Source organism: Thermobia domestica, chromosome 7 (assembly GCF_964235325.1).
Source record: "Thermobia domestica chromosome 7, izTheDome1.hap1.1, whole genome shotgun sequence".
Classification (NCBI taxonomy): Eukaryota; Metazoa; Arthropoda; class Insecta; order Zygentoma; family Lepismatidae; genus Thermobia; species Thermobia domestica.
In genome coordinates, this window is record NC_137460.1 from 249782810 (window position 1) to 250046314 (window position 263505).

At 36.7% G+C, this 263505-nt stretch overlaps 2 protein-coding genes across 4 annotated transcripts; both read right to left on the bottom strand.

The window, feature by feature from the left end:
- Nucleotides 1-3376: 3376 nt before the first annotated feature.
- LOC145690798 (uncharacterized) lies at nucleotides 3377-19711 on the bottom strand. The gene is made up of 4 exons (XM_081766087.1): nucleotides 18952-19711; nucleotides 15911-16065; nucleotides 10731-10876; nucleotides 3377-5923 (listed from the first exon to the last, which is right to left on the bottom strand). Exons 1-4 carry the CDS (start codon nucleotides 19709-19711, stop codon nucleotides 3919-3921), a joined length of 3066 nt encoding a protein of 1021 aa, XP_081622213.1. The 3' UTR covers nucleotides 3377-3918.
- Nucleotides 19712-20216: 505 nt separating this feature from the next.
- On the bottom strand, nucleotides 20217-190118 carry LOC145690799 (uncharacterized). Of its 3 annotated transcripts, none has more exons than XM_081766089.1 (6): nucleotides 189961-190118; nucleotides 107721-109100; nucleotides 93443-93597; nucleotides 70624-70769; nucleotides 44507-45437; nucleotides 20217-20351 (listed from the first exon to the last, which is right to left on the bottom strand). In XM_081766089.1, the coding sequence occupies exons 2-5, from the start codon at nucleotides 108472-108474 to the stop codon at nucleotides 44513-44515; spliced, it is 1980 nt and encodes a 659-aa protein (XP_081622215.1). In that variant the 5' UTR covers nucleotides 108475-109100; nucleotides 189961-190118; the 3' UTR covers nucleotides 20217-20351; nucleotides 44507-44512. The 3 variants fall into 3 exon arrangements, with proteins under 3 accessions (XP_081622215.1, XP_081622216.1, XP_081622214.1); XM_081766090.1 differs by lacking the exon at nucleotides 20217-20351 and adding an exon at nucleotides 168452-168511 and having other exon boundaries at nucleotides 42891-45437; nucleotides 189961-190000; XM_081766088.1 differs by lacking the exon at nucleotides 20217-20351 and having other exon boundaries at nucleotides 42891-45437.
- Nucleotides 190119-263505: the final 73387 nt, after the last annotated feature.

Consider the following 263505-nt stretch of genomic DNA (forward strand, 5'->3'; position numbering starts at 1 on the left):
TTTTCGTAACTGAAATTCAGAAAACTCTTTATCTTCCTCTTATCTAGCAATATTAAAATTTACCTGTTGAGAATTGCTGGTATGCTCTATCGATAGTCATTGTCTCAACAGCTCCGTTGGTTTGTTATTGGGAAAGCAAGGATTTACTGAAAAGTATCTATTAATTATACTGTATAGCGGTGTAAATCTCCCGCCACATAATCCCTCAAACTTATAATCCGCTCCACAAAGATACTAAAGAAGTCTAGAATTGGTTTGTGACAAAACCAAGGTATCTTGCTTTGAAAACTAAATTAAATTTAGGGGCCGCGGTGGCTCAGTGGTAGAGCGTTCACCTCTGGTGCTAAGGGTCCCGGGTTCGATCCCCGCCAAGTGAACTTTGTGGTGGACAAACACCGTGTGCGTGGGTTTTCTCGGGGTTCTCCCGTTTCCTCCCACTTTCTTCATTCCACCATTTCATTCATTACTCATCATCACCGTCTCCTTTAGCCTAGCCGGCATAACCGTGGGACGTACAACTCAAAGATTTCATAAATTAAATTTAGCCTTCTTGAAAGCATCATTGTAATTTCAGAGGCGGCTCGTGAGGTAGGTCTCACTAATAAGAATCAAAGGTTTTTCTCGCTTGAAACCAGGGGGAAAGTGGGTCTGAAAAAGTAGGGGCACATCACGCTGTACCCCATGCCTATCTTTGCACATTGTATTTTTTAGCAAGTGGAGGGACACCATAGACATTTTTCTGGAAGTGGGGCAATGACGTCCAACTGTTCCACTTCACTTTTCCTCCTGCTTCAAACTAAATGAAGAACTCTTTTTCTAATGCAGCAATTGTTGTGCACAACAGTTAATATATTCGATAACCTTTCTTCTCTTAGTTTCAAGCGATAAAGCACTACACAGAAACAGGTTTTGAGGATTTCTGATATTTTGACTTCGAAATTGTTGTTATTGGACTCTACACGTAATCTACTCACCAAATTTCAAGTTGCGCAAACGAAAGAATCCAAAGTCATGAGGGGTCAAAATTTTGCCCAAAAAAAAAAAAAAAAGGTTTTTTAGGACATTTCCAAAGCAGATTTAACAATGTTTTGAAAATACTAAAAGCTTCAGTTCGAAGCAAGCTCATAAATCACCCATTTTTGCTTCTACAAAAATAAAAAAAATCTAAGATAATTACGTGTGTGGCAAAATTTTTGTGCTGAGCTATTGCGATGTTCAGCTGAGCTCAGCTTGAAAGTGAGGTTATGTGTCGATTATCGGACAAAAATCCCTGACTCGATGACAGCTATAGAAAAGAAGATGATTAGACCTTTGCGGGAAGTGGGGGGGGGGGCGATTAGTTAGAATATGAGATACGACGACGTCATGTGGCCTTCAGCTGCAACTGTCGCAGTGAGGTGGTAGAGTGGGTAAAGAGTTATGCTACAACCTTGGCGTCCTGTAATTTCGTCGGTGTGTATGCGCTGTGCCAACGGCTGAAATAGCGGGATTGACGTGGCGGAGGAGGTGGGCCCAAAAACGAGTATGGTGTTGATGTAACACCTCCCGGATAGGATATATGTTTAAGTCCTCTAAAAGTGACTATTACGCGTATATCGGTCATGGCCTGTTATGATACGAGCTGCCCTGGTTTGCACACTATCGACTGTACGCAAGTGACTGAGTGCCGCATGTTGCCATGCTGGACATGCGTAGGTGATTGTGGACAAAATTACATTTTAAAGATGTGGGGCCTTATGCAGAGTCGTTTTGACGTCTGATTAACGCCATACAACGGGGTTGACTAAAGGATGGTTATCAAAATCGTATTCAGAGCCTCTGATTAGGACGTAGTATTTGACGAAGTTAATCACATGTGACTAATTAATCTAGAGCAGAGGCTAATCTTTTAACCACGGTTTAGCGTGCGACACAAAATTTCGTATTTCGTAATTCATGTATTTTCATATTTACAGACCACGCATGCGCTCATCTACTTTTCCGTAGTTGCCACATTTATTTTTCTCACCCGATGCATTGGGGTTATATAAGTTAATCATACCCAAATCATCATTTTAGTTGTACTCAAAGTAGACTCTGATGACCATAACGTGCAGCATCCTTAGTAAAGAGATAGTATGCTTACTAACTAGTCTGAGACTAACCCTCGATTAACGAATTCTCTCTGAATACCGCCCGTGGAGTCTTGTCTCATGACTTAAGGCACTGCAGCGCAGAATAGTATAGAGGGCAGACAATTTTCGAAGGGCTCGGTGTTTAGTGTCCCTTATATGAATACCAAAAGTAAGGCCTCGATCTAAGATAACTCCCAAGTATTTTGCATGCAGACGGTGTGGAACTTCAATGTTGTCATAGTATAAACGATGAATGGCTCTGCTGCGTCTTTTGCTATAACAGACTGCACCGCTCTTATCCGCGTTGATTTTTAGGCGCCAGATGGTAGCCAAACTTTGAAAGACATTGAGTTGCCGCTGCATGTAGTGGTAGGAAAGACGAAGATTGCTGCTGATCGTGAAGAAAGCAGTGTCATCGGCGTATGTTGCAGGAAAACAGTGTGGCACAATGGGTAAGTCTGCAGTGTATAAGGTGTAAAGCAGAGGCGAAAGAACCGCGCCTTAAGGTACGCCAGCTTGAATTGGTTTGGGAACAGACTTGGCCTGTCCCACAGAGACATGGAAAAAGCGATGAAAGAGGTATGAAGTGAGGAGTTTGAGATAAGGTATAGAGTAGCCTTGTAAGCGAAGCTTATAAATGAGGCCTGGTAACCACACTTTACCAAACGCCTTCCAGATATCAAGGTATACACCCACAACATGTCGTCGATTAAAAGAGGTAGTCAGGTGGTCAACTACCCTCACTAATTGGCTTGTTGTGCTGTGGTTAGCACGAAAACCAAATTGATGCTGGGGGAGTATATCACAAGTGGTGACTGTTCGTGAAGTCGGGCGAGAAGCACTCGTTCGAAGAGTTTGCTCACATGAGATAACAGGCTAATTGGTCTATAGTTTTCTGGGAGAGTCGGATTTTTACCTGGTTTATGGAGAAGAATGACTTTCGCTTCTTTCCAAGCAGCAAACCTGAAGGATGCCTGTAAATAAAGCAGCAAGATAGAGGAGTAGCTTCCGTGTCCCACGTTTCAGTAGTTCCAGGCGGATCTAATCAACTCCAGGCGCTTTATTGTTGGGCAAGTGACAAAGTAACGAGAAGTCTCTCTGCGCTGGAAAAGGCGGGAATACTGCCAAATTTTATTAAGTGTGACTCCACGAAAAAGTGTCTCCCAGTACTGCTGGGTTTGTCGTCGAGTGATGGTCTTGATTTTGTCTGTAAGGGGACATGTACATATGTTGTGAGGAATGAGAAGGAGATTTATGCTCATATGCGAATGATGCGCTGTGTAGAGAGCGCAGGTTCAGCTAGTACATATATATATATATATATATATATATATATATATATATGGATAAATAGATAGATAGATAATTATGTGTGTGTGTGTGTGTGTGTGTGTCAACGACCTATTGCAGTTTCTTTCAAAGTTGAAATTTAATCAATTCACAAATTTGAATCACCTAAAATCCAGGTTACATAATGATTTGTGGATCGCATTACTTAGATAACTCTGGAGATTGCTGTAGTCAAATTACAATTCATAATATATATATATAATTTCAATCTATAATATAATATATAACATATAATTTCACTAACATGAATAAAGACAAGAAACAGTCGTAGACTACACTGAGACTTGAGAAGTTTTCCTGATTTCCAAAGATAAACGACCATTTTCCTTAACATGCAACTAAAAGAACACAATCTCTCCAGAAATTCATTATCTCAATAAATTGTACAAATTCTAATTGTGTTCTATTTTTAAAAAATATTTAGTAACAAAGCTACTTTTAAACTTATAACTTTTCAAAATATGCTACAACAACACGAACCCAACTTTCTGATTACACAACAGAACACGCTCTCTTCATTTTCTTCATCAACGTCAGTTATACATTCACCATTCACTATTCCAACAGGATGTTCCACTGGAACATTCACATACACATGTTCGTCGGAGACTGTCAATTTGTCCTCTTCCAATGTATTTTCATATTCTCTCTTTTTAAACTGATCAGGAGAATAATCGTCAATTTTGTTCACTTCACAATCTACAACAGCCACTGCAATATTATTAACGGTTTCAGGTTTTTGCCTACTATAAGGTCCAAGAAACTCGGATTTATTACCGTATTCGGGACTGCTCACAAAGGTACTTGAGTTTGGTTTTGATACATCTAAAGGTTTCAGAACTGGGAGCTGAGCGTACACGCTCTCTTCATTTTCTTCATCAACGTCAGTTATATATTCACCATTCACTATTCCAACAGGATGTTCCACTGGAACATTCACATACACATGTTCGTCGGAGACTATCAATTTATCCTCTTCCAATGTATTTTCATATTCTCTCTTTTTAAACTGATCAGGAGAATAATCGTCAATTTTGTTCACTTCACAATCTACAACAGCCACTGCAATGTTTTTAGCGGTTTCAGATTTTTGCCTACTATAAGGTCCAAGAAACTCGGATTTATTACCGTATTTGGGACTGCTCACAAAGGTACTTGAGTTTGGTTTTGATACATCTAAAGGTTTCAGAACTGGGAGCTGAGTGTACACGCTCTCTTCATTTTCTTCATCAACGTCAGTTATATATTCACCATTCACTATTCCAACAGGATGTTCCACTGGAACATTCACATACACATGTTCGTCGGAGACTGTCAATTTGTCCTCTTCCAATGTATTTTCATATTCTCTCTTTTTAAACTGATCAGGAGAATAATCGTCAATTTTGTTCACTTCACAATTTACAACAGCCACTGCAATGTTATTAGCGGTTTCAGGTTTTTGCCTACTATAAGGTCCAAGAAACTCGGATTTATTACCGTATTCGGGACTGCTCAGAAAGGTACTTGAGTTTGGTTTTGATACATCTAAAGGTTTCAGAATTGAGAGCTGAGCGTACACGCTCTCTTCATTTTCTTCATCAACGTCAGTTATATATTCACCATTCACTATTCCAACAGGATGTTCCACTGGAACATTCACATACACATGTTCGTCGGAGACTATCAATTTATCCTCTTCCAATGTATTTTCATATTCTCTCTTTTTAAACTGATCAGGAGAATAATCGTCAATTTTGTTCACTTCACAATCTACAACAGCCACTGCAATGTTATTAGCGGTTTCAGGTTTTTGCCTACTATAAGGTCCAAGAAACTCGGATTTATTACCGTATTCGGGACTGCTCACAAAGGTACTTGAGTTTGGCTTTGATACATCTAAAGGTTTCAGAACTGGGAGCTGAGCGTGTAAATTATCTATTTTTACATTGTTGTGATGACCATTGTTATAATAATCATTGTTATTAGTCTTAGATTTTTGTTTCTTCCTAGTTTTCGGAAGTTTTGACAACGGTTTTTCTTCTCTTATTGACTTTTCTGCGTACACATTTATCATTTTAGATGTAGATGACCTTCCAGAAACCAACGTTGGAGAATTGTGCTTCAACTGAGCATTTACATTTTTGGGAATAATTTGATTCAATTCTAAAAAAATGTCTACCAATCGAATTTTTGAGTTTTGGGGGTTCACTTGAACTTCCATTGATGAGTTTTGTTTCAAATGATTATTTAAATTGTTCCATGACATTTCGTTTGGTGGGGATGTCCTGATCGACTGATTATCTTGTACTGGGAACAGTGCACAGCTATTACTAGTATTGGGATTAAGAGAACGTCTGCTGAGCTGATCAGTATTATTATTATTAGTTGCATCATTAATTGCGGCGTGTTCTCGCTGCTGAATACGTCTTTCGTCAACACAAAGAATTTCATTTCCCTGTTGGCTTTCTTCCAATCCCCTGAAAAAAAGTGAAATTCAATTGAACACAATAACTACTTCGTATAAGTGGCGGATGCAAAGCGTTTTCGTATTTTAAGATTCCCTATCACGGCGAAATTAAAATACCACTAATTTTGCAGTAATTATGTGATATCTTCAAACAGATAAAAGATACTCGAAAAGTGGAACAAGAGCTGATAGACAATATTATTTTATACGAGATACTGTTATCACAACCCGCTTATCTGCTTTTGATTTCCAGTCATTTAAAAAAATGCATTTATTTCAACGTTTCTAAATGGCTGCAAACGAGAAACTAATAGGTGACTCATGATAACAGTGTCTCATGCAATCTAATATTGTCTAGCGCGCTCTTGTTCCACATTTCGATTATCTTTTATTTATTTGAAGATATCACATAATTACTATAAAATTAGCAGTATTTTAATTCGCGGTGAATAGGCCTCTTAACCACACATTTAACGACGTATTATGTAAAATACATATTTACTATATTATAAAAATACTCTGCTATGGTAGTAAGTACAGCAATTAGTATACGGAATTTTTGGACTTTCTCCCACAACTTTTTTATTATCAAAATCTTGTTATATGCAATTATGATACAAATTACTATAACTGCAGTCCGGAGACCAAAATAATGTTCTCTATGCAATATGGTGGTAAATGGAGGATGCATAGGCCCAGGCAGCTAAGGGAAATGATACTCCAGAGCTCCAGGAAGCCAAGAAGTTCAGTGTTCTTTACGTATTAGCAAGTTTAAAAGTTACAGGAGCGTATCAAAACAAATGGTCCACCCTATATATATTCGGGTAGTATTAAGCACTTTAGATGGACTTTAACTTTCTGAAAAGCCACCAGTGGCGTACCTAGAAAACTTGTTGGGTGGCATGAACTATACTTTTACAAGGGGTCTAAGAATTATAATAATTACTTTCAAAGAGATTGTTTTAGCAGACAGCGATTTAAATAGGTCCCAATTTTGAGAAAATTAATTCTGAAGAGCATGAATTCTATTTCAATAGGCGTAGTTTGGTAAAACTCATTTAATAGGAAATGAAAATATTTTCTGTTTGTTTGCGTACACACAATGTAAGTTTTCCTTGACCAATCCAAAAAAATAAAAAAAAAACTAAATGAGAAATATTTCTCTCTATCAGAGATATCAGGAAGAATTTATGTATCCCGTCGTCGATTCGGTTACTGCTTTTACAAGACCTAACCGGGTTACTTTCTTGGCCAACTAACTCTTAAGGGGCCTAATCACTGCGAAATTAAAATACTACTAATTTTACAGTAATTATGTAATGTCTTCAAATAGATAAAAGATAATCCAAATATGAAGCAAGAGCGCAGTGGGCATTATTATTTTGCATGAGGTACCATTATCACGAGTCCGTTTGCAGCTATTTAGAAACGCGAAAATAAAAGCCGATTTTCTAAATAGCTGTTTTTTTTAAAAAAAAAAAGAAGGTAAATGAGCCGTGATAACGTTGTCTCATGTAAAATAATATTGTCTAGCAAGCTCTTGTTCCACTTTTTGATTGTCTTTTATCTATTTGAAGATATCACATAATTACTGCACAATTAGCTGTATTTTAATTTCACCGTAACGGGGCCTCTTAAAGCCCTTTCTGATAATGTGCTGCGTCAATAGTTCGATACAATGTGCTTTGAATCAGGTAACAGCTGCGTTTTGACTTTAGTCCTCATGAACATGAGGTCTCGGCTTTAATTTCCGGTAGGAGAGCATACTGAACGCATTATGTTGGTTTGAATTCAACAAACTGTAGGTCCACATCTCATGTAACTACGGCGCTGACGAGGGAGCTGAATTTCAAGAAACAAACGAGTAAAACATTTTTACAAAAGCAGAACGAGAGAATGAATTCCTCATCTAATGTGAAGATACATAGACAGAGTAATCTTCACTAAATACATATGAATCAACCTACATATTTTAAGGAAGGCCAAACATAGAATTTCTTAACTTTACTGTAAAAATAAACTCTTATTCAATAGGTTTTGCTGCATTATACAGATCACCCAATATATCGTATACTTCACTATCAATTATTGAAGATATTGTCATCGAGCTCTATCCACAGGTCGATTCTCTGTATTTAATTGGCGACCTGAACTGTGACCAAACTTGCATAAACAAACCTGAAACGGTATATTTAAACTCAATATTAAATAGGTTAAATCTTATTCAAATAATTAATGAGCCTACTAGGATAACTGAAACAAGCGAATCTTTGTTAGATGTTATTGTTACTGATAACAGAGACAGACTGGCGTTGCATGGTGTTAGTCCCCCTATTGGAAATTCTGATCACTGTGTTATATACATGGTTATTGATATTAATAAACCGCCTAGCCCGAAACCTGAAATTCTTAGCTGTCGAGATTATGGTAGTTTTGATGAAAATCTTTTCTTTAGCGATGCTCAATACATACACTGGGAAAACATTGAGTCATTTGAAACAATAGACGGTAAGGTTTCCTTTGTACAGGACGCATTAACACATATATTCGATGTACATGCTCCTATTAAAAAGATCAAGCTTTCTAAAACTAAACTCCCATATCTGTCAAGTAATACCAAGCTATTAATGAAATTGCGCGATCGAGCACATCTCAAGTTCAAGCGTACCAAAACCCAACAAGATTGGAAAGAGTTTAAAAGGCTTAGGAACTTTACGACGTCAGTGGTTCGACAAGAAAAAATTGCTTACTTCTCTTATCGTATTAAAAACTGCACTGCAGTTAAAGACAAATGGAAAGTAATACAAGAGCTGGGTCTTTGTAACAGAAACAATGATGTAGCACTTTCCAGTGAAATCAATGATCCAAATGTTATTAATGATCATTTCGTCAGTCTTCCTGGTTTGCCTCCTATTAATTCTGAGAGAGTTGACAATCAAACTAAGAAATTTCTGTCTAAAAAACATCCACAGCTACAGACAACATTTCTATTTAACCCAATAAATGAATCCGATGTGAGAAAGGCGGTACACAGCATAAAATCTAACTCAGCTGGCCTTGATGCAATAAGCACTAAAATGATCAAATTAGCGTTGCCATTCATACTATCACCTCTAACGAAAATAATTAATTACTCACTAGTTAACGGCTGCTTTCCTACTGCCTGGAAAACAGCAAAAGTGGTACCGCTACCAAAGAAACCCCGCGTAACTTCCTTAAACGAGCTACGTCCAATTAGTATCTTACCAATAATGTCAAAGATCGTAGAAAAATTAGTAAACCAGCAATTATACGACTATGTAAATCATAATAATATTATCCCTATTATTCAATCCGGTTTTCGTAAGCATCATAGTACTGTCAGTGCGATGCTCGAGGTAACAGATGGGATATTAAACGCAGTTGATAACTCTCAAGTTGCAATCATAGTCCTCTTAGACCTAACTAAGGCCTTCGATCTAGTTAATCATAACCTGTTGTTGGCTAAACTAAGGTATTATAAATTTTCTGATACCGTCATAAACTGGATTGAAAGCTACTTACTAGGCAGGAAGCAACAAGTATATCTTAGGACAGCTCAAAATCCCTTATCTTCGGCACTCGTTATAAACAAAGGAGTACCTCAAGGATCAATCTTGGGTCCCCTTTTATTTTCTATTTACATTGCTGATCTCATAGATTCCATTAAATACTCTACTGTGCATTGCTACGCGGATGACACACAACTTTGCATCATGTCATCACCACAAAATATTGAACAAACTGTAGAACTTGTTAATAGAGATTTGACCTCTGTATCTGAATGGTGTACTGATAACGGTCTTGCCATCAACCCTAGTAAGTGTACATTTACGATTATAGGAACCTCACAACAGTTGAGTAAAATCAAGGCATCGGATCTAAAAATAAAAATTATGGACACTTATATTTCTTACTCTACCCATGTGAAAAGCTTAGGACTCATATTGGATAAGGAACTAAACTATAATAATCATATATCTACTCAGTGTAATAAAGCTATTACTTTATTACGTCGACTTTACAAAGCCAAAGACTTTCTATCTCAGTCTATGAAATTATATCTCATACAAGTTCTTGTTTTACCGTTATTAGACTACTGTGACGCTGTATATGGACCATCTCTCTCTGTTTACAATTCTAAAACTATACAGAAAATACAGAACTCGTGCATTAGGTTTGCCTTTAACTTAAAGAAATTGGAACATATCCTACCAGTGCTAAATAGAAACGACATTTTAACAATGTCGAGAAGAAGATACCTACGCTATAGTTGTCTAATATATAAAATTCTTAAAACTCAATCCCCACAATATTTATATTGTAAATTTACAAAGCGGTCACAAATTCACTCTCACGTTACGCGTAACAGTGAGAAATTCAATGTACAAAGACTGAAACTGAAGATAGTGCAAGGATCATTTTCTAGAGCAGGTCCGAGAGTATGGAATGCGATACCAAAAGCTCTCACGGAAATAAAGTCATTTAATTCATTTCGAAATTCATTAAAATCACATTTGATGAAATCCCAGCGACTGGCCTCTGGCACTTACGACATGTACAGTTTTATGTAAGAGCTTAGCTAAATCCAACAATATCGATACTTTTTATTGCATATGTCACTTGTTTATTTTCTGATTTATTCTTTTACTTGTATTTTTTAAAGTTTTTTTTCTGTTCCTTTTGATGTGTAATGTTTAATATTGTATTCTTTTGACAAGGGTTAGGTGGTAGAGCAGCCATGGCTGAACCTCGCCCGCTTCAATAAAGACATTTTCATACACATAAACCATACTTACTGTCTTTTGACATCTGGATCTCTTGGTGCTTTGGTAAGTCGAAATTTTGGTTTGAAGTATTCATCGCTGCTCGAGTCGTCCTCATCAGATGTTTCATCTATATTTGATTCTAAAGTGTCCACCACACGCGTATTCAAAGATAGGACCTGCCAGGTAAAAAACTACTATTAAATTTTACGTTTTATTAATGAAACATCATCCCGCATTATTGCTTAGTAAAAATATTTTTTTCAAGTTTAAAAAAACATATTTTAAGTGACGATATTTTTCTACTCCAGAAAGCACACAAAAGACACAAGACAATGCAAGAAATATTTCATGAAATGTGTCTGAATGCATCTAGCTCATTTGAGAGTAAATAGATGTTAAAACTATTTTTTTTATTTACCTCTACTCTAATAAAGCAATTTTATGGGTTTTCGCTTGTGTAACTTTAAGTGATCTCAAAGTACCTAAAGCAAAATAACTATTGATAGTTTAACATTACATGGAGATTATTTATATTAACTCTAACAAAAGTTCTTTTTCGTAGTCTATACAAAGCTTTCAAACTTTCTGAAGAAAGTGGATCAAATTACTTATTCACTTTTTACTTGTTCAGAAGCAATAAGTTTCATAACACACAAACACACACACACACACACACACAACCAAGATTATACGAGGCGCATCCGGAAATTAACTTTCACACGCGTCCCATAGCTAGGAAACCGTAAGTTGCGCGAAGCGACTGAGTTCATGTGAGAGAGTAAGGTCCTAGCATGGTGCATGCGCCAGAGGAACTTCCCTACTGCTCTCAGTCTGTGTTCGTAGTTTGAGGGAAATTTTTCTAATCTAGGGAAATTTCATAAGTAAATTTTGCAAAAGGGAAAGAAGGGAATTTTTTTGTAAAATGTAAAAAATCCAGCGAAATTCTCTAGATGACTGACTGACCAATATCAATGCTTAATTTTTCTTTGTTCTTCAGAAATAAATCAATACAGTTGTTATAGTTTGTGTGTAGTGAAAGTAGCATAATTGCACCATTGTTGGCTGGATAGGGCACGGTGGCTCTGTGGTATAGCTCTGGTGCGTGTGGTCCTTGGTTCGATCCCACACCAAAGTAAGTTTGAGGTAAACAACATCATGGTCGTGGATTTTCTTGAGGTACTGCCGTTTCCTCCCACTTTCTCATTCTTCCATCATCGTCTCCCTTATCCTAAAGGCATAATCGTGGGACGTTAAATTGGTTGGATGTATTGATTTCATTTTGTTGGCTGAGTGTATACTTTTTCAAAAAAAAAAACAAAGAAAAAAGGTGAATGAGAAAAACTAAAAAGTAGAAGCAAAAAGCAAACGAATAAAACAAATGTGGTAAGTATTTTCTCTAATATAGCAAAAGTAATGTTATCACATAACTTCTGTCAAAGGTATTGGACACTCAACAAACTAGGGAAAATTTGATAGGAAAAGGGAAAATTTTGTGTCAGTCGATGGAAATTTTCTTAAAGAAATCTACGAACACTGCTCTCACTAGCGTCTTAGCAATGGTTTAAGATGGACGTTCCTATTCCAGCTCCCTCCGCGTGTGAAGTGCGAGCAGTGATAAAGTGCCGAAGCAACTGACTCAAGAACACAGAGCAAGGTGCCTGGGGTCAGCTTTTTTTTTTTTTTTTTTTTTTTTTTTTTTTTTTTTTGCAAAGATACCACGATGACGGAGAAGAGTTTCTGGACCGGATCATCACAGGGGATGAAACATGGGTTACTTTCAGGACTCACCATGCACATTTTGGCGTCCTGCTGCAAACTGTCTACACTAAAAACGCACCATTTGCTTGCTCGTGACGTTAGGCCCATAGACCTGGCACAGCTGACAATGATTTCAATCGGCGCTATGCCCTATGCATTCAAAAACATTATCACTGCTCGCACTTCATACGTGGTGGGAGATAGAATAGGAACGTCCATCTTCAACCTCTGCCACGACGCTACTGAGAACACTAGGGAAGTTCCGTTAGCGCATGCGTCATGCTAGAACATTACGTGCACGCAGTCTCGCGCAACATACGGATTCCTAGCTATGGGACGCCTGGGAAAGTTAGTTTCTGGATGCGTCTCTATATATAAAGAATGAAGAAACCAATACATGATCGTTAGTTCTTTATTAAATACATGAATTTACGTTTATACATAAATAGAATTAATCTCATCAAATTGATGAAAATAAAAATAATGAAGAATTGGGCATACACAATCAACATATTAAATAGGGATATGAAGTGAAATTTTTCTTATGTACACGAAGTACACAATCCTCACGAAGTTAAATCTTGTGTGTATACTATAGACGATTATGAAGATAGTTTTACCACGACATTGATGTTCTATTCTCCCAGGACACTTAGACGCAAAACACTTAACATCTTGAAAGAAGCTGGAGCTACTAGATGCCGTTCATTACTCCCGCATTGCCTTAAAAAAAAAGTCTAATATACCCTGTGTACGACGTGCATTCAAGTGATAACACCTCCAACTTCTGTTATCAGGACTGGCCAGGGCCGTGCCGTGGGGGGGGGAACGAGCAGCGCGACGGCCCCGGGCGCCGAAGTAAGGGGCGAAAAATTCGGGACAAAAAAGGAAAAAGATAGGAAGAATTGCTTGGAATATATGTATGGGGCGCCATCGTATACTCTCGCCCCGAGCGCTGATTTTCCACGGCACGGCCCTGAGGACTGGTAACATAGAAACGTGCAGTTACCAACTTGTGCGAGGCCGAGATTGTCTTGATTTTTTGTCACATAACGTTCTTCCTTATTTGAATCGTGGCACGCACGAACATTTATGACACATTTATGACACCATCATCACATGTCTCACTCAACTGTTGATGAATTTCAAGCGGTGTCAGACCAGGCGAATGGAAGATACAACGAGTATCCTCTCAAAAACAGTCATCACTCTCACCACTGTCGCTAGAGTTCTGTGTGCCGTACGGTGTTACAACGTATGTCACCCATGGACAACGATTGCTCGCATATTATAAAACAAATAGCACGTTTCTATATATTACCAGTCCTGAGAAAATAAATTGGAGGTGTTATAACTTAAATGCACATAGTAGATATTGTAAATTTTTACAGATGCTGAGCGACACCCTCAGTACGCTTCAGACAGAAAATATGAATCTGTCCAAGTTATAATCCGTACTACGCAAACACGTCAAAAATCAAGAAAATATTCATACGTGAGTGACAAATTTTAATGTGAGTGCAAGCTTAAACTGCTCGAAGTAAACACGAACTTTTCCACGTTGCTTTCTCTCTGTATATATCAAACAAAATATTAGGTAAACAGTAGCCCAAAAATGTGTCTAACATCTGATAGTAATCACTGCGTTTATGTGATGCTTACTCAATCTAGCTGACTATTAAAGTTTCAAATCCTAAATAAATAAACGAAATACTAAAGAAACCTATTTCTTCTGATTGACCTAGGATAAAATCCAAACACCCACACTGATGCAATAATGATTATTTCCGTAGCAGACGGGTTTTGTCGGAAATTGTCTAAAAGGGACAATTAAGGTCCCAATCGATTCAATAGATCCTAAGGAGTGTTTTAAAGTTGGTTTCATCACTTGCTGATGTCTGGTTACCGAGATATTCAACATCAAAGTATAAGGGAGGGCGCCATAGAAAAATTTTCTATCTGAACGTATTTTACTGTAATCCTTTCCCTTCTTATAAAAAAAAAAATACTTCTGAGATTTTTTCTTTCATCCATAAAGGCAAGTTCTTTATTGATACTAATTTTGCAAATTATTCAGTTTTCATTGTTGAATAAATTCTTTTGCTAGTAACTAAGTACTTCTTTCGGTAAAGGTGCTATTTTCAAGTTAAAACCCCTTCCATGGGATCTCCCGTTTCCTCCCACTTTCTTCATTCCACCATTTCATTCATTTCTCATAATCACCGCCTCCTTTAGCCTAAACGCCATAATCGTAGGACGTAAAACTGAAAGATTTCATTTCATTTTTCTTTTCTTTTTTCTTTCTTTCTTTTTTTTTCAATGTGATCCTTTCACACTAAAAAAATATTCCTAAGTGGTTTTCCTTTATCCATAAAGTCTAACTTGTTGTTTATTGATACTAATTTTCGACCTTATTTACTTTTCATTGTTGAATAAAACTCTTTTGTTCTAGTAACTACTTCCCCTTTCGGTAGAGGCTATGTTTTGAATGTAAAATCCCTTCTATTTATTGTTTTCAATGTAAAATTCAATAGCGTTTTAGCCAGTTATAATACACTGTATAAGCTCGAAAATTAGTTTCAATAAAGAATAATTTAGCCTTTATGGATAAAAGGAAAGATCTCAGAAGAATTTTTCTTATAACAAGAGAAAGAATTACAGTAAAATTCATTTAGATAGAAAGTATATGGAATGAGTTTTGCACACTACAAACTGCTAAAAGTAAAAACTTGAAATTAAATGGTACATAGAATTTGTGACATAAAATAGCGCTTATGAAGGATTTGATGATAATTTTACTTGGAAGGGAAAGAATGGGGATGAAAATTATTATAACAAAATGTTCATATCACGAAATCCCTTACAGTTTAAAAAACAGAAAAAAAATATATTTAGACTTTTCATTTAAATTGTGACTGACCCTTTCTCGCTGTTCCACAAAGATGTGCTGGTTTCTGCCGCATGCGGTACGCTTTAGAACCGATTTTCACAATTTGTCTATGGCTCCCTTTCCTTACAGCTACTTTCATCTTGAACATCTCAGCAACCAGACATCAGCAAGTGATGAGACCATTTTCAAAACACTCCTTATGTACTACTGAATCGATTGACTCTTTAATTGTCCCTCACAATTTCCGATAAAACGCGCCTGCTACAAAATAAGAATTGTGCTATCAATTCATTTATTCAAATACAGTTTTTGGTACTCCAAAAATTCAGTTTTTAAACTCTTAGATTAAGAAATTCAATTTATAGAACTTTTAGCATCTCATAAGAACAACACTAAGTAAGGCCGTATGGATAATTATTCGAAATAATTGAGTCGTTTCATTGTGAAGGCTTCCTGGCGTGGTTGACACCCTATAAAATTTAGTGTTGACCAATTTGTACTCTAAGAACGTAATGGAATAAACAGAGTATATTTAGAAGCAAAACAATTAAATTGAACATACCAACTTCAAAGTGACATCTTTGTTGACATTATTCGTAGAACAATAGCTGTAGATGTCGTTGTACTGTGAGATCCAATTGTCCGAGTTATTCCCTATCCACACTCGAACTCTTTTGGTGGCTCCTACCTGCTCTAACTCACAGTTCACACTTTGATCTAAGACAATTAAAAGCACGAGTTAGTTTTTAACACTGAATGCAAATAATAATAAATAAAATTTTAAAAATGATACCATTGTAACATAAGGTCAGTAAGCACAATTTTGTCACACTAAGCTTTGAAGGATCATTGTAAATCCCTCAACATTGATATGGTAAATATACGCATTATCAGTTTAACGGAAATGCCTAAAGTTAGAAACACGTCAACTGTCTGGATTGGTAACAATCACTGTACAGTAAACTGAGCAAGGTGTGATAGTAGAAAATGGCTCATCTCGTGATTTCTAAAGAAGCCAAATTGTTTGTATTCTGTTTTGTGTTGTGACCGTGCCGAAAGTGGCAAGTGTGTCGCTAAACACAGTGCCCAAGGCGATGACCAACAAAACTCACGATGAAACCAGATCGGCGAAGAGTAACAGTGGTCAAGATAAAGACTTAGTGACACATCGCGCCGAGCATTATAGTCACTCAGAAACGTCATGCAACTCCAGTGCAAGCAACGCAGGAACTCGACCAGCACCTTCCACAGTCTGTGTTGACAATCATAGTCGAGTTTCTAGACATGGACATACGGGTTGCACGGGCGATATTGCTGACAAGGATCCAAAACGCTTCAGCACGACGCCAATGGTGTAGGAAACATGCAAGATGGACTGCTGATGACTGGAAACGTGTGGTATGGTCGGATGAGTCATCGTTTACCTAATTTCAAACCTTGGGACATGTTTCTAAGTGGAAGACCGCCAAAAAAGCGTATAATCAGCTGTGCTGTACAATACATGGACCACAATATCATGGTTTCCAGTAGGTTTCTATGCTTACGCTTATCGTTCACGTGACGGCACGTCTCATCTAGCCCCGGTGCTGAATGGAACGGTAAATCCCTATTCAACCAACCAATCAATCAATGGGGAAACTAATCTGGATACACCTTTGCTTGCGCTACTCGGTGAAGAGGCAATATTTCAGTGTTGACTGACCCTTGTAGCTTTGTAAATACTCTGAGGTTTTTTTTCTGCAGATACAGGTAATTTGTGATCGAGAAAGCTTATCGATAAATAAGCAGTGACATTTTAATTTCCACGAAGTACTTTTTGTGGTTTACTGGGAAGCGAAATAGCAGATTGTGACGTCATAGAGCATTTATTTGGAAATAAGTAAAGGAGAGTTCCAGATTGAAAATAAGTTATGATGACATCGCATAATTGTGTGTGGTATGCGTCTTCCTTCGTTGGAAGATTGCTAATATGCGCGTTGTTTATTTGACTTCGGGTTCGATTCCCAGTGTAGGAACAGTAATCGATATCACGCATAGCTTTTTTTTTTTCTAAACACAGGCATTACATTGACAACCAAATGACCAATCTCTGCTATATGCGTTAAGTAATTACACTTTATTTTTGTATTTCTATAGTAGTCTCAAATTCTAGGCCGATTATTCTCCAAATAACTACCGCTCATGTAAATGATAAAAGTACCCACGTTTGGATAACTTTATTCCTTATTGCGCTTTTTACACTAATTTGAGAGTTTTGAAACCAATGAGACTGTTTTAAAACATATCTGTTCACGGGGTAGCGGGAAAATGACCTCAAAATCTGAATGTTTATATAATTGTAATATTCCGCACATGGTTCTGCTGACAAACAACCTACACATGCTTATGTTTACAAGCATTGACCATGTGCGTCCTACTATGACTTACTACTGTGGCAGACCACAGGAACACCAGAGTTACCGCAAGTCACATGGCAACGAAAGACCACCAGCGCCACCACCACATTGGAGTACCTACATAATCAGAAGGATCACAGTGATTATTATCAGTCTACGGCTGATCACTTTCACTCTCTCAGCTTCCTTGGAGCGTTGACAAGAACCTAAGCCAAAGCCTTTAGTTTGATCGGAACTCTAGACCTCCTTTCCTGCCCACTTAGTTTATTAAGAACTGTATCGGACTCCTAACCTCAGCCACCCAGCTTGCTTGAAGCTTAGTGGCCTTTATGTCCCCTCCGCTTGCGTGGAGCATGGGGATCCTAAATCTAATCCACCTTCCTTGCTGCAAATTCTGTGGAGATCCTTCCCTAGGTTCCTCGAGCCTTAGAATACAATATTTTACCCAAGTGTTAGAGAATTTTACATTATAGTGATCTTTGTAACATGCTGCTTATAGAATACAGGATTTTGTAATAAAACTTGGTAGTGGGCTTCTGGTATGGAGCGTGACTCTTTACGAGTCAGAGACCTGGACATTGAGAAAAGCTGAAATGTCCAAGCTGGAAGCATTTAAAACGTGGTGTTGGCGCATAATGGAAAAGGAATGAAGACGTACTAAAGGGAGCTAATGAAAGATAACAGATCATGAAGATAATACGAAAAAGAAACAGCATACTTGGCCATTTTAGTCGGCACTCCGATTGGATCACTGTGTTGATAGAGGAAAAGGCAGAAGGAAAACCAGGAAGAGGAAGACCAAGAACAACACATTTTAATTACGTCCCAACCGTGGTTGGAGAAGGTGTATTGAAGTAGAATATGTAGACGCAGTTAAGAAGAGACCTTATCAAAGTATAAAACAGTTCTCCCAAGCGAGAGAAAAGTTTTAAAATTTCCATGTTGCCCACCAACCTATGGTTGAGGTGAACAAGAAGAAGTGGGAGAAAAAATTCCGGACTATAAATGCTTTCTCATGCTCTAACCATGCTTGCATAAGCACAACTTTGTAATATGTATTTATGTGGGCACGCTTGCCATTTGCATAAGCGGTACTTCTTTAATACTTTTAAACTTATTTCTAAAAGAAAAGAATGCACGAAGCACTTAAAATTTAACTGAACTTATAATAAACGTGTGTAATAAAGAAGTTAAAATGTATACTTACTTTCACGAAGTACATCCATTAAATTAAACTGTATCAAAGAAACACCAAATAGTCTGACGTTTTCCTTTTGGAATACGAAATATCTTCCGTCTTTATTTCGGACAATTCCCTTGTCTACACCTACAGACATGATACTCCACTCACTTTCAGGTTCCTGTTTAACATATTGCTCTGCTGAATGTTGTACTCTTGTAGATTGGTGCACAGACGCTGTGACACTAGCGTAAGTTCTGGTTTTTGCGTCAAAATCGGGTGAAACAGAATTTAGTTGAACGATCTTCTTTTCATTACGTTGAACAAATTTATTTTGGGCACCGTAATCTTTATCATTTTTAATGATTCTGGCATTCGTAGAGCGATCATAATTCTTTGCAATCATTACACGATTTTTATAATTCACTTCTACCTTGCTTCGAGGAACTGTTTTTGACTCTTCCATGCTCTGCCTTCCATGTTCTGTTGATAAGTGGGTAATGCACTCAGGCTTTTCCCCGATCCACACAAGTGATGCATAATATTCACCGGCTCGGAGGCCGCTTTCTCCGCTGTGTGCGTTGAAGTGAAGTGTTACACCAGGGCGAATAGTACTGTTCCAGCTTCTGGGTGTACACTTGTTCCCATTTATAAATAACACATCTTGGGTGAAAAATACATGTAAACGTAATCCTCGGTATAGAGATGTAATCGTTCCAGTTTTATATCGATTGTTGTATTGCAACACTTTGCCTCTCAGGGCATTAAGCTGCGGTGGGTACTCCATCCTTCTATTTTCTATTTCAGTAGGTTATTTTCACATAGTCTTCTGTGAATATTTGAAATTTATAAGGTATCTTACCTGATAAGTCAATTAAATTCTATTGTACAATCATCTACCCCAACCAAACTTATGCCAACTCTTAGTTCCGCTTACATGTCACCACTCAAACGTCCAATATTCTCCATTACTTTATAATCTTTAATATCCCTACTTAGACAAGTAGTTCCATGGACAAGCAAGGTTTACATTGAAAGGAATGAATTCCCAGATAACATATTCATTTCTTGCACAATCAGCACTAAGATTACTTCATATGTAGCTTACCACAATAAACGGATACCTTAAGATAATCGAGATGTGAATTTCGGACATGCAGCGTAAAACAAAAATATGTCATCACAATAATCACAATATTTCTCTCAATTTATTTCACTATTTTCTGGACATTCTCTTCTTTAATACAGTAACGCAAGATCCGTTTCTGATTTTTACCATTTTTGAAGACATATTTGAGAGTCATCATACACACTTTAAATCATTCAAATATTTTAACACTTCTACTGAAACCTTTTAATATTGAAATATCTTCCTGTAGACAAATAGTCGTTGAGGGAAATTGATGTCGTCGTGATGTCATTCGTATCTGAAAAATAAAACAAAAATTACAGTCGTTAGCTATATGTAACTGGTGCCCAAATATTAATAATAGGGCAACCCAAAAGCATAAAAAAGCATAACAGCAATTTACACATATGGTTGGTACCTTCAACATTGTTGTGGTTTTCTAAAGATCCAGAAGAAACTAATTTTAAAAGCATAATTTTGGAAAATAAAGCATAAATCATAATTTAAAATATATAGCACAATTCTTGGAAAATTCTGTTTAACTGCAAGTTTAACATACTGTATTAATATTTTTAACCAATTTTTACAGTGCAAAACCTTTGAGAACATAAGAATGCAACAATGAAAAGTTTATGTGTATTTTTGTAGACTTGTCGATGTAATCCTTTGGCGTGGAGAAAAGAAAAAAGGAAAACAAGAAGAAAACTTTCCGTCAACAATGAATAAACAATAGTTTTATTCTAAGTGTAACTGCCCAGTTATGTATGATGATTCGAAATGTACAAAAAGAGCACAAGAACTCTACATGTGTACCTCTTGAACTTGAGCACTTTTGGTGGCATCTTTTCCTTTCCCTTTCTGCATATATGCACCTCTAAGGGACACACAAGTAATAAAAAAATGACTCGAGTAAAGCATGTCTCTTTATAAATGCATTAAGTAGAAAGTTTATTAAATATGAAAGAAACTGGTTACATAAAATATTCATAATCATTAAATAATCATTAAAATAATCATTAAAGAATCAAGCAAGGAAGAGAAAGTAGCGGGAAAATCACTAACATGAATTATGTATACTACTTTGCAGCATAACCAAGTGGTTAGCGTACCGAGTTACCACGCCGCAGATGAGGGTTGGAATTTTATCACATCTAATATTTTTTAATGTTTGGTTTGATATTCGATTAAAACATTATTGGAGAACAGATGAAAACTTCATACGCATGTGATATATTGCCAACTATTAACATCCAGCATATAGTGTCGAATTAAAGCAATACCTAGAGAGAGGCAAAGATTTAAGAAATAATAAGAAAGTATGACAATCAAAAGTCCAAAATATGAAAATATATGAAATTTTAATTAGTGTTGCCACGAGACGAGACAGAACCATTCGAGACGAGACAACCTGAAGTCTCGTGTCGTGGCAACACTAATTTTAAGATAAACTTTATCCAATTATGTCAATAAAAGTTGAAATTAATAAATTTAAGCAAAATTGTAATTTGATGTCCCACGATTCATGGTATTTATATTAAAGAGGACGGATGATTGATGAAAATGAATGATTATTGACGAATGATGATTCGTGTATAAGCTAAGTTCACTTTACCTTTCGTAGTATAATTCATATATAAAATATGGCAGCTACTTAATACGGTAAGTATATAATGATTACATACTATTTGCAATCAGTTAAATGCATTGTATTTTAGTACACTTATTTTGTTTCACAGCGATTCAATACACATCTGCCTAATATGGCGTCCTCTTGTATTATATTTTTAAGAAGCATAGATAAATAAGTCTGGCAACCACGGGCGTCTCTGGCGGGGGGACGAGGGGGACGCGTCCCCCCAATATTTTGAAGTACAAAATATTCAAAATTGTATTCTAATTTAATTTATTTACTAACGACAGAATATCATATAAATAATAATAATTATATTTATTTGGAATATAATATTCAGGCTGCGAAGAGATTGTAATCGAGTTCTTGATATACCTCAGGGGGTTCGTGAAGGTAAGCAGAAAGGTAAGAAATGGAATCGAAGTTAATAAACAGGTTGAGCTAGGTAGTACCATTTAAATCACTTTCTTTGATGTCCCCCCCCCCCAAATTTTTACATGCCAGAGACGCCAATGCTGGGAACAGACCTGTTACCATAGTAACCGGACTATTTTTCCTTACCGACAACTCAACAAATATCTATCAACTGAAAAATAAAACATCTACAAACAAAATTATTCATGACATTGTATCATTTTCTTCCTCTATTGCATTGCGAGTGCATTCGCTAAAGCAATTTTGCTCCTAAATATAAAATAAAATAAACGAGGAAGATATAGGTTATCGTTCTACGTGCATTGAGAATGTGGTAGGAAAAGTGAAAACGCACGGATACCGGTACGATGTTGCCAACCACAAATTTGTAATTTATTTATTGCTCCTCATATGGAAGTCTGACACCAATACTGAACATACTATGCGAGTTTCATTACACAATGTGAAACTACGTAAACTTCCGAACTATGTGAATGCAATATTCACATTTCAAATAGAACATCTATAACTATAGGTTGCAACAGAGGAATGAGATGAAAGATAGAACCTGTCCTTCAGATACTGACTCCCTATCAATAATCCATTACTCGTTGTGTCTTACTGTTTTGGCTCTGTGGAGCTTAACTTGAAACCGGAAGTTCTAATTGATGTCTATCACCTTCTGCTGCAATAAAGGACCAAAATCACAGGCAAAACATACTGCTGCAGTACTGAATCATTATAAAAAAGAGAAGAAGAAGAAGGTTATCGCTATCTATTTCCGTTTTACTCGTTATGTGATCCGTGTTGTTCCATGTGATCCGTAACCAAAAAATAGTAATGTTCGCCACTTCCAGTTTAAACAAATAGGTAAAAGTCGAGATAAAACATTTTGTTTGGACGCTGAATGTATCAAAAAATTTAAAAAAAGGCTTTTTGAAATCCCTTACAAACGTCTTTGGGGTACGAAAACAAGTATTCAAACCGGAAGTACTATTAAATTACAACTACTTCCGGTTTTGGCACTGTTGCGTGTGGTATGTTCTCTTCAGACGCTGAATTGACTGCTGGAAACCACTTGTCGCTATGTATGAGCGAAACCGTTTGGCTAAGAGCTCCTTTGTGGCTAAGCGGTTAACGTACACGCCTTTGGCGTGAGAGACCCGGGTTCGATTTCCGGCGGGAGCTCATATGGTTCGGATTCCACGTTAATCAGTAGGTCCACGTCTCATATAACCTCGCTGCTGAACGGTACGTCAACCTCAAACTCAACGAAATCGCTTATCACTATCTATTACCGTTCTTCCTCTATAGCAATCAACGTTGAAACAGGAAATGACTGATAACCACCACTTCCGGTTTGAATCGAGGTTTAAGAAAGAAGATGACCCTATTCTTTAGCCGCTAAATTGATTTAAAAAAGAACACTTCTACATAACTTTTATTGTTATTTGTTACCATTTATTTCTCCAGGAATCAACGTTGAAACCGGAAAATCATTTTTACCATTTTCGGTACTAGAGGAAAGCACATGTTTTTAAATAAACTGTATAATCTACTAAAGAAAAACGTGAAATTCTTATGTCGGTAGACACTCTTGCCTTCCCTTGGCATTTTCTAAAATGACCCTACTGCTTGTTACTTTTGGTATAGATTGTCCCAAAGGTAACTCTCTGAGACATGTGACTTGTGAAAAATCGCGTTTTTCTATGGTCCACCCATCCTCATAGCTTTTTCATTTACAGATCGAGTGTTCTTTTTTGCTGCTAGTATCTGAAATGCTCATTCTTTACATATACATATATAGAATAGTTATATAGAAAGTATTATATTTGAACCTCTTCTCCCCTTAGATAAGCATTTCAATTAAAGAGTAATGACAAACATTCGTAAACATTCGTCACCCCTTCCCACCCTCATGCTGATGGGGCTGAACTTGAAGTTACACGGAATCAGCTGTGTCACTATCCATTTCAACGACACCGAAAACTATGGATTAACCTTTAAATGTCGAAGCATACTACTGTTGCGTCAAGACTTTAAACATTAATAGCCCAGCTCTTAATTAAACCGGGAAAATAATTTTGGTATCAATTTGTTCTTGAAGGATGAGCTTGCCGCCGATACGCATTATATATATGTGGTGGTACCGTGGCAGAGAGGAGAAGGGTAAAGTACGTGTTTTCTTTTCTTTGTTTTCCCATCAGGGTTCTTTGAATAGCATTCCTACTCTTCCGGGTTGAATCATAAAAATTGTTATGTGAAACACTAAAGTACTCCACTACGTGGTAATATCTGACAAAAGTACTTGTTGCTTATATGGGGGGAATAGGGAGGGACAAAATTTGGCAATTTTTTGAATCTCAGTTTTTTGACGTAAATTACATTTATTTTCTGGTTCCGGTTCCATACAACACAAGATATATTTTCAGCGAATTAGTCTAGAAGCATGATTCTGTGTTCCATAAGCTATGGAATCTGTGTTTCATAAGCTTTACAGCGATGTATTAATCTGACTGTGATAATTACGGGGGTCTGCAACGGCCCTTCGAAAATGGTATAAAGGGCGTTGTATAAGAATTTTGTTCTGAATTTTTATTTCGCTTTGTATTGCAACACGGGCTAATAGCTTTTATATAATTGTCACGAGCGTTTGGCATACAAATTCTCTTCATTTTGTCAGTTTACAGTGACTTTAAGGATTCCCAGGGCCCCCCAAATTCTATTTTTTAAAGGATTTTTGTTTCCTTCTCTTCTACGAATAGGGCGGAAATTGCACAAGTGTTACCTTGCTGGAAACAGTGTTCCATAAGCTTTGCAACGAGATATCAATCATTAGAGGAGGGAGCACTAGGGTCCCCAACGTCAGTCTACAATTTCGTTCAAATCCCTGTCCGGTATATAAAGGTTAAACACTAATATCGGTTGTTTTTGAAATTTTTACGTATCATCTCTGCCCACCCAACTCCTCACCCTTTCTTTTCCTTATGGCCATAATTCAATAAAAGCCAAAGTTACTCATGGTCCACTTATGTACTAAAGTCATCGAATTCAGTCCAGCTGTCTTGGATAGGTTGGCCCTTCAACATCGCTATATTCATGTTTTAGACTTCCAACTACGCTATGCATAAATATCGAAAGTCTTATAGAACAGTTTTGTGCGTCCGTCCGTCCGTCTATCGAAAAGTATCACATGAAAAAAAAAAACAGTAAGCGATATCACAGTGCGGTTTCCTGCAATCAGTTCCGTCTCCTCCGTTAACTCTCTACTCACACTGAAAGTGGTTCAAATTAGCGATTTCCTGTTTCAAAATTTATCACCACAGAATGAAAACTGTGATAGTGAAAAGCGTTTTTGTTTCACACGAATTCAGCGACTAAAGACAACATACCACGACTATCCAGAGCACTACCAAAACTGCAAATGTTCGAAATTTACTATTACTTCCGGTTCCAATACTGATTCCTGTAAAGGAAAAACGGTAAAGGCTGTTTTCGCAATTGATTCAGACTCCCAAGAATAGGTCTATTTTCTTTCTTAGCCATTTATTCATTTATTTTAATGTTTTTTTATCGCCATAAAACAAAAACAGTAAGAGATAACGAGTAATGGTCTCTTGACATGGATACAGCATCCGAGGAACACATTCTACGAGTAATGGTATCTTGACATGGATTCAGCATCCGAGGAACACATTCTACGAGTAATGGTCTCTTGACATGGATTCAGCGTCCGAGGAACACATTCTACGAGTAATGGTCCATTGACATGGATTCAGCATCCGAGGAACACATTCTACGAGTAATGGTCTCTTGACATGGATTCAGCATCCGAGGAACACATTCTACGAGTAATGGTCTCTTAACATGGATTCACCATCCGAGGAAAACATTCTACGAGTAATGGTCCATTGACATGGATTCAGCGTCCGAGGAACACATTCTACGAGTAATGGTCTCTTGATATGGATTCAGCGTCCGAGGAACACATTCTACGAGTAATGGTCCATTGACATGGATTCAGCATCCGAAGAACACATTCTACCTGTAATGGTCTCTTGACATGGATTCAGCGTCCGAAGAATACATTCTACGAGTAATGGTCTCTTGACATGGATTCAGCGTCCGAAGAACACATTCTACCAGTAATGGTCTCTTGACATGGATTCAGCATCCGAGGAACACATTCTACGAGTAATGGTCTCTTGACACGGATTCAGCGTCCGAGGAACACATTCTACGAATAATGGTCTCTTGACATGGATTCAGCATCCGAGGAACACATTCTACGTGTAATGGTCCCTTGACACAGATTCAGCGTCCGAGGAACACATTCTACGAGTAATGGTCCATTGACATGGATTCAGCATCCGAGGAACACATTCTACGACTAATGGTCTCTTGACATGGATTCAGCGTCCGAGGAACACATTCTACGAGTAATGGTCTCTTGATATGGATTCAGCGTCCGAGGAACACATTCTACGAGTAATGGTCTCTTCGGCACGGATTCAGCGTCCGAGGAACACATTCTACGAGTAATGGTCCATTGACATGGATTCAGCATCCGACGAACACATTCTACGAGTAATGGTCTCTTGACATGGATTCAGCGTCCGAGGAACACATTCTACGAGTAATGGTCCATTGACATGGATTCAGCGTCCGAAGAACACATTCTACGAGTAATGGTCTCTTGACATGGATTCAGCATCCGAGGAACACATTCTACGAGTAATGGTCTCTTGACATGGATTCAGCGTCCGAGGAACACATTCTACGAGTAATGGTCTCTTGACATGGATTCAGCGTCCGAGGAACACATTCTACGAGTAATGGTCCATTGACATGGATTCAGCATCCGAGGAACACATTCTACGAGTAATGGTCTCTTGACATGGATTCAGCATCCGAGGAACACATTCTACGAGTAATGGTCTCTTAACATGGATTCACCATCCGAGGAAAACATTCTACGAGTAATGGTCCATTGACATGGATTCAGCGTCCGAGGAACACATTCTACGAGTAATGGTATCTTGACATGGATTCAGCATCCGAGGAACACATTCTACGAGTAATGGTCCATTGACATGGATTCAGCATCCGAGGAACACATTCTACGAGTAATGGTCCATTGACATGGATTCAGCATCCGAGGAACACATTCTACCTGTAATGGTCTCTTGACATGGATTCAGCGTCCGAGGAACACATTCTACGAGTAATGGTCTCTTAACATGGATTCAGCATCCGAGGAACACATTCTACGAGTAATGGTCCATTGACATGGATTCAGCGTCCGAGGAACACATTCTACGAGTAATGGTCCATTGACATGGATTCAGCATCCGAGGAACACATTCTACGACTAATGGTCTCTTGACATGGATTCAGCATCCGAGGAACACATTCTACGTGTAATGGTCCCTTGACACAGATTCAGCGTCCGAGGAACACATTCTACGAGTAATGGTCCATTGACATGGATTCAGCATCCGAGGAACACATTCTACGACTAATGGTCTCTTGACATGGATTCAGCGTCCGAGGAACACATTCTACGAGTAATGGTCTCTTGATATGGATTCAGCGTCCGAGGAACACATTCTACGAGTAATGGTCTCTTCGGCACGGATTCAGCGTCCGAGGAACACATTCTACGAGTAATGGTCCATTGACATGGATTCAGCATCCGACGAACACATTCTACGAGTAATGGTCTCTTGACATGGATTCAGCGTCCGAGGAACACATTCTACGAGTAATGGTCCATTGACATGGATTCAGCGTCCGAAGAACACATTCTACGAGTAATGGTCTCTTGACATGGATTCAGCATCCGAGGAACACATTCTACGAGTAATGGTCTCTTGACATGGATTCAGCGTCCGAAGAACACATTCTACGAGTAATGGTCTCTTGACATGGATTCAGCATCCGAGGAACACATTCTACGAGTAATGGTCCATTGACATGGATTCAGCATCCGAGGAACACATTCTACCTGTAATGGTCTCTTGACATGGATTCAGCGTCCGAAGAACACATTCTACGAGTAATGGTCTCTTGACATGGATTCAGCGTCCGAGGAACACATTCTACGAGTAATGGTCTCTTGACATGGATTCAGCATCCGAGGAACACATTCTACGAGTAATGGTCTCTTGACACGGATTCAGCGTCCGAGGAACACATTCTACGAGTAATGGTCCATTGACATGGATTCAGCATCCGAGGATCACATTCTACGAGTAATGGTCTCTTGACAGGGATTCAGCATCGCAGGAACACATTCTATCTTTGATCTTATTCCTCTATTATAACCAGTACTTAAAGATGTACTTCAAGTTTAAGTACTGAATTTGCATAGTTCGGGAGTTTTACTTTCAAACTGTGAAACGATAGAAAAACCCGCTCTTAAACCGGAAATGTTCATAATTGCCGAAAAACAGTTAAGGACCATATAAACCTCATAGGATTTATATTAAAGTTTTTATATGAGCAGCAATTAGATAGGATTTAGTATTAAGATTTCTAGGCTTTCGGGATCTATGGTCATATTAACCCGTCATGTTAGATGACGTCCCTCGGCGAGCACATTATCCGGGAAAAGAGAAGGAAGAAAGGATTGGGGTAGGAAGGAAGCGGTCTGGGACCTATATGTTAGGTACCTTCCCGCATTTGCCTGGTATGAATGAGGAAAACCCAGAAAAACATCATTCATGATGGCTGCTCTGTAAAAGCTTTTTACATTTTTTCGACCGAATACTCCCACCGGAAATTATGGTTGTCAACTCTGGAAAATAAAATTACTGGCACCCCCTCAAAATTCCTTATGATATTGGCCTAACTGTGAAGTATCTCTTTTTGGACCCATCCATGGGAAAAAAATGTACTATCGTAAACAAAAGTGCATTAGCAACTATATTCAGCACATACTTTGTACATTCTCTAATAAGCTTAATAGATGCACTGTGCTTATTAATCCTTACGTGAACTATATTGTAGTAACTGAAGTATATTGACCATTTTATTGTATTTACCAGTAACTGCCACTTCATTAAAATTATCAAAACAGATGAATGAAAGTATATGAATCATTACATGATAATTTTAGATTTACAAATTGAAATTCACTTTTTAAACTTCAACTTCAACTACAAACTTCAACATTGAAGGATTCCTATGTTCCATGTTTTATTTTGGATTACAGATTTCAAAATACCGGTCATAAAGGGACTGGTAAGGAGTTTGTACCGGTCACCGACCTTAATCAAAATAACAGCAATATTTCCAGCCAGGCCGGTGAAATACCGGCCAGTTGGCAACCCTACCGGGAATCGAAACCGGGACTGCTCACACCGAAGGCGATTCCCGATAGGGTTCACCTTGGGTGTGAGCAGTCCCGGCTTCACTGGGGCACGCAAATAGAAACGAAATTAAAACAAAGATAAATTTACTGGACTGTTTTCATGAAACCTTTCGTCGGGGTTCCGTCCGTTTATTCTATTGAGAAAAACTCACCAAGATTGACCGACAGCCTTATAAAAAAAGTATCAACATGGTACTCATAGACATGTATATCCCATGGGATATATGTGACCATTACAGACATTTTGCTGTAGGTCTTGCGGCGGTCCTTTTGTTAAATAATAAAAAAGTAATTTGGAAGGGACGTACGCACGCGGTGGATCCTCGAGTCTAATCACCCCCCCCCCCGAAATCCCGATTTTTATACAAATTTTGACTAATTTTAAGGACGGTTTTACAAATTTTAATACAATTTGTCCTCATATTGAATTTGATCCTCCTCGAGAAGCTTTCCATCCCCCACGAAATAAATTTCTGCATACGTCCCTGGATAGGATGAATTACATGTTATCAGGCAACAGCAGAATCTTTTCAAATATTCTTGCTCTTATGTTGCTGATTTTGATAGATTTTTCATAAATTGCTCCTTGGTTTGGCTTCAATTTAGCAAACTGGAGAAGGTCATGCTTTAGGGAAACTTGAATTGGCAGTGAAACAAGAAACAAATCGCATGAAACAGACATTAATCTTTGTAGTCTATTTGTCGTTCTGATGTTGCCTCTACTTTATATCGGTCTTTTTAATAGTTCTAGATTAAAAATATAAATCATATATTAAATTTCCTACTTAAAATTTCCGTATTTTCCTGTATGGTAGATATTTTCAATTTATAAGCACAGGAAACAAAACTACATTATGTATTATCGTCTGTCTACTTTCCTCCCATCTGCGACAGAAATCCGGGTAAAATGAGCCGGGCATAAAGGGAATTCGTAAGGACCTAGGTTCATCTTTTGGTCAGATGTTTCTCCAAGCCGTCTATGTTTCTATGGCCAGGACCGTACCCAAGCGTTCGCTGAGTATTCATGAAAACAGATTTCCACCTGTCGTACAATTCTCGGTCAGTTGTCTCCTAGCCAATATTTCAACCTACGACCACTTTATCAGGTTCCATGGTTGCAGCATCTCAATGAAAATAAGTTTGTAATTTGATTTGATTTGGTTTTCAGTGTAGCGTTCCTTTCAACAGTGAAGCTATATAAAACGTGGACTTACAGCGTAACGTGGGATCCGAACTTTATGAACTACCGCTCGGAATCGAACCTAAGCCTCCTACGCCAAAGGCGTGTATGCTAAACACCTAGCCACGAGAGTTCAAGTTTCCTATTGCAACACACACAGTCCACTAAGCCTTTCGAGACAGGGTGGCCAAAATGTCACTAACGGTATGTTATTCCTGTATCAACATTATTTAAGGTACCATGATGATTTTTACTATGTCAAATATGGTTGGATCATAGTTTATGATGATATATTTTTTCTTGAGTGTCGAATTTCCCTCTGATCCCTCTGGCCTGAAAGAGTCCATAACCAGAAGTTCGAGGATTTTCGAATTTCCTTTTTTTTTAGTTTTTTCAGTGTAACTTCCTTCGTTTGAGAGAAATCTACTTAGGACTTGTCAGGTATATACCTCATATAGATACGTAATTCTTTTAGATCAATTTGAACAACTCACAATTAGTGTTGCCAATAAGGGAAATTACAATTTTTCTGTCAACAAATTCGAAATTTATGTTTATAAATCCATTCTTATACCTACAAACGGAAGTCAACGTACGCCAGTCGAACAGAAGTTCTTACTGACGAAAGGAAGAACAGATCGTTACAATTGGGTACTTAGGGGGCTCATGAAAAATTTGAATTTAGACCCTAAATCTTGATTTGTTTTACTTTTTAAATCAAGTTTTAATTACTAGCTTTGTTTCTTAGATATCGACATGATACTTGTAGGAAACATTAGTAGACCTAGTGTTCAAAACTTTATTTTAAGATGATTTGAATCTATCTGGGAGCAATGTTTCCAGCCATTGAAAATGTTAATTCAATATTTTAGGGGAAATTCGGAAAATTTTCCATTTTCTCTCTTATTGGCTACATTCAAACAAACGTATCAGCAACACTCATCTTTAGCCTACACAATGCACCATAGAAAGTTTCACTTGAATAGTTAGGAGAAGTACAGTTGAGGTTTACAGTAGAACTTGTTCTCTAAGTGGAAAGTAATTAATTTTTTAAAAGGTAAAATGAGGTATTTTTTAATGACATGCTTAGTTTATTAAATATTGACATGATACTTCTAGGAACATGAGTGGGGTACCAAAGTTTCTTTTAAGATAGTTTGCGTCTGTCTGGTAATAGTGTTTTCAGCAGAGAAAATTTTAATTCCCGATTTTAGATGAAGAATTCGGAAAATATCCAAGTTTTCCCTCTACAATTTCATCTTATTGGCCACATTGAAATAAACTTACCAATATCTGAAAGTCTCGTCTTTGACCAACACAACGCACCATAGAAAATTTCAATGAAATAATTAGGGAAGCTGTAGCACTGCATAACTCTTGATTTTTGCTTCTGAGGCGAAAAAAGTGTCAAAATTTCGTGTGTACGATGGGAGAAATTTTTATTCTTTCTGGCTTCGTGTGGCAGCCAATACTTCACGTTTTCACTGTGCGTTCTAGATACACCAAAGAATTTTTGAGGTGACTTGGACACATGTAGAAACAGTGGTGCCAGCTCCAAAAATCTTTAAATTCGGTTAGGGGATTTTTTTTGTGAGTTTTCACTCCTAGATTTCCTTCCCAATGTCAACACTGCAATCGAACTTATGCCATAAAATTGCTACACCCTTCTTCCAAACAAACAAACAAAAAAACAATTGAGTCAGTACTCTTTGAGTTATAATTCATTAACTGAAAGCCTACGAATACGCCAAACATCGCCCTGTCTGGAAAGGTTAAACGAATCGTAATGGTCCTCCGCCCTGTAAGTATAGTAACGGAAGACCCCCGTGACTTTCGAAACCTTGGCTTTATTCATGGAATAAATACTACTACTAGAAACTCCTACCGGACACATGGCTCAGGCGCCTAAATTGTCAAGTAGGCAGGCATCAAAACTTAGTATTTTATCTATGCATATAATAAACCTATAGTTTAGTTCAAAAAATCAGACCATCAACATTCCTTTTAAAAGTCCTATATTTTTAACCACAGAGAGAATTAAAATAATGTAAATGCTTATCTATTTTTAACCAATTTAGATCGTCACAGTAGCCTATTAATATTTGGTTGAGTGGTTGCAAAAGTATAGCGTTTCAGAAATAACTGTGTGGGCAGATTTTTAAAAATTATATTGTACAGTTAGCGAAAAAAGTTCTTTTCGTTTGGTAAAATCTATTTTGGAAAAATGACCTGAAATTAAATCTTTGAGTTTTACGTCTAGGCAGGGGCGTCATTTAGGGAGGGCAGGAGGGGGCAATTGCCCCCCCCCCCAAGAGTTTGAGTAATACATATACTTTAATCGATTGACTGCTAATATACTAGTACAAAACGTGAAAGTCTTCTTATGTCGGTGGTGCTCTTGACCCCTCAAGCGAAGTCTGAAATGACGCCCCTGCGTCTAGGCCGGCTAAGCTAAAGGAGACGGTTATAAGAAATAAATAAAATGGTTAAGAAAGTGGAAGGAAACGGAAGAATCCCGAGAAAGCCCACGCACACCGTGTTTGTCCACCACAAAGTTCACTTGGTGCGAGTTGGATCGAACCAGAGACCCTACGCACAAGAGCTGAAAATTTAGTTTTGGGAATAACGGTGCTATGGCTGGAACGTAGAGAAAATTGCATTCTTTTTAATTGTCCTTCCATTGTAAAGTTACTTAACGAAACTAATTTTATCAAACGGAGGGAACTTTTGTCGCTGACTGTACATATAATCACCTCAAAACTAAAGTTAGTGAGATTTCAAGCAAAATATTTTTATTAAAATATGTTTAAAAGTAAATGAGCGCTTTATAACATGTTCTGCGTTTTAAAATAATTATGAACTCAAAACTTAACCCACAAAAACCCAAAAAATTTTTCAAGTAAGAATTTTTGAACAAAACTTTCATGGTTCACTAAATGAGAGTCTTAGAAAACAGAAATGTCAAAAAAAAAAAAAAAAATGTTTTTGAATGTATTGGAAACCCAAAGTGACACCTATGACTCAGCGAGGAACAGACGTAGTTTACAACTTTAATTTAGTACATGAACAATTACTAGTTTATCAGAGTAATTATTGACCCTTTTAGATACAGGAAAAATAAATTATTAGGGAGTTAAATACTTACTTATCATAGGAATAAATAAAATATATCAGGAAGCTGAAAGGCGCTGGAGAACTCCATGAGCCACATGCAGCTACTGACAAGAAAACTTAAAAAATAAAATTGCTAAAACCTGAAGAAAAGGAACGAAACAAAGCTTGCTTGCTACAAAGGTTTATGCGTGGCTTATAAAGTAAAATGGGTATTTGTGTAAAACGTTTGAAACTAACTTTATAAGGTGAACAGGAAATCAATGTTACACCTGTGATACACTGAGGATTTGTGGGTTAAAGAAGAAAGAACAAAGAAAGAAAGAAAGAAAAGGAAAATAAATACTTAAAATTCGCTGAATCCTTTTTGCCTATGCGAATAAATTCTAGCTGCAGTCCTAGGAATAAGCATGAACTTTCCTTTCAAAATCGGAAGCAAATCACTGAAATAAAGTTTTTAGAACTTTTAGAGTAAAACGAGTGTCTCGCTTTACCCACTTCGTCTCGTATGAGGACCCTGCCATTATTCTGTTAGTTTCACAATGACCAACATTTTTTGGAAAATTTAGTCTTGAAGTAACTATATTCGGAAGGAAGATTTTAATCATATGAATAAAAGATGTAAATTATGCTTACCAAGTAAGACAACGTAATCGCACGAATAACTAGGTTCACATAACACTTCAATAACAATATAAGATGAAACATGTGAACAGTATATTATATAGATAAGAAATCGAGCTGATACGCTTATCATTGCAAATACTCTACATACAGACCCAATTCTATTTTATTTATTTTCTTTTAAAATAAAGATAATTGCTGGTGTCATGCACAGGGGAAGCGAGCGAAAGGTAATTTCTCAAAGTTGGGGCAAACAATTGTGATTCTTAACCTTCACAGATTTGAACTCCAAGGAATTGGTATGATTCTTATAAGCCTCACACGAAACATGAAATCAAATCTTTCAGTTTTACGACCATTACCAGAAAGCTCATTACCAGAAAGCTCATCTGGCGCGCATTGGGATCAAACCAAGAACCCCTAAGCTCCAGAGGTGAATGCTGTATCACTGAGCCACCGGGGCCCAAGTTCATTTTTTTTAAACGTTCGTAGCCCGACTTCTAAGGTTGATTTAAATTAAGCCCTTTATCTTACCCGATTTCAGCCTCAAAGAATACGTCATATTGTCAAGTCTCGAAGAAGGACTGGTAACTTTGGGAGATGATACACATTTTTCTTAAGATGAGAGACACATTTTTCTTTTCTTTCATCTTCAGTGTTTCCCACTAGATGAGAAATGACGTAAGATTGTCTCGTATCGTAAATTTTGTTTTAAAAAAAAATCGTCTCGATTCTCGAAGAATTCTAGTGTCGTTTTCAAAATGTATAAAATTTAGACCCCATTTTTTTCGTGATCTCATCTAAAAGTGATCAGAATTTTCCCGCGTCATGAAATGTCTATAACGGGTGTAATATAAGGTTTAAACTAATATATTATTAGAGTATGCAGTGCAATTATTGCCTGATATGATTAGGAATTAGATTTCCGGGCTTTCGGTATCTATAGCCACGATAACCCGTCACGTTTGAGGGATGACGTCCCTCGGCGAAAGGGGACGAAGAAAGGATTGGAGAAGGAAGAAATCGCCTTGCGACCTGTATGTTAATCCGTTATGTTCTAGCGTGACCATATTGTCACAGTACATAGCGTTCTATATTCCAAACTGTAGGTGCCACTACTTCAGTGTTATTATTCTCATATCTTTACCTAGTTTTCGCAGACATATGGCTTAGCACTCTAATGTATTTCGAGTGGCTTCTAGTGTAAAGTCCTCTAGCGGTAGCATTTGGAAGTTTGACTTATTTTCCCTTCCCCAGAAATGTCAGCTCCTAAGAGAGAAACCGTATTATTCTTTACCTTTCCTATTTTGCAGTTTTATTTTACCCTGTCACTATTTGTACTAGAAACATAAAACTTTAACTGTGTTTTGTGTCTTTTATTGTTTCTTCTATATTACCATAATAAAGAGGATTTTTATTTTACGTGACCATATGGTTACGCTAGGCCTTTACGAGTACATTTGCTCATTATGTTAGGCATCATTACACTTATGCTCCAAAGTTTCACAGTTTCCCAAAGATTTTACGGTACATAAATGAGCACTTTAGAAAACGAGTAGAACATATGTTAAGTTTCATTGACAATCTTCCAGTGTTAGTAAAATAAATACCCTTTAGAATTGCTTTCGATAATTTGTTTACGAACATAACTTTACTATTCATTTGAAAACAACATTAGGGATGGTGTAACTGGTACTTTACTCGAAAATCGCATCCCAGAAGACTGTCCTCTAAGTAATGCCAATAAATGAAAAGTGAGACTTTCGAGCAAGGGCGCCGATCTTGGGGGGCCCCAAAGATCATGTGGGGCCCCCCATTGCATTTATGCATTTATTTACAATATTTGGCATAACTTAAGTGCACTTTGTCTTAAAATCTTCATATATATACCTTCTGCATCTGAATCCCCTCCCCTAAATTTACAGAGAAATCGGCGCCCTTGCTTTCGAGGGACGTTTCAGTATGTAAATGACGATAAAGACAGTGGAGGATCTAGAAGGTAAAAACTAGGGGGTACAGCCAGAACCCTGACTACGATAAGTATATAAGGAGTTTACTATAAAAAAAATTCAAAGATATATAAATAAATTTAAAAAAAACATTTTTTGGATAGAATGTCGAACTTGTAGTTTGAAATTGTTACCAGAAAATGACCATTAAAGTAAATACATACCGAAGATACCTCGCAGTCGAGGTCGACGTTTAAGTCGCGGTCGCTACCTCGATATCTAGGGCTAGAAGGGCGCACATAGCGAAGAGGTCGCATCCTCGCTGTAAGTTCTCGGTTTGAGGTGAAACATTACTGTGACGCGCGTGAAATTGTTCTGTCAGTGCATAGATCACTGTGAAACTGCGTTTTGAAATTGAAAGAAGCAAACAGTTTATAAATAGGGATGGACGCGAGGCGAGACATGAAAAATAAGAAACGAGTCTCGCCTCTTGTTTCGCAAAAATTGATTTTTACCTTTTTCCAATTTTCTGTGAAGAAATGCCCTCTTTCAGCAATGAGGCAAGAAATCATTTGTCACTAAAATAAACAGGTTCGTCTTCAGGTTTCGAGGTGGAAGGAGTATTAACCTCACCAAATGAAGTTTTGGCACTGCGATTCCATTATTCAACGTTGCCTCCCTATGGATACGTGTGTTTTTACAAGTTTTTCTTTGCCTTATATCAGTAAAGAAAACTTTACCTTTACGAGAAATTCTTTTATTATTATTATTATTATTATTATTATTATTATTATTATTATTATTATTATTATTATTATTAATCTTGGGATTGGGAGGGGCGTTAAGTTTTTAAGCATAGATATGAATAAAACTAGCTTCGTTTTTCTTTAGAAATTCCGGAATTTAGTAACTTCAGTCCGAAAGCCCTTTCCCTGTAACCGCTACTGCTTCATATAATAAGCTAGAGTATAATTCTCAAATAAATATGAATAACTTATCTGACATTCCCATTTGACTATTTTCTTCCATTCTGTATTTAAAACGTGCCTATATAAGTTTTGTTTGTGTCTCTTATCCCATATTGCTGGAACATTCCTCATTAGTTTTACTAATGTGTCTTTCATAGTGAAATTTAAAGTGCAGCAAAATATCTTGAGCATAGATACAATCCCCAAACTATTTCAACTAATGCTGTTGTTTTAAAAAAAAATTAAGTTATATTGAGTTAATAAATTCAGTGTTTTCCAGGTCATGGGGTGAGTGAAGAGTATGATAATCCTTGAATGTAATCGACCAATATTCTCCAATCATCTTTAGAACTTTAGTCTTTTTTGGTAATTATTTAATTCAGAATTACTTTTGAAACAGCACCATCTTAGCTATATGGTTCGAGTTCCCGCCTTCTGTGTGGAAGGCTCGGATTCACTTTCCTGTGGGAGCACATGTTAATTCCACGTTAAGCTGTAGGTGTACGTCTTATATAACCTAGGTGCTAAAAGGGACACTAAATTATAATCCAGCCAACTAACCAATTGTCTGAAAACTAAAGTTCAAGTAGTATCCTCAGCCAGTATTTCATCATCACTACGGACGTTTTCATTATTATTATTATTATTATTATTATTATTATTATTATTAACGTATTATCAAGGTCGAGAAAACTAAATACATGGAAGTTCGTCGCGATCATAATACTGTAAATTATGGATGCGTCAAAATATATCAAATAATACTTTCAACAAAGAAGATACTTTTAAGTATCTAGGATCAATGTTAATACCTTAAGTGGGTAACCCGTCTTAAGACGCTACACGATATGTATAGTTTGTATTTTAACCCGTCCAAAGACGCAAGTTTTGCTTGTGCTACTCCTGTAAATTAAGGATTCCGTCTAAAGACGCTAATGCATTTCTTTACCGTTTGAAACTTTGGTTGAACATTTTACAATATTTTTCTATGGCAACTTTTTCATATGATCTGGCAATTTGTATTCGGAATAAAATGGCATCTTGCAGCAGAAATTCTGGACACGTCTCTCTGATGAAGGTATAGCTTAGATTCTGCTTAGAAGTGAGGATAGTGTTTATAATGAGTCTCTGGATGATGATGATGGCCTTAGCTTGGAACTCAGTACTTCCAGTAAGTCTATAGAGTCCTTCCACGATGATAGTAACAATGATAGGTGGTCGAATGTTGTGTCAGAAAGACCCCGATTTGTGTTCAAGGGAAATGCTGGCGTGAAAGTGCAGGTAAATGATTGTAGTGACCTATTGTGCATTTTTAATAAATCTTTTTGACAATGAATTGTGTGAACTCATTGTTGAGAAAACAAATCGATATGCTCGGCAGAAGATTGGCCAAAAACTGTCCTCAGGAAAAATGAAACCTAGATCTCGCGATAAGGCTTGGGTGGATACAACAGTAAATGAATTGAAAGCATTTCTCGGTTTACTTATTTTGCAAGGTATAATCGGGAAACCAACAAATCAGATGTATTTTGCACGGAATAAAGTCCTTGAAACACCAGTTTTTGGTGAAATCATGTCACAAAAACGCTTTCTTTTGTTGACTGACTGTGAGTTCTTGCACTTCAGTAACAATGAACCGCCAAGTGAAAATGACTGTAATCCTCGTCTGAGAAAAATCTTGCTTGTATTGACAGATCTTGTTGAAAAGTTCAAAACATTTTATGTTCCAGACGAATGTATTGTAGTTGATGAATCTCTGCTTTTATGGAAGGGTCGTCTATCATGGAAGACGTCCATTCCAGTCAAGAGAGCGTGATTTAGCATAAAATCGTATGAAATTTGTGAATTAATGTCAGGTCACATATGGAACATTATTGTATACACAGGAGAAACCACTAGTAAGAAAAACATTATTACTGACTCTAACATATTGAACATTTAGACAAACCTGCACACATTATTCTGCTCTTGATGGAAGAGTTGTTGAACCAAGGGTACTTTCTGTATGTTGATAATTATTAGGCCTACACATCTTTGCCTTTGAATTTCTGGTGGATCATGAAACACAAGCTGCGGGAACTGTGCGCGCTTCCAGAAAAAGATCTTCCAAAGGAAATAATTACAAAAAAATTGAAAAAGAGAGAATTTGTGGCTTCACGGAAAGGGAAAGTTATGTTGCTCAATTGGAGGGACAAAAAAATGTGTGCATGATTAGCACTGTCCATGATGATTCCATGGAGGTCACTGTGAGAAGAGGAAAGGATCATGTAAAACCACGAGTTTGTATTGAATATTCAGAAGGAATTTGAGGTGTTGACAGGAAAGATCAGTGTTGGCAACCCTATTTATCGCACGAATGCGAATGAAAAAGTATTGCTAAAAACAGTTTCGTCAGCTTCTGGATTACACCATTTTCAATGCCTTTGTGATTTACAGTAAAATGGGTGGATCTATGTCACAACTACAATCTAGAATTGAACTTGTTAGCAGATTATTTCCAGCATATTCCAGTGCAGCTGAGAAAGTAACTGTAGGCAGATCATCCACATCAGTGTGTCCTACTCGACTGTCAGGGAGGCACTTTCCGTCGTGCACATCAACTTCGACTACGAAGCGACACGTACACAGATGATGTTCTCTTTGTGCGATGCAAAAGGATGACAAAGGAAAACCAGTAAGGAAAGGAACTGTGTACATGTGTGACATTTGTGATGTGGCTTTATGTGCAACGCCATGTTTCAAGATTTGCCACGCAGAGAGAAAACTGTAATAAACCACATTTCCGAACGAGATGTACCAGCAACTTGTATACAACTTTCGTACTGTATTGTTTGCTTGTTATGTAAGGTTAGGTTAACTTAACCTAACTTTTAGGACAGGTTAGGCCAAATTTGTGTAAATAATAACACTGCAGTCCTGCAGAACATTGCAATTACAACTAAATGCCATATAATTACATCATACAGAAAAAAATAAAGAAAGGAAGAAAATTTGATTATTTTTTGGATAAAAATGCCCATTTTGCGGTTCGACTCATACTACGTAATTACACACTTAAAGGGTTAACAGACCAAAACCATATCCACGGAGAAATTAAATGTCGATTGAAAGCAGAAAATTCGTGTTGATATTTAGTTGAGAATCTTGTGTCGTCGCGAATTCTACCGAGGAGCTAGAAGCTTATAACATACTAGGAATGCAATGGATGTACCCGATTGCAATGAAATGAGCTGAGCGAGCTTAAACTACGTAATCATTCCTGGCCATTATGCAATAATAAATGCCATTTTTAATTGTTGACAAAAAAATCGCGTGAAAACTTTTTCCCCATGTTAAGTCTATGCAAGCGTTTTTCGGTGATTATTCCTCGATGGTACATCGAATTTTTTATTTCGACCTATGTTCTCACTCAGCACGACATACTCTATCAGCGTGCTAAGTTTGGTTGAGATCGGCCAAACGGTCTAGGAGGAAGCGTTTTTCGGTCATTATTCCTCGATGGTACATCGAATTTTTGATTTCGACCTATTTTCTCACTCAGCACGACATACTCTATCAGCGTGCTAAGTTTGGTTGAGATCGGCCAAACGGTCTAGGAGGAAGCGTTTTTCGGTCATTATTCCTCGATGGTACATCGGATTTTTGATTTCGACCTATGTTGTCACTCAGCACGACATACTCTATCAGCGTGCTAAGTTTTCTTGAGATCGGCCAAACGGTCTAGGAGGAAGCGTTTTTCGGTCATTATTCCTCGATGGTACATCGGATTTTTGATTTCGACCTATGTTGTCACTCAGCACGACATACTCTATCAGCGTGCTAAGTTTTCTTGAGATCGGCCAAACGGTCTAGGAGGAAGCGTTTTTCGATCATTATTCCTCGATGGTACATCGGATTTTGGTTTCGACCTATGTTGTCACTCAGCACGACATACTCTATCAGCGTGCTAAGTTTGGTTGAGATCGGCCAAACGGTCTAGGAGGAGTTCGCGGACAACCAAACGGCTAACCCGAGTATAAGAGCTTCGCTTCGCTCAGCTCAATAAAACAATAATCACGCCTGTTGTGTTATATGCTTGCGAAACATAGTCGTTTACTCTGAGAGAAGAACGCAGGCTGGAAGTATTTGAGAATAAATTCTGAGACGAATACTTGGACTCAAGAGGAATGGGAATGAGAAATGGCAGAAACTTCATAGCGAGGAAGTGTATAGTTTATATCGTTTACCAAACATTGTTAGGGTCATCAGTTCCAGGAGACTCAGATGGGTAGGTCATGTAACCAGAATGGAAGAAAATAGGAACGCTTTCAAAGTTTTAACTGGAAATCCAATCCGAAAACTACCATTAGGAAGATCCAGGCGCAAATAGGATGACAACCTTAAGATGGATTTGGCAGAAATAAGAATACAAAGTAGAAACTGGATCCAGTTGGCTAAGGATAGAAGTCAATAGAGAGCTTTTGTGAACGCGGCATTGATCCTCCGGTTCCATTGGCCATAGGGTTAGTTAGTTACTTAGTTATTATAAAGGCGAGTGGAAGCCCAATCCATTGAATCAATATACGGCACTGCTTAGTAAGGGATGTCATAGGATTCTTTGACATGAATGGTATCATAATTTCTATACGGAATTATTCTTGAAAATTATAATTAGGAAAAAATCATTTTTACATATTTTATACCAAAGATTATAGTGTAAAGAGCAACTCTAATAACTTATTCGATTACAGTTAGATGACGAACGAAAGAAATCTTAGTGAAACAATTTATAGTTGTTTCCCCACATTAACTAAACGTTATGGAAGAGAATAATACTTAATAATTTAATTGACTACAATCAGATTCCGAAGAAAATGAATTTTACATGATAACTAGCTGAACCTGCGCTCTGCACACAGCGCATCATTCACATATGAGCATGAATCTCCTTGTCATTCCTAACAACATCTCTACATGTCTCTTTACAGACACAAGTAATCGGCAAGAGGTATTATAAAGGGGAGATTTTTTTCGATTACTTTTTCAATATCTCGCACCGTTAGCAAGATTTGAGGCTACTTCCGGTTGAAGTTTCTAATTCATGTATGACCAGTGTTTTCTTTCTTCTTGCATGCAATATGTAATAAGCAAATATATTACACACGCAATTAATTATAATGTCAGTGATATATGGTGCAAAACACTCCAAACAAAAAGATTCGTCTTAGACTGGAGAAATTATCCTTCGTTTTTCATTATCATTAACCATTATCATTTAACCGCGAAACAAACGCCGGAGAGAGATACTAATCACGTATACAAATTTGTGGTGTTGGAATGTGTAAGTCGTAGGATATGTTGCTTTACTTTTTAAAATTTGAATATTTCCAGTGTGTCCCTAAAAATATAAAAAAAAAAATAACGGCCATTTTAAAAAGTATTCAATTAGAACTGAACAATCTACACAAAATTGGCAATCGATCAGTGAAAACGGCATCTTTCTAGAGCTTATGGTTTCCGAGACATTGTCAAAACAATTGGGCACAAACACATAAACCTCCACGAACCTATAAATTTTCTTGACCACAAACATACTTTATAAACCTAGCATTTTAGTATATAGATGCTTTATATATGCCTACTACCATCAACAAAACACTATAGCATACAGAAAACATTTAATAATTTAGTTGATTACAGTCAGATGCCGAAGGAAACGAATCTTACAGTAAAACCATTTGTAATTGCTTACTCACATAAACTAGACATTATAGTAAAGAATAACAATATTAATTACTTATTGATAAGTCAGATGCAAAAGAAAATTAAGAACACTTTTAATAATCATAATATTCGGATGCAGAAGAAATTGAATTTTACAAGAGCATTTTATATATGCCTACTCCCATAAACTAAACATTATAGAAGACAGAAACACATTTAATAATTAAGTTGGGTATAATAACAATGCTAAAGAAAACTAATCTTATAGCAGAACACTGAAACCTACCACTTCCGTAGACCGAACATCATCGCACAAAAGAACGCTTAATCATTTAGTAAATTACAGTCAGATGCAGAAGTAAATTATGTCAGATCTTGCACAAAATTGCGTAATTTAAATAATACATGGAATTCGACAGATATGTGACTTTTATCAACTATGACGGAACGGCCAGTATAAACAACTTGAAATAGGAACATCAGTAAACATTTTGTAGTAGTTCGATTATTATCCACTTCAACTAGATGTTTTAAAAATTAATTTACACTATAGTAAGCCCCCGACTTAGATCAATTCGTAGTTACGTAATGATTGTGATCATTACAACTAAAGCGCGTATGAGCAATATGCAACAATATACGTACGAGGAGAAGTCAAAAAGTAAAGGGACTTGCAATTTCTCGCACTAGGGTTTGGTAACACTGCTAGTATCTAGCGCTGAATTATTGTCGTCTGTAATACTTCTATGCAATGTGTCACTCTTATTCCCGCGTTAGGCAATGGAGTGTAGCAGACTGTTAAACATGGCAGCTCCACTGTCGATCTGCACCAAGGAGGAAATTAGGGCAGTGATTCGCTTTTTGTTAGTGGAATGTGTTAAACGCGCGGAAATTATTCGTCGAATGCAAGCGCAGTATGGTGACAGCTGTCTATCGCGAAGCAAGATCTACGAATGGATACAGTGTTTTAAACTGGGAATAACTTCTTTATGTGACGAGGGAAGATCGGGGAGGCTCTATACGTCAACGACTGAGGAACTGGGGTACACAATCACGAACCAGAAAGTAAGGTTGCGAGCATGGTTTGGAAACAACCATCCTCACCAGAAGTTAAAAAATTTAAACGTCAACCATCAGCTAGTCATTGATGCGCTGCAAAATTGGTTACAGGTGCAACAGAGAAACTTTTTTTCCCCCTACAAAACCAAAATCTCGTGAAACGTTGGAGAAAGTGCGTTGAAGTGCAGGGAAATTATGTAGAAAAATAATGTACGTTTCAGTTTTCTATCATTAGAATAAATGTATCTTTCCTCGAAAGTCAATTTACTTTTTGACCTCTCCTCGTATATATATATATATCCTTAATTTCATTGATCACCATTTTCGTTAACGTCCAACTTAAAGAAAACATCATCTCCCATGAATTTCAATAACTTGTACAAATTCTTATTACGTTCTATTAAAAAAATATTTAGTAACAAAGCTACTTTTAAACTTACAACTTTTCAAAATATGCTACAACAACACGAACACAACTTTCTGATTACACAACAGAACACGCTCTCTTCATTTTCTTCATCAACGTCAGTTATACATTGACCATTCACTATTCCAACAGGATGTTCCACTGGAATATTCACATACACATGTTCGTCGGAGACTGTCAATTTATCCTCTTCCCATGTATTTTCATATTCTCTCTTTTTAAACTGATCAGGAGAATAATCGTCAATTTTGTTCACTTCACAATCTACAACAGCCACTGCAATGTTATTAGCGGTTTCAGGTTTTTGCCTACTATAAGGTCCAAGAAACTCGGATTTATTACCGTATTCGGGACTGCTCACAAAGGTACTTGAGTTTGGTTTTGATACATCTAAAGGTTTCAGAACTGGGAGCTGAGCGTGTAAATTATCTATTTTTACATTGTTGTGATGACCATTGTTATGATAATCATTGTTATTAGTCTTAGATTTTTGTTTCTTCCTAGTTTTCGGAAGTTTCGACTTTTCTGCGTACACATTTATTTTAGATCTAGACGACCTTTCAGAAACCAACGTTGGAGAATTGTGCTTCAACTGAGCATTTACATTTTTAGGAATAATTTGATTCCTCTCAGAAAAATTGTCTACCAATCGAATATTTGAGTTTTGGGGGTTCACTTGAACTTCCGCTGATGAGTTTTGTTTCAAATGAACATTTAAATTGTTCCATGACATTTCGTTCGGTAAGCATATCCTGGACGAATGGTTGTCTTGTACTGGGGAGAGTGCACGCCTATTATGAGTGTTGGAATGAAGAGAATGTCTGTTGAGCTGATCCGTATAATTATTATTAGGTGCATTATTCATTTCGGAGTGTTGTCGCTGTTGAATATCGCTCTTATCAACACAAAAAGTTTCATTTCCTTGTCTTCTGCCTTCCAATTCTCTGAAGAAAGAAAAAAAAAAACAAGTGAAATTCAATTGAAGACAATAATTACTTCATATGAGTGGCAGATGCAAAGACCTTTCGTATTATAAGAGGCCCCATCACGGCAAAATTAAAATACCGCTAATTTTACAGTAGTTTTGTAATATCTTCAAATAGATAAAAGATAATCGAAATGTGGAACAAGAGCTCGCTAAACATTATTATTTTACATGAGATACAGTTATGACGACTCACTTATCTGCTCTAGATTTTCCAGCTATTTAGAAAATTGGCATTTACTTGCGCGTTCATGAATGGCTGCAAACGGAAAGCTAGTAGATGACTCGTGATAACGGAACTTCATGTAAAATAATATTGTCTAGCGCGTACTTGTTCCATATTTCGATTATCTTTTATCTATTTGAAGACACAACATAACTACTGTAAAATTAGCGGTACTTTAATTTCACAGTGATTAGGCCTCTTAACCACCCAGTTAATAACATATTATGTAAAATACACATTTACCACATTATAAAATATTCTGCTAAGATATTAAGTACTTTAGTATACGGGATTTTTGGACTTTCTCCCACCACCTTTTTATTACGAAAATCCTATTATATACAATTCTGATACAAATCACTATAACTGCGGTCCGAAGACCAGAATAATATTCTCTATGAAATATGGTGGTAGTAGTAATCGCCCACTTGGCCTAACTTTGGATTATCCTCAATGAGGGGCCCCAAGGCCAGGGGTCAATGACCTAGGGGTACCTAGGACCACCCCCTCTAAATTTTGGCAGGGGTACCTTGGCCCACCCCCTAAATTTTGGCAGGGGTACATAGGACCACCCCCCTTAAATTTCGGAAATTGCCAAATCTAAAAATTTGGTGTGGTAGCCTAGGACCATAGTATGTACCTCTATCAGTATTGGGGGTCTATGTCGTTCACTTTCATAGGTAAAAAATTGCCAAAAATTCAAATTTCGGGGGTTTTTGACCTAATTTATCCCCTTTGATGAGGTATTATTACCCTATATAGTTATATGGGCGTATACAGGGGTCCATTACCTTTCATAAGACATGGGTATATTAATGCACCCCTTGAAAAATTTGGGAGGGGTACCATGGCCCACCCCTTAAATTTTGGAAATTGACCAATTTAAACATTGGGTATAATAGTATAGGACCCTAATATGTATTATGATAAATTTGGGTGGTCTACCTCATTCCCTTCTAGGGGTACAAAATTGCCAAAACTATAAACGTAAGCAATACGTTGTACCACGTGTTTGGTTTTCGACCTAATTTATCTCCTTGGATGAGGTCCTATTACCTTATATGATTATATGGTCATGTATAGGGGTCCATTACCTATCATAAGACATAGGTACATTTGTGCACCCCTTTAAATTTTTGGGAGGGGTACCTTGGCCCACCCCTTTAATTTTGGAAATTGCCCAATTTAAACATTTGGTATTATAGTATAGGACACTAATATAGATCACTATAAATTTGGGTGGTCCACCTCGTTCCCTTTTAGGGGTACAAAATTGCCAAAATTTTAGTACAACCACGTGTTTGGTATTTGGTACATTTTATCCCCCTTTGATGAGGTTCTATTACCTTATATAGTTATATGGTCATGTATAGGGGTTCATTATCTATCATAAGACATAGGTACATTGGTGCACCCCGGGAGGGGTACCTTGGCCCACCCCTTAAATTTTGGAAATTGCCCAATTTAAACATTTGGTATTATAGTACAGGTCCTCAATATGTATCATGATAAATTTGGATGGTCTACATCGTTCCCTTTTAGGGGTACAAAAATTGCCAAAATATAAACGTAAGTAATACGTTGTACCACGTGTTTGTTTTTTTGGTCCATTTTATCCCCTTTGATGAGATCCTATGATTACAAGGGGTCCATATCCTATCATAAGACATGGGTATATTGTTGCACCCTTCTTAAATTTTGGCAATGGGGGTCCACTGAAATTGTCCAATTTAAGCATAGTACAGGACCACAATATGTTTCGGTGGTCCTATTTTCAAATTTTTAAGTACAACCACGTGTTCGGTTACTGACTCAATTTATCCTATTTGATAAAGTTATAAGGTATGGACGGTATCTCCTTTCAATTTGGTAGTACCCTTCGGGTGTAGTACGGTCACGTGATCAATGATTTGGTTTTGATGCGCGACGAGGTCCCTGGTCAATGATCTCTAGGAATTAGGCGGAAACTTTGAACAAGATTCTTGGCATTTAAAACTTTTTTTTTCAACTTTTCAAACTAAAAAAATCAAAACAAAAAATTGAAAACGAAAACTTTTAAACAAAAATCTTGAAACTAAAAAATTTTTCAAACAAAAATTTGAAACGAAAAATTTTGAAACGAAAACATTTGAAACGAAAATTTTGAAACGAAAAATTTTTAACAAAAAAAATTGAAACAAAAAATTTTCAAACAAAAAATTTTGAAACAATAAATTTACAAACAAAAAAATTTCAAACGAAAAAAATTTGAAACAAAAAATTTTCAAACAAAAATTTTTGAAACAATTTTCAAAACAAATTTCAAACGAAAAATTTTCAATTAGAATTTAAATCAAACAGTGATCAGCTTTCACGGTTAACCGTTAAACTTTATCCGGTTTTTAACTATTCGATTAACAAATAAACGGTTTTCAACTATTCGATTAACAAATAAACGGTTTTCAACTACTCGATAAACAGATGAACTGTTTTAACCTTTTCACACCAGTGAGTGCAAGAATTTACAAACTAAAACAAAAAAAAAATTTACTCGCTTTAAATACGCATCATTTTTGAAACAAGGTGTTAGTGTTCATCATGGATACACAGTGGAAACATCCATTTACCTGTATGCTCGCAGGGCCTAGTGGGTGTTGAAAAACGTATTTTGTGAAGCGATTACTGTCACATCTCCCAACCATGATCAATGCAAAATTTCGTAAAATATACTGGTATTATGCAGAATGGCAATACATGTATGCAACAATGCCAGTTCCAGTAGAATTTCACGAAGGACTTCCACGAATGAAAGATTTTCAGCCTCAAGATGGACCACATTTGATTATTATTGATGACCATATGCGAGAAGTGAATAGTGATATTGTTGATATGTTCACGAAAGGATCACATCATCGAAATATTAGTGTGATTTTTATAACACAAAATGTATTTCATCAAAGTAAAGCAAATAGAAATATGAGTTTAAATTGTTCGTATTTGGTGTTGTTTAAAAATCCACGTGACAAGTCACAAATCAAGCATATGAGTTATCAAATCATGCCTGAGCATCCACTGTTTCTACAAGAAAGTTATGCAGACGCAACAAGAAATCCACATGGCTATTTACTGATGGATCTTAAACAAGATACACCCGATGAAATGCGATTTCGTACAAATATTTTTCCCGACGATTTGCATCATTATGTTTACGTACCAACAAAACATGTTTAAATTATTGTGCATGTGAAAAGAATGACTTAGTCTGTCACGATGTCTCCTACAGTGAAACACGCTGATATGCTACGTGCTCTGCACAAAGCTAAACCAAGATTGCGTAAAGCTATTATTGCCAATGCAGACGCTTCATTAATTCATAGTATTTGTGAATGTTGTTATAATGTCTTAAAAGGCAATGTTCCACTGACAAGTGCGCAGAAGTCAAGATTAAAGCGTTACAAGAACACGCTCCGCTATCTCGTAGACAATACAAAATCATTGGATAAAAAGAAGAAACATTTAGCCGTACAACAAGGAGGATTCTTACCTGCATTACTTGCACCTATTGTAGGAAGTGTGTTATCCAGTATTTTGTTTAAACAATAAACATCATGGAACATAGCAAGAAGATGGTTTTAGTGCCACCAGAAATGCTTCAACGAATGCATGCATCATCATCCCGTGCGAGTGAAAATCGAGAATCTAATCTCGATCGTGAAATGCAATCTATATTGAACACATCGTATCCAAGTGATGAAGAAAAATGGAATCAGTACAATAGAATATTACAGAAATATCTTTATGTGATACGTAAACAAGAAGAACCAATACCACTTACAATTACATCAATGAAACCTGATGGTGACGTCCCGAATGTTGACGATAGCACGAAACAAGAAATTTTAGCCGCAATACCACAAATGTATCGTAAGAAAGCCGAACTACTATTCCGTCGTTTAAAACAAGATGACGCAATTACGTGGGATCATAAAGGAACAGTGTACATCAACGACAATAAACTACATGGATCCAATATTGTAGATTTAATGTGTGATGTGACTCGACCGAGGAAACATTCTAATCCTCAAGGCTGGGAATTGTTTTGTAACTACCTTGCATCGTCAAACACACCTCAAGAATTGATTGGTAATCCACGAAGATTAAACTATATTGTCAAGCATAATAGTACAACAGCATCTGAAGGATCTGCACCACCAAAACCGGCACCTGAATTATTTTCTTCCGGAGAAGAAGAAGAAGAAGATGATGATGATGATGATGTTTTAGAAGTCCGACCAAAACGAAAACGTATCATTCCACAATGGTCAACGTACAAACCATGAACAAAAAGTTGAAATCCATTTATTACAATCCAGCACATCCTGCATCGTTTTCTACTGCAAAGAAATTATGGCAAGCCACAGGAAAATCTATACCTCTAGCCAAAATAAAACTTTGGTTAAACAAACAACCTACCTACACGTTACATCGTCCTGTACGTCGTCGTTTCCGTAGAGATTTTTATCTTGTCAACAATATTGATGATCAATGGGAATGTGATTTAAATGATTTACAATCACTTCAAAACTATAATGACAATTACCGCTATATTCTTACAGTGATTGATGTGTTTAGTCGGTACGGGTGGGCTGTACCACTAAAATCAAAAAGTGCCGAGGATATAATGAATGCATTTGAAATGATTTTCCAGGAGAGGAAACCAATTGTACTACGTAGTGATCAAGGAACTGAATTTACCAACAAGACAGTACAAAAGTTTTTCAGGAAACACAACGTGCAACATGTTACAACAAAGGATCCAAATATTAAAGCCAGCATCGCAGAAAGATTTAATCAGACATTGAAACATCGTATGTGGAAATACTTTACCAAATATCAAACATACAATTACATCAAAGTATTGCCTTTACTTGTAAAAGCATACAATGAAAGTCGGCATTCCAGTATTAAAATGGCACCTGCAAACGTTTCTCAGGACAATTTACTGGAGGTGTGGCATAACTTATACGACCAAAAGCTACAACGTTCAAAACAAGATACGGATTTGTCTGTTGGTGATACTGTTCGTATAAGTAAAACAAAACGTATCTTTGACAAGGGTTACCTCGAGAACTGGACTTGGGAAATATTCAGAGTAAAAGCCATTGTACCAAGAAATCCACCAGTGTATCGACTAGAGGATTTAAATCATCAACTCATCGATGGTGTTTTCTACAGAGAAGAATTACAACCAGTACCGCTCCCTTCGACGTTCCTCATCGATAAAATATTACGTACAAGAACAAAAGGCCGCAGAAAGGAGTATCTCGTCCAGTGGAAAGGATATCCTTCCTCATTCAATTCGTGGATCCCTGCAACTTCATTGAAGAAGAAGAAGAATGGAACCTGATCAAGATTTTTACGTTACACTTCCCAGTAATAGTTCCATGGATTATTTTCCAGAAAATACATTGACTTCATATATTACGAAATTACAACGACGTGTAGAGTTTCGCCAGAAATGGGATGTGGCAATTGTAGAGATTCATTATCCACATTCTTTGCTGAACATTAACAGTAAAAACAATAAAATATATTACAAATCATCAAGTAGTAATGATCAAGAACCGTGGAAGGTTGTAACGATCCCTGTACGCTATTATAACAATACACGGGATCTTATTCATGCAATTAATATACGTCATAAAGAAACCAATTTATTTATATCTCATGACGCAACTAATAATATATGCCTCATAAGACATCCCAAAAAGGAAATCCATACTTCTGTACAAATCTCACCAAGTGTTAGTTTAATGCTTGGATTTGAACCGAAAAGTGATTTAAAAGATATGGAAAAGGGACAATATACACCGGATGTACGATTAGGCTTACCATCACAAATGTACGTCTATTGTGACATTATTGAATCTGTCATTGTTGGAGATACAATGGTACCCTTGCTACGAATTGTCAACATGGATCCTGTGAATCATACTTTTGGAAGTCATGCAGTACAAATCTTTAATCCTGCACATTATGTTCCGGTGGAAAAAATGAATTTTGAGCAAATACAAATCGATATAAGGGATAGCACAGGTCATCGTATGCCATTCACCTTTGGAACGGTGTGTACAAAACTACATTTCCGTCGTCGTCGTCATGACTGATCCGTACTTGCAATACTACCAAAAACAAGCGTTGTCCGGTATCGGCAACGTCTATGTGGGAAGTCCCTATCAAGCAGGACATGGCATTGGAAGTTTCCTTGGTGGCTTATTTCGTTCAGTGTTACCACTTGTGAAGCAAGGCGCTAAAACTGTGGGAAAAGAATTATTAAAATCAGGTGCCAATATGATTAATGATGTTGTGATCTCGAATCAACCGCTGGAAGAATCGTTTCATCAACGTATGCAAGAGGCAAAATCAAATTTACAAGAAAAAGCTAAAAATAAGTTGAAAACTATGCTGGGAAGTGGATATCATAAACGAAAATGGGATGACTGCTCTCAGTTTGAGGTTGACCTTCCAACGATCAACAACACCATCAATCCTACAAAGAGACGTAAATTATTACATAAGAAGAAGAAGAAATCATTGGCATCGTCACCAGATATTTTTGATTAATTCAACGATGGCTTTCTTACATCATCAATCCTGTGAATGTGTAAAAAGTGAATTGGACATGGTGGTCCTATGTACCCCTGCCAAATTTTAGGGGGTGGGCCAAGGTACCCCTGCCAAAATTTAGAGGGGGTGGTCCTATGTACCCCTCGGTCATTGACCCCGGGCCAAGGTCATTGACCTTTGACCTATGACGTCACAAAGGTCGGGGTCAAAGTCCAAACTTCGATAGGGTGTCGCCATTACTACTGTGGTAAATTGAGCGTCCCTAGACCCAGACAGCCAAGGAAAATTATACTCCAGCGCTCCAGGCAAGCCAAGTAATTCAGCGTATGCATTAGTCAGTTTAAAAGTTAAGGGGCGTATCACGACAAATGATCCGCCCCATATTATATATAATAAATATTGTATATACAGTGTGTTTTAAAACACCACCGACAACGTAACGTTTGGAAGGTAATTCCTGACACCAAGATAAAATAAAAAGTATAAACCATACTGGGTGCACAAATGCTTCCTTTCGGAGGTATAGGCTGCCGAAAACATGAAAAAAAAAGAACTTTCGACGTCCATAGTTCCAAAACTATGGGATCTACCGTACTCGAGACAAGATTTCACTTAGGAACTAGTATGAGTTCTATCCAAAAATCCAAGTTTTAGAATTCTGCAGTACTTCCGCAACTATTTTTATAGAGGTAGTTGGAGAGCACTTTAAATTATATGCGAGTAGCGAAACTTCCTATATAAAAATTTTTGCGTGAGTACCTTAGGATTCTGAAACATGTATTTTTGGATAGCGAATATATTGGTTCCTAAGTGAAGTCTTGACCCAGTTAATGTAGGTCCCATAGTTTTAGAGTTATGGAGTTTTAAAGTTCGTTTTTTCATGTTTTCGGCAGCCTATAACTCCGAAAGGAAGCACTTGTGCACCTAGGTTGGTCTATACCAGGGGTTCTCATCCTAATCCCTATCACGACCGTCATTTTTTCACATCCTCTTGCGAGCGACCCTTTTATATATTCTGGTTTGTAATAAGCTTGTGTGGGATTTTTAATGTATACCTATTGCGGACATTTCACGAGATCCGTGTACTGGTATTTCTATAATAATAGAATTAATTTCTTGTATGTAATGGATACAGTAACTTCCCTAAAAGTAAATGCATTAAAACCAAATTTGGTCAGTTCATTCATATTACAAATATTGAATCTGATCCGCCATGCTGTTCCAAATGGAGGCAGGTTGAAAGTTTTAAAACTTCATATCTTCCTTAATTTTGGGTCATATGATAAAAAATAAAGTGATTTCTATTTTTTGTTTAAAAAAAACTTGGGCAGTTGTTAAAAGAGTTATTGCCGCCACTCATATTGTTGTAAATTTGATAGATTGTTGTGTACGTGTTCAGTATCACCAAAAACTATTAAAAGCAATTTGTTTACATTTAAAATTTTGGAAACAAATATAACCCCACGCCAAAAATATACCATCATTGTGTGCAGCTTGCTGGACAAAAGACTATTCGCTTACACAAATACGTGTGCAATTCTGTAAAGAACAACAAAGGATCATAAACAAAAGCAATCCCTCTTATTGCCGACAGAATAATTAGTCCATTGAGGACTAGCTCAGGAGAGTAATGCTCCCGGAAGAAGGAACGAAAAACACAGTTCTGATTGGTTGGCGTTATCCACTTCTTGCCACGTTGCATTCAAATAGCAGAATTCATATGATTATTGTTGTCGGTCCTCGTGGCCGAATGGGCTAGTGCTATATGCTAGTAACGAAAATCTCTTTTGGCGTGAGTTCAAACCCAGCCCGAGGAAAGTTTTTTCACATTTTCTTTACACTTTTATAACACTTTTTAAATTAAAATAATACGAAAATAATACTCAAAAATGTGATTTACTTACTTTTGTGCACATAAGTAGTAGTAGTAGTAGGAACGTGTTAGAAGCCCCGCAGGGCTCGTTTTGTTGCCCTTGTACTCCATGATATAAGGCTCGTTTTGTTCCCCTTGTACTAAATGACATAGATTTTGTGACCAACTTAAAACAACTGACTAGGATAGCGCGTAAAATAGCTGGCTAGAGTAGCGCGCGAAAAAACGTACTTGCGGGAGTATTACTCTTCCGAGCGGGTCGTGTCCATTGTTGATTTATCAAGGAACTCAACACAGATATTGCGGATTAGTGTTTTCAATTTTAATTGTATTTCAATAGGCAGGGTTTGTTGCATTTATATTTTTATGGTATTTCAATATGCAGTTCTCATTAGTTTCATATCATATCGCTTTCATTTAAACTGATTTTAAACTACTCTGCATTTGTTGAAAATGTTTAGTAGCTCTAATTTTTGTTGTTTTTAACAGTGTGTATAAAAATAAAAATATAAGAAAATTCAAAACAATATTTAAAAATATTTTTCAGTATTAGATTCTAATTATATTCATCTCTTCGACATTTATCTTCGTGTGACCCCCATAAAACCCTCTCGAGAACCCCCTAGGGGTCACTACCCCGAAGTTGAGAAACCCTGGTCTATACTTTTTGTCTTATCTTGGTGTCAGGAATCACTTCCCAAACGTTGTCTGTGTTGCTTTGAAACACCATATTATATATATATATATATATATATATATATATATAAAGGTAAACGCACCGGATTTCGACAGGTTAAGGACTTTTTTAAAAAATTAATCGCCTACTGTGGCCATAATATTGGGTGGTGTTGGCCCATTTTTTCCCTTAGAACTCTACAGTCCCTACTAATACTAAGTCACTTCAAGGCTCAAATGTTAATGTTAAAAAAATATGAAACGAACTCGCCAATGGAACCCGAATTCGACACACTTCACCTGGTTTCGACAGTTGTGGTACCTGGATTCGATATCTATGTAAAACATTAAGTCGGCATTATTAGTAATAGTAATCTCTTCTCAGCTTCAAATCTTGTTTTATTGTTATGCAGAAATTATCAGACGGGCAAAACAACACAACTTTAATTTTCTGAACTGAGTAGTTACTTCGATGATCCTCAATTCGACATGCTGGAACCTGATTTCGACATCCCATGTCGAACTGAGGTTACAACTAGCGGAGAATTATGCAACAATAGTTTTATGAAAGTCTTTGAACATACCTTGTACCTTTAGCTATTCAGTTAAAATTATATTTCACTACTGACCATGAATTCGACAACCTTGTCGAAATCCGGTTCAAGTTATCAAATAAAGACTCGTGTTTTCGACAACCCCCCCCCGTTCATGTTACATCACAACCTTTGTCCTCACAGAAGAAAACAAACTGCGCTGATTGAAACTCCTTTACAACATTAAAGTACCACTATTTGCTTGAAGCAAACCTAACTTTAATAAAAGTCTTACGAAAATAATCTGCCGTCTTATAATTTCCTTAAGATTATATGTTTTTTCTCGAAGAGTGTATCACACACACAACAATGTACTTCTTTTCTCCATGCGTATGACTCATCTACTATAACCGCGCTTTTGACACGAGAAAAGACGCTCCCATAATGTTGCCACTTCTATGCACGATTGCAGGGATGACTTCTTACTCTTATTTCACAACATTTAAAGCACAGGGATGTCGAATTCGAGTCCTGTCGAATTCCAGTGCGTGTATTTATTTATTTATTTATTTATTAGAGTGTCCCTTATTTTGGGTAATTTCTAGACTTAGAGTAAGCGTGAACGGCTCTTGTCAATATCTGATTTAAGGTGCACAAAACGTTAGTACCTCACTCCCTGTGTCCACCAACACGTGTTTCACGTTATTTCTCGGGAAGTTTGCAACATTGATCTGAATTAACAATATCTTTTGTCTTTATTTTCATTGTTGCTTCCAATGACAATATCCAATTTAGGTCATACCATTTGCAAAAACAAAACTTTCTCCTGGGTTGGTAACACTGTTCATCCAATGATCTTCGTCAGTACACGGGCAGATGTCATCCTTTTTCTAGTTCCCTCGTGCAAAGTTTTGTTTCTCTGTCTCTTTTAGTTTCTCCCTTATCACGGTTGGAAATTCTAAATTATATTAAAATGTGGAAACGCCATTTCATGACTTTGTCGTCAAGTCGGCACGGGTTAACGTTCTCGTAGAAAGCTGCTATTTCAATAATGCGTGTTTATGGTCACATAGAATACATTTGGGGGGGAGTGCGTTTCGCTACCCCAGTGATGTCCAGGGGCGTCATTTAGGGGGTCAGGGAGGGGCTATTGCCCTCCCCTCCTGAGTTTGAGATTTATATAGATGTTATCAATAAAATAGTAGTAAATCAGTGAAATACGCGAAATTTTACTTATATCAAGGGGTTTTGCCCCCCCCAAGCAAAATCTGAAATGACGCTCCTGGTGATGTGCCGTAAACTATAATTTTACGTCTACGCGATTGTCTACTGTAATCTATACGTAATCTACATTACACCCTTTCCCGTGTAGACTATGTAGACAACCACTATCAAATGTAAGGAACAATTTCGTTGCTCGTTTGTTCCTATTTCCTCATTCAGTTGATTTGCTTCGGTGCAGCGAAAGATTAGGGAAACGACTAACATATAAAAAGTAGAGGGAATTATCTAATCTGTATGTTTACTCTGCTCTGCACATACCACTTCCTTAGATTTTCCACTTCGAGCACTGCTTTTATAATGAAACTTACTAAACTAATTCTCACCTGTGGGCTTTCAGTCTCTAATCTGCTGAATTTGCCAATTTTTTCTTGCATATTTTACAAAATGCATAATATTTTTCATTTTCCTTCATCAAGACGAAACTAAGTATTCGAAAGTTACTATTCGCTGGTCTAGGCATTTTATTTTGTACGCAATTTTTCAAGGTAACGACAAAATAAAGCTCCTTTATTGTCCACGACGCCATATTAAATTACGCGTTGACATATACTACATAGTCTACGTTGTTTACATTGTCTACGCATAGTTGACACGTAAACGTAAACTATCGCTTTTTACGCGTAGATGCACATCTCTGAATATATATATATATATATATATATATATATATATATATATATATATATAGAGAGAGAGAGAGAGAGAGAGAGAGAGAGAGAGAGAGAGAGAGAGAGAAAGAGAGAGAGATAGGGTTTCAAAACAACACCGACAACGTAACGTTTGGAAGATGATTCCTGACATAAAAATAAGACAAAAAGTGTAGACCATCCTGGGTGCATAAATGCTGCGTTTCGGAGTTATAGGCGGCCGAAAAAATGAAATTTAAAGGTCCATAGCTCCAAAACTATGGGACCTACCATTGTCGGGTTAAGACTTCACTTAGGAATTAGTATATGCTCTATTCAAATAACCATGTTTCAGAATCCTGAGGTACTAGAGCAACATTTTTTATAAGGGTAGTTGGTGAGTACTTCAAATCATATGCCCATAGCGACACTTCCTCTATAAAAATTGTTGCGAAGTCAGGATTCTGAAACATGTATTTTTGTATAGGACATACATATACTTGTAAACCTGATCTTAAAGATGTCTAAACATTTTTATGAAACTGTTGTAAAACCCGATTCCGAAAACGAGACAGCGATTTTACGGAAGTTCATACAGTGGCCTGTCAAACAAATCGGGATAGCATAATTTAGATCTTAAAAGTGGTTCTCAGAATTTTAATGGAATTCTGTGAAAACTTTTCCAGGGCCATTAAGCAAGTTAGATGGACATTCTCAAAAGTAATGAGTGATGTATCCCGAAAACTTGCTGGTGGCATGATCTATACCTTACAAGGGTCTAATAATAATAATAATAATAATAATAATACAAAAAAGATTCTGTTAGGAGAGAGTGATTTAAATAGGTTTCAAATTTTCAGAAAATTAATTCTGATGGGCATAAATTATATTTTTAACATGCCTACTTTGGTAAAGCTCATTTAATGGGAAATAAAAGTGTTTTCAGTTTATATATTTGGCTACACAAAATGGAAGTAGTTCCCTGTTTTCATCATCATGATTATTAGGGCAACCCAAAAGCATAACAGCAATTTACACATATGGTTGATATACATAGGAAAGAAAGTATTTGTCAGCTGACGAATTTTCTTTTGTCAATAACTCGGGAACAAATGAAATAGTTTGGATCCTTAGAATAGTTATAACTTGATAACTTGCCAAAATAGTTACTCTAATAGGTTATTTTTTGTTGAGTTATTAGGAAAAGAAATTTTGTCAACTGAAGAATACTTTCTTTCGTGACTGTACCTTGAACATAGTTGTGGTTGTCTAAGGGTCCAGAAAAAAGTAATTTTAAAAGTATAATAAAGCATAATTTTAGAAAATAAAGCATAAAGCATAATTTTAAATATATACGAGGGTCACTACGAAAGTTTTGAGATATGCATTGTTGTGGTACAGTATTTGAATTCCAAAAATTGCGTTCGGTAGTGATATCCAGAGTGAAGAAGCGAAGCAAGTTTCAACTCGCCTCGCCTATCGGCGTGGCCGTATCGCCTTCACTTGTTTGTTGATGTGAGCAGTATTCGACTGTCTAGAATGGAGCTCGAAAGGGAACATTTTCGGGCAATGATCCTTTACGATTTCAAAAGTGGTTTGAACGAGACACAAAGCCTTGACCGTTTACAGAGGGCATTTGGGGACCTTGCCCCGTGCTACGATTTTTCGGTAGTTTTGTGAATTCAGAAGAGGCCGGACATCGCTTAAAGATGAAGAGAGAGCTGGACGTCCGGCAACAGCTGTGTCAGATGAAAACATTGCCGCTGTGGAACAAATGATTCGAGAAAATCTTCGAACAACTTTCAAGGACATTGAATCTACAGTGGAAATTGGATCGCCAGCAGTAACAAAAATTCATGATGATCATCTTCGGCTCAGGAAGGTTTCATCTCGTTGGGTGCCTCACACTTTGATTGAACATCACAAGCTCATGCGTGTGGAATGACGTGAAGAAATGCTTTTAAGATTTGATGGAGGCAATTCTCGACGCGTCTCTGACATTGTTACTGGTGATGAAACTTGGATCTATCAATTTGACCTGAAAATAAACGCCGGTCTACAGTTTGGATCTTTCCAGACGAAAATCCATCTACGAAAGTGAAGCGACCGCGAAGTGTGGGGAAAAAGATGGTCACAACTTTCTTCTCCAAATCTGGCCATGTTGCAAGTGTTCCACCTGAAGAACAAAGAACTGTTACTGCTCAGAACAAAGAACAAAGAACTGTACACACTGTTTGCCTAACAAAAGTGTTCCAGAAGCTTCGGGAACGGCATCCAAGAACTGGATTGCGTATGATGCTGCTTCATCATGACAACGCGTCCGCACACACGGCCAACATCACAATTCAGTTTTTAGAATCTACGGAGGTCAAACTTATGACTCATCGGTCGTATAGCCCAGACCTGGCCCCATGTGATTTTTTCTGTCCCCAGGATCAAAGATCGCATGCATGGGAAAAGATTTTGCAGCCTGAAGAAGCTGTAGTGGCTTACGAGAATGAGCTTTCAACACTTGAAGAAAAAGACTTGCCGCACTGCTTCCAAAAGTGGTTTTCGAGGATGCAAAGTGTGTACAGTGTAATGGTAAATACTTTGAGAAAATGAAAGTGTTAAATTGATTTTAAATATGTAAGTTATTTTACATCTTAAAACTTTCGTAGTGACCCTCGTAGCACAATTCTTGGAAAATTCTGTTTAACTGCAAGTTTAACATACTGTATTAATATTTTTAAAACCAATATTTACCATGCAAAATCAGTGAGAACATAACAATGCAACAATGAAAAGCTTACTTTTAACCGCTGACCTGTTAGCCCCCCATTTAACCAAATTTGTTCGGAATTGTGTCAAATCGTTTCATCGTCCTTTGATTGTGTTTAACTGCCAACAATTGTCGTTTGATAATCACTGTATAATAGGAGTGCCGGTCCTGGGTTCGAGTTCCGGATGTCCGTATTCGAAGCGTTAGATATGAGGACTGTTCCTGTGACGAAAGCCAGATATAATAATATTGGGATTCGAACCTTGGATCTCTTTTAGAGTCTTCTTAAGAACATCATTCATTTGTGAAAGACTAATAGATCCAATAAGGAACTGGCAAATAAACAAATAGTCTCACTCCTACGGTCCTAGGATTCGGGCGTTATATGTATCAGAGGCCTAAGCCATATACCCACCATCGCTGTTACGTCAGCTCCAAGATACATTGGTCAATACCTGTAAAAAAGTGCAAGGTAGGATAGCCATGCGTGATTAACACCAGACGAGTAGTGGGAGACGAAAGTAAATGTTTGAACTTCTCTATTGATAGATATCTTACCTTCTGACAAACACTTCACATCGTGTACGTTTTAATTGGTACACGTTTCAATCACTAAGAAAAAGGGCATAACGTATTAAACACATTTGGTTAGCACTATTATCACCTTTAAAAATGATAACAAGAATTGTAGATAACTTTGTATTAATATGCACTATGTAGGTTACACTACATATGATTTAGAACAATACTAATATTTTCATATTACTTTTAACATTTCACTCGAAAAGAAATTGGCCCAAAGATTTCGGCACGACGCGTAAGCGCGCACGACGGTTCCGGCGCCTGTACGAAATAAAATTCACTAATGCATTAACAAATAGTAGACTTCCATTGCTGTTAAAACATAATTTGTACACGTAGTACTGTTCCAAATTTTAGTATGTTGCACTAGCTTGACATTGCGGTGTGTGTATTACAGTTGTTTGATTATATGGCTTTCATTATTCAGACTTTACTGGCTTCCTGAAGACAGAAAGTTAGTACATTCAACTCGTATAACGTCTTGGAGAACACACACGCTTCTCTTCATGCGTCGCACAATTGCCAGTTCACAGCGCAAGAATACACTGACTAAACTAAAATATAGTTCGTAGAAAACATTAAGTTTTTGCGTTATTATATTGTTAATAATATATAATGAATGGTTCATAAGTTAATAGAAATCACATTAAAAACACTGATTGTTTGAATAAGTTGTACAATCGACGATTATTGATAGACTTCACATTGTCACGTAAAAATCTGTCATCATCATGAGGGCTTGGTGCGTGGGCGGACAGCACGAGAGTAGCAAAATTTTTCCTCCAAATATGGGCTGACGGGAGGAAGCAAGACTGTCTGGAGAAGTGAGGTACCTTCTGGGTGACAAATTCCTAAGCATTATTCTTCTCCAACTGTTAGCTGATTGCATTATATTTCTAAGAATTGACGCTGGGGAAATACGAGGGTTGGTTTAAAAATCCAAGCCAATCCATCTTGTTACAACTGTACTGGTATAATACACGTAAAATTGAAAGGGGCTAAAGAGTTAAAGTGTGATATCACCATACAAGCAATATTGATCGGAATTTGACGAGTTAGTTTAATTGCTAACAATCGAAGCGCTTAGAGGATGAAAATAATATACTGCATTTTTCGAAACGTTGAATTCTGGCGGTTCATGAATGTGTTATATGTTAGTCTTGCTAAGTACACTAATGTCCAAAATAATTTTCGCATGTCTATAAATATGTTATTGTAGGAATATAATTTGAGAACGAATTCGACCGGTATTTCTTATAATGTTAGTATATGTATAATCAGCAAAGAAACGCATGTGGAAAATTTCATGTCAAAAGAGCAGTAAATAACAATAAAACGAAACTAAATCTTTCTTGTCCATTTAGTAACATTTTGTTTTACTCATTCTAATTTTCGTATTTATAATTCTTTTTCTATGAAATTTACCACAAATATACATTTCCCAATTATAGACATAGTATCAATATTAAAAGTACCCTCAAAAATCATTATCAAATTATATTCTTACAAGAAGACAGTTATAGATATGCGACAATCATTTTGGACATGAGTGTACATCATTTAGTGAGTTGTCTTCTTTTCGCAGAATATTTTTCATCTAGTAAGCATTTTTATACTTTTCATTCTTTATCTCAGGCTTTTTAATGTGAGACTCTCTTGACCGGGCCCTTTTAGACGCGGGACCCTGTTGTCGCGGAGCCCTTTTGTAGCGGATACCTTTTGACTCGGGGCTCTTTAGATCCAGGCCCTTATTATAGGAGTCCTTTTAACGCAGGGCCGTTTTGACTGAGGCTTTCTGTCCTCGCCGTTTCGTTTGGGTTCTTCTGACGTGTCACCGGGGTAGAATAGAATTCTATATTGTCAGTTAAAAGAAAACACCGAGTGTTTTGAGTGGATAATGTTTATTTGAATAGTTTGAAATATTTCTCGCTTCCTCTAACTTTCTTGAGAAAATCTATCTTATGCTCAATACTATAATAGTAATCAGTTTATGTAATATGTCATTGGGGCCTCCCGAAACTTCTAGAATATCAACATTTTGGATTAGAAGTTGAACTATATGTACTATTCACTTGATTATCTCATTCCTCCGTTTTGAAAAAATCTTGTTTTCCATTATTATGTGTTAACTTATACAACACTATTGATATCAATTTCACAGTTTTAACATTCAGGTTTACATCTCTCATTTGTCTACTGTGTATTTACTAAAGGAAACACTTTCAAATGCAGCACTGTGTTCAGATATAGCAAACAAATACTAAATTACTCTCAAGAATTCACCACAATTATGCCTTATTAACATTTGGTAATATCCAGAGAGGAGGAAGTGAAAAAAGGAAGAAACACTGGGGGAAGAAAATGGAGTCTTAAGTTTAGTCGGTACCCGATAAAAGAGAAATATCTGACAATCCAATTATCATCACCGTCTCCTTTAGTCTAACCGGCATAATCATGGGACGTAAAACTTAAAGATCTCAGAAAAATAAACACTGCTGAACAAGACTGCACTTATTTAATATAAAAACACATTTACACGTGACGTTTCGATCTTCTAGCCAAGATCCTCATCAGACGTACACTCTGATCTGTACGCAGAGTGTACGTCTGATGAGGATCTTGGCTAGAAGATCGAAACGTCACGTGTAAATGTGTTTTTATATTAAATAAGTGCAGTCTTGTTCAGCAGTGTGTTTATTTTTCTGATTTTATTCGCAAGACGTATGACTATGATTGTGTATCAGTTTAAAGATCTCATTTCATTTTCTGACAATCCTATGATAGGGCCGGTGCTTTTGTGCAGCTCCGAGGTAACCTAAACACGTTCTTAATCTTGTTAACAAAATATAAACAGTAAACCTTATTCTCATTGTAGCACCTCCCGTCATGGCCGGTCCCAAGTCCGTGTTGAGAAAGGGGGAGGGGACCCCGCTGTTTCGCTCTCGGTAGCACACATCGTGGCTTCCGGGTATCGCACCGGTGGGGAGATAGGTTCGGGTGGAGCTTGTAATAGGCTGCTCTCGGATGTCCTGCACCGCGAGGTCGACTCATCTATTGAGCTGAACCTTACACAGCAGTACAACAACCTACCGGCGGAGGTTAGCCCTCGGGCATCCTCCGAAATGGGCAACCAGGCCGTGCCCTTGGATCTGGGAGATAAGGCTGCGTGATACCCCAACACGCTAAAAAGAGTGGGTTGTTGGCGCGTCCTAACGGGCAAATCCAACGCCCTACCGGGAAGGTGAGTTGCTGCCCTCAATAGAGCGTGTTGTGCGTGCTCTTGGGTCCGGGATGGGATACTTAGTATCCTAACGCACTCTCGTACCTCAGGAATGCTGAGAAAGTGGGGTTACTCCTTCGTCCCAGTATATCTGGGTGCAGGACCTACGGGGCTACGAAGGGAGCCACCACTCCCAAATGGCCATTGTCTTTAAAGGTAGACAGTCTGCATCAGCCATAGGGTCTGGTAATGTACGGTTGACCTCTCACGTAAGAAGAGGTAGTTCCTTATTGTTTGAACAACCCTACCGAAAGGAAGGGTGTGGGTGTCCCTTCTAATGGTGGCTTACACGTACCATTGGGATTCCGACAAGTAGCTTGCTACAACGTGTACGTGGTACCTAAACACGTAAACGATAGGTAGCCCCGTATTGTTTGGGTGGGCCTACCAGGGGGGAGACGGCTCCCAAATGACAATGTCTGCCTTGAGCAGACGGTCTACATTAGTCATTGGCTGTGGTAATGTACGGTGTACCTCTACCGTAATTAGAGGAAGTCCCGTATTGCTTGGACGACCCTACCGGGGGGGAGTGTCGGACTCCTGCCTGCTGGGGGACCAAACGGAGGTGGGGGATGGGCCAATCCCAGGAATCTGGGTAACGGTTCTGATCCCGCCAAAGGGAGGAAATTCCGTAGGATATGGGCCGGCACCAAACTCAAATGGTGACTTAACACGTACCATTGGGTCCGGGATGAGATACGGGAGTATCTCGACGTGTGCGTGGTACCTCTACACGACAAGGCGGTTGCCAGTTGAACGATAGAGGTAGGCAGGGCCGGGATTGAACAAGCCCCCTCATGCATTGTCTGGGGCCCCGGACTTGCGTTGGACTCTGGCGGGCTGTAGTCATACCGAGGGATTCGGTAGCTTGTGGGAGCCAATCACAGGAATCTGGGTAACGGTGAACACGGACGGGAGGTGAGCTTGCCTTATAACGCTCGGGGGCCATACCTGCAGACCATGGTAGGACTGGCTCGCTAGCAATCTGTCTCAACCAGTAGGTCAAGTGTTAGGCACTTAGGACTTGGTCCGGCCGTGCAGTGGGCGTATCCTACTCCCTCAGAGAATGGGGGTTACATCGCTTCGGCGAGTCAGAATTAGGGGACAAATTCTGATGGTGCACCACGTGCACGTGGATATGCCAATGTATCGAGGAACTACGGGCGGGGTGCGACACATTTTCGCGGAACCAGTCCATCAAAGAGACCGAACGGTCACGGGCATGCTCCCCATGCATGCAACTAAGCGTGGCAGTAGTAGACTACTAGCAAACAATGTAGCACCTCCTTAGCTTATCACGATATCTTGTTTTCTTTTTAACTTTGCTGATCTTCAAAGGCAGAATCATTCTGCTACAAGACTCGAATTACACATATAACCACTAAACAGTGTTGCCAATCGCCAATTTTAGAGACAAATCGCTAAATCTAGTGCATATTGAGAGCCGGTTAATGACAAAATATTTAGAAAAGCGACTAACGACTCTTTTAGCAACTTTTTGGCGTCAAAACTGGTGAATTCTTTCAGTGCTTTGCTTTTTAAAAATATCGATATTATTTACTGAGCTATTGTCAAAAGATTGATGATGTCGCCACCTGAACTCACCATGTGAGACATATTCGCAATTGTCTTGTTATAACTGACAACATAACCTCTTGGCAATGGTAATACTGCGTCATGTCAATTGACACTTGATACACTGAGAAAAAAATGTAGATGGCGTACTTAAAAAAATATGTTACATGCGTAATTCCTGTAGTTTTCGGCCTTAACGTACAGCAGACATATAACTGAAAACGCATGTTTTATAATACTTTCTTTATAAGTGTTCCATCTATACGTACTTTCTGTATGAAACAATGTAGGCGGTCAGGATCTCATATAGAAATGGACGTATTTAACATATAGCTGACGAAGGTAACATACATATATATATATGTAATATACGGAAAACTGTTAGATGTCCGACATCCTGCAACGGCATGATGTAATATTTAAGGGCGGTGTCTATGTAGGACACGGCTAACGTACGCTCCGTACTGATTTTTATAGTAAGCAAGAGGATACCGTATATTTGTACAATATACCGCTGTCCGGAGAACGGATTTTTCTCTGTGCAGTTCGTGACTGGGCGAGGAGAAAATTGATTGCGGGTAATCTTTCCACATTCGTTTTGCAAGCAGAAAAAGGCAGTGATGGGTGAACTTTCTTAGAAGAAAGCCAAACAAAAAACGAAAGATCTTAAGCGGACCAATATACTGAAGAAAAAAATAAGTAGAAGAATGCACATTTGACAATTCTTATAATATTAAGTCCTATTACTAAGTATTTTTTAAAAATCTTGTTCGTACTTGTAAAGTAAAATTTCTGTTTCTAATACACAACAATCTTTCCATTCGTAAGATTAAGTATCATGTCATGGGTCGAAGAGAACTTTCAGGAAACCGCATCTCGCCCGCAAGCCATAGTTTCCCCATCACAGAATTAGAGAATTTCGAATCAAGTTGTCTAATTGCATTGTATACTGTGTAGTGCATAGTGTTATGTAATTAATAAACTCAAATGACTAAATTGTACCATTTGTGTGTGTGTGTTTTTATTTCACCTTAAAAGTGCCATGTTTCTAAATTATTATGGATAAACTCAGCGCTGTAACGTAGATTTTCTCTGGGGGGGGGGAAGCATTAATACGCGTATTTGGGCCCCCTACAAAAGTTGTTTTTTCTAGCTGTTTGGGGGCCCCTTTTTCCATCTTTCTCTTACTTTTTATGTACCCCCTGAGCTTGTGGGACTTCACGCACGGCAAGGTCTGCGGGAACATTAGTTACGCCCTTGGAACCGTTTCATACATGACAAATTAATTAAGGGACCAATATTAACTACTCTCAAAGCCATACGAATAAATATTATTTCTAGGGCCCCTAATAGTAGACATTTTTTACTGAAACGGACCCACGAATCATTTTTGTTTTATTTACCTTCTGTGTGCAGTTGTGTTTATGTAATGTAGTGAACTGTTTGATGCTTCATTTATAATTACATGTTCGTATCGTATATGGAGTAAGAAAATTTTTGTCTTAAAATGAAGGCGGGCAGCTTCTCTGGAGGGGCAGTTGTTCCTTGCCCCCACAAGTTACGGCCCTGGATAAACTCCAAAGAGGTAAATAAGTATGGAGGAGCAGAAAGTCGGCCATACTTCGTAACGGTTTGCGTCAAGGGAATGTAAAATTTGCTGTTTAGTTTGCGATTATTGCTATAGCAGGTATAACGACTTTTTTTTTTCGTTGAGTTATTGTACGGAGAATTTTCCGAAGGCTAACAGAGAATGAGGTCGTGTATCTTTACGAACAGGTAAGTTATTTTACATGATTTCCGTTTTAATTAATTATATATAACGTTATAAAGTTATAACGATGAAACTCACATTTCCAATGTTTCCCATGTTTAGCATAAAGAAAAGGTACTGATATAAATTCTGGAATAAAAATGTCAAGTTACCATTTTGGGGTGTAACCTGGATCCAAATTTAATGTAATGGGTTAAATTGAATTGGATTTAAAACCTGTATCTTACCAAGGTCAATGATTTAGACGACATTTAATAAAGCCGTGATTTACTTCAAATTTTCTTTTAATACATTGATCCATATAGATCTGTTTTCTGTGTTTAAATCTTTCTTTTTATTTCTCTTAAATTAACTTACACCAATATAACTATAAACGTCCAAATTAAAGTGTTAATCCCACCCAGAAATTAAAGTCTTACCCTGCATAACCCTGCATGAACAGATGAAACTACTTTACCCAGTTAAGAATTATGTATAACATTGATGCGAAGACGGCTACTCAGATAAAGTTTAGCATTAATAAAATTAAGTTTATTATATAACCTATTGCGCATGACGATCAAACACTTATTGTGTGTTGTCAAACGACCAGCCACTTTCGATCATGTCATTTCTGTTCAAAGTATAGGAGGTTAACAGGCAAGCCTCATTACAAAAATATGTGTATGACGCCACTGCGATAGAGAAAACTCATATAGGTAACCAAACAACAATCAAATGATTTAACCCAATTCCGATCAATATTGCTTCCACGGGCGAGAGGTAACAGATCGATTTGTTAGATCCCCTACAAAATTATGTATACCCTATAGTACGTAAGTACTCTTAGCGACCATACGGAAATTTGTAACAAATAAATAATCTGGTCCAACTCCGACCAACCTGCTTATTTGGCAATCAAACACCATCAAACGAGAATGAAACGATCTGACAACTCTCGATAAAGTTTGCTTTCGAAGGGTTACTAGTTCACTTCCTGGCCCTCTATAAACTTATTTGAAGTACATCAATACACGTGGTGATCAAACGCAATCACGATGAAAGGATCTGAGCCAATTGCGATCAAATTTGGTTCGATGGGGGCGAGCTAACAGGTTAAACTGTTAGCCCCACTATGTAAATATTTGTATTACGTCACTACGCGTGGCGATCAAACGATAATTGTTGGCGATCAAACGCATCAAACGACGATGAATCGATTTGACCCAATTCTGATCATATTGTGTTCCAAGGGGGGCGAAGAGGTCAACCTGTTAGCCTCTCATACTTAATTTTATTACGTTAATACGCATGGCAATCAAACCTTAATTGTTGGCGATCAAAAGTAATCAAACGACGATGAATCGATCTGTCCCAATTCCGATGAAATTTGGTTCTATGGGGGACTAACAGGTTAACCTTGTAGCCCCCACACATAATGACATGTATTACGATAAGACGCATGGCGATCAAACGATAATTGTTGGCGATCAAACGCGATCAAACAACGATCAAACGATCTGACTCAATTCGGATTAAATTTGCTTACATGAGGGGGGGGGGCTAACAGGTCACCGGTTACTTTCAATTTTTGTTTTCAGTGTAATCTTTTGATGAGGAGAAAAGAAGAAAGGAAAAGAAGAAAAACTTTCCGCCAACAATGAATAGTACACAAGAACTTCACACTATATTGTTATGTAAGGGCGGATCCGGGACGGATTTCTGCGAGGGGTTGTAATACTGCTACTTAGAGCTACTCGTAAGAACTCCAAACTCTTTGATGGGTTCTATTTATATATAAAATAACACAGTTCCCTCTTTTGGGGGATCGCCCCGATCGGCCCTCTGGATCCGCCCCTGTTGATATGTGTACCTCTTGAGCATTTTCTGTACTTTTTGGTGGCATCTTTTATTTTCCCTTTCTGTATATATGCACCTCTAAGGCGCACACAAGTGATTAAAAAAAATGACTCGAGTAAAGCATCTCTTTACAGTGCATTAGGTAGAAAGTTCATTAAATATGAAAGAAACTGGTCGCATAAAATAATAATAAATAGATCAAGACATTTAGAATATTTAATGTATAGTAAATATTATACATTATATATGATTAATGTAAAACAATGATTGAAATTAACAATAAAGCATAATTTGAAAAAAAATAAAGGATAATTAAACAAAAAATAAAGCATAATGTGGGTTGCTCTACTGATTATACAGAAAAATTCTAGAAGGGGAAGGTATCTCTTCTTCCTCAGAGGAGAATAAACTTTTGCCAGCGGAAATCCTTGGAATCTCCCCGTCGATTCGTTCACTCCTTTTAGGGGCGCTAACCAGGTTGCTTCCTTGGTCAACTAACTTCTAAATAAGACTTTCCCGATATGTGCTGCGTCGATAATCTGATACAATGTAGTTTCAATCAGGCAACAAGTGTGTTTTGACTTTAGTTCTTATAAACACGGGGTCTCGGGTTTAACTTCCGGTAGTGTAGTAGAGACCTGCACGGGCCGGGCTCGGCCCGAGGCCCGTCCTGGTCCGCGGGCCGGGCCTGGGGTGATTTCTCTTCAGGTCGGGCCGGGCTGAGGCCGATTAATTGCAATTCTTTAATAATTATTGACTTTCGTTAAACGATAATTGGAATAAAGCCAAACGTTGAAAAGTGTGACCGTGAAAAATGTTACAAAGAATGCAATAGCTATTTACAGTTTGTGTTGCTCTGACCTTGACCTTCACTGAACCTAAAATATGACAAGGGGTGGGAAAGTTTTGTCTGTCACTAAACATATTGCCATCTTCACTTTATGCTAAAATCAATTAAGTTAGATTTTTAAACAGAAAATGGAGATTTTGTTCTCTTGATGACAGGCAAAGTTCTAGGAGGCAATGGTACCATTCGGGAGGCAAGCGTCAGGTTATGAACCAGAGTTTAGAAAATGTTTCTGAGGGTTAGGCCAAGCTTAATACTAAATTTTGAGAAAGATTGGGGCTCGAGCTAATTTTTTTAAAAATTTATCTGGCCGGGGTCGGGCCAAAATCTTTTAAAATTTCCGGGCCTAGGTACATTCGGGCTGGATTGGGCTCGGACCGAAAAATTCGGCCCGTGCAGGTCTCTATAGCGTAGCATATTAAACGCATTAAGTTTGTGAATCCCACAAACTCTAAGTCCACGTCTTATAACTATGGTGCTGACAAGGGAGTTGAATTCCAAGAAACAAACACATTTGGACAAAAGCACAAAAAAAATAAATAAATAAATAAATAAATAAAATAAAAAAAAATGAATTCCTCATCTAACGTATAAGTGCATGCACACACAATAATCTTCACTAAATGAAAAAGAATAAACCTACATATTTTTAACGATAAGTACTTACTGCCTTTTGACATCTGAATCTCTTGGAGCTTTGCTAATTCGAAATTTTGGTTTGAAGTATTCATCGCTGCTCGAATCATCATCATCAGTCGTTTCATCTATAGTTGATTCTAACATGTCTACCACGTGTGTTTTGACAGACAGGACCTGTCAGGAAACAAACTATCATCAAACTTCACGTTTTATTAATAAAATATTATTCCGCATTATTGTTTAATCAAAACTTTTGTTTCTAAAGTTTAAAAAATTATATTGTCAGTGACGATATTTTCCTACTCCAGAAAGCACACAAGAGAAAAAGACACTTCTAGAAATATTTCATGAAATGTGCCTGAAAGTACCTATCCCATGAAATGTGCCTGAAAGTACCTATCCCATGAAATGTGCCTGAAAGTACCTATCCCATGAAATGTGCCTGAAAGTACCTATTTAATTTGTGAGTAAACAGATGTTAAACTCTATTTTCATTTACCTGTACTTTAATAAAAGCACTTTTATGGTTATCTTAAAGCGGAATGTTTGTTCACTTGTGTAACTTCAAGTGATCTCGAAGTACCTAAAGTAATTATTGATAGTTTAACATTATATGAAGATTACTTATATTAACTTTTCTAATAAAAAGTTATTTTTCTCACTCTATACCAAGCCTTCAAACTTTCTGATGAAAGTGGATTTATTACTTTCTACCAACTTCACAAGTAATAAATTACATCACACACCAACATTATACACCGTGTTTCAAAAGAATAGCCTGATTTTGGACAGTAATAATTACGAAACATGGGACGTGCCGGCAAGGAAATGAGTGTTATTTGAATGGGCGTGGCCTACAGTTTCAGAAAATCGCCGTTACATGTCAGTCAATGCGTTTTCTCAGTTTGCAGTCAGTCAGAAGTAAGATGGCGTCCTCTCAACAGAAGACGTTTTGTGTGCTGCAGTTTGCAAAGACTGAGTCAGTGATTTCGGTCCAGCGTGCTTTCCGTCCAGCGTGCGTGTTTTGGCATTGATCCACCTGCACCCCAAAACATTCATCGTTGGTATCGTCAATTTGAAGAGGTAAGAGTCTTGTGCAAAGGTAAGAGTCCAGGTCGACCTCGCTAACCTAAGTTTATGATGAATTTAGCTATCGCCTAGATGTTGTTCGTGCTGCTGGTGGTGGATACAGAGAGCATTTCTAATAGCATAGCTCAAAGTTGAAAATTTTGTGAGTATTTTGCAATTTATTTTATTTTTGTAGTACGTTTTTATCAATACATATAAACTTTTAAAATCAGGTCATTCTTTTTGAAACACCCTGTACATATAAACAAAGAAGCTAATACAATATTCAAACCTTCTAGTATGGTCGTTAGTTTTTTTTATTAAATACATGAATGTACTTTTATACATAAATAAAATTAATCTTATCAAATTGATGAAAATAATGAATAATTGGGCATACACAATCAACATATTAAATAGGGATATGAAGTGAAATTTTTCTTATGTACACGAAGTACACAATCCTCACGAAGTTAAATCTTGTGTGTATACTGTAGAGGATTGTGAAGACAGTTTTACCGCGACATTGATGTTCTATTCTTCCAGGACACAGACGCAAAACACTTAACATCTTGAAATAAGCTGGAGCTACTAGATGTCGTTCATTACTCCCGCATTGCCTTAAAAAAAAAAAAAATCTAATATACCCTGTGTACGACGTGCATTCAAGTGATAACACCCCCAACTTCTGTTATCAGGACTCATCAGGGCTGTTCCGTGGGAAGAGGGCGAAAAATTCGGGAGAAAAAAGGAAAAAGATAGGAAAAATTGCTTGGAATATATGTATGGGGGAGCCGTCGTATAGTCTTGCCCCGGGCGCTGATTTTCCACGGCACGGCTTGAGGATTGGTAGGAGATAGAAAAGTGCAGTTACCAGCTTGTGCGAGGCCGAGATTGTCTTGATTTTTTTTTTTTTTTTTGTCACATAACGTTCTTCCTTATTTAAATCGTCGCACGCACGAACGCACATTAGACACATTCATGATACCATGTCTCACTCAACTGGTGATGAATTTCATGTGGTGTCACACCATGCAAATGAAGAAAACGACGACTATCGTATCAAAAACAGTATAAAATAAATAACACATTTCTACTTGTTACCAGTTCTGAGAAAAAAATGGAATAACTTTGAATGCACCTCGTAGATATTGTAAACTTTTACAGACACTGAGCGACATCCTCAGGACGCTTCAGATACGAAATATGAATCTATCCAATTTCCAATCTGTACTACACAAACACGTCAAAATCAAGAAAATATTCATATGTGAGTGACAAATTTTAATCTGGATGCAAGCTAGAACTGCTAGAAGTAAACACAAACTTTTCAACATTGGCTTCTATGTATATATCAGTAATAAAATATTAGGTAAATAGTAGCTCAAAAATGTGTCTAATTATACTAATTACTGCGTTTATGAGATGCTTACACAACCTAACTGACCATTAAATTTCCGAAGCCTAAATAATAATAAAATACTCTAGTCATCAACTTGGCAAAGTGCTCTCCTTTTTGAGTTTAAGGGCAAACCATGTAACAATTTGGCATCCGATGTTTTTTGAATATATACCTATCACTGATCACAAAAATGCCAGATGCCAGAAAAAAACGCCTCACGGGAGGGGAGGGGGAAAGCTGAAATTTTAGCCCTTTCTATTATTCACTATATCTCCGTAACCATTGGAGTTAGAACATCCCAACTTTTTTTTTTTCATTTTGTTTGTCTAATTGTCTTCTACAATTTAATTCTACTGTATTTTTGAGTTAAATCTAATGGTTTTCTTGTTATTTTCATTTTTACTCAGTATTGGTTGCGCGTGATGTCAGTTTTTAGCCACAGATTCTTTACAAGATTAGGGTTGCCAGATATCCCGGTTTTTAATGAAAGAATAAACTGTCCCCCCCCCAAAAAAAAAGGCTTCCGGAACGCCTTTTGTCCCAGTTTTTGTTCTTCATATTGAAAAAATCAACCTCCAAGAACTAGTATGTCTCATCTAAAAACAGAAGGTTTTCGGAAGATTTGTCTAGTAATTGATTTTACTAAACAAAGAGTTTGAAAATCATTCATTTTTGGTCTTATGGATTGTTTGGCTTCCAGAGGGGAAAAGAGGGTTTAAAAAATATTCTAGAGGGGACATACAGGTGGTGATCAGAAAAATGGAAACACCTGTAGTTGGCAACACGTCAGATGTATGGGTTGGCGTGGTGTCGTGGCGCCCGCAGCGCCGGACCGCTGGTGGTGGTGTGTTAGGTCGGTCTCCATACTACATCAGGCGCAGTGGAACAGCAGTGTCCAGTGGCTTCAGCAGACGGAGGTAGTGTAAAATGGGAGACCTCTCGGATTTTCAAAGAGGGCAAATTGTTGATGCGCGGTTATGTGGAGTGAATGTGACGGCAGTGGCTACTGTGTTAGGTGTGTCGCGTGGAACAGTGTCGAAGGTGATGACGGCCTACACAACACACGGGAAACCACATCGGAGAAGCGGAACAGCGAGCGGAAGAAAATCATGAGTGACAGGTCACGCCGGGTATTAAAGCGCATTGTCACGCAGAACCGTCGTGCCACTGCGGAGCAAGTGACGTAGACACTCAGTCAGCACCTCCCCACCCTGTTTCGACAATCACAGTCCGCCGCGAATTACATGACATGAACTTACGGGTCGTGTTGCACGGGCCAAACCGCTCATCAGGGACCATAACGCTTTCGCACGTCGCAAATGGTGCCGCGACCATGCAACTTGGACCAATGAGGACTGGAAATGTGTGATATGGTCGGATGAGTCATCCTTCACCCTATTCCCAACCACGGGCCTTGTTTATGTGTGGAGAACGCCCAAAGAAGCTTATGATCTTCAGTGTCTCCGCCCAACTGTGAAACATGGAGGCGACTCGGTGATGCTGTGGGCCTCCATATCATGGTTTTCATTGGGTATTGTGGTCACACTTAGCGGACGAATCACTGCCAACGATTATGTCGCAATTTTAGAAGACCATCTGCATCCTATGGCCCGGATGTTGTTCCCGGACAATGACGCCATCTTCCAGGATGATAATGCACCCATTCACACAGCTGGCGTTGTTGCAGCGTGGTTTGAGGAACATCGGGATGAAGTTCAACACGTCCCCTGGCCCGCCCAATCCCCAGATCTCAACATAATTGAACATCTGTGGTCCGTCTTGGAAACACGACTCCGGCGACGATTTCCACCTCCATCCTCTCTCACAGAACTGGCCGATGACCTGCACGAGGAATGGTGTAAAATTCCACTTGCTACCATTCACGACCTCTATGCCTCCATCCCACGTCGCATCAAGGCTGTTCTGAAGGCGAAAGGTGGCCCGACACCATATTAATCTGGTAAGTTGCAATTTCGTTCAGATGTTTCCATTTTTCTGATCACCATCTGTATGTTATGACAATAATTCTTGAATAGGACTTTCAAGAGAAAAGAACGGGTTTTCCCGGTGACGGCCTTTAACTACTAGTTATTTTATACTTCAATAAGCAGCGCAGAACTTCGTTGTTGGAACTTGAATCAAGAATGGCCACACTGCTCTCAGTCGCTGCATGTTAACCGCATTTAAACTATTTTTTACTGTCTGCCGTCTTCTGAGACACAATTTTACAATCAAACGTTTTATCCAATCCAGTGGGTATACTATACGTATCTTTGCAAGTGAAGTGAATTGAATTTCTTTATGAAGTTAACGTTTTTGTTTCACATTGCTGGTATCTGGTGCATAAAATGCTTCTATCATGACCAAGCGCAAGTGTTCTTTTCAAGAGAAATATTCAGTGGAATGGTAAACGAGGAAGAAACGACCATGAACTGGAGTGTAAAATGTGTAACTGTTACACTAATACAGCGCATGGGGAAGAGCGGATATCAAAGACCACACACCGTTCGAACAGTATAAATCAAACATGTTTTCTAGCACTTTAAAAAGACTGCTCAATTATTTTGATCCCAAATCTTCTGAACAGGAAAAATTGGTAAAAGCGGCTGAATTCAGTTTTCGAACAATTCACTGCTAGTATTGTAAGAATGATATGAAAGGTTATCTGAGTGTCTGTCGCATTTAGATCCGTAGTTTTACATCTAAGTTTCATTTGAAATCCTACTTCAACGATTACAGGACTGAGTTACCTCTCCCCATGTGTGGATAAATATTTCCAAAGATACTGTGCAAGCATTCAATAATTTTGGATTTATATTTTTTCCTTGATCTGATAAATTTTTCAGTAATTTTCAGGTTAAAATTCCGTAACAACTTACTGTAACACAAGAAGTTGCAGTTGAACTCATAAAGGTGTGTGTGTCTTGTCTAATTTTGATACTCGATTTTTTTTCTGCCAAACTTTTGTAGAGAGCCTGTGTGACTCTTTAAAGAGATTTACTGTTTGTTTATCGTTCTGAATTTAGCGTGAAGTGTATTTTTCTTCCTAAATGCTAAATTTGTATTTCTATTAGGGTAGTTTGTGTCTCATGTCACGACATAACAAAGAAAAAAACTATTTCTTCAAGCAGAAATGGGAGAGTTTGTCATAATTGGCGCAATATTAGGACCTGTTAAAACAACAAATCGTAATTTGAAATAAGGGACGCCAGGCACCTCTTCTTATGTTATCTTTTCCCATCGTATATGGATCCCTTGTGGGGCTTCATTTCTGTTAACTGTGTACAGAATGAACTGAAAAATTGTGAGTAGTAACCTGAAAAAGACGGATAATTAACTGATTCTGACCAAAGGAATAGAAACCCTGGCCTTATATATAGCCTGAGATTGGTGCCCCGGCTTTTCGTTTACAAAATCTGGCAACACTATACAAGATCGAATTCGGAAATTGTTTCCTCTAAAAGTTTTTCTTCATTTTATGCTCTTTCAAAAAATATACATTTATATTAATGTAGGACTAATAGTGTCTGAGTTACAAGCGATTTTATTCTGTCGTGTGCGAAACTGATCACGGCGCAGCCCAAGAGTTACCTTCCCATAAACGGTAGATATTAGCACCTGATTAATATATATAAAATCTTGTCTGCCTGCAAGTATACAACCATGATAATTAAGTTTGTCTTAAGCCTACCATATTGTTTTCACGAGAATACGGGACATCTTCAATCTCTCCCTTCCCCCCAACTTTCCAGCACAATACGTAGACCCCTATTTTGGGAACATTTTCACTGCATTATTTGAAATGGATATAAGGAAGTAGCGAACAATTCGTTCTCAGGAAACTTTATGCTTCTGGAGAACTCCTATGAATGTTTTGCATTTACATATGATTTTTTTTCCCACCTGAATATGCTATATTGTTTAAGAATGTAGCAGACGAAAGAAAATCATGTACCTACAATGTCCTAAATAGACACAAATGGGCTTTTGTTCTGGCACAGTTGAACATCATAAGATTTTTTCATCAACTTTATGTGTAATCCAATGAATTGTAGCTCTAGTTATAATCACTTATCTTCCCTGTGCTTGTAGATGTAGAAGCACTTGAAGTCATCTTATGTTTGCTTGTTTTCTGAAGTTGAAGAATGTCTGAGTCTCCATCACGTGCAATGAAAAAGTAGCATTCTAAATTTTGCAGGAACTTCATAGATCAACTTCGTTGCTTACAAAAAAGGGTATTTCTTCTTCAAATAATAATAAAAAACGCACTTCCGTTTAGGCATTCTTGTTGACACAAAATTGGAACATTTCACTTGTATTATTAATAACAGCTTAGCTCATGCACTTGATCAAAGATTCTAGATCCCTTTGACTTCCAATGGACAACTGCAAGCCTATTAGCTTTCTCGCTATGAAATCAAAGAGAGTGGTGTGATAACTTGCACCAAACTGTTTATGTCTCAGCTTATTGTTCATTCACTAATAGCAGGGTTGCCAACCAATATAAGAATATTGATTTTTTTACTTTTGCATAGATAAGCTGATATTGAAAGCAGAAATGTGACGGGATTAAAATACGGGACATTTGCCTGTCACGACTAAATTTACGAGGATGCGGGACATTCGGGTCCAAAAACGGGGCTGTCACGTTTTTACGTGACGTATGGCAGACATCTATAATCTAATTATTAAAATATCCAGTTTTAATATCAATTGAGGGGCTTTTCGGAAAATAACCCTTGTCAAAACAAAATTTCTCTGAAGAATGAAGAGAGCTTTCTCTAGTACACAGTATGAGAAACTCTGTAAATCTGTTACTTTATACGTAAGTCTCTCTGATACCTTCTAAAACACGCACACACACATGCAGCTTTCCATTCATTTATCTGAAAAGACATTGTTTCGACAAGAGTTCTTTTTGCTACAAGTTCTTCGATTTATATACTACAATGATGCTGAGCGAACTAGAGCAGGAGCCAGATTTCAAAATTGCATTCAAGAGAGAATCATGAACAATTTGCCATTCACGTGTTTAATACATTACCACCTTTCACTCCTAATGCTTACTGTAACGGTAAGAAAAAAATAATAAGATACGCCTAACACGTTTTATAAATTATCAATTTTTAAACTGTAAAATCTTATTTACAGAAGCAGCACTTGCCTATTATTAAGATTGTGTACAGTTTCTATAATATATATATTAAGAAACGTAATAGAAGGAAATCACACACTTAAGAGATGTCTACACAAGGGAACAAATTATTTGATTTCAAGAATTAGTTCTCAATAATGTTATGCCACTCTTATATAAAGGTAACCAAGAAAGTTCTGTCGCTTTTCCACCCACCGCTTTCGAACATCGACATATCACCTTAGACATACCTGGAAGATCAAAAATAGTTCCCATTAACATCGACGACCTGTCAACGTTCTGGAAGGCCATGGATTCTATCGCGGAAGAACTTGATGGGCCGTGAAGCGAAGCATTGCACCTCTACTAGGGATTTGAACTGGCAACCTTTAAGGTGATTGTCCAAGAAATTGAACGTAATAATTGGACGTGCAATGTCCGAGAAGCATAGTGAATGCAATAGAGTTTCCTATCTGAAGCCTAGAATGGTGCCCCGGGTCATCTTGGCTATGTACATCTTGGCTTGTAAAAGGAGGACCCTTTGTGACTTAGAAGTGCTGGCTGCAATTTTGAGTTTTTCTTGAACACGGTCAACTGCTGGCAGTACAAAATTGCATTGATGCTCTGACCAGCTGGTAACAGTTCCCGATGCACGATGTCGCTAACAGTCCACGAAACACACAGGAGGACTTTGTTGAGACGCAGTGCAGTTTCGGCTGTTTTGGAACCGGTTCATGGGCTGCTAACCAATGATGACGGCGCCGTGGAGCATCGTATAGGACCCACTTCTCATCACATGTCAACATCCTGTCTAAAAAGGTTCCTTCCTCAGACGAGACAGCAAAGAAACACAGGTGTCTGTGTGCGTTGCTTTCTGGCCCTGAATCAAATCATGTGGAACCCATCGGCCCAACTTGTAGTGCTTCCCAAGTTGTTTGAGGTGCTGCCGAATGGTTTTTCCACTCACACTAAGCTGCAGTCCCAGTTCCTCACATGTCTTGCCACTATTCATTTCAATTGCTGCCTGAAGATTTTCATTTTGTACATGTGTTTGTCTTTCCGCAAGTAGTGCGTTTTCGAGTGTTTTGTCACGTCCTTAATCACAGATCTTAGCATTACCCTTGAGGAGCTTTGTGAAAAACAATTCTGCAGATTCAACAGCGCTTGCTGATAAAGGAATCTGTCCCTTAGGTCACAGTTTTCTGATATGAGACGGTTCTTGATCTTTGATGTCCCAACTTGATATGACGTTATGCAGCATCCAAGTTGAGCGTGATAAGCCATGGCCTTTCTTCTTATTCTCAGATAACTGGTGGCAAAGGTGGTGAACTGGAATAAACCTTCTTGTCTTTGAAATCCCGCTATCGTGTACAATTATTTACAAGAAATTCTGTAATGGTGCATCAACAGCAGTAATACATCGGTGTGTCTACTCATTAGAACAATTCTTTCTGAATTGTGATTCGCAGCATGAAATATCATTCTGGAATCAGCTCTTTCATGCTTCCCTTCAAGATTTTGAATATCGATCACGGAGTTTTACTTGAAAGTCTTCTGATCTTTAAATCTCCTGGAAACAACAACAAAGAGTTCTCAAGGTGATAATTCCAGCAATGCACTATCTACTTATGATCTACTTACTCAAACAACTGTGACCTTTTATTTTCCCTAGGACAGATTCCTTTATCAGCAAACGCTATTGAATCTGTAGAACTGTTTTTCATAAAGCTCCTCTAGGTTAATGTGGTGATCTGTGATGAAGCTAGGCCCCTACTTTTAGGAAAATGTAGCCTGGACAGATTACCTCCAACTAGTGATGCTCTAAAACAACATAGAAAGAGATCCCATTGCCAAACAGCAATTTGGGAAACGCTGATGAGTGTGAGATCTATCTACCAAGGCCAGAAGACTCCGGATGGTACTTGGAGGACCAAATTCTGAGACCAGTTTTGGAAAGACTCGAAGATATTCCCAAGACTTCTTTAGAGATTACCGTGTATAGCTGTCAGAAACTTAAGTAAGTTTGAAATGCAAATGACAGAATCGCTGTTTCTTGTGCACTCCACTGTGGTTGTTTGAGCGAGTATGATAATTCAATATCAGTTAATGAACAGAGTGATGAAGACTGAATGGTGCAAAAAAGACATAAAAGATTTATTTATTTATTTATTATTATTTTAAGGATATAAGAGTGGCATAACATTATTGAGAACTAATTCTTGAAATAAAATAATTTATTCTCTTGTGTAGAGATTTCTTAAGTGTATGATTTCCTTCTATTACGTTTCTTATTATATATATTATAGTAACTGTACACAATCTTAATAATAGGCAAGTGCTGCTTCTGTAAATAAGATTTTACAGTTTAAAAACTGATAATTTATAAAATGTGTTAGACATATCTTATTTTTTTCTTACCATCAAAGTAAGTATTAAGAGGAAAATGTGGTCATATATATACATAAAAAAAAGCGTGGATAACAAATTGTTCATGATTCTCTCTTGAAGGCAATTTTGAAATCTGGCTCCTGCTCTATTTCGCTCAGTATCATTGTAGTATATAAATCGAAGAACTTGTAGCAAAAACAACTCTTGTCGAAACAGTACTTCTTTCTGAAAAATGAATAGAAAACTGCATGTTTGTGCATGTTTTAGAAGGTATCAGAGACACGTATAAAGAAACAAATTTACAGTTTCTCATACTGTGTACTAGAGAAAGCTCACTTTTTATTCTTCAGAGAAATTTTGTTTTGACAAGAGTTATTTTCCGAAAAGCCCTTCAATTGATATTAAAATTGGATATTTTTAATTAGATTATAGACAGACTTAATCATCAAGATTATATACTTACACATACTTATATAATCATCATCAGCTGCTAATATCTACCGTTTGTGCGAAGGTAACTCTTGGGCCGCGCCGTGATCAGTTTCGCACACGACAGAATAAAGTCGCTTTGTAAGTCAGGCACTATTAGTCCTACACTAATATAAGTATACGTTTTCTGAAAGAGCATAAAATGACGAAGAACTTTTGGAGGAAACATTTTTCCGAATTCGATCTTGTAAAGAATGTACGGCTAAAAAACTGACGTCACGCGCAACCAATGCTGTGTAAAAATGAAAATAACAAGAAAACCATTATATTTAGCACAAAAATGAACTATATATTATTCGGCGTAAGCTCTAAACTGCGATAAACAAAGCCACGTGAAACTAAATCTCGCTGATTTGCTGTTGTCCTACCGACGCTTGTACTCCTCCGCAAAATAGTTCATGTGATTGCATTATTACTTTTACTATGAAGCTTCATATAAAACTGCCATATTATTATAAATGACAAAAATATAACACGGATTATCTAATAATACTGCAATCGAGTGTGGCTAATGAAACAATAGAAATAAACACTAAGCATGCGCAGTAATTATGGCGCCAACTCAACTGTGGATGGGTGTTCTGCTTTTAAAGTCTGAAAGATGACTGGCATGAATCCCGGTTCCGCGAGTGTTGTGGTGAAATACCAACAAGGCAAACCTTTACTCACTAAGCAACAATTGTTTACGAGCGAAATTCAAATACTTTTTTTTTTAATCTTTCGAGTTTCTTTTCTTTCTTTTCTGCTGCTGCTGTAAGTATCTGGACAACACGAGACAGTATTGTCAAAATGCACGTGTATAATTTGCTCCTCCCCGTGGGGAGTGGGAGTGATACATCACTAGCCAATCGTATTTGTGACAAGCTGAAGGATACAAATATTTTGTTTATCGGAGTTTAGAGCTTACGCCGAATAATGTAAAGAATTAAATTGTAGAAGACAAACAAAATGAAAAAAAAAAAAAAAAATCGGATGCTCTAGCTCCAATGGCTACGGAGATATAGTAAATAATAGAAACGGCTAAAATTTAGGCTTTCTCCCCCTCCCCTCCCGCAAGGTAATATTTTTTTCTGTCATCCAGCATTTTTGTGGTCAGTGATGGGTAGGCCCTATATATTCAAAAAATATCGGATGCCAAATCGTTACATGATTTGCCCTTAGAAATCAATTTTGAAGCCCCGATGCCCAGACTAAAATATTAAAGAAGCTTATTTCTTCTAATCGATCTACGATAAAAGCCAACACCCGCACTGATTCATTTCTATTGTTGCTTTCAAAATAAGAATTCTATCAATGCATTCATTCAAATACAGTTATTCGTACACCAAAAATCCAGTCGCGTGAAGTTGGCCCAACCACATCGTAGAAATACAAACAATTTTATGTCAAGATTTAGTGCTTAATTAGTGCTAATTAGTGCTCAAGACCGCAGAATTAGTGCTCAATTGGTTTTCGAGATATATTGATTATTAAGATGGTTGGGCCAACTTCACGCTTCCTAAAAGTTGTTTCAAAATTCAAATTAAACGGTATAGGTAATTAGTGCTTAATTAGTGCTCTTCATCCCACATGGTCCCAGAATTAGTGCTCAATAAATAAGTGTATACGGGGCATATGTATTTTTTGGGTAAATGTGAGTTGGCCCAACCACTTCGAAAGAAATAAAAAAAATTTCATGTCACGAATTAGTGCTTAATTAGTGCTTTCAATCCCGCATGGTCCCAGAATTAGTGCTCAATTTATTCTCGAGATATATTGATTACTAAGATGGTTGGGCCAACTTCACGCTTTCTAAAAGTTGTTTCAAAATTAAAATCGAACTGGATAAGTAATTAGTGCTCTTCATCCTACATGGTCCCAGAATTAGTGCTAAATAAATATGTGTACATGGGGCATATGTACGTTTGTTGTAAATGTGAATTTTGCCCAACTACTTACTGTTAGAAAAGAACAAACATTTCTCATGTCAGCAATTAGTGCCTGATTTTTGCTCTCAATCCCGCGAGGTCCCCGACTTTTTGTTTAATAAGTAAGTACATATGCGACATATTTATTTTGGGGGTATATATGACGTTGTCCTAAGCACTTACAAGAAAATGGAAATTTTCACGTTAAGAGTTATTGTTTGATTAGTGTCTTCAATCCCACACTATGCCACAATGCTCAATAAAGAAGGGCACCGGTATACTACTTATATGTACGTTTGGGGTGAATGTGAAATTGGCCCATCCGCTTAGAAGAAAATGAAAAATTTTCGCGTCAGGTTTTAGTGCCTAATTTGTGCTTTCAATCCCGCATTGTACCATAATTTGTGTTCTATAAATGGGATCATAAGTGTCGCAATTATATTTGGGGTAAATTTGAAGTTGACTGAACCAGTTACAAGAAAATTAAAATTTGGCACGGCAGGTGTTAATGTCTAATTAGTGCTTTTTGTCCCAGATAGACCGAGAGTTAGATCTTAACAAATAAAGGCTTGGAGGGCATATTTATAGTTTCGACATATGCGTATGTTACCCAGCCAATTTTGGAAAAAATAATGTAAGTTTTTCTCAGGATTTAGTTTTTTTTTTTTTTTTTTTTTTTTTTTTTTTTTTTTTTTTTTTAGAAGTCTTCATTTAACGTCCTTAGAATTAGTGCTCAGGAAGTAAGAGTTTATCTGGCATATTTATGGTTTGGATTTACGTAAAATTAACCCCACTGTTGTTAGGATGTAGTACTGATTTGGACCGAGGTGCTTTGCTCAAATAATGAGGTTGTAATCGTAATAGCTTTGTTTAAAGTATTGATTTGTAAGTTGTTTATGCAAGTTGTCATGTTTTATGAGGCATCAAAATAATTTACACTTCACTTTACATACGAGAATTTATAGTTTTACTCCAGGTTTATTTCTTGATGGCTACTGACCGAATCTCAATGATTTGTAGGGCAAGTAGCTCATCGTCTGGGGGATGAATCTCTGTGTCCATTTAGTAGTAGTGCGACATCTTCAAATTTGGATTTAAGTAGCTCAGAATTTTGTTCAGTTTTTGTACCTTTTTGGTACCAAAAAGGAAAGATTTTGTATCATTAAAATAAACGAGGGAGGATTATTTCTAAATATTGGCCACTTCGATCACTTTTCAAATTAATTGGCAATGTCTTCCACTTCGAAATTTTACTTGGTTAGAATTTTGTACTATTTTTGTGCCTTTTCATTCCACGAAGAAACAAAATGATACCATTCAAATAAACGAGGGACAGCCATTTCAAAACTTTTAGGGCCGATTTATTGTAGTGCGACATCTTCAAATTTGAATTTTAACTAGCTCATATCTTTGTACTAATTTTGTACCTTTTTGTAGCAAGCATAACAATTGTGCCATTCAAATAAAGGTGGGAGGGCCATTTCAAAATTTGGACTGCATTTAGTTCTAGTGCGACATCTTCAAATTCGAAATTGTTTCTTTGTGGAACGAAAAGTTACAAAATTAGTACAAAATTCTGGTCTAGTAAAAGTTTGATTTTGAAGACGTCGCACTGAAGATGATCGAAGTGGCCAAAATTTTGAAATTTTAATGATGTATACATTTCCTAAATTTTCGGGAACGCCTACTTTTTCCTATCAAAAACTTATCAATTATTTCCTGATATTAAGGTACTTTTCAGTAATTTATCCTACTTTCCCTGATAAGAATCAAATTTTCTAACATTTCCTGTAGGAACTCCGTAGACAAAATAATAGTAAAAACTTCTGAGCCAGTCAAAATTCATGTTTCAGATGTCATACTACAACTAAATGTACTCAAAAAGTTTTGGATTGGCCTCCCTTCGTTTATGTAAATGGAACAGTTTTTTTCTTGGTGGTACAAGAAGCTACAGGAATAGTACAAAATTCTAAGCTAGTTAAAATTAGAATTTGAAAATGTCGCGCTACAACTAAATTCACCCACAAATTTTGAAATGGCCCTTCCTCGTTTACTTGAATGGTATCATTTTCTTTTTTGTGGAACGAAGAGGTACAAAAATAGTGCAAAATTTTGGGCTAGTAAAATTTCGAATTTGAAGGCGTTGCACCGAAGGTGATCGAAGTGGCGAATATTTTGAAATAGTCCTCCCTCATTTTTTGAAAGGTGCAGTTTTGTTTTTTTGGTGGTACGAAAAGGTACAAAGATTGGACAAACTTCTGAGCTAGTTAAAATTCGAATTTGAAGAGATCACACTATAGGTGATCGAAATAGCCCAAATTTGTAATAAGCCTCCTTTGTTAACTTGAATGTTACAAAATTTATTGTTGATTGTAAACAAATTGTACAAAATTATGAACTAGTGAAATTTGAATTTGAAGATGTTGCACTACAACTAAATGCAACCCCAAAATCTTAAAATGAGACACCTTTTCGTTTATTTGAATGGTACAATTTTTTTCTTGGTGGTACTAAAAGGTACAAAAATTTGAAAAAATTCTGAGCTAGTTAAAATTCGAGTTTAAAAATGTCGCACTACATTTGATCGAAGTGGTTCAAATTTTTAAGAGAGCTTCCTTTGTTATCTGAATAGTACATTTTCTTTTCTTGCTTGTACAAAAATATCCAAAGACTGGACAAAGTTTTGAGCTAGTTAAAATTCGAATTTGAAGATATCGCACTACGTTTGATCGAAGTGGCTCAAATTTTTTAATGAGCCTCCTTTGTTTATTTGAATGGTACAGTTTTTCTTGGTTGTACGAAAATGTACAAATAATAGACAAAATGCTGAGGTAGGTAAAATTCAAATTTGAAGATGTCCCACTACAACTAAATATTCTTTAAATCTTGGTATATTTGATAGCTGAACTCAGCCAGACAGAGGTTTGGCTCGACAGGAGAGGAGGTGTTCCATAGCTTTGCACGTCGGGAGCTTCTGAGTTCGGTTCCTCACAGGTTGATACATCTTATATTTATCTGGTTGTTTCACTTTTATTTTTATTATGATGTTTTAAAAGTAAATGTTGTTAAAATTTGTGTTGCTCACAACTGTGTAGCATAACAGGGAAATTTTTGTTGGGAAAGTTTCGATAATACAAGACACTATGTATATCTAGTATCTAATGGGTATTATTCAACAGCCGAAAGCAAAGATATAAATAATTTTTAAATACTAACAGTTATACTTTCACGAAAAATGATAAAATTAGATTGTTTTTATCAGAAGAGAAATAGTACAGATGATGAGTAAGGTCAAATCTTTAGCCTATATCAAGGATTTATCTGCTAAGCACGTATAATTTTATTAAGAAAGGGTGCAAATGTACACAGTATGTTGGAAAAATAACGTAACTTTTCAAATTAAACAAAATGAATTAAGTATTTTACCAATTGTGCTTTTTTAATTCAAAATACATCCCTTCCGCATCAATACACCGCTGGGCACGTTCAACCAATGCTAGCATAGTTTTTAATGTCCTTTCTTGGAAGCGCCTCAATGACTGTCGTCACGGCAGACTGGAAGTGTGTAACATTGTCATAAAAGGTTCCTTTTATAGCCAATTTTAATTTTGGGAATAAGGAATAATCACACATTGATAATCAAGCGAATACGGAGGATGCAGAAGCAAAGTCACGAACTGCGACATAAAGACCAACTGCCTGGTGCTTGACACTCGGACCTTACGCGAACGATTTGCTTCCACAAACGCTCCATAATACCCAGATAATATTCACCATTAACGGTTTGACCATGTGGAACGAATTTCCGAAGCATAATACCTTCGGAATCATAAAAATAAATCAAAATGAAAAAATGAAATGAATTTTTTTAGTTTTACGTCCCACGCTTATGCCGGTTAGGCTAAAGGAGACGATGATGATGAGAAATGTATGAAATGGTGTAATGAAGTGGAAGGAAACGGGAGAACCAAGAGGAAACCCACGCACACGGTGTTTGTCCACCACAAAGTTCACTTGGCGAAAGCAGGGTTTGAACCGAGGACCCCATGCATCAGAGGTAAACATTCTACCAATGAGCCACCGTAGCCCCAAAAAATACGCGTGTCAAGTTAGACCAACCACCAACACTAAAACGACCGGAACATATCTCAGAATTATGGGCTATTTATGGGCTAATTAGTTGCTCTAATCCCAATTTTTGGGCTCCTACTGTTTAGCGGGAAATCGGATTCAAAATGGGCGAGTCTTGCTTGATATCAAGCTAGAATCCACCATATGGTTACAATGGTCCGATCGAAGAAATTCAAACGGGAGAATTATGGGTTGTTTATGGGCTAATTAGTTGTTCTAATCCCAATTTTGAGCTCCTATTATTTAGCGGGAAATCGGATTCAAAATGGGCGAGTCTAGCTTCATATCAAGCTAGAACCCCCCACATGGTTACAATGGTCCGAACGAAAAAATTCAAACGCCAGAATTATGGGCTAATTAGTTGTTCTAATCCCAATTTTTGGGCTCCTACTGTTTAGTGGGAAATCGGATTCAAAATGGGCGAGTCTAGCTTGATATCAAGCTTGAATCCCCCATATGGTTACAAGGTCCGATCGAAAAAATTCAAACGCCAGAATTATGGGCTATTTATGGGCTAATTAGTTGCTCTAATCCTAATTTTTCACCAGGCTCCAGGCTCAAGCACCAGGCTCTCTATATCTCTACTAGTAAATCCATGAATTCTTTTTTCACGTGTTTATCTTCATTATGTTTGGAAGTAAGTAGTGTATATATAGAATTTATATAGTGAAATATCATGATTTTTTAAATAAATTTTTTGTGCAAGAGAAATGCCTCTTCGCCGTTGCTGGGGGCACAGTGGCACAGAGGTAGAGCGTTTACCGATTGTGCGTGTGATCCCTGGTTCGATCCCAGATCGCGCCAAGGAATCTTTGTGGTTGACAAACAACATGTGTTTAGATTTTATCGGGGCTCTCCCATTTCCTCCCACTTTATTCATAATGAATATAATGAACATAAAAACGTGAAAAGACAATTCATGGATTTACTAGTAGAGATATATATTTGCATTCGCTGAGAATGCAAATAAATCAATTTTCAGTTAATAGACATCGACGTTTCCACACTGCAACTTTGAAATTATCATCCCATGTTATCTAGAAATCAATACAAATCTTGCATGAGATTTCATGCGAACGATAGATGAACCAAACTCGACAATAGAGTAACTGACCAGCACACAAATAACCCATAATTCCGGCATTTTAATTATTTGATCGAAGTGTTATAGCACTAGGTTTGTAGCTAGAAGTTAAGCCGAATCCCACAACTTAATGAAGAATTCCTGCTAAACGGTAACACCACCAAACTCGGAATTAGAGCAATAATTAGCCCATAAATAGCCCATAATTCCGGCGTTTGAGTTTTGTTGGATCGGAGCATCGTTACCGCATGGGTGGTTCTAGCTTGATATCAAGCTAGACTCGCCCATTTTGAATTCGATTTCCCGCTAAACAGTGGGAGCCCAAAAATTGGGAGTAGAGCAACTAATTAGCCCATAAATAGCCCATAGTTCTACTGTTTGAATATTTTCGATCGGACCATTATAACCATATGGGGGTTCTAACTTGATATCAAGCTAGACTCGCCCATTTTGAATCCGATTTCGCGTTAAACAGTAGGAGCCCAAAAATTGGGATTAGAGCAACTAATTAGCCCATAAATAGCCCATAATTCTGGCATTTGAATTTTTTCGATCGGGCCATTGTAACCATATGGGGGGTTCTAGCTTGATATCAAGCTAGACTCGCCCATTTTGAATTCGATTTCTCGCTAAACAGTAGGAGCCCAAAAAATGGGATTAGAGCAACTAATTAGCCCATAATTCTGAGATATGTTCCGGTCGTTTTAGTGTTGGTGGTTGGTCTAACTAGACATGCGTCCAAAAAATAAATCAACATTGTCTTCTCACGTGACTTTTGAAAACGCAATTTTTTTTTTTTTCACATTCGGACAACTTGGGGACTTCCAAGTAGCACTTTAGAGTTTTATTTGCGAGTCGTACTTGAAGCAGGAAGTCTCGTCAGCAGTTACAATCGATTTCAGGAATGTTCTGTTCCATCCGGCTGTTTTAATCAGGTCCTTGCAATGTTCAACGCGAGCAATTAAGGTGTGCGGAACAAATCAAGCACAGACTTTTTGTTTCTTTAAAGCCTTTGGTAAAATTTCGTGAACCATGTCTTTTGTCATATTTAATTCCTCCGCCATCCATCTCACAGTCAAATTCGCATCGTATACGATCATTTTCCGCACTTGTTCCACCAGATTTTTGTTTTCCGGTCTGCCTGGTTTTGGGTCGTCTTTCAAGGACTCAAGACCGTCTCGAAATCGCGAACACACGTATACGAGATAAACACTGATCGCCATACACTTGTTTCATCATTTCCGATATTTGTCTAAATGATTTACGTAGCTTGAAACAAAATTCAATATTGGCTTTTTGCTCCATCGTGTTTTTGTAACAAGGTGACACCAGATACACTCACTTTTCTTGCTATAACTTGACACTGTTAATCGGTTCTCATGATTGCAGTTTTGTTGAGCAGATAAGTTGCTTCAATAGATGGAGTTAGTGGTTATCTGTAAAGAAAAAGTTCCGTTACCTTTCCTTCATATTGTACTAGCAGCGTTCACCCCGCTTCGCTGCGGTCACCCCGGAACGCAATAAACTTTGTTACTTAGATAATTTTTACCATAGTAGATTGCAGTAAATGTTAACATTATATCGCCTGTCATTTATGTTAACCCGCCGAGTGACACGGTCATGCGGGTTGCATATAAATACGTTTATTTTTACCTATGATGAACTAACAAAGGATTTGTACGTTATGGACACTTGAATGGTCAATTATCTCAAGTCACTGGTAATTAAAAATTAAAGTGATATGATAAAAACCATCTAGGGTCCAAATCCTAATAACCCCCCAAAAATAAAAGAAATTGGTTCAGCCGTATTAGCGTGATGAGGGAACAAAGGATTTGTGCGTTCTCTTTTATATATATAGATATATTAAGTTACGAAGTTTGGGGGAGGTCCGGACCCGATAGACCCTCCGTAAGTGCGCCCTTGCAGTGTATTGCTTGTCTTTCTAAAGTTACATGTTTTCAATTGGTGACTTTGGTGAATGAAATATGATAATTTAACATTTTCCTAACTCTCCGTCGTAAAGATGGGATGTATGACTTATAGTTGTAACTACTAGATGACTCCACGGGTTAGAAAGCAAAAAAGCAAAAACAATCAATAATATAATAGTAAAATCATATAATAGTAAAATCATATCCCAACTCATTAAAAATGTGCTAAAAATATAGCCAAAGCTATTTGAGGTGATGGGGTGCAATACACCCCACCTTTCAGTGGCGTTGCGCGAACCTACCTTTATAACGGAGGGTTAATTCTGGGGTAAAATGTTTTATGTAAATTTTTGTCTAATCATCTGTAAACAAACAAAATGCAAATATGATTAAGACTATTTTATTTGTGGTACTGTATTATTGTGTGTGTGAAGACGTACTAAAGGAACTTAATGAAGGACGACAGATCGTGAAGATAATAGGAAAATGAAGAAACAATATGCTTGGCCATCTTATTCGGCAATCCGATTGGATCATCCTGTGGATAGTGCGAAAAGAAAAAGGAAAACGAGGAAGACCAAGGAATCTAGATGCAGTTACGACCTTACCAAAGTATTAAAACAGCTCTCGTAGGGGAGAGGAAAGTTTTAAAATTTCCATGTTGCCCACCAATCTATGGTCGAGGCAAGAAAGAAGAGAACACTGTATTATTTTAAAAAAAATAATCTTTTTTATTACTTTTATAATTAATTTTCGTTATTAGATACTGAATTATAACATTAATTTGGGTATACTTTTTATGTAGAATAATGGAAATGATCTACTTCGTTTTATGAAAATTTATTGTATTATAAGAATTGAAACATTTGCATTCTGAAGTATGTCTGGTAACATAAAATATAACCAATATTAAGGAGTTTTTTTCTAGTGTTATTGCACTGCTAATATTACACTTACTGTATAAGTTATGATCGTTCATATATTCTATTATGTTATAAAAATCTATTTTTTTCTACTAGTCTCTAGTGTCTATGTTTATTTTCATTTTCTTCCACTGTCAGACATCATATTATAGTAATTTTCCTTTCATCCTGTTTATTGTAAGCTGAAAATTAAGCAAACTTCTGATAATGTTGCATTCATTTTTCAATACTGTTAGCGTTTCAAGCGTTTCAAATAAAGAAACGTAGCAAAACCAAATCCAATTGTTGGAGCAATGGAAGGCATGTAGTAACAATATTGTTTTACTTAATGTAAGTCATGGAGTCCTTTTCCTTTCCAAATGCCTCATACTTAAAAACTAATTAGCGTTTAGATGTCAAATGGTGATGATTCTTATGCTGCAAATGCATAACAGAATGCAACTGTAATCAGAATAAAATACTATTTCTAATGCAATTGTAAGTGAACTGTTGGCAGACGTAATTGTTTTTGCAGGGGAGGGGGAGAAAAAATTAAATGAAGATAAAATGTCGTTAAACTGCTTTTGATTCAATAGTACATTCTTGATCTGAAAAACGCTGACTAAGATAGCAAAGGTGCCGATGTTGATAATTGTTTCTAGTTTGATTTGAGTTTAGCGTCACTTTCAGCAGCAAGACTATATGAGACGTGGACATGTAACTTAACGTTGAATCCAAACCACATAAGTTCCCGCCGGGAATCGATCCCGAGCATCCCGCGCCAAAGGCTGTTGCTCATTGTTATTAAATATCCTCACGTATTAAGTTGAACTATCCGATTCTTATTGTAGGCACTTCTATTGGAAGTGACACGTTTTCTTACAGGCGTCAAACGCATAGCCCTAAATCCAGGCGCACACAAAAAAAAAAAATGTTGGGAGGGGTTCAAAGTTTTCGGGTCAAATACACGAGGCTCTATATCTAGCATTGAGTCGGTGTTAATATAAAATCCTAAAGACAATAAGTAATTTTTAAGTGTTGGTACCCAAATTCTTATATAAAAAAATTAGTAACTTCATGCAGAGGTGTTCATTCTCGCAAGGGTAACCCTCTTGAGACCATCCTCATTCTCAAATTTCTTTGCCCACAATGACGCGAGTGCGGGGGTACACGAGGGCGAGGACAAGCTTCGAGAGGGAGGGCGAGATTGGACGAGGGAGAGGACAAATTCCCAACACAAGGACATGGGCGAGGAAGGGCCCCAGACAACTTCCTTCGCGAGGGTGAGGGTGAACAAGTGTGAGGGCCACTGCGAGGAAGAGAATACGCAAGGACGAAGACAAGTTTCTGTACCCCAAACACAGTGAGGGCAATGAATAAATTTCCTCGCGAGGGAAAGGGTCAACTGCACTGCGAGGACTGAGAAAGGTCGCAGTACATCATCTATGGGTACATGTTTTTTATAAGAAAAGAGATATTACAAATGAAATGTATGAAACAATCTTTAGGTTACAAAAATACTTTCTATATGTTTAGGAATATTTTCTATAGGAATAAGTACAGCTTAATTAAGAAACTTCAATTATAACCCAATTCTAAATATCATCCGTATGCCTTTATTTATTGAGCACTAATTCTGGACCATGTGGGATGAAAAGCACTAATTAAGCCAACTACCTATTCCGTGAATTTTGAAACAATCTTTAGAAAGAGTGAAGTTGGCCCAACCATCTTAATAATCAATATATCTCGAGAATAAATTGAGCACTAATTCTGGGACCATGCAGGATTGAAAGCACTAATCAAGCACTAATTCGTGACATGAAAATTTTTGATTTCTTTCGAAATGGTTTGGCCAACTCACATTTACCCCAAAAATACATATGCCCCGTATACACTTATTTATTGAGCACTAATTCTGGGACCATGTGGGATGAAGAGCAACAATTAAGCACTAATTACCTATACCGTTTAATTTGAATTTTGAAACAACTTTTAGGAAGCGTGAAGTTGGCCCAACCATCTTAATAATCAATATATCTCGAAAACCAATTGAGCACTAATTCTGCGGTCTTGAACACTTATTAGCACTAATTAAGCACTAAATCTTGACATAAAATTGTTTGTATTTCTACGATGTGGTTGGGCCAACTTCACGCCACTCAAAAATTCAGTTTCTAAACTCTTAGATTAAGAAATTCAATTTATAGAGCTCTTAGCTTCTCATGAGAACAACACAAAGTAAGACCCATATGAATAATTATTCGAAATAATTGAGTCGTTTCATAGTGAAGGCTTCCTGGCGTGGTTGATGCCCTATAAAATTTAGTGTTGACCAATTTGTACTGCAAGAACGTAATGGAATAAACAGAGTCTATTTAAAAGCAAAACAATGAAATTGAACATACCAACTTTAATGTGACATCTTTGTTGACATTATTCGTAGAACAGTAGCTGTAGATGTCGTTGTACTGTGAGATCCAATTGTCCGAGTTACTCCCTATCCACACTCGAACCCTTTTGGTAACTCCTACCTGCTCTAACTCACAGTTCACGCTTTGATCTAAGAAAATTAAAAACATGAGTTAGTTTTTAACACTGAATACAAATAATAAAAAATAAAATTTTAAAAATGACACCATTGTAACATAAGGTCAGTGAGCACAATTTTGTCACACTAAGTTTTGAAGGATTATTGTAAATCTCTCAACATTAATATTGTAAATATACAAACTTATAAATTTAACGGAAACGCATGGAGTTGGAAACACATCAAATTTCTGGGTTGGCAATGATCAGGCAGCGATTGCAGTTCCGAACTCTTAGTAGTGGTGTGTTAGAGCAAACAACGTACTACGGAGCAGTAGAAAGTCAGTGTACAGTAAACTGAGCAGGCTGTGATAGTAGAAAATGGGTTATCTTGCGGTTTCTAAAGAAGCCAAACTGTTAGCGCTCCGTTACGAGGTGCGACCATGGCGAAAGTGACAAGTGTGCCGCGAAACACAGTGCCCAAGGCGATCACCAACAAAACTCACGATCAAACAACATCGGCGAAGAGTAATAGTGGTCGAAAAAACTCTCAATGACATATCCTGGCGAGCATTAAAATGGATTGTCACTTAGAATCATCATGCGACTGCAGTGTAAATGATGGAGAACTCAACCAGAACCTTCCACAGTCTGTGTAGGAAATCACAGTCCGCCGCGAGTTACAAGACATGGGTATACGAGGTAGAGTTACACGAGTGAAACTGCTGACAAGGGAGCATAACGGTTTAGCACGACCAGGGGCGTCATTAAGGGGGGTAAAAGGGGGAGCTTCCTTCCCCGAAAGTTACCAATTTCTTGAGAAGTTGGCAAATTAAAATACCTAGTTGGCAATTTGAAGAATGCCCTTTTGTTCAATTGAGTTATTCGGTTTAACATTTTCTTAGGTACCCAGTTGCTCCAAATTATTATCAGTTCTCCTATAGAGTTGGCATAAGTTTTGTGTAGTTTGCAATCTTGAAATAAATTGATATATTCGTTTAAAGTTTCTTTACTTGTTGCAAGTGATTACACTTCACTTTTGCTTATTTAATATTCGTAAACATTTTGAAGAATCTTTAATGAAAAATAGGGAATTGTACCACTGACAAAAGCAGAATAGAGTTGGCATGCAAAGACAGACAGAAGAGGCGTTTCGGTGGCAAGTAGAGCATTGGACGCAAAAGCATTTAATACAAGAGCGTATATAAGGCAAAAGGTAGTGACTGGCAGAATTGATATTAATAAAACAAGAACAAGGCAGTGACAGTGGTTAGTAGTAAGCCTGCCATACGTCCCGTAAAAAGCGGGACAGTCTCGATTTTGGGTCCGAGAATCCCGCGTCCCAATAAATTTAGTCGGGACAAGTAAATGTCCCATATTTTAATTCCATCCCATTTCTGCTATCAATATAAGCTTATTCGAAAAGTAAGGAAGTGGCTGGGTTAATGAGAATGAACAATAAAGTGTAGCATGTAACAGTTTTGAGCAAGTTATCACAATACCCTGTCCGACTTGATAGCGAGCGAACTTTGCAACACTGCTTTTACCATTGTACCTGGTAGAAACTCGGACACTCTCCAACATAAAAAGAAAGAAAAAAAAAGATAAGATGCTTTGAGTATACATGTACAAGCACAGGAAAGATGAGAGACTTTTCCTTCAGATAGACATTAAATAAAGTAACAAGAATTATAATATTTTTTAGAGATACTTGGTCCAGAACTTAGAAATATGTAAATCTCGTCCTGACAATTATACACGACACAAAAAGAAAAATCAACTTTTTATCAGATTAAACTGACAAACGTAATTTTGGCAAATACTACCATGTAAATAAATATTGCTAAACGCGCGAAGAATATTGAATGTAGACTGTATCACTGATTTAAACCGTTTGCAAATTGTTTTTCTGTAAAGGATTTTTATAAGACATTATCTTAAGTTTTTAAGGCAATTCTTTTGTAGTTGGATTGTAAACATCTTCAGTTCGTAAAGTTAAGTGCAGGGAACGACGAGAGAAAAGTAGCTGCAGTTTAGGGAACTTCCGCCTATTATATTGTTAAAAAAATAAATGTCGGCTAGGCTAAAGGAGATGGTGATGATGAGAAATGAATGAAATGGTGGAATGAAGAAAGTGGGAGGAAACGGGAGAACACCGAGAAACCCACGCACACAGTGTTTTTCCACTACAAAGCTCACTGGAAGTGAGCTGGGATCGAACCAAGGACCCCATGCACCAGAAGTGAACGCTATATCACTGAGCCACCGCGGCCTATTATACTGTTATTCATAACCAGAGATACAGTTGATTGGATTGTGTTGGAAAGTTTGGGGGCAAGGGGATCTAAGTTGTACCGTATTCCCATGAAGAAAACATGGCAGGTTTATTAGTATAAACGTTTTACTATGTATAGTATGTAAATTTGACAAATTTAAGAGTTTTTTTCTAATAGTAAAATGTCAAAGGGAAGTAGATTTTGATACCAGAGTGAATATACTTTGTATGTGTAACCGTGTATGCTTTGTGTGTGAATAAACCTTTCGCTTTGAAACAAAAGGTGATCAAAGGACAAGAATAGCTTATTTCAGTTCTGTTTTGCAGTAAGACTTTATATTTACAGGGTTTTTCGAGTAGGGAGAACTGAACAAAAGTGTGTTTTGGGAATGGTATCATCAGGGCCTTGCATAGCGGGAGGCGATAGCTCCAGGCGCCGAAGAAAGGAGGCGCAAAATTGGGGAGAAAAATGAAAAAAAAAAGAGAATGAAAGAAAAAGAGAGAAAGGAAAAATTACTTGGAATATTACTAGTGTGTACTTAAATCCTCTTTCTGCTTTAGGAAGTGGTTATATAATGTTACTCATGTTAGGAAAATATATGTGCAATATATAAAATGGAAGGAAAGAAGTAATAAAAGGTGCTCAAAATCAAGGAAAATCAGGATTTATTTTTGAAAATTTTCTTACGCTCCGCGCCAACCACGGTGGCGCTTCGCGGATCATCTGTCGCCCTAACTCATATGTACGAGGCCGCCGTCGTATACTCTCGCCCCGGGTGCTGATTTTCCATAGCACGGCACAGGGGGGCACAGTAGGTTTCTGGAAATGTTGTTCGATGGACGAAAGCTACAATCGATGAGTCAAGTCATTCTGTCGCTTCCGCTATGAACCTAAGTGCATGATTCCAAAAGTAACATTTTGGGGGGCCAAACAATACGTCTGCTGCTTGAAAGCATAGACCGGTGTGTGTTTCACTTCATTTTCATACAAATGTGTTGCCTTTCCCACTTTATTTTTAATCACGTAGTTGCTTCTTTCGGAAAGTAAAACAAAAAATACAATTTTTCCTTTCTTTATAGTATTTATAAGTCAAAGCATTATGTAACCATTGTGTTACTTACGCAGCTCATGGGGGAGCAAGCGAGGCACGTGCTCCGGGCTTGTGGTTGGAGGGGAGCCTAAAAGGGAGGTTATATATTAGTATTTTTCTTGCCGGCATTTAATACTTTTCATCAGAGTGCGAAATTATGAAATAGAAGGATTATTTGTTTAAATCCTGTTTTAACTGCATCTTCCGCAGTACTTTCTCCTTGCCAATCACCAGTGACCTAAAATGATGGGTACGATCTCCTTGGGGAAACGACAGTAGTATTGAAGAATTAGGATTGGTTAATTAAACAACTTTATGTGGATAAAAGATTATTACAAGCCTACCATTTTCTAATACTTTGATTTGTTGGCAAAAAACGCTACAAATATATTCACAATAATGTAAGCATTTTGTAATATAAAGTTCTACCATTAAAAATAGTTTTTTTGATTGTAATAACCCCTAAAATATCAAAATTGGTGAAAAAACAAAAATTAAAAAGTGTTATGTAACAAAGGGGAGAAGTTCAGCCTTGGCGTTACGAAATGTGACAAGCAGGAGGGAGGGGGGGTAAAAATTTGTCAAAAATAGCGTTACGTAATATGTGGACGGCTCCTAGAATAGGAAATGAAACATAGATGTTAATAAAATAATTATGTTTTTTTTCTTTTAGTCACCAATAATAAATAAATATATTTGTCAAGAAATCTTAAAAAAAAAAAGCGAAATTTCAAAGAAAATCAGCTTTATGTAGATTGAGGGCCTGTGTAGAAGGGCTTAAAACAAAATAGTTATGCACAGAAGTATGTTTGGTCCGGGACAGTAATTATTGGTTAAACATAATAAAAAGTATCTGGAATATAATTTATGAAAAAAGCGAATAATAATAATAATAATAATAATAATAATAATAATAATAATAATAATAATAATAATAATAGGAAGAAGAAGAAGAAGACAGAAAACAGTTTTTTTTTAGTTTCTCGGAAGGAAACCAATTTTTTTCTTTTTTTCAGGCCTCAAAAACACTAGCTGCAACATAGTTTCTTTTGGCTTTGTAGCTGCCTCCCCCCCTGAAAAACGACGGTTCCCTCCTACATAAACCTGCTGGCTACACCCCTAATTATCTCTTTCTTCCTAAATTTAAGTTGTTACTTTATTATGGTATTAGTCGCCTAAAGACTAATGGTGGAGTTCGCCCCCTAACCTTACTCGTTAGTTGCATATATATTCACATCACGTTTCCTTGCGTTTCACTAGGCTGCTCGGGCCTTGAGATACCATACTTTAACCAAACATTAAAGAATTTTACATTATAGTGATTTTTCTAACATAGTGTTTATAGAAGAGAGGATTTTGTAATAAAACTTGGTACTGGGAAAAGAATTCCGGACTATAATTTGCTTTACTTATGCTCTATCTATGCGTGCATAATAGGGATGCGCACGAGTCGAGTCGAGTCGAGATTTAAGCCTGTCTCGACTCGAAAATATGTTTCTGTCTCGACTCGAGTCTCGACTCGACATGTTCTGTCTCGACTCGACTCGAATTCGAGTCGAGACGTCTCGAAATTCGAGTCGAGACAAAATATACGAGTTAAAATATACGCACACATCAGCCAGAACATTATGACTGTCTACCTAATTGTCAGTATGTCGACCTTTGGCACGGATAACAAAGGCGACTCGTCTTGGCATGCACGCAATGATCCTTGGTAGGTCGCTGGAGAGAATTGAACCAGATGTGCACACACAGGTCACCTAATTACCGTAATTTCCGGGGATTGGATGATGCGCTCTAACGTCACGTTCAATCACATCCCAGATGCGTTCGATTTGGTTCAGATCTGGCGAGTTGGAGGACCAGCACATCATTTGGAACTCGCCCCTATGTTCCTCGAATCACTCCATTACTCCTGGCCTTGTGACATGGTGCATTATCTTGTCAAAAAATTCCACTACCGTTGGGAAACATGGTCGTCATGAAGGGCTGTACGTAGTCTGCAAGCAGTGTGCGACACCCCTCGGCGTCATGGTGCCTTGCTCAAGTTCCACTAGACACATGGATGCTCACGTGAATGTTCCCCAGAGCTTAATTAATCCGCCGCCAGCTTATCTCCGTCCCGCAGTACAGGTGTCAAGGAGTTATTCCCTTGCAACACGACGGATTGGTACCCTCCCATCGTCATTATGAAGAAGGTATCGGGATCCATCAGACAATGCAGCGCTCTGCCACTGCGTCAAGGTCCAGTGGCGATGATCACGTATTCATTTCAGTCGTAGTTGCCGATGTCGTTTTGTGAACATTCGCACATGGATGGGTCGTCGGTTGCGGAGGCCCATCGTTGGGAGTGTTCGGTGCATTGTGTGTTCAGACACTTGTACTTTCCCCAGCTTTAAAAAGTCTGAAGTTTGTTCCGCCACAGTTCGCTGCCTGTCCTGTTTTACCAGTCTGCGCAGCCTACGACGTCCAATGATATTTGATAGTACTTCTTTACCTGTAAAAAATTTGAACGGCTCGGTAAGTTTGTGTAGGGTAATTAACAAGCACAGAGCAGTACACACCACACGTTTAGGAAAACTTTGATAAATAAAGCATTTCTACAGTCCATACAGGATATTTTTGTGCTTAAGAATGGTACTCTGATTTGAGAAGAGTTTCTTTAAGTTAACTATCATGAAATAGCAGACCAACTTTTCAGTCCGGAGTGAAGTCGCCTACCTAAGCCTTCATAAAACCATAACTTCAAACCGATTTTCTCTAACGCAGCTAAGTTGTGCTTCAATCATGAGAGAGCAGGACATGTGTTTTCTTACATCATACTCCCTCAACATCTTAAAGACAATTTCATTAATCAGAAAGCTGTCTGGCCTAAAGTCCTAAACATGGAATGGTCTATAAACAGACTCTCCATCAAAAAGGCTAATTCTGTTACTTATAGGATTGAGTTGATTGAATATAAGAAAATTCCTCTCACCAGAGAAGTGAAGTGCCCTCAGCAGAATCTTTGTTTGAGGTTAAGTTTCTACAAAAACAGTCGTCAAGTTCTCGCACCGAAAACTGAGTCCAGTATTCTTTAAGTTCGCACTCAGTTGAATGCAGTCAACCTGTGGTTAAAAAAAAAAGTATTTGAACCTCGTAAACAAGGACCCTCCTTGCTTACGTTTCAAATAAGGCTCTCACTCTAAAATCCCTACGACTTGCTCCATTACTATGGAAACCAGGTATTGCTAGCAATCTTATATAAACTTGGAAATGTCAATATCCATAAACAGACACTGCCACCCGTGAAAATGTTAGGTGTTCCCTGCTAAGAAACAGGGTAAATTGATTTTAATAAGTCTGATTTAAATCACGATTTAAATCAGTGTTAAAAAAATCGCTGATTAAAATCGAATTACGAAATAAATTAATTTGAAGTGAAAATAAGTAAAATCCCGTTTCTGTTCTCTTATTTCGATTATGAAAGTTAATAATCATAATACAATGATACTCAAATGTACAGTATAGTATGAAAACAAGTGTTATGCAGACGATGATTAGGGAAAATCCCGTTTTGAACAGCTAATGGAGCAATCCTGCTTTATTCTTTTCGTAACATTGGGTTTGGGTTTTAAAATCGTTAACTATTCCAACGGGGAAATCACCATCGACATTTAAGACGAAAGTCTTTTTTTTTTGTGCGCATCTGTTTGTTTGTTCCCAGATAATAGGACGTATTTAGAGGGGCCCTATCCCCTCTCCAATTTTTATTTTATTTTATTTTGTTAATTTTATAACTTTAGGCGAAATTTATGTATTTCATGCCGCAAGCTAGTTCTGAGTTTTTAAGAATAGGCCGAGAAAGAGAGTCGTTTTGATAAATGTTGCTGTACTTTTTGTTAATTCTTAACTTTAAATTATATCACCTAGTTTTAGGTGATAGAGTAGAATCTTCATTATTCGATTTAAGTAAGTACCAATAAGGCTTTTTACTTAGTTTTATTAAGACTGGAGGCATTTTAGAACAGGTTACATATGCTTTCACGCCTTTCTGCGTTGAGACATAGTGTGTGATATAAATTTAAAAAGATATTTTTTGTTATGCGTATTATTATTATTATTATTATTATTATTATTATTATTATTATTATTATTATTATTATTTTAGCGGGTTACATTTTGCATTCAGAAGTCTGAAATTTTGGACACTCGTTCAGTGCACCCCTTAATAATTTTCAGATATTTTCAGATCTCTGCGTTGAAACAGCGAGGTCCAGAGGGCAAAAATGTTTAAAAAAGAAAGATATTTTTAACAAAAAATAGCTTTTATCGTGATTTTCCCGCCTCAGATGGAGACATATGAATGATACCGTTTGAAAGGCTGTTCCATTCTGAAGAAAATGATGTACATACTATGCTTCTAGGATAAATAGGGATGTCTTAGGAAACTGTTGCCTGATATCCTGTTTTATACGGAAATCTGGGGTATTTGGGGAATATTGTTTTTCGCGGGTTTTCTTTTGCACCTACAAGGTTGAAATTTTGCACATTTATTCAGTGCACTCCTCAGTATTTTTCAGATTTGTTTCAGATCTCTGCCTTAAAACAGGAGGAGGGGTCCACAGAGGTATTTTTTTTTTTTTTAAGGATATTTCTAACAGAAAATTCCTTTTTTCGTGATTTACCCGCCCCAGATACATGATGGAGACATGTGAAGGGTACCGTTTGAAAATTTGTTTTACTCTGAAGAGAATAATGCACAAATCATGATCCTACAATAAATAGGGATGTTTGAGGAAATTTTTATATTACATCTGGGTCATCTGGGGCATTGAGAGAATGTTCTTAGCTCATTGTTAAATAGTTTCCTCATCCTTACTACTCAAGATAGAAACTTGAAATTTTGTACACACATTTAGTACACCCCTTAGTATTTCCCAGTTGATTTTGAGATCTGTGCATTAACACAGGGGAGTCCAGAGGGGGTCAAAATTAAAAAAAAATAAAAAATTCCGATTACTCTCAAAATTTCCCGCTTCAGGGACATGATAGGGAAATGTGAAAGCTGTTCTATTCTAAAGAGAGTGATGTATGTACCATTATCCTAGGATAAATAGGGATGATGCTGTAGCTGCTTGACTGGAAGTCTATAATTTACCTTTAAAAAGAGCCATAATTTAAAAGGGTTTAAAAAACATTGTTTGGCATTGATATAGATTAACGATTGGGGATAATTCAAAATTCAATCCTAATACTTTCACTTAAATGGCGTAATTAGCATTTAATACTAATTCCTAATGCTTCTTCAGTTCGCGACTTGTATTATACGAGGAGAAAGATTTGATTTAAATCAAAAAAATCGATTTAAATTTTAAAAAAAATCAACAAAAATGAATTTTTAAAAAAATCATGATTTTTTCCCACCCTGCTAAGAAATAACATAAGAGTAATCTATTTCTCTATTTACCTAGTCTTAACTAGAAACAAGTCGAACTGACTCAAAATAGTTCTTAATTCCAGTCATACACTCGAAATAACTTATTTCAACAGATATACTGTCATAGAGAATACTGCTCCAACTTGAGACTATATATCTGATATATAACAGATAATCCATCTTTCTCGAAGCAAAACCTTTAAGTCAGGGTTACTGCACTTGAGACAATCAATGATGCCAAACACGTGCCTGAATTACGATTTTTCTAAATTATGCCAGATTATTTACTTATCTTTCCACACTAATTTTAAAGACCAGCCACCACTTACTTTCAATAAGAGGAGCTAACTGTATTCATGTACTTGTATTAAGGAACTAACATGACTCTTACACAAACGATAAAAATGAATTAATAAATGGCACATCATATGTATACATTCAATTTTAGTTGAAAGATATTTGAATGTGACTTAAATTTATATTTGTAAGTTTTTAGTTTATATCCGTATCAAACACCCAGTTTATGATAGATCTACTGCATAAAGTAGGATCCCAAAAAAGGTCATTGGAATTTGTACCATCCTTCAGTCGAACCAGGAACTGAAACAAAGAGTGACATTTTCTTTTTACTTTATTAAGATACTTTATTAAGCTGAGTATTGTGAAAATTTATGTTAGTATCTAGGTAGAACTACTAACATTATACAAGCGCAATTCCACAACTTTATGTACACAGTACCAAATATTGAACCCTCTTGTGTTCATATTGTTAGCGTACGCATCTTTGTTGCGGGAGACCCAGGTTTAATTTCCGGTGGGAACTCCTGTGGTTCTGATCCCAGTTAATTTGTAAGTTCACATCTCATATAGCCTCAATGCTAAAACGTATACTAAACTCTAATCGAATACTAAATACAAGTATTTAAAGAAAAAGTGATGACGCACCAAGATGACGTAAATTTGGCTATCAAATTCATCTTGTGTTTTCAGTTATTTTCCAGTAGTATTTTTTTTTTCTAGACATCCTTTCAGAAGACAATGATGCAAATTTCGTAACTGCGAATTTCTGTCCGAAGTCATGAAATTTTGCGATTAGACGCAAAATTTCCCACCCAATAAGATAGATACCGTAAATTTACAATATCTAGCAATAAATAAGTTTGAAAAATATCGCTTTAGAGGTGCTATGACGTACAGTTGAATTCATTCTCGGTGAATGAAAGGCATTATATATAATTATGCATGATAAGATCACAAACAAAATTTTAAAATATTAGGTGTACTTTCTTTTAACAAACATTATATTTTCTTCTATGGTGTGGAAGGGGATATTAAGTTCGGCAAGAAGAAAAAAAAATATTGGCCTTAACACGATTCTTGTGTTGCTGTGCACGCATGTTCCTTGCCACAGAAAAGATGCAGTACATTTTGCAGTTCCTTTACATTAGCTTGATGTTTCAAGTCTTTTGTGTGTTTCTGAAATTCACTTTTACCACAAAAGAGATCAATGTTAACAGGTCTTACATAGATTTGGTTCGATTTTCAACACGGACTGCAACTATACGTTAAATTGTAGATCCGAAAGCCACCCTTTGTTAAACCTCGCTTATTATCGCTCATCGCTCATGATATAATATAATATATAAGTTTAACGAGAAGCAAATGTTGCATTTCTTCCTTTCATCCTAGCACGAAACAAAACTAAACACAGCTGTGACACGAAAGAGCTATTTCGGAAAGAAGCTATACTTATGTGGAAAACAACTTCATAGAGATGTGCACCAAATAATATGAAGTATTGTTACCACGCGGTACCACGCGGAAAACTTGGTCTATTATAATATTTGCCTCCCTCTGTTCGCTCTTTCGTATCATGTGTATCGGATAGTTTTGATATTTCTTCTGATCATTAAAACATAACGATGGTGCCTGTGTGCTGGGAAAATACCCAAAAGCACCAGATAACTGTCTTTCTATTTGTTTTGGAAACAACAAACCCACTTCACGTGTGCGAGAGAAAATGAGCAGAGCGAGATCAGGTGTTTAGTCACGGTCAGTTTGCAGCAGGAGTCCATGGCTAAACATTTGGCTCGCTATCTTTTCATATCGATGTGAAAACATACTTGCAAAACCTTACAAACACAAAAGACTGCACTTCAAAGAAAATTTTAAGACACAGATAGTTCAATTTTCCCTTAGCATCTTTCTTCAGCAAAACAGTCGGTTCACTGTATTCGAATAAGGGAAGGGGAGAAAGGGTGAATTTATATTTTATAGGGAAGTAAGATTGTAAGTAACATAAACAATACATACCGCTTCCGACACTGTACTGAAACATTTCTTTCAGCGGTATATCACTAGATCTATAATGACCCTCATCCCACCTCAAGTTGTAAAGTAAAAAGGGACAGAAATATCCAAGACAACTGCGCACTTGAGTTTTAGTTCATAAGAATAAAACTAATGGGCAAGTAAACAGTCTTTTGTAAGCTAAAGAAAACGGTGATGTTGAGAATGAATGAAATGGTGGAGTGAAGTAAGTGGAAGGGAACTAAAGAACCACAGGAAAGTCCACACACACGGTGTTTCTATGCCACAAAGCCCACTTGGTACCAGCTGGGATCGAATCAGTCTTCACACACCAAGGATGAAAGCTGTGCCCCTGAGTCACAGCGGCTCCGGGGCTAGGTCGAGTCACCTTTACCTTTATAGTTTCTTAGTGTTTAAAGTAATGAATGTTACGATTATGAAATAGATTTTCCTTAATGAGCTGCATAAAAACAAAAGCCTTTGAAATGCATTAAACAATTAGCGCGATTTGATTGTGAACTTAATAGTTTCTGTAAATTTAAAACTGATTACAAAATGAACCCGTAATTTTATTAGGTGAATATAAAATATACTCCCACACCAAACAAAACTATTTGGAACTGTCATGAAAAGAAAGAAAGAAAAAGCAAATAGCGTTGCAAAAGATTAGTAAGTAAGTGAAATACATTTCGGACGTGAATTTCGAAAAATAAAAATTACTAAACCCATTTCTCCTTCAGCAGTGCGCAGAATCAATGTCTAGCGAATGAACACCTCCATGATAACAGAGAGGAGTCGGTGATAAGTCAATAACAAAACAAAGCTAAATAAATTCATATTAAAAATTATATCAGTGTGTAAATACTAGGGATGGCCAGAACCGGTTCCTGGTGGAACCGGTTTTCGGGTCTGAACGGATCCGGTTCCGAAACCGGTTCTTCGGATCCAGGTCTTGAACCGGTTCTTCGGATCCAGGTCTAGAACTGGTTCTTCGAATCCAGGTCTGGAACCGGTTTTGAAAACAGAACCGGTTCCGCTGGAACCGAAACTTTGTGACCATCCCTACGCTAAACCCGAGCTGCTGGCAAGCTGTGAACAGTATGCTAGATGAAATGGTGGAAGCGACAGGCAGGCGCCCAGGCGGCGGCAGCTTGTCTCATTTGGCTAAATAAACTGGGTAACTGGCAAACTCATTGGTTAAACAGGCAAACTGGCCAACTCATTTGGCTAAATACCCACTGGTGGACCAAAATTTTTTTTCTGGGGGCACAAACGGGTCTGGGAGGGGGAAGGCACAAGCGCATGGTCCTCTTTGCATTATTTTTGAAGGTGAACTTTATGCCTCCTTTACGGGTCTTTGGGGGCTTTCGGATCCAGGTCTGGAATCGGTTCCTAAGATCCGGTTCTGGAACCGGGTTTTCAGAACCAGATGTGGAACCGGTTCCTAAGATCCGGTTCTGGAACCGGGTTTTCAGATCCAGATCTGGAACCGGTTCTTAAGATCCGGTTCTGGAACTGGGTTTTCGAATCCAGGTCTGGAACCGGTTCCTAAGATCCGGTTCTGGAACCGGGTTCTCGGATCCAGGTCCGAAACCGGTTCCAGAACCGGTTCTGAAAACCGGATCTCCGAGAACCGGTTCCTCGCGGAACCGGAACTTTGTGGCCATCCCTAGTAAATACGGAGACGAACCAAAGCTCGAAAACTTAATACACTATTACTCCTATGTATTAGCCAATCGTTCAGCTGTCATTTGACAGGATGGAAATCCCAGGCTCCTGAACAACTATGTTACTAGAGTAAAGTAAGGAGTGTATTTATCTTACAGTGAACTGCTTTGATGCCAAGTGGCCTAACTCCAAAATTGAAATTTTCCAGGAGTGAAAGTTGAAGTTCAATATCTCATGGACAATCCAAGTTTCTTTTATGTTGAGAACCAAAACCGTAACTACTGTACGTAGTTTATTGTTTTATGATTTAGTGTTTACAAAATCCTTTTAAAAAATACCTATCTATAGAAGTGAAAGGTACCTATCTCTACTAGTTCTTGGCATCCAAGCAGTCCATTTATTGTAATATACCATGTAAAATAGTCTCGTATCATAATATGTGATGTACAACAAATGTTACATTATATATTATGGACATTACGGAAGTTAGAGAAGAAATATTTGGAGAGCTTCGAAATGTGGTGTTGGAGGAAGATGGAGAAGATAAAATGGACAGAGAGAGCAACAAACGGAGATGTTTTAAAACGGATAGGAGAGAAAAGGACACTTCTAGCCACCATTCTTCGTAGAAAGGCCAATTGGATTGGACACATCTTGCGACAAAATTGTCTCTTAAAACCGCCATAGAAGGAAAAATGGAAAGGAAGCGAGGAATAGAAAGAAGAAGAATACAGTTGATCCAAGATTTGAAAGATATGAGAAAATATTGGGAGTTAAAAGAGGAAGCTGAAGATCGAGAAAAGTGGAAGAAACATTTCCAGGCCAAAATCTAAAATTGAGTTAAAAAAAAAAATCCTCATTAATCCCAGGACCTGCCGAAAGGCAGAATAAATAATAATAATAATAATAATAATAATAATAATAATAATAATAATAATAATAATGCATTCTATAATTTCTTAAAGTAATAAATGCTGCAGTTGGTTTCAAGGCTGTTTCGGAGTGAATACTTTCTTCAAAATAATATTAAAAATTATAGAAAGATTTTCGAGACATTCGAGTCGAGTCGAGATTTTCACGAGCAGCCTCGACTCGACTCGAAAAATCGAGTCGAGAAATACGTTTGTCTCGACTCGTCTCGAATTTTACAACGTGTGTCTCGACTCGAATTCGAGTCGAGTCGAGTCGAGACATGACTCGAGCGCATCCCTAGTGCATAAGCAGAACTTTGCAATATTTATTTATGTGGGCACGCTTGCCATTTGCATATGAGGTGCTTCTTTAATACCTTTAAACTTATTTCTAAAAGAAAATAATTCATGAAGATTAGCATTTAAAATTTAACTGAACTTATAATAAACATGTGTAATAAAGAAGTTAAAATTTATACTTACTTTCACGAAGTACATCCATTAAATTAAACTGTATCAAAGAAACACCAAATAGTCTGACGTTTTCCTTTTGGAATACAAAATATCTTCCGTCTTTATTTCGGACAATTCCTTTGTCTACACCTACAGACATGATATTCCACTCACTTTCAGGTTCCTGTTTAACACATTGTTCTGCTGAATGTTGTACTCTTGTAGATTGGTGCACAGACGATGTGATACTAGCGTTAGTTCTGTTTGTCGCGTCAAAGTGGGGCGAAACAGAATTTCCTTGAACGGTCTTCCTTTCATTATGTTGAAAAAATTTATTCTGGGCACCGTAATTTTTATCAGTTTTAATGATTTTGGCATTTGTAGAATTATCATAATTTTTTGCAGTCATTACACGCTTTTTATAATTCACTTCTACCTTGCTTCGAGGAACTGCTTTTAACTCCTCTAGCCTTCCACGCTCTGTTGATAAGTCTGTAATGGACTCAGGTTTTTCCCCGATCCACACAAGTGATGCATAATATTCACCGGCTCGGAGACCGCCTTCTCCCCTGTGTGCGTTGAAGTGGAGTGTTACACCAGGGCGAATAGTAATGTTCCAGCTTCTGGGTGTACACTTCTTCCCATTTATAAACAATACATCCTGATTGAAAAATACAAGTAAACGTAATCCTCGATATTCGGATCTTATAGTTCCAGTTCTATATCGATCGTTGTATTGGAACACTTTGCCTGTCAGTGCATTAAGCTGCTGTGGGTATTCCATCTTTCTGTTTCCTATTACAGTAAGTTATTTTGACATTTTTTTGTGAATATTTGAAATCTGTAAGGTATCTCACCTCATAAGTCAATTAAATTCTATTTTACAATCATGAACTTTACACTAACAAAACTTTCGCCAACGTTTAATTCCGCTCACATGGTCACCACTCAAACGTCCGAACTCCGTTACTCTATATTTGGCATACTTTATAATTAATTCATCCAAGACTTAGATAAGTAGTTCCGAGGACAAACATGGTTTCCATTAAAAGGAAAGAATTCCCAAATTACATATTCCTTTTTTTTTTTGTAAAATTAATATTAATTCATATGCACCTTACTACAATAAAAAATGATGCGTTATCGAGATGCAAATTCAGCATATTTCGAAAAATATGAAAAATCCTACACAACCACAATAATTTTCTTGTCTTATTTCACTATTTTGAGGAGATTATCTTCTTTATTATAATAACGCAAGACCCATTTTGGTTTCTACCACTTTTGAAGACATTTTTGAACAGTCATCGTACACACTTCCTATAATTCAACTGAAACCTTTTGATAGAGAAACGGCTTCCTGTAGACAAAGGCCGTTGAAGGAAATTGATGTCGGGATGTCATTTGTATCTGAAAAGTAAAACAAAAATAATAGTCATTAGTCTTATTGTTTTGTTTGCATTATTATTAACATAGACTTACTGACCGTTAGAGATATAAGTGAATGTACCAGATAATAACTAAAGTTATTGAGAATTTTAATATTCCTTCCAAATCAGTGGTAGTACGAAGTCTCGTCGCTAGGCGTCTCTTGGTGTGTATTTTAAGTAGTGGCATTGCTATGAGAGCATTATTTCTTAGTTCACTTATGACTGCGAATTTCGAAATGATTCGAGCAAATTAGTGATGGGCAGTGGGAATATTCCCGGTGGGAAGGAATTTAAAAAATGGAAATATTCCCGGATTTTTTCCCTGGCCTATAAATTCCCGGGAAGGAATTTATTTCCATTTATATACTTTATCTTCCAAATTATAAGAACCATATGGCTAATTACTTTATTTTAATATATTATGATTTACTGCTAGGTTTTAACGAGTTTGAAGGTTTAAAAAATTTAAATTATTTGACGGTACTTTATATAACTAATAATATGAGTTTTTAAGTTCCATTTTGATTTGAATTAAAAAGTAAGGTAACTGTTTAGTATTGAGGGGCCAAAAGTAGCAAAAAGTAGAGTGATTTACGGAAGAATTGAGTTGATAGTAATGTTCAAGTGGTCAAGAAAGTATCGAACACATTTTTTTTAGGGCAGTTAGGGATTTATACAAAACGGAAAGGTAAGTGGAAATGATTTATGTGAAAAAAGAAAATGAATTGTTGGTAACGAAGATAGAAAACAACGTGCCATCGGGGATCTAACCCGCCTTCATTCGCTAACGCTCGTTCTGCAATGCTGTCTGAATTTAATGTTGGTAACGTAATTTAACGTATGAAACCATAAACAACCCCATCGGAATAGAATATCGCAAAAAAGTAGGTACAAAATGTTGATAAATTGGTGGGACGTATCTTCTAGCATTTAGCCAATCTAATTGGTTTATAACATTTATAAATTTAATATGTTTATAATATCAGTAATAGAGTCAAGTTGAGCATATCCAATTACATATAAATTTAAACTGTTACTATATATTTTTTCACACATATTTAATTGATAGAACATATTGTAAATAAATATACATTTATGCGTACTCTCTAAATATAATAAAGTGTTAATAAAGTAACATAGTACCGTTCAGAATATATACATTTTAAAGAATCCTCTATGGACAACAGTAATAATATGCTGTGATATAAAAATTAATTCAACTTTGAAATCATAATATAGTAATAGAATGCAATTTTCTTTTTGATTAAACATAAATTCCCGTTTAGGAAATCTTCCCGGGAATATTCCCGAAAAATATCTTCCCGGGAATTTACTCATCACTAGAGCAAATGATTTACATTAAATTTTGTTCCAATCTGAACAAAACTGTAGTTGAAACTAACCTAATACTGAAGTGAACTTTTGTTGAACATGCTTTAAGCCAGACATGTGCAAGTTGGAATGAAGGGTGAGCCAATCACCGAGAAATTACTGGCGTCAAGGGTAGTTCGAGACAATATAACATTTTTACAAGAATTGAATTCATGTGAATATTCAATGGAATAATCGCTCATCGTACACTAACATCACAGGAACACAAAAACTGCTGTAACGGTTACAAAAACATTTACTTACAACACTTGGCTTCTATGTTGTTTTCTTAACATTGTAAAGACGCGAGAAAGAATATTTACACTGTGTGATCAAAGCTGGAAAATTTTTCAACTCAGCTGATGAGATTAGCTAAGAAATAAATTTTCAAAAGCGGGTCAGGCTGGCCGGATGAAAGGGTTCAGTAGTCCGGGGCCGGCTGTTGCACATCGCTGCTTTAAGAAAATGGCCAGGAATTGCTGAAAAATAAATATTGAGTCAACTTATGCCATTCATAACTACGTACACCGACCTAACTTTCAACGAGATTCGTCATTCACGACTAACGATTTCTAGTTCTTACCTACAAACGAAATTCAAGTTGAAGAACTGTATTTAAGTTTTATCGAAGAGATCGAAGCTAAAACGAGGCAGTTCTTTGTAATGTACCATTACAGTCGGGGTAATGAAATTTTTGTTTGGAGGGACCCAATATTTTTTGAACGTACTGTGTACTGTAGATTTTTCAATATATATTTTTCGGTCCAAGTAGTAAATTCATTTGTTCTTTACTTAAATCAAAATCAATGTGGAAGCTTTGAATAACCCAGTAGGAATTATATTTTGGGGATAATATGTTTATTTATACATTATTTTGGTAAACCCTGTATATGGGCATTTCAAATAGATTAGTATTGAAATTATAAACTTCAATGCTATACGAAAACATAGGCCCGCAATTGGATAGAAATTCTTGAAATTATCCACCAACCTGATATTTGGCAGAATAATTTAATCTCCTTCGTCCCTCTGAGATGCCCATATCCTCCCACAAATCCAGTTTCATCCAGTTTTTACTATTTTCTATTCGCTTTATATTTTCTCTGTTCTGAATGGGACTATTTCCGAGGCTCTAGTATTACGGCACGCTTGGCACTTTGCTACCTGGAAAGCATCAAGTAACACCTCATTATTTTGCTCCGAAAATATTTTAGTTTTCTTCAGTAGTAAGCACCAGAAACCAGGTAAAATTGTTTTAGTTATAAAATAAATTTGTTGGAAGCAGAAGGAAGCCCTGAACTGTAAAATTAAGCAGTGAGAACAGTCAAGAAAATCGGTGCGATATGGAATTCAGTAATGCAGACGCCATGTTTGGAGCCTAAATCATCCAAGGACAGGCACGAAGAAAAAGTGTATTGGTTTTCTGACTGTGTGATCCTGCAAATTAAGATTCGGTGTTTGAGAAACGTTTACAATATTTCCTTTCATCCTCCCAACTTCAGTTAGGTTACGATAGGCCTGTCCTAACATAGCTTCTGTTTGTGTATATAGTAAATGTGAAATACGCCTTTGCATATTTTTTTCCCGTTGGCAGCAACACGGTCGCATTACCAGGTGAAAGTCAGATGGTACGAGGGTATTTCCTCTCGACGTTTCTCCCATTGTGCGCTTGTTTCAATGGAGGCACAACCATCTCTTGTTTCCATGTCAAATTTTGTAGATGACCCCTGCTGGAGATATTCACGATGCGTCACTGGTGTCGCTACTACAGTGAAACCTCTGAATAACGGACACCAATGGGACATGAATTTTTGTCCGTTACTGAGAGGTGTCCGTTACAGAGAGGTTACAGAAATTTAATTTCTCATAACGGTAATTGTATGCAGTAATATACAGAAAATACGTTATGTATGAGCGTAAATACGTAAAATTCAATATGAAAATACTCTATTTAGTACGTATTTGAATCACTGGGAGGTATGAAGGAGAAATTGATTTATGTTAAGTAATATGTAATCATATACACGAATACTGCAAAAGAACACTATGCCAAAGATGTTTGGATATTTTCCTACATGGCAGGGAAAGCATTTTTCATTTATTTCAAATTCTCAGATCCTTCTCAAAGTATATGTTAGGAACAACTAACCAGCGCTAAATTCTTTTGTTTAGCGAAAAAGGCTTGGCTTTTCCTACAATGTTTGTCTTGTTATCTATGAAATTCTCGTGAAAGATGCAGGGTCCTGAAGAAAAAGGACTAAATTCGTTAGGAAAGGGAAGATAATTCGCATTGAGTTCTTGGCCATATGACTGACTGACCCTGCATGACTGTTGTTACTTATTGGAAGGTTTTCTAGGATTTCCACCAGAAAACAGATTATGGACAGAAGAAAAGAATTTCAAGTTCAGCTTGAAGCTGTTCTGTTTGATGGTTCACAGGTCTAGGTTCATGATAGATACACTTGTGAGGAAAAGGCTTTTCTGTCTACTGTAATATATCGCAGAACCGGAATAATTCATGTCCGTTATGAAGAGGTTACGAAAAAGTTTGGGAGGAAAAGGACTGTCCGCGTCCGTATCTGAGAGTGTCCGTAAAAGGGAGGGTTTTGTTCTGTAAGGGAACATATATTTTTGCCGGGACAACAAAATCTGTCCGTGTTATAGAGGTGTCCGTTAAGGGAGGTTTCACTGTATTTTTATTGCATTCTACACATACGATTTTGTAGTTCAATTGTTTGTTTGACGGCTCTATGTGCATTATTAGCTGAGATAAAGGCCTGCTACGGGTAGTCAGATACAAGTCTGCAACAACGCCTCTAGCGGCTAAATGGGAAGTTCAATTGTTTGTTTGAAGGCTCTACGTGCAGTATTAGCTGCGATATAGGCCTGGTACGTTCTTATTGAAATAAAATCTTTAAGTTTTACGTCCCACGATTATGACGGTTAGGCTAAAAATTATAAGAAATGAATGAAATGGTGGAATGAAGAAAGTGGGATGAAACGGGAGAACCCCGAGAAAACCCATGAGCACGGTGTTTGTCCACCCCAAAGTCCACACGGCGCGAGCTGGGATCGAATCAGGGACCCCAAGCACCGGAGGTGAACGCTCTACCACTGAGCCACCGCGCTCCCACGACGTTCTTATTGAATCACCCGTGTATATCTATCTATCTATCTATCTATCTATATATATCTATATCTATCTATCTATCTATCTATCTATATATATATATATATATATATATATATATATATATATATATATATGTGTGTGTGTGTGTGTGTGTGTGTGTGTGTGTGTGTGTATGTATGTATGTATGTAGCCAGGTTGAATCCTTTCTATACCAAAGTTTAATATTTAATTCACGTAGTATTGCCGAGCAAGCGTCATCGAGTGAAGGCGGGTTAGAGCATCGCAGGACACATTGATTACTGGCTTCGTTACGAATCGGTTCATTGAATGAGATGGGCAAAGTAAAGACTTGCCTTCCTCTTAATTTGTTAAGATACCGGGCATCAAACACACGTACCCGAGATAAGGGAATTTGAGAGAAGCACAAATGAACATTAACGTGGAGTGTTGCCGGAAATCGTGGTCGAGTTTAACACTGAAAGCGCAGACAGATAAGAAATTCATTTATCTCTAAATTTAAACAGTGCTTATAAGCAAAGGAAAAGAATAATTAAAAAAATTAAAATATGATTATGAATCGATAATTCGGATGCATTTTATCTTCACCTTAAAATCTCAGCTACACCATGATAGAAAAACAGCGATTTTCTGCTGGGTTGGAACAGGAATGAGAGGTGTCCCGGTTCGACTCCGAGTCGAGCTCGGTACACATCAAAACTTTATGTAATAAAACAATAGGTGGACGAAGTATGACACTGAGTTGTAGTTGGTTGGCTGAACGCAACAGGAATCTTGGCCGACTGTATGCATGATCATACCTAATGTGTGAAAGTTCTATCCTAGGTTCGAAGTAAGTCACTGGCGAAGCTGGTAAAAAGCCGTAAACTTGCTTTCAACCGGTCGGAACCTGGATTTCTGGCTTTTGCGTTAGGAGTGTAATGATGGCAATACAAGAGATAAATAGAGGACGTGTTAGGTAAAGAGAGATTGGTATGTGAGTGATGGCAGCCAGAATTAACGGCGATCTCTGATGTTTAACAGAGATAAGGAGGAAAAACGCTGTTGCGAACGATAATTACCTGATATGGGCGATATGGAGAATACTCTCTCCAATTAAATTTACTTTAATACCTGTACATTCTGATAAATCGTTGTTCTCTTCAACAAATTCCATATGTTTCTCATATAAAAATTTGTGTTGAAGAAAAAAGGGGGGATTTGCAGAATTCATGAAAAGATGTGATTTCCGGTATTCAGACAAATACGGAAATAACTTCTTCGTCTCTCTATTGTTGTGTCTTCTTCCATCTCACTCTAAAGATGCGTGTCCAAGGTTGGAACAGGAATGAGAAATCCCATCCCTCCTTTTGTGGACCGACTCAAGGTTATGGGTACCTTATTTCCCGAATATATAAACGCGAGTTCGGAGCCCCGCGGGGTCCGACAGGAGCTCTCGCGCAGTGTCTGTTTGAACTTGATACGCGTTGTTCGCATTGTTAGGAGAATATTCTGTGATAGAATTCCCAAGGTGAGTCGAACACTAACAAACATGTAAGGAAAATAGTTAGCGCGCGGTTGGTTAAGACAGTAAGGTAGTCGGCATACACTCACACTGAGAAAAAAAATGTAGGTGGCATACTTAAAAACGTAGGTTACATTCGTAATTCCTGTAGTTTCTGGACTTAACGTACAACCGTATATAACATCCTGCAGCAAACGTATAGCTGAAAAAGTATGTATTATACGTACTGTCTGCACAAGTGCAATGACGTCATTCGTGTGACGTTATCTGCAGTAACAAGTATATACGGAGGTAATATCTAGCTTTGTGACGTCAGGGTCGTATGTAGCATGTGGGTTAATAATGACGACATACACTGACTATCAGGACGGAGCATGATTTCAAGAAGTATGCAATACACGTTCTGTACGTATGTTTCTTGCGTTCAACCCCGAGACAGCATCTATATTGTACTTGTGCCCCATACGTACGACTAGATACAGTATACGTATTGTACGTATGTATTATACAGATTTTCCTTATGTCGCACACAGCTTGTCCAGATACAGCATACAGAATATCCGTATGCACCATACAGAGTGCATATATGTAGCTTACAGACTGTCTGCATGCAGCATATAGATTATACGTATGTCGCGTACAGGTTGGCCATATGTAATGTATAGATTGGATGTATATAGCTAATAGGTTGTCCATATGAAATATACAGATTTTACCTGTATCGAATACGTATTGCCTTCTTGTAATGTATGGATCGGACATATGCAGGATCTAGAGTGTACGTATAGTGCACCATTATTAAAGTGCTGCAACATACTGCAAAGTGCATGATACATTCTTACTGTAATGTTGTCAAATATTGTTTTACTCTGTATGAAAAAAAAAATAGCTTAAAATATGGTTGATCTCCTTTGTGCCAATAATAATAAAATTAACAATACTACACTTTTCAAATCTTAGTTTGGAGCAGTGAAACTGTCCAAAGAAATGTATTTACCTGCAGGGTGTCCTATAAGTTTGGGCTTCCTGCTAATTCGTTGGAAAGCTACTGCAAAGTCAAGTGTTGAAAAGTGACACAAGCGTTAATTTTAAAATTATGGGCACAAAGCAGGGGCGGATCCAGGACGGACTTCTGGGGGGGGGCGGTCGGCGGTAATACTGCTACTTTTAAGAGCTCCAAACTTGTTATGGATGGGTTTATTTATATATAAAATAAGAAAGTTTCCTCTTGTGGGGGGGGGGGGCGATCGCCCCGATCGCCCCCCTCTGGATCCGCCCCTGGCACAAAGGAGGTTAACCATATATTAAACTATTTTCGTTTCCATACAGAGTAAATCAATATGTGATATATTACTGTAAGAATTTATCATATGGTTTGCAGTTAGTTAGTTGCAGCACCTCAATAATAATGCAAAATGCACAGCCTTATACAATCCTATATTCAAACTCAAACAAGATTTACGTACAATCATTTATTAAGCTGTTATCATCCATTGCTTGTACGATATAAAGATTATTTTACCTCATTCTTTTCCTTAATAGTATCTTCTACTAAAGTGCAGTTGTTACCACAAGAGGCCTGAATAGAATTTTCCAGAAATAACTTCTCTGTACATTTTAATTAACAGTTTTTTTTTTTTTTTAAATGTTGCAATAATTAAAAGTGTGGTGTCAGCCGGAAACGCATTCGCTTACAATATTATTCCTACTCAGTACTCGCCATTAAAAATGAAACACCAAGAAGGAGACTGGGTAGATGCGCCAAAGTTCCCAGGCCGATACCTAATAGTAAGTGCAGAATACTCTTAAACGTTCGCTGTATTCGCTGTGTGACAACGTGGTGACAGCGGAGGCGTTGTGCAGCCATCGACTAAACATATTTATTCTTCCCTGCTATAGACATTCTGCAAATTTGGACTTTCCTGGATGCATCCTTCTTAGTGCAACATTTTAAGGAAAGAGCAATTTAACAGTGTCATACATTGCTTAAAGAAAGAGCAATGATTCTCAGAATTACTCGGAAGATATATATACACAATAATTTAAAACGGTTATTTCAAACTTTGCAATTCAAAGCACGAAAAGAACTATAGATAAAGGAACACTGATTTTAGCCAAATAGTAATTAGTAAACTCAATCACACTCAGTACCATTAGTTGCTTGGTGTTATCCGTAAGTCAGAGATCACGGTATCTCATTTCGTATAGATTTTTGCATTTGTTTAACGCTAAAAATGTATTTTATCGCTAATTGAACCCAGTACCATATATATACCGACAGGACGTACCTTAGTCACAAGGTGACATGAGTGAAACACTAAACTATTCGATTGACACCTGCGGCCTTGTCAACACTAGAGAAAGTTACAAAGTGATTAAGTAAATACGGAACATAGTTCATACAAAGTATAGCGATGTATGAAGTCTCCGTTTCATACGACTTGGATAAAGGATACATCTGAAATAGCAACAAAGAAATATATAATGATTTCTCTGGATAATTTGGATTAGTCCAGAATTCGAACACACACACGCTGGTAAGTCCAACATTTTTTTTTTTTTTTTTTAACTTCTTTCTTCGGATTCCCAATAAAGTTGACTACTGAAAAGCTGAGTTATAGATTCTGTATTAAAACAACACCTTCGCTAGACATGTTCAGTATACACATTGTCTTACATACAGAACAATACATTAGTTATTAATGCATGTCTGAAATAATAGTGCTTCGTATAGAATTTTACTTCATCCAATCGCAATAGCACAAAGATAAAAAATATTGCTAGGGATAATGTTCTTATTACAGAGAAAAGAATTAAAATGACTTAACATTAACAATCATTTTCTTTAAACAGAGATAATATTTTATTATAATTTATGGAAGAAAGAAATAATTTGTAGTACAGTATCTTTATTAGGGTTATATATTCGTACAAAATAATGTAAGTACAACTGAGTCTGTCTTCAGAAAGGGCGTACTTTTAGCCACAACCTACACTGCTTCTTTTGACTGTCTTTCAAGCAGAATCCTGGTTTGATGCACGAAATACCTGCAACAAAAATCAGAAAATATTTAAAATGTTATATTCAGTGTGCTTAATTTGGTTGTACTTAACAATACAAAGTATCTTAACATTTTTGAGATTAAATGGACAAAATCTGTTAGGTCAGGTATGGACTTTTGGGTTGCACGTAGAAAAACTATGAAGTGTTTATTGATGCTGAACAACAACTCAAAATGTATTACCATTCAAAAGTAAGTGGGTACCTCAATGGTGTTCGGGCTACCATGGGGTACCTAATGTCTGTATTTTTTAGATATATGAAAATATATGTCTCTAAAATGTAAGGAACTGACATCTGTTTACCGAAAACCTCAACTCGGTAAGCCTTATGGATATCGAGATATGGGAAAATAAAGAGCGACACTACAGAACTGTGGAGTTTGCGTACTAGATGGTGCAGTTTCGGAAACGTAATTACGAGGGCTTACAACAACCTCAAAAGTAGTTTCAATTAAATACACTACACACACGCCCTGATGGGGGTTTTCGGGTACCATGATATTCCCAGAACTCTCATTTCTAAATATTCTAAAATATGTCTTAATAACGTTTTAAAGAACGTTAGAGGTGTGTGTTTACCGAAACCGCAAGTCGGTACGCCTAACAGTTACCGAAATATGGTGAAATAAAAAGCGACACCATAGGTACGTGGAGCTTGCATATTAGACAGTACAATTTAGAAAATTAATTAAAATATGACTATCAAGATATTGTCAAATAAAGGGAGGATCCATATAGTTATGGGGTTTTCGTGTTAGGTGGTAAAATTTCCGAAACCGGTCATGTAAAGTTAATAAGCATCAGTAGCAATTTCATCTTAAAATAATTAGGTATTTCCATGGAGTTTAAGAACATCATGGGGTCTACCAAGATTAAATTTTAAAAGTTTTGTAAAATATATTTTGACATTTGTAAAGAGTATTAGAAATATGTATTTACCTAAAAGTTCCAGCTAGTACATCTAGCAGCTAGAGAGACACCATACAATAAAAGCGTATTAGATCTTGAAATTTCAGAAAACAATTATTGATCCTAACAAAAGTTAAATAAGATGGTACTTATATGGGTTAAGTGAGAACCTCAGACTCGTCAGTACAATTTCGATCGAAAGATTAATTCAGCTCTAAATTTTCTTTGGACAATTCCAAGCGTTCATCGGGCTCTGAAATAAAGTGAACATTTTTTGTCAATATCTAATATAGCAAGCGAGATATAAGGAATTATGTATTTTATGACGTCGTAAAAATAGAGACCCACATGGATTTGTACTTTTGAGTATTTGCTGTAAGAAGAAGAAATTTCAGAAAACAACCGTATATACCTTAATAGACAATTAAATGGGCGGGGGCACAGTGGCTTAGTGGTAGAGTGCTTACCTCTGGTGTATTGGGTTCTTGGTTCGATCCACGGCCAAGTCAGTTTGTAGTGGACATCGTATTCGTGGGTTTTCTCGGGGTACTCTCCTCCCACCTTTGCATTCCATCAATTCTGTCAACAACATTCACTTGCTTTAATCATAATCTCCCTGAGACTAAAATGCATAATCGTGGGTCGCTACACTGAAATATTTCCTTTTATTTAATTTTAAAATTAAATAGGGAGTTAAGTATGATCGTATTTCTATGGGTTAAGTGAATACTCCAATAGTTTCTGCAAAAAAAAAAAAAAAAGATTAGTTAAATACCCTACCACTAAGCTACTGTGTCCCCGCCCACTGAATTGTCTATTAAGGTATATACAGTAGTTTTCTGAATTTTTTTTCTTTTAGGAAAGACCCAAAAGTACAAATCCATAAAGATCTCTATTGTCACGTCATAAAATATATAATTCCTTATATCTTATTTACTATCTTAGATATTGACAGCGAATTTTCATTCTTTTGCACAGCTCGATGAACCCTTGGAATTGCCTGAAGAAAACCTAGGACTGAACTAATCTTTCGATCGAAATTGTACTGAGGTACTGATTTAACCCATAGAAGTACCATCTTATTTAATTTTGTTGCGACCAATAATTGTTTCCGAAATTTCAAGCTTTTATTTCACAGTGTTTCTCCAGATGTTAGATGTACTAGCTGGAAGTTTTGGGTAAATACATATTTCAAATACTGTTTACAAATGTCAGATTATATTTTCAAAAGCTTTTAAAATTTAATTTTGGTAGACTCCATGATGTTCTAACACCCCATGAAGATATCTAATTACTTTAAGATGAACTTGCTACTGGTGTTTATTAACTTTCCATGACCGATTTCGGAAATTTTAGCATCTAACACGAAAACCCCTTAACTGTGTTGGTCCTCCCTTTATTTGACAACATCTTGATAGCCGTTAGTCATATTTTAATTCAATTTCCGAATTGTAGCGTCAAGTATGCAAGCCCCACATACCTATAGTTTATTTTCCCATACCTCGGTATCCATAAGGCTTACCGAGTTGCAGTTTTCAGTAAAAAAAAAAAAAAATCAGTTCTTTACATTTTAGAGACATGTATTTCCATATATCTAAAACGCAGAAATTAAGTACCGCATTGGAACTCCATTGGAGTACTCACTTACTTTTGCATAGCAGGGTAAAAACGCCAGTGGTTCTCACTTTAAGGTTGAAAACATACTATTTTGTCTCTTCTCTGAGCATCGTGAATCTGTCGGAGCTGTACCATAGTTGGAAAGACTCACTGATCCTTCCTATAATGACCATGTAGTTAGAATTAAAAAAGGAGTAGCCGTTGGAGGAAAAACAATATTTTAAAATCCTTGCACCAGTAGTCATCACCTTAAAATCAAAATGTTCCAGTAGTAGTCAGGATTTTCTACCAGTGTTCGTCACTCAAATAACTTGACATAATTTATTCAAAAACGCACTGTGTATCAGTTTAGGGTTAAGAATACAATATAAAGTAGTAAGCTTAATAACTTTGCATCACTTTTAGCACTCAAGAAATAAAATAAAAACGTTTTTACATACTTTTTAAAGCAATTTCAGAGAGAAAAATGTTAACTGAATTCAAAAGTTAACTGTATATCACTTCCACGTTAAGAGTACAATATTAAATACTATGTTTAATAACTATACGTCATTTTAAACTCTCAAGAATGAAAATAAACGTTTGTACATACATTTTAAAAACAATCTGAGAAACAAAATAAGTTAACTGAATTCAAAATTTAATTATACATCACCTTAAGCTTGAGAATACACTATAAAATACAGAGATTAATAAAAAATGAAATCTTTAAGTTTAACGTCCCACGATTATGCCGGTTAGGCTACAGGAGACGGAGATAATGAGAAATGAGTGAAATGGTGGAATGAAGAAAGTGGGAGGAAACGGGAGAACCCCGAGAAAACCCACGAGCACGGTGTTTGTCCACTACAAAGTCCACACGGCGCGAGTTGGGATCGAACCAGGGACCCCAAACACCGGAGGTTAACCTCTACCACTGAGCCACCGCGCCCCCCTGAGATTAATAATAATGCATTACTGAAGAATGAAAACAAAAATGTTTTAGCTACCTATATTGTATTTACATGTTACCGGTATTTCTCATTAACTTTTTTTTTTTTTTTTTTTGATACCTCATGATCAAGTGTAGGGATGCGCAAGAGAAAAGATTTGAGATTGTCTCCTCTCGAAAAGGTGCCGCGAAAGTTATGTCTCGTCTCGAAAACTGGATCCGTTTCTATTGGAAGAGCTCTATCTCGTCTCGAATTTCGTAACAAAAATTCTGTCTCGTCTTGTCTCGTGCGAATCCCTAATCAGGTCCATAGCCAAAAACTTCATTTCGGAGGGGGTTCGATAGGGCTTTGGGATATCCGAATTTAGATATAGATAATCGATATTGACAAACTATCGAAACTTGTTCGAAATATCGAAAAATACAGCAATATCGAAATATAAACAATATCAAAAATCGAAAATATAGAAATATGAAAGAGATCAAAAATATGGATATATCGATCAAAAATGGATATATGATCTTGGAATACGATTTGGTGGAATAATGAGGGAGAAAAATAATCATTGATTAAATATTAAATTGAAAAGAAATAAGAGCCTGACGCTCAAATACTTATCTATCCGGCACCCATCTTGATCCCCATAAAATATCATGAAGTGCTTGATTGATTCTAAACCCAATAATAGTAATAGTAATTTAACAACAAACACAGAATATATAATTTACGCACCTTGAAATGTAGAAATTAATGATTGTAATCCCCAGCTTTCCAATAGACGTTTGATTTCTCCAAATGAAGATTCGGATATCTTGTTTCTTCTCAAGCAATAATGGGTTACAATAATCAGTTGCAGTCCAAAGCCAAGTCACTAAGTTAAGCATGAAAATAAAGAATTCATTAGTTAGATGCATACAAAATCCTACGCATATAAATCCGAATCTACTTGTATTAAATTGTAAATTTAAACAAACTAAATTATACTACTTTGGAAAGCGTCTCCAAATATAATGTTTTCATTCTAAAGTGAAGGAATTTTTAAAATCGGATGACCCGTTTGCGCTGTACACTCGCTATGCGTCCAATGTGAAATGAAAATGCAACATTGCCATTTACCTGGACCCACAACGTAAGTGAGTGAAGTTACTGTCTTTTACGCTAACATGTCGATGGCCAGCCCCCGTTTCAAACAGTAACTTCATTCACTTATGTTGTGGGTCCAGGTAAATGACAACGTTGCATTTTCATTTAAAATTGGGTGCATAAAGAGTATACAGCACAAACATCTCGTCCGATTTTTTTTAAAAAGTGTTCACTTTAGATTGAAAACGTCATATTTCGAGATGTTTTTCCTCTTACATTTTGTTGTAACTCTGATAATAACAGAGTTATCCTATGTCAGGGAACGTTTGAGACATCCTGTATACATCATAAGAAGTTCCTTTCTAAATTCTACACGGATGTGGTTTCATTGAATGTGAGGTGGGTGATACACATTAGGCCTTTTGGGAGTACGTCACACGGACGACCGTAATTTTGTGTTCAAAATTTTTATGAATTGATGGGATATGTGATACATATGGCCACGGACTAGAATTTTCTCAGTATGTCAAATATGCAATCAGATTTCATGCAGCTTAATTTGGTGAAAAGCTATTGCCAATTGAACGTTACATTTACCTCTTTCTTGCAGATGTTGAACCATGCCGTTAGCACGTGAGGAATGGATCGAAATAATCAAACTGTGGGGCGGGAGGAGTATATGTGCAGTGGTTGCCGATTGCAGTCATCCACAATGTGACTCTGTGTCACATGTTTCAGTGTCACAGTAATTAACTAAATTTGAGAAGACGGGGACATTCGTGAACATACATCGTAGCGGTTCAAACTCGCGGAACCTTTTTCCTTCCCCATTTTGAACCGGTACATGAAAATGCCATTTTCTCCATGTTTGCCTGCGCCGATTTTGAAAATTCCTTCACTAATCGATTTCTCTCGTCGAGTATTACAAGAATCAGTTAAAATCTTGCGGACCTTTTTTCTTCCCCACTTTGAACCGGAAAATGAAAATGAGATTTTCTCTATGTTTGCCTGCGCCGATTTTGAAAATTCCTTCACTAATCGATTTCTCTCGACGAGTACTACAAGAATCAGTTAAAATCTCGCGGAACCTTTTTCCTTCCCCATTTTGAACGGGTACATGAAAATGAGATTTTCTCCATGTTTGCCTGCGCCGATTTTGAAAATTCCTTCACTAATCGATTTCTCTCGTCGAGTATTACAAGAATCAGTTAAAATCTTGCGGCCCTTTTTTCTTCCCCACTTTGAACCGGAAAATGAAAATGAGATTTTCTCTATGTTTGCCTGCGCCGATTTTGAAAATTCCTTCACTAATCGATTTCTCTCGACGAGTACTACAAGAATCAATTAAAATCTCGCGGTCGTCTTTTCTTCCCCATTTTGAACCGGTACATGAAAATGCGATTTTCTGCATGTTTACCTGCGCCGATTTTGAAAATTCTTTCAGTAATTTATTTCTGTTGTCGAGTACTATAAGAATCAGTTAAAATCTCGCGGGCCCTTTTTTCTTCCCCAAGCCAATATTTTTGTATATTTTGAATGTATTCAAGTATGGAACAAAAGTATTATATAATTCCCTTAGTAGGTTTCTCAACTTCATATTTTTCAACTTAAATTTTATTTATTTTAATTATTTATTTTCTTGTGACTCAATATTTAATTGCAATCGTTCATTGGGGAGAAGGGTGGCCATTCTCAAATATATAAATATAGTATTCTTAAAATTTATGTGTTCTCGTACTATTAGTTTCTTCCACTAGACCTGGAAATTGAAAAATTAATACCTGGAAAACCTGGAAAATTCAGGGAAATTGAGTTCCATATTTATGTATGAACACTGCTATTTACAATTTTTTTTTCGAATAGGGAGAACTGTACAAAAGGGTGTTTTGGGAATGGTATAACAATAGGTTTCTGGGAGTGTTGTTCGAAATGAAATCTTTAAGTTTTACGTCCCACTATTATGCTGGCTAGGCTAAAGATAACGGGGTGTTGTTCGCAGTGTTGAATTCAGACATTTACACCCGGGGGGGAATGTCAACTGCTCGGGGGAGGGTTATTTTTCTGTATTTTTTTCAAGAAAGCAGCATTTTAACAATTCCATTCACATACACATCTTACCTAATATTGAGACTAATTGCTGATAAATATTCAATGAGATTATAATTTTAAGAAAACAATCGTTTGATTTCATCTAAAACATTAAATAAAGACTGGCAAAAATAGTTTAGACTAAACTTTAACTGCTATTTACAGTAACTATTTTTATTATTTCCTATATTCAGTAATTACTGTTTGTTACTAATGTAAAAATTTTTAAAAAGATTTAAATTAACTGAAATATTTTTTCTCCTAAAACAAACATACTTAGGAATATCTTAATAAAAAGTTATCATTCTTTCTCACACTTCTGATTCTAAATCAAACATATTAGCCTTGGTTTCTTCACTGCATATACATCAATAGTTTAGTTGACGAAATCTTCAGTAGGATTAGTGCCGTGTCGTGGAAAATCAGCGCTTGGCGCGAGAGTATACGACGGCATCCCCGTATATATGAGTGAGGTCGACAGACCAGCCGCCAAAGGTGGGAAAATTTTAAAAAGTAAACCCTGCTTTTCCTTGATTTTGAGCACTTTTCATTACTTTTTTCCTTTCATTTTATATATGTCCACATGTATTTCATTCCTCTGTTTTTCTTTCCTTCTTTTTTCTTTTTCCCTCCCGAATTTTTCACCCCTTACTTCGGCGCCCGGGGTCGTCGCCCCGCTTGCCCCTCCCCCATGGAACGGCACTGAGCAGGATCTTGGCCACCTTCAATAGCAATCTTTCACTTATATACTATTATCATATTGATAAATTCTATATAAGTCTCTAATCAAGGAGGGATAACTGTTCCTCCCTGATCCCTCTAAATGACGCCCACTGAATCTCACCCTTTAACTGAATTATTTTTAATTAAAGAAAGACGTGTTTACTTTAACAATCGTAAAACACATTTACGTCTGTTACTTCCGATGCGAGAAATGGGATTTAGGCGCCCTATTTCAAATAATGTAGGAACTGTATATTTTCAAGAACTGAAGTCTGCTGACATGAGAGATTATATGGAATGATCGAAAGATCTTCCCTATCTTTCCTTTCGTATCTCAACCTGTGCTAGTGCTACCTACTAATATATAATATAGGGCGAGAGTATAGTACCTACTAAAATACAAACCTTTCTTCAACAGTTAACAATTTCATGTTCTGCCAAACTCAGTCATAGCGTTAAGAAATACAAGTTTTATTCACTATTTGGTATTCTATCTTAGATGTTACATGTTAACATTTATATAGAATGGGTCTGCGTCATTTATATGTATATTGAGAGATCGGATTTCGTCTGCACGTACACGGACCGGAAATCAAATAATTGGGTGAAGTAATTTCTACATTTTGTGACTGAAATTTTGGGAGTTTCTCCGGGGGGGAATGAATTTTCTTCGGGGGGGAGATTCCCCCCGGGCTACCCCCTGAATTCAACCCTGGTTGTTCGGTGGGGGTCAATGTTGCCAATTTTGGGTAAAGTCGCTAAATAAGGGGAATTCGACCTCAACGATAGCGTAGGTTGACCATAAAATTTTCAGTTAAAAACGGGACAGGTTCTTGCAACCCTAGACTTTTAGATCTACCTTTGTTCTTATCAGTGCCTTGATATCAGATTTCCTCCTCTCTCTCTTTGTTACAGAACGGGTACTTATGAAAAAGGAAAGACACGTTGAAATTTGTTCAACACACAACCAACTGCTAAAACCTCTGCTGCCTTTCGAGCAGTACTGCGAACTATAGAGTATGTTTAATATAGGGAATTTCAGTTCAATTTTTGCCTCTTTGTTATTATTAATTATTAATACTTTTAAAAGGAGTAAAGATACTGGGTTTGTTATTTACTTCTTTCATTTACATAGAACGGGACGAATACTACTTTTTCCATCTACTGACGGGACGGCCGGGACACGCCACTAAAACGGGACTGTCCCGGTCAAAACGGGACGTATGGTCGCCCTACGATAGCGACAAAAAAATATTTTTTTCCGATTGGAGACTTTTTTGGGTGATTTTTAAATGACGATTTACCTACTTACACATTTAGCGACTTTCTGCTCCAAACAAAATGTTCATCTGTAGAGAAGCATTATTAGTTCAAAACAGTTTTTACGTTCTTTTTTTCTGTTTGTTTGTTTTAATCAGCGCAACTGATGAAGAGTTTGGAAATACAGCATACTCACTGCCCCACAATCCTGCATTGTTATGTTACCCTTGCCCTCTAACGAAGAACAACTACAAACTTGATGTCCTTTAGTTCGCAGAGTTTCCGTTGAGAAACACACGTAATACATCATTACCGATAGCAACAAGATTAGCTATAGATTGCGTGAATAAAGGCGAAGAAGATGTTTGTTATATTTGTCCTTTGGGGTCTTTTAATTATTCTGCACTTTTTCTTTTACAAAAAAATGATCCCTGAATTAAAGGATTGGTTGCGCCCTATTTACAAAGATGTGAGTAGAACCAGCGGCGCAAATCTGTCTTCAACATTGGGAGGGGGGGGGGGGTAAGACCGTTACCATACTTTTTTTTGACGATGTCCAAAATACTTATGAAGTTGAAAAACAATGTTCTGGAGGATCAGAGTTGTTTTCAGCGTTGGGAGGCTGCAGATTTGAGGCTTATTCTGGGGGACATCTATTTTATCTCACGTTCCTTTGTAGCAATCGGACAAAAATAATCAAATTTCTCCCAAAAAACACATTTCAAATCGGATTATTGGGGAGAAGTCCCCCTCAGTTCCAAGATTGGAGGGGACATGTATCCGTCATCCCCCCCCCCACGGATTTGCGCCAGTGAGTAGAACATATTGTTTAGTTTACATCTACAACTTTAAAACAATGCTTATAGACAATGAATTTCTCTATTATTTTTTATAGCGACTTTTCACCCAAAATTGGAGTCGTCATATCCCGTTTCGCAAACTTATTGCCAACATTTTGGAAACTGGTTGCGAAGAGAGCTACAATGGATGAGTCGAGTTATTTCGTCGCTTCCGCTGTGAACCTAAGTACAAGATTCCAAAGAGATTAAGAAAAAATGAAATGAAACCTTTGAGTTTTACGTCCCACAGTTATGCCGGTTAGGCTAAAGGAGACGCTGATGATAAGCAATGAATGAAAGGTGGAATGAAGAAAGTGGAAGGAAACGGGAGAACCCCGAGGAAACCCACGCACAAGGTGTTTGTCCATCACAAAGTTCATTTGACGGGGGCTGGGATCGAACCCGGGACCCCAAGTACCGGAGGTGAACGCTCTACCACTGAGCCACCGCAGCTCTTAAGAGATTAAGAGTCACAAACATAGTCACTTTCAATTTTGTAATATATATAGGTCTATATATTGCATCACTGACTAATAACTAAAATCCTTGGATTGTATATATAAAAGTCGCCCCCTGCCCGTAAAAAGCTTCATTCGAACACGGAATCGAACAATTGCATCTGTAAAACAGTGCTGATTTGATTTTAACGTTCCTTTCAGCAGCAAGGCTGTATGAGACGTGGACCTACAGATTAACGTGGAATCCGAACCACATAAGCTCCGGCCGGGAATCGAAAAAATGAAATGAAATCTTTGAGTTTTATGTCCTACGGCTATGATGGTTAGGCTAATGGAGACGGTGATGAGTAATGAATTAAATAGTGGAATGAAGAAAGTGGGAGGAAACGGGAGAACCCCGAGAAAACCCACGCACACGGTGTTTGTCCACCACAAGGTTCACTTGGCGGGGCTGGGATCGAACCCGGGACCCCAAGCACCAGAGGTGAACCTTCTACCACTGAGCCACCGCGGCCCCCGGCCGGGAATCGAACCCGGGTGTCCCACGCCAAAGGCGTGTTCACTAACCACTTAGCCACGAGGGAGCTCATCTATAAGGCAGTGTAAGCAAACAAAAAAACGCACACTGGATGTTTGCGCAACTGAGGATCAAAACATTCTCAATGGAGTATGAGAAATAGTTAACGCCAATCAAAGTGTGCTTTTGCTTATTTATTACTTCGTTAATACTTAATTCCTTCTAGAAATAGTGAAACTATACTATGAAGAAACACTAATAAACTAATAACAATTACGTTGTATTTATTACCACACCACGACCATTTTTACCACCCATAGAATTTGAACCTAGTACTATACTGCATTAGTCACGCCGTAACGAAAGATGAACATCTGGCACTCGTAGCTGTTGAAGCTACCTGTATATCACGCGGCCTGCGTTGGTACTCCTCAACATAAATACCTCACAGCCCAAAGCCAGGAAACATCACAGACAGAAGACAGGGGCACAAGCAGTGCCTGACACTTCACGAACTCTAAACCCGCCAAGACTCAACTCAACATGACCTTCAATTACGTTCTAGAAACCAAACCAATGCTAAGGCACAAACTTACCAACTTCCTATATGAAAACACAAGAAAAAAAATCTAACTTTTTTGGTTCCAAAGTGATGACATAACAATAATACTAAAAAGGTTTTAATTTTCAGTAACCCAAACATTAATTAACTAGGGAACATAACAAAGCAAAAATAAATAAAAATAAAAATAAATTAAATTAAAAAATAAAAATCTGACAAGTAAACTCTCCCTGACTACTTTTTTTTTTTTTAATTTCAGTGAGGCTGTAAAATATGTTAGTATCTTCGTAAAATATATATATTTCAATGTAAACAAGTTCTTTAAACAAAAGAAAGCTTTGTAGTAGAGCGCTTACCTCTGACGCGTTAGGTCCCTGGTTCGATTCCTGCTCCCGACAAATAGCCTTTTGGTGAACACTGTAGGTGTGGTTATTCTTAAGACTTTCCAGTTTCCTTACATTTTCTTGATTCCACCATTATCATGTATCTCATTGTCACCTTCTCTCTTACATTGATGTACAATCATGGGGCGTTAAACTAAAAGCAAAAAAAAAAAAAAAAAAAAATTTGCAAATATCCTAGTAAAAATGAGTTTTCTAGACTACACAAGTGGCCCCGCGTAGGGTAGTCGCTAGCGCTCTCGCCTTCGGTGCGAACGGTTCCGGGTTCGATCCCGGGGGAGAACTCGGTCGAAAAAGTATCAAAAGATTTTAAGTCCAGCCATCCTGAATGAGGTTTCCTTGGGTTTTCCTCATTCACAGCAGGCAAATGCCGGAGTGGTACCTAACATATAGGTCCCAGGCCGTTTTCTTCCTTCCCAATCCTTTCTTCCCTTCCTTTCCCCGGATAGTGTACTCGCCGAGGAAAGTCATCCCTCATATGGGGTAACAAGGCCATTGATGCCGAAAGCCCAGAAATCTAAATCCTAAATCTTCACTACACAAGGAAATTTCCGCGCTGAAAACGGTTTATTAGCAATTATGTTAAGCAGTCCTGTAGTAAATCTGCACCAAGTAATAAATCGTCACATATAAAATGGAATGAATAAACACATAACATTCATTTTGCTACCTTGAAACATAATATGTTTCAAAACATTAATATTCAAAGTTTTTTCAAAATTCAGATTCACCCATTCCATTCTCCTCAATCATTTACGAGTTACAATAGTAAGAATTGTAGTCATAAACTACATTACTTACTTAGTACTATATTAAAGCAAGTTACACTAAAAGAATATATAATTAATGGGAATATTTAACTAAAGTAATAGTTAACTATTGTACTTACCCAGGCTTCCCAGGTTTCCTTCCTCTCTTCTGTTCCGTTTGTAAACAACCTCGTTTCGCAAGCAAAAGACGGTAGTTCAATGACGTCAGCCATGGCGAAAGAAAGAGTGTCTATAGGCGGTCTGGATCTTACACACAGATGGACGTATATAACGTATAGCTGAAGTATTTAACATACGTATACGTATGTAAAATACAGAAGATTGTTAGATATCAGACATCCTGCAGAGACATGATGTAATATCTAAGCGGGTAAAAGGCAGTACCTATGTAGTATATGGATAAAGTACGCTCCGTACAGATTTCCTTAGTAAACATAACGAATCCTTGTATTTGTACAATATACCGCTGTCCGGATAATGGATTTTTCTCAGTGCATGTTCGCCGACTTAGGAACAAGACCGAGAGTAAGGAACCTGCTCCTCCGTCCCAAAAACGGGAGTTCTAAGGTGAATGTTGTCCGAGTTAGGAATTTTTAACAGTGAAGCGATTTTAAAAGCAAACTTAGTCTCTGTTTGCCCATGGCAGACCAAAAAAATCTAAAATTCTTCCCTATTATTTTGGCCGCCTTGGTCGGCTGTGTCAGCAGCATAAACTGAACCCAGCCGAGCTGGGCATGGTATAAAAGTCTATTTACTGTAGACTCAAACTGCGTTAGGCAGAAATTGACTTGATGCTGTAATGTGATTTTAATTAGATTTCTCGAAAACTTAACGATTTAAGAATAATTTTAACAACTTTATAAATTTTCATTCTGTTTCCATGAGATAGTCTCGGAACGAATTGTAACGTACTCGTCCCTTGTTGACAGCTTGAATTGGAACTATTAGCACCAATATTAATAACGCCCGACGAGCGTGTAATTTTTCCGTTGTTCCGAGATATTTGGTTTATTTGGAGATTTATTTCAATCTTTCCAGTTTTCTTACAAACTTAGATTTTGCGCGACTAGCAAGCCTTCCCAAGGAGAATTACACTAGATCGTGATCGACTGATCTCAATTCAAGGTAATTCCCATCAATAGTAGGCTATTGGGTAAATTAAAGAAACACAAATCTCCGGGTGTAGATGAAATTCCGGCTGAGTTAATTTTAGCTGGAGGCGAAAAATTGTGGAACAAGATACACAAACTCATTCTCCTTATCTGGAACAAGGAAGAATTGCCACAAGAATGGAAAGAATCAATCATTGTTCCAATTCACAAGAAAGGCGACAAAACTGACTGTAATAATTATCGAGGCATTTCTCTTCTGTCAACATCCTATAAAATCCTCTCAAACATTCTATTAGCAAGACTGCCCCCATATTCAGATGAAATTATTGGAGATTATCAGTGCGGATTTAGACGAAATCGATCAACTATCAACCAAATATTTACCATTCGCCAAATACTCCAAAAAAGTGGGAATACTCCCCTGGTACATCAACTATTTATTGATTTTAGAAAGGCGTACGACTCGGTTAGGAAACATACATTATACAACGTTCTTACAGAGAAAGCTAATTAGATTAACTAAGATACGTTTAAATGAATCCCAAAGTAAAGTCCGTGTAGGAAAATTTTTGTCCACGAGCTTTCACGTCGAAAATGGCCTGAAACAAAGAGATGGGTTGTCGCCATTAATATTTAACTTCGTTCTGGAATACGCTATAAGGAAAATCAAAGATAGCAACCAGGGCTTACAGTTGAACGGTATTCACCAGGTTATGGCATATGCTGATGATGTAAATTTAATAGGGGATGATAGGAGAACAAGAGAAAGAAACGCAAAGATCTTATTAAACGCTTGCAGGGACATAGGTTTAGAAGTAAATGCAGAGAAAACTAAATACATGGAAGTGCGTCGGGACCGGAATACAGCAAATTATGGATGCGTTAGAATATTAAATAATACTTTTGATAAAGTGGATAGTTTCAAATATCTAGGATCAATATTAAGAGAGGAAAATCATATTCACGAAGAAATTAAATGTCGACTAAAAACAGGGAATTCGTGTTATTATTCAGTTCAAAACCTCTTGTCGTCGCGAATTCTGTCGAGGGATTTGAAGCTTAAAATATACAAAACGATAATCATCCCTGTTGTTCTGTATAGCTGCGAAACATGGTCACTTACTCTGAGGGAAGAACATAGACTGAAAGTATTTGAGAACAAGATCCTGATACGAATATTCGGACCCAAGAGGAACGGGAATGGGGAGTGGCGGAAACTTCATAACGAGGAACTACATAATTTATATGGTCTACCCAACATTGTTAGGGTCTAGGAGTTTAGGTGGGCAGGTCATGTAGCTAGGATGGAAGAAAGTAGAAACGCTTTCAAAGTCTTGACTGGAAGACTAAGCGGAAAACGACCATTAGGAAGACCTAGGCGCAGATGGGAGGACACTATTAGGATGGATCTCGCATAAATTGAAATACAAAGTTGAAACTGGATGCAGTTAGCTAAGGATAGAAGTCAGTGGAGAGCTTTTGTGAACGCGGCATTGAACCTCCCGGTTCCATGGGTCATAAAGTTAGTTAGTTAGTAGGCTATTGAGGACATGAACAACCCACGATTATTGTGAACCTTTCTCTAAAATGTTCTCAATGCTTTGTGAACCGTTGCTCGACATCAATGGAAAGGCTAAACTGTTTGTTCTGTGATTATTTCTAGTATTCCAGGGAAATTGATAATCAACATGAAGGTTATGTGAAAAACTAGCCCAAAGTAGTTTAGAAATTTAAAATCAATGTATCATTCTCGGCGATAGCCGAGTGGTACGTCGCTAACACATTTTTGTATTTTTTTTTTTTTCAATTTCTTTAATAAAGCTACTTAATCAAGGGAATGAATTTAATTTCTAGAAAAGCCCTTAGGAAATGATACGTAGTAAGGAGGTCAATTTGTTATTTATTTATTGTTACGGACCCTCCGTAACGAATTCATATAATCACATTACTGTACACACTATGAAACGATTATGAACAAATAATTCCTTCCGTATGGTTTAACAATGAGAGCCAGTACATAACATACATACTGTATTTTTTAATAAAAAAGTATCTTAATTTTCATAAAATTCTTATGGCTATACTTGGACAACGAGATTTGTTTCGTAACTGAGTAACCATATTCGCAGTAGTAAGCATGTAGGAAAGATCAGGAGAGATAGCGGGTGTATAACAAGAGACATGTAGGACGTCGAAAGTGTAGTGAAGTCCATGCAAATGTTGAATGTATAGAATGTACAGGACTACATTTAAGAAGGCTTGTAAGATAGTAATCTTACTTTTTTTTTTTTTTTTGTATTTTTACCATATCACTTTAATTAGGGTTATCCATCTTGTGTATATATGATCCTTCTAAATTGATATTTCATAGTGACGTACAGGCCCGAACTGGCCCAGGTGGCTGGGCGGCAATCGCCGCCCAGACAGGAACCAAATGAAAATTTTAATAGAGAAGGTCAGGAGGAAGAGAAAAAATTGGGGAAAACGTGTGCGACAACTAATGTTCTTGTGAACAGTCACGGCGGAAATATGCATACATCAATTTCTTTGAGCGTTTCCTTAATAATTTGCTGCGAATCACATCACCTTAAAGTAAGACTGGGAAATGCCAACTCAGAATCATGTCGGTGCAAGCTAAAACAGTAGTGAAATCCAACACGCTTCCTATCGCAGAATATAAAAGGGAGCTGAAAGTATAGTGGCCTGACAATACAATTCTTGAAAGTTTAGTTTGTTGGCCTAGGAAAAATAATTTGAAATCCAACCGGACGAGATCTGAGATCATTTTCATGATTTATTATATCACAGCGTCGCGTCGTTGCTTCTATAACAAGATCTAGTGGTTTTGGCATTGTTGAGACACTTAAGTGTTCGCTTTCATCTTCCAGTAGTTGCGAATTTTGTGAGGCAAGAAGTCGAGCCGTGATCAGTTATTCAGTCACACTGTGAGATAGTGTATGTTCTTATCGTATCGTTTCGAAAATTACCGTGGGAATGGAGGTTAGTGTTATTGTAACGAGCGGATACGAAATTCGGACTTCTTGAGTCTACATTGATAAGTGAAAAATTAGTAAATTCTTTGTACGTACGTGTTTCTTTTAACCCATACATGCCCTCATCTTTTTTTTTTTTTTTTGTTTTGTACTTCGATTTATTTTGGAAAATAGATACTTTTCGACCTACTCTTGGTAATTTAGTGTCATTTCGTTTTGTGATCACCCATTGGCTAATTATGATACTAGGTCGAAAACGACTCGGGGGGCAAATATACAAGCTTTAGCAATAACAAAATACGTAAGTGGATTCATTTTCGACCTGGGAGCTTAAATGGGTTAAATAAAACTGTGGTTACTGTTGTATCCGGCTTCACGGTTGCCGTTGTGTATTCATATACTACAATTGCTATTACAGAAAGAACTGGATACACATAAATTTGGTATAATATTACGTAAATCAAAATGAAAATTCATTACACCACCTTCTGGCAGCAATATTAAGATTTTCTATTGATAATTTCTTTTCTGATCTTTTATCACGTCGCAACCATAGCATGTATTCCATTACAACTATCCTGTACGCCTATATGTGCACACAATTTGCTAAATACACCCAATCTGGTACTTGTCATAGTTCGTGGACCACAAATGCTTGCTGATATTTATGTTCTTTCGAGAAGATATTACCGTGCTTGTTCCGGAGGGTATATATCTACCGCCTCTCCCCGAAAAATATTTCGCACTACATGCACGAGGCGCTGTTTTGAAGCTTATCGTATCCCCTGTTCACGAATACTGAAACCGCCAGTGCATACTTTAAATTAATTTGTCCGTAGTGCTTTATCAACAAATTACAGATCTCAGCCATCGCAAGAAAAAAATATGCTAATGATTACCGTCTGTTTTGTTCTTCTAAATATTGTTACATAACATATACCCTGATTCCAGGCCTGTAACCAGCCCGAAACTGTAGGGGGGCGGAAGAAGTTTTTTTTTTTTTTAAGGGAGAAGCGCTCCAACTATATTATAGTTCATCATATTATAGTTCATTTGCAAGCCTACCGTGAAAATTTTAGGGGGGCAATAAAAATTTAGCGGGAACCCTAGCCCCTCGTGGATAAGGACCTGCCTGATTCTGTATTATGATATTTACGGTATAATGTATGGTGTGGCTACTAAAGAAATGTGTGATTTATATAAGATAATTCTGTGCTTTTACTGTGGGAAAGCAGTGGACAATTGGGGTTATGGTGATTGTGCGGACTGAGAATTCGGGACCAACACAACATATTAGCCGCAGGGGCCAAATAATAGCCAGTCCGGCCCTGGTGACATAATAGCTTTTCCTGTAAATTTTGGTCCTCGTGTTGTTTAACTCCACCACTTCTTTCCTTGTCATCCTTTAAGTGTTAACTTTTGATGTAGATAATGAACACGGAAACATTATTTCGAAGATTTACGGGTAAAATCTATAGATTCACAAAGAAAGAGTAACATCTATGGAACTTCTTTATTAGCGCAATATAGCAGAGTCCAATCAGTATGCCTGTAACTGAAGCAATATAGTAGAACTACAGCAACTATAGTGACATTGTTGTGTAATCTACCGCACAGGAAGCGATTATAACCAATATAAACTCTCTCCCGAAGTAGTTTTGTGTCACATTATTGTAAATACCGCTCTCCTTAGCATCTTCGGTGTCTTAACGCTCTTGCAAGTTGTCTACTTTCGATTGCAATAAAATTTCTAAGCTACTATGCAACAGTGTCGTCAGCGCCCTAACCACCAGTGCTAACTCTTCCGACGATTAATAAATATTCCCTCACACAAGCATGCCTAATAAAATAATATCGCCAATAGTTTAGTGGTTTTATGCTGTTACGAGTTTATTGTCACATAAGACAACACACACACACACACACACACACACACACACACATATATATATATATATATATATATATATATATATATATATATATATATATATATATATATATATATATATATATATATATATATATATATATGTGTGTGTGTGTATGTATGTATGTATTGCCTTTGCGCGAAAAATCAGAAATGACAAATATTTGCAGGCACGGCAAAGCTGAAGCTGTTGGCATACATGAAAGGAACTCTAAGTTATTTTATAGTTACCCTATATTGTCAATCTGTACGATATATTTATCTTTAATATAACTGGAAAGTCATTTATCTAAAAAAAAAAAAAAGCATCCTTATTTTTTTTAGTACTGGAGATTTTCCCTTCTTTTGTTATCAATGTTTCATGTTACACTACGATGCTGCGCTGGTACTAAGTGCGGATCAAAAGCTAATTTGACGAAGTGTACACTGTTTAGTGTGCACTATGCACTTTTTTACACGGCCTAAGATTCAAACGTTTACCCTAATGTTTCAGATAAATTTAAGCTTGTCATTCGTGCAGATTTCATCGGGACTGTATCGTAGGTAACGAAAAATGTCTCCAGTCCAGCATACTTTTTCGACTTGTTGCCTATCAGTACAAAAGATACTAGTATGATTTTTACTTTGCATATACATGTGATTTTAATGGAAACCCTTATATCAAAATAATTTACTATAATCATACTAGTATTTACTATAATCATACTCAGATTATGAACATCCTTACGCAGAGTTCAGAATTCAACAGCCTATTCTAACACTCGCAATCCGAGGTGAGGTGCATAATCTGAACATCTGCAATCGGATTGCAATTTCGGAATTCCTACTAACCACTAACAACTAGGGCTGTGCGATATGTCGATATATCGATATCGATATCATCTTATATCGATATCATCTTATATCGATAATCGATATCGCAAAAATATCGACGTCAATATATCGATATCGTCGATATTCGATATCGATATCCGATATTGTCGATATTCGATATCGATATCCGATATTTTTGATATCGATATCGATATCCGATATTTTCGATATCGATATCGTCGATATCCGATATTTTCGATATCGATATCGTCGATATTCGATATTTTCGATGTCGATATCGATATTCGATATTGGTGTTTCACACTTCCCCGAAAAAATTGCGGCAGGTTTTGCTTTATATATATATAAAACGCTTTTTGGCTCGCGATGGTAGCTGCATTTGCATTTCTTAACCGAATGAAATCCAAACTGCACGATATTTGTATGAGGCAGAAAAACACCCCGTTTCATGAGTCAAATTAATGTAGGGCTTGGGGACTACGCTTCCCAACATTCCATGTTAATATTTAGTTTTCTCTTTTGACTTCATTTCTTAACAGAATGAAGCCAAATTTACAGAGGATTAGTACGGGCTAAAAATTTGGTTCCTTTTGAAGATAGTCCAAATCAGCGGCGGTGGGGTAGGGATGTTTCTACGTCTACTTAATCCACCTAAATATTGTGTATTTAACTTATACTATCGGCTACACTTCTTCACCGAATCAAACCAAACGTTGTGCAAAAATTGTATTGGGCAGAAATGATGTTTCTTTCGAAGATAAAGCCAAAACCAGTGCAGAGCCGGGGAGCTATGCCCTCCAAAATATTTCTCATCATTAACATGGCTGCATTCCTTAATCGAGTCAACTTGATATCCTCACTACAATTAATGTTTGTGCTGTATTGCCATTGCGAGTGAAAAATCAAATGCCTGTGCTAAAATTTGCTTAAATCTAAACAGACAAGGAAACAAGAATTTACTAGTTTTTTGTGCAAAGTAGTAATTTTCCGTTTATTTGTATGTGGTTACTAGACGTAAGTTGAGCCACGTAATTCAGCCCACTAAAACAAACAAAACCCTCCATTCTGTCATTTCACTACACAGACCTACATATTCTGTTTAGGTATTATCAACACCTCCCTATTTCTTTAGATTTGCTTAAGTATTAGAATATGTATTATTAGGTGTACTATTATTAGGAATGACTTAGAACCTTTCTAAATTGATTTCATAAGAAAAACTGAGTAATGGTATAAGACGTAAGCTTTAGTCTAAATTTAATGAAAACATCAACACTTTTAGATATGAGCTTGCACAAAACCAATAACAAGAAACCTCTCCAGTTCATGTGGAAGATGCCACGTCTTTGCGTAAAGCTCTTTAATACAAAAGATTACACTGGCTTACAGTGGTTTTGGTGCCGGGTGTTTCTTAGCTGATTTGAAGTAGAATTGGGACGCTGAATCCAAATATGGCGTTAGTTTTCCCCTAACAGCTTTAGTTTTTGAGATATAGGAATTGCAAGACTGACCTGCTACAACGTTGAAAATTGCATAGGTGCTGTTTTACTGTAAGTGAAAAGAAAACTATGACATTTAAATCTGTTATTTGGAACACTTTGAAAATAATGAAAACCATATAAACACAAACATCAAGTACATAATAACTCTGTAACTACATTTTATAATAGTTTTTATGAATAAAAAATCAAATAATTTGTTCAAAACGATCTATTCAACACTTCGGAAGCTTCGTTTTCGTGACATCCTTGAATGTTTCTTTGCACAGTCTCTTTTTAGGTTCCAGCAGTAATCTGCCATCATATGGGCATCCCATCTTCCTTGGTAGCGGTCCTCCATTGTTTTAATATCTTGGTGAAATCTTTCACCTTGTTCTTCACTCAGACTGCCTACGTTGTCTGGGAAACGGTCCAAATGGCTGTGCAGGTAATGAATTTTGATACTCATATTACATCCAAGTTTTTGGAATGCATTAAGCATCTGGTTCACTAGCTCAGCATAGTTATCAGCTTTATTATTGCCAAGGAAATTCTTGATAACTTCTACAAATGAGGTCCAAGCTCTACGTTCAGTCTCATTCATGGACTCCACGAAAGCCGGATCTTTCATGAGTTGTCTTATTTGGGGACCATCAAATATTCCAGCTTTTAATTTTTCTGTGCTGATCTGAGGTAGCTTGTTTCCCATGTAAGCAAAGCACGGCCCGTCCTTTTTAGCGCCTTTACAAACTGCTTCATCAAACCGAGCTTGAGATGTAGAGGTGGCAAAATGATTTTGTCACACTCAACAATAGGCATGTTAATAATATTTTTCTTACCAACAACCATGTCGTCTCTCTGCGGCCACTCTTTTTTTGACCAATGGTTTGCTTTGTCTCTGCTATCCCACAGACATAGAAAACAAGGATATTTTGTGTAGCCACTTTGCTGTCCAAGAAGAAAGTTCACCATCTTTAAATCCACACAAATCACCCACTGATGGTCCTGATATTTAATTTTTTCCATAACCAAAGCAATTGCTTCATATTCTTCTTTCAGTCGTGTTGAATGAGCGATTGGAATTCAGCCATATTTATTGCCATTGTGTAGAAGGACGCATTTTAAACTTCGCTTGGAGCTATCAATAAACAGGCGCCAATCATCTGGATTGTATTCTGGAAGACCCATGTGTTCTAGGAGACCTCTAACATCGTGACAGAATACGAGATTTGTGTCTTCAGTGAAAAATGGTAAAAACTCCTTTTCCCTTGTTCGGTAGAATGTGATTTTAGTTCCTTGTTCTAGTACGTTTTTCTCCTTCAATCTGGAAGCAAGTAATTCAGACGATTCTTTTGAAAGATTAAGGTCCCTAACTAGATCATTTAGCTCATCTTGATTAAACTGTTGAGGAATTGTTGACATTCCCTCATAATCACTGTCACTTCCATCATCCATGTCACAAGAATGTTCACTACGTTCGTTTTCAGTCTCACAAAGCTCTGGCAAGTGGTGAAACGTTGGGATTGGTATTTCATCGGAATGAACAACTGGACGTCTTGCTGAAGGCAGATCAGGATATGTCCACTTGTTCCGGTTATTTCTATTCATACCCGTAACATTTACCAGGCAGAAATAACAGTCATCAACATGGTTTGTGGGTTCCCTCCAAACCATTGGAACACCAAACTTAAGACTTTTTCTTTTTCCAGTTGTCCACTGTCGCAAGTGTTCAGTACACATTTTACACACAATATGTGGAGCCCACGTTTTATCTTGGTCCCCTAGGCGTACACCAAAATATGCATGATATGCTTTTTTTACAAAGTCACTGATATGTTTTCTATTGTCTTTAAATGTGTACTCACCACATATGTAGCAAAACACATCAGGATGGTTAACACAACTTCTTCGACTTGAACTCATTTTATGTTCAGGCCACTAACACGGATGTTAAATATAAAGCCTTAGTATACGCGATACAAGTTATGATTTCAGAACAAAACTCACATGTTCCAACATGTCACTCCACCTGCAAGACATCAACTACGATCCACTAGCCAAGTAGAATACCAATGCAATCTAGTGGACGTTCCTGGAACTACTATATGACTAGTTTCCGTTTAGTACCGACAGATAGCAGCACTAATGAGAAAAGAGCGCCGTTCTTCCAAATAGAAATCTCTATAGAGCACAGTAGGATTTATTTGAGTTGCAGAGTTTATAAGATCATATTCAAACTTGTTATTACGAGAATATTTGTATTTCTTTTGCTTATTTTGTATACTATTGCAAGAAGCATGCAGAAATAGTGGTTACATCATTTATAATTTACATATTTATTTTGGATTGTAATATTTCTTCCACAAACATTGTAACGTAAATAACACTACTGGTACAGTAGCCTGTATCTACCAAAGTAGAGCTGATAGAAAAAAACTGCTTACATTATTGGATTCAGCGCCCCACACATAGTTAAAATCAGCTCTAAAATTTTAGGCACCAAGAAAAAAATTTTTTTCTGTAGGCCTGTGTTATATATTTAATAATAACATGAAAGAGATCTCGATTGATCGCGTGTTTTTTTAATTGAATATTAAAATAGAACACTACAAAAGAATAAGTCCAAGTGTTAAATTTGTAAAACCAACGGATTAACTTAGAAGAACACAAACACATACAGAGAAAAATGAATAACTGTCTTGTTTAGAAATATGCCTATTAGCACTGAGTTTTCAACTAGAAATGTATGATGCATTGAAGTTCATGACACTGCTATTTAGGAACGAGCTCTTTTGTTCATGGAAAGAAAATCAGTTGTTTCGCATGTTCTGCACTAACTGTAAGTGAAGTATGAGCATCAGTTACGATATTGCATCCACAAGTAAATACTCTTTCCGATAGAACGCTGGTACCTACACAAATACTTACGTGCCAGAAGAGCTAATTTTGGAAATTCACTCTCATGAGATTTCCTCCAGTGAAGGAGGTTTTCTTCCATATCTGTAGGCAGTGGTGCTATTCTAATTTTTGGTGACTGGTTATATATATATATATATGAGAGAGAGATAGTAGATGGATACATAGAAAGATATCTCTCTCCAGTGGCGTAACTAAGGGCTTGGGGCCATCCCGCAGACAATGTGGAATGGGGCCCCTTTTCTATGTCCTACATCACAATTTGGGGGCCTCGTGATGGCCTGAACCCCCCGCAATGCGGGGTCTGCGGGGCCCTTATTTACGCCCCTGTCTCTCTCCTTCTCTCTTAGGAAGCAAATCATGCAAGATAGACAAAGAGACCTACACAGCAACCTAATATAAGGTCTTGTGACGAAATTAGGTAGCACTGCGAATATCTTGGAAACGAATTACCCAAAATAGATGTTTTCAATACTTCTTGACAAACACCTTAACCCAGCAATGGATCAACAATTATTGATAATGGTATGTATGCGTTTCAAATGTAAATAACACTCACCACTGCACTCATGTGATCCCAGTTTGCATTCTTGATATCTAACCAGCCCATTTGAAATTAAGAAAAAATCGCTTATTCCTTATTCTGAGAGATAATATATGTAACCCTGTAGCTGTAAGAATTTCTAAGAACGAAGCTAAACAAACTGAAACTTGCTCGTTCTTGGGTATAACTGGATAAAATTTACTGTTATGCCTGGGTATAACAAACGATTTAGCAAACTCGAAATATATTAACAACCGGTTCTAGCGAATCGGTGCGAACCGACTGAATAGCACCACTGTCTGTAGATGGCACTGAAAGATATGCATCGATTTCCTGTTGCAGTGAGGCATCAAATGATTACCACAAAAGAGAAACGGGGATTCCCCGATTTTGCTTTTGTTGATCGGGTACGTCATTCGTCCATATCTGAAATGAAATGAAATTTTTGAGTTTTACGTCCAATGATTATGCCTGTTAGGCTAAAGGAGACAGTGATAATGAGAAATGAATGAAAATGATGAAATGAAGAAAGTGGGAGGAAACGGGAGAACCCCGAGGAAACCCACGCAACGGTGTTTGTCCACCACAAAGTTCACTTGGCAAGAGCAGGGTTTGAACCGGGGACCTCATGCACCAGAGGTGAACGCTCTACCACTGAGCCACCACGGACCTTATCGTCCATATCTGGAGCAGGTATTGTTTGTGCGTGAGCTTAAAATACAACGCACGCACGTGTTATGCTACAGAGAGAACCTCTCTCTCTCTGAAACGCATACCGCCACACGTGCACATTCACAATCGCACATACATGAAATAAACACCTACACACAAATAAAACACGCATATTCTATGTCACCTTGTTTCACTCTCATTACTTCCGCAATGATGACCAATATGATAGCTGAGAAAGAAATTAAATGACTATTTTTATTAACTTTTTTTCTGAGGAAAGACTGGTGGATTAGAAGGAACACAAGTCTGTTTTCTGTGACTAACAAGTATTCTGAGATATTCCCCATTGCAACGTTTTGAGACCAGATTGTATATATCAACATGAATATTCAAGACCAATCAATATGTTGAATATCCATATTTAATGTTTTCGATATCAATATTAATGTTGTCGATATCGATATTGTCGATATTCGATATTGTTGATATCGATATTCGATATTGTCGATATCCGATATTGTCGATATCGATATATCTATTCGATATCGATATCAGAAAAATATCGAATGTCGATATCGAAATTTCGATATCGCACAGCCCTACTAACAACGCTTTAGTGTGACGAAAGTAATGCCGAAAGCAACAAAGTGGACTATCTATGATTAGAAAAGTGCAATATGGTTAGATAACTCCTCTTTTACTCTATTTTCAACAACAGACCCTGTTTACGTATGGCAAACACACAAAGAAGCTCATACTCCCAACTGTTTTCTTCCCACCGTGAAACATGTCGGTGATTCTATGCCGTTGTGGGACGCAATTTCCTGGTAAATTCCATGCTTATCTCAAAAACTACCTTTTGGCTTATTTTTTAAACTAGCCTGCGGGGTGTAACATCTAGCACATCGTGTGGTTTACAAACAGCCAACATGTGCTTATATTTATAAATTCTACCATGTGCGCCCTACTACGAACTACTACAGTGGCAATCGACAAATACACAAGCGACACCAGTAGTCATGTGACGAAGAGAAACCACAGAGCCACCGCCACACTGGTGCAACTATAAAACCAGAACTTCCACATTTGGTATTAGTCTTTAGCTGGTAACCTTCACTCCTTTAGCTTGTTTGGAGATCTAGACCTCTTTTCCTGCCCATTTCGTTTGCTCAGAACTCTGTGGGACTCCTAACCCCAGCCACCCAGCTTGCGTGAAGCTTTGTAGCTTTCAAACCCGCCTCCGCTTGCGCGTAGCATTAAAAATCCTACATCTACTCTACGTAGCTTTGAGTTGAGTTGAGTTGATTTTGAGTTTAATGTCCCGTTCACAGCGAGGCTATATGAGACGTGGACCTACTGATTAACGTGGAATCCGAACCACCTGAGCTCCCGCCGAGAATCGAACCCGGGTCTCCCATCTACGTAGCTTTCTTGGAACTCTGTGGAGATACTTCCCTACGCTCCTCAGACCTTAAGACGCCTTTCTCTCCCAGTTACTTAAAAATATTTATATTAAAGTAATTTTATGTCATACTATTTACAACAAAAATATAAAATTCAATAGTCTGAAAAAACATTCCCATATAAATAATTTGCTCTACCTATATTCTTCCTAAAGAGAACTTTACAATGCACTCACTGGATGTATCAGTTCCAATGAGCATGAAGGGCCGTAACTTGTGGGGGGAAGGGAGATTACTTCCCCATGAGAAGCACCCCGCCGTTCAAGGGGGGCTCACTTTAAGACAAAATTGTCTTACTCCATATACGATACGAACATGAAATTATAAATGAAAAATCAAACAGGTTCACTACATTACATAAACAAAACAGCACACAAAAGGTAAATAAAACAAAATGAGTCCTGGACCCATTTCAGTATAAAATATCTACTATTATGGGCCCTAGAAATAATATTTATTCGTATGGCTTTGAGATTTGTCATTATTTTCCCCTTAATTAATTTGTCATGTATGGAACGGGCCTAGGGGCGTAAGTAATGGCTCCACAGAAATGAATGTCCGGAAATGTCAAATAATGTGAAATTTCTTGACATTATTCTCGACAGGCAGTTAACATGGAAGGCACATGTAGAATATGTATGTGTAAAACTTTCAAGAACAATAAGTTTACTACGGAATTTAAGAGATATTGTACCGAACAACTATATAAGATCAGCCTATTTTGCCTTTTTTCAGAGTACCTTAGAATAAGGAATATTGTTTTGGGGGAGTAGTAACTACATAAATGAGGTTCTGTTACTACAAAAAAGGTCATCAGAATAATCAGTGGGGCATCATACAAGGAACACTGTAAACCATTATTTTCTAAGTTGAAAATTATGACTGTTGTAAATTTGTATATATATAAAGTTTTAGTTTATGTAAAAGAAAATATGTCAGATGTGAAACGTAGACAGGATATTCATTCATACAACACAAGATATGCTAAACAAGTTGATGTATCATACAGCAGGCTAACAAAAATTAAAAATAGCTATGCAATACAGGGTACAAAATTTATGAATAGGGTACAATAGACATCCAAAAGTTACCGCTCACTCATTTTAAAAGCAAACTGTATGATTGGTTAATTACTGTACCATATTATAATATTAAGGAATTTGAAGAAGATAAGAGTATATTGAAATAGGGAGTAAAAAACATAGTTGTAAAACTGCATTTGACATTGTCTATTGTCTGTATACAGACTTAACGACAATAAAAATATTCTATTCTATTCTTCCGTGCGGGAGGGCCCACAGGCTTCGAGGGGACCTATAAAGAGGAAGAAAAGATGGAAAGAGGGGGCCAAGAATTAGAAAAACAACTTTTTTCTAAAGGGCGCAAATACGCGTATTAATGAGAACCCTTCCCCCCCCCCCCCAAAGAATAAATATAAGTTACGGCACTGTGAGTATCTGGACATTTTATTTCAGCACGTACATTTTATGTTCCAGAACTTACTTCCAACCAATAATGCTATTTTCCAAGAACGCAATGCGGCATTTCACACTGCTAGAGCTATTGAGACTAGCGGTGTGCAATACCCTAACATTATTGAACACTTACCGTGAGTTCTGGACCAGGGACTGTTTCTCAAAACTACTGGTCTTGTAATACTAGTTTCAATTTTTTTTAGACCAAATATAGTGCAATTATATGTATCATAAGGTCACGACAAACTAAAAGTATCAGCATTAGTAATTGATTAGAAATCAATTTTACTAATATTCTAGTATTTCTAATCCATACTATTTTACGAGTTGTAAAAATATATTACAAGATTTTGTTGCTTTGATAAATAGAACAAAGGTATCATCCTACATTATTGCTGATAGAACTAAACAATGGTAAAATAAGGGAAACCAGTCATGACATATTTTCCTTCCACAATAAATTCTAGTTACTAGTAATTACCCAATACCGTATTAATAAGGTAAATTGCATTATCTTTAGGCGTTTCTATAATTTTCACAACCATCTGTAAATAAAGCAAAAGTTCAGCACTTCTTATTAGCATCACAGATTGTAATTTTTATTTGAGTAGTATTACTATTACAGAACAGTACCGGCTGTCCAGCCTAACGTGACGGAAGGCCACGGTGGTTAACAAAAAACGGCTGGTCCGGATATATAATGATTCTCTTCCTGACCCCCACACATCTTTAACACACTTTTTATATTTTTAAAAAAGTTATTTAATTTTCTGACCTTTTAGTAATGGCCAGAACTTTATAAATGTTACTTATGTACTGTATTGGACGTTTTTAAAAACGTAGTCCAAGAGGAAAATTTTTACGCACACTTACAGGTAAACAAATTTTATGATCTCTAACAATTGCAGCAAACACAATATTTCATATCTCACCGAGCATATATACAATTTTAGAACAAACAAAACATTAACATAAAACGTAGCATAATCTATATATATATAAATGAAAATGACTAGGCCCATGTTTGTAACTTAACTTTTGAATGACCTTAATGATCTCGATCAAATTTTCGATATTGATGAAGTTCGTGCGTGGGATGGCTTTTAACATTTCACTTCAACGGGGAGGGGAATATATAGTGCTCGAAAATGACCGATATTAGTGAAAGTCCCTAGTTCAAGGGTCGCTGAGATGAAAAGTGACATTTCCGATGCCGTTTAATTCAAAATTCAGTCCCGCAATTTGGGGGAGCAGGAGGAGGATATTATATATATAGTGGATTTGACACTAATATCGGTAATTTTCGACCATTTATATTTATATATATATATATATATATATATATATATATATATATATATATATATATATATATATATATATATATAAATGGTCGAAAAATACCGATATTAGTGTCAAATCCATAGTTTTCGGTGTCACTGAGACGAACAGTGACACTTCCGATGCATTTTAAATCCACATTTAGTCCCGCAACTTGGGGGAGCGGGAGGGGGGATATATATATAAAAATGGTCGAAAATGACCGATATTACTGTCGAATCATAGTTTTCAGGGTCGCTGAGACGAACAGTGACGCTTCCGATACCGTTTCAATACAAATTCAGTTCACAATAATAATATTTATTTTTAAGAGAAAAAGAGAAACATCATTATCGTCTATCAGAGAGAGCTCCAATAATAGTAAAAAGTAACTGATTAACGGAACATTGCTAACTTTTTAATTTTTTTAATTTTTGTTGTTGTTGTTGTTGTTTTGTTTTGTTATTTTAGCCCAGCAAAGCGGGTAATTGATGATAGTATAAAATAAGTAGTTCTGAGTGAGTGGTTTGATCAACGTCCACGCCAAACCGCGTAAGCTAGAAATTTGAAATTTCAGAGTCCATAGAATTTTTGTGGCGTAAGGTACCACTAATGATATTATATATATATATTAATTTGACTGGTAAAGATGGAGAGAAACCACGGTGTGAATTATTATAGTAATATGTTTATATCTCTGAGGGAATGACATGAAATATCGTATATAGACTTCCGATTTAAAGTAATTAGATAGGTGTTTCAGCGTTATATATATATATATATATATATATATATATATATATATATATATATATATATATATATATATATATATATTTCTATTAGAAGGGAAGAAAAAGACTGGGGTTATAACTGCTATAACAGGATGACCATATTTCAAAATCTTTTAAAGTTACGAATATGACAAAGAAGTGAATTTAAAAAGTGTGACAAAAAAAGTGCGGATTGCAACTGTTATAATGACACTGAACATAACTAGAAATCCTTAAGATTAGAAACATGTTATTGATATGAAATTTCGTTCATAAACTCTTTATTCAAAACACGCAGAAATATGACACAGCGTAGAGACCTGCACGGGCCGAAAAATTCGGCCCGAGCCCAATCCAGCCCTAACGTACCTAGGCCCGGCCCAGCCCGGGCCCGAAAAGTTTTGGAGATTTTCGGTCCGAGCCCGGCCCGGGCTCGATAAATTTTAAAAGTTTTTGGCCCGACCCCGGCCCGATAATTTTTTTAAAAAATTAGCTCGAGCCCCAATCTTTCTCAAAATTTAGTACTAAATTTGACCTAACCCTCAGAAACATTTTCTAAACTCTGGTTCACAACCTGACGCTTGCCTCCTGAATGGTACCATTGCCTCCTAGAACTTTGGCTGTCATCGAGAGAACAAAAACTCCATTCCCTGTAACAAAAATCTAACTTAATTGATTTTTAGCATAAAGTGAAGATGGCAATATTGTTTAGCGACAGGCAAAACATTCCCATCCCTTCTTCTTATATTTTGAGTTCAGTGGAGGTCAAGGTCAGAGCTTAATTTACCTCATAATGCCTGCAATCCTCTATAGTGAAAGTGGAGCCGCTAAGCAACACAAACTGTAAATAGCTAGTGCATTCTTTGTAACATTTTTCACGGACACACTTCTTCAACGTTAGGCTTTATTCCAATTATCATTTAACGAAAGTCTATAATTATTAAAGAATTGCAATTGATCGGCCCCAGCCCGGCCCGACCTGAAGAGAAATCAGTGTCGGCGAGCCCGGCCCGGCCCGGCCCAGAGAAATAGCAAAGTCGGCCGGCCCAAGCCCGGCCCGTGCAGGTCTCTACCACAGCGTTTCCAAAAATTCAGCTTTTAACGAGAGGACAATTTCTATTTTTTTTTCTCCACAATACATAAAATGATTTGAAGATTGTCAGTCTCATTAGCAAGGCGAACGAGTGAATCATTAGAAATGAATTTTTGAGCAAAGTTAGAATTGGATCGACATGGATTTTGTCATTCCGTTTTGACTGAAATCCGTGAAATCCATGATTCTAAGTGGGAAAGGAGTTTAAATTTTTCATAAAGAATAATGCCATAAACGCAGGGCTGTAGCCTAGGGTAGTATGTGTCATATACTCCATGTTTAATTTTATTCATTGAAGTATACCTTCCGTCCTAAATCGTATATATGTATTCCGTTCTATTTATATTTGTTTATTTACTAGCCTTAGGCTAGTTGGGAGCTTTGTCCCCAGGCCTCTGCGTTTGCTCGACCTACAGTCTCGCTCTTCTTATTTCAGAATTTTGCTTCCGTTCTTCGCCCAGCGAGAATGCATTACTCTTGTTGGCTTAAAAGCCCATACTAGCTCAAGTGCTAACTTCCCTCAAAAATTCACTTCAAATGGTTGACCCGTTGGTGTTACCATACATCAGAAGGATCCAGACAAAAGAGTGAGATCAGAAAGCTCCGAATCAAAACGAGCGTAAAGAGGGCCCCGTCAAAGGGCTTCCACGACTAAAAGGCCCGAGTCAAAGGTACTCTGCTTAAAAAAGTCATCACAACAAAAGGGTCAAAAGAGTCCCAGTCAAATGGCCCCCACGACAAAAGAGCCCCCATTCCCAAAAGCCTGAGATGTTGCTGGGGGGGGGGCGGAGGAAATGTAAATGTTGCTGGTGGGTATTGATGCAAACACTTCACTGAATGTCGGTCGTATGGACCTCGTGTCGTGGCAGATAACTTGGATTCGGCCATATTGGATATCACACTATTTTTTAAGTAGAAAGGACATGTGTGACACATGTATATTGGCTAGGATCTTTTCCGGAAAGAGAATTTCGACTCACTTTTGACCTATTGCTAATTCTTTACGAGATAGAGTACTACGTTTGACATTAAATAATTGAAAATTATCTAAACGGAAGTTTACTATTTTCTTCTGAGTAACTGTATTGCACATTACAGAGGGCATGAACAAGAAAATACATTTTCTTACACTTTGTCGACTGTCTGAAAAAGGCCATCTGGTTGTAAAAATTGGGAAGTGAATGCTGTAGCATATCACAAGGAAGTCCTTTTGTTTTTTTCACAAAATACAATGCCGTTAAGTCATTTAGGGTGTGTGGTTCGGTGTGATACACCTTAACCTTAATGTACCCCTATAGGAGGTAATAGAGGAGTGATAGATCGGGAAATTTTGCAGACCGTTCCTTCACACCTCGTCTTCGAATCCATCGTTGTGAGCAGGGACGTAGCTAAGGGGGGGGGGGCACCGGCCTCCCCAAATCTTGGCTTGGCCCCCTCAAATATTTATTTATAATTATATGTTACAAATTGGTTTTATCCGACAATAAATGAAAATTTATCCACAGTAAACTGAAATTATTCATACTTCTAAGAAAAGGTTATTTTTTAAATTCATTTATAGGCTATATCTTAAACGTTATATGAACAGTAATAAAAGTACAAGATCAGTAACCTCGGGCGCCGGGCGTCATCTTCATTAATATTGCGCGGTTCTTCCAACCCTTAGAGTGATTCCAGCCTTATAGTCGTCTTGAGGTACTAAGGACTAAAAAAATTGTGAATGCACTTTTTGTAACCGACTAAGACAAAATTGAAAGGTCGATTCAACTCAGAGGCTAGGAGGATGCCCCTTCCCCCAAATTGTTGGGTTTTGCAACATAGTATTTTATATTTTAATTCTTTTACTTCAAGGTATTGAATGTAGATTTACTTTCTTATTTTTATTATGTTTAACAGTGACTCTAGCAAAACGGTGGAGCCGGAAAGTCTGCAAATTATCTGCAGTACACTATATATGGCTTATTCCATTTGCGAATATGCTTCCTCCAAACTTAGAACTCTGGGGCTACGTCCCTGGTTGTGAGAAAATTTTATCTTTTATAAGTATTGTCAAAGATTCCGTCCACATCATGGCGGCGCTCCGTTGTTAAATATTTCTCGCCTGTCAGTGAAAAAAATGATTCTAATTGCAACACACACGCAGTCTACTAAGCAAATCACAATGGTTTCTCCTCCCTTTAAGTAACGGAAGTCCTCCGTCACTTTCGAAATATTGGATTTATCTATGGAATAAGTAGGACCATAACAAGAGACTCCTAGGGAACACATGGCTCGGACGTCTAAGGCTTAGGCTATTCGAGAACGCGTTTTTGATGCGTTACCCCTGCAGCGAACGCGACCTAGGTGGCTACTCAGTAGTTTTACTTTCACCAGAGTTATAAATCATACTATGAGGCAGTCAGGGTTTTCAGGTCCTTTTTGCCAGGTCTATGTCTATAATAGGAGTGTTCCAATACTCTGCACAAACTATCTTCCAAGCAGCTCTTTCTTGTTAAAAAAAAATACCTTGCCTGGCAACACGTCTTTCCTTTTTTCCTTCCTTTTGACATCTTTTAAACAGCAGACAGTCTATTGTTCCGAAACGTACCAAATACGCTCGAGCTGACATTTTCTCCGCGTTTTTAATGCTTTTGCGTTTGTGATTAGCCATCCACATTTAAATACGTGGTCAGCGTATTCCAAGCATATGTATGAGCAATAAAACACTTTGCGAACGCTTCGAATAGCCACCCAGTAAGTTGTAAAGGATTAGGATTAGGAATTAGATTTCTGGGCTTTCGGCATCTATGGGCGTGTTAGCCCGCCACACATATGAGGGATGAAGTACCTCGGCGATCACACTGCCCAGGGAACTAGAGAGAAAGGAATAGGAAAGGAAGGAAACGGCCTGGGACCATTATGTAAGGTACTATCTCGCATTTGCCTGGTGTGAATGAGGTAGAACTTCACTCAAGATAGCTGGCCTGAAAGATTTGGTACACCTTTTCGACCGAGTGTCTCCATCGGGATATAAAGTATTAATAGGCAGGCATCGAAATTTAGTATTCAATCTATGCATAGAATATAGTTCAAGTAACCTGGCCACAAACATTCATTTTAAAAGCCATTTACCCACAGACAGAATTAAAATCAAATAAATGTTTATCTTTTCTAAGATGAAAGTCATAATATTAATACGGTTGTGTGGTTGCAAGAATATAGCGTTTCAGGAACTCTTTTTTAATTAGATTGTACAGTCAGCGACAAAAGTTCTTTTCCTTCGTAAAATTTATTTTGGAAATAACGGTGGTATGGCTCGAACGTACTGAAATTTACATTATTTTTAATTTATTGAAAAATGTACCTAAATTGTCCTTCCATTCTGAAGTTATTTAAGAATTTAATTTCATAAAACAGAAAGAACTTTGTGTCGCTGACTGTACATATAATGATCTCGAAACTAAAGTTAGTGTGATTCCAAACAAAACATTTCTGTTAAAATATCTTTAGAAGTAAATGACCCTTTATAACAACATGTTCTTGGGTTTAAATTAATAAAATAATTGATTCTGAATTCAAAGCTAAAAAAGAAAATGAAGGAAGAAAAATTCACTTAAAATTCGTTGAATCCTTTTTTACCCTACGCGACATAGATTCTAAATACACACTTACAGTCCTAGGAATAAGCATGCACTTTCCTTTAAAGAATCGGAAGCATATCACTGAAATAAAGCTCACACGGGATCGGAATGCGCACAGGTAGAGTCGACTCGTCTCGAGAAAATGTCTCGACTCGAAGATATGTTTCTGTCTCGACTCGACTCAAATTCGAGACGTCTCGAAATTCGAGTCGAGACAAAATATATCAGTTAATATATACGAAAACAATAACTATGCTAAATTACTCAGACTGCCAATTGCTCATTCAGAGAATTTATGATGTTCACTTTATCGCAATAGTTTTATACAAACTAGATGTACGCTACGGATAATAGTTTTATACAACTAGATAATCAATTATTATTATTATTATTATTATTATTATTATTATTATTATTATTATTATATTTGAAGTACAATCAAATAACACGACATTAACTATTAGTTTTAATTAACAGAATTGAGCTGAAAATTAAATCTTGGTCTCGAAAGATTAACTATTAAGTTTATGCGTTCTGTACTGTGGCGGGCCGGCGGTATGCGTTTGCGTAGACCGGCACCCACACAAGAGAGTTTTGTAATTTACCAAAATACTTCTAAGTAGTCAACCAAAGTTTCTGCAAAACACCAACTATAACTCGAGCGGCAAAGTTATACTGGAAACAGGAACTCAGCTAACAAAACAGTCTGAAGAATCTTAGTATTACACGGTAGCGTTGGCCGTGGCCAAGACTTATCTTCTAATGGAAACAATGGAATCGTTATCCTGATTAAGGTTTGATAACCAACAATCCTTTGGGATATCTCTTGAAACAAAACTCGACAAATATGTTCCTTGCAGTAAGCCTGCAGTTTATTGGCTCTAAGCAAATTACAAGAACCAGAGCCGGGGCGATAGTGTAAGTACTGTGTCTATATATAAAAGAGTTTAACTTACGTGGCGACGTTCCAATAGGTAGTAAAAATAACTCACTAAATGTCACTGAATAAAACAAACTAACTGTAGCACTTTTCACAAATAAAACAAAAACTGCACTAGACTGGGAGGGCACGAATCAGTCCTAGTGGGTAGGTAGGTAAGAGGTATACTATTTGATCTACCGGTCTGCGAACAGACATCAAATAGGGTAGGCTACCAGAGGTTAGGAACAGGTTACCGTTTGATCTACCGGTCTGCTAAGCAGACATCAAACAAAGTTGGTTACCAGAAGGAATTAAGGTTACCGTTTGATCTACCGGTCTGCGAACAGACATCAAACAAGGAAGGTGTAAGGGTTTACCGTTTGATCTACCGGTCTGCGAACAGACATCAAACAGGGAGTAACTATTTGATTACCGGTGCGTTTTAGGCCAGCTAAGCAATAAACTTAGAGTCTGTCAAAACACACATCAAATAGGGGTGCGACAGAACTTTAGCCGTCAACTTCCTAAGCTTGCCAGCAGTTTCTGGAGCGAGTCCGGGCTGAAGCGAAACTTGCGGAAGTAGATTGCCAAGTTCGGAAGGAGGTAACTTTAGCCGTCAGTTTCCTAAGCAGACCAGCAATTATGGGAGAACCCTGGCTGAACCGTCTTGCTTTCAGAAACAGATTGCCAAGTTACTGTGAGGATTAGGTAGGGTAGTACTTTGACCGTCAGTTTCCTAAGCCGACCAGCAATTATGGGAGAACCCTGGCTGAGCCATCGAGCTTTCGGAAACAGATTGCCAAGTACTGGGTAAACCAAGGTAGTGAGGTAGGTAACCAATAGATTGAGTAGGCAGGCCTCCGTAGAGGCAGAGAGGTTTGAAGGCAGAGGGATGGACAACTAGAGACTTCTTCGTGATAAGTTCCTGAACTGAAACGTGCCTAACGAATTGCGTACTCCTCGTAGTCTGCACGTCTCTGAGGGGTTCAGGAGAGGGACGTTGTCCGACGAGAGAGGCCAAAACACGCGTTTTTAAGGGCCTCGGTCGGAGGTGCAAACGGCACCAATTTACGGTCTGTGTGCAAAATAGTAACGTGTGCAAACGTTGCACTAGGACCGTAAGGTCAGAGGTTGAGCATGCGTGGAGATCTAAAAAGTACCTAGGGCGGAGCCCGAAGGGGACCCGTATCCTGAAAAGAAAGATTATTGGCTTTGCACACGGTTCGGGTGCACAAGGAGCTCGGAAGAGTTCCACTCTGAGGGGCGGAGACGCTAGCTATTGGAACGAGCCATGCCATTAACATCTAGATTGGCTAGAACAAGGTGCCTTGGGCGGAGCCAGGCAAAAGATAAGATTGTGTGTGTGCGCATGCGTGTGCATGTGATGTGTAGTCCTTGAATTTATGTGTGTGAGCCCCTTTCTCTGGAAGAATGAGGTTACATCGAGATATTACAGAGAATTGTACAAATAGTATCTTATACTATAAACATATATTAAAACATAAAAGATTTCAAGTAATAAACTTGAAAGGTTTTATACACAATGAACTCAAGACCCTTCGACAGTTTATCTTACTTGTTTTAGACCAAAGACATACATATATATTTAATGCTTCGAAGAACGAAAAAGAATCTTCCTTTTAGAAGCAAAAATGACATTTAAAAAGATACACAATCTATATGGATTTCCTTAACAGTATTCTACCACTAATAATAATAATAATAATAATAATAATAATAATAATAATCTAACTTGTTAAAAGACTACATAAATATAAAAAAAGAACCAAGCTTCTGTATCGAACCAGAAGGGGAGAATGTTTATCTTAACTGCTGTTGACCTACAGGTCAGACAGGGGGAACTCGTGAAGGCAGACAGAATGTCTGGTTTCCAGCTAGGGAAAAAAAGAACACTCAACACGAATTTGTATTTTTAAAGAAGTAAATGAATACGAATTCTGTTGCAGGTTTTAAAAAATGAAAAAAAAAAAGAATATTTATTCGCAAAAAGAAATGGCGAATTTGCGGTTCCACTACAGTCCTTCCTCCTAGGGAAAGAAAAATTTTAACTGGAAGGCAAAATTTAAATTTTAACTGTAAGGCAAAAAATTTTTCGTACTAACTACAATCAAAATTTGAAAAAAAAAATTCCAAAATTAAATTTTAACGATAGTTCCTAGACCTAGTAACTCTCTGATTGAGATGAGGTGAATCATCATCTTGTGATTCCTCGTTAAAAGTTATTTCACCAGAAGCAGCTCGATAAGTAGCATTAAGAGCTGGACTATTTGATTGTACACCTGCAATGATTGTTGGCTTAAAACATATGGTTCTGATACAGTCTGAATTACACCATTTATTCCTATGTCTACAACAATTAAACTTAAAACTACAATACACACAAAGAAATATCAGAATAGTAAACATGATTATATAAGTCAAAATAGAATAAGAAAATACATGATTACTTTGTCTTATCTGCCATTCTTGTTCATTAATTAATTTTTCAACATCCTCAACACGATGGCTGGCATATTGTAAATCTGTAACTTTGTGTATGATATGATTTAATGGCAAAGTAAATTCCATATTCTTAATATTGATCTTTGAGTTTGAGAATATACAACAATCAATGCTATCATTTAGTAGTGGCAGCAAATCTTTACTTGTATTGTTACTTACATATATTTCCTGAGAACTGATTAAGGAATTTGGATCATAAGCTTTACAGTTTTTATCTAAAGTTAATTTCTTACAAGTATTAAACATATGTTCATCAATTTTACAATAATCAAATACGGATTTTGAGGCTGTATAAAGAAATACTCATTGTCTTTAAGCTCAGTTGGAAATGGAATTAATTGATACATATTTAATCTTAAACCATCAGTGAAAGGTAAACTAATAACATAACCAAGAATTTTCTGATTGATGAAAACAATTGATATAGATATATTTATTAATGTATGACATGCAAATTCATATATGTCTGACTACGAGTATTGACTACGTTTAATAGACAACACAGTGTCATTGATAGTTTTCAAAAGACTATTTGATAATAATTAACATATGAAATGACATCTGATTTAATTATCGTAAATAATTAAATAAGAGTCATTGATAATTAACATCTGAAATACCAAAATGAGAATTTTTAGATTTCAAACAACCAAATTAAATTTATGAAGTTAATTAAATATTCCTCTTTGGTTTTTCACCATGTACATATTTTTTTGTTTTGCTCAACCTTGTGGAGTTTTCGGGTGTTTACACTTAATTAAAGTTCTAGATGAGAATACCCAGAACATATAAACAAAAAGTTTTTTTTTTTAAATATAATCAAGCAAGCAGACAAGGAGAGAGGATGTCTCATGATGGCTGCGAACAAAAATGGAAACTACACTACTTACTAATAAAGTCTACTAATATGATCTACTAATAATATAACTTTAACCTATTAGCATGAACTACAAATGTTTTTCTTCGATTAGCAATAGTACAATTAACACCTTTAACTTTAACTACTTTGTATGGACCGATCCACTGTGAACCCAATTTCTTGGATCGTCCTCTTCGAACAGATTCATCTTTAAGTAACACTTGATCGCCTGCTTTAAACAATTGTTCTTTATGAGAGGCGGTCTTATCATATTGTTCTTTGTTTTTAACCTTAGCTTGTTTCAGTTTTGATCTGGCTAACTCGTAACTGTTCTGAAGCTTCTGCTTTAGGGTCTTGATGTAATCATCATACGCGTAATTAATGTCGGTAGATTGTTTCTGTAATATACCAGGGATGTTAGCCATCCGGCCAAACATCAACTCGTGTGGAGTATAGTTAGTTACTGAATGCGGAGTTGTATTGTAAGCAAAAGCAGCGTATGGCAACCAGACGTCCCAGTCCAGTTGGTTTTCAGACACATAATGCCTCAGATACTCAGCTAGAGATCTATGAACTCTTTCAACGAAGTTAGCTTGAGGGTGGAATGCACTAGTATGTAGTTTCTGAATCTGGAACATGCGACACATTTTCTTAAAGGTATCGCTCATAAAATTAGTACCTTGATCGGTTAAAATGGTTTGAGGTATACCGAAAACACAAACAAATTTCGTCACAAATGCTTCAGCTACGGTTTCTGCATCTTGTTGCTGTAGGGGAATGGTCACTAAATATTTCGATAATTCATCTTGGCATGTTAAGATGTATTTGTTTCCGAGAGAACTCTCAGGAAACGGCCCTACAAGATCTAAAGCACATTTCTCAAATACTACATCAGGAGTGGTGGTGAAAACCATGGGAAGTTTGACATTAGGTTGGGTGAGTTTGTTCTTTTGACACGACTCACATTTCTTTATGTATTCTTCGACATCGGTGTTTAGTCTTTTCCACGATTTTGGATCGATATTGTTCAATTCTAAGTACGATTTGATTTTAGCTATAGTTCGATGAATACCTTGGTGTCCACCGGCAGGAAGGTTGTGAAACTCTTTGAGAATCCTACTCTTTGTTTCTTCGTCAAGGGTAGAAGGTTGACCTGGATCGGGATCTAAATATGCAATACGACTCAATGCATCAGCATTGGTATTACGGACACCTGCTTTATAAACAATCTTATAATTGTATTCTTCTAACTTAATTCTCCATCTTAAAAGTCTACTACTAGGATCTTTTACACTAAACACCCAAAGCAAAGGTTTATGATCAGTCACAAAGGTTGTTTCCTTTCCAAAGATGTATGGACGGAATAGTTTGGCAGCCCAAACTATCGCAAGTAATTCACGTTCGGTTGTGGAGTAATTTCTTTCAGCATTATTAAGTGTACGACTAGCGTAAGCGATTGGTTTGTCTTGGCCAATTTGGCCCTGAGACAAGATAGCTCCAATTGCGACTTCTGAGGCGTCACAGGTAATAATAAAGGGACGGCTCATGTCAGGATATTGAAGGAGAGGTGGTGATGTCAATTTTTCCTTCAAAGTTTGGAACGCTAGTTCTTGTTTGGTTTCCCACTTGAATGGAACATCTTTCTTTAACAAAAGAGTGAGAGGTTTGGCTATATTGCTATAGCCTTCAATAAATCTACGGTAATAAGAACTTAATCCTAAAAATCCACGCAATTGCTTGACATTTTTCGGATGCGGAAAATGTAACACTTTCTCAATTAAGCGAGGGTCTGGCTTCAGACCTTGATCTGTTATTTGATGTCCTAAATATGTTACTTCTTTTCTAAGAAATTCACACTTATCAGGCTGAAGTTTGAGGTTGTAGGTTCGAAACCTATCAAATACAAGTTTCAATCTTGACATATGGTCCTTTAAGTCTCTACTATAGATACAACAATCGTCTAAATACGAAAAACACTTTAATCCTTGCAATCCGGATAGAACAATGTTCATCATTCTCTGAAATGTTGCGGGGGCACCGCATAATCCAAAGCTCATGCGATTATACTCGTAATGACCATATGGTGTACTGAAGGCGGTCTTACTACGGTCTTCAGGTTTAATTCTAATCTGTTGATACGAACTGGCTAAATCCAAGGTCGTAAAGTATTTCGATTGCCCTAACTGATCTAGTATTTCTGTAATATTCGGTAAAGGAAAGCTATCTCCAATAGTAATCTGATTAAGCCTACGAAAATCTAAACATATACGAATCTTAGGTTTGCCGGATGCGTCCATCTTTTTCGGCACTATTAATATCGGAAAATTCCAAGGACTCTTGCTTGGGGAAATTATACCTTCATCTAACATCTTGTCGATTTGATTTTGTACTTCTGCCTTATGTACCTCGGGAATACGGTACGGTTTCTGAGTCACGACTGTACCTCGTTTGTCGGGATGAATGGGGATGCTATGTTCAATCACATCAGTATAGGAGAGTTTGTCTCCCTCTAAATAAAATAAATCATGATATTCTTCACAATGCGACAGTATTAACGCTTTCTCTTCTGGATTCAAATGGTCTAATCGCAAGTTCTGCCTAAGTAATTCTAAACGCGATTTTAACCCTTTAGTTTGACTTGCATTGTCAGATTTGCTCAATGCATAAACACTATGAGATTTTGTCATATCAAGAAGTGGTTCTAAATCTAAAGAGATTGGAGGAATTTGTACGTCTACCTCATTTTCAGTCAAATTCAAAATGCTAGTAACACATTTGTTATCGAATGCTTTAACTATAGCGTCTGGCAGGAATACACCGTCTGCCAAAGTACGTTTGGACAAAAATCCTATCCCATTATTTTCAGTCTTAACTTCAATTAGCTTTTCAGTACGTGCTGGAATCTTTACTTTAGTTCCTACATCAATTTTCAATTCAGCTTGTCCGTCATACGAAATTACACAATGATGTTCAAGAAGAAAATCTCTGCCTATTATACCGGCTACATTCGGAGGTAATAAATCACTACGCATTACATGAAAAGTATGAGTCACTCTATTCTTGCCTATTTCTAATCTAAGATCTAATGTACCTAAAGTATGGGCATGAAAATTATTGAATCCATGCACTGGAGTGGAGTCACATCTATGTATCTTTCTCAACATTGACTCACGTAAATGGCTATACTTAATAAGCGATAGATCTGAGCCTGAATCTAATAACATTTCGTAATTCTTATTTAAATCCATCATTCGTACTTTAATTTTACCCTTTTCATCGATTATACTCTTAGTGGAACATTCGCATAATTGGGCGTAACGTCCAATTGTATCAGACTTAACAGAATTTCGATCAGGTTTCTGAGGTGGGGACACCTTCGTACAATTATTACTCGTTTGTTCAGTGGAACAAAGGAAAATCTTCTTAACATTATCATTCTGATTTCTATTACTATCAACACATTTTTCTAATTTAACTCTTGAGGAGTTGTGTTTCGATAAACAACATAAAGACTTATTCTTGCTACAAGATTTTGGCTTGGTGCTGTGGTCAGCACGGCATTTCTCTTTCAATTCACAATCATGCGTGTCAACGACGGGATGACGACGCGGTGAAACATTATTCGGTTTTGGTCGCGGAGAAAGTTTGCGCGGTGTACGGCGCTGGGGACACACATACACTGGGCGACGCGGAGAAGGGCTACGCGCTGGGCGATGTTGAGTGCGACGCGGAGAATGACTATGCGATCGGCGACGCTGAGTGCGACGCGGAGAATGAGTACACGCTGGGCGATGACACTGAGGATGGCGCGGAGAAGGATCTCGCGCTGGGCGACGCTGAATGCGACGCGGGGAACGGCTTCGCGTTTTGCGGCAACGAGAACTACGCGGAGAAGGACTGCGCGTTTGGCGGTGATGAGAACAACGCGGAGAACTTGTGTTCTTTCGGGTACAAACATGGATACGCTTCTTCGCACAAGTATGGTTACGCTTTTCACGACAATGATAGGAGTGTGTACAACGTAAAGCACAACAAGAATTGGAATCCTCAAATTTGTCACTATTTTCACTACAATGTTTATCATGCGGTTCTTCATGCGAGTCTACTGAATGATCGCAATCTTCTAAGCAATGAACCTTTTTCTTAAAATTTCTACTATCCTTACGGGAATGAGAAGAGTTATGAGAATCTCTAGATTTACTTTCAGAATGCTTTTTCTGGGAAAATTTCCTATTTCCTTTCTTCTCTGACTTATGGTTATGATTTGAAGAATTTGCCCTATCTTCATTCTTAGAATCTAATGGCTTTCGTCTCTGAGACAATATGTGCGATTCTTCAACTAGAGCGAAATCTACTAATTGAGCGAAACTATCATCTTCTGTACTTTTACCACGAATTACTGTTTGAATGCGGGGATCGCTAATTCCCTGGACAAAAGATGCTTTTGTCAAATGATCAATAAGTGAATGAGCACCAGCTCTTTCAGTTTCACGACATATTTTCGAAGCAGCAGCTTTCAGATCAGCTCGAATTGTATCTAACTTGCTAGCCCATGAGCTAATACCCTCATTTTTGCCTTGCCTGGCAGAAAACAATAAACAAGCATAATAATCAATAGATCTATGTGTAGCATAATTCTCTTCTAAAATTGTCTTAACTGCTTCCCAAGTATCTACGTTCAATCTAACTAAAATACGATTTCTAGGTTCTCCTAAAATTTTCGACTTAATAAACTTCAATAATACAGGCTTATCACGGGGGTTAACTAACCCTTGAGCAATTTCACAACTATCAATAAATTGCCTTAACTTAGAACGATCTCCTGTAAATGGTTCTGCAATAACCTGAATTGCCTGAGAAACTTTAACATATTCTGGCTGTACGTTACTTCCGTCAGCTTCTGCCATGATTAAAAATTCAAATTACGTTTCTATGTGGAAACAACAAATTAAATAAATGAATGAACCTCTTAGATTTGCGAAAACTCGAAGGTTTGAGCAATAATGGTTTCTGAGAGGAATTTCTCACTTAACCTAACTAAATCTAAATTTACGATGAGTTTATCACCTGTATGGGGCTTTAAATGCCTAATTTCAACACTAAAATGCACTGCACTTATTTAAACACTAATGAACTGAAATCACTAATGTGCGTTTGGCGTCACGATACAGTGAGCAGGATGTTTTGCTGATTGATGGCCAGTCAAACAACAAAAGCGTCCTTTTCCCTTTTTCGCTTCCGCCAAGGAGGATGGAATGAAAGTTAAACAGATGGAAAAACTTTCAGCACACAATAAATATCACACATGCAAAATGCACATGCACAAAACACAGTTCACTTAAATAACTTAAACTGGTATCAAAGTTTACGATGTCACGATTATTCCTGATATCCTAAGGCTGTGCAAAAGTTCACGATATCCTAGGTTGTTCAAGATATCCTAGAGATGTTCAAGATATCCTAGAGATGTTCAAGATATCCCACCGCTGCCACCAAATTATGTGGCGGGCCGGCGGTATGCGTTTGCGTAGACCGGCACCCACACAAGAGAGTTTTGTAATTTACCAAAATACTTCTAAGTAGTCAACCAAAGTTTCTGCAAAACACCAACTATAACTCGAGCGGCAAAGTTATACTGGAAACAGGAACTCAGCTAACAAAACAGTCTGAAGAATCTTAGTATTACACGGTAGCGTTGGCCGTGGCCAAGACTTATCTTCTAATGGAAACAATGGAATCGTTATCCTGATTAAGGTTTGATAACCAACAATCCTTTGGGATATCTCTTGAAACAAAACTCGACAAATATGTTCCTTGCAGTAAGCCTGCAGTTTATTGGCTCTAAGCAAATTACAAGAACCAGAGCCGGGGCGATAGTGTAAGTACTGTGTCTATATATAAAAGAGTTTAACTTACGTGGCGACGTTCCAATAGGTAGTAAAAATAACTCACTAAATGTCACTGAATAAAACAAACTAACTGTAGCACTTTTCACAAATAAAACAAAAACTGCACTAGACTGGGAGGGCACGAATCAGTCCTAGTGGGTAGGTAGGTAAGAGGTATACTATTTGATCTACCGGTCTGCGAACAGACATCAAATAGGGTAGGCTACCAGAGGTTAGGAACAGGTTACCGTTTGATCTACCGGTCTGCTAAGCAGACATCAAACAAAGTTGGTTACCAGAAGGAATTAAGGTTACCGTTTGATCTACCGGTCTGCGAACAGACATCAAACAAGGAAGGTGTAAGGGTTTACCGTTTGATCTACCGGTCTGCGAACAGACATCAAACAGGGAGTAACTATTTGATTACCGGTGCGTTTTAGGCCAGCTAAGCAATAAACTTAGAGTCTGTCAAAACACACATCAAATAGGGGTGCGACAGAACTTTAGCCGTCAACTTCCTAAGCTTGCCAGCAGTTTCTGGAGCGAGTCCGGGCTGAAGCGAAACTTGCGGAAGTAGATTGCCAAGTTCGGAAGGAGGTAACTTTAGCCGTCAGTTTCCTAAGCAGACCAGCAATTATGGGAGAACCCTGGCTGAACCGTCTTGCTTTCAGAAACAGATTGCCAAGTTACTGTGAGGATTAGGTAGGGTAGTACTTTGACCGTCAGTTTCCTAAGCCGACCAGCAATTATGGGAGAACCCTGGCTGAGCCATCGAGCTTTCGGAAACAGATTGCCAAGTACTGGGTAAACCAAGGTAGTGAGGTAGGTAACCAATAGATTGAGTAGGCAGGCCTCCGTAGAGGCAGAGAGGTTTGAAGGCAGAGGGATGGACAACTAGAGACTTCTTCGTGATAAGTTCCTGAACTGAAACGTGCCTAACGAATTGCGTACTCCTCGTAGTCTGCACGTCTCTGAGGGGTTCAGGAGAGGGACGTTGTCCGACGAGAGAGGCCAAAACACGCGTTTTTAAGGGCCTCGGTCGGAGGTGCAAACGGCACCAATTTACGGTCTGTGTGCAAAATAGTAACGTGTGCAAACGTTGCACTAGGACCGTAAGGTCAGAGGTTGAGCATGCGTGGAGATCTAAAAAGTACCTAGGGCGGAGCCCGAAGGGGACCCGTATCCTGAAAAGAAAGATTATTGGCTTTGCACACGGTTCGGGTGCACAAGGAGCTCGGAAGAGTTCCACTCTGAGGGGCGGAGACGCTAGCTATTGGAACGAGCCATGCCATTAACATCTAGATTGGCTAGAACAAGGTGCCTTGGGCGGAGCCAGGCAAAAGATAAGATTGTGTGTGTGCGCATGCGTGTGCATGTGATGTGTAGTCCTTGAATTTATGTGTGTGAGCCCCTTTCTCTGGAAGAATGAGGTTACATCGAGATATTACAGAGAATTGTACAAATAGTATCTTATACTATAAACATATATTAAAACATAAAAGATTTCAAGTAATAAACTTGAAAGGTTTTATACACAATGAACTCAAGACCCTTCGACAGTTTATCTTACTTGTTTTAGACCAAAGACATACATATATATTTAATGCTTCGAAGAACGAAAAAGAATCTTCCTTTTAGAAGCAAAAATGACATTTAAAAAGATACACAATCTATATGGATTTCCTTAACAGTATTCTACCACTAATAATAATAATAATAATAATAATAATAATAATAATAATAATCTAACTTGTTAAAAGACTACATAAATATAAAAAAAGAACCAAGCTTCTGTATCGAACCAGAAGGGGAGAATGTTTATCTTAACTGCTGTTGACCTACAGGTCAGACAGGGGGAACTCGTGAAGGCAGACAGAATGTCTGGTTTCCAGCTAGGGAAAAAAAGAACACTCAACACGAATTTGTATTTTTAAAGAAGTAAATGAATACGAATTCTGTTGCAGGTTTTAAAAAATGAAAAAAAAAAGAATATTTATTCGCAAAAAGAAATGGCGAATTTGCGGTTCCACTACAGTACCTTTTTAAAGTAATGAATGCTGGAATTGATTTCAAGGCTGTTTCTAAGTGAATACTTTCTTCAAAATATTAAAAATCATAGAAAATCATAGATTTTCGACACATTCGATCGAGTCGAGGTTTTTACGAGCAGTCTCGACTCAACTCGTGTTTCGACTCGAAAATCTGAGTCGAGAAATACCTTTGTCTCGACTCGTCTCGAATTTTACAAAGTGTGTCTCAACTCGTGCGCATTCCTACACACAGGCAGTTGTAAAACACGTACCCACTTCGTCTCGTATGAAAATCCTGCTATCATTCTGTTAGGTTCACAATGACCAACTTTTTCCGTAAACTTAGTCTTGAAATACACTACATTCGGAAATAAAATTTTTAAATTATGGTTACCAAATAACAAAACGTAATCGCACCAACAACTAGGTTATTCACTAACAATATGAGATGAAACAAGTGAACGAGAACAGGTGATATAGATAAGAAATCGAGCTGATAAGTTAATCATTGCTAATACTCTATATACATCTCTTTATCAATCAACCTATTTGTCTTTTTAAATAAAAATAATAAATTGCAAGTGTTATTCACCGGGAAAGCAAGCGAAAAGTAATTTCTCCAAACTGGGGCAAAGAATTAACATTCTAAACCTGCAACGATTTGAACTTGAGGGAATACGTGGGATTCTTTAAGTCTCACACGAAACATACTCATGGTTTGTGAATATGAAATGACATGTTTCAGTTTTACGTCCTACGAATATGGCGTGTAGGCCAAAGGAGACGATGATGACGAGAGTGGATGAGATGGTCGAGTCAAGAAATGGAAAGAAACGGGAAAATCCACGCATATGCTATTTTATCACCACAAAGTTCACTTGCCGCGAGCTGTGATCGAACCAAGAACCTCACGCACTAGAGCTCAACGCTCTACCACTGAGCCCAACTTCATGAAGATATGTACACTTTCATATTACACACATTGCCTAACTTTTTAAGATTGATCTAAATTAAACCCTGTATCTTCCCCGATTTCAGCCTCAAAGAATGTCAAATTGTCAAGTCTGAAAGAAGGAACACGTATAGTTCACGAAACTTTGGTAACGTTAGGCGATGATACACACACACATATATATTATATAAAATATATCTCCACCGACAAACTTGGGGAGACGATTCCTTATACGAAATGAAAGAAAAAAGTTCTAATAAACATGTGCCGAAAAATGCTTTCTTTCAGAGTTATGATCCATTGAAAATTCGAAAAATCATTTTTCAAAACTCCCTAACTTAGAAACTATATGACCTATCCCAAGCGGTTTAAGGAATTACACAGGAACTAGTATGTTCTCTATCTAAATATCCATGTTTTGCCATCCTCCGTTATCGGTGAAAGAAACTGTAAAAACGAAGTTGAAGTATAGGAATACTCCTTTAAGTACTAGTGGTGCGTTCGTTTCGCTGATACCGGTGAATTCTGAAACATCGATATTTAGATAGAGCGTATACCATAATTAACCATAATCCCCCATAATTAACCAATCCTAATTCTTCAATACTACTGTCGTTTCCCCAAAGAGATCGCACCCATCATTTTAGGTCACTGGTGATTGGCAAGGAGAAAGTACTGCGGAAAATGCAGTTAAAACAGGATTTAAACAAATAACATCGACCTCTTCTTCCGAGATCCAGGATGCTTCGTGCATTTGAAGTTCGCCAGTGTTAACGATGCAGAGTTCTGTTCCTCGTCGACCACAGATACGAAGTGGCTGCACACGTGAAGGAGCAGGAACATCTCTCTATAAACAAGCTTTCGAGCATCTTCTTTGGACTTCGGACTTCAGTTTACCACTTTACAATTTTTTTTCTAAACCAGTGCGAGAATGCGAATAAACTCGATTTCTTCAGAAATATTCAAATAAAAAAAAAACAAAAAAAGTAGTACGACATTAATATCCGACGGATTAGGTTTTCAATATCCTTGGGTCTGCAAATCGTGCATCGTTCCATCGCGGAAAATATTATTTCACGAAAAAAAGTTTCTTCTGTTTCACATGCGAAACTACTTCGAAAAAAAGAGTTGGTAATGATTCGAATCAAAAGTTTTAAATAATATTCCCAGAAATAGCGATACAAGTGGGAACGCGAAGGAATTTTAAAGCGGTGGTTACGGTCACTAACAACTAACTCCAGAAAATCGTGTGACGTGAATACAATGCTGCGATAGCCACAAAACGGAGATTATTGTATTGTCATACACACAGGGTTCTTCACCAGTCATGCTGGTGTCTAGTGCGTGTTCGAATCCCTTCTGTATGATTCAATTTATATAGGCAATAGTTCGCAACTTTCTAAAATAATGGAAATATTTATCTATCTATATATCTATGTATACAGGGTGAACGGTAACTACGTAGACAAACTTGGACGGGTGATAGTACATCTAAAAAAGCAAAAAGGTCCCAGTGAATATGGGGTAAATTCCGTCCATTTTAGGAATGACAGAGTGCTGAAAGCGTGGGAACATGACTTTCAGAGGCCAACAGCTTAAAAACAATACATCGTGGAGAGTGCGGTTAAAAACGTCACTTAAAAGTCACACCTGCTCTATTGAAAAATGCGTATTTGAAAACGCAGCTACATGTGCGCACGGGATTAACAACATGTGACACTTCTTTCCTTTACAGCATGTCCAGGAATCCTTCCATTCCTTTGGGAAATCCCGTGCGCACGCCTAGCTGCGTTTTCAAACATGTATTTTTCAATAGAGTAGGTATGACTTTCTAAGTGACGTTTTTAACCGCATTCTCCACGATGTATTGTTTTTAAGCTCTTGGCCTCTGAAGTTCATGTTCTCACGCTTTCGACACTCTGTCACTCCTAAACGGGACGGAATTTGTTCCATGTTCACTACGACTTTTTTTTGCTTCTTCTTAGATGTACTACATGTATAATGAAATGACTACATTTGTAACAACTCTTGAGCCACCCGACTGATTTCGATTGAATTTTCAACGTGGGGGCTGCGGTGGCTCAGTGGTAGAGCGTTCACTTCTGGTGCTTGGGGTCCTGGGTTCAAACCCTGCTCCCGCCAAGTGAACTTTGTGGAGGACAAACATCGTGTGCGAGGGTTTTCTCGGGGTTCTCCCGTTTCCTCCCACTTTCTTCATTCCACCATTTCATTCATTTCTCATAATCACCGTCTCCTTTAGCCTAACCGGCATAATCGTGGGACGTAAAATTCAAAGATTTCATTTCATTTTTAGATTTTAAATTCTCAACGTAGACGAGGTTTGGGCCTGGAATGTTTTTTATAGCTTCACTTTGAAGAGAAAGGGAAGATATACAAAAATGATCGAAAATGACCAATATTAATGTCGAATCATAGTTTTCGGAGTGGCTGATATGAACAGTGCCACTTCCCCATTAGTACTCCTAAGAAGGATGGTGACATGTAAAAATAATTGAAATTTACAGATTAATTAAAATCCATACTGAAAAACGCTGTTTTTCACCACATTTTTCATCTGATATAAATGTTTTTTTTTTTTTATACTAGTTACAGCATTTAAAAAATGTGATGCAGGCTACTTACAAATCAGTTTAGTACCACTGTTTTATGGTAGTATTTACAGTACCTTGTTGAAACGTTTGTCTTCAAAGTGTCAAATATAAATCGCAATAAATTGTGTAATCTGCTGTAAAAAAAAAAAAAAATAAATAAATAAATAAATAAATAAATAAATAAATAAATAAATAATAATAATAAAATAAACCATACTGTTTCCAATAGGTATAAGGAGCAGATACCATACTATTTTTCGATTAGTATGGTAAAATAGTATTTTTCCATACTATTTTACCGTAAATTATTAATTACCGAAAATATGTAAAGTTTGTTATTTTTAAGTGACTGGAGCGAGGTAATCTTACGATGATGGGTTTTTAAAGCTGGTAATTTGGGAGGGAAGCAGGAAATCATTTGGGGGCCTGGCCCCGATGGGCCCCCCGTGGCTACACCCCTGATCGTAAATTATGTAGAAATCTCGTCTCGATTCTCGGAGAGTTCTAGTCTCGCTTTTAATTTTATGCATAAAATTTAGACTAACTTTATTCGTGATCAAGTTGTTCACATTTTTGATAAGCGATGATGTCAGAGTCTGAAGAGTATACGTATTCCCGGAGGGTGTCCGTTATTTCCATTTCCAAAAGTTGGCAATCCTAGCAGACACAACAGACCCTTGAGAAAAATTGGGGGGAAAAGGAAGGGGGATAGCCCCTATCGCCTTAATGCGTAGTGATGCGCAGTGGGGATATTCACGGTAGCAAGGAAAATAAAATGGGAATATTCCCGGTTTTTTCCTGGCATATAAATTCCGGAGAAGGAATTTATTCCCATTTCTTTACTTTATTTTCCAAATTAGAAGAACTTCATGACTAATAACTTTATTTTCATTTATTATCATTTACTTCTAGGTTTTAAATGATTTGAACATTTAAAAAATAAAAATCGTTGACTCTACTTTATACAACTAATAATATGATCTTTTAAGTTACATTTCCATTTGCACTAAAAAGCAGCGAAGTACTAATTTATAAACGATGAAAAGAAAGCAGTTTGAAAAGTAACGTAGAAATTATGTACAAATAGAGATGAAGTACTATTAATAAACTCTGAACCACCGTTAGTAATAGATGTCGGTGTGTCTTCTGTCTCTGAATCGAATTTCTGAAAAGGTACTCGGACTTCTCTCACATGTGAATTAACGCATGGAATTTCGAGAAATGGGTAGGAAGAAAGGTCGTGTTTGGCAATGTTACGTGCTAAATTATAAAGATAAGTTAGTATCTTGCATTTATGTTGGACATAAATATGTATAAGCATATGTTGATAAAATGGTGGACATGTGTCTTCTAGCAGTTACCAAACCTAATTTGTTTATAACATTTAAAAATTTAATATGTTTATAATATCAGTAGTATGTTCAAGTTTAGAGTATGCACTAACATATAAATTTAAACTGTTTAGCGGTGTAAAAGTATGTGGACTTCCTATACCAAATGTTTTTCTTTTTCAGCGTAGGCCTATTTATTCCCATAAAAGATATTGTAAGTAAATATACATTTCCACGTAGCATAATACCGTTCAGAATATACATTTTAAAGAATGATCTGGATATAAGAGTAATTAATATACTGTGATAAGAAAACGAATTTAACCTTGCAATAATAATATAGTAATATAATGCAATTATCTTTGTATCTGTACATAAATTTCCGGAATATTCCCGCTTTTGGGAATCTTACCGAAAATTTGCCCATCACTATTATGGCGCCGATCTCATACTTGAGGGCGTCTTCTAACGATTCGCTTCAGTAGCTACGTGCACGCGCGTATCCCTGGAGCGTACTAACGGGTGGCAGTATTATCTACTGAATTCAAACCTTCTGCTAATACAGGTGCTCGAATTCAAATAGGCACTCAACTCTAACTTAATTTTAAGTAATGTTGTTCATGGGACAAGAAGTTTGTCGTCTAATCTCAAATTTTCAAAACGTACTTCTCGTCTTGTTTTCAAGACAATAAATTTTACGAGCCTCGTCCGTAACACTATAAAATAATTCAAATTGATAAAGAGGTTGTATGAACAAATGAAGGAGATTTATCAACTTTTAAAGATACGCAAGTCATTACTAGGGATGGGGAAAAGCGGTATTTTTAAGAACGGGAAATGAAAAAAAAAAAGAAATCTTTAAGTTTTACGTCCCACGCTTATGCCGGTTAGGCTAAAGGAGACGGTGAAGATGAGAAATGAATGAAATGGTGGAATGAAGAAAGTGGGAAACCCCGAGAAAACCTACGAGCACGGTGTTTGTCCACCACAAAGTCCACACGGCGCGAGCTGGAATCCAAACAGGAACCCCAAGCACCGGAGTTGAACGCTCTACCACTGAGCCACCGCGCCCCCCGAACGGGAAATGATTTCTAGAAAAACGGACATTTCAGTTTCAAAAGCCAGTTTGGTTTTAAAACTAAAACCAGTTTGACAGCAAACTGAACTTGTTATAAAACCAAAACTTGTTTTTGACACAAAACTAAACAAGTTTTGAATGTTTTGAAAAACACTGTTTTTGTACCACCAATAGCCACTACGCAATATACTTCAACAATAAATTTGGTTTAAATGTTGTTGTATCACATGCTATGTGGACTTCTCGTGACGCGGGTAGATTCTCATAAGTTGTACACGAAATGAAATCTTTCAGTTTAACGTTCCATTATTATATCCTTTAGGCTAAAGGAGAATAATAATTAAGATAAGTGAATGATAATGGAAGAAATGGCGGAATGAGAATGTGGGAGAAAACGGGAGAACCCTGACAAAATTCACGGACATGATGCTGTCAACAGTATTTAGGCAGGGATCAAGCGAGAGACCTCATTCACCAAAGGTAAATACTCTCTATCACTAAACCACCATGCCCCGAAGTTCTATATGAAACGAAAAAAATAATTAGATCAACAAAATGAAATACGAAATAACAAATTCAAGCTTTTTCGGGAATTGAGACGAGACTTCAACAATATCTGCCAATAATGAAAGCTAAATGTTACGTCCCACTATTAATCCGCGTAGGCTGAGAGAGACTGTGATGCTAAGATTGAAGGAAATGGTAGAAAAAATGAAATCTTTGAGTTTTGCGTCCCACGGTTATGCCGGTTAGGCTAAAGGAGACGGTGATAATGAGAGATGAGTGAAATGGTGGAATGAAGAAAGTGGGAGGAAACGGGAGAACCCCGAGAAAACCCACGAGCACGGTGTTTGTCCACCACAAAGTTCACTTGGCGGGGGCTGGGATCGAACCCGGGACCCCAAGCACCAGAGGTGAACGCTCTACCACTGAGCCACCGCGCCCCCCAAAGGAAATGGTAGAATGAAGAAAGTGGAATGAAACGGGAGGACCCCAAGGAAACTAACGCACATGGTGTTTGTTTATCACTTGGCGTGAACTGTAATCGAACCAGGGACCACACGCACTAGAGGTGAAGGCTCTACCACTGAGCTACCACGGCCAGTTATAAAATCTATGAGAGGAAACAACCGCATTTCTCTGTCATCTCGTGTCGTCGTCAACACTAATTTTCACATAGCTAGACTCATTTTCTCAAGGGGTTGAGAACAATATTTTACTTGATATTAATCGACATTACCGACATCGTGCAAGGAATTCCAATCTGAACATATTTGCTGATGATTCATAGTCATTATTATTTAACAGGGTTGATATGTTTAAAACAAGTGTTTAAAACATGTTTAAAACGAGCGCTGTTGTTTTATTCAGTTTGTTTTAAACGTTTTAAACAAATTGTTTTAAACGTGTTTTTTTTTCGATGCTGGTTGGACATGTTGAAAACAACTAAAATATCAGATTGAAGAAGCTAATTTAATTTTCTAACAAACAACCCATCCTCCGCAGAATTTGTGCATGAAGTAAATTACAAACAGAGTTATATTCTTATTATAACAGGAATTACTGAACGAAATTCTGCACATCAGTGTGCGTATAACTAAACCAACAGAAATTCAAGTGAAGTATTTGAACATTTCTTAATTTCCCAGAATAACAGAGGTTAAACACACTATACACTACGCTAAGATCCAAATTCACAAAATCAAAACTTGGGTATTTTTTGATCACTATCATTTCCATAATAGTGACAGTTCTCACGTCATAAGCTAGAAGAAATGTTTTGACAAATACAATACAACTCATAGGAAAGAGCAGTAACTAGCCTACAAGGAGCAAATGACATATTTTAACTAAACAGTTTTCAAGATACATCTCTATCTGCAACATGGGTAGTTAATAATGATTAGTGTCTACGGCATAACAACACAATTAACTCTTGACACCCGCCAGAGATTTTAACAAAATGGTAGACTCTCACGTTCGGGGCTCTGGTGACTCCTCTAATTATCACCAAGTCATGAGTTATACACCATTGGAAAGCTTATACACCACCAATTCCAACAAGGTTACATTCGTGGAATTCCCGCCGTATTCGTAGATAAAGAACATACATAAAAAAAAAATATTAAAAATATGAAAATATTGACTGCGGGGTCCTGGCAACCCTTGCAGTCACTCTACGCTGACAAAATGATGATGATGTGTAGGCCACATACTTGTGACAATAATATAAGAAATGGCAGCCATCGCTACCATTGCGTAATGAATACGTTTTATGCAGGAAATATTAAAAAAAAAAAAAAAAAAATGCGCAGAAAACCGTTCATTGAATCCGACATTCTCTCCCCTTCCCCACTATAGTACCACGTCCATACGCAAATCATTTTTGCTGCACACATCATGTATACGAACAAGAATTACGCTTCTAGACCACTTCAGTGAAATATATTTTGTGTTATGCGGGACCATCCCGAAAATAAATGTAAATTAACCAAATTTGACCCTCTCTTCCTCTATAAACAACAAGTACACATACAGGTTACTATCATGTAGGGGACTACTTCATTGCTTCACATACCATTTTTTATGGATGTACCACAAAGGGATGAGGAATACCCGCCAAAACCTGATGAAAAAAAATTTGATGAAAAATTAAAAGAAAACTTTTTCCTCCCTCTCTCGGCCGTACATACGTACCCCCTATATACATAAAATGCAACTGACGGAAAGGTTAAACCCCACAAAAATACTTTGGCACCAAATCATCTTTTTAGCTTAATTAAGGACTGAGTTATTGATGTTTGTTGTAAAAATAAATGTAATTTACGTCAAAAAACTTAAACTTCAAAAATTGGCTAACTTTGCCCCCTCCCTGCTATCCCATATAAGCAAGAAGTACAAATACACGATATTACCATGTAGTGACCTACTTCATTGCTTCACGTAATAATTTTTATGAATCTATCCCCCAAGAGAGGGAATGGTCCCCAATAAAACTGTTGAAAAAAAAAAACACGATATTTACCCTCCTCTCACATACATGAAATGCACACCAGCAAAGCTGCAACTTTCAGGAATAAATTGGTACCAAAACCATCTTCCAGCTTTAATTTGAGGTTTAAGACTGAGTTATTGAGGTTTAAAACCCTGACACAGCAGTTGCGTCAATGGGCGTTTAAAGATTAAGAATGCAGACGACCAGTAGAACATAACACAAAGAAACTAAACTACATATTCCGTGAACGGAGATCGGGAAAATCCCGATTTCTTTCTCCGGAATTGAACATTTGGGCGGATCGAGATTAGGGAAGTTCCCGAAATTTGATCTAGCGGTTGAATAAATAGCAAGCAATACCTAAGAGTGTAAAAATGTAATATATATATGCCTATTTAGATTATTGTTTTAAACAAAATAAACATTTAAAACATGTTTTTTTTTTTTTGTTTAAAACCAATTACTTTGTTTTAAATGTTAAAAACGTTTTAAACAAAAAAAATTAAACATAAAAACGTTCTTTTTTGTTTTTCTAAAACACGTTTTTTTTCAACCCTGTTATTTAAGTATGTGTACTGTGGATAACGGGAAATGTGCTAGCAATTGTGACACCGTTGCGGCCAGGTTAGAACTACGTATGTAGTCGGAAAATAAAAAGAAATCTTACGTCCCACGGTTATGCCGGTTAGGCTAAAGGAGACGCTGATGATCAGAAATGAATGTAGTGGTGGAATGAAAAAAGTGGGAGGAAACGGGAGAACCCCGAGAAAACCCACGAGCACGGTGTTTGTCCACCACAAAGTCTACACGGCGCGAGCTGGGATAGAACCAGTTACCCCAAGCACCAGAGGTGAACGCTCTACCACTGAGCCACCGCGCCCCCCCCCCCCCCTACGTGAGTAGTCGGCAGCGACACGGGCAATGATTATTCAATTCTGTAGCAGATGTAGGGCCTCGAACTTTTTAAACAATCTCTACCAAATTTTTTGATAGTTTCAAAAGAGAATAGGTTCTTACACCAAGATTTTACGAATTGAAGGCGGAATATTTTTATCGCCCGACCGATCTGTTCAATGTTTCTCTCAGAAGAAAACTACTTCAAGCACTTTGTGCTTTTGTCAGGTACAACAAAAACTAGAGACTATAGGCTAACTCCGTTATGAGTAGAGATACGCCTACGGGAAAGTGGAAACAGGGGAAAGTTGCTGAAAATAGGTTGTTTTCGATCTTAAATCGTAGAATATTTTCAACCACACCAGCCGTTTGGGATCTACACTGGTAAGGTGCTACGTTCAATGAGAAAATGTTGCCAGTTCAAGAGGCTGTTCTCTTGATCATCACCATACCAGCAACAAAGTATTACTGGGAAACGGAATTGTTCTAGGTTCTCTCACACAACAATGTCTATATTCTCCGTGTAATTTTTGCGTACCCTTACCAGTGGCGGATCCATTTCGGGGGGCCTAGGCTCCCCAGTTTTTTGAGTGACAAAAATAATTGAAGCTATTATTTATATATTTTTGCAAGTTTATAGTAAACTCATGATATAGGCTATACCTATCACAGTCTGGGGTCTGGTTGCCCTCCCCCCAGTTTTTACCTTCTAGATTCGCCACTTCCCCTTACTTTCCATTCCAATAACCACGTATTTCCAAAAACTTTGCTTTCTCTCCATTTTTCATTTTTTTTTAAAAAAACTTATAATGGAATTAGTCTGTGGCCCCGAACTTTTGATACACCTGGTATGCTACTACAATCTCACCAAAGATAAGTAAAATGAAATAACTATTATTTCAAGTACTACGGTTAAGCCCTTTAAGAAGACGGATCATCAATGGAAGCGAATGATTTTTAAGGTAAATTTTTCAGCTTTTCCCAACAAGAATCGAACGCGGGATCACCAGAGGCGTAGCCACTGAAAAAAAATGAATTGAAATGTTTAGTTTTACGTCCCACGATTATGCCGGTTAGGCTAAAGAAGACGCTGATGATCAGAAATGAATGAAATGGTGGAATGAAGAAGTGGGAGGAAACGTGAGAATCTCGTGAAAACCCACGAGCACGGTGTTTGTCCACCACAAAGTTCACACGGCGCGAGCTGGGATCGAACCAGGGACCCCAAGCACCAAAGGTGAACGCTCTACCACTGAGCCAGGACCTGCTGGGAGGGCTATCAAAGGTGACAGAAAAGGACCGAAACTGATGTAAGATCTTTTCTTTCAGTTTAACGTCCAACGAGTGTGTCTTTTAGGCTAAGGGAGACGGATGATTAAGGGAAATGAGTTATGGAAAATTGGTGGATGGAGAATGTAAGGTGAAACGGAAGTACCCCCCGAGAAAACCTACGGACACGATGCTGTCAACCACAAACTTACTTGTCAGGGATGCAACTGATGTAAAATATAAGACGGGGTAATTCTTATTTCTATGGCTGCCCACATGGTAAGGCAAGGAGAGCAAGGATAATGGTCCGCACCTGGATGATGGAACGGGGGGTTCAGTTCTTCAAAATACACTGGGAACAGTTGCGGATCAGGTCTGTGAAGTTGGCCTTCCCAAATTAGCTTACCCACTTTTATCTACATGAGCCGTTAGTTCCCGTTAGTTCTTACTAAAGTTACGTTAGTTCCGCGATTTTAAAGAAATTATACACAAGAACCAATGGGTAGGTCAACTTCACATGTGAAGTTGGCGTACACTACAAGCTTTCCCACGTTTTTTGACACGAATCGTTAATTCCTCGTTAGTTCCCGTTAGTTCTTACTAAAGTTCCGTTAGTTCCGCGCTTTTTACAAATTAGAACATAAACAAAAATGTGTGGGTAGGCTAACTTCACATGTGATGTTGGCGTACACAAGCTTTCCTACATTTTTCGGCATAAATCGTTAGTTCCTCGTTAATTCCAGTTAGTTCTACAAAAGTTCGGCTAGTTCCGCGATTTTGTACAAATTAGAGCATAAACAAAAATGTGTGGGTAGGCTAACTTCACATGTGAAGTTGGCGTGCTCAACAAGTTTTCCCACATTTTTCAACATGAATCATTAGTTTCTCGTCAGTTCCCGTTAGTTCTTACAAAAGTTCCGTTAGTTCCGCGATTTTGTACAAATTAGAGCATAAAGAAAAATGTGTGGGCGGCATATCCAACAAGTTTTCCCACACTTTTCGACACGAATCATTAGTTCCTCGTTACTTCCCGTTAGTTCTTATAAAAATTCCGCTAACGTAACTTTTGTAAGAACTAACGGCAACTAAAAAAGACCTAACGATTCATGTAAACTGATTCGGTATGCCAAGTTCACATGTAAAGTTAGCGTACCCATTAACCCTTTGAGTTCCAGTGACATCCATGTGCATGTCATAAAATGCTAGCACGTACATAGGAAAATGACATCTGGAACGCAAAGGGTTTATTTTTATTTACATAAAATTTATGTAAAATCGCGGAACTAACGTAACTTTAATAAAATCTACGAAGAACTAGCGACTCATATCGAGAAACCTCTGTAAGTTTCTTTGGTATGCCAACGCGTAAAGTTATCGTACCCACCAATGTTTACTTATACTCTAATATGTATAAAATCGCGGAACTAACGGAGCTTTGGTAAGAACTAAAGGGAATTATAGAAGAACTAACGAATTACGTAGTAAAATGTGTTTAAGCTGCTTAAGCACGACAGCTTAACATATCAAGTCAGCCTACCCACCAACTATACTTATACTCTAATTTGTATAAAAAGCGAAATTAACAGAACTTTTTGTAAGAACTAACGTGAACTAACGAGGAACTAACACTTCATGTCAAGAAATCTAGGAAAACTTGTTGATCCAAACTTCACATCCATAAATTATATTTATGCTCTAATTTGTATAAAATCGCGGAACTAACGGAGCTTTAGTAAGAACTAAAGGTAAACTAACGATTCATGTCGAAAAATGTGGGAAAGCTGGTAGTGTACGCCAACTTCACATGTGAAGTTAGCCTACCCACACATTTTTCTTTATGCTCTAATTTGTATAAAATCGCGGAACTAACAAAATAATTGTAAGAACTAACGGTTCATGTCGAAAAATGTGGGAAAGCTTGTTGGGTACGCCAACTTTAAAATCACGGAACTAACGTAACTTTAGTAAGAACTAACGGGAAATAACGAGGAACCAACGGCTCATGTAGACAAAAATGGATAAGCTAATTTGGGTAGGCCAACTTCATAGACTTTTGCGGATCTGGCTCAGGGCCGTGACAAAAATAATTTAAGCTATTAATTATATATTTTTGAAAGTTTAGAATAAACTCATTATAGGGCCTATACCTATCATAGCCTGGGTTCTGGCTGTCCCCTCCTCCAGATTTTACCTTCTAGATCCGCCCCTGAGACACGCGCTTTCTAAATATATACATAAAAGCATAAAAGCTGGCTTTAATGCGAGACTGAGGAATTCAGATTTGATTGACAGGTGCCCCACCCTCGTCACCAAGAAACGGTCACTCGACGGTCGTGGGCAAGGTTGTCAATGCGTTGTCAAAAAATTCACCTAATACTCACTTAATTCAAAGAGTTTATGCAAAATATGTAATCCGTATCGAAAGTTTTTTTTAAACTTGTCATTTACAAATTTGCACAAATAGTTGCCGTATTTGGGTTCATTTTGCATATTACTCATCTTCTATATTTTATAACCACACGCGTAGCGGAGCGGTCTAGCATTACTTCTCTAGCTTCGCTGTGTATAGTTTAGGGATGGCCACATTTTCCGGAAAAACGGAAAATATTTTTTCCGGAAACCGGAAAATTGGAAACGGAAGACGGAAAATTTTCCGGAAAAGCGGAAGACGGAAAATTTTCCGGAAAACGGAAGATCAAGATTTTCCGGAAAAACGGAAGACGAAACATTTTGTGAAAAATGAAAATGTTCACTTGGAATAGTGACATTGGTCGTCTTACATTAAGAAAAATAACAAAAAATGCTGCGCGAAAACAAGTAAATGAGGCAATGCTCTTCACCATCTAGTGCTATAGAAACGCAGCTCAAACTTAACAGTGCACAGGAGAGGAAAGGTCGAGGAAATCAGCGACGAAACATTCCTTCCTGCTACATCTATTTGCACACTTGCTTAATCACGTACTTTATCTGCTTACGTGAGGACTTGCGGATCATTCGTTTGCACCAAAAAATTCCGATCATGCGTGTGTTTCGGGGAATCCCCGATTATGCGTGTACCTGAGAGCAGAACCCTGGCAGTAGAGAGAGCTTGTGTTGCCAGGTCTCCTGATATTCCAGGAGATTTCCTGGTTTTTCAAGTTATCTCCTGGTCTACTGATTTTTCTTTAAAAAATGTTGAAAACTCCTGGTTTTGCGCATGATCCGAAAGCTCTTAGAAAATGTAGAGTTCAGAAACCAAAAGGAGTTCTTATCTGCAGATGAAATGTACTTTTCAGCAAAAGTTTCCCTATCCACAGCATCAAGAAATCTCCCAAATTATGGACTGCAAGATTTTTAACTCAGGTGTCTTGAATTATATATTGAAGCAGTACATCAAATTCGAAGGAGATATGAGCTCCTCCGTGGCTAAGCGGTTAGCGTACACGATTTTGGCGTGGAATAACCGGGTTCAATTCCCTTTGGGACCTTATGTGGTTCGGATTCCACATTAATTAGTAGGTCCACGTCTCACATAGCCTTGCTATTGAACGAAACGTTAAGCTCAACTCAACTCAACTCGAGAGAGAGATACACTTCATGATACCGTCATGAAACATTTGGAAACATTGGAGAGATACCGTCATGAAACATGATTAGCCATCAAATGAGATGAAATCGGCACAATCAATTGCTCCTCTCGTAGCTGACTTTCCTAATGATATAGAATAGAGTAAATTGCAAAAGTAGACACAGAATGGCAGTTATTGCGAAACCTAGATTTGTAAACTGAAAATGATGTTTCTGTTCAAGATTTTTGGATGCTTGTCAGGAGCGTCATTTCAGATTTTGCTTAGGGGGGATTAGACCCTTTGATATAAGTAAAATTTCGCACATTTCATTGATTCACTGCTATTCTATTGATAAAATCAATAAAAATCTCCAACTCGGGGAGGGCAATTGCTCCTCTCCGCCCTCCCTAAATGACGTCTCTAATGTTTGTTATATATAAAAAAAAGTAGATAGTCTAACCAGTTAATATTTCCGAATTTATCCACATTCGTTATGTCTTTGCTCTGCCTTCCTCAAGTATCAGATGTCGCTATCATGTACCCGAGCGGAGCAATAATCGCGAAAGTTGGGATTTTTGGTCAAGAAATATCCCTTTTTACCCTTTAGCCTCTCTGAATTCTCCTTCTGTGTTGACGAAGAGATCCGAAAAATTTCAGATAAAAACTAAAGGGTCCACTGATAGTTTGTGTAAAACTTCAGAACTCTAATGTTAAAGAGAAGCTCACCAAAAATTGTTGAAGTTAGACCTCACTAAAAAAAAAAGGGGGGGGGAATTTGTAAACTGATTACGTCATACCCCCTATGTTACGACGCTCGGAAGCGTATACACCCTTCCAAGGCTTTCTTCAATGGCTCCTCTCTTGTTATATATATATATATATATATATATATATATATATATAGATAGATAGATAGATAGATAGATAGATAGATAGATAGATATAGATATATATATATATATAAACTAAATAGCTTTCTTAGTTCTCTTTTAATCAAATTTTGCAGACACTATCATTTCTTAGTAAAAACTACGATATATCTTAAAAGGGTTAATGTTATGTTAGTGTACGGGTCCAACAAATTTCCAAAAACTGATAAAATTTCGCTTATTTATACTAATATTTGGTTACAGGACTTTTCAGATGATAAGCGGCATGGCCTTGAGTTGGCTTCACGCGGCGTCCAATTGGCTTTGAGCGGTGTTGACAATTCGCGACAAGCAGTCCGCACACTGACTTCTCGCGCTACTGCGAATCTTGACAATACCAGAGGCGCTTATTAGAAATATTGTATTAGCACATCAACTGCTCACTTTACGAAGTAGAGAAAAGAATTACGAACACATACGTGAAAACTACATCTTTTTATGTCAACTGGTTGTTATGATACACGCTTTTAAAGGTTTCCATATAAAACAATTAGTAAAACGAGCGATGAGTCCCGCGTCTAATTTCCAGTGGATTTTTCTTCAATTTGGAAATAGAACTCAACTTTTATTACAGAATAATCATGGGTGTAACCAGCAGGTTGTTCTAGGGGTACATTACTTACAATGGGAGGCAAACTTTTCACATATTAAAAGCAGAACAAATTACCTCTTTCACAACATGAAAGCATTTTAATTCACCATACATACAATACACATATTATATTTTCACAATGCTACCTTATCAAGAGACGGATCTTGACAGTACTGAAGTTAAAACCCGGATTGTAAAAGATGAATCAATAAGCTATTCATAAGAAAACAAATGCTGTTTTTGGCAATCTGTTTATCTGACTTTGTGTTTATGTGGGTTAAAATAGTAAAGGAAAAAAAAAAACTTGAAAAAAAAAATACCAACTCAGATAGGCCCTATTATTATGCAATAATATAGAGACTTCACACAGAAAGGGAAATGAGAATGTAAAGCATATGATTAATTTTAGCTGTTTTAATTAGGTACAAAAACCGTACTGATGATGTTTTCTTTTTTAATTTTCATGTTTTATCATAAACGTCCCTCATTTACATTAACTATTAAATAAGTTTATTAAACACTAGCAGCGTTCACCCCGCTTCGCTGGGGTCACCCCGGAACGCAATAAACTTTGTTACTTAGATAATTTTTACTTTTTCGCTTTCAAGTGATATGATAAAAACCATAGAAGATTGGAGTAAATGTTAACATTATATCGCCTGTCATTTATGTTAACCCGCCGAGTGACACGGTCATGTGGGTTGCATATAAATACGGTTAGATTTAGCTATGATGAGCTAACAAAGGATTTGTACGTTATGGACACTTGAATGGTCAATTATCTCAAGACACTGGTAATTGAAAATTAAAGTGATATGATAAAAACCATCTAGGGTCCAAATCTTAATAACCCCCCAAAAATGAAAGAAATTGGTTCAGCCGTATTAGCGTGATGAGCTAACAAAGGATTTGTACGTTCTCTTTTATATATAAGATATACCAAACAAACCTCATTTCGGGGTTGGAAATAATTTGGAAAGACAGGGCCCCCTTTTCCCCGGTGGCTACACCCTTGAGAGTAGTAAGCGAGCGAGAACAAAGTACGGGAAGTTCGTAGTATTGGTTTGAAGTTCACTTCCAGATAGATTCTTCCTTATTCGACAGAAAGAAAAGCAGTATGTTTTGTTTATTTTTTCTTTCACGTTTCACTACGTTACATATATGCGACCACTTATTCCCTCTTTTCCCCTCAAGCAGGGATTCAAAAGCACCAAGCGTCTGAATGGTGTCGTAAATTATCGTAACCCAAAACAAACTCGATCATATGGACTTGCTTTCAGACGGATTGTTTTCGTGAGACCTAGACCAAGCCCCAAGAGTGTTATTTGTTATGAAAACTGATAAGGAACAGAGGGGCTATTCGTGTAGGAACGCAATTTCTCTTCTAGCATAAACAGAATTCATCAGTATCTGGGTTGCTTTCTTTCCTGGTAGTTCGTTTGTTCTCCGAAAACTAAAATATACAATGTCTTTTAGTAAACCGAGTGCAAGTGCGGGATTTTCTAAAAAAGAAGTGCTTCGAAGTCAAGCTCGGAGAATTATTTTTTGTATTTACAATTTTTTTAAGAAATACTCATCAGAAGAAGAAAGAAAGAAACTTAACTTTAAAAAGTGTCAAAGCCTAACAGCACAAGCTTGCGGGATAAATCGAGCCACAGTGTCACGAATCTGCGTGGAGGCAAGAAAGATGCCTCCCAGTAATATTCCAGTTTTTCTATCTCCTAGAAAACACAAAGGACCTCCCAAAAGGCTCACAAACCTTAATGACTTTGACAAGGACGTAGTACGCAGGACTGTTTTTGACTTTTATGACCAAGGCGAATTTCCGACTTTGCAAAAAATCACAAATGCTTTGAAAAGTAAGATTTCCTTTACAGGTTCCAAGTCATCCACTTACAGAATACTCCGGGCTTTAGGTTTCAGGTATAAGAAAACAACCGATGGACGTAAGTTTTTAATGGAGAGGAATGATATTGTGGCGGCAAGACTAAAATTTCTTCGGAAGATGCATGAAATTCGGACTTCTGGCGACACAAGACCAATATTTTACTTGGACGAGACTTGGGTAAATCAAAATCATTCGCATAAGTCAGTTTGGCAAGATTCCACAAAAAACGGTGGATTAAAGGTGCCTCCGGGAAAAGGAAGCAGACTTATTGTCTGTCATGTGGGATCTGCAAAAACTGGATTTATACCTGAAAGTAAGTGGATATTTCGGTCTAAATCAACTTCCGACTATCACGAAGAAATGACAAGTGCTACATTTAAGGATTGGTTTTTGAACCGATTTCTAAATTATTTAGAGGAGGGTAGCATTATAATAATGGATAATGCCCCATATCATTCAGTCGTCACAAATAAAATTCCAAATTCATCAACTAGAAAAGATGCCATTGTTGAATGGCTACACCAAAAAGGTGTTGAATTTTCGGCAACAGAAACTAAGGTTGAGCTATTGCAGCGCGTAATGCCGTTCAAAAACCAATCTAAAATGTACGAACTAGACCAACTGGCAAACGAAAACGGACACGAAATAGTAAGGTTACCACCCTATCATTGTCACTACAACCCAATCGAGCTTATATGGGCTCAAGTAAAGAGAGGAGTTGCAACAAGAAATAAGACATTCAAGTTGACAGACGTTGAAAGACTGATAAACGAAGAAATTGATAGCGTAACGCAAAACGACTGGCAATCTTGTGTACAACACACGGACAAATTACAAGAAGATGACTTCATGAAAGAAATAGGACGTGACGAAATTTTGGAACCCATAATAGTAAATTTACAAGACTCAGATTCAGACAATGACGAAATATTAACTGACATAGACGATAGTGAAAGTAGTGGGGAAGACGAGCCTTTAGCAGTTCCACTGGAGTAGATAACAGGTAAGTAATTTAGTTGCTATATATACTTTTAGGATGCACAGTTAAAATTCCAGATATTGCTGGAATAATATTGTTACATTGTGAATAATGTTGCAAATTTATGTGTCATAATCTCAGCTTGTGGAAGAGCGAGAAGGGAAAGGGGAGTCCGCAATCCGGCAACACCGCGCGAAATATCGCGCAGCATTGGCTACTGCCCGTGATGCTTTACATCTGAAATACACAATAGTTTATGTTAGCTCAAGTTAGGTTAGGTTAGATTTTGTTACGTTATGTTACGTCTAAGTACTTGCATCATCCACTTTTCCTGTAAATTTTGTGTTTATTACGTGCTGCTGGACACCTTCTGCTAAACATACTGGGCCTTATGCAGAGTCGTTCTGACTCGTGATTAGTGTCATACTAAAAAGTTCGACTAACATATGTTTCCTGCAGTAGTCAGGCTTTTAGTATGACGCTAATCATACGTAAAAACGACTCTGCATAAGGCGGACTCTGTTATTTGCACTGTAGTTTTTATGGTATATATCCAGACACTGGGTGATATCAATAAAAATAAGTAACTACTCCTGAGAAGTCCTACTCGAGAATCGGAGTAACTACACCTGGAGTAATCTTGTCCCTCAATTTCGTATCAATAAAACAAGCCACTACTCAGGTTCAGACTGCTCCAGATTTATGAACGTTTACTCACGTTTCCTCTGCGCGTAGCACTGAGTCATATCAATAAAAAGGAGTAATTACTAATTTCTCCCATCTGTCGGGCGGTCATTTCATTGTGGGTAACTTATGGCGCAGTATCCTAAACGCCATGGAAGGGACAAGTAGTAACGACAGCTTCAATCAAAGTGCATTTGTGGATATTATAAAAGAGTTTCCAGTGGTACTTTCAAAGTCACAGTTACCAGAAAGTAAACGAAGGAAAGCCGAAGCTTTGAAGTACAGTGAAATGCAACGAAATATCAAATACATCTACGACTGAGAGACAAATCCAAAAGAGAATCTTTAATATTCGAGCAAGAATATATATATATATATATATATATATATATATATATATATATATATATATATATATATATATATATATATATATATATATATATAAAAGATAAAACGGGAAAGAAGAAAGTTCGAATCCAACAATATCAAGATTAACACGACAAGCGCATATCACGTGTTGTCCAAGGCCATTGTAGATTGTTTGGCTTTAAGAATGAAATCAGACACTTAGCCCCTTTGTTTCCTTTTTTTTTTTAAAAAAAAGTCCAGCCACTCACATCATAAAGCACGTCCATCCGATTTCGTTTTCCACACCATACGTGTCCGGCAAGGTATATAAAAAAAATACATTCTCATGTATACACCCTTCATATAAACGTTGAGTTGAGTTGATTTTGAGTTTAACGTCCTTTTCAGTAGCGAGGCTATATGAGACGGGATCCACTGATAAACGTGGAATCAGAACCACATGAGCTCCCGCCGGGAATCGAACACGGGTCTCTCATGCCAAAAGCATGTACGCTAACCGCTTAGCTACGAAGGAGCTCTTCCTATTAGCGTATTTGTCTCCAAAGTACTAGGTTTCTTTATTGCCATGTGTGTATAGTCAAGTGCTCCGATAGCATCCGGAAATGTATATTGTTCTTACCACTCTGCCTTTGCTGTTTTTATAGTACGCACACTTCCGGAAACAACCAATTTTCAGACATCGCAATAATCGCATCCACTTGTAGTAGTCATAGACACAGTACTCTGAGCCACACCAGAATCCCCTGACATTCCGACCTGGAATCCAGGATCACTCACGTAACGCAAGAAAACCCGCATCTTTTCCTCATTACGTAGTGCACCACCCCAAATTTAGGTTGATTCTCCTTTATTAAAAAAAAAAAAAAAAAAAAAAAAGTGCTCACCACTCTACTACATTTTCTTTCATGCACCTATAATGTTTTTTTTTTTTTTTTGTAATCTCCATTTACAACATTTCTATGCACTTTATAAGTTTTTCTACGTAGCAAAACAATCATATACTCTGCTATATTTAACACGGAGTCACCTATTTAACTTGCTCCATAAATTCGGAGAAGCTACTAGCATCACAGAGGAGTCTTTGATTTTTATTGATATCAAACGCGGAGTAGTTACTCGGCTCGAGAATAGAGGTGTGGTTACTTCAAAAGGGCGGGGCTTCTCCGAGATCAGACGAGACGAGTAGTGCTAAGTTCTCTTTTTATTGATACCAATGCCAGTAACTACTACAAAATTGGGAATAATGAGTAACTTCTCCGTTTTATTGATATCACCCACTGTGTTTATATTAGAGATACAAAAAAGCCGGCTTTTTTGAATGGATTTTTTTTTACATAAAAAGCCGGCTCTTTTGGGAAAAAAATGAGAATTTTGGAAATTTTGGCTTTTTTCATTTTCATGATTTTTCTATCTAAATAGCTTTCTTATAGTATATTCTATAGTCAGATAAGAATTCCATGACCTAAATGCCACATTTCGCTCTGAAATTCACCATCAAGATGGATGGAGCACATGTTTTACGAATTAAAGCTAACATGAAGAATGTGGTATTTGAGAGCAATTTTAGAGGCTATTTAACTCTATTTTAACTTTTGAGTTATCGACATTTTTTTCTTCTCTAGATCATTTTAGTTTGTCATCCGTGTTTCATTTCTAAGAGCTTAGTACTCTAGCTTATGAGTACTAAGTTTATGAGTACAGGCATAACTAATATTTCGTTTCGTTTATATATTTAGCGATAATCTTCCAGATACAACCTTGAAGATCATTTTATACTGAGAATCAGTGACGGATTTAGAAAAGTATTTTCGGAGGAGTTTTTCTTACTAATGTTTAGTTTTTCTAAACATTCATAATTTTTATTTGACGGGAGCTTAAAGTTTATGAGTAAAGGCATAACTAATAGATATCAGGGGCGGATCCAGGACCAACTTCTGGGGGGAGCGGTGGGTTGTTATACTGCTACTTTTAAGGGCTCCAAACTTTGGGATGGGTATTATTTATATATATAAAATAGGAAAGTTTTCCCTTCTGGGGGGGGGGGCGATCGCCCCCCCCCTGGATCCGCCCCTGATAAATATTTAGTTTGTTTTAGACATTCCGTAATTTTGGGGAACAGGCTTCAGTCTGAAAGACCGCCCCCCTAACCTTCGCCAAACCGTCACTGCTGGTAATTAGTAATAATAACGATTTAAAAACAATAAGAAAGGAAGTCGGCCAACTCACAGTACACGCACTATTTCTACTTCACAGATGGAATGAAGAAAAGCTTTGTCAGAATGGCCGAATGCTAGGTTGAATCCCGGACTTCCCGATAGAAGCGCAAAAGCTCCACTCAGTCATGTTTGTTGTGCAGTTGTATTTATCTTAACTTAAATATATTCCGTAGTCTTTTTTTTTTTTGTGTGTGTGTGGGGGGGGTTGATGGTAGTGGAGGAGGGTGGGAAGTTCCGTAATGATATGAAGGGTGTGAGCCAACCACATGGTAACCAACAAATTTTCAATTGCTGAGTTATGCAGCACCAGATAGACAGCAACGCATACCGCTTTGTTTAATCCTTCATGTATAGTCTTATGTGAAAAATCAGCTTTTCGCCTTTCAAAATGGATTGTGCAGCAGAAAATCTTAAATTTCTTAAAATAGTAAAATTGTGGATTACCATGTTCTTGCCTCACACCCTTCATATGTTGAATCCCTCTTGTTAAAAATTCAAAAAACATGAGGACTGAGTAAACCATGATGGTTATATAAAACTGTAGAATTTCAATATACAGAACCAAAAGCTCTAGATGTGCAGCCTTTAAGTGTATCATATAAATCTAAGTATTTCTTTTGTTTTATTTTAATTTTATTTTGTTCCAAAAAGAGGGTGTGGAATATTTTGAAGTAAAAATACTACATAGAATTTTGCTAGTTATTTGTGTATTTTTTTTTTTTTTGAAAGAAGTATTTATTTTTAGAGTTGGCTGGTTTACACCAGCTGTTTTTTTTTTTTTTTTTTTAAATAAACAACTGGTTTAAACCAAAAAAAAATAATAATAACGAAAAATGCGAATCGTGTGAACTTCATGGTGACGTGTCCATACATCAAACCATCTGCATTAGTTTTATTTCCTTTTCACCTTCTAATCAAGGTGTCATATGTTCAATTCTCGGTCGAACCACAACCCATTTTTCATGCGTAAACAAAGTAGCGGTTCGCATGTCACTTTAAGCGAAAGTCTTCCCCTTGATAGCCTCGGTATTACGTAAGGATGTTAAGCCTGAACATACGAAGCGAAACCAAAATGTATATTTCTGCATTTCTGAATGCCTGTTGTTTTATAAAGAAGCCATGATTGCTTAAATATATTGATAGAAATTGGCAAAATTTATCGATTGCCTACATAGCTTCCACCATTAGCTTGGATTGGACTTTCAATATGTACGTACTAAATTTGTAATTTAATACCTCAGTTTTAGCGTACTTATTATGATACGTTGACCCTTAAATTTTACATGCAAAGCAATAACAGGATTTTTCGTTATTGTTTTACATTTAGAGTAATGACGGGATTTTCCCGATGGCTAGAGCGGGAGTTTCCCAATTTAAGAAATTCACTGACCGGACTTCTTTAAGCTTACGTGACCTCTCCCAGCATAACCCCGTTGTTGCATAATAACACCAAGGCGAAACGAACTTATTTGTCAATGTGTAATATAAACACATAAAGCAAAATATTTAAACAAAAAAAAAAAAAAACTGGTTTAAACAAAAAAAACTAGTTTAAACTCCCCCCAAAAAACAGGTTTTTGGCATTTTCAAAAACAACCATGGTTCTTGCCAGCCCTGCTTACTTTTGTATATAGGAGGTTAAAAAAAATCTTATTATATACATTGGTTAATCCTTTGGAATTCATAATGTAAATATGTTGAGAAGTAAAATTGTTTGAAATATCTTTTCGAAATTCATAGTTTATTTTCGATGTTTTATATTATTATCGGCATCAACCACTAATTAAATGACTTTTGGTGTTATAGAGAAGCGAAACAAAATCTGCTTTAACAATTTAAAGCAGAATTTTGAAAAAAGCCCAAAATTTCCCAAGCAAAAAAGCGAAGCAGAAAAAAGCAGTTTTTTTAAGCCGTTTTTTTGAGCCCTTGCATCTCTAGTTTATATGCAAAACGGTAAAGCCCTCCTAAAGTGAATTTGCACCTTGGAACACAACTCAACTTCTTCATTAATGCACGCTTTCTAAGCTAGTAACACTAAACTTTCTGAAGAAAGAAATCAATATATTATTAACGCCAATATGTTGACCTAAAATAAGATAGCATAGAGCGTTCTAAAACTAAGCCACCGTGCCATTATTAGGCCTATAATTATAATGATTCTAAGTATTATTATTATTATTATTATTATTAATAATAATAATAATACACTGTTTATTTATTTATTGGTTGTTAGAGAAAGGAGTTCCATTCGAAAGTTTTTCTTATTATGCACAGGCATAAAAGTGGATCCTAAAAGTAGGGGGACGCATGACGTCACGCCGTACCCCTTGCCCATCTTTGCCCATTGTATTTTTTTATAAACAGGGATATTTTCTGTAAGAGGGATGACGACGTTCCCCCTCACTTTTACCCCTGAGTATACAAGTGTTTATTCTAGTTGTTTTCGTTTACTTCAATGTGGTTGGGTGGTTGCTATTGGAACTTTTCAACACGGTTTCTTACACGAGACGATCTTTAACTTAATCCAGAGTGATTCGAACAATCGACATTACTTCCGTGTTGACCCCGGTCTTAAGCCAAAAATGTTAGCGAGAAGGGTTTTATGCGATTGCGAAAACATAAAATATAAAATTACATTTCAAGCTTATACATTATGTTCCGAAACATCGTCGAACTAGTGGGGTCTAATGGAAGAATATGGTCATCTCACAGACTGCCTTATATTCCAAGTATTGTTGTATATAGAACACATAATTTAGACACACGTCACAGAAAAGTTGACCAAACAGAAAGGTAAAATGTACTTACATTCGCTGCTTGCAATCTGCTCGTTAACACGTCCCTTACATGTTGTGGTCTCCCAGAAGTCTGTTCCGTGACTGAATGAACTGCCCGTCAACGAAGTTTGTGTGCGTCGCAAGGTTGCCAGTATTTTTAGCTTTCCGAGTTAGTTCAAGTGGCAAGTCTTTACTTTGACTCCAACTGTGAGTTTAATCGGTTCTTATAGGTTTAGTAACATTGTGGCCCTTGTACTTATAGTATAATTCTTAACTTCGTATAGTAACATTGTGGCCCTTGTACTTATAGTATAATTCTTAACATCCTATAGTAACATTGTGGCCCTTGTACTTATAGTATAATTCTTAACAGAAGTCACAGTTGGAGTCAAAGTAAAAATTTGCCGTTCAAGTTATATTTTCTATTTTATAATTGCTTTGATTAAATACTCCTACCACTGTATTTCGTTGCTACAATATAGGCCACTGGTAAATGCTCCCATGTGTGACTAGGAGCAATATTTTGTGTTTTCCTCTGCATCTTGTCTGAATTCGAATTGTCGCACAAAATTATGTCTCGTATAGGCATCTTAGGGAAGTATTTCACTCTTTATTCTTTTTATTCTAGGTCAGGCACCTAAAGACGCTAAAAACACATTTTTAATTATTGTAGATGAAAAGTCCTAACCTCAAAGATCATGTTGTTGCTGTTGAGTTTAACGTCCCGTTTAGCAGCGAGGCTATATGAGACGTGGACCTACTGATTAACGTGGAATCCGAACCACATGAGCTCCCGCCGAGAATCGAACTTGGATCTCCTACGCCAAAGACGCATACGGTAACTGCTTAGCCACCTTCTTAGCTTAGTCTCTCGAAGTTCATGTTCAAACTTAAGGGATTCTGTGATACGGATATCTTATTTCAATAATTACAATCCCTATTTCTTGTCTTTCGACCCCCTTTTCTTCCTTTCCAGGTCAAATATCAAGAAAACCTAAAACATGTGTTTTTAGTGTTTCTAAATGAGAAGTCTAAATAAATACTAAGTTTCATGTCTCCGACCTTGAAAGATTCCGCGTTATGGGCTCTTATTGTAATAATTATAATCTCCAACCCTTATTCTCCCCCTCTCCCTTTTTCCATTTTTTGATTTAATTTGATTTTGAGTTTGGTGTCCCTTTCAGCAGCGAGGCTATGTGAGACTTGGAACGTACAGCTTAACGTGGGATCAGAACAAGATGCGTAAGCTCTCGCCGGGAACCGAACCTAGCCCACCCAAGCGAGAGTCAAGGACGTTAACCACTTACAAATCCACGACGGAACTCTTTTTTTAAGATCAAATATGAAATAAACGTTATATATTATTTTAAGTGAAAACTCCAAATACCCAATTTCATATCTCCAATTTTAAGAGATTTTAAGATATCTCCATCTTATTATAGACCCTAATAATTGATCCCCACCCCTTTTCCTTCCGAATCATTATTTTTCCTCCTAGTCAAATATGAAAAAAATATAACTGAAAGACATGTCTAATTATTTTACATGATTAGTCCATATATCAAATTTCATGCTTCTAACTTTCAGAGATTCGGAAAAATGGACATTGTAATATGTTAATTGGCACACTTCCCTTTCTGCCCTTTCTCGTTGAATTTCCAAAACTCCTTCCTTAGTAATCCTTTATGTCACAAATCCTATGTCGTGTCCATTTTTCAAAATGGTGGCACGGTGGTTCAATGGTAGAACGCTTACGTCTAGTGCATGGGATCCCAGATTCCATCCCCGGCCAATTAACTTTATGATAGATAACACCCCATCCGTGGGTTTTCTCGGGATACTTTTGACTTCAGTTGAGTTTGTGTTTAACGTACGTTCAGCAGCAAGGCTGTATAAGACGTAGACCTACTGATTAATCTGGAATGCGAACCACATGAGCTCTCGCCAAGAATCGAACCCGGGTCCGGGAAAATTGATTATTAGAGAATAAAAATAATTATATTACTTTGGCAGATAAGTGCATTAGATTTAGGATCTAATAATGGCCAATAGTGCTTACACTAAGCACTTAGCCACGAAGGAGCTCTCGGGGTACTTTTATTTCCTCCCAGTTTGTCATTCTACCAATTCCTCCATCATCACTCACTTGCTTTAACGTTGAACTCAAAGATTTCCAAATTTCAAATTTCTAGCTTTAGTGATCAGTCAGTCCCTCATTCAACGACTTCTTTTATATACGAAGATTACAATCTTTTGAAATAAAACTACCTACAATTTTGTCGTTTTGATATCTGAAGCGGTACACCTAAATTACGTGCAAACTTGAATTGAAGCTAAGATATAGCTCACTCTAAAACAAAACCAACTTTTTCCCCTTGAACGACACAACCTACTGGTGACACTATTAAAGCAAAAAGGAAAAATGAAATGAAAGGGAAATCTTTAAATTTTACGTTCCACGGTTATGCCGGTTAGGCTAAAGGAGACGGTGATGATGAGTAATGAATGAAATGATGAAAGTGGGAGGAAACGGGAGAACCCCGAGAAAACCCACGCACACGGTGTTTGTCCGCAACAAAGTTCACTTGGCGGGGGCTGGGATCGAACCCGGGACCCCAAGCACCAGAGGTGAACGCTCTACCACTGAGCCACCGCGGGCCCATAAAGCAAAAAGGAATTTAGTCTTCTCTCAGCTTCTTGATAACCAGGACAGGTGGCTAACACTTAGTAATAGTGGACAAATTTGACTCACTGGGAGTCTGCACGTGGCCGTAATGGACTTTTGACAGTGTTATTGCTGATAAGAAAGGTTTGTAATTCTACTAATTGAAACGGTCTTAAGAGCTGTGTACAGTACAAGCAATAGCAATGCTTCTTCATGGCTCTTTAAAAAAAAAAAAAAGTGGGCCCTAGTTCGCTTTCCGTTGGGTTTCTTGACTCCAATCAGGCACGTAGCCAGTATTTCGTAATAGGGGGGGGGGGGGTCCGAGACATGAAATACTGTGGTTATCACACCAGAGTTCGATTATTCTAAACTATTTTACCGGTAACATATATTGGTTCGTGTAGTTAGGATTTCGTAATGCAGGGGGGGCGGGGGCGAGTGACATGAAATATTGTGGTTATCACACCAGGGGCTTGATCAATCTGAACTATTTTACTAGCAACACATATTGGTTTGTTAGGACAATAAAATGAGGACGTTAGTAAGTGTTTCAGTAACAAATTATGAACAAATATCGAATAAAAGAATATTAAAAAGATTTAAAAAGATTTTCAATATCTACGTTCCTTCTCCTGTTCATCTAAATATAACAATTTTCCTTTCATTATGACCTCAACTACTAAAAAAGAAGTACGTATCCATAATGTCTTGTAAAATATTTTATAATATCTGCGTTCCTCTCTCTGTTGAATCAAATGTTAACAGAACTTGCTTTCTATGTAACTTTTTGTTTTTATTATTCCGTCAACTACTGTCTGTTCCAAATGACAAGTTCAAGTGCAGTTGAAAACCATTTCTGAAATAACGTTTGATACTACAGAGTAACGATGATGAAAAATTATTTTTATTTTTAACTTTTTATTCTTAACGCTGATTCTTCCTATTCCTCGTTTCTTTTTGTTTCACGAATTCCCTGACTCTTCCAGGATATCCCACTCACCTCGCCACTATGTATTACAAGTAATACAAATCTCCTCATAAGAAAGAGTAACCAAAAGCTTTCTGTAGTTTTTTTTTTTTTAATTTTTAACGCTGATTCTTCCTTTTCTCATTTCATTTCGTTTTATTCTTCCATAGTTTTTTTCATTGCTTTTCTCGAAGGGGGAGGGGGGTCCGGACCCCCCCTGGCTACGTGCCTGCTCCAATACGAAACCAAATAGTGCTTTTGCTGTCATTTCAAGCAACAATTCCTTTAGAGTCTAGACATGGCGTTAGAAAGGAGTGTTAAATTTCAAATAATCAATCGGGTAGCAGGGTGGCTCAGTGGTATACCGGTCATCTATGATGAAAGTCGATGCTAGGAGACATAGGGCCTTATGGGGAGTCGCTCTGACGCGTGATTAGTGCCATAGTAAGGAGTTCGACTAACATGTTTCCTGCAGTAGTTAGGCTTTTAGTATGACGCTAATCATACTTCAAAACGACACTGCTTTTGGCTCATTGTCTCTGTCAGGGGCGGATCCAGGGGGGCGATCGGGGTGATCGCCCCTAGAAGAGGAAACTTTCTTATTTTATATATATAAATAAAACCCATCTCAAAGTTTGGAGCCCTTAAAAGGCAACTGATGGGCGCCTTTGAGGGTGGGTGAGAATGGGGAAGTTTTCTTATTTTAGTTTGTACTACTTCAGTTTGTGGAAAGACAGACCATTAATCTACCAGAAGTTCGTATTTCTTGAGCATTATATTCATTAGATTTGTAATTCTAATTAAATTGAGTCTTATTTTTACGTCCTTTTTTCCAATTTTTAGGCCCCCCCTTTTTTTAAAGATATTTTTAGGTCTTTCTACAGGTCCTTTTTAGCCAACTTTTAGGTCTTCAACTTCCGATCCCTACTTATATTTTCTAACCGATCGTTTTCTATAGAATATAGCGTAAGGATTAAAAACATTTTCGTTTCACAGTGTGCAACTATAGTAGACTTGAAAACTATCTAAGTGATTAAAATTACTGGAAGGAATAAAATACTACTCAAAATTTGCATTTTTAAAATACTTTCGATTTAGCACGTGATCACAAATGACATATCCCGTTCTTTCTCTCGTGTAGGCTATATATCTGCAACTGTGGCCATCCAAACAAAATTATTTCACTATTTTATATGTAACTTAAAAACACACGATTTTTTTGGGGGGGGGAGGGTCAGTGTTCCCTTCGAGACAAGACGAGAAATTCGAAGGGTCTCGTTGCTGTAACAGACTCGTTACAGGAAAAAAATATAATAAGTTTTGTATATTTAGATATATTATTTGTTCAATTATGTATCTATTCGTCATTAAAAAGGAAAGATAAAAACTTGTCAAGGCCGGGGTCTGGTGTAAAGCTCCTTCTGCGGCCTTTATTGGATTTTTTTTTAACTTTTCCACTTACTCCAATACGCTGCGGATGGGGGCGTTACAGTACCACCCCGGTTCTATTGGTGGATGTGAGCAAGATATTCGAAAGAAAAATAACACAAATTTTCCCGCAGCAAAACGAACACTCTAAAGTGACCAGGGGCATAATTTGCGGAGGAAAGGGAGAATTCCTGCCACCTTAAGTTTGAGAAACACATGCTTTTTAATAAAATATATACTAGTGTAGTAATTTTAAAAGAACATGAGTGTCTTTATCGATGAACAATCGTGCCCTTCCCCTTCAAAAACCTGAAATGACGCCACTGGAAATGGTCTTTCTACATTTTAATGCGTCAAAATCTGGCTTAGGTCATTAAAACTATCTTCATTAATTTCAAAGTCGTCACACACGTTCCGGAAATCCGGAGAGGAATAAATGTACAGTTATGCCTCTCCGGATTTCCGAAATGCGAGTAATCGTAAACTGAGCACTTTTTCCTCTTCTAGTTGGACATTTCAGGTCGATTTGATCAAAGCGAAATTTGATTCTGAATAACTATACAGTTTTAACTGTGCATCCCCGGCCGGAGCATTGTGGGGATTTCCTCTTCAGCAGCTCGCCACATATTCCGGAAATCCGAACAGAAATCCCTGTCGTAAGCGTCGTGCACCACTGATGGGCAACTAGCGACATCTAGCCAAAAATTGGTGACCCCGCAGCGACGATCCGCGGTGGCACCACTTCCGTTTTCAAAATTATACCACCAGCAGCACAGACGCGACGAAACGCCAATGAATCATAAAATTATTCCCACAAAATATGTTAAATCGCGTATATGCGTAATTTGTTTACATTAAGGTGAGTCCAAAAAACACTAAAAAAATAAATAAATAAATAAATAAATAAATAAATAAATAAACTACCCGGGATGGCCGCGAACCACCAATCTTATGGTAACTAGGCGGGTTTTCTTAAGACTTGGCCACGGACGCGAAGGAGAAAATGTCAGTTGTGGAGGGATAAATCATTGAGGTCTTTTTAATTTGGCTATTCAGAGTGTTCTTTTAACCGTGTATATTCGACGATAACCGTTTGGAATCAGATAAAATGCGTTCGCCATGTAATTTTATAATAAAATTTATATAACGCGCCTCTATTTACTTTATTTCATAGTTCTCCCATATTCATTTTCAAATGATCGGCGACAGTTGCCATCTAAATTCATATAATTATACGCACTCATCTCAAGATTTTTCACTTCATGATGCAGAGGCAGGGGTTACTTTTGACCCCTGGAGCTCACTTTAGGAAAAGTTCATCAGAAATATATATATATATATATATATATATATAATAACCGCATGCACATGACACTGGCGATAGTTCGTGTTGATCCGTTCGTGATTCTCCGCGACGAGTCGAAGGAGAGTGGACCAAAATGAATTTCTCGCTGCTACATGATGGTATCTTCAACACCCGGACTCTAGATATCTCTTTCGACTCGACGAAACCTTGCTGCCAGTGGCACACTAGTGGCAATCATTCGACGCGTCGCTATATCGTCGATCGACATTTACCGGCAAGTGGGCCACTAGGTGTTGGCAACGTTTACGGCATGAGAATAACTATACAGTTATTGAGCATTGAATTTCTGTTCGACGAAATGGGTCTATTAGAAGATGAACTCTGCACAGTTTTCGCCCACACACGTTCCGGAAACCCGGAGAGTTATAACTGCACCGTTATTCCTCTCCAGATTTCCTGAACATGCGTGGGCAAGATTTTTTTTCGATCGAACTCAAATTCTCAAAGGAATGGCTGTCCGAATTTCCGGAATGTGTGTGACGACCTTTTTAAGCGATATAATCGTGATTGTGCCATGTTGTTTCTGAGTTCATTTGTTTTAGAAAATGGACATTCACCGCAGCATCGGAGAACTTAGTAACCATCATTGAAAGAAGAAAAAAATAAAACCAGGTTCAATAGCAGAAGACAACAATCAACAAAATTAACCCATTAGCGCCGTGCGTGATCATATGATCACAACGGTTAGTATTTATGAAAATAAGCCTTGTATAACACACTTTTAGTGGTTTCGTCACATTGTTGGTGTGGTCTACTAGAAGGTTCTGGCAACGCTGTTCAAACAAAACAACTTCCACAATGTGGCGTGAATGCAAACTAGACTCATTTATCAGCAGTGCGCAAGAAATAAAAAATGAAATAGTCCTCAAAGTAAGTATTAACAAATATTCTTATATCTAATCCTTTCAAGTAATTTTGTACTGGGTTTTATTTTAGAGATGTTAAAGTTTGTAACTAATTAGATTTGACTCACCTAAAAAAAATCTGGGACACGCTTATTCAAGTTTTTCATGAGTATGACCGTGTGAACACGCACGGCGTTTAGACAGTTTTTTCTTTCTTACGTGCGTATGTAAAAATATAGACAGTACAATAAAAGTTTGCAGATTTATCAATTTAGAACAGTTTATAAGTGATTTAACTTGACTTGCTTTATTCGTTTCAGTTCATTATTATTATTATTATTATTATTATTATTATTATTATTATTATTATTATTATTATTATTATTATTATTATTATTATTAGAAATGACTTTTGCTAGTACTGTTTCTGGTAAATATATATATATATTTTTGTTACAGAGTTCTTTTACTGCAACAAATCCTTGATATTTTGGAATTGGATGACGTGCAAGACGTACAAGACAATATATTTTGAACCCACGAAACCAAACATCTTTTCGGATGAAGATTCAAGAGAAGAGGCTGGGCTGACAACCAACATTGACATTGACAACTCACCAGTCACGCTGAAGTAGTTTTTACGGATAACACTCATCTTGCGTATCATCCTCACCAAGTCGGGTCACCAACAATGTCTCCTCACCAGACGAAAGGTAAGCATTTTAAGAAAAAGAAGACAGTGGCCAATATTTGGACACATGCTGGCATAAAAGTAGCCGAAACTGTGTTTCCTGAGGCAGATTTCTCGACATTTCGTGGAAAATCTCCTACAGAATGTTTTGAAATGATTTTCGATGATGAAGTTTTAGATTTGCTTGTTTCGGAATCTAACAAATATGCTGTTTTCAAAAACTGTAATCCGCCTGGAATTAGTAAAGACGAAATGAGAGTTTTTATTGCAATTCTTTTGCTTTCTGGGTACAATACTGTTGCTTCGAAAAGGTCGTATTGGGAGGGAGCAGGTGATGTAAGAAATGAACTAGTGGTGAATACAATGGGAAGAGATCGATTTTTGGACATATGTCGTTTTCTTCACTGTGCTGATAGTACTCGACCAACTGAAGATGATAAAATGTGGCAGCTGCGCCCAGTCATGATGTTATTTCAAAAACGTTTCAATTTCCTTATTTCAGCCAGAATAGAATATTGACTTTGACGAATGTATGGTGCAATATTTTGGTAAGCATGGTTGTAAACAGTTTATCCGTGGGGAACCTATCCGTTTTGGGTATAAAGTTTGGTCTCTAAACACTTCATCTGGATATTTGATTAATTTTGATGTATATCAGGGGAAAAATCCGAGAGGACGGAATGAGTATGAAGAACAGTTTGGTAAGTGCGCAGCTCCTATGCTTACCATGATAGACGAGTTACCATCCAGTATGAAATACCTACCATTCCACATTTACTTCGACAACCTCTTCACGGGAATCTCTCTTCTAGTGCACCTCAAGAGTAGGGGATACAATGCTACTGCTACGATTCGAAAGAACAGAGTGCCCAAGGACTGCCCTAATACAAATTCCAAGGAGATGAAAAAAGAACACGCGGCACGTTAGTAGTTGTATGCAAGGATCTATACAGGATGTCCTCTTTGATAAGACTTTAATTTTGATATTAAGACCTATGGTATACAGTGGAAATTATCACTGTGTGTTCCCTTGAATAGCACTGGGGGAGATTAGACCCGGAAGTGATAAAAAATTATCAAGAATGATTAATTTTGTGAGTCGATAATTTTTAATTGGAGCGGAAGAAAGTTTGATACTTTGAAAAAAATCTTTTATGATAATTTTAATTAGAGCGGAAGAGGCTGTAATATGATTTCTTTTCTCCCCTTTTGTAGCGGAAACTGAATATAAGATATGAATAAAGTCACGTATAATTTGTTAGTTAGGGGAAAGCAATATATGCTTTGAGTCACGTAAATTGTGTGTTTGATTAGAATATCAAAGGAAGTAATGATATGTGTATCATTTTGTTTAATTGGAGCAGACTTCCCTCCTTTTGCGTGGGCAAAAGGGAAGTTTTGGATAATAAGCATAGAGATATTGATTTCGTTTGCATGGACGTGGGATGAAATACGTGGGCGAAGATAAATCCCTCCTCCTTTTGTGGATAAGAAGCAAAAACTGATTTATAAATAAAGTATATTGCCTTACATGATTTTAATGTTGTGTTTTTAAGTGCTAAGTTGTTTGTAGACGGTGTAATTTGATTGGAACGACTGGATTTATTATTGAAGGTAAGGAATTTCATTTATTTATATCAATTGAATATTAAAAAATATAAGATGAGATAAATGCCCTGTTATTAGATATATAATTGTAGTACTTTGATTGTTGAGTTGCTTTTGAATTAAGTGTCCCTTATTGGCAGCGAGGCTATATTGTTGTATATGCTTACAAGACTTTGCTTGTAATGATTATATTAACAATTTGAAAGACATAAGATGGCGCCGGGAATGGAACCCGGATTTCCCACGGCAAAGACGCGCACGTTAGCGACCGCCGGGAATGGAACCCGACTTTGCTATGGCAAAGACGCGCACGTTAGTCACCGCCGGGAATGGAACCCGGCTTTGTACGGCAAAGACGCGCACGTTAGCTAACGCCGGGAATGGAACCCGGCTTTGCTATGGCAAAGACGCGCACGTTAGCCACCGCCGGGAATGGAACCCGGCTTTGCTATGGCAAAGACGCGCACGTTAGCCACCGCCGGGAATGGAACCCGACTTTGCTATGGCAAAGACGCGTACGCTAGCCGTTGCCGCTGGGAATGGAACCCGGTTTTTGTACGGCAAAGACGCGCACGTTAGCTAACGCCGGGAATGGAACCCGGCTTTGCAACGGCAAAGACGCGTATGTCACCTGTTGCGGGGAATGGAATTTGGGTTTTTTACGGAAAAAATGCGTACGCTAGCCACAACGGATGTTTATTTTGGTGCTGGGGTTTGAAGCTAAGCGATTTAAACTTGGAAGTTAAAAGAGCTTTGTTTGAAAAAAGAAAAGAAATGAATTTTATTTTTTTTTATTTCTTTTAAAACAGAATTATAAAAATAATGAAGAGACTTTGCTTGATTTTTAAAATGGCTGAAGTCTTGTTAACTATCACTAGCGTTGAATGACAGTAGGCAGGGCTAAAGATATTGCTATCTGACAGGGGGTTTGAAAATTGACAGGAGGGCGTAGCTCTTGAAAATTGACCTGAAGGAGTTTTAAGCTGTTGAAAGGACAGTAGGCAGGGCTAAAGATATTGCTATTTGGCAGGGGGTGTTGAAAACATTGATAGAAGGATTGACTTTAATGGGTGGAGTGTCGGTTAAGATAGACTGGTCATTGGTGGTTTTTCACCATTTTGTTTTTCTTTTAGCAGAGTAATTATAACAAGCAATGGCGAACATAAAGATTTTGAATGAATGAATAAATGGTGTGCAAGTTTTAAATGACATTGCCTTATTTAAATATGTAGGGAAAAAAGAGACTGTTTAGGCATACAAAGTATGGTACATTTGCAAAATGAGATGTGTGAGTTTAACGGGAGACGTATGATTAAAGTAACTGAATGATGATGGGCGGAATGAATATGTGGGAGGAGAAGGGGAATTATTGAGAGAACTATGTAACGATTTATTGTGTTACGTCCGACGATTATGCCGGTGAGGTAAAAGGCACTATTGGTTTTATGAAACTTGTAAAGAAAAAAGTATATAGAAAGTGGAAGGAACCACGAAAAAATTGCACGCATACGGTTTTTGTTTGCCACAATTTATAAAAAAATAAATCCAAACTTAATGTTTGTCATGAAAAATGTTGAAATAATTGGCGGGGACCCCCAAGCACAAGAGATGAATGCTTTAACATTTTAGCTTGCAGACAATGATGAAATTTAAGTTAGTATATTGTCGTGTTGGTCCGAGCTTATGAATAGTAAGAACATAAGAATTTAATTATATATTGTGAATGGAATAAAACAAAAAATAGTTTACTTACCTAATGTCCATATAGCAGAACACATTAACACACTTTACGTTACGGTAACTGATACTAATGTATAGTAGAAACTGTACATGTTTTGAATGAAAGAACATAGGAATTTACTTGATTTATAGTAAACTGATTTTATATGTATGCGGAATATACTTTTGTGAACGATTTTGTGTATGGAACCCCATTTGTTTTGCGTGACCGCTATTTTTGTTGAGTAAGAGTCTGTAGCGGTACGAGGAATTTCCGTGACGAAGTATATGCGACCCGTCTATTTTGCGATGTGGTGCGATGAAAAAACACGGGCATTGCGTATATGGTTTTTGACGGTAGCGTATTATGGTGAAGCGTGCGTAAGAGATATTTGTGGAAATGACCGCTTATAGTATGCAAAACCGCAAGTTGTAAAGTTTTATGTACAGTGAGTAGTAATGGCAATACATATGCACAACAATAGATGATGTGCTATATACAGCACACTATATTGCGTATAGGAGCATAATGAGTAGTAATGGTAATAATTGACCACAACAATAGATGTTGTGCTATATGCAGCATAGAATATTGCAAATGGGTGAACAGTGTATAGCAAATTCAATGGATGACAGCGGGAAGGCATGATATGTTGTATATAGCGTATGGAAAATACATGTACAATGGGTAGTTAACGTGTTGGGTGACAGTAGTATTAATTGATGATGTATATAGCGTACAGAAGGGCAAAAATAGATGCATGGCATTTAGTAAATATGATGGTTGAGAATGGTATTAAGGGATGGGGCATATAATAATACTTATGGATATGTAACTTAGTTGTATAGAGGGTGAGAGCGATATGAAGTGATGGCTTATATAATATTATGTGTGAACGCACAGCGGCGGTATGAAAGATACAGCATTAGCACACTGGCGGTATGATAGCGACTGCTATCGTGTACATAGTATACATTAGATCCTATGGATGCGGAAACTAGACGCAAAGCGCGTACTAAATGGAAGAGCTTTTACATTATTAATGTTAGCGACTGCTATCGTGTACATAGTATACATTAGATCCTATGAATGGTAAAAGTAGACGTATAGCTAATAGTATACGCAGTAGGTGCCACACTATTAATGTTAGCGACTGCTATCGTGTACATAGTATACATTATTGCTAATGGATGATCAGTAAACGTATAGCATAAGAAAACAATAGCGTCAGGGATTTCCTTATATACATTATGTGCAATAAACATGGCGACCTAGCATAATACAGGCATTGGCGTACACTGGGTGGCATGGATACCCTATAGGTTAGTTTGATTTTGTTTATGTACAGGAAATAGGGGCGGTTACCACTTAGTATTGGCACAATTTGATTTTTATGCCTTGTATATCAATATATATATATTGATATACATAATACATGGGAAATATACCGCATAATACGTAATATTAGCATAAAGGGTTTATATTTGAATATAATAAAGTATTGTAGATTTGTTATTATAATAAAGTATTAGTAGACCATTGTACATTTATACATTGCGCGGCTAGCTTTTAGTAATCGTGAAACTTTTCCGCCATTTTTATATTAGTACGTTTTTAGGCGCTATATGTAATAAAGTATAGTAGATATGATCAATGTATACCGGATATCAGTTAGTACTGACATGAATGTGAACATTTCCCACCTTTGCTACGGTATATGGTATAAAGCATAGCGCGGAACCGTAGTGGTTGGCATACGGGCCATATAATTTTACTATGTAATAATGTAAGGTAATATATGCAGTGAATGGATAGCATAGCAGTTTGTATTAGGTTTACAGCATACATATATTACTATTTGAATGAACGTATACCAGCTACCACTTCATATGATACATACCGACTCATATTGTAGACAGCAAGGAAATATTAACAGATTTTCTACTTTTTAGGTATAGGAAATATATATAATGGTTGGCTAGCACTTTATATGAAGCTTACATGTTCATTTTATAATACATATATTACTATACCATTGCACGTATACACACTAACAATTTGTATGAGGCTTATTGGCTCATTATACGGCAAACATATTTTATTGACTCTTTTATTCGATATATTATAAACTGTAGTGGGTAACGATAACATTTATAGTAAACAAATATTAACTTGTGTTTATGTATAGCAATTGGTTACTAATTAGTATTCATGTTCATGAATGTGATCATACTAAAAGCTCATTGTTTAAAAAGTAAGAAAATAATAATTATTTAACGGTTCGCTTCTAATATTTTATATTCTCTTTTTTCTATGAAAAGTCGTAAGAACACTTACAGTGTGATTATTTATTGGATCGCTTCTTATAGAAGTTCTGAACAATCGTAGATTGTGATTATTTATAGGATCGCTTGTATAGAAGCTCATAAAGAGAAAATGTTGAAAAATACTGAAAGTTGTAAAAGTAAAGTAATAAATAATTTGTTTTTTCTACCATTAATAAAGTTTTGATTGACGGTATAAAGAATGTTTTCGGTATTTTTCCTCATTATTAGTAAAGTATTTTTATTGGTGCGGTATTCGTTTTTTTCTCCCCTACTATTGTTTTATCAGCGATTTTTTTGTTTGTGTTGGCAGATGTGTTGAAACATGCTGAAACTGGTTTGAACCAGTTTATGATCTTGTAGTGTATATATATATATACTGCATTGTTCAGGGAATGTTATCATAGATTTGTTGGCGAGGACAACTGCATGACGTGTTTTATTGCTTGTGCAAATTTAAGCTAATATTTTTATAATAAAGATATCACAGTTAATACATAAAAGAAGTATTGCAATATTCATTATATTGTTGCAGTTGTACATATAAAAAGAAGATTTTAAGAATAGCAGAGAGTGCAAGAGACAGCATAGAAAACGCTAAAGGAAAAAAAGAAGAATTGTGAGACTTCCAGCAGAGTTAGCAGATTAAATTAGAAAAAGAAAATCTAAAGTACATTTATATTATACATACTTGATCATTTAAGGTTGATTTTGAAAGAAATATTGAATGTTAATGAAAATTATACTTATTAGGTTTGATATATATGCGAGTATTTGATTAATGAAATACGTTTGTGTATAACGATTTAGCGAACACATGTATTTATTATTTTCAAATCATATTTTTAAATATTTTTTGGTTTACACTCATTAAGTGTTTTATTAAAATTTTAATATTTTCACAGTATAACAGTTTTGATGATTTTTTCAAGATGAAAATTCTATTGTATATGTTGTATGTATTTTATTTTGTTTATAAAATGCTTAAAATTATTTTATGTATATTTTCAGATGGAATTCCTCGGCGCATCGTTGGTAAACGAGTTCAATGAAATCGACGAAATTTACCTGGCTGCTGGTATAGAAGGCCTGCACACTAAGGAGCGCGTGTTGGAGACTTGGTGGCGTATTATGGATAAGCAACGCCAAGGCCTAGGGGGAACTGAAAGGTATGATACATTGCTTTCCACTCTGTTTCAATTTTATCAAAATGATCAGGCGGTAATCTTACAATACGCAATGTCTAGTGCTGACATTGTTGATTTGTTTACACACGGATTTTTCCGTGAACAAGTCATGTACCAGTGGGCACATGATAAATTTATACATTTAAATTATTTTAATCAAGGACAGGTTGATAGAATAAATGCAGCGGAGGTAGCCGAATTTTGTAATTATGGTTCGCGATTTATTTCGATTAATAACGTGGTGCCATCTGTTCTTAAGAATCCCGTAACTTCGGTCCACCAAGAAAGTGAACCCATGGAAAATACACTTCAAGAAGAAGACTTTAATTTAATTGATGAAATTTTTAATGAACAATTACTAAATGAGACAGATGGTACACACATGAATCAAAATTCCGTTGTGGTTGTGAATCGTGATGAATACGGAACATCTGACTATGTGGAGGCCTTGTTTAATGAATTATCTGAAATTGGACAAAATCAAGTGAATGTTGTACCTGAGGAAATAGAACAATCAAGTGTGCAATGTTCACGCGATACTCGGGGTTACGGGATGAGGTTTCCACAGCACGGGACGTCTGGGTACGTCCCTATGGTGCAACGTAGCGCACAAAAAGATGTTGAAAATACAGGGGAAGGTAACTTCGAAGTGGTACGTGAAAGCAGAAAAAGTTTCACTAAGTTTAACTTGGTGGGACATGAAATTGCGGTTAGGCCAAGGGGAAATCAAGACATTAGAAATCCTGCGGCCTATATTGAAAACTTAATGAACTTCGCATTAAATAATGTACTTATTGATGCGAGACCTAATGATTTTGTTGGGATGTACATTGATTCCTCAAATAGTAAGGATAACAAGGCAATGTATGTTCCGTGGAGACGCCGCAAAGATATTTCTGCACAATTCGTCTTAGCTTCTATTACTAGAGTGTTAAATAGTAATGAAGACTTCCTTTTAGGTCATCATGTCCTGTTTCGTTTTCAAATAGTAAACGTAATGTTCGGTGCTGGAAAAAGTAGAAGTAATAATTCCTCACTGAACATATATTTACCCCTGAACGAATTTCTAGTTCAGCATTTAGTAGATCTTTCGGGGAGCGATACGGACAAACTTTGTTTGGCCAAGAGTGTCGCTTGGGGCATAGCTAAGCATACTGAAAACCACCAAAATTTAAGTCATTTAACAAACCCGGATCGAAACACATTAAAGCATAGAGCTATTGCCCTCTGTACGCGTGCAGGTGTTAGTGTTAAAGGTAAAAATGGATGTGATTTTAATGATGTTGAATTATTGCAAAAATATTTAAGCCCAAACTATCAAATTATTATTTATGAAAAAGTTCCGGAAACAATACGGGAATTTAGAGTACGTTACCCAAGAACAGAAGTAGAGCGAACAGATTTACAGGGTGCAAAACCAATTTACATTTATTATGACGAAAGGGGGAGTATTGGTCATTTTAGGCCAATTAGAACCATTACTTCATTTTTAAGAAGGAGAAAGTATTGTTTACATTGTTTAGTTGGTTATAATGGAAATCCTCGAACACATAAGTGTGAAGTAGTGTGTTCATCTTGTGAACATTGCCATCAGCGAGATATTAACATGTATAAAATGAAATGTAATGCATGCAACAGATACTTTACTAGGGGTGAATGTTTTGACAATCACTTAAAAGGTAATAAAGTTCGCAAAAGTGTGTGCGAATATGTTAAAGTTTGCACCAACTGTAATGCAATCTATGATTTAAGAAGACGGAAATCGGATCATACATGTGGGGAATATTTTTGTAGTACATGTCGTGAACATGTACAGGAAGGTCACACATGTTATGTGAAGAAACTGAAACCAACTCATATCAAGAGGTTTCTTTATATTGTTTATGACGTGGAAACCATGCTCAAGCCGGAAAATGAGCGTGGGGAAAAGGAACATGAAGTTTGTCTAGTTTGCCTTAGACATGTTTGCCATGTATGCATAAACAAAAACATTGATGAGCCCTGCACTACATGTGGTGCTGAAAACGGTAATCGTTCGTTTTCTTATAAAACCATTGATGAGTTTATTACACATATTTTATGAGATAGACCTCTATTTATTAAGATTTGCGTAGTAGCACATAATGGGGGTAAATATGACAACATTTTCTGTTTGAGATCTCTCATTGAGTCCCAGCATATTATTCCAAAAACTTTAATTCAGGGTCAAAAAATTTTTAGTATTTCTATTCGAGACAAAATCATTTAGAGAGATTCTTTTCTTTTTCTTGGGGTGAAATTAAGCAAATTACCGAAGACATTAGAGCTTTCTGGAAATTTGAAGAAGGGAGATTTCCCATATTTGTTTAATACTTTAGAAAATCAAAATTATGTAGGACCATATCCGGGAATAGAATACTATGACCCTGAATCGCGGAGTGCTGAAGAAAAACAGCGGTTGGAGGCATGGCACGAAGAACGTGTGCGTTTGGGAGAGCAATTTAATTTGCAAAAGGAAATGCTGGAGTACTGTGAAGACGATGTGAGAATTCTCACAGAAGCTGTTATCAAATTTACTAATATTATAGAAGAGAAAACGGATGGGTTACAATGTTTTCTTGTTTCGTCTACAATTGCAAGTTTAGCCATGCAAACGTATCGTACATCATATCTTCCTGAAGAAAGTATTTCTGTTATATCACCTTTGGGGTTCCATCATAAAACTAAAACTAGTGAAAAAGCAATAAAATGGCTAACATATATGGAACACCAATTGGGTATAGAAATCCAGCATGCTGGACGAAACGGAGAACAATCTTTTGGAAGGTATAATGTTGACGGATACCACGCAGAGCTTAACGCTGTTTTTGAATTTCTGGGCTGTTTCTGGTACGGATGCAGGGTTTGTTTCCCGTATAACCGTAATGCCGTAGTAGATAAGGCACATGGTCCGTATAACACATTCGAAAAAAGATACGAACATACGGAACTCCGTCGTAAATATTTCAAGGAAATTCTAACAATGAATTTGTATGAAATATGGGAGTGCACTTGGGATGATAAAGTTCCCACAAATGTACAGTTGCAAAAGTTCCTTAAAGAACATTGCACTAATGCAAGCGACTTTCTTATTCCTAAGAGTTGCTATAACGGAGGACGTACAGAAGTCTTTCGTTCGTATGTGGATTGTACGGATAATGAAACCGTAAAATATTACGATATTACATCGTTATACCCACATGTCATGGCAAGGAAACCTCTTCCGGTGGGACCACCTAAGGTGCATAAGGGGCCAGTTTTCCCAGATGTGGGAAAAACAAATGGGATTATAAAATGTACTGTATTGGCTCCAAAACAACTCTTTTTTCCCATTCTCCCGTACGTGGCACAAGGTCGATTACTAATTGGACTTTGTAGAACATGTATGGAAGAAAGTACTGACAATTGCACACATAGCGATTCTGAACGCGCAATCACTGGAACTTTTTGTACACCAGAGCTTCACCGTGCTCTTGAAAACGGTTATCAAATCGTCAAAATATATGAAATTTGGGAATTCGAACTTATGGATTCTGAAGATCGGAATTCACCTAGTTTATTCCGGGATTATGTGAATACGTTTCTTCAAATGAAGCAGGAAGCTTCAGGCTATCCTGCTTGGTGCAAAACTGAAGAAGACAAACAAAAATACATTGACGATTATTATGCTCATGAAGGCATCAAATTAAATAAAGAAAATATTAGGACGAACCCTGGACTTAGGCAATGCGCAAAGTTGTACCTCAATTCCTTATACGGAAAATGGGGACAACGTACATATATGACGCAGTGTGTGATTGTCGATAGTGGGGCAGAGTTCCATAGGTATCTTACAACACCGCGATATGAGGTTCATAGTGTTATTCCAGTTGGTGACGACCATCTTATTCTCACATATAAAGACCTGGAAACTGAGAATGTACCTCTGGAATTTTCCAACGTCATACTTGCTTGGTTTATTACCTCATGGGCTAGGCTAGAATTATATGACTTGCTTGTAACTGTAGGACCTGATGACGCTATTTACTGTGACACTGACAGTATTATGTTTACGTGCAGAAAAGATAAGGAACCTCCGTTAAAGCTTGGAAACTATTTGGGTGATCTCACTGATGAAATAGAAGAAGGGTGGGAGTTTGTAACATTTATAGGTCTTGGGCCCAAAAACTACAGTATTAGGCTTAAAAATGCCTCTGGGGAATTTTGATATATACACAAAATTAGGGGAATTACATTGAATGATAGAACTTCTCAAAAAATAAACTTTGAGAGCTTCTATGCACTAGTTAGTGGTGAAATAAATTCAACAACTATAGAGAATCCAAATAGTATTGTGCGAAAACATGGGTTCAGGATCTTTTCACGTAAAGAAACAAAAACACACCAGGAGGTAAACAAAAAACGAAAACGAATTGACGACATACATTATACTGGACCTATACCAAAGACACGAAGTTTACCTCATGGTTATGTACAGTAATTTTAGCCTGACCTATAAGTGATTAATTTATTTGATCGTTAGCTGTGCAAACTCAGTTTATTTATTCTTTCGTGTTATTTATAACACTCGTTGTTAAAATGCGAGAATATTAAAATTCTTATAGAAGTTCATAAAGGGAAACTACGTTTCGAAAATACTAAAATGCGAGAATATTAAAATTCTTATAGAAGCTCTGAACAATCTTTGATTGTGATCGAATAAAATTATGTTTTGAATTTTAGTTGGTTCGTTTGCATAGCAAACTGTAAACACGTTTTTAAAGAACACTCCGAGGAACTATGTTCCGAAATTATAAATAAGTCGCTTCTGAAGAAGCTCTGAACAATCTTTGATTTTGATTATTTATAGGATTGCTTCTGAAGAAGGTCCGTTTATTCATTTAACTTCTCGTAATGATTACTCGAACAATCTATGATTGTGATTATATTAAGAGCTCATTGTAAAATGTTAAATTGTGTGTGTGTGTGTGTGTGTGAATGAATGTATATAAAGTAAGGTATTTGTTGTATGCATTCAGTTTAAAACAAAATGTTAAAGTTTCAACATCCTTCTACTATTTTAATTGCTGGTCCTTCACGTGCAGGTAAAACCTGTTTTGTGAACCGTTTATTAAATGAACGCAATGAAATGTTTACTATAAAGTTTAATGAAATTGTATGGTGTTATGGTGCAGTAATACCAAATTTGGATGCAAGTGCACAAATTAGATTCGTAGAAGGAATTCCAGATATGAATAATTTTGAAATACAAGAAAATTCATTATTAATATTAGATGACTTAATGTCTGAAACCAATGGTGATGTTGCAAACTTATTCACAAAATATGCACATCATAAAAAATTAACTGTTATATTCATTGTACAGAATTTATTTCCAAAAGGAAAACATGCACGTGATATAAGTTTAAATGCACATTATATTATAGTATTTAAAAATCCACGTGATAAATTACAAATACAATATTTAGCTAGACAAATCATGCCCCGATATAGTAAACAAGTTGTAAACGTGTTCGAAGATGTAAGACGCCAACCTCACACTTATTTGTTATTTGATTTAACGCAAAAAACAAGTGATGCATTACGATTACGTACAAATATTTTTCATGGTGAAACACTGCACGTATATGCAAATGTAAAAGACAGCAATTCTGTAGTTTACGTTTAGTTTAGTTCAAGATGTTGAAGGTGAAACAACACACTGATAGTCTCCGTGCTTTGTACAAATGCAAAAGTTCAAAGCGGAAGCAAATGATTCAACATGCGTCTGGTGATTTAATACGTACTATTTCACAAGTTGCTAAAAATACAATAAAAGGAAACATTCCGTTAAATTCGCGTCAGAAGCAACGTTTACGTAGACATAAAAAGATCTTGCGTGCTTTATCTGCGCAACGTTCATCACTTAAGAAAAAGAAAATTTTATTACAAAAAGGAGGTGCATTTTTACCATTAATCTTAGGACCATTACTTGGTGCAGTAGCAAGTAGTTTATTTGGAAGGTAGTTATGTCAGAATTTCGTAAAATGATATTAGTTCCTGAAAATGCTATGCAACAAATGCATGCATATATGAAATCAATAGATTCACATCAATCTCGTTTAGATGAAGAAATGAATAATATTTTAAAACGTAATGATCTTAGTATTGATGAAAAATGGAAATTGTATCAACAAGCATTGCAACAGTACTTAAATTTTACTTCATCAGTTTCACAAAACCCTATCACATTACCTATTATTGAAAAAGATGTTGAAACAACAACTGAAGAAAAGAATAATTCTATTTTACCCTTTGCATCTGATATTTTACAATCAGTACCAAAAACACAACGAAGGAAAACAGACCTATTATTAAAACAGTTAACAAGTTCCAATAAAATTCATTGGGATCAATCAGGAACAGTGCGTATTCAAGGAAAAACAATACCAGGTTCTAATATTATAGATTTAATAAATGATGTTGTACGTACACGAAAATATTCAAGAAATCCAATAGGCATTCATGAATTTAAAAGTTTATTAGATGATCTTAATGTACCACGTGAATTTATTTCTACTCCTATAGTAAAATCACATAATAAAATTAAAAAATCACAAAGTCCGTCAATAGTAGCCAATATATTTAAAAATTGGAAAGATTATAAAATGTGAAAATGGTAAAATTATCAAAATTATATTATGATTATACCAATCCTGCTTCTTTATCTAGTATTAAAACAATACAACAGAAAACCAAATTATCAAAAAAGAAAATTAAAGATTGGTTAGCTTCTCAAGATGCCTATACATTGCACGCACCAGCACGTAAAGTATTTTAACGTAAACAATATTATGTTAGTGCACCAAATGAAACATTACAAATGGATTTAGCAGATATGCATAATATTGCAAAGTATAACAACAATTATAAATATATTTTGTGTTGTATAGATATTTTTTCACGATACGCGTATTGTGTTCCCTTAAAAACAAAAACAGGTCCTGAAATGGTAAAAGCAATCACAAAAATTTTAAAAAACTTTAAACTACCCGTGTTTAATGTACAAACTGATTTAGGTACAGAATTTTATAATCGTCATGTAAAACGTTTATTTAAAGAATATGAAATTAATCATTATAGTGTGCATTCAGAAATTAAATGTGCATTAGCAGAACAGTTTATAAGAACATTAAAAGAAAAATTGTATCGTTATTTTACTGCTAAAAATACATATCGTTATATAGATGTTTTAGATCAATTTGTAAAAAATTATAATCATACGTATCACAGAAGTATTAAAATGGCACTTGCTAAAGTAAATGATTCTAATGTAGATCAAGTGTGGAATACGTTATACGGTGATAAACTGGATAAAAAGAAATTAATATGTAAATTTCATCCAGGTGATTATGTACGTGTTAGTAAATATAAACATAAGTTTGAAAAGGGGTATTTACCAAAATGGTCACAGGAAATTTTTATTATTGATAAATGTATTCCAACAAATCCTATTACGTATAAATTAAAAGATTGGAATGGGGAAGAAATTAAAGGTATATTTTATACACAAGAATTACAAAAAGTAAATCTTAATTCAAACAAAACATTTTTAATTGAAAAAGTCTTAAAACGAAAGAAAGATATGATGTATGTAAAATGGTTAGGTTATCCGTCAAGTATGAATTCATGGATTAAAACAAGTTCTGTTCAGTCTTCAAAATGGGTTCAACGATAGAACATGATTTCTATGTTACTCTTCCTTCAAATGCTAGTAGTGACATTTTAGTAATAATACAACGTCATCATTTATAGTAAAACTTGCACAACCTATTCACTTAAGTGAAGGAGAATGATATGTTGCATTAACACAACTTAATATACCATTTAGCTGTTATAATGTTCGTGAAAAGGAAAAAATTGTAATTCAAAGCATCATTGATGATGAACTTGAAATTAATGATATTCATATAATACCAGGATATTATTCTTCCGTTCAATCTATTTTAGATATGATTCCGGAACATGTACGCATGTTAAAATATTATAAAAATCAAAATCAAATTAACATTAAGCATTCTTTAAAATTAAAAGATCAATGTATAATTGGTATAACAGAAGGATTACAACATATTCTTGGATTTCTAAATGAAAATACAAGCTATGCTCACGATACTGTTTTTCTAAATCCTTTTAATATAGAAGTTCCATCAATAACACGAGCAAAATTTCCATGTAATTTAGAGTACAATATACCAAACATTATTAATGTTTGTGTTGATATTGTAAAACAGCAAGAAAATATTGGTCCGATACTTCGTAAAGTTAGTGCGTATAATATTGAACATGGGCATGTAAAATGTTTTCTATTTCACACACCACATTATGTAAAAGTTGAAAAATCATATTTTAACACGATTGAAGTAAACTTAAAAGATGAGCACGGTTTAAAATTGCCATTTCAATTTGGAACTTCAAACTTGACACTTCACTTTAAACGAAAATGATTTCTGAAAGTATAGATGATAGTTTTTACATCACATTAGTTTCAAATGCTAGTACCGATGTGTATCCTAAAAATAATCCGTCACATTTTATAAATCAACTAAAAAATAATATTCAATTATCACAAACCGATTGGTATGTAGGATTAACTGAATTACACGTTCCTTTAACATGTTATAATGTTACCGATGGTGAAAATGTTATTTGGTATAAACTAAAGAACGGTGAACCGCAAAAAAGTAAAATTATAAGTGGATATTATCATTCTGTACATCATATCATTGATGAATTAAATAAAGTATCAAAAGATATAAAATTTTCTCTATCAACTATTGTGCAAGTAGATTGTAATGAACGCGTTGAATCGGTTACTTTGTCACCAACATTAGCTTTACAATTAGGTTTTCCTGAAAATAAAAATCTTGCAATTTATTCTCGCGGAATTAAACAACCGTACGTTGATATTGGTTATCCACATCAAATTTTTATTTATACTGATATCATACAATATCAGTTTTTAGGTGATACAAAAGCACCTTTATTACGTATTGGAAGAATATCAAATGTGAAATACGGTAAAGTGCGAACATTAACATTTCAAGATATTCATTATTTACCACTTGCAAAATTTTCCTTCAACACTATTGAAATACTACTAAAAGACCATGCAGGGCGAAATTTGCCATTTCGTTCTGGGACGTTGAGTGTAACACTTCATTTTAAGCGCGCTCCTAATAAAATATAATTTATTTAAAACATGAAATTTAGACGACATTACGGACATGGTATCCCATACTTTTCAGGACCTGTATATCAACGGGGACATGTCATAGGTAGTTTTTTCCAAGGTTTATTTCGATTTGCATTACCATTTCTTAAACAAGGTGGAAAAACGATAGGTCGTCAAGCATTACAAACGGGAATACAAGTAGCGGGTGATGTATTACAAGATAAACCGTTTAAAGAGTCTGTTCGCGCACGTGTAAAAGAAGCTGGTGAAACATTAAAGACAAAAGCTGCTAACAAAGTTGGTCAGTTATTAACTGGAAGTGGTAAGAGACGGGCACGCAAACGTAAAGCTCCGACCATTATTCAATTTGGGCCTCCAACAAAACATAAACGCACAAACAAAAGTAAAAGCAAACGAAAAAGGAAAATAAATCGTGTTAAAGATATATTTTCATAATGGCATTACTTATTTCAGGCAGTGTAGAATGTTGCACCAATGATTTTGATTTATTTAGTACGCCAATGACACAAACTGCAATTGAGTCTTCAATCAATGCTGAATATCGTCCTATTTCTACATTAACTTCTGATGGTCCTATTGAATTTTTTATACCGGGTGAAACAGGTGAATTTATTCATACTGCATATCTTTATCTATATGTTCGTTGTAAAATTACAAAACCCGATGATACACCTTTAGGTGAAAATGATAAGGTAGCACCAGCCAATAATTTTTTACATTCATTATTTAGTCAAATTGACATTTCATTAAATGATAAATTAATTACTTCATCATCAGGATTTTATCCTTATCGTGCATACATTGAAACATTATTAAATTATTCCCGTGATGCTACTGATACACATTTAAAATTAGGTATGTGGTACAAAGATACCGCAAAACAATTCGATACATTAACTGCTAATAATACAGGTTTTCAACAACGTGCTAATTATGTTAAAAATAGTAAATCGTTTGAAATGTATGGTCGTCTGTATACAGACATTGCTGGATTGCCACGAGCACTGGTAAATAAAGTAGGTCTTCGTATAAAATTGCATCGTACTAAAGATGCTTTTTGTATAATGTCTCCTGCAAATACTTCTTATAAAGTAAAACTTGAAGATGTAACTTTACATATTCGTCGTATAGATGTTGCACCCCATTTAGCAATGGAAATTAATACTAACATGGTTCGGGAAACAACAAAATATCCTCTCACAAGAGTTCAAACCAGATCTTATACTATTCCTGCACATGTTAATTCATACAATCTTGATAATATTTTCTTGGGTAACGTACCTAAAGGTCTCGTCATTGGGTTCGTTTCTAATTCGGCATTTAATGGAAAATCTGAACTAAATCCATTTCATTTTCAACACTTTAACGTTAACAAACTGCAGCTACAGGTCGGATCAAAATCTTTTCCTCCTAACCCTCTTACCCCTGATTTTAAAAATGATTTGTACCTTCTAAGCTACCATTCTCTGTTTTCCGGTACTGGTTTATATTATAAGGATGATGCACATACTATTACTCCTGAAGAATATCCACACGGCTATACTCTATGCATTTATCCTATCACCTACAGCAACATTAGATGACTGCACTTGGGACCTTGTGCATGATGCACCTGTAAATATCAAAGTTTCTTTTTCTGAAAATTTAACTGAACCTATAACTTGTATTGTATATGCACAGTTCGATTCCTTAATTCAAATTGATAAAGATAGGAATATATATACCGATAATACTTTTTAAAATTATCATTTTACTAAAAGAAGTATAACTGTAAACTTCTAATCAATCAATCAAATTACATGTGTTCTACTGGTACAAAGTTGGCGCTAGACATTCTATATTGTAATATACTGCCTGATTATTAAAAGAGTTTGCAAGGTGTCATACCATGAAGTGTGTGAAAAGTATTTTCCTATCGTTAGCACCATTTATAATTATTGGTAAAGTTATAAAAATATCTGTCAATAATATTTTCAACATGTTAATTGAATTCATGAGAATATTTCATATACGTCACTAAGTCTTCCAACATATACGCACGTGTGTATAAAATGTGATGTGTTCCAAAAAGTCATGTACACGGACGATATAATAAAAGTGCTACTTCGTGATAAACTCACTGGTGCAAGTGTTACTGGAATTTATGCAATTGATAGAATACCTAAAAATGTGCAACCACCGGGTGGACTTATCATAAACTTGGACAGTTCTGCTTCTACTGGATCACATTGGGTGTGTGTATTCATTGATGAAAATCAAAGAGGCTATTACTTTGATAGCCTGGCATTACCAATTCCAAAAGAAATAAAAACGTTTTTAAATAAAAATTGCAAGATATATTTTACAAACAGTTCCGCATATCAAGATGGAAATTCAATCTTGTATGGATATTTCGTTCTATATTTTCTTCATCATATTGTACGCAAGAAAAATTTTGAAGCATGTTTAAATTTATTCAATAAAAATAATCTTAAACAAAATGATAAAATTGTATTTAACCATGTAACCAAAATATTAAAAAAGAAAAAAAAGTAGATTAGATTAATAAAATGTTTATTTACAATTTTAAATCTTGTGTTTTTATTTACAACAACAAAAATCACATTCTTGCAAATGCATTAGTTAATGATGTTGATCTTACATGTTTCCACCAAGAACATAATTGTTGTGCATTACGAAATGCACATTCGGATTTTTTCTCAAGTTTAATATTTTGTTCATGAAACGAACACAAATCATTAAATACGTTCCCATGCAATGTGTTTAATGATGGACATTGTTTACTTTCTAAATCAATAACATTATCTAATGCAAAAATCTTTTTAATCCAAACTGATTTTTCTGCACCTTTGGAATAAAAGGTTGCATCTTGTTTACAAAGTTGATATACAAGGTTACGTATGTGTGATACAGTATAACCACATTTATCATTCCAACTTAGTCCATGTAAGTGTAATGTTAACCAATCAATTTGTTTTTGACAACCTAACGGTAGTAAATTATATTCTATTGGTGATCTTATTAAGCAATGCAAATTTACTGTATCATCACATGCAGTTAAACAAAATTCACGAATAATAAATTCATGGTTTGAAATCTTGAAACCTTGTATGTCAATAATGTATTCATTAGCAAATGGTGAAATTTCATGTTTACGTTGCAATAAAAATGGAATAATTTGTCCAACAAATTCAGTGTTCTTTAAACATTCACGCGTTTTTCGTATAAAGTTTATACTTGAGATTTCACTATGTCTTTCTTCAAACACTTCAAACAAATCAATAAGAGTTATTTCATTGGATAAATACTCCACTGCAAAATCACCAACGTTCTCAGGATTCAGTACAATTGGATTAAAGAGTAAGTATACGTTTATAGTTCTCAAAACACATTGTTCACTAATTTCATCATCACTACAATATACATATATACTATTTTCGCAAGACATTTTGTTAACACAGTTCAATCACATTCACTATCAGGATTATATCTGTCTTTTTCAAGTAATATGCGTACGAGATCATCTCGTGCATTCATATCAACCGTCAGTTCACCATATGTAATATTAAAATAGTCTCTTGTTAATGGACCAATAGCATGAGTTAATCCGTAAATATAAAACAATTCGTCTTGTACACGAGGAGTCATTAACACAGACCATGCACGTATGCCTAAAATGTCGTCCTCACAATAAAAACATTCATGAGCCCACTGAAATGTTTCATTCCAATAACATGCATAACATATCACATAACCATCGGGAATCCATTTCACAATACAATCTCTAATACAGTTTACATCCACCTGGTTATCACTACATTCACAATTCCAAGCTAATTCCGATGCAGCAGGTGATGGTGCCGACGTATCCACATTTGATACCATGGCTTCGTGTGATTCCGCCTCAGAATCCAATTGATCCTCCGAAAACTCGTATACTTCGTCATCGGATAAATCATTAGTTTCTTCACTATCTGATGATAAGCAAGGATAAACTTCTACATTATTTGCATATCTTTCTAACAACTTTCATTAAATGATGAATCGGGAGAATCTGGATGGTTTTCTATTTTTGATTTCTTTTTACAAGATGTATCATTCTCATCGTCAGACTTTCGCTTCTCAGTTCTTCAACCAAGTGATGCTTGTCCATGGTTGACAAAACTATACACTCAAATTTTAACAGTAATATTTAAAGAAAAATTTTCAATGACGTCACGCGCTCGCGCCCGCGCCCACGGATATTTCCCGTTCGCGTCCCTGCGCCCACACCCCCGCGCCGCGTCGCGTTTTCCGGAACTTATCTTTATTATTATCAATTATATGATACTCACTCCTCTTCTTTTACATCCTGTTCCTATTTATCACTTTCTACTTATCAACAACATACCACTCACCCCCTTCCACTACATCCAATTAACGTTTATCATTATCAACATCCGGAAAACAATGATATCAAAAACATAGGGTCTCTATAACATAGTGTATACCAATAGCGGAAATACATTGATAAATCAGTCTTATCAGACCGGATATCCTGTATAGATCCTTGCATACAACTACTCACGTTTGAGGTAGCCAAAAGTGTTAATGAAATTTGTGTTGTACGTTGGGTAGACAACTCTGTCGTCACAACTGCGTCTACATGTCATGGGACGCAGCCTCTTTCTAGTGTCGAACGATATTCCCAGAGTGAAAAGAAGGAAGTGCGTGTTACTCGTCCATATGTATTCGGAGAATACAACAAGCACATGTGAGGTACTGACCAAATGGACCAGAATATCTCATATTATCGTATTGGGATCAGATCCAAAAAGTGGTGGAGGGCTCTTTTCTCTTGGATGATTGACGTATCGGTACAAAATGCATGGCTTTTGTTAAGAAAAAACAGAATAGACATCTCACATTTAGAATTTCGGAGGCACATTGTCCAAATTTATTTGCGAAAATATAAGACCGTACCATTAGGTGTTGGACCTCCAGCTATTTCTAAGTTCAGCAGTCAAAATATCGTGTAAGCGATGATGTTCGTCGTGATGGAAGAGACCATTTAGTGAATCGCTCTGAGCGTAGACGTTGTACAGGTACATTGTGTTCGAGCACAGTTCGTACGAAATATTTCAAATGTAATGTGGGCAGTGTTGGGTAAGTTACTTGTAAAAATGTAACGCGTTACAAGTTACTTTACTTTCTCTTAAAATGTAACGCGTTAGTAACGCGTTACTTGCCCCCAAAAAGTAACTGTTACTTTACTTCAAAAGTAACGCGTTACTAACGCGTTACTTTTAGGTCCGAAATTTTAAAAATGTGAAAAAATTATGACTTCAATTTTCCGTACAACTATTACTACCGTTATTATTATTATTATTATTATTATTATTATTATTATTATTATTATTATTATTATTATTATTATTATTATTATTATTATTATTGCACGTTCTGAATCGCTTTATGTAAATGCAAGGACAAATTTTTACTTGATATATGAACATTTTCATATAATGTAACATTGATAAAATGCCATACTGCGTTACTCGTAGGGATGGACACGAGCGAGTTTTCTTTGACACTCGATTCGACTAGAAACAAACATCTTTCAGCTCGACCCGAGAACTCGACTCGAAAAATTTCCTCCAATTCGACTCGAGCCAAATCCGCTATGTAGTTTCGAGTACATTCTTCAAGTATATTACATAGACAGTATAATTATTATCAACGACACTACTACTACAACTTATTATTATTATTATTATTATTATTATTATTATTATTATTATTATTATTATTATTATTATTATTATTATTATTATTATTATTATTATAACAACATTGTATATAAAAAGAAAGATAGGCGGTTTGTATTTGAATACTAAAAAACTAGTTGATTGCCAACCTCGATAGTCGTGAAGTCTAGGAGTCAAGGACATTGTTCTCGAGCGTCTGAGTTTGGGTTGAGGGTCTAGGTTGAGTATTCGGGCTCGAGCCAAACACTGTTAAAAGTTTGAGAGCACTGGCCAAATACAGTATCTTCAAAACTGCTCGGCCCTGGTTTGAATTGTCAACGACTCGAGCAGCTCGGCTCACAGCTCATTCACTATCGACCCGAACCGAGAAGTGAGCCGAGCCAACATCTCACCCAACCGACTCGGCTAGAGCCCTCGGCTCAGTTGAGCCGAACCGAGCACATGGCTCAGCCCACCAAGCCAGCTCGAGCCGATGGTTCACCCCAAGTGAGCCGGCTCGAACCATCTTCTCAGTTGAGCCGAGCCGAGCTGAGCTTGTTATAAAAATCTCTTATGGTCTCGCTATCGAGACGAGACGAGATGCGAGCCGTGTCCCCTCTCGTGAGCAACACTAAAAGTATTCCATGTTACTGTTTAGCTTACATTTCTCATGGCTTTCGTTTTCCAGTGTAATCAGGCCATGATTTCAAGACGACTTAAAACGAACGAGCCATTTATCAAACTCAACTGGACTCAAACTCGACGCGAAAAGCTGAATCGGCTCGGAACTCGACTTGACTCGAAACTCGACTTGAATTAGAGTCGAGCTTTAGCTTGACTCGTGCTCATCCCTGTACGTTAGAAAAAGTGGTTGCTTATTATTATTCTGTTAAGCTAATTATATAATAATAAGAATGTTGTTATGTAAAATTAAAAATAAAGAGTATAGAGAAACATTACACTACCCTATAATCAACGGGACTCTAGGATAAGCAAACTGATCTGAAAGAACTCGAATATTACATACCATAAGCAAACTATTTTCTAGTAATAAAGTAGGCCTGCTCATCAGAATACAGTTTATTCATATTAACACCTTCTGTAAATCGTTAATTATGCCACCCTAGTTGTTAATAAATATTTTCCGCCGGGGCACTTCAGACACTTTACTTTTAAATTCTGTCCATCATCATCCTCAGCTCTTAAGAAAAAAAGTATTCTTTCAAATGTTCGAACGGTAAAATATTTTCGTTCTCCATCTTTATAAAAACAACACCAATCAAAGTAAAATAGATTACCGGTATCACTGCACTCCTAGTTCACTCACTGAATGTATTGATTTGGAGCTGTCAAAATCTACGACAAAATCTTCCAGGTGCTTGCAATCAGTACACGTGATTTCCCTAAGGCTGTCCTCATCTTCCAAAAACAGCAAGTGGCACTACGAACTTACCTGTTTCTCTGTATGTCTGTGACTGTCGGTCACTGACATACGTAGTTCATGCTCGATTGTTTCATTCTGAGAAATTCACTTACAGGAAAGAAACATTTGTTTCCGAAAAAAAAATATACATATATTGTAGTTACTCGTCCGAAATGTAACGCGAAAAAAGTAACGCAAACTAGGTACGTTACTTAAAAAGTTGTAACGCGTTACCGTTACAGTTACTTTTGAAAAAATGTAACGCGTTTCTAGGAAACGTTACTTAAAAAGTAACGCGTTACAAGTAACGCGTTACTTGCGTTACGTTACTTCCCAACACTGAATGTGGGCTTGTGCACTGACTGTTTTTTTCAATTTCCATAAAGTCCCATAAATAAGGGGCTCCATAAACTGACAATTCCATAGTCCCAATACTGTGTTTCTTTTTGTCTTCTAGTGTGTAACAGCTTGTAACACAATAAATGTTTTTCTTTTTTGCATGTGTGTTAATAATTTAACAGGGCATCCATCTAATCATAATATTTGAAAGTATGTATTTAAACGCCTAGTGTGTTCATATGATCACGAGGTACCCCAACGAAACCGTTTACGTCACAAACTAAAAAATTCTCATGGGTGGTCTTTAAACCTAAATGAACCAAAATTACAAATTTCATCAAAATTGAAAACAACAAATAATTCCGGCGTTAATGGGTTAAGTGAAGGTATGCCTAGTAGCAAGAGAGCTTTTGGCCAGTTGGCTTTTGGCTTTCTACGCTTGCACTTAAAACGCATGTTTTCATACAATCTACGTTTTGCTGTACTTGCAAGCAATGCTTTAGACCTTCGCAGAGCGTCATAGCATCACTGACCGTTCATTGGCTATTGACTTGACCTGACTTGTAAAACGCTTGCGTTAAGCTTGAAAGGAACACTGAATGCAAGGTTGCCGCATGTAACTTCGTTACTGGAATCCAACTTGCGGCATGTTTGCACGCTTTCCAATCAAGAGGAAAAAAATGTTAAAAATAAGAAGACACTGAGTAAAACTATATGATAAAAAAATATCGGAACACAAACACGTAAGTGTTTCAACACGTAACACACGTGTCGAAACACGTAAGTGTTTCTGTGTCTTCATTAGACTTCCACTCCTTTTGGGTACTTGGAAGTGTGCACCTGAAGAGGTGATAGTGAAAAAACACAAGTGTTACTTTTTAATGAAGAGCCGGAGAATAATTAAAAATTGATCTCTGGAAGGCATATGAGAAGTGATCAACTCCGAAGAAGCTAGAAGGAGTGATGAAAGCATAATTAGTGAGTAGTTGAAACTGCTTGTTCAGTATGTTGTGTTTAATTGGACAATATGGAAACAAGGCCTGATGGAATAGAGAAAAGTTGTTCAAAATAATATGGTCTTCAATCTAAAGTAGTAGAATTTTTCCCATTGCACCAGCTATTTGCGCTCCACACAGCGGCGTAGCGAGCATTACAAGATTGGGGGGGGGGGGGATGAAACTTGAAATTGCCAAGTCTTGATTTTAAAAATGCCAAGTCTTGGTAAAAAAAAAAAAAAGTGTTTCGAAAATCTTAGTCTCACTTTTACCAACCCTGCGGAAAACTTTACAGCAATCTTATTTTCATATTCGTCCCATTCCGTGCCCCATCTGAGATACGAATACGAACAGTCCCCGGTTTCGAGTAAAATTTCACACTTCAACTCAGAATCATTATCATCTCCCACGACGCACAACTGTTAATTTGACAACTTATGGCTAGTTTAGGTAATCTGCTCCAGTCAATCCTCATCAGAAATGCGCAGATTTTTTTTTCTCTGCTGTCCTCGAGTCTCCTCCCACTTCGATTTCATAATTTCGCACTCTGATGAAAATTATTAAATACCGGCAAGAAAAATACTAATATATAACCTCCCTTTTAGGTGCTCCTCCAACCACAAGCCCGGGGCACGTACCTCGCTTGCTCCCCCATGAGCTACATAAGTAACATACAATAGTTACGTAATACTTTGACTTATAATTACTACAAAGAAAGGAAGAATTGCAATTTTTGTTTTACTTTCCGAAAGAACCAACTACCTGATTAAAAATAAAGTAGGAAAGGCAACACATTTGTATGTAAATGAAGTGAAACACACACCGGTCAATGCTTTCATCCAGCAGACGTATTGTTTGGCCCCCCAAAATGTGACTTTCGGAATAATGCACTTAGATTCATAGCAAAAGCGATAGAACGACTTGACTCATCCATTGTAGCTTTCGTCCATCGAACAACATTTCCAGAAACCTACTGTGCCCCCCTGTGCCGTGCCATGGAAAATCAGCACCCGGGGCGAAAGTACACGACGGTGTCCTCTTACATATGAGTTAGGGCGACAGATCATCCGCGAAGCGCCACCATGGTTGGCGCGAAGCGTAAGAAAATTTTCAAAAATAAACCCTGCTTTTCCTTGATTTTGAACACCTTTTATTACTTTTTTTCCTTCCATTTTATATATGTGTACATATATTTTCCTAACATGAGTAACATTATAGAACCACTTCCTAAAACAGAAAGAGGATTTAAGTACACACTAGTAATATTCCAAGTAATTTTTCCTTTCTCTCTTTTTCTTTCATTCTCTTTTTTCATTTTTCTCCCCAATTTTGCGCCCCTTACTTCGGCGCCCGGAGCTATCGCCCCCTCTTATGCAAGGCACTGATGATACCATTCCCAAAACACTTTTGTTCAGTTCTCCCTACTCGAAAAGCCCTGTAAATAGAAAGTCTTACTGCAAAACAGAACTGAAATAAGCTATTCTTGTCCTCTATATTAATATGATCACCTTTTGTTTTAAAGCGAAAGGTTTATTCACACACAAAGCATACACGGTTACACATTACAAAGTATATTCAGTCTGGTATCAAAATCTACTTCCCTTTGACATTTTACTATTAGAAAAAAAATTACATACTATACATAGTAAAAATTTATACTAATAAACCTGCCATGTTTTCTTCATGGGAATACGGGACATCTTAAATCCCCTTCCCGCCCAAACTTTCCAACAAAATCCAATAAACTGTACCTCTGGTTATGAATAACAGTATAATAGGCCGCGGTGGCTCAGTGATATAGCATTCACTTCTGGTGCATGGGGTCCTTGGTTCGATCCCTACTCACTTCCAGTGAGCTTTGTAGTGGAAAAATACTGTGTGCGTGGGTTTCTCGGGGTTCTCTCGTTTCCTCCCACTTTCTTCATTCCACAATTTCATTCACTTATCATCACCATCTCCTTTAGCCTAGCCGACATTTATATTTTTTTCAACAATATAATAGGCGCAAGTTCCCTAAGCTGCAGCTACTTTTCTCTCGTCGTTCCCTGCAATTAACTTTACGGACTGAAGATGTTTACAATCCAACTACAATAAAAAAAAATGCCTTAAAAACTTAAGATAATGTCTTATAAAAATGCTTTATAGAAAAACAATATGCAAACGGTTCAAATCAGTGATACAATCTATATTCAATATTCTTCGCGCGTTTAACAATATTTATTTACATGGTAATATTTGCCAAAATTACGTTTGTCAGTTTAATCTGATGAAAAGTTGATTTTTCTCCTTTTGTCGTGTATAATTGTTAGGACCAGATTTACATATTTCTAAGCCCTGGACCAAGCACAATTCTGTGCGCATAACCTCTCAAAAATATTATAATTCTTGTTACGGTACTTTATTTAATGTCTCTCTGAAGAAAAAGTCACTCATCTTTCCTGTGCTTGTACAATCAGCGGCAAAAAACCTGCAACATAATCATGTAAGTTTATTGTGAAATGACGAAGTCTTTTGCTCCAAAATAAGTGTTCCCGGGAGGACGCCGAGGTTTATCCTGGCGTGATTCGTGCCACTTAGACGTTATGTTGATTCCCTGTGCTGTTAGGCATAGTATCACAATAAACTTACATTTTCATGTTGCAGGTTTTTTGCCGCGGATTGTACAATCCGCGTCAAAAAACCTGCAACATGAGGATATAAGTTTATTGTGAAACTACGATTAACAGCACAGGGAATGAACATAACGTCTAAGTGGAACGAATCACGCTAGGATAAACCTCGGCCTCCTCCTGTGCACACTTATTTTGGAGCAAAAGACTTCGTCATTTCACAATAAACTTATATGCTCATGTTGCAGGTTTTTTGCCGCGGATTGTACATGTAGAAACACTCAAAGCCATCTTACCTTTTATTTCTTTTTTTATGTTGGAGAGTGTCCGAGTTTCCACCAAATACAATGTTAAAAGCAGTGTTGTAAATTTCCCTCGCTATCAAGTCGGACAGGGTATTGTGATAACTTGATCAAAACTGTTACATGCTACACTTTGTTGTTCATTCACATTATCCCAGCCACTTCATTACTTTTCGAATAAGCTTATATTGATAACAGAAATGGGATGGAATTAAAGTATTTGCCTGTCCCGACTAAATTTGTTGGGACGCGGGATTCTCGGGCCCAAAATCTGGACTGTCCCGTGTTTTACGGAACATATGGCAGGCTTAATACTAACCAGTCACTGCCTTGTTCTTGTTTTATTAATATCAATTCTTCCAGTCACTACCTGTTGCCTTGTATAAGCTCTTGTATCAAATGCTTTTGCGTCAATTCTCTACTTGCCACCGAAACGCCTCTTCTGTCTGTCTCTGCATGCCAACTCTATTCTGCTTTTGTCAGTGGTACAATTCCCGATTTTCATTAAACATTCTTGCAACAAGTAAAGAAACTTTAAACGATTATATCAATTTACTTCAAGATTGGAAACTACACAAAACTTCTGCCAAGTCTATAGGAGAACTGATAGTAATTTGCAGCAACTGGGTACCTAAGAAAATGCTAAACAGAATAAGTCAATTGAACAAAACAGCATTCTTCAAATTGCCAACTATGTATTTTAATTTGCCAACTTGTCAAGAGATTGGTAACTTTGGGGGGTAGGCTCCCCCCCTTTACCCCCCTTAACGACGCCCCTGGCTCCACACTGATGACGTATCATATGTTAAATGAAAAAGCAATGTTGCCAATGCATCAAACTCTTTACTTGAGCCTTCATCATAACAATATAGCATTGTTGAGAAACGGATTCATGTTTTAGGTTCTCTCACACAACAATGTGTACATTTCCCGTGTAATTTTCATGTGCTTTTATGTTACGTTCGAATAGCCTGTTGACCTGGCAACATTGCTTTTTCATCCAACATAGGGCGCTTCACCAGTGTGGAAGGGAAACGGATTGCAAAAATTCTATTTTAGATGAAAAACCACCTATTTCCAAGAACTTTCCCCTATTTCCATTTTTATTTTATTTATTTATTTATTTTATTTATTTTTTGTATCTTTACTCATAACAGAGTTGGTTTATGGCCCCGGACTTTTAATACACCCTGTATAGGCTGTACAATATTTTAGCAGGTTCATGTCGAATATTGAAATTTTATTTGTTTCCGTAAAAAGCAACAATAATAATAGATCTGGAGCCCAACAGCCACCGGATTTTCCGTTACCTCTAAACGTCGCTGTTTAAGACTTTGCTTGAGAGAATACAATCTGAATTTACTGTAGAATCTGAATTGTTTATCACTGCTGTTGACGCATCAACAACTACCTATCGCAGACACAGACTGCCTCGTAAGCATGATATAGGCCTAAGTTACAAACAACGTCTGTCTCATTTTCCGCGCCAGTCAGTAATTTCCGCAGATAGTATCCAATATCAGAAAGTGGATGAAAAAGCTTTGCACAAGCCATTGAAGCAGTGTTGCCAGAGCTACTGATTTTGCAGGAGATCTCCTGCTTTTTCTACGTTCTACTGATTACTGATCTACTCTGAAAGAAAATGAAAAGTGAACGGTCTCCTGCTTTTTCCTTACTTCGAGAAGTTAAAGAAATATTTTATTATTAATATTGAATTTTCATTTTTTTCTTTACACAAAAAGAGGTAATTTCTCTGTATGCATACACAAAGCTCTGTAAAGCATATAGTTATAGAGCTTTGATGTATATAATATGAATACAAGGATACAACTGTATGCCATCTTCTATATGCATGATGGTTGGCAATCTTTATGACTTACTCTAAGATTTATGAGTAAGTGTTGTTTAGATTGGGACTTCGGTTGGAAGCAGGGTAAAAGTAGGGGCATGCTAGGGGGACGTCGTTCGCCACTTCCAAAAAATATCTACGGCGTCCCCCACTTCCTAAAAAATTACAGAAAGTAAAGATATAAATAGGGGGACGGTATGAAGTTATGCGTTACCCTACCATTTCAGAACCAGTTTTATCCCTGGTTGGATGAATAGCTTAGATATCTTCTCCACGATCGTCAGTGAAAAATTGTCTTATGATACGATTATATGTAAGTGTATCATATTGCTATACTATCGCTAGGTGTATGATATTTTCCCACCCAACTTTGCTCTTTCTACGTTTTGAGAGTCTTTCTATCTCGAAAAGATTACCTAATCATCGGAAAACCTTTTCTTTATGAAACTTATTTTCAAGTAATTAAAATTCAAATTTATGATTTCTAGGTATTGTTTTATTTTAAAATTAAAGTAATAATGAATTCTGGACCGCTTGTTTTGACCGCTGTCCCCTTAATAATGGATTTTTTTTTGGTCCCCCTGGATTTGCACTCAAATGCTGCCACTTTATGTGTCTACTGCTTTCTCCTGTTTTTTATGTTTAAATCTCCATTTCCAACTGATCGGTCTGGCAACACAGCATTGAAGCGTCTCGTTCGCAAATTGGAAAATTAATCTGTTCCTTCTCTTCAATAAAATAAGACCTCTAGTGCCAGGTACGTACGCAGGGGGTGGGTCCAGGGGGTCCGGACCCCCCAAATCTGGACTTTTTAAAAAAAATAGTCTAATTTTAGGGGCAATTTTACAATGTTTAATATAATTTAAGCTGAAATTGTGTTTGGACCCCCCGAAAAGCTTTGGACCCCTCCCGAAATAAATTCCTGCGTACGTCCCTGTCTACTGCGTATTTAGTTGACAAGTACAAAAACGAAGGATACTGATTATACAGGGTGACTCAATAAAACCTCCTACATTTTAAAGACTAATGAAACAAAAAGAATTTAAAGATAGAAACTTGTTTATTCGAAAATAAAAAATGATATTCATTACAATTTGTAATTACTTTGTTCTCATTTCAATTACTCTGTTGTCTTATGTGTTGAAATGACATATCAATTCATAATAGAGTTATTCTCAGTAATACCCAATAAGCCCTACCCCACTTCTTTATTTCCTGTAGCGCTGTCAGTGGAAGTGCGAGAGGAGTTGTCATCCCTTGCCCTCACCACTTTCCTGTCGTTTTCAGTTGTCTTTATGGTTTGGTCTGGAGCTCATCACGCGTATGCTGTTTCAAAAGCAGCAGTTCTGTACGGTAATAACAGCAGTGCCGTGCCCTTAAAAATCAGCGAGCGGGGTGAGAATATACGACGGCACCCCCGTATAGTGGAGTGAGGTCCACAAACCAGCCGCAAAGCGCCACCATAGTTGGCGCAAAGCGTAAGAAAATTTTCAAAAATAAACCCTGCTTTTCCTTGCTTTTGAGCACATTTTATTAGTTTGTCCTTCCATTTTATATATGTACACTTATGTCCAAAATTATTGTCGCATGTCTATAAATATGTTGTTGTAGGAACGTAATTTGATAACGAATTCGCCCGGTATTTTTTATATGTCAGTATGTGTAAAATCGGCAAGACATGTATGTGGAAAATTTCATACCAAAAGAGCAGTAAATGAGAACAATAAAACGAAAATAAAACTTTCTTGTCCATTTAGCAACATTTTGTTTTACTCATTCTAATTTTCGGATTTATAACTTTTTTTCCTATGAAATTTACCACAAATATACATTTCCCGATTATACACATAGTATCAATATTAAAAGTACCCTGCAAAATTATATTCTTACAATATGTTCTTTATTATCAAATTATATTCTTACAAGAAGACATAAATACGCGACAATCATTTTAGACATGAGTGTATACGGTACATGCATTTTCCTAACATGAGTAACATCATAGGACCAATTCCTAAAGGAGGAAGAGAATTTAAATACATACTAGTTTGTACTGATATGTTTTTAAAAACTATTCCAAGTATTTTTCTTCTCCTTTTCTTTTCATTTTTCCTCCTGAATTTTGCGCCCCCTTTACTTCAGCGCCCTGGGCCGTCGCCCAGCTCGCTCTCCCCACGGCCCGGCACTGAATTACAGTCCAGAAGAGCTTCTCGTTTAGTTTGCTATTCCACGTAAAACTTGGAGTGGATCAAAAATTTCCGAACAATAGGCTCAGTGTTGAAAAGAAAATAATCTAGCCGACCTAAGTGTTCATATGTCTGAGAATATTGAGCAATTACAAACTGTAGCCTACAGAAATCGTCTGCAAATGTTTCATTTCAAATCAGAACAAAACGATTACAAACTCTTTTCAATGCCCTTTTTATATTTTTGAATAAATACATTTCTAGCTACAATACTTCTTATTGTATTAGCCTTTAATATGTGGGAGGTCATTTTGGGTCACCCTGTACTATTCCATAAGAATAGTAATAACCAATCGAACTTTCAGGAAATTTTCTCCAAGTCGGTAGACAAGCGTGAAATTGGTGGCAAAGGTATTTAAGCTTGAATAAAATGTATATTCAATTATGAATTCCGGTGAATTTTCCAATTAGATTGTACTATAATGAACATGGGTGTCCACAAAGAGGGTATTTTAGGAGAAGATTTCGGTTCTTCGAAATACATGTCAAAATATATTAAAAGTGATTTGTGACAACGTACAGAATTTAATATACGAGGGTCGTTGAAAAAGTCCTTACACATCATCTTGGGTAAACTTTTTTTTTTTATTTTTCAACATAATCTCGTTTTAGCTTGGCACATTTTTCGTAGCCTTTCTCCAACTTTTTAAAAGCCGCCCAAAAGGTAGGGTTTCGGAAGGTCTTCAAAATAGGCCTGTGTTTGGGCGACGACCTCCTCGTTCCACGTGAATCGTTTTCCACCGAGCCATTTTTTCCAAGTTTGGATTTTAAAAAAAATGTCACTGGGGTCAAATTCAGTGAATGTGGTGGATGCTGTAATAATTCTAATTTTAATTCCATGATTTTCGAAATCAAAACTGCGCAGGTGTGCACTTCTGCATTTCTTGATGGAAGAGAATTATTTACTTTGTCAAATGAGAACATCTTTTCTTGATTTCTTCTCTCAATCAGTGGAATAACGACGGATAATACTCTGCAGTTATCAGAGGGCGCGGTGGCTCAGTGGTAGAGCGTTCACCTTCGATGCTTGGGGTCCTTGGTTCGATCCCAGCTCTCGCCGTGTGGACTTTGTGGTGGACAAACACCGTGCTCGTGGGTTTTCTCGGAGTTCTTCCGTTTCCTCCCACTTTCTTCATTCCACCATTTCATCCATTTCTCATAATCGCCGTCTCCTTTAGCCTAACCGGCATAATCGTGGGACGTAAAACTTTTAAAAAAATTCAAAAAATGTCTTTATCGTCCGTAGGCATCCCAAAAAACTGCGGCCATTACTCTGTCGGCCTATTTCACCGTCTTCGCATTCTTCGGAGCTGAATTGCCTTTGAAAACCTACTGTTTCGACCATTCCTTTGTTTCTGGGATATAGTAGTGTCCATGTCTCATCCACTGTTATGTATCGACGCAGAAACTCGTCGGGATTGCTACGAAAAACTGCCAAACGAGCCTTCGATTGGACCACACAATTGCATTTATTCTCTGAGAGCAAACGCGTCATTCATTTTGCCGAGATGTTTTTCAAATCCTCGTGAAAAATTGAGAACACGATATCTTGTTATATACCTGTGACTACAACTATTTCCCGCACTTTGATTCGTCGATCATTCAAAACCATTTCGTGGATTTTGTCAATCATTTCGGAGGAAGTCACTTCTACTGGACGTCCCGAACAATGTCCATCATTTGTGGATGTATGGCCACGCTGAAATTCATTTACCCAATTGAATTTGTGTGAAACAGTCGCAAACACAGGACAGATGTGTCATGAACTTCACCCAACTTAGCTTTGATCTTCTTTGGTGTTAAATTTTTAAATAGAAGTGTTTAATAACCATAAGAAACTCATTTTTTCATTTATTCTAAATAAACAAAAGTTTGTTTCTTCAATCGACTATGACAACGAAAGCACCTGACAGATAAGATGAAACTTTAACAATAATCTAGTGAGGAACGCTTACAAAGAACAAACTTTTTTTCTATACTACAAGTGTCATCTTTCGGATTTTCTAAGGACTTATTGAACAACCCTCGTATCAAATTGTCTACAAGTATTGAGCCTTTGGAGGTCAAAATTGAGAATACATTTCTTGTGATTTAAAAATAACATTATGAAATCAAATATTTACCATTTTGTTCGAATACTTCAGCCATTTCTCCGTCAACACCATAACCTTGTAAAGTAATAACACTATCCATGGCTCCTTCAGATTGGATATTGTAACAAAAGAAACACTGACCAAAGCTTCAACAAACATGCTGTATTTTAAATTATAATGTATTACAGTTTCGGATATCCACTATATCCTTCATATAGACACTATGGAACATACATGAAGATACAGGCATACTATCTAAATTCTATTGGCTGAAACCTTCAGCCATCCCGTACGTCCCTGTGTCCATTTTCCAACCAATCACGTGCCACTATTTTTGGGCCTTTTCCAATTTCATCTTCCTGTCTATGATATACAAAATTTTCTGCCATGATTCAGTAATAGGGAAGCCCCTATGTAGTCCATTAGCTTATCTGTTCCTACCTTCTTTATCCAATCTGCTTCTTTCCACTTGCTTATTATCTTTCTCTTCTTTATTTCCAATACTTCCTCTTATCTCTGTTAATTTCGTGATCAGTCTCCTTAATATATTTGTAGATCGCATTGGTGTCTTTCTTCCTTCTCACATCACCTTTATGTTCTTTTATCCTTACTTTCATTCTCTTCTCGGTCTCTCCTACTTTGACATATCGCAGACTTCACACCATACCCTGTAGATGACTCCTTCTTCCTCTTCATTAATCTTCTTGGTACCTTTTCTATTATTCTTCTTTATAGAGCTCAATAAGTTTTCTTAACTCCTTCTATAAGCTCTGACTCCTCCTTCCTTCAATAACTTCTTCAGTTTCTCCATTTTTCTCCCATGCTTTCTATATCACGACATCTTCCACTCTCATCCTTCTCTTTCCCCCCCTCTTCTTCCTTCTGTAACCATTCTTCTCTAACTGTCTTTAGAATTTCTATATGCTCTCCTTCTTTCCTCCCTCTTCATCCTCCAATATTTCTATTCTTCTTATCATATTGGTTATGAAATTCCTCTTCGTAATCCTATCCACGTCACTCTTTTTGTGGAAGAACACCCCGCTGAGCACTCCTTCTGATACCACTTCGTAACCAACCTCTCTCCTTGTTTCATTATGATCATGTTTAGAAAGTTTATTCTTCCATGTTCTCCCAACTCCATGTCCAAGCTTATGCCTTGCTCTTTATCATCCACTCTATCCTTAGACTTCTCTAATTGTCTCCTTGTCTCTTTCCACAAACCTAAGTAGTCATCCACATACCTACTAAACGTTCTTCCCCCTCCTTCCCTCACCTTTTTCTCCCATTTGTTCATAACTATTTCTGTCAGAACTGAGCTCAGCCTCGAACCTATACTCAGCCTCGAACCTATACTCAGCCCTTGTCTTAGTTTTACGACCTTTCCTCCTATTATACAATAACTGCTTTCCCATAGTACCTTCAAGGCTTAAACTACCGTCTGTTTTGTCCATCCTTTGATACTACTACTTCCCAACTCTTCCTCTATGACACATATTGTTGATTCTCGGGAACATAGCTTTAACATCCAAACTGAACATAAATGTTCTGCCTCCACTAAGATCCACTCTCCTTAACAGTTCCTTGGTCTCTTCTGTGTTCTTCACTCTGCTCGATTCTTGTTCTTCTCTAATGGTTTCGCAAATATTCAACTCCTTCTCAAGCAACTCCCAGTAATTCCCTCTACAGCCCAGCAGGTCTAAGATTTCCTTCTTTCTTGTGTGACGTCGGGAAACCTTTCATTCTTGGTATCCTTCCTTGTACCTTTATCCATTTCTTGAAACCCTTTCCTTTTTTCATTACTCTCTTCAGTAGATCTTTTTCCTTCATGTTCTTATCCCCTATAACCTCATATGTATCGACACATAAATTCTCCAGTTTCTTCTTGTATTATTCTTTCTCCGTAACTACCCCTGTTCCACCCTTGTCCACCTGTTCTATTACTAAGTCCTTCCTAGCTCCTAACGTCATAAGACTCTATTTTCCATCCTTCTTTAAATTATCTTTACTTCTTTTCTTCATGAACTGGACAGAGAGCTTGCCTATTAATGAATTATGGTAGAGAATTTTGGATAGCATAGACAGGAAGATGGAATTGTAAAGACCCTTATAAGGACCAAAAATGGCGGCACGTGATTGGCAGGAAAATGGACACGGGGACCTACGGGATTGGCTGAAGGCTTCAGCCAATAGAATTAGATGGTGTGTCTGTATCTTCATTCATGTTCTATGGTGTCTATGTTGTGTGTGATGAAGAATATGATAGATATCTGAAACTAATACATTAAAGTTTAAAATACAGCGCGTGTTGAAGCTTGGGTCAGTATTATTTTTGTTATGGTGAAGTAGGCCCATGCTATCTACCACTGTAGGTTTGAGTGATTAATCTCGTTGCCTTTCATGGTTAAAAAAAATTCCAAAAAATGTAGATTTAGGTAATGTTCTCGCCAGTGGCGTGCCGTGACTTTTCTCACAGGGGACTAGGTTCGAAGAGAATGTGTGCTGTAGAGTGCAGGTCCTGAGTAGTATTGTTGACACCAAATAACACAATTTATATGTTTCTGTAAATGCTTCTTCTACCAAGCCTCTTTCTTTCAAGAAATGGATAATTTCAGTCACATTTTATTCGAAAAATCTAAGAGTCTGTAAACCTATATTAATCCACTCCGCAAATTATTAAAATTTAAAAGAAAACTCCCGTAAATTGATTTAAGGGTCAAAAACAAGCAATCAGGAAATCGAGATTTCAAGCACTGAAAATTCTTTAAATCTAACAACTCAAGAAATTGTACCTCACTGAGATCTTGAAATCACAGTATCAATAATGTCATTGAAGATCCGCACATATTTAATTTCTGAATCTGTTGAGTCATCTACTTTACGTCTTTTATTAGAAGGTTCCCGTTGTCATCCAATAAGTCTTCAAAATCATTTCTTGCATTTCTAAGTTGAGATACCATCTTTTGTACTTTTTGGATGCAATATTTCACATCCAAGGTTTTACTTTAAAGAATGTTGAATAGTATATGCGTGCGGAGAAATGCAAAATCGAAATCCTTCAATGATAACTCACACATTGTTTCTTTTTTTATTTTTTGTAGTCATGAAAGCTTCGGTGTCGCAATTATCTGAATCTTCTACAATGTTCTCAGAACACTGTAAGAGTTCTATTTGATTTTCACTTACTGCATTCACAGTTTTGGAATTGTAGTTCCATCTTATAGTGGCAACCGTTGGAAATCGCTTAGTTACTTCTGATTCAGCAAGCGCGTTACAGCGTTTCGATGAATATGAAAAGAAATTTGGAATGTCATTTATTCTAAAAAATATTTTACATTCCTTGATGTGATTAACATACTGTGGAACAACGAGATTGAGTCTGTGATGATAGCAGTGTATGGTGAGTACGTTCAAACACCTTTTCACAAAAGATTGTAAACCGTTCAAGTGTCCAGAAAATGTGGCAGCTCCATCCATAGCCTAGTGCTACAAGCTTTTGCTTACAATTAATATGAGAGAGAATTTGGAAAGCATGCTCACTTAGAGCAGTCGCAGTGCAATCACTAGTAACATCTGCAAACCAAATGTCTTTCATGAATTGCCGTCTTTCACGTATCGATTGAATGTTGAGAGATCTTTGCAATGTCCGTAGTTTTGTCCAACATTATTGCTGTAAGAAGTGTATTGTTTTTTTCTGACTTAATTTTATCCAGAATTACTCACCAACACATTTAATAATATAATTCTGAATTCTGTTTGACGTTCCTTTAAACACTCCCATGCTGTGAAGATGACAAGTCAACATGGGCGCCCGAACGAGAGGGTAGGGTGGGGCCTGGACCTTCCTCTGGCTCACGAAAATGTATACGTAATATAGCAAACCACGTATATTAAATACCAGAAATACCAGACGCAACATAGCAACCATGGAGATGGGACCCTCTCTAGAAAATTTTCTTCAGGCGCCCCTGCAAGTCCTTTTAGTGTCGTACTTAGAAAGTAACTGAATTACTTCAATATAATTTCCCTAATTGACAGAATCTTCCTGTTTGTTATGACTTCTAAATGATCACTCTTGTTTAGCCATAAAACAAGAGGAATAAATCAATCGGTTCATTAGTTCTCGGTTTGAATCAACTTCTGCATTGCTTGCTCAATTAAAAATCAATTCTGGTTTCCCGAAAGTTTTCAATTTAGTTATTGTGGACAGGTGTGAATAACATTTTTCTTGGCGCAACTTGGGTTTGTGAAAATTGTTCATGTCACAAAAGCCATCATTATTCCACACGTCCTTTTCTATGTGGAACATAGTACTAGGCCAGCAATACAGTTTGTTTCTTGTCTTACATGCAGTTAACTATTTTGAGGATGCAAAATAATCCGTTTTGATATTATGTATATAATCTTTAATTTTTGTCTAAATGGAAATGCTTGGAGTTGTTCTACTACTGGTTATTATTTGTTGCATTTCTTGAAAATTAAGGAATTCAATGGTTTAGAATACAAGACTGAAACGGCCGATCCCCGCCCCTACTGTCCCCTATACCAATTGAAGTAATATCACTGCTTGCGCCATCGCTTTGCCGTAAGGGACTCGATTTCTCAGACGAGTCCCCTTCCATACTTTATTCTTCGAGTCATAATCTAAAAAGTTCACACTTCACTAGATTTCTTAAAGTGTCAAGATTAATACTGTAAATTTAATAGCGTTAAAACTATTAACTAGAACTATTATTATGTAACTAAAACTATTATGTAAAAAGCAAACGAGCATTAAATTCGCTTACGACAGAACGCCCATGCTTAGAGCTTAGACAACATAATATGAGGACTAGCTGACTGGACCCTGTTCCCTTCCCCGAGAAAAGCCGATTAAAACCCGAGCGTTTCCGATCTCAACTTCGCTGTCGCACCCAGCACACGGGCGCTGAGTATAGTTGTGTCAGAATAATTGAAATAGTGTTATTTTACAAAAATAGAGAAATACAAACAATGTTTTCGTTTCCTTTGGTATATATTTATCACAAAATACTTTAATTAAAATTCCAGGGGACTAGCCTAGTCCCCTAGTCCCCTTGACGGCACGCCGCTGGTTCTCGCCTACGAATCAACTGATCCATGTTCGATTCTTCATTAAATACACTTTTATTTCTTGTTATCGAAGGGACAACTATTGAATGTAGTATCATATTAGAGTGTTAGCTATGGTTTAGTTCTATTAGATTTTTCTTATTTTTCTAAGGTAATAATATAAGCCTACAAGTATGATTCTAGATCAAAAGTAAGGGTGTTCTAGAATTTTTTCCATTAATAAAATATAGAAATAAGCTTAAATCCGAAACTAAATATACACGTAATTGAAACGAAAGTGTCTACCAACTAACTTAACCAGTAATTGTGTCTGTGTTCGTCTATCTGTCTGTCTGTTTGAACGTAACTCTCATAGAACTTATTTGATTTTAATGAAACTTGGTATACCTATGCTTCCTCCAATCTTTGAAAATAACCTTATTGTTTGATGTTGCACGAATCTATCAAAAATAAGAAAGTAAAAGGGAATATCCTCCCCATGCTACAAGATTTTGCATAAAGAAAATAATTTTCCGGTAGGAACTATTAAATATGATTTGAATTCGATAAAACGCAATGCATAGTGACTTTAGGGACCGTTTTCGCAAATTCTGATCAGTTTAAAAGAACCTTTAGTTTTAGGCATCTTTGCTTACACCAATTAAACCACAGACAAAATACCTCACTGAATGAATAAATGTGAAGTCGTGTATTAAAGATCAGAGTAAGATTCCACTCTGATATTGATTTATTTATCGAATCATGATTCATTATTGTCCTCAGTGCTATTAGTTTTAGTTTCGTAAAGAAACAAGTTATTTTTCACATATACAATATAATAAGCGTGGATTTTTTAAGGTGTAGTAGCAAAAGAACCACTTATTCAGTTAGTCACTACTGAATGCTATAGGGCGAGAATGCAAAGCAATGTTACGTCAGGCGTTCTTTGAAATGCCTATTTTACTTCTGTCTTAACTGTTAAGACACTTTTTAAACAAAATTTTGATCAATGAAATGCTGGTGTGTGTGTGTGTGTGTGTGTGAAAACATAAAGAGAAGAGGAAAGAAGAAAGAGTATATTCAATTCCTATTATTAGATCTTTCACATTATTGAAAACAGAAATCATATCCACTATTTAATCAGAACATGATTAATAAACTAGTGTTGTTACCAAGTGGAAAGAGAGTATGTATCCTGCACCTTCATATTCTGGTTGGGAATACTCATGTGAATGCAATCAAGCCCACCAGGAGATTAATTCCTAGGGGGAATTCATTTGATTCATGATCCCAAGGTTAGCTATAGGTCCACATCTCATATAGCTTCGGTGCTGAAAATGATGCCAAACTCCCAATCAACTAACCCATTGGTGTTACAGCTCATAAGTTTCAGGGTTTGTGATCTACGAAGGGTCGCAACTAAAATCATGCATGGAGTAATTCCACTTAAATCAAAAATAGATCAAAGTCACAAATCTGGATGTAAAAGCTGATCATTAGTTGAACCATTGTGACATTTTCGGATTTATATATTCCAAAAATGGTGCTTCTAGGTTCCTAATATGGGCTCAAGAGACCTCTAATATATTCTTAAAATCATAAAAAAGGAATACACAATTCTTTTTAAAATGTTGGCTGGGGAAATCTTTAAAGGACAGACACGAACTATTTGACGTTCTCGTTCTTCGAACGAGAATAATAAGTTTATGGAAATATTATTTGCGAAATATTTAAACCCCTTTCCCCAGTAAAATAGCATTTCAGTCAAAATGAATGATAAAGATTCAACTGAATCCAGTTGCTAACTATGTTCAAGATTCATTTTAAACAGTTAAAACGTTTCCTCGCTTTGACCAGTTTCTGAATGCAAAATGGGAAATTAAGATATTGCATCAGTTACCTCGTATCTCTGCTAGAGGCGAAATTTTCGAAAATGTTGGAGCACGTGGTCACACATTTGTAATGAGGAGTTTATATGCCGAATTTCATCTTCCTATGATGGTAGGCTCGTGAAATACTATATTTTTGTCGTATATTTTTAATCCTCCAATCCCTGCTTTGTGTATGCATTGTAACGAAAGAAACATGATAAAAACCTGTTCGAGCTAACTAAAAATGGTCAGCTGGCATCCATTGGCAAAGTTGGACACTACTTAGAGAATGGTCAACTATGCCTAAATGCAAAATTTCAGGTGGAAATGCACACGGGGGAAGTTATACAGGTTGAAGTGAAGTTTAGCATTGAAACTCAATAATAACAGATTTTGATGTAGCTGTAATCGATCAGCTCCAATTAGAGCGCAGCCCAACAATTTAGACACTCGTACGGAATAGCCGAGTGGTTGGGGTAAGTAATCTGTTAATCAGATGTTCATGTATTGAAACTTTGTGAGATCTTACTTTTTCCGTTCTTTCGCATCAAATTCTGTTCCTCAATGACTTCGAATACTAAACAAACCCTTATTACTTCTCTCCTTTTGTTCACTTCCCCCAGGGGTGTAGCCAGCAGGTTTGTGTAGGGGGGGGGCGTCGTTTTTGAGGGGGGGCCAGCTACAATGTACAAAGCCAAAAAATGTGTTGCTGCTAGTCTACAAAACTAAAAACACTATTTTAGCTTCTTCTTCTTCTTCTTCTTCTTCTTCTTCTTATTATTATTATTATTATTATTATTATTATTATTATTATTATTATTATTATTCATAAATTATATTCAATATAGTTTTTATTATGCTTAATCAAGAACTACTGCCCGGGACCAAACGTTATACTTTTTATGCATAACTATAAAGGTAACCAAGAATGTTCTGTCCCTTTTCGTGGAAGTCTGTGTTCAATTGGATCTCACATCGTGAGTTGAATGCAAGTGGAGATAAGACGAACGTCAGTTGTTGTTGTGGGTATATCCAACATACTACCTGGTTGTGGCAATTCAGACACACCGTGAACTTGCGTAAAGACAGAGGGAACATGGGACTTCCACAGAGCGTCATAGGAGCATGTATGCTGAACGAGTTCAAGTGGAGGTCAAACGCCGCTGTAGAGGGACAGAAGATATGCCAGGCCTTTGGTCAGGGTGTCGTGATGACGCGGACATTGCAGCGATGGTTTAACAAGTTTAAGGACGATGACGAAACACCCGAAAACACCACGTGCCAGAAGACCAACACATATACAAAGAGGAACTGGGACTACAATTCAGTGTGTGGAGAAACCATTCAGCCGCACATCCATCAACTTGTGAAGCACTACAAGTTGGGTCGATGGGTCTCTCATAATTTGACTCCGGGCCAGAAGCCAACGCGGCAGTCGCCTGTGTTTATTTACTGTTTCGGAGCCATTTCTGGACAGGGTGTTGACATGTGATAAAAAGTGGGTTCTATACGAAGCTCCACGGCGTCGTCATCATTGGTTAGTATCCCATGAACCGATTTCAAAACAGCCGAAACCAGCACTGTACCAGAAGAAGGTCCTTCTGTGTGTTTGGTGCATCGTGCATCGGGAACTGCTACCAGCTGGTCAGAGTATCAATGCAACTGTGTAATGTCAGCAGTTGAGCTGTGCTCAACAAAAACTCAAAACTCTGGAGCCATTACTTCTGAATTGCAAATGGGTCCTCGTTTACGGGACAACGCTAAGTCCCACGTGGCTAGAATGACTCAGGACACCATTTTTCGCCTTGGATGCGAAACAATATTGCAACCACTATATTCCCCGGGTATTGCACCGTCCGATTATCATCTGTTCCATTCTTTGGACAGTCACATTAGAGGACGTCAGTTCAAACCCCTAGTAAAAGTCCAAAATGCACCTGATACTTTCTTCGTTTCACGGCCCACCACGTTCTACCGCGATGGATTCCATGGCCTTCCAGAACGTTTTCAGAAGGTCGTCGATGCGGATGGGGACAATTTTTCATCTTCCAGGTTAGGTGGCATATCGATGTTCGAAGGTGGTGGGTGAAAAAGCAACAAAACTTTTCTTGGTTACCTTCATATTTAAATTTAAGACCTTGTATACAGAACCTATCTACACAAGATTGATTTTCTTTGAAATTTCACTTAATTTCTTTACGGTTTCCTGACAAATATATTTATTTATTATTCGTGACTAAAAAAAAAAAAAAAAAAAACATAATTACTTTATTACACTGGGTAGAAATAAAAGAGAGAGCGAATGAAATCCAAATTGAATAAAAGCATTGTTTCTCACCAAATTTTCTATCCTCTATGTCTTTTAAAACACTTGTTAAAGCATATAAAATATACTGTACTTACAAATCAGTTTAGTACCTTTGATTTATGGCTATATTTGTAGTACCTTCTTAAAACGTTTTGTCTTCAAACTATCAAATATAAATCGCAGTAAATTGTGTAATCTGCTGTCACAAAAAGTATCCTATTTTTCGATCAGTATAAGGAAGAGATACTATACTATTTTTCGATCGGTATGGAAAAACAATATTTCTCCGTACTATTTTACCATAAATTATTAATTGTCAATAAACTTTGTTACTTTTAAATGAAAGAAGCGAGATAATTTTACTATGATGTTTTAAAAATTGGTCATTTGGGGGGGCCAGAAAACCATTTGGGGGGGGGCCGGCCCCGATGGCCCCCCCCTTGGCTACACCCCTGACTTCCCCCTAAAATTTTGCATTTAAGCATAGTAGATCATCCTCTAAATTGTGTCCAAGTTTTGTCAAATTCACAGTCAGCTAACTATTTTCTTGTAAGCTCTAAAAGTGTTCAAAAATGCATTTGTAACGGTTCATTTGTCTTCCCGTGATGACCAGATAGATAATCACAATGCCACTTTTACATCTTGATCAAGTATTTGAAAATATTTCGCAAAGCAGATTTTTTGAAACGATAAAGGATGTGCTCACGTATTTTAAAATAAGATGTTTGTATATCTAGTTTCACCTCTCTATCATAAGGGCTTGAGAGATACTCTATTTTCGGCATATTAGATCCTAGTTTATTACTGGTCCTGGGTTCGTTCCGTGTTTGTCCCTGTGATATCGGGAGCCATTCTGTTACGGTGAAGGGTTCAGCCGTTCTATTACGGTTCCGGGGTTCTAGCAGCATTGCGCTGCGGAGTGCACACCGTCCTTAACCGGCCTCCGTGAAGAACTCCCTATTCCCTGCCCGCAAATAATACAGCTTTGCACTATTTTATTCACGGATACGGAAAGTTCGTCCCCACGACGATCGCTTAAGGAAGGCGCGATACACCTCACCGTTACGGTCCAGATTCGGACGGGAACCACCTGGGTGAAGATCTAAGACGTATTGCGAAAATTAGACGAGAGCATCACCTACTTTCAAGAACCATGCACAGGTTATCCAACAATCACCTTCTTATTACGTCATGCAATCTGTAAAAGAAAAACTGACAAATTTATATCTTATTGTGCCATTTATTTAAAATGAATAAACGTACCTGAGATAAACAATCTTTCCCTTACTTTATTCGCCCCGTTTACGTAATGAGTTTGTAAGTGCACTTTATTACTCACTTCGTTATATTGTCCGCCATGGCTTGGTGAAAGACGTGATCACATTTTAGGTTGGAACACTATTTATCCGTCGAATCCACTCACCAAGATCGTCCTTTCTTCCGATGTTGAGAATTTAGCAGACAGTTATTGCAAGTGAACGCATTGATGACATTATGTCGTGGTTTTGATCAGGAGTGACCAGTTTTGGGATATTTTTGTGTTGGTCGTTTACAACATGTCCGTTGCGTTTTAGTACCACCTTCCAAGTCCTTTGTGTTTTCTCTTAATCTCCAACACGCCCCCTCGTTGTTATAAAATACCACTTGGGGCTAATTTGTTTTGATAATGAGTTGCATAAAAATTGCCAAAATGTTCAAGTTAATAATACTGTTTTCGTTAATAATTTCTACATATTTGAAGACAGTGATAGATATCTAGATTACAAGGTAACTAATATTCCACTTAAAAAAACGTTTGAGGACGAGATATTGTAGTGATCAGCAAAATAGCTGAGTCACTCACATTCACACACACCAACACAACACAACGAAAAACTAGTTGTCCTCTCATAACTTTCCTCTTCCTCTTCCTCTATCCTGTCTTTTAACACCACTAGGCGGCAGCACAATCAACAAGAAGCATACACTGCACAAAGTGTACAAATTCAGACGAACGTCACATCACGCTCTAACGCAGAATTTGCGTTTATATGAAAAATATTATAAGCAGAATTTTGGTACAGTTACAAGTTAAGATGAAATAAATAAATAAATAACAAAGTTTATGTCGCTCCAGAGTAACTCTTCAAGTTTTTAAGGGAACTCTTGCTGGAAGTCAGTAAGAGCAAATTTGACGCTCAGTAAATATAAGCTTTTATTTCTATTTATTTATTTATTTATTTATTTATTGGTGTGTGTTTTGAAACATGCAAGAACCTCGACAATTGTTCAGTGGCATCTCGTGACAAATTTTCGTTTTCGTTAAGTTAGAAAATTCTATTCTAGAATTCTTTCAGTATTCTAAATAAGAAAAACTATAAATAATCAATGAAAATAACCATATATATATTTACACATAATGAAAAGTACCAATTTATAATCAAATGCTCCATTTCATACGTATATGAAATTACTTCTCATGTTCTTTTGAGCAATCAACTTGTCAATAACTCTTCTGAAGTTTAGTTTTTTTCAATTTTTTCTCTGTTGATAGTATAGCTAATGCACTGAAACTATTTTGAGCTACGGTACTGCTATGTTACATAGTTATATAGTACTACTATGTTCTTCTATATATTTTAAGTTGCAGTTCATTGTTTGATTCTGTTTAAAGCGCCACGTTACTGGAAATTAGTCAACAACAGCTGTCAACGCAGAAGTTCATTCTTTGATACTGTTTAAAGCGCCGCATTACTGGAAATAAGTCAACTACAGTGCTGTCAACGCTGCTCGTGTAAATCTTGATTTGAATGTCAGGAGACCGCAGTTCCTCCCCTCAGCTGCCCGCATTTCCCTTCCGTACTACACACAGAACAGCCTATCACGCTCGCTGTTGTGAACGTGGTGTGATGATGGAATGCATATACGCAAGGGGTAAATCAAGAGAATAGAAATAAAACGAAAAAAATGAAATGAAATCTCTGAGTTTTACGTCCCACGGTTATGCCGGTTAGACTAAAGGAGACGGTGATTATGAGAAATGAATGAAATGGTGGAATGAAGAAAGTGGGAGGAAACGGGAGAATCCCGATAAAACCCACGCACACGGTGTTTGTCCACCACAAAGTTCACTTGGCGGGGGCTGGGATCGAACCCGGGACCCCAAGCACCAGAGGTGAACGCTCTACCACTGAGCCACCGCGGCCCCAGAAATAAAACGACAATATAATAATATTCTAAATATTATTAAACATCTTTAGGAGCTACAAACAGTCCACGATACTTGGTGGTTCACGTGTTCTTGCGATGCACAAGGCGACGCCACTGCTATTGTTACTACACAAACCTTTAACATCCATGAGTTTCCACCATAGTCCCTTGTAGAAAACATCACACACTTGAATGCGAGAGGCTAAATTTTAATGCTTCAAAGCTTCTCTAACACGACTTACAGTTTCTTCGCTTTGTGTTAATAACGACGTTCTGACCGAGAAGTTGTGCATAGACAAAACTTTGCCTCTGAATTTCGTATTTCACTTTTTGATGCTGTTGGACACAGTGTCTTCTGGAATTCTGTTCGAAAGCGTCGTTGCACCATCACAGACGATATTCTTTCATATTCCAAAACACAAGATGATAGCTCAAGTCTACTGAAGGCTGTATTTATTACACTACTAGCGTTGATTATCCGCTTTGCTGGGTTAAAATAAAAACTATAAATGTACAACCTCTTATGTCATGTGTTTGGTAAAAATGAGAGTAAAAATTAAATATTATTATTGTGGGCTGGATTTAGATTTAAACTGCATCGGAAGTGTCACTCTTCACATCAGCGACCCCGACAACTATGGATTCGACACTAACATCGGTCAGATTCTGTCATTTTTAAATATCACCTCCTCTCCCTTCCCTATGTTGTACCATCAAGGAGAAATGATAAAAATACTCCCAGGTGTAAACATAATCTATCTTGAAAATTTTATAGAGCGGTCGGTGATTCAAACTGTGCGAAGTCTTAAAGCTACTTTCATTTATATTATATATATATATATATATATATGAGAGAGAGAGAGAGAGAGAGAGAGAGAGAGAGAGAGAGAGAGAGAGAGAGAGAGAGAGAGAGAGAGAGAGAGAGAGAGATAGTATGCTAGTGGAAGACCATTGAAAAATATATGTTCCCGCTTTTCCTTCAAAAATAAAGGAAAAAAAGCCTCAGAGAATTTTCCTCTTTATTAGTGTAGCGTAGAATATTCGTTCCAATTTTAGAAATATTTCACGGCATAATGGTTGTAGAATCCAAACCCACGAGGCCAGTTGTCAGACTTCAATCAGATTGAAGCTTAATCATTGACAGCTAGCACGTGGCTCAAATGACATTTGTAAGCTCGAACTTCATTGGATAGTGAACCCAACGCCAATGAGGTATGTGCACTCGCTATCGTTAATAAGATTCGCACTACCTCGACCGAGTCTAAGGCTCACTGGGAACAGTGAGTACGAGCCCTTTTGAGAATACTAAATCTGAGCAAGCCTTAATTAGAAAATGACTATCTGAGTTGATACAAAAATTACCTATGGTATACGTAGTTACTTTCCACATCGATCACGGGACCTGATGTTTTACTCTGTAAATTGTATTGGTTAATAGTAATAAAAATACATATTTTCGTCACAAATAAATTCTTTATTAATACATTTTTCTCGTACAGGGCCATGTGGGTTTTTATTTCAACAGTGCAGCAACAATTTAAAAAAAAGTCAGCAACAATGGCACTTTTCCTGGAAAAGCAACAATACAAAAGAAAACTGGAGTGTTTCATGCACAACTGATGTTGACACTGGTAGTTTTCTTGTTGATTCAATTACTCATACCATGTTATTGTTAGTGTGTGGTGTGCGCAAGTGCATTTGCTGATAAGCGCCCTAAATTTCATTACATTAAAAAAAAAAAGACTTAAATTCACATTTGGAAGAGCATTTTTCTTTAAATATAACAATGGCGCTAGCAGCACAAAGAATCTCTTCCACCTGGTCCCAAAATCTAAATCTAAATATAAATAGGTCCATAACAATTAATAATACTCTTATTTTAACATTCCAATTCATTTTCTATTTGTTTTTATTTATTTATGGAAGCATAGCAAAGCCGCTTGTCACATCTTTTTACCGTTTCCCTGTTGTCTTCTTATTTCTTTCATCATAGTCAGTAACAAAATGCACTTAATTTTACTGCAGAGGAAAGGTGACACAAAATTCTGACCTAATGTATCTTCATATTTTCTCCTTACAAATGAACTTCGATATGTGTGAAGGACGGTCATTTAATTCAGAAAAACAGTATGAGATCTTCGTTTCTATTAGAGACCGGATGTTTAGGCATTAAAAACCTGGAAAATAGGCAGTCAAATAGGCACTTAAAATTTTAAAAAATAGGCAGTAAAACAGGCACTAAAATGTAATTAAAGAATAATGAGTACAAATACTCAATACAATTAAAAAATAAATTCAAGTCATAGATAATGTTCAAAGAATATAGATACATACCTATTTGTTTACATTTTCTTTTACTGTATATATATATATATATATATATATATATATATATATATATATATATATATATATATATATATATAAACGAAGCTTGACATATATTTCATGTATATTTGGCAAATACATTCTATACAGCACTTTATCACTACACATGACAGTCCAAATTTTATACACTTTATCAGTACACAACAGTCCAAGGTTCTACAGCACTTTATTAGTGCACAAAGCAGTCCAAAGTTTCGGCATGTTATCACTACAAACAGTGCTACTAATATACTAAATTATATATTTTTCCCAATAAAGTCTTATTTTTAAGAAAATGCATAGAATAGGCGACATTAGGCACTAAAGCAATTATTTAGGCAAGAAAGGGTGAAATAGACAAAATAGATTTGGCTTAAATTAGAACTACAATAGCCCATATGAACTTTAAAACTTTTTTTTCTGATCTTATCTTTAATGTTAAAGAATAGTCATTTTGCCTAACATTCGGTCTCTAGTTCTTATTTTAAAGTTTTCAAAAATACGCTCATTAAGAACCACTCACTGTTACACATGTCAATATTCTATACCGTATACAGAGGCTATATTCGTAAGATTCAATGGGCCTTATGCAGAGTCGTTCTGACAAGTGATTAGTGCAATACTAAAGAGCTCGACTAACATATGTTTCCTGCAGTAGTCAAACCTTTAGTATGACGCTAATCATAAGTCAAAACGACTCTGCATAAGGCGGAGTATGTTTGTTTCTAATATACAATATTTATGTGAAAAGAACTTAACTTTGGTTGTCTCCCAATCTTCACGTTTAATAACAAATTTTCGTTCACTTTGTAGGAACTTTTTCAAGGAGCGAAAATGATGAAATGAAAGGTGTAAAAGAAGGCGCAACACATAACGTAACATGCTTTAAAATAAATAGGAAGGGAAAAAGCTACTGAGGTTACTAATATGCCCTCATGTTATAATTTGAGTTTTACGTCTTTATGCCACCGGAGATTAAATCCAGTGCAGTTGGCAGGCGCATAGACCATAGTTAAGATGAACCTTCAGTACAAGCCATTCCCCACTACTTTATCTCGCCTACAAGACAGTTGGATTATAGAATCACTGTTCTAACTTGGTATATAGACGATGTGTAGCGGTAATTGTATCAATCGATGTGACATACTGCTAGGTCAAGGCGTGGAGGCTTACTGAGAAATTTTGTGACGAGTGATGGTCCAAGACGTTCGGTCGATAGTGTAATTTCGTGCCGAAGATCGCCGGTTCGAGTCTCGATCCAGTCATGCATATTTTTTTCACTCTTTGTGTATTATTAATTCGCAACTACAGAGGATTTGGTGTGTAAAAATAAGTTTAAATTCGTTGTTCTCTCCTTTCATTAATGTTTGTGAAAATGAAATCTTAAATTTTACGTCCGACGGTTATGCCGGTTAGGCTAAAGGAGACGGTGATGATGAGAAATGAATGAAATGGTGGAATGAAGAAAGTGGGAGGAAATGGGAGAACACCGAGAAAACCCACAAGCACGGTGTTTGTCCACCACAAAATCCACACGGCGCGAGCTGGGATCGAACCAGGTATCCCAAGCACCGGAGGTGAACGCTCTACCACTGAGCCACCGCGTCCCCCACATCATTAATATTTATGTTTGTGTCTTTGTTGTATTGCTTTGAGTGAACAATGAGAATAAACGCAAATAAAACTAAGATAATAACCAAAAATTAGGTATGAAAAAACTTTAGTGTTAGGCGTGAAAGTACGCGTAGATGTTTTCGCTAAAATCTATACAAATTGGTGGAAAAGTAACTAGTAATTAAATACTAATACTAATAGGGTATTTTATAGCCAATGACAGAATTATTTGAATTAAAAAAATCCGGTCGGTGGAATTTGTAGATGTTGTTTTATTTCATAAACCTAATGCATTTTTTTTAAGAAATATTATTAGTTACGGCGAACAACTCAGTTTGTCAGACATTTATTAACCGTAACAGTAACGTATTTTAATTCTCATATTATATACATACAGGGTGATTATAATTAAAGTCTCACTTTCAAAATGCTGTAAAAAAAAGAAAAAGAAAAAAGAACTATTGGTCAGAATGACTTCAAATTTGAACTGAACATACTTGAAGAAGAGGCAAACGGTATAGCATAAGAAACAAGTTCCAAAGTATACCAATAAATGACGCTGTAAGTGGCATAGAAAAAGTGGATTCGACTACAAGTGACATTTTGAATCGAAATACGACGGCTTTTGCATGAGTTGCACATTAACCTAACTATATTGTCCAAATGACTCCGAGTCATTCAACATTGGCAGATGGGCTTTCCACTAATAGTGCCACAACTGAAGTCCTATTTTCTGTCACAAAACTGAAACAATCACGCACATTGAACAGTACAGTTGGTTTAATGTGCAACTCATACCGAAGCCGCCGTATTTCGATTCAAAATGTTACTTGTAGCTGAATCCACTTTCGTTACGTCGCTTACAGGGGTATCTATTGATACTTTGGAACTACGTGAAGTCATTCTGATATATATATATAGGTAGATAGATATAATTATAACCGCCGCGCTAGTTGCAGTGCGCATGGTTCCGAGTTCAATTCCCCGGTAGAAAGTACAAACCCTCGAATCCTGTTTTAATATGTTTCCTTACGCATTTTCTTTCAACCATCTCCGGACAGTATGTTGTGCCATTTTTATATTATTTTTACATTTCCCTACAGATTTTCCTTACTTGAATGAGTTTCTCGAAAGTGAACAAAAGTTTGATTGAAAGAGAACATGGGGATACATATTGTACCTTCGAGCCACATTAGTTTAAAAACCTTCAGTTACAAACCATAACACTAGGAGCTTTCTGTTAAAATGTATCTATGTATATATAGTTATTGTTTGATGTGTCTCTGTAGTATTCCGGGTTGTTTTTTTTTTTTTTTTTTTTTTTTCACACACACCATGGACAAATCATATGCAGTTTCTTCTAATCCCTTAAATGTGATATTTAATTTCATAAGTCAGTCGATTAACAGCACACTGGGAGTTAAGAAAATTTGAAGCACTTTTGTTTTGTTTAAACTTTAAAAGTTGTCAATAGGGTTTTGTTTGTGGTTAATTGTAGATATGCAGTTAAGGTATTAATTATCACTATACTTTCTCCGAGTTCCATGCATTTTTATTTTTATCTTTGTTATTTAAATATATATATTCGTGTCGTCGTGTCTCCAGACAAGGACGTGAAAGGTATACAAATACATATATATTTTTGCTTTATTATGACTTGAGAATAGTGCTTTGTGGGTCCGTGGGCACCATTTTTAGAACACCCGATATATATATATATATATATATATATATATATATATATATATATATTCTTTCACGATTATTTTCTTCTACGTGTTTTTCATTGTACACTATCTCCCACTTTTATTTATTTTTTGTAGTTTCTTTATTAGTTTACGTATTTTTATGTTTTCAATTTTTCTTCTTCTATATTATATACATACAATTTTTCTCTTCAATTTAATATTTTTTTTCGCTCTGCTGCACTCTTACCGATCTACCCATTCCTTTGGCTTTTTCTTCTTACACTAAACCCTACCGTTTCTTATAACACTATCACGTGACACTGCATTTCAACATTGGTGCCTTCTCTCAATTTCCCATCTCCGTCTAATGAAGCTTTTAGCGGAAGTACTTATAGTTTGCCGTTTTCTTCAACGATGCGACTAACTGTCTGGTTATTCATTTTCCACTCCCGCTCCAGGATTCCTTTTCCAAATTTATAACACGAACTATTTATTTAAAAATTGTGAAAATATAATTATACACACACACTAAAGAAGTTTACTACAGGCATTTTCGCTAAAAAGTTCATCATATAAACCAAAAACTAAAAGACAAACCGTGAACCGTCCGGGTAGATGCTATATTGGAATGTATGTGAACAGTAGCGTACGTAGGAATTTATTTCAGGAGGGGTCCAAACTTAATATGAGGATATTTTATATAAAAATTCCTAAAATTGCCCCTAAAATTAGGATAAATTTACACACAAGTCGAAATTTCGGAGGAGGAGGTCTGGACCCCCAGAACCCACCTCCTGCGTATGTCCCTGTATGTTAAAACGCGAAAGTGTTACCAGCATGACAGTAAATGAAGTTTAAGGGAGAAAGATAAAACTATTGAAGCGGATACTTGGTAAGACTGCAGCAGGGTGAGGGAATATTAAACTAATACAAACATTTATATAATGAGAGGGAGAATGGAAAAACAAACTAAAAGAAAAGTAATAAGTAAAAATTAATTTTAAAAAAAATGTCAGGTAATGGAGATTAATAAGTGTGTAGGATAATAATAATAGCGTAATGAAAAGTTCGTAGTAAATTAAATATTATATGAAGTTTAATGCTTTGACAATAACATTTGATGGAAACAATCGAATAACGAAATTATAAAATGAATCAAGATCTTTTTCAGATCTATCTTGTACCTAATATCAAGTGAAAGGAAAAATGTTAATAAATATGGGTCCAAAAACACCTCGTTTCTGAGTTATAAACCGTCGAAAATGCTAAACATTACGTTTTAAAATGCCTTGGCTTGAAAACTATATCATCTACTGCAAGCAGTTCAAGGAATTTCCTAGGAACTAAATATATACTGTATATATATATCAGTGTCTCAGAATCCTGAAGTACCGGTGAAATGAATGCTTAATTAGTACCAGAAAGTTTATCCGCATACCAAAACTTTCCTTTCACAATTCGTTTCGCCGGTACTGGAAGGTAGCACAACATGAATATTTACATAGATTCATACTAGTTTATGTGTAGTTTCTTGACCCACTTGCGATAAGCCCCATAATTTTCAAGGCAGGGAGTTTTAAAACTTAATATTTCTCATTTTCGGAGGTTTATAATTTTAAAAGAAGGAACTTTTCGATCCATGCATATTAGGATTGTTTTTCTTCCATTTGATATAAGGAACGACTTTCCAGACTTAAATCTCTCTCTTTCTTTCTATATATATATATATATATATTGGGTGCTCTAAAAATTGTGCCCACAGATAAGAGAGCGCTATTCTTCAGGTCAAAATGAAGCAAAAATATTATATAATGGTATACACTCCAGGGCTTCCTTCAGCCGCTATAGGAAATCAAAAGTTTCACTATGTAACAACGTTGCATATTAACTTAGAACCATTAGGAATTCATCAACCAGTTACATCGATTGTTACACTAGTAAGTGGTGCTAGTGCCAACGTGTATCGACTTTAACTGCTATCTGGAAACTATCTGATAAATTGGTAGATTTACTCTATGGTTCTTTATTTACTACGCTCCCACATAGTAGAATTCGTGCCTATAGAAGAGGATCCGAAAGGTGTACAATTATGTATATTTGTTGCTTTATTTTGATTTGTGGAATAGTGCCCTGTAGTCCGTGAAGCAATTTTTAGAACACCTTATATATATATATATATATACTGTATATATAATACAGGGTGCACCTGTTATCTTCATACGCCCTTATAACTATTAAACTAATGAACAAAAAACGCTGATATTTTGCACCATCTAATTATAGGCAGGGGGCATTGTTTGGTATACTCTGTGATACTACTGCAATGCTAACAGTATTACCAATTCAATATCACGTTGTATTCTTTCGTATGGCACTATGTGAAGTTATTACAAATTTCAAATCTACATGTAAAATGGAAACTTACCATTCCACACTTATCGTGCAGTATTGGAAATTAAACATCTAAATTTTAGTGGCCTCTACAGTAATAATAACGCAAACGAGACAAACAGGGTAATATATATCCAAAATACTTTAGTTAGTATATAATAATTTGATCATATGACGGATTTCGAATGTATATGAACAAAGTTACAAGGGATTGAAAATTTGACTTTATATATATATATATATATATATATATATATAAGCCTTTATTTCGAAAACCCGTTTAGATAAGTATCTCATCCAATCACATAGACAGTCTTCAATAGAAGTGAAGATCACAGCGCTGTTTACAGCAATTTGATACCTCAAATTGTTCTGTAGATATGATAAAAATGGTTAAAGTTTGCAACACTATTTGAAGTTATGCAATTCCGAGAACTTATTATAATTACATTTACCAAAAAGTATTGCTATAATGTTATAGAAGAAAAGGAAATAAAAAATTATTTCAGAAAGTTCACAAAAATACGCCATTTCAAACAATATAGCAACGTATTCAGCATTTTTTTTTTTAATATCTCCCGAACGGTTTGAGATTTCGAATTGCTGTAAACGGCATTATGATCTTTATGTCTATTGGAAACTATGTGCGTAATTCAATTGATACTTATCTAGACAATTCTTCGGTATAAAGTCTTTTAAAAGGAACAAATTTTAAATTTCTTGTACCTTTGTTTTTACTTGTTAGAAATTTTTATGTGATGACCGTAGTATTCGGCATTAAGTTCCTTTGGGCGTGCATTATCCCGTTCATCTCACTTGTGTTATTACTGCTGTGGAACCAGGCCCGTATCCACAGGGGGCTAGGGGGCCGCTCCCTCAAATTTTTACTGCTCCCTAAAATTTTCTGGATAGGCTTGCAAATGAATTATATGGTTGGAACCCCCCCCCCCTCCTACATCTTTGGACTGGCTACGGGCCTGTGTGGAACTCTGCAAAATTTGGCTGTTGTTCGATGTTTGTGATAGTGTATCAACCTTAGTTTGCAACACTGCATAATAAGTGTTTCGTTTTACATGTACATTTGAAATGTGTAAAAGCCTGATACAATGCCATTTGAAAAAAGTACAACTTTATGTTGTTAGCAATACTGTTAACCTTGTAGTATTTCAAACAGAGTATTCCAAACAATACTAGCTGCCGGTTTCTGCATACTACAAAATTTCAGGGTTTTATGTCTATTAGTTCAAAAATTACAACGATGTATCAAAATAAATGGTCTATCCTGTATATAACATTGTTGAAAGTCATTACTTGAAGAACTATGGCTGTATTTGTTAACTGGAAAAACAGTTGATAGGCAGTAAATTCATTGCACAAAAAGATTCTTGCATCCTAAGTTACAGATCAACTATGTGTATAGAACGAGTATACATTTTAATTTTATTTGCACCAGAGGCGGATCTAGAAGTTAAAACCTGGAGGCCCAGCCAGAACTCAGACTATAATTCGTATATCATGAGTTTATTATAAACTTTAAAAAAGTATATAAATAATACCTTAAATTATTTTTCTATTATTAAAAAACTGGGGGATCTAGGGCCCCCTGCTAGAGCCACCACTGATTTGCACGTCCTCTAAATAGACTCAAAAACACAACAGTAAGATGCAATATCATAAATCTTACAACATAGTTTGTGGATTTTCATAAAATTAACTTTCAACTCAACGAAATACTATTTTTTTTTTTTTAATGTCATTAACTACGTAAATACAACTCATTTTCCAAGTATATTGTTTGTCACGTAGAAATTAATACCATTGTATAACATATTTGAAACTTCTAACGCTTGATGTGACTGAGAGACCGTTGAAAGTCTGTTATTTTGTACTATTTTGGGGAACTTCAATCTAAGTCTTGGGGATCAACATGGTCATGGTCTTGGGTGTTGTTAATATAGTTCTCTCGTGCTTATTTCTATCACAATTGATAAGGCACACAGAAGGTTAAATTTTTAATGAGTTTATTGAATAATAGGAGTCCAACTCATTTAAATGGTAACTGTGAAGCAATGATATCTGCAGATGGTTTCAACGATATTCTCTTGTCATCCTCAGTACATTTTAAAGTAACCTTGTGGTTTGAACAACTACACAGAGAAGAATTTGTTAGGAAAAAAAAAATAGTTGTATACAAACGGAGACAAAATTAGTTTTTGGTATTACTTTTGATCCTAAGTAAATAGGCGTTGATATATTATTCACCTATGTATGCACACTAAATCTCTCCACACAAATTTCTCCTGAATGTTGTTTCACTGTATTTTAAAACATTGGAAACTGAATTCATATGGTTAATGGATTGCTTTAGGGAAAAAAAAAGTCCAACGAATTGCTGTATGACATAAAAATTTTCCAGCTTACCAAACACTAATTTTCTCTTCGTGGTACACTCTTTTTTTCCCCTACCAAAATGAATATTCTTTAATACAGCAACATAGGTTACTTTACAGCTTACTGAGAATGACAAGAGAATAATTGAAACAGTCTATGGATATCTCTCGTTTAGACGGGTGTTTTAAGCGAATGTCAGACTTCTTATTAGTCAATACAGGGCTCATAGTAGTCTGGTCTCTTGTAAATAGTTGAAAAGTGACCAAAAGCGCACGAAAAAGTGACCAAAATCTCATCATGCCCCTTTTTCCCTTTGTCAATTTCTCCATCACCTTTCTCTTTGTTTGTTGTTTTGTTTCATATTTTCTTCTTTACTTCTTTTTGAGCTTTCTCCTTTCTTAGGTTTTCTAAGTATGCTTTGTAGTTACGGTAAGCAGACTTAGCAGATGTAAAAAGCTTCTGAGTAAGTGGAACCAGTTCTGGTCTTTTTCCGAATTTCTTCATTCCAGACATTATATTTAACTTAGCATTGAGAGTTCTCAAAGCCATGAAATATTCAAATTCATCACCTACTCTTAAGAAGAACATACAAGAAGCATAACACAAGACGAACATGATTAACCACACAGACACACATACACAACGTTCAACGGAGCGTTAACTATTATGAGCGGAAACTAAAAGATTATTATGATAGAAGAAAGAATAGACACAAAAGGGTTCTCAACCCCACCTTAAGAGCTTAAGCATCCACCAACCATTCACTGTGCTTTAGAAAGAATAAAAGTTGAAGTGAGAATAAAGCTAACTGTTTCACATGTAGCAGCAAGTACTGAAGGTTTCAGAAGAGTAATGAGTAACAAATTTCTGCCTTTTTCCATTTATTTTTATATTTTTGTTAGAAAACCACCAATACGAAACATAAATCACACGGAAAAGTCACTTTACCCAGAAAAGTCACTTTACACTAAAAATAACTTTTAATGACAAATTAAAAAAACCTTTTAGTGACCAACTTGAAAAAAGTAACTTTTAGTTAAAAAAGTGACTCGCTATGAGACCTGTCAATATATACTCTATTGTTACGTTAACCGAATTTATTAAATGACAAAACCATTATTACTAATGTTTTCATGGTTATTGTTATCTATAACAATGGTTCAACCCTGTAGGTCATGTCACCTAGCATTTTCATAAGATAAGCAGCAAAATGTGCATACTCTTTGTATTTTCTTACGCCAGTATCTTCCAAACGAATTAACCAAATGAAACGGTTTTCTCAGTGCTGATACAAATTACGTTCTATGTGAAAGACAAAATCGTTTTTAAGTTATTTGTCACTTTCTACAGTGATGAAAATAAACTGTGGTGCAGTGTGTCTACAAAGTGATCATAAGGATCTTCCAGCAAAATGGTTGATCATTTTATTCTTTAGGGTGCTGCCGACTTAAAATTTGAGTGTTGAGAGGAATGACACTCAATAGGACGAGTCACTTTATTTGAAGATTCTCTAAGCTATGCCGAATGAGATATGGATCGGAAAAGGATGTGTTCGTATAGTCGACTGCAGTGTCACTAGAAACTATGGAACGCATGGAGGACACTAGCAACCTGGAAAGCCAGGAAGGGTATTAAACAATGGACTTCATGTCACACACATGTGAGTATTTGGAGAACACGAGTTTTCACGCTGATAAAATGGTTGCACTACTGTTACATGCTACATATAATGCAGGAGAACTTCATTCTTTGCGCAACAAAGTGGCATGATCTTTCAGAAATCATGAAATGTTAAAGTCTCACGTAATATTTTCTCGCTACTGGACGTTGCGAAGTGTAACTTTTGATTTCTCAGTTACATTCTGTATGAATGATAACTACTAGGGAGTTACATTCTGTATGAAATGAATGATAAATATTAGGGAGTTACATCCTGTATGAGATGAATGATAAATACTAGGGAGTTACATTCTGTATGAAATGAATGATAAATACTAGGGGGTTACATCCTGTATGAGATGAATGATAAATACTAGGGAGTTACATTCTGTATAAGATGAATGATAAATACTAGGGAGTTACATCCTGTATGAGATGAATGATAAATACTAGGGAGTTACATTCTGTATGAGATGAATGATAAATACTAGGGAGTTACATCCTGTATGAGATGAAAGATAAATACTAGGGAGTTACATCCTGTATGAGATGAATGATAAATACTAGGGAGTTACATCCTGTATGAGATGAATGATAAATACTAGGGAATTACATTCTGTATGAGATGAATGATAAATACTAGCGGATGAAACTGATAGGATTGGTGGCAATAAAAATTGGGAAGAAACTATGTTATTTTTAGAAAATATACAAGCACAGTGTTGTCCGTGCAAGCTTAGAAGATGTGCGATCGAATCCGTTTTGCGCTCTACAAGCAGTCATTCTACTATTGAGACCCGTACCGCCAACCTACTAAATATGCTTCGTGTTTACTTACTATACAAACAGATAATCGCAAACTGCATTGATTTTCTCTTCTTTCAAGGTTTTTGAATAACATACAGACTTATTGTAAGATAGTTTCGTGGAAATTGATACCTAATAAATATTAACAATGAACAGGAATTTTAGGAATTATCCAAAAAATGGATCAAAAGATTGCGATCTTGGCCAATAATTGGTTTTTGAATCAGGGGTCACAACATTTTGTATCGAGATTTTATACTTTCTGCGGAATAAGCAAATCATACAGAGTTAAGTGAAAGTGTGCGTTTGGCTACACTGTATGCAGTTCCCCAGCTATAAGGCCTACAAGAAAATTTTTGATTGAAATATGTTAGATCTTTTGATCCAAAAAATACAACTTGGCTTAAGTGGGAAGAGTAACTAAATTGACCCATTCATTCAGAAATTATTGTAACAAACTTTGTTGAAGGGGATTAGTTCTTGAACATGTCTCTGGTTGTCACAATGAAGTAATATACTCACGAGTATGAAATAATTCAATTATATAGGAAAAACGTTACTTAAAAATTACCGACATTTTAAAGAGAGACTTGTTGATGAAACGTGTTTCTTTTTCTCTTGATTTTAATCACATGAATTTCGCGGACCAGATTGTGACCAAATCATTTTCAACAATCATAAAGAAAAGTATTATTATGTAATTTTTATTTTTCAATACTAGTAACAGAACAGCTCTTTCTATTGAAGAAATAGTCCTAACTTACGAAAGATAAGAATCAGTATGGATATTGATGGATCAACACTTACGATCTCCAACAAAACTTTGGTGTACGCATTTTACATGTTCTTTCGACAATAACTTCAGAATAAGTATATCAATTTTAATTCAGTTTGTCAATTTAATGGAACGTTATCCACTCTTTAAGGGTACATACATTTGTTTTTACTTTTTCGTGACTCCTTAATTTTGGGTTGGGCTTAATTCATGTTCCGTTCTTGGAAGAAGAACAGAATGTATTTCCTAATATGTTTGCGAAATTTTTCTACTATTGTTAACGATATTTAATTCATTACATTCTCTAATTGGCAAGTGTGTTTTTGTGTATTCCTGTAATATTGCTTCTTCAGAACAAGTATCGAATTTTGTCCAATTTTTTCTTACGCATTGACATATTACAGGCCAAGACTGAACTTAAGTTTTGTTTCATATACTACGGAACTCAAGGCTCTGAATAAATTGTGGAACAGAATTCAGGTCTCCACTCCAACATGGTTCCTTTATATCACGTGAAGGAGTGATAATAAAGTCTTGAAAGCAATCCAAACGGGCAGCTATGAGATTTCGAAGAAGAAGAAAAAAAAATGACTTCAGAAATTTCAAACAAACTACAATTCTGTATCTAAAATTTGATGTTTCAGTGTCATAAGGTGTATGGGCAACGAATTTTATCATAGAAAGCTAAGTCAAGACTGGAAATCCTTTTGATATTTTCTTTCCTAAAATCCTTTGTTCAAATGTCGTACGATTTTTATATAAAGGAAATTTTTAGTCTAACGTCTCGTGGTTACGCCTTATAGGCTTAAAGAGACGGATAATTAATGAAAATAAACGATTACTAACAATTTGGTAGAATCATTATGTGGGAGAAGTCTGAGAAAGCCTACGGACATGGGAGTTGTCCACCGCAAACACACATGATCTGGGATCAAACCAACAGACTCCTCGTACGAGAGGTGGGTGCTCTACTTCTGAACCACCGTACATATTCTTAAACATGAATTTATAAATACAGAGAATTTTCAAACTGCTTTTTCCAAGTCATATACTTGTCGAGCGCTTTAGTTTAAAGATTTGTTTTCTTACATTACGGCAGTTATGGCTCACCAAGGAGGCATTTCTGCCTCATATTTTTCAAGATTTTCTCGACAAAGATTAAAATAATGCCGATTCTATCAATTATAGAAGCTAGAGTGCGGTAGAACAAATAGCTATGTAGTATTAACACTGGTAAGGATTACAACTGTAAATGAGTATTTAAAGCAAAGATGAGTGGCGAAACACATCCTTAGGAGGAAATGTACTCTGTGGATCCTTGAATAAGGAAATATTAGGAAGACTTATCCAGTGTTTTGTATGAAATATTGTACTGTACAAGGTAGAATGTGAATATTACAAAAGTGACAAACGATCTGAGGCTTTCGAAATGTATATATTGTAGAGTGTGTAGAGAAATAAGATAAAATGACGGAGCGAAAAAATTAAGCAAATATTAACAAGAATAAGAAATTGAATATACTTGAAGAGGAGAACAAGTAACTTCAATAGGTTATTCGAAAAGAATTGTATTTTGAAGTCTGTAACATAAACAAGGGGGAAAGACGACTCACTTTTCAGCAGCAAATTTATATAGGACAGAACCAATAGTTTAAACTGGGATAGGAACCTGTGTAGGACGATCATGCTGTTCCATCGGAAATTAAACTCGGATCTCGGGCAACAAATGCACACAGGCTAGCTACTATACCAGTCATAAGGACTCAACAGTGTTTAATACCTACGCCATCTTCTTTTGTTTAACGCATAGATTTATATGAGAAATAATTTTTCTTTTTTATTTGAAATGGGGGAAATATTCTTTTTTTTTCCTTTGAAATGGGGAAATTATTTCTCTCTTTTCTTTGAAATAAGAAATGTTTTTCTCTTTTCTGTTTTTCTTTTTTTTTTCTTTGAAACGGGAAAATATTTTCCTTTTCTTTGAAACTGGGAGGTAATTTTTCTTTCATTTGAAATGAGGCAATAATTTTTCTCTCTTCTTTGAAATGGGGAAATAATTTTTCTCTTTTCTTTGAAATGAATTGGAAATTCAGTGGTTAGATTTTCTTCTGGAAACCTATTTAGATGTCCTATACTTCGTAAAAATTAGATTATGTAATATGTAATTTTAATAAGAGTCAAATCCTTATTATAAAAGGAAAAAAAATCTGATAGGAACCTGAACCTTTTGTTTAATTTTTCTCCTTTTTTTAATACCGAATTCGGTGTCATTTGTTGAAGAAAATCTTTGAGACACACATTAACCAAGCAAGTATACAAAGAAATCGGTACTAATTTTATCACGATTCATACATGAATTCTGAGAAAAATGTAGATTAATATTTAAACTTTTCTCTTACACAGAATATAACTTGATATTTTTGCAGTTCACTTACAAATAATAATAATAATAATAATAATAAAGAAATACGTTCCCTCGCCCATCTACAAACTCTACAAAGAAACATCACAAATTGTACTTTTACAACCCACTTGTCCCCATCCCCCAAAAGAGCTAAGTTATTTGCCTCTGAAGAACAAATTTTTATATATGCTTCGCTTTATACTGAACATGCAATTTGTTTCCTGTCCTCACTTCTCAAAGGGCAAAATTATTAATGCTTCCACCTTTAGTTTTGCTCTTCGGACACTAGATTGTTAACAGAATAATGATATTTCGAAATTTTATTCGTATATTATGTAAAATTCGATGCTATTCTGATAAATTATTCATACAGAAAAAGAAACCCTACCCATTCAATGTTTCTAAGTGTATTTGTAAGATGGAAAGTTTAAACGAAAAGTTCAGGTCTCTACTCAGTACGCACTAATATGTCTTTCTACTTGTTTGTCACCAATAGATGACGCTAGCGTGCAGTTATTTTGCATATTTAAAACTACTGTGACGATTTAATTGCAATTTAGAAAGTGCACCGCTTCATTTTAATAATTTCAAAAGATGAACCATATTTAGATTTGAGTAGTAATATTTGCGTAACTGTACGTTAACTGGTAGGCAAACTAAAAGAGAAATAAGAAAAATAAAGAAGTAAATAAATAAATAATAAATGTAAACAATTAAGGAGAATTTTAACTTATAGTGTACAATGAGCGGGTGGAACAAGTAGTTCAAAGGAAGAATTGATTTTTTTCCTGACGACGTGGTTTTAGAAAGTCTTCTCGCGCTATTAGCCAGGTGAAAATATCGACATCCGATGTTTGGAATAGAGACATTGCATTTATCTTCAGAGATTGTGATAAAGAGAGCAGAGATATTGGCATGTATATATGGTGAATACTTAGGGGCGGAGGTAAAAATGAGGGCTTGTGATTAGTTAAGGGAAATGCTGGATCCTGATTGGCACGTTCAACAAAGCCATTTCTTCTAGCCACAATTACAGCCAATCCAGCCAGCATTTCCCTCAGCCAATCACAAGCCCTCATTCATACCTCCGCCCCTAAATAGTCACCATTTATACATGCCAACATCTCCGGTCTCTTCATCACAATCCCGGAAGGTGAATGTAATTTCTGCATTCGAAACGTCGGATGTCAATATCTTCATCTGGCTGACAGCCCGAGAAGGCTTACTACAAGTAGTTCAAGTAATATTAAATTCGTATACAGGGTGTTCCTAAATACATATCGTCGTTTTAAGTGAGTGCATCTCATATTACATATATAATCCAGAAATAAAACATACCTAAAAAAAAAAAAAAAAAAAAAAAAAAAAAAAAAAAAAAAAAAAACAAACTTACAACAGTTTTATTTGTCAGAATTTACAATTATTCAATGTGGGATCCCATTGTGACATAAATCTAGTCTGTAGTCAATTTCTTTCCATACTAAAGTTACTAGAATGTCTGGTGTAACAGGCTCCACTGTTACAAAAATTCTGCATTGCAATTCTGGGATGTCTGAGGTAGCGGTAGCACGTAAACACGATCCTTTACGTACATCACAAAAAGAAACTGCAGGGATGAGACCGGGAGATCTTTGCTTCCATTCCAAAAGAACCACGTTACGCTCACAATGACGGCCGATCGACCACTGGTCTTTCGGAGCCCTTCCTCTTACATAGGCATCCCATATTATTAAATTGTTTGTAACACTTTTGAATGTTGTTATCCGATGGGGGATCACATCCATGTTTCCGCCGAAAAGCACATTGCACTCTAATTGCTGGGTTACAACTTGCGAATTCCAAGATACAGAAGATTCTACGACCAGGGGTCGTTGCCATCTTCACAAGTAGCGTTGTGCTACGGCGGAGTTACGAAACACCACTTTTTTTTCTGCTTTGAAAAAAAAATATTTGAGTATACCCTTTATTTTAAGGTATGTTCATTTCTATATTGTATATGAAAGAGAAGATACCCTTAATTAAAATCCTGATAATCATTTACGAACATATTATGTAATGCAACTTCATTTTGAGAAAGCAAAGGCCGTTTAAACAGACTTAAAGAAGAAGTCAGGACATTTACGTAGACTTGAAGTAGGGATTTTTAAATTTGTGGCAAGCAAAATACTGTTGAAAGCTAAGAACTTATGATATTTCATTTACCAATAAAAAATAAGTCACCTAAAATACCACCCACATTCTTTGAAACTCTCGTGTTCAAATTATACAGATTCGAACAACTTATTATTTTTCATAATTCCTCTGTTCGGGCACAACGTACTTTCCGAATCATCCGAATCTTTTGAACAAATAACAAGAAAATTTTTGCGAAAATCAAATTCAAAGGAGTGATACGAAATTCAACGGTCTCTATTACAGTCAACAGAATATTGTAACAATATGATTATGAACAGATTAGATATTAATTTTAAAATAACGTTTATTTCAATCAAACAATTGAATCAGTTGCGTACAAAATAATAATAATATACAATATATTTATAAATCAAACTCTGCTTAGTTATTACACTTTTGGTCAGTAAGCCTCTAAAAGTCTCGTCTGGGTAAAATGTTCCAATAAATTTTTACTCTAGTAAAACCTCTGTAATTTGGCCAAAATTAACAGTGGCCAGGGCAATTTTATGGGACCAGCTATGCCACCATAGACACATCTTATTACATTTGCAATTACAAAATAAATCCCATAATATGGCGTACGCACTAAGCATATTATGCGAACACTTTCGCATAGTAAGACATTATAAATTTCTTTGGCACCAAATAAGTTAATTCAAACTTTTTCTCTTTTGAGTCAAACTGTTACATGAAGTTAATGGCAGGCATAATCGTACAAAAATGTAAGAATATTCTTATTAATTATTAAAATTATCCACGAAAAAAGAAGTAGAAAAAGAAAATATGTTGACAAAATGACAAACTATCTTCTTCAGTTACATGTTGTTATGTCCACAAAGTTGAACATGAAAGAAAACAGAAGCCTTCTAAATATATCTACGAATAATTATGAACGAAAAAGGAATGCTGATGCTTTAAAAAAAAAAAATAATAAAATCAATGGCGGATTTTGAGGGAAGTCACACTATTAAATATTTAAATTCTCTTGCTACAAGATGACGAAAGAAAGCTTTACGTACAGCTTTAGAAAACTGTATACAAGATTTCGTATATTTGGTAAGATTTCTTCCCTTAAGATAGGTTGCCATGATGCAAGAATCTTGCAATCCAATCTTTCTATTTACTGTTTACACAGCAAACTTTCTGAAAGCAAGAAAGATATCTCCACCCATGCAGCACAGCACCATAGTGGACAAATAGTGAAGAATCCGTTGTTTCAGAAGCGGTGAAACTT

Excerpts from the sequence above, each read along its gene's own strand:
- LOC145690798 (XM_081766087.1), bottom strand. The coding sequence starts at position 19,711 with ATGGAGTACCCACCGCAGCTTAATGCCCTGAGAGGCAAAGTGTTGCAA. Across the intron at positions 16,066-18,951 it reads AATGGATGTACTTCGTGAAA|ATCAAAGTGTGAACTGTGAG; the intron begins GTAAGTATACAT and ends TAATTGTCTTAG. Across the intron at positions 5,924-10,730 it reads GATCCAGATGTCAAAAGACA|GGGATTGGAAGAAAGCCAAC; the intron begins GTAAGTATGGTT and ends ACTTTTTTTCAG.
- LOC145690799 (XM_081766089.1), bottom strand. The coding sequence starts at position 108,474 with ATGGAATACCCACAGCAGCTTAATGCACTGACAGGCAAAGTGTTCCAA. Across the intron at positions 93,598-107,720 it reads AATGGATGTACTTCGTGAAA|ATCAAAGCGTGAACTGTGAG; the intron begins GTAAGTATAAAT and ends TAATTTTCTTAG. Across the intron at positions 45,438-70,623 it reads GATTCAGATGTCAAAAGGCA|AGAATTGGAAGGCAGAAGAC; the intron begins GTAAGTACTTAT and ends TTCTTTCTTCAG.